Here is a 288358-nt window from a genome sequence, read left to right as displayed (position 1 = left end):
GTTTTGTCTCAGAAGATGATCCATATGACTTAGCATTGGAGGAAAATTATAATAATAAAGAGTGTCTCTCTATTTGTTTGGGCAAAGCACAAAAATTCAAAGAGGATGGATTTGTGCCAAATGATAAAACCTTCATGGAGCTGCATGCCAAATATGGCTTTGATAAGTTGAATGACTCCACAAAGGAGTTTATGAACAAAGTAGGAGAAGATACTAAAAGTTCTATTAACCTTTGGCAAGACCAATTGTTCGTGTGACAAATGAGACTCAGGTTCTCTCTCTCTCTCTCTCTCTCTCTCTCTCTCTCTCTCTCTTTGTGTGTGTGTGTGTGTGTGTGTGTGTGTGTGTGTGTGAATTTGATATGTAGACTTATGTTTCCTTAATTATTTTGTTTTATAGAGTACATTTGAAGTCAAAGACAAATTCTTGCAGTGGCATAAAAGGGAGTATTGTGGCCGCAAGACACAGCTCTCTATCACTATCTAAGCAGATTGTCTAAGGCAAATTCTTGCAGTGGCATAAATGGGAGTATTATGGCCGTAAGACGCAGCTCTCTCTCACTATCTAAGCAGATTGTCTAAGGCAAAGATTATAGTCTACCACAATGCCATGAGCCCGGAAGGGAAAGTTGCAAATTTTGTATTCAAGACATTGTCCTTGTTCCTAGGTGCAATGATTATTCCTAAGAGTTATGAGAAGATTATTTTGATAGAGAAGTCTACTGCCTTAGAAATTTTTGGATACTACCCTAGTTATGCCAGCAACTGAAGGGGTTACTTTCATACATATGTTGCAGTAGCATTGTCTCTAGGCATAGAGAACCCAGAGGAGCTAGAAGAGTATGGCAAATACTGTTTGCTAAGGTATAAATGAAAGCCAGATTCACTGGAATTGCCAAAGTCATTAGAATGGAAAGATACATTGTAATAGACTTATGTGTTACATCTATCTATCCAATGATGATTAATAAAAATCTTTTGTTCTCTCCATTTGTTTTGTGCTTCTATGGCATCTGAGTTTTTAGATGCTTTGGAATGCTTCAATCACTTCCTTTCCATATGTCTGAGTGTCTGCATGAGTCTGGATGATCTCAAGGTTTCTTTTTTATGTAGTTGTTTGTAGTATTCTTCTATAGAACCATTGGAACACTTCTTGTAGGCTGTTTGCCTGTTAACCTATGATGGACATTCAGACGTACTATGTTTTACGTCATTAATTTAAATATTCTTAGTCATGGGCCGGGCTTGTCGGCACCATATGTTAAGGATGAAGGGATTGGGTGATCGCCGATGAGAGGCGCATCTTGAATATCAGTAGGATAAGGATTAGGATCGGCCGACCATGTATGGGCGCCCAAGTGTGAACGGCCAAGTCACCTATAAGAGCCAAATGTAACCCTAAAATCCTCATTCTCATGTGTTGTGAATACAAGAGTTCTCTTGCCTTATCTCCTTGGTTTCCTTCTCCTGCGTGTGAGAGAGAGAGAGAGAGAGAGAGAGAGAGAGAGAGAGAGAGTGAGAGAGCGATCGAGCACCGTGTAGCGGCACGGCGGGCGGAGAGGCGGTAGAGCGGCGAGGCGACGCGGGAATCCTTCACAGCGGCGGTTAGAGCGGTGAGTGACACACCCTTGCATTCTGTTTGAGCTTACTTTTCTGGTTGTATGCTTGTAGCCATTCGTGGCTCGCATACGGTGTTCGTCAGCAAGTCCCCAGCTACGACCTGTGCGGCAAAAGCGCACATTTTTGGCGCCGCTGTCGGGGAGTTGCCCTGCACCAAGCTCCAATTTGCAGCTCGGGCTGCTGCGTGAAGTTTAATTTACACTGTTGGAAAGCGACTGTGTGTTTGTTGTTGAGGTGTTTCCGTGTTTTGCAATCTGTTTCTGCAATTTGTCTTCTGCACTTCTGTTATTTTTCCGCACCGCGTGTGGGCGTGCGTTCTGTTATCTGGTTTTCTGCGTGCGAGGGGGATTTTTGAATCCCCAAACCTGTGCTGTGTGCGAACCGCGCCGCGGCCAAGGTTGAAACCTAGAAAGAAACCCTAGAAAACTTTTCTCAAAAAATAAAAAATAAAAAATAAAAATTCTAAAAAATAAAAAATTAAATTTTATTTTTAAAGAAAAAAACCAAACGTGTGGAGAGGAAAGATTTTTTAATTGGAGAAAAAAATTTTGAAAAGAAAAAACCCCAATTGACTCACGACCCCGGCCTCGGGCTCAGTCTTTTGATATATATATATAGGAGAGTGAGCCTTCATAGCTTTCTTTCAAGTGAGAGCTTATGGGAAGTTGTGCCCTATATGTAGCCCACTCCCCAAGGAGTAAAGTGAGCATGTGGGATAAAGCCCTCACCCTTTCTTCCACAAGCAAATAGGCTTTCGCCCCTTCCCCCATAGGGAAACAGAATGTTTTGAGGACCACGAGAGCTCCGGATAGGCAAACACGGTGCTGTAAAGCATGCTAGGACCCTTTGAACGATACGCTCATTTTGAGCTATCACACGCCCTAGTCCAAGTTCGACCGTAAGTAAGGGGGTCAAAAACAAGTTAAAAACAATCTAAAAACAAGTAAAAACGGGGTGCGAAATACCCAAGAAACCACTTGTGTGGGCTTTAAGGATAGTTACCAACACACGTAGGGTACCCACGTCACATGCATCTACGTTCTGGTCGGGTGCTAGAGCCTGAACCACTAGAAAGCGTTTCAGTCTACGTAGGCTCACACCATCCCTCCACGTTGGCATCTTGGCCTTCGGCTGGAACCCAAGGGAGTGCAACCCAAGATCCACGAATAGTGGATAGTGACTCATCCTCTGACTCAGAAGCCATGGAAGGGCACCTTACCAAGAACCCTGAGGAGACAAGCCAAAACATGCCAGGTTGGGCCCCACAACCCGGATCTAGCATGTTTAGTCGTCTAATAGAGACCTTTAGTAGAGCTACACGCTCTGAGCATGCGACAAGCGAAGTAAATGAAGGAGGAGGGGTAGTAGATTCATCATTCACATCTTATGTAGACCCTACCCTCCCAAAGAGTGTCCATGTGGATATTCTACCCACTTCGTTTAATGAGGGCCCTACTGAGCTACCAACTTCCGATGCTCTTCCTAAAGTAGAGGTCCCTAGAAGCCAATCCATAAGAAGTGACATTGCGTCCACTTCAAGAGAACCGTTTGGCACACCAAGTCTAGATGGGATATTTCTCAATGAAAATTGGAAATATGATCTACACACAAAGACTCTAACTGACCTATACACGGGCTACACATACCATGTAGGTTGGTTAGAAGTCCTACAATCTACATCTAGCGCCACTAATCTAGAGGAGCAACAACAAATGATATGTGAGGTTATTCATAGAATTATCCAAATTGAGAGGCAAAATAGGGGAGTGAACCTAGTTTCCACTGGCCCTATGAGGTTTTTGGATACGGGCAAGGCCAAACAACCAACCCTATCACAATTGGAGACTCCCTCGGTGAGTCCCATAGACCCTTCGTATGTTGTTTCGCCGGGAGTCTCAATGCAGGTTGAGCCCACGAGCAGTAACTTTAGCTTTCCAACCTTGGCTCAACTTTCCATTAGGGAATCCGCAATGCCTATCCCAATGATGAGCATAACGGAAAGTGCACCTGTTACTGCTGTAGTTAGTACGACGCCGCTACCTAGTGGAATAGTACATACAACAGTGCGTGCAAGTGCCTATCAACCATATGTACCTATCGCTACTCATGCTCATGTAGCTCCTACGCTGCTCCACGACCGCCTTATCACCACCCTTATCCAAGAGGAGCTAGGCCTAGTCACATATCATATCCTACGTCATTTGCCAACATACTGAGACCAACGCCAACTCCTATCAGCCAGGCTATCCCAGAAGTGCCTCCACCAGCTATGCCTGCTCACCTAGGTGATCTCGCAGTGTTTGCTCAGACGATCGGATGATCCATTGCGGAAAACATGCGGGGCATGCCTGAGAGAGAACCTAGAAGCAAGGCAGTACAAGTGGCTAAGCTCACTCAAAACTTCAGTGGTAACGAGGATGTTAGGAAGCACATTGAAGTCTTTGAACACGTGTGTGATTCCTTGGAAGAGCACAATGAGCTGCATAAGTGTAAAGCCTTAGGCTTAACCTTGATGAGTGGGAAGGCCGGAGATTGGTATCGAACCTTAAGGGTTGAAGAGCGCACTCACTACCCCACTCTCAAGAGATTGTTCTTGAAAGAATACATACGTGAGGGTGTGCTTTGGGGAGTAGCATCTCAACTCCAAAAAGCTGAACGCGAGGAAGGGGAGTCAGTGAGAGACTTTATAAGTCGATTAAAGCATCTAAATTCTGGCTGCACTCTCGATGAGCGCTTCAATAATAACCAACTGCTTGATAGATTCATCCGAGGATTGCGCCACGAGGACATTTACAATGGCCTAGTCATTAGAGGTCTTACAACGTGGGAAGCAGTCACTACCAGTGCAATCCAGTTAGAAGACAACTTGATGATTGCAGGTAAAAAGGTGTCTTCGGAGATAAAATCCGTTAGTTCGCAAGTATCTGGGCACGAGCCAATGACGGTAAAACCTATTGCCAAGGAGCCCAAGATATCTGAAATGTCTGTGACCGACCTTACTAAGGCTCTCCAAGAATACTTCAGGGGTAATCGAGCTCCTCAGAATAGCCATATGTACCCAAGGAGAGAGCAACAATGGTGTTCGGTGTGCTTAGGACCACATAGCACGAGTGAATGTCCCACATTCAGAGTCAAATTCAATGGGAATTGCAATGCATGTGGTAAGTAGGGCCATCAATCTAAAGATTGCCTAGTACTTAAGCGAATGTTGGCAAATCAGGCACCACTAGCCTGGTCAAACACACCTCAAGTACCCGCGCTGATGCCTGCACAACCTGTCGAGCAACCGTCACAGCACATAGTTCCAAGGAATTCGAATGTAGTCGAGTCTGTGCCGTTACCACCGCCAGTGCTAGGACCACAACCTCCACATCCAAGGATTACCCCAATAAACCAGATGGGTTGTGAGTCACATAGTGCGTGTGGGGATTATGAAGAGGAGATAGACCCCACTGCTCCATATGGGATTGATACATTTGAAATGATTTCCCAGTACTACATGGAGGATCATTTCGGGCAAGTCAAGCCTGTATATCAAGCGGCTGCTCTCGCCACAAGGGGGCAAAACCTTAATACCTTGGCGAAGAGACCACCTCTTCAATGCTACGATTGTGGTGGACCGCATCGTGTAGCGGAGTGCCCTAATAGGCTACAGAAGATCGCTACTCAAATGCAACCAAATCAAGGGAGCACATCGGGAATGCCGATACTTACATGTAATAATTGTGGCATAGATCATTTGATCACTCAATGTCCACATAATCCTAATGCACCCAAGATTACGCCATTGAATTTGGTTGAGGTCACCAACCAAGCACGAGGATCCACACCTGTTGTACCCGCGAATGTAGTTACACGGTCAATGCTTCAAAATCAAAACTACATTCTTGAAGAGAGGGATACTGCATCAATCGCTCAGGCAAAAAAGAAAGAAAACACGGCGGAAGAGATTGCTTAATGCCACGAGCTCCAAGCCTAGTTCAAAGACTAACATAGGGACAGGAGACGACCCCGTGTATATGAATGATCCTGAAGATGATTCTGATTCAATAGAAACCATGGGGACCAAAGCCACTACCTTAAGGGAGGATCCCACTCGGGAGCTCAACGAAGGAGAATCAAGCGAACACATAAATCAGGGGAAACAAAAGGAAACTTCCTCGGCCCCACAACCAAGTCAGTTAATGCCCTCTCGACCACCCAAACTGACTGAGACTCCCCAAGGGCCAAAAAACCTCAAGAAAAAGATTGGAACTTACCCAAACCCAGTTGAGGAGATTGAACAAGTGCAACACTTAAGGGGTTTGGTGGAAGAAACACAAAGAGAACTGGAGCCAAACCCGAGAAAAATCAAAATTTTAGACACATTGTTTCCTATGCAAGTTCAGCCTCACAGGAACCATAAACCGTTAGCTATACCTAGTATCATTCGAGAAGAAAGTGAGGATAGGACATCAGGAAGTGGGCAACCACCCTTTTTGCTTGAAAGAATGTTTAGTGAGGGAATGCCTGACCCCATCGAAGAGGAAGTGATTCCATCTTCACCAGTTCCTAGTCAAGGAGCGATATCTCGAAAAGTACCATTGAATGTGTCCAAGCTAATGGATTTCATGTCCTCTGAAATCAGAACCATGATCATATCCAAATTATACGGAGATCCTGAGCTATTCTTAGCTCTTCGGGCATTTCTCAATGGAGAACTAAAGGCGGGGCTACCACAATTTGCAAATATGGATAGACCCGACACGCTTCAAGATGAAGGGGAACATTGGGATCTACAACCCAACCTAGATGAAAACTCGGTCGTGGAAATACCTGTTAACAAGTTGGGACAGTACTTTGAAGGGGACGAATCTAATGCCACCCTCCCCATTACTACCAAGGGATTAACTCTAAAGGGAATCCTTGATGGTGGTGCTGGAGTGAGCATTGTGACTAAAAACTGTTGGGAATCTATGGGGAGACCTCACCTCGAAGTCACAAACATAGTGGTTAAGATGGCAAACGAAACTATTGCTAAACCTATTGGAATGTTAAGGGACCTTAAGATCAAGGTTCTGGGATACAAGGTAAAACATACCTTCATTGTAATGGATTTCTCCAAGCATCCTATGTCATATCAAATGATCTTAGGACGTCCTTTCATGAGGGAAGCACAAATGGTGCATGATTGGTCGAAAAACCATGTCTACCTACAATTCCAGGACTCTGTCATTCGAGTTGATCTTGAGAATGGTCGTGCACATCCTTTAGGAAGCAAGGTTATCATTGATAATCGATCAGATACCACTATTCACTCCGCCCCATTAAGGTATTGCTATACATGCAAAAAAGAGACTGATGATGGGAAAGATTCTCCTTATATGGATGTCCTACCGGGTATGACTGAGTCGGATAACGTGGATTGGGTACACCTAGCGGCAACCATAGACACATGGGGAAATAGAGGCACAAGTTGGGTAACACCTGAGGGGCAAGATATGCCACCGTTGGTGCCAATAAACATGATAGGTGTTATGCACTTGACTCCTGATGGCGAGAAAGGGGCAAACTCCACTGGCACTGAAAGTAGCGAAGACTCTGACCAATGCAACTCTGAGTATGAATCTCAAGAAGAAACTAACTCTGAGCCTGATGGGGGGGATGAATCAAATATTCACCCAAATGTGGAAGCAGGGTGCTCAAGGCCTAGGACAGTGACCTCTTGCAGTTCATCCGAAAGTGAAGATCGACCAAGTGAGTCCAAATCTGATAGAAACAAAAATCAAAAACTTGGTAAGAAGAAAACGAGACATAAGCGTCAACGCTATCGAGCCAATGTATGCACTGCAATAAACAAGGAAAGATCCACTGCAGAATGGCTCAGTTATGTAGGAGCCATTGATGCTCATCGGAAGTTAGCGGATAATTGGGGACAATACCTCCAAAGTGTCATGTGGTGTATTTCGCAACCTCATGACGTCGCCCAATTAGAAATTGATGAGAAGCCAAAACTAAGACGTACTGCAAGGAGGCGGCAAAACCAAGAGTTGGCTCAACAGCAAAAGGAAGCGGAATTGAAAGAAAAAAGCCTGGCACAACAAGAACCAGTAGACTTACACCCCGCACCTGAGCATTTCAAATCATTCACCACAGGGGAACGTAAAGTGGTCTACACAAAAGCCCAACGAACGCCTACCAATGGGAGTAGCGGTGTCTACGATGGCCCTGCGGTAGTTAAGGAGATAGACTTAGCAGATCCGGGTGAGGAGTCTAAAATTGCTCAAGACCTCACCAAGGTGGAAGAAGCTGCACTTACGAAGCTTCTTAAAGAATTCAAGGACATATTTGCTTGGACATATCATGATATGAAGGGTGTTCCACCCAAGGTGGTGCAACACACGATTCCAATGATTAGCACTGCTAAACCAGTCCAGCAATGTCCCTACCCAATGAATCCTAAGTACGCAAAGATTGTACAAGAGGAAATTGAAAAGCTTGTAAAATGTGGATTCATATATCCTATTGAGCACTCAGAATGGGTTTCTCCGATAGTCATCGTACCAAAGAAGAATGGGAAACTCAGAGTGTGCGTTGATCTCAAAAAGGTTAATGCAGCCACCAGAAGGGATCATTACCCCTTGCCATATTCTGAACATGTGCTTGAAAGAGTGGCAGGCAAGGAGGCATATAGCTTTTTAGATGGGTACTCGGGTTACAATCAGATCACAATTGCAGTTGAGGACCAAGCTAAAACAGCATTTATCACGGAGTTTGGAGTGTTTGCCTTTCACGTCATGGCCTTTGGCTTGACCAATGCACCTGCAACATTCCAACGATTGATAAACACAGCCTTTAAGGAATATCTAAGGGACTTCTGTGAAGCTTTCTTAGATGATCTTTGTGTTCATTCCTCTTGGGATGAGCACTTGATGTGTTTACGAAAAATATTTGAAAGGTGTAGATTATATTGCATCTCCTTGAATCCTTTCAAATGCCAATTCTGGGTTAAACACGGAGTTATCTTAGGGCATATAGTGTCCAAAAATGGGATTTCCATGGACGAGAGTAAAATCAAGGTCATTCTGGAATTGCCACCACCCACCAACTACAAGGAAGTCCAATGCTTTATGGGCCACGTTGGTTATTATCGAAGGTTTATTCTCTTCTTCGCCGAGATAGCTCGACCATTGTATAAGCTTCTCATCGAGTTTATTTGGACCGAAGAATGTGACCGTGCCTATGAGCTATTAAAGAAGGCCTTGGCGAGTGCTCCAATCTTGAGAATGCCTAACTGGGATTTACTCTTCCATGTGCATAATATTGATGCATCAAACTTTGCTATTGGGTGTGTGTTAACTCAACCTGGAGAACACAAGCTAGACTACCCCATTAGCTTTGCCAGTCGCCAGCTGAACGATGCTGAGATGAACTATACCACTACGGAGCGAGAAGGGTTGGCAATGATATATGCAGTAAGGAAATTTTATTATTACCTCCTTGCCACCAAGTTTGTTTTCTATGTGGATCATCAAGCATTGTTGTATCTGGTAAACAAACCATGCTCCACAGGAAGAATTACACGATGGCTATTGATTCTTCTTGAGTTTGATTTCACTGTTGTTGTGAGATCTGGCAAAAAACATGTTATGGCTGATCATTTGTCTTGCATACCTAATGGTGAGGCTCCTACGGGGGTTGATGATGACTTACCTGACACTTCCCTATTCATGGTGGAGACAATGCCTGAATGGAGTGAGAAGATTGTTAACTTTTTGGTTAATGGCTTTCCACCCAAGGAGCTTCGTAAAGATCTAGCTCAAAAGCTGATCAAAGAATGCGAACCCTATTGCCTGATAGCAGGGACTCTTTATAAAAGAGGAAAGGATGACGTTCTTAGGCGTTGTGCTCGAGAGGATGAGTATCTATACATTTTGCAAGAGGCACATATGGGCGTAGCCGGTGGTCACTTCTCAGGAGACTTAACTGCGCGAAAGATCTTACAATCAGGGTATTGGTGGCCCACTATGTTCCAAGATGCATCACTCTTTGTGAAGGATTGCGATGAATGCCAACGATACAAGAAACCCCAACGGAAAGATCAGATGCCCCTACATCCAATCAAAGTAAACCAACCATTTGAAAAGTGGGGTTTAGACTTTGTAGGTCCGATTAGCCCAGCGGCCCGAAACACACAATCTCGCTATATTATTGTGGCCACTGACTATATGACCAAATGGGCTGAAGCGAAAGCGACACGTAAGGCAAATGCGAGGACAACAGCCAAGTTCCTCTTTCAAAATATAATCACACGCTTCGGTTGTCCTTTTGAACTTGTGAGCGACAATGGGACGCATTTTATAAATGACGTGATTAAGGAGCTCACAACAAATTTCATGATATCCCATCATAAATCTACTCCTTATTATCCGCAAGCGAATGGCCAAGCCGAGAGTACAAACAAGACATTAATCTCTGTTTTGACAAAGACAGTTGAAGCTCATCACACGGATTGGGATCTAAAGCTTACGACAGCTTTATGGGCCTATCGTACTGCGTACAAAGTGGCTATTAATTGCACACCATTCAAAATGGTATATGGCCAAGAAGCAGTCATGCTGTGGGAATTTGTCATTCCTAGTCTTCGTGTTGCTACTCAAGAGGGTTGGGATGGTAATCCCTTAGTAGAGCGTCTATATATCCTTGAGCGGCTAAACGAAGAAAGACAATTGGCTGTATACAATGCCCTTGTGGAGAAGGATAGAAGGAAAAAATGGTTTGATCGCCACCTCAAGGACAAGGACATCAAGGTTGGGGATAAAGTCCTGATGTATGGAGTGCATAATGAAAAGAAGAAGCTCAAATATGCTGGTAAGGGACCATATAGAGTATGTGAAATTACCCCGCAAGGTACCATTAGAGTGGAGACTCTCGACGGAGTTGAAACCATTGGATTCCTTAATGGGAGTAAATTCAAAAGATACTATGACCCCCTGAGCCAAGAGGAGTTACATGCAATCCATCACTTGTGTGTTCCAAATGCTAGGATCTCCGTACTTGTTGATAAAGTAAGGCATGTGGTTGTAGAGAATATGCTGCATAAGAAAACATACAATGCAAGTTAGTATCAAGGGCTAGGAAACAAGAGTAAGCTAGAAACATACCATGTAGTGTGTAATGTTGGTGTCAGTCCAAGTAGCTCTGAATGCTTTTTTGAACTCTTGTAAGTTGTCTTGAAAGCTGGAGTAGTTGACTTTCTCACACATTTGGCATTCCTTGAAGCACCTTCATAGTCTTTCACTGCATTATGAAGCTTTCTCCACTGTTGGTATTCGATTCGACTTGTGTAGGTTGTTGTATATTGCTTTCCTAACTTTGTAGGTTTGTGTTGCTGATTATTCATTGGCTTGGAAAGAAATCTTCTTGCCTTAACACCTCCAATGGAGGGCTTCATTGGAATTTCCTTTTCATTTGATGACTTTTTAGTGTCCTTCAGAATCTGGACATTACCTCCATGTGGTCCAATTTTTGATAGCACATTCTCCAATGCACTGATGGCTTCTTTCCTCTTTGCTACATTCTTGATTTTCCAAACAAAGCCAATGTGGAGATATAGCAGTTTCTGTATGATACGACACAAAGCATGAAGCATGCATATATGCACATTGGAAAGAGGAATCTCAAACATAGGTTTAAAGTTCTCATCCAAAATTTGTCTATTTTCGGTGGTCATCTCCATCACTTAGAGTCCATCACCCTTACGGAGTGCATGCATAAAGGTATGGAGACTTTGCATTCGCCCCTTTGCTGCAATTAAATAAGCACTTGAGAGTCTTCAAATCACCCGCAAGATGCCATTGGACTTGAAATTCCCCCCTTTTCTCTATATGGAGCATCATGTTTGCATTCATCTATTCTTTGATGAGATTGGGGATATGTGTCTGATGAAATACCCAAAACAAGGATTCATGGTCCTCTTTCTTGACCTCAAATGAACCTAGCCACCAGATGTTCATCTTGGACTACACACTAAAATACTTTGGATCATCCCTATTGCATTTACAAAGAGCCCTATTCATAAGTGTTATTGTGACCCTTTCCATCTTTTTCTCCTTGATAATCTCGCACTCATCAAGCTTGGTGATAAACTGAAGTACACCTCCTACCTCCTCAAATGTAATATCATAGAACTCCACCATTCTCTTTTGCTCCAAGTCCATGAATATATTTTTGTGTTCATTGTAGAATATGTTTCCACCTTCTCCCTTAAACTCTCCTACAATGTGGTATGAGTGACCAACATAGTGAAGCTGTTCTGTGTTTAATTCCTCCCTATGTCTCCAAACTTTTATGGGTGTTGGAAGTAGCTTTGCTTTAATGCCTTTGGCCTTAAGGAGGGATGACACTGACTTTTGGATGGCACTATAACCCTTACGACTAACTCCACTTGAATCCATGGCGGATTGAATATCCACAGCTGAAATTGTATTGTTGGTTACAAATTCATCCACTATATCTCGTTGAACCACCTTGAAATTCTTTTTTATCATTTCTCTTGCCATTCTTGATGTCACAAATGGTTTTAGTTGCTTTGCTGGATTAAAATTGGGATTAATATTCTCTTTGCAGGATGTATGACAACCCTACAAATATAGCACTACTCATTACTAATGTAGAGAACATGTAAATCCCAAAGAAGCCCAGTAAATAAAATAATATTAACTGCTAACACAAAAGACATGTGAATGGGAACGCATTCAATGTGAATGGGAACGCATTCAATGCAATCTTACCTTATGGCTTGGATTCTCTTCTTCAGGCCTCCAGGAACTGAGCCTCAAGTTCTCGACGTTTTTGAGCTTTCTTTTTCGTATGCGTCGTCCAATGATTGTGTCTTTTTCTCTATATTTGGGAAGTTCACTTCTTAGTTTATTGATTTGACATTCTTGTTCTTCCAATCTAACTTTCTGTGTCTTGCATTCACCAGACAAGAGCCAAGAAGCTCATTTGCTAAGTGTTGTGAATTATGCCTTTCTCTTTCTTGTATGTAAGAAATTGATTTGCAATACCCTAGTAAGCTTGTGGGGCCATCACCTGCAAAACGTAAGAGAGTTGTGGGATTTGAAAAAAGGAGGATGTGAAGCAGTACAGGGGTCAACAGGATAGATGGAGCCATCACACCAAAGGTCTATGTGTTGCTTCCCCAACAACCTCATATGATCTTTAATATCTGATGAGAGCAATAGTTGTCCACTTCTGCGTTTTTGAATGGGCACATACACACTATCCAGATCAATGTGCAGATGATACTTTCTCTTAATGCTTTCATGATTGGACTCTTCAATAGAATGAGTCTGTACATGGTTGTTCTCCATTGGAGTGTTCTAGGAATGAGTAAGTATACTATATGATACAAAGTGAAAGAATAGGACTGGGCATGGTGAGAGAAGGCTTGTATTTGTCTTTTGAAATTGGAGATGAAGATTCTAATTCCCTCCAAACTGTCTTCCGTAAAATAAAATCCTTCCTCAACTAACTTTATTCTTGTAGTTTCGAATGTATCATTTCAAAGAAGGTTCCAACGAACTTTAAGACGGCCGCCTAGGAGAAAATTTACCTCTTTAGCTCAGAGACTACACTTTTATGAATTTTACATTCTCTTTATTTTAATATTTCAAGATTTTTTCTAGAGAGAGAAAATAAGAATCGACCATTTTCTTACAAGGCCCTACGAATGACCTCCAAAATGTCCTAATGTATGTTTGTACAAATTTCCAAAATTATGGGCAAATATGATGGAACAACAAACCTTGTTCAATTCATTCAAATGTTTGAATAGAGATATGAAGCTTTTGGAAATCCCAACTGCCCCACTAAGGTACATGCATTGAACTTATCCTTAGAGGGAAAAGCTAGTCAATGGTTCATCACATTGATGTGCCGACGATCAAGACCAACTTCAAAACCTTAAAATGATCCTTTATACATGGATTTTCCATACAAGGTGATTGATGGAGTGCAATAACAAAACTCTATTCAATTGAGCGTCAACCAAATGAATCCATTAGAGATTTTTTCCTTCGGATAAAACTCTTGGCCTCACGTTATGAGTCATAGGAAAATTAAACGATATTCAATTAAAGAGATGTTTCATGATGGGCTAGAAAAATAACAGCTTACACAACTTGATCATTGTATCCAATCCAGAAACATTCGATCAGTTTTACAAAGAAGCAATACAATTAGATAACATGCTAGAAGATAATTATGTTACGAGGTGTTCCTCATCTAAACCAAGTGAAGCAATGGTAAAAGGATGAAAACCTTCAAAACCAGACATCCTTAATGCCTCTAAAAGTGAGGTGTGAAATGCCTTGTGTTGAGTGCAATCACTATGACCATCCCAATCCTCATTGTGTATACAAGGCACCTGTTCTTCTATACTGCATATATTGTAAAACCTTTGACCAAGATACTAAAAAATGTCCCGCTTCATCCACAATGGACTCAAAACCTCCGTCTCCCGTGCACCAAACAGAAGCAGTCAAAAGGGTAGAAACTACTCAGGAAGCAGTTAATCAAACACTTCTTTGTTTCTATTGTCGTGGACCTCACAAGGTGGTAGACTGCATAGTTTGGAATACTTCCATGCCCATAGTCACTAACACCTTGCGACCAATGTGTAAACGATGTGGTAGACTACACAGTTTGGAATACTTCCATGCCCATAGTCGCTGACACCTTGCGACCAATGTGTAAACAATGTGGCATTGATCACATGTTCCAAGATTGCCCAAGACGAGTTGCATCAATGCAGCTTGTCTCACAAAATACAACTTTTAACATCTTAAGTGTACAAAACGGGCAATTGGCCCCACGGTGCCCTTGAATGTGCTTACACACTTACAAGCCAAGGCATGAGAAACAGTCAAAAGGAACACAAAAGACAATACATCAACATGGGTAGAAGAACACGCTTATCCCTGAGTTATACAAGGACATAACGAACGCCATAAAATAGGATTGTGAGGATTCGTAAGTTTCCAAACAGCCCTCATTAAGAATTGTCAGAAGGCCAAGTGTGCCAGTGGACGCATTGGGTACTCTTGAAAAAGCTGAGACCCAAACAGAGGATGAAAGTGAATGGGAATATGAAACAGAAACTGGATCTGAAGCTGAAACAATAACCGAAACACCCATGGCTCCTTTGGAAGATTCTATCATGGTATGTTTGGATTTCCCTCTACAGGAAATGATGTTCAGCGCGCAAACACGCATTGATTAGCCCTCGAGCTAGTTATAACATTGTGACAAACAACAGACACTTGGGTTTCATTGGGACAACCTAAACTCATCCCTGCAAAAAATAGTCTTGCAAGAGGAGCCAATGGATAAAACATTAAAGTTCGAGGCTACTTTAGATACACTACTCAAACAATCGATGGGGCGATATAGAATTTACATTCCATGTTACCCTAGATTCCTTTGAGTATGATGTCATCCTTTGTGGAACTTGGATAAGATAATCGTTGTATTCACTAGATGAATCCATGCAAACAATCACCTTGAAACTCTTGCAGGCAATGTACAATTACTATTATTACAGGAGGAAGAGACCTTGTAGGAGCTGGAACTTTCAACATATCTTACTGAAACGATCCCTAGGATTTTCGTTAGATTGAAAATTTCAAATAAAATCACCACAGCTCAAGCACAACTTTATCCAACACCACGAGAACACAATCTCATGACCCTCAAGCTATGGAATTTATGAGGTCAACCAACACTCACGGCCCATCCTGAAAGAATAAACTTTACACAAGACTTGAACATGCCATGTTTGGGGTACTTTGAACATACAATGTATATTGAAACTAATCCCCTTACTTGCAAGTTTTTTGTGGTTGAGTATGTATTGGAAGCAGATTTAATCTTGGGGCATAAATGGACTGTTGTTTTTGCTTCGTCATCCACAGCCACTCCACAAAAGACTCTAACCTCATCATCATCAACAATGCCCATGAGTCTCAAACTTGCAGCCTCAGCACCAGCCAAAGTCAAGGAGGGCCCCAAACCTTCCACATCAACCCTAAAGAAAACTCCACCAAGACTCCCACAATCACGATATCTTAATAGTATCAAAATGTGGGTGGAGAAGCAGCTACTTATAGTTCAAGGCTACTACGAAGGTGTCAATCAAATTTGGGTGCCTCGACAGTCAAAACCTCTTCCTCATGCAGCACTGGAAAGCCATGAAAAAAGAAAAGTATTCCACAACATTGTCCACAAAAGCCTATGCAAGTTCCTTAAAGAACTTCACCAATGCAACAAGTATGGGTACCAAAAACACTAAACACTACTGCAAGCATAAGGGTACTACCAAAGAAATACCAAATCTTGGGTCCCCAAGCGCATCACAAAGTCCCCTAAGCTTGCACACAAAGAAGAAAGCCTCAACACCAAGCATATCGGCCACCAAATTACAGTGCTCATCAAAGATGGTGTTAAAACCCTAAGATCTCTCTAGATAATTATTATGCATAAACATGCATAAATTGGGTATAAACTCAACCACCCGACCACCCTCGAGCCCAAGGGATGCACACATGAATTATAAATGAAATACATCATACCTCTACCTTGATGTCCCATACTATCAAGAGGTATAACTCCAATCCAATAGCATGTAGCTATAGTGTGAAATGGTCGGTGAGTATATATGGACCACTACACAAGAAACCATAGCCTAAGCCTCCAAGCCCCCAAGCCTCACTTGAGTGTGCCCCATGCCCCTATTATATAAGAGGGCCCTCAAGTGACTCTTGACTTTCCATTTCCCATGTGTGACCCTTGGATGCCTGACCCTAACCTTAACCCTTAAGGTTAGTCCTAACCCATGCTCCACTAGATCTTGCTTCCATGCTCCTATGCTCACAAGCCTAATGTGGGTTAGCCTCCTAATATATGCACACATAATGTGCATATAACATACTTCCCCTCTCTCAAAACATTGCACTCTTGCAATGAAAAGAAGAAGAACTGCACTGAACAATATCAACCGACTCCCAAGTCGAAACCTCTATTTCCCTATCTTTCCACCTAATTTTAACCTCAGGGATAAGTCAACTAGAAAGTTTTCTTTCCCTGAAATCAAGTCTTATCAGGTTCATGTGGAACATAGGATAAATCTTTGACTTCGACGAGTTCTTGAGGAGTAACTGTGTTATCCTCACCTCTCATCAGTTTCCCTTTCAATTTATTGATATGAAAGATTGGATGACATGTGGAGGTAGTTTTAAGTTCAAATGCAACCGTGTCAATCCGATGTAGAACTCGAAAATGGACCACAATATCTAGGAGATACATTCGAGCATTTTTCTATTGACAAAGTCTGAGAATCTTTAGGAACATTAAAATAAACCAACACTCCTGATTCAAAAGACCGAGATGAGCATTCCCTATCAGTATAAAATCATACTCTATCCTGAGCACTCCTCATAGAATCCCGAGCTTCGGTCAGCATTTCATGCATATCTCGCAAGAAATCCCTCGATGCATCAAGCTCGATGTCCTTAAGGCCGACATCAATAGGTGCCCTAGGTTAATACCCATACATAAGCATGAACAGACTAAAACCAATAGCTGTATATGTTTAAAACTATTATAGGCAAATTCCATCATTGGAATATATTTTTCCCAATTTGATGATTTTCTAGAGACATATGCACGAATCATATACTCTACAATCTGATTCATACGCTCTATTTGCCCATCATATTGCAGATGATCAGAGCAATTCACATTCAAAGTAACTTCCTCGTTGTAAACCATTCGGAATAAAGTAGGAAAACATGGCATTATAACAGCAGAAACCAGGGATTCATCGGTGCCCCGACATACCCACATCTGCATATAGAATAATCGACGTCCCGAGTTACCCATATCAACATAGAGAGTCATCAACGTCTCCATGAGTCACATATGTCCATCCATAAAACAATCAGGTTGACTGTATAAATCACCTAAAGTACAAAACTAGATAAAGAAATGCCAACCAAGGAAGAATCCAAATTTTCTTATCCGAACACAACAAGATAAACTTGTTTGAACTTGAAATAAAGAGATTTCAACAAGTGAATATGCCGACGAGATTTCCCTCATCAAAACATGCAAGCTATAGATAAAAGAAGTTTATCTAGAGAATGCCCACACTATAACTTCTAGTGAATTTAGAAAATGAAATTGTCTTTGAATATTGAGATCAACATGCTAAGTGATGTAAGCAAAGCAACAATCTCGAGCCCAAATTATCCCATAAGATAATATATGTGAGGGATCACTAGCGTCCCATACCACCATGATACCACCCATATATACCTTAACAATTTGAAAACTCCCTAGTATGTCATCTAGGAAAATATGAACAAAATCCTGTATAAAAGGAATAAAATGGCCTTATCCCAGACTTTCACCATACTAAAACCTGTCGCTATATTCCTGAGACTACATCAAGGAATAACCCTTATCGAGTACATCATTAGAAAAGAATTTTGAATTATTGGCATCTTTCTAATGATAACTACCCAAAACACAATAAAGCTAGGGTAGAAAAATAACTCACCTAGATATATAAGCAACTAGGTTTCCGAGTTGTAATATGTACAAGAGTACAAGCAATATACTCCAAAATTATGTGTAAAAAACGAAGGCAAATGCTACCCTCAAAGCACATGAAATTATCCAAAAGATCAAAAGATCCTTATAAAACCATGGATAAAAGCATAGAAGCTCCTCAAATCCATGAAAACCATAGTTGATCATAAAAATCAATGCATGCCATCTAATGGACATTAATCATGCCAAAAGAAGCATTAAAATTGGTGGCCAACTCATCAATCCCCGGAGTATATGAACGTGGTGTCATTCAAGCAGAACTCCAAAGTAAGCAAGTGAAACACGTGTGTAGCACTCAATAAGAAAACCCTAGACAACACAAGTGATCTAGGCAGAACTTGATGAGTCCATATAAAACTTGGAAAACATCCAATAAAATCCACCAAAATAAACAGATCAACTAACCCATGATAGAATTTGTCTTAGGCTTAAGAAATTAAGCACAAACCACACTTAAACAAGTGTAAAATAAATTATCATGGAAAAGTGTCAAAGGTGAAATACACTTTGAACGCAAATTATAGCCATCAAAAGAAATTAAGGAACATGTCCAAAAAGAATGGCTTAACAATGGTAAAAAATCATGAAAATATCGTTCAAAATTAATCTAAACATAAATATCTACTAATACGAGGTATAATTGTATTAATAATATGTGAATAACCCGCATCTATCTAATATCAACAGCACGAGAAAACGTACTTCAACATTAAATAACCCTCAAAAATATTAAATTCTCGAGAAAAAGAATTATCATGCTTTTTTCAAATTTTTCCTAATTTTATAGGGCCTCAAAATATGATAATTTTGAAATCCACCAAAACTATCTTATGGCATTCCAAACCTATATTTTTCCAGAACTAAGAATCCCATCGTTCACGAAATTTCCAATTCCACCTGACAAATCCAATGAAAATTTATAATTTTAATGGATTTTCTAAATTTTTGGGTCAAAAAATATATTTTTAAAGGAATTTGAATGATCACGGGCGTCCAAATAGACACACCACATGCCAAACACCAACCCCACATTTTTCCAAAATTTAAGATAACCTTTGTCTAATTTTCCACTAATTTTCACGATTTTTTTTAAATTTTTAATCTACCCCGAATGCATAAGAATATGAACAGTCAAAAAATTTCGGAATTCCAATGGTTTTCCTGGAATACGTAAAGCCAAAAGTTTTGAAAAAATGAAAAGACCAAAAAAAAAAACGGAATGTGAAAGATAAAAAGTTTCTGGAATACGGAAGGTCAAAAGTTTTTCCGGCATTCGGAAAGCCAAAAGGTTTCCCGGGAATGCAGAAAGCCAAGAGGTTTCCCAGAAGATGAAAAGCCAAAAGGCACCAAGAAAAAATTTCCTAAAATTTTCTGAGAATTTTCTTTTCTCAAATTTTAATTTTTCTCTAATTTTTAGGCTTTTTTCAAGCTTTTTTTGAAACATTTTTAAAAGCCTTTTTTTTATTAAAAAAACTCATTTTTTAAAAAAATAAAAAAACCAATTTAATAAAGCTTTATTCAAAGCTTAGAAAAAAAAAATTCAGGGGGGGTGGCGTTTTTCCGCCTGCTTGCAGCAGCGAACCCCTGCCCCCCCCACCAGGTTGAGAGGACTCCCTCTCTCTTCTCCCCTCTCTCCTCTCCTTCTTCTCCATTCCATTTTCTCTCCTCCCACCAGGTTGAGAGGACTCCCTCTCTCCTCTCCTTCTTCTCCATTCCATTTTCTCTCCTCCCACCAGGTTGAGAGGACTCCCTCTCTCTTCTCCCCTCTCTCCTCTCCTTCTTCTCCATTCCATTTTCTCTCCTCCCATCTCTTCTCTCTATTAATCAAAGAGGTTAATTTTTAATTAATTTCCTTAATTATAATTAATCTTAATTATGATTGATATTAATAAAAAATGTAATTTTTTAAGAGGTGGTTTATAAATACGAGAGAAAATAGAAGAAAATTTAGAATTGAGAGACGAAGAGGGTCCCATGCACACGGGAGAGCATGCCATGCATCAACATGCTGCCCCCTATACTGAATTTCAGCAGAAAATCGACAGAAATTTGATTGTGCAGACCTACGGAAAAACCCGCAAAAATGTATAAAAATACATTTTTAACCATAAAAATGCTCTAAAATTTTCTAAAAAATAAAACCCTAAGATCTCTCTAGATAATTGTTATGCATAAATCACGCATAAACTCAACCACCCTCGAGCCCAAGGGATGCACACATGACTTATAAATGAAATACATCATACCTCTACCTTGATGTCCCATACCATCAAGAGGTATAACTCCAATCCAATAGCATGTAGCTATAGTGTGAAATGGTAGGTGAGTAGATATGGACCACTACACAAGAGACCATAGCCTAAGCCTCCAAGCCCCCAAGCCTCACTTGAGTGTGCTCCATGCCCCTATTATATAGGAGGGCCCTCAAGTGACTCTTGACTTTCCATTTCCCATGTGTGACCCTTGGATGCCTGACCCTAACCTTAATCCTTAAGGTTAGTCCTAACCCATGCTCCACTAGAGCTTGCTCCCATGCTCCCATCCTCACAAGCCTAATGTGGGTTAGCCTCCTAGTATATGTACACATAATGTGCATATAACAGATGGGTTCATGTGCATGTACTTCAACAACAAGGATACTATGATGGTAATTCCATCATATGGTTGCCAAAATCGAACAATGTGAAGAAAACCTCACTACCAACTTCAACCCCAACAACTTCACCTATAGTTCGAAAAGAATGGAGGCCCAAGAAACAACAAGTAAATCACTCAACCACTCTCGTGCATTCAGCACACCAACACAAGAGTTTGTATGTTCAAGCAAACAATCAGTAGTCTTCCCTACTGCCTCGATATCATTTCAACAACAAATTCAAGAATCAATACTACGGAGACTTAGGAGCACATCAAGAACAAAATAACAATGCCCTTGTCACCCCTCTGAAAGTGAGAAATGAGCGCACAAGAAGCTGTTGCTTGCAAATCATGACCTAGATGACCCATAAAATAATAATAAAAACCCTCGAGGTCAAAACTTGCAAATTCACGGAATTCCATCTCACGATATTACAATTCACGGAGTTCCATCTCACGGCTTAAGAACCTGCACTTTCACGATTTAAGCCCCATCATCACGGATTAAGCCATATCACGCAATAGCCACTATATATTTGTTAAGCTTATTGCTTACTATTATTTTGGCTAAATTAAAGTAGCAGAGCTGCTCCATGAGTACATATCCATACTCATGCACTGGAGAACATTTGCACCAAATCCTCACCATCGACAACTTCTAGGTACATCTCTGGATGGGGGGGTCATGGTGGGCGAAAGCCTAGTCAATGGTACAACCCATCGCCTGGAATTTTCCTTTAAATTACAAACCTCTCCAAACGATGCCACAATCTTCACAACTCAATGATTTTCAATCCCTAGTGAAGATTTTAGCCTTGGCAAGCTAACGTAATTCTTTCAATCCTCACCCAACAAGTGGCTACTTCAACACATAGCAGTTCAATAAGAGTCTATACCACTCAATTCTTGTACTTCATGAAAATCTACTTCTAAGAGCACTTAAATATACATAAAAATATAAAAAGCACATGGGCTGAAGAAGACAGGATCAGATTCTACTCAATAACATTTGACAAGAATCCTGCTACACAAAGAGACATCATCACAAGCCAATTACTTCAAAGGAGGATGAATGTCGCTTTAATGAATCAAATAAAGAACTAAGAATCACCATCTCGTTCTGATGATTAAGTCTATGTGATCCTTCTCTCTCTTCTCTCCCATTATTAACATCTCTTAGTATCCCCACTAACAAAAATCACATGTAACCTTGCCGATGATTGCAAAAAACAAATTGAGCCCCCCCCCCCAAAAAAAAGAAAAAAAAAGGGGACTCACACAAATGTAAAAATGCAATCATTCGCAAAAACCCCACCCCCCACCCCGTTAAAAATTCCTAATAAACCACTAACCTCTTTATTCATTAACTAGCTTTTCTTATTTCCTCCAGAGGAACAAAGACCATTGAATGTCATTCAACATCAAAGCCATTGACAAAGCTTGTTCATTCTCCCCCGCACAAAGGTCTTCAATGCGATCACGCGAACACGATCGTCAGGAAGGGGGGGATGTTAATCCAATTCTAGGATTAACAAGAGCTACCGCCATTATCTTACATCAAGGAGTCACGGTAGATACACTAAAGGAACATACATTCAAGATATGAAGCAATAGTGTCCAAAGCTACAACTTGGATGAGCGCCTGTAGTAATAGTGTGATGGAGTATTTATGGTGGTGATTCCCGCTTCAAGAGCATGTGGTAGCAATTTAGGATGAAGGCCTAAGTGATGTACTTCATGGATATATTATGAGACTAGTCATTGTAATAGCATTAGGCCTCTTATGAGCCTAAAGCGCCGAAAGAACCCTGTCCCCTCCGCGCAACGAATTCTGGGGTGCTGGCAGCGGAAGTAGCACTTCTTGCGTAGCAGGGCAGGTTCCCTTTCTCGGGCCTCGCCCATGTATATCCGGACAAGAGACTAATCCCTCGGTTCTTCCAAAACTGAACCCGGAAAAACTTCCCTCACCCAGAAAGCACGGGCGATTCCTCCAGGATATATTTACTCTAACGTAGTCAACAGCATTAACTAACTGAACTGATCTGACCAAACCCGTAAGTCCCATAGTCAGATCAAGGAAAAGTCTTACACTTGGATCATAGAGACCAATGCTTTTTTCCTCATTGAGAGACACAACCATTGATTCTTTTCCATAGAACAATTTTTATTCGGGATTTACTTCATCTATCGTACCATAACAGAATTGAGTCTCATTTTAGGGATCCATCAGTCCAGCCTAACCCCATTCAGTCCCGTGGTGGGTTAGCCAACTGCCCAACCACTGTAGTGATGGGATCCATTTAAGAATTTGGTTAGGTTTTGTCCCGGGTACCAGGGAAAAGAGTTCTCGGCCCCCTAGCCAGATATTCATGCAAACTTAGAACTAGTCACACCACTTACACACCCAATATGAAATTACCTTTTTCACATATTCAGATGTCTTTAAAACAATCTTTTAATGAAACTATAGTATCACTGATCATAATCCTCCAAATATCCGGTTGAATCCTAAATTCTAAATTTTCCTTCATCAGTGTACCTATGGCATCATTGGCAACCAGAATGCTCACCACGTGTCACTCAGGGGCCTTTTCGATAGTTCCTAGCTCATAGTACTCGGCAATATATTCACTTATATAAATCAAAATGGAATCTTCGTTGAAGATCAGCAAGATCAACCAACAGATCCATATAAAAGAGCCATGGACTCATCCGTTGAGGACCAACAAGGTCAACTAACAGATCCATATAAAAGATCATCCGTTGAGGACCAAAAGGTCAATCAACCAGATCCATGCCCGAATTCAGTAAACAACTCTTACTCCTTGATCCAAATATCTTTCCTGACGCACGTGTGGGTATCTTTGGCGATCGAGAGCCCAAGCACCGTATGGTCAGTACCCTCTAGGATCCTTCGTAAGCGCTTCACTCATAGGCCGCTTCCTTGGTCCCTTATCCACCGTACCGGAAGCTCACCATTTAAATCGAACCGAGGCTGGTCAAGACCTCGGCCGACCTTGCTACATGAGATGTCCTCCCTTGACTCTCCGTGAGCTGTTGCAACTTTATCAGTTAGGTCTCCGACCTCATTCACAAGACGGTCAAAATGCTCCCCCAGCATTCTTGACATAAAACAGTCATTTAAAAACAGGTCATAAATATAGTTTCTATAACGAAATCTCGTCTTTCCATATTGTTCCACATCAATCCACATTATTTAATCCACATCCATTTCATATGTATTCCCATTCTCATCCAATCACGTCATTTTCATCTCATCACATCTTTCCTCATTTATCCTCATCAGATCTCATCCACTCACATCTACCCATATCCACATCTCATCACATCACATTCATTCACATTCCATCCATTCATATCTACCCCGATCCACATCACATCCATTTCACCTCACATCTCATTCATTCACATCTATCCCGATTCACATCCCATCACATCTCATCCATTCACATCACATATCATTCATTCACATCCCGATTCACATGACATCACATCTCATTCATTTACATCCCGATTCACATCACATCTCATTCACTCACATCCATCCAATCATTCACATGTACGACTACCCACATCTATCCATACATTCATATCTATCACTTCACATCCACATATATTCATGTCACATCACATGTCTTTACATCACATCACATTCTTTCACATACACATCCACATCCATTCTTTCACATACACATCCACATCCATTCTTCACATACACATCCACATCCATTCTTCCACATACATATCCACATCCATTCTTCACATACACATTCACATCCATTCTTTCCTTGAAAGTGACGAAAGAGTTTGGTCTTGGTTATAGTCTGATTCAAGGTTCGAGTCGGATAAGATTTTCCTGAACTATATTTCTCGAAAAGGTTTAATAATTCAGTTACTATTTTACTGAATTTCTTTCTTTGAATATTCACTTAATTGATTTCTAAATTAGTAACGAATTTCAATGAAGATTAAATTAATCATTTATCTGAATATTTTGATCTCGATAGATTTCTTGAATTTTCTTTTTACAATCCGTGTGAATATAAAACGATAGAAATTTCTCTCTTAGAGTATTTAATTATTCATTTATCAAATACTCATAGAATTTAAACATAAAATTTAAGATAATTCTAATTTTGATATAAAAATTCTTTATGCATCTATTTATGCATAAAAATCAACTTCAATGGGAATAACACTTTTATTAAAAAATTCTTTTATGCATCTATTTATGCATAAAATTAAATTTAATAGGAATAACACTTTTAAAATAAAAAAGAATTTCTTTATGCATCTATTTATGCATAAAAATCAATTTTTATAAGAATAATGCTTTTATAATAAAAAACTCCTTTATGCATCTTTCTATGCATAAAAATCAAATTTAATGAGAATAACACTTTTATAATAAAAAAATTCCTTTATGAATCTTTCTATGCATAAAAATTAAATTTAATAAGAATAACACTTTTGTAATTAAAGAAATTCCTTTATGCATCTTTCTATGCATACAAATCAATTTTAATAAGAATAACACTTTTGTAATTAAAAAAATTTTCTTTATGCATCTTTCTATGCATAAAAATCAATTTTAATAAGAATAACACTTTTATAATAAAAAAATTTCTTTTATGCATCTTTCTATGCATAAAAATCAAATTTAATAAGAATAACACTTTTGTAATTAAAAAATTTCATTTATGCATAGAAATCAATTTTAATAAGAATAACACTTTTGTAATAAAACAATTCCCTTTATGCATCTTTCTATGCATAGAAATCAATTTTAATAAGAATAACACTTTTGTAATAAAACAATTCCCTTTATGCATCTTTCTATCCATAGAAATCAATTTTAATAAGAATAACACTTTTATAATTAAAAATTTTCCTTTATGCATCTTTCTATGCATAAAAATCAAATTTAATAAGAATAACACTTTTGTAAAATTCCATTATGCATCCTTCTATGCATAGAAATCAAATTTAATAAGAATAACACTTTTATAATAATAAAAATTTCTTTTATGCATCTTTCTATGCATAAAAATCAAATTTAATAAGAATAACACTTTTGTAATAAAAAAAATTCCTTTGTACATCTTTCTATGCATAGAAATCAATTTTAATAAGAATAACACTTTTATAATTAAAAAATTTTCTTTATGCATCTTTCTATGCATAAAAATCAAATTTAATAAGAATAACACTTTTGTAATTAAAAAAATTTCATTATGCATCTTTCTATGCATAGAAATCAAATTTAATAAGAATAATACTTTTATAATTAAAAATTTTGTAATTAAAAAAATCCTTTATGCATCTTTCTATACATAGAAATAAAATTTAATAAGAATAACACTTTTGTAATAAAAAAAATTCCATTATGCATCTTTCTATGCATAGAAATCAATTTTAATAATTAATATCAGTGATATCCATGCATATTCATAGGTGAATATGTACATGGAGTAATTAGAATATTTCTTTTAGATGCAAAAATGGTGGGAATTACTCTTTTGGAATAACATAAAAATAAACTTTCTTTTTCACAAAATTCTAGAAAATTTTGTCATAACCTCCTTTGTATGGCTGACCATTTCTCATTTTTATCTATCTACACTTAACTTAATTAACCCAATTTAGAATTATAGAACTCTAATCTATATAAATTTCTAAATTCAAGAGAGTAAACAATAAGAAGAGTTTAATTAATCCCTTAGTTAATCTTTCTAGGATTAAGAAAGGCTTGAATGTGAAGAAGAGAAGGGGGTGGCCTTTTCATCAAAGGCATAGCATTTGAATTTAATTCAATCATCTGCAATTCATAAAAATCAAGAAAACCATAGATTTTTCATTAAAATTTGTAAACAAAGTAAGAAAACTAGCTTACATGGAGCTTGTAAGCTCTCCTTTGGCTTGAGGGATTGAGGGTTCTACTCTTTTTTGAAGCAAGAGTGGCCACCAATTCACTTTGGAGAGGATTAGGCCAAAAATAATTGAATTATTAAAAAATTCAATGTAGATGGCTCAAGGGGACGACAGGAGTAGAGTAACAGTGCATAAACACCATTAAGCTTTTACAAAGGCGGAGGCTTCTATTTATAGGAAAAAGTGAGCCTCTAACCAAGCAAACTGATTCTAGAATTTTCAAGATCAGTTTGGTCAATTTTTGACCATTTTTGGATCAGTTCAGCTTACTTTTTGGATCTAGTTTTGAAATAGGAGAGAGGAGAGATAAAAATATATCATTTTATTGATTAAAAATTAGGGATAATGATGATAAAAAAAAGGCACCTACTTCATGAGGGGAGATCCCCACATTGAGGTGTCAAAATTCAATTTTTTAATTGTTTTCTTTGGTCCCTTAGTCCACTCTTTATCTTATGTGAGCATTTACTCAATTTTGGGGGGTTTTTCTTTTATTCTTCAATTTATCTCCTCCCTACATTTGGATTAATCTTATTGGTCCATAGAAACCTTAATTGGACCATACTCCAAAAATTTCTGAAAATCTGGATCCTTAGGCTAAGGTCCTTTATACCTATTTTTCAATTAATTCCAATTGCATAATTGAAAGTCCTTTTTGAATTTCTATTTTAGGGGAAACCATTTTAGACACTGGGAGGATTTTTATATCAAAAAAATCTCAATTTTGAATTACCTCCCCCTCTAGACATTTTCTCTCTCGAGGCCAAAAAAGGGGTAAAACCGAATCTTTCTTTTATTTCAGAGAGGGGAATAATTATAAGATCAGAAGGGAAGGTTCTTACACCTGTAAACCTCAAAAGCTGGAGGGGGGAATCTTAGAAGCGCCCGGCCGGCCACAGTTTAAGTTAGTGTGAACACTTATGGCCATGTATATAAGTGAATTTCTCTCATAATACAACATACTCTCCCATTGTGCAATTGAGTATTGCTCTTGCTAATCCTCTTGCTAATCTCTCTCCCTAATGCATGCTGGTGAGTGTGTATGAGTGAAGTGAGGTGAGAAGAGGGACGAGGACCCATAGTGCAACGCGGCTGTGTGACAACGCTCCTTGCGGGAGACGCTATGGAATTACTTCTCAAGGCATTGTAGAGCTTGGAGGCCTCAAGGGTTATGAGCTTGGTCACTAGAAAGATCCTCACGATAGTTGTGGTTCACCAGGTAATCTCTTTTTGGATGTGTTTCAAGGAGGGTTAGGGTGAGCCATAACAATATGACGGAGGCATGAGTTCACATTTGATTGGGGCTGACCTTGAGCTATGTTCATTTTGTCTCTTTCGGATGTCGACATGATCCTGTGTTCTTTGGAGTCATGACATTTTTCTTTGGATGCATTCTTTGCCATTTGAGGAGCATAGTTTGCGGATATATGGATCGACATTTAGGTGCATCTACGACATATTCCAATCTTGGCATACATGATGATTCTTTTGTGCCAAGACCACTTGATATTCTGGCCAAGAGTTTCGAGCTTCTTTGGCGGATACCTTTCGTGCCAGATTCACAGTGTGGTCATGAGGATGGGCTTATGATTTTTCCTTTTAACCCTGGGATTACCTTTGATCTTGGAGGATACTCGATTAGATTTGTCATTGACAGTGGTTCCTTATCTACTCCACTTGCACACCAAATTATCACGGAGCCATTGCCTTGGATTTTGCATGCCTCGGATTTCTTGTTGATCCAAGAGGTTGCATATATAGCCTCATCACACATCGATGGGAGCCCTTTATTCTTTCCATTTGATCCAGGGGGTCATGTCATTCATGCACAGGTCTTCCGCTACATTCAGTCATGGATGTGATTCTTTTTGGCTTTTGTACATAGCCTCTTGTATATGTTTTTTTAGCCTCTTGTATATGTTTTTTTTGCATGACCACCCTTTGATTTCGAGGACAAAATCATTGTAGGAGGGGATGGTTTGTAACAAAGTGTCCTAGTGGTGCACATGCACATGGGGATGGGCCTAGGCACATGGGGTTAGGGTCCATTTACACATGTGGGGCACATGGGGCCCTGGGGGTATAAATAGGAGATTACTATCATGTATTGGGTCTTTTTACTCATTTTATGGCATTTGGTCATCTTTTCTCCTTGGAACATGTGTTCTCTTTGGATATGGTGCAAACTCCCATGAGTGCTCTAGGTATTGCTCCCTATGATGAGCTTCCTCTTGGTGAGAGGTTAACACACCACACTTCCATAGTTGCTTGCAAGGCCAAAGAGGAAATAACTAGAAGAAGACACAAAGAAAGTATCCACTCAAAGAAGAGGAAATAACCAGAAAGCATAGAGAAGGTATCCACCTAGTCTTTAAGAGTGTGGGGAATGTCAGAGGCCTAGTCTCCAAAGGCCTATCACAGGTCTCCTTACACTAAAGGCTAAAATATGTATGACATCTCTCATCTCTCTAGTCCCCAAGTTCCATCCATTAAGGAGGCCTCTCCTAATAACTAACTCCTCCCATGCTTTTTTCAGAGCTACTAGTCATAGAAGATCCTTCCCCCCCTTTTCTATCTCTCTTGTCATCCACCATATTGAAGTCTCCCAATAGATTCCAAGCATGGTTACCTCTAAGATTAGGCAGCCACTCCCACAATCCACCTTATTGCCCCAAAAATCTAGACTTCCATAACAATATCCCTCCCATTAAGATGATTTTCCACAGTAGAGGGACAAGGTCTCCTACCAATAACACTATCATCCCACTAAACCCTTTCTCTAGTCCCCCATAGAAAACCAACCATTTCTTAAAAGCCATCTTCATTTACCCATGTAGATTATGATCTTTAACAACCCAAATATCACACCCTTATTCTTCACATGCTCCCAAAAGGAAGCCTTCTTTCCCCCTTATCTCTAATCCCTTTCACATATTGACTTGCCCCTCACCAACTTTTTCATTAAGAGGAAGTATTAGAAACCATCTCCTCATCATACTCACATTCCTCAACTTTGACCGATGCATGCTTGTTTTTTCATTTTTTTGTGGTTTCTAGAAATTTTACACAATGTTACAATAAGTGAGAACAATATAGCAAAAGTCGTTAGTCTTTCCAAAGTGACATACGGAATAGACACATACTCTAAATTTCCAATTTACAAAATGGATTTGTTATGTTTATGAATGATATGTGTGTAAATAAAATTTGACATTGAAGAGGAGATACATGTTAAGGTTGGTAGACTTGAAAATGAAAAGAATAAAGTACTTGTAAGATCCAAACTTGAAAAATTATCAACTTCAACTTTTTATGAAATGAAAGCTTGAATTTCTTTTTCTCCTCTTGTCCTCATTCCATGTTTACTCTTCTTTTATAGCAAAGAAGGAATATTTCATTGCATTTCGACAAGTTTAACAAGATTTCAAGTTCAATTTCTAATACTCAATCTCTCAATTTTTTGACTGTCATCCATGCATGCATGATGTAGAACATAGGAAATAGTCAAGGTAAGCATGCCAACCAATATATTACAGCCATCTAAAATCACAAGTAACAAGGGATGATTTGGAATAGTCATATAAGACAATCTTCTAAGTCGTGACATTATTCATGCATGCAAAATTGTCCAAACTAGAGATGTGATTTTATTGAGCAACGTAATGTTATGACCACCCATGTAGATGCACATCAACCAACATTACTTAATGTCCATAGTCGTTAGTCTTTCCAAACTGACATAAGGAATAGACACATACTCCAAAATTCCAATTTACAAAATGGATTTGTTATGTTTATGAATGATATGTGTGTAAATAAAATTTGACATTAAAGAGGAGAGACATGTTAAGGTTGGTAGACTTGAAAATGAAAAGAATAAAGTACTTGTAAGATCCAAACTTGAAAAATTATCAACTTCAACTTTTTATGAAATGAAAGCTTGAATTTCTTTTTCTCCTCTTGTCCTTTTTCCATGTTTACTCTTCTTTTATAGCAAAGAAGGAATATTTCATTGCATTTCGACAAGTTTAACAAGATTTCAAGTTCAATTTCTAAGACTCAATCTCTCAATTTTTTGACTATCATCCATGCATGCATGATGTAGAACATAGGAAATAGTCAAGGTAAGCAGCCAACCAATATATTACAGCCATCTAAAATCACAAGTAACAAGGGATGATTTGGAATAGTCATATAAGACAATCTTCTAAGTCATGACATTATTCATGCATGCAAAATTGTCCAAACTAGAGATGTGATTTTATTGGGCAACGTAATGTTATGACCACCCATGTAGATGCACATCAACCAACATTACTTAATGTCCATAACATCTTGCACCATGCCATCCATGTTCAGTACTCATGCAAGTGCGTGTTAAAGTATGCATCCCCTACCATGGTGTAAATTATTAACATTTACCTAAAGAAAATTGAGCTACGGATGGGTCAAAAAATGTCATATGTGTTCATGAAATGCTAGGGTAAAAGTAGATAATGTGAGCTATCTAACCATGTCATCACTTCATGTGTTTGGTTATCAAAGAACATCAAACAACTTAATTGAAGTAAGGTGATTATGCCTTTACTTTTGCAAAGAGAAGAATGAATCCACTCTAATTTAAGCAAAATCAGTCCTTGGCTACAAGATATTTTTAAAAAAAGGTAGAATCATCGCATAACAGACTTGTTATTTATAAAAATATGGATTAGTTTTTTTCTATTTAGAGTCATACATATACCAAAATGTTCCATACATATACCAAGGTAAAATGATCGCATATAAAGGACTTGTTATTTATCAAAATGAGGATTATTTTTTATCTTTAGAGAGTCATACATATACCAAGATACTCCATTCATATGTATGTTATAAAAAAAGGCATCTTTTTATAACACTTAAAGATAAAGTCCGTATTTTCTTAAGCATAAAACTGATTGGAGGTGTATAATTTAGTAAGCATTGATTATAATATAAATTACATGCTTACCTAATTCAATTTCCATAGCAAGAAATATTGAAAAGCTAAGTGACTACTTTCAAGCATGGTTTACAGTTAAGTGGCTCTTTAAACTAAACATATTGGAGCTCTGTTACATGTGGTTAGAATTACCAAAACAAGTTTCTACATTGGTCACTTTTCTACTTATGGGTTTCATGAAAAAGTCAAAGACAAAGACATTTTATGATGCGACTCCTAATGTTATCCCTAGTTCAAGTCAAAACATGTGGCCTTTCATGAAGATAATATTGAACTACTCATGCCCAAGTTTTATGGATTATCGTAGTTATCCATTGACACACGTCAGCCAATATGGCATTTGTTTGTCATAAAAATGATAAGCATACTTATGATCTTGTAACGAAGCACGGAATTAAATAAAACCTTTATTTCTCGAAGATATTTAGACACAATTAGTGCGAGTTTCTTCTCTATATTATCTTAAGGAAGAGTTTCACAAAGCTGCCATGTGGCAAGAATTTGGAGGTTTGGGAAAGGGAGGAGGTTTTGGTAGAATTTGAATTTGGAGTCTCAAAAGACATGCAAAGCATGGGTTGACCACTAGTTTCTTGAATGACAAGGCTATTAAATAAGTCAATGTTTTCATTCATTTATCATGTGAATGTGTGTGTTGTTGCACTCTATGTGTGATAGAGATGTTACACCTTACATTAAGCGAAAAATGTAAGGGTAGTCGAATGAAACAAAAGCCATTAGTCTTTCCAAAGTGACATAAGGGATATGGATTAGACCACAATGAGACTACTAGAGTATTGAGCATAGTCTATCATTAGTCTAAGGTCGTAAATTTGATATATACAGCAGCCAGGCAGACGCCTAGTCCTCCACATCTTCTGACCACCTTTCTTTCTATTGTCTGCTTCTTCAGTACAAAGGCACCTCTCGCGCTCTTTCTCTCTCTCTCTCTCTCTTTTCTCACCACACCACACCTTCTCCACCTGCAGCACACGCTTGCATTAGCTATTAACAATAATAATAACAATTCAGCCAGATTTTCGGACGTCGGATGGGTGGGACGGTGTGTTGCCACCCGCTATTTTTCGCATAGTGCCCAAGGGGTCCCCTTGTATATTCAAGGGGAGTTAAGTATTCGTTACTTCCAAACCTTGTATATTCATCAAGATGTTTAGAAGGGATCGTATTTGAGCTCTTAAAATGTAGGGTACTTCTCTCTTACTAAGATAAATGTCTCAAATGGCTTATAAATGTACCCAAACCATGTATATTTATCAAAATATGGTTATCCTCTTCCAATGTCACTCTATAAGGGTATGCCAAGATACCATTTATCATGTTCATTTGAATGGTAATCAAAAAAACCATTACCTATGGAATTTTAACTTCTAAATATACTCCCATGGAGTTTTAATTTCTAGATAACTTCTAGATTTTTAACTTCTACATATAATCTTATCAAATTTCAGTTGATAAAAGTATTCCTTATTTTTATTATTATTTCTTTGAATTTAAAAACTCTTTGTATATGGGTTTTCTCTACAACGAAAATAAAACCCCTTCTAGTGAGCTCTCATGCTACCTTATGTATTTTTTAGTGTGGTTACCTTGAGCATTACCCAATGGATCCAAGTTTTCTCCACAAATGCCTTTTACCTTCAAGATGTAACTGATTTTAAGGGTTCTTTAAATCCCATGAAACTCTTTCTCGAGTTGAATCATCTTGGCCTCTACGGATATCTCATCGCATACTTGAGAGTGTGTCCCACGCTTCCGTGGGCATCTTGAAATCCCAATCACATAAGTAGACATGGAGATCCCAATGCAATGCATCCTCGGGGGGTACACATATGCATGTGCATGTACGTAATCACACATATTAGCATGCGTCATGTACTTTCCAAGAATTTGAGGGTGCCATGACTAATGGAGCTTAAAAATTTCAAAATATGGTAGAATGTAACAACTAAGAATGAGATAATGTTAAAGTACCTACACACATCCATGCACACATGTGCTTACACATAGACATAGTGACACATGCATGCATGTTGGCACTCATGGGCCAACCCTAACAAGAAATACTCACCTCAAAAGAAATACTCACATGGAGGCCTAGCTTTGAGATACTCATGAGACATGCATAAAATTACCGAAAAAATAAAGAAATACTCACCTCAAAAGAAATACTCCCCTAGCTCATGGTGGGAAATGTAAAAAATTATCGAAAAAAATAAAGATGACTAAAATAAAGTATATTTATATGGATTATTGTTAAATATGTAAACACTTTGCAACGTAAATATTTGCATGTTAATTTGATAGAAGTTGAAGGGGGGATTATCATTGGCCAATCTTTGAACAAAATTAAAATCATTCTAAGTTCTTAAAAGAGTCAAGGCCTATAACAAAGTGTCCTAGTGGTGCACATGCACATGGGGATGGGCCTAGGCACATGGGGTTAGGGTCCATTTACACATGTAACATCTCTTCACATTTATTCCTTCACCCATTTACATGGTTCTGCAACCACCTATCATTGGGTCATTTCACATGCATTGTGATGTGGGTATGTTTATGCATTTTTAGGGATTTTGTAGAGGGTAATCACGTGCGCTTGATATATTGGGTGATTGTTCACACGTGTGAGGTGTGTCACACGAGTTGATGTTTTATTAGAGGTTGTTCACATGTTTTGAGCCTCGTGGTAGTGGTTAGTGTGTCGTGTGGTTGATTTGGTGTATTTTGGGCATTCACGTGCACACTTTGGGCCATTTTAGTGTATTTTGGGCATTTGCGAGCACACTTTTGGCCATTTATTATATTTTGGGCATTCACACGTGCATCTTAGCCCTTGTTTATGCACGGTTGGTCATTTTGAGCATATTGGTGCTTTTACACACACAGTGTGGGATTCTTGAGCACATTTAGAGGTGTTTCCATACTTTTGAGCTTGGCGGAACGACATGAGTTCCCATTACTACTTCTACCCCCCTCTTACGATCGTCGTGCCACCCACCATCTTCGTCATCGACATCACTATGTCTCCATCCCAGATGCTGATCGTGTGATATCTGCTCGTATTCTATCACTCTAGCTTCATGTCCATTATCTTGATTTGCCATTTCAGGTGAGGAATTACATATCATTTGCTGCATTCATACATACATTTGGCACATCACGGGGCTTCGACCTCTAGATCCTTCTTCATGGACATCATGCTATGATGACACATCATATTCATGTCACATATGGATGTTTGAGCTTTAGATGTTATTACCTAGCCAGTGTAGACATTTATTTGATGAGGAGGATGTTCGTGCTGCTAGATGTGAGGTGAGAGGAGGGACGAGGACCCGTAGTGCAACGCGGCGGTGTGACAACGCTCCTCGTGGGCAAGCGCTATGGAATTGCTTCTTATGGAGTTGTAGACGCTATGGAATTGCTTCTTATGGAGTTGTAGAGCTTGGAGACCTCAAGGGTTATAAGCTTGGCCACTAGAAAGATGCTCACGATAGTTGCAGTTCACCAGGTAATCTCTTTTTGGATGTGTTTCAAGGAGGGTTAGGGTGAGCCATAACAATATGACGGAGGCATGAGTTCACATTTGATTGAGGCCGACCTTGAGCTATGTTCATTTTGGCTCTTTCGGATGTCGACATGATCCTGTGTTCTTTGGAGTCATGACATTTTTCTTTGGATGCATTCTTTGCCATTTGAGGATTGGTCACTTTTCTACTTATTGGTTTCATGAAAAAGTCAAAGCCAAAGACATTTTATGATGCGACTCCTAATGCTATCCCTAGTTCAAGTCAAAACATGAATTGGCCTTTCATGAAGATAATATTGAACTACTCATGCCCAAGTTTTATCGATTATCGTAGTTATCCATTGACTCACGTCAGCCAATATGGCATTTGTTTGTCATAAAAAAGATAAACATACTTATGATCTTGTAAAAAAACGAAGCACGGAATTAAATAAAACCTTTATTTCTCGGAGATATTTAGACACAATTAGTGCGAGTTTCTTCTCTATATTATCTTAAGGAAGAGTTTCACAAAGCTACCATGTGGCAAGAATTTGGAGGTTCGGGAAAGGGAGGAGGTTTGGGTAGAATTTGAATTTGGAGTGCCCAAGGGGTCCCCTTGTATATTCAAGGGGAGTTAAGTATTCCTTACTTCCAAACCTTGTATATTCATCAAGATGTTTAGAAGGGATCGTATTTGAGCTCCTAAAGTAGGGTACTTCTCTCTTACTAAGATAAATGTCTCAAATGGCTTATAATTGTACCCAAACCATGTATATTTATCAAAATATGGTTATCCTCTTCCAATGTCACTCTATAAGGGTATTATTATTTTTTTAAATTTGAAAACTCTTTGTATATGGGTTTTCTCTACAACAAAAATAAAACCCCTTCTAGTGAGCTCTCATGCTACCTTATATATTTTTTAGTGTGGTTACCTTGAGCATTACCCAATGGATCCAAGTTTCTCGACAAATGCCTTTTACCTTCAAGATGTAACTGATCCTAAGGGTTCTTTAAATCCCATGAAACTCTTTGTCGAGTTGAATCATCTTGGCCTCTACGGATATCTCATCGCATACTTGAGAGTGTGTCCCACGCTTCCGTGGGCATCTTGAAATCCCAATCACATAAGTAGACATGGAGATCCCAATGCAATGCATCCTCAAGGGGTTCACCTCAAAAAATGTTAGTGTACCACGCGAGTTCAACATGAGGGGTTTTTTAATTAGATACATTGAGAAAAATTACCACGATTACATTAACAGGAGAGGATTTTAATTCAACTTTAGAAAAAAATCATTTAGTTCATAAGTAAAGAGGGGTTGTTTTATTGGGGGAAATTTTTTAGTTAAGGGGTTTTTTTAATACCTCTTGAACGCACGTGATACCTAGGGCAATCTAGTAGTGCACCCCCCGAGAATGTATCACTTGGCCTACCCTTTTGTTTTGTGCTTATATATGTGTTGTTTATTTTTTTTGAAGAATTAGGCTAATAAATGAGTCAAAAGTACTCTTTAAGGTGTTTACTCTTTTTGTTTTAAGAATAAGGCTAGAGTTTTCACACATTACAATAAGTGAGAACAACAAAGAAGCAAAAGTCGTTGCTCTTTCCAAAGTGAATAGACATAAACCCCAAAATTCCAATTTACAAAATGGATTTGTTACATTTGCAAATTGTGTGTGTGAGTAAAATTTGACATTGAAGAGTAGAGACATGTGAGGGAAAGTTTGTTGGTAGACTTCAAAATGAAAAGAATAAAGTACTTGTAAGGATCCAACCTTGAAAATTTCTTAGGTTCAGCTTTTTATGAAATGAAAGCTTGAATTTCTTTTTCTCCTCTCGTTCTCATTCCAAGTGTTCTCATTCCAAGTATACTCATTTTTTATAGCAAAGAAGGAAGATTCCATTGAATTCATTTTTCTCCTCTTATTCTCATTCCATGTTTACTCATTTTTTATAGCAAAGAAAGAAGATTCCATTGCATTTTGACAAGCAAGCTTGCAAGTTGAATTTCTAGGATTCGCAAAAGATGTGCAAAGCACGGATTGCCCACTAGTTTCTTGAATGACAAGGCTATTAAATAAGTCAATGTTTTCATTCATTTATCATGTGAATGTGTGTGTTGTTGTGCTCTATGTGTGATAGAGATGTTATACCTTACATTAAGTGAAAAATGTGGTAGTCAAATGAAACAAAAGTCATTAGTCTTTCCAAAGTGACATAAGGGATGAGGATTAGACCACAATGACACTACTAGTAGTCATGCTATCTTTTTAATCTAATGAAAGTGACTTCGAACTTCCTTATAATCATCTAGAAATTTGCTTCAAAAGTTTAAATTACCAAAAGGAATCATCCCAAAGTAAACGCTTAACTTCCCAAGTGATGGATATGCCAAGAAGGATAGATGTTGAAGTGGAAGACTTGTAAAGAAAATCTCATTGGTAGACTCGAAGATGCAAAGGAAAAAGTATTTGTAAGGGGGCCCTGAAAAAATTGTTGAATATTTAGTCGAGATATATGCATATTATTAGGGATTTTTTTATCATCACGTTACAACAAGCATGCTTCAAATGTATCCTCTATACTAAGGTGGATGATAGCACAACATTACAATATCATCCTTGTTAATGAGATAGCAAAATACATCGACATGGTAGAATGGAAGGACAAAGAATGATGATCCATGGTATGAGATGATGTTAAAGTCGCTACACACGTGCATGCATGCACATGTAGACACACGCACACATGCACACACATATGGGCATGTGTGCCATGGATGTGGGCACTTTCTAAGAATTTGAGGGTGTCATGAATAATGGAGCTTGCAAATTTCATCAAAATGTTAGAATGGAAGGGCAACGGATGTTGATATCAATTTGATGAGATGATGATAAAATCGTACATGCCACACACACACACCCGCATGCGAAAACCCACATTTGTATGCACATAATCACACATATTGGCATACATGTCATGGACGTGGGTACTTTCCAAGAAATTGAGGGTGCCATGACTAACGGAGCCTGAAAATTTCACAATATGGTAGAATGTAAGGACAAGAATGAGAGAATGTTAAAGTCCCTACACACGTGCATGCACGCATGTGCCACACATGCGTGCATGCATGTGTCACGGATATGGGTACTTTTTAAGAATTTGAGGAGTGCCATGATACATCCCCCATTGTACAATTAGCCCACTTCATTAATTTGACAGAGCTTGATTTTTGTGCGCCATTGAATAAACTGGAGGGTTGCAATCCGATTGTGGTAGAATCGTGTGCAGAATGCAACACAGACCAAAGAAAACCTTTCCTGAAATGTGATTGAATCTCTGACCTTAGTATATGAGCTCCTCAAAACCTTGGTAGGAAAGCTCATGTAGATTCCTTGATAACTAGCTTTGTTTAAGAGCTAATTAAATGCAAATTAATGAAGGCTGCTGATATGCGATTTGAAGGCAAACTATATATGAGGTAGTAGGACAATGAAGGCAAAAGGAGGGAAAAAGCAAGTACTTAGGAATACTTAATGAAGGGTTATGTAGAGAGAATTGATTGATTAAGGAGGTGGAGAGAAACAAACAGTTAGGCCTGTTACACATACCCCGCCGCCCATGTATGGGCGGGGGATTGGGTGGGGGAGATTGCCTGCCCCCATGAATTATGGGCGATGGATACCCCCACCACATCAGCATAGGCAGGTAGGGGTATGGCGATGTGGAATGGGCCTTAACAAGCCATTTGCCATTGTAATTCATTCATACATGGACAGTCAACAATGGAGAGATTGAATGTTAGAAATTCAACTTGCAAGCTTGTTAAGCTTGTTGATATACAATGGAATCTTCCTTCTTTGCTATGAAAAATGAGTAAAGATGGAATGAGAACAAGAGGAGAAAGAAATTCAACCTTTCATTTCATAAAAAGTTGAAGTTGAGAATTTTTCAAGGTCAGGACCCTTACAAGTACTTTATTCTTTTCATTTTCAAGTCTACCAAAGAATTTTCCTATCACTTATTGTAATGTGTAAAAACTCTAGCAACCACAAACAAATGAATAAACATGTTAAAGTTTATATTTGACTTATTTATTAGCCTTATTCTTTATATTAAAAAAGAGTAAACACGTTAAAGAGTACTTTTGACTCATTTATTAGCTTTATTCATCAATAAAAAGAAACAATACATAAAAGCACAAAACAAAAGGGTGTGCCAAGTGATGCATTACATTGGGATCTCCATGTCTAATTCTATGATTGGGATTTCAAGATGTCCAAGGAAGCATGGTACACACTCTCAAAAGTATGTTTGAGATATCCGTAGAGGCCAAGATGATTCAACTCGAGAAATAGTTGCATGGGATTCAAAGAACCCTTAGGATCAGTGATTATATCTTGAAGGTAAAAGTCATTTGTGGAGAAACTTGGATCCATTGGGTAAAGCTCTCTAGAGAATACCCATATACAAAGGTAGCCACTAAAAATATATATAAGGTAGCATGAGAGCTCTATAGAAGGGGTTTTATTTTTGTTGTAGAGAATACCCATTTACAAAGAGTTTTCAAATTCAAAATCAAAAAATAAGGAATACTTTTATCAACTGAATTTTGATAAGATTATATCTAGAAGTTATCTAGAAATTAAAACTCCATGGGAGTATATCTAGAAGTTAAAATTCCATAGGTAATGGTGTTTTAATTACCATTCAAATGAACATGATAAATAGTATCTTGGCATACCCTTAAGGAGTGAGATTGGAAGAGGATGACCTTATCTTCATGATTATACAAGGTTTGGGTACAATTATAAGCCATTTGAGACATTTATCTTAGAGTAAGAGAGAAGTACCCTATATTTTAGGAGCTCAAATATGATCCCTTCTAAACAAGCTTGTTCGACAACAAGCAAGGGAAGAGATAATGCTAGATGTGATATATAATAAATAGTTACTCATGGCATACAAGGTTGGTCCAACAATCAAGGGGTTGGATATCAAGATCAAAACAAAGGTCAACACATTGAGAAAGGTAGACAACCATTTTAAAAGTGGGATGGGTCCCACATTAGCCTAGCCCTAAGGGAACCCAAGCGTGCTATATCATAGTCACCACCCCACTGACAACTTCTTCATTAATTGTGTAGAGGCCAAAGTACACAGAAAGCTAAGGTGAGATCTACCGCCAAGTTCCTTTACATAAATGTTTTTACTCGCTTAGTTACCCACTAGAAATAGTGAGAGATATCGTGGTGAGAAATCATGGCTTGCATTTTATAAATGAAGTAGTGGAGTTCTTTCTCAAGTATTTCTTTGTGGTGCACATCCATACTACCCCCCGTAAGTTAATGGACAAGATAGGAGCACGTGCAATAGCGTAAAAACCAAAGGCAAAAATGTTGTTAACCATTCTCACCAAGACAGTAGAGACATCTAGAAGTGAGAAGTTACACTTTGTGCACCATATTCCTCACCAAGATGATAGAGGAATCTAAAAGTGATTAGGAGAAAAAGTGCACTCTATGGGCCTACCGCACGGTATATGAGATGGATGCATCATTCATGCCTGACGCAATTATGCTAAATGAAACACTTGGTTCTAAGACTCACATTAAGACATAATCTTCACAGAAATCCACTCACAAAGAGATTGGTTACTTTAGAGCAACTAGTCTTACGCAAGTATGCTTAAGAGTAACTAGTCTTAAGTAAGTATTCTTTAGAGAAACTAGTCTTAAGTAAGTATTCTTTAGAGTAACTAGTCTTAAGTAAGCATTCTTTAGAGAAACTACTCTTAAGCAACAAGTATGTACATAGAATTCGTAAAATTTTCTTATTTAACATAATCTTTATAGAAATCCCCTCACAAAGAGATTGGTTGCTTTAGAGCAACTAGTCTTAAGAAAGTATGTTTTAGAGCAACTATCAAGTATCTATACATGGAGTCCATAAAAGTTCTTTATTTGACTTTAAGTACCAAGGTAAGGTCGCTTTATATATTCCAGCATCATCTTAAAAAGATAAGTACCCATTCGAGCGGGTAAGATGACAAAGAGATTGGCCACTTTAGAGAAACTATTCTTAAACAAGTATGTACACAGAGTCCATATAATTTTTTTATTTGACATTAAACACCAAGGATGCTTTATATATTCCAATATCATCTTAAAAAAAGATAAGTATCCATTGGAGTGGGTAAGATGGCAAAGTAGTCGGGCAAGTGAAACCATGTTAACCTACTATAGAGTGGTTAATATACCCTTCTTCCTAATGGTGAATGCATCCTCATGTTACCCAAGTCAATGATGAAGATGTTGTCAAGGTGGAAGGGTGTGGATGGTGGTCCATGATACACAATGAAGTGGGTGGCGAGGTTGAGTGGTATGGTTCAAAATCGATCATGATGCAGGGCATGCTAGTGAGATAAGCATTAGGTAGCCCTAGTAGTATAGAGGCAGCTGGGCCGAGATGTTAGATGTAGAGGTTAGGTTTGACCATTGGTTGTGGATGTGTCATGGACCCTTCAAAATTAGGTAGTTGGTAGAAGTGGTTCTCCCCACACCTTTCTTAGCCCCGTTTTAGGCTTAACAAAGGTGCTCCCTACTCAATAAGTGTTATAAAAATGACACTCAAAATAATAAATATTATGAGAAAAGATATAAAACGGCCATGCTTAGTAGATTAGGTTTAACTTTTGGTGCTCAAGTGTGAATAAGGGCCAGTTGTATATGAATGAATTTCTCTTAATGAAAAGACATAATCCCCCTTTGTGCCAATTGAGTTATGCATGTATACTACCTCTTATCTTGTTGAGAGAGAGATAGAGAGAAAGTAGAGTGTATGATTCTTGGCGCATGTGGCTATTGCTCATTGTGTGAGAGTGAGTGAGATTAAGAGAGACGAGTCCTTACATGGAAGTGGAGTATCTTCTTGGTGGTGGGTGACAACACATGATTTTGGAGCTAGTAACCCTGCTGTGGTGGAGCTTGGAGGTTATGAATCCTAAGCTAAGAGTAAGCTAAGTTCCCTATGATGGTTGTTGTTTGTTCATCTTTTGCTAAATTGGTAGAGTCCTAGATAGGTTGTGAATGAGCCATAACATTTTTGGTGCCGCTGTCAAGAATAGCTATCTTGCTTCTTCTAACTCTTTTGTGATCATTGTTCCTTCCTTGCATTCTTAACAACCATTATTTTTAGTTTTGTTGTGGGTTATGTGCGGATAAGTTCTAGAAGAGTGAAAGGATGTGTGGTGAAGTGATGGTTGTGTTATTTTTTGGTAAAGGAAATGTGGTATGAGTACTTGGGTAACTTGGAGGAATACATGCCCATTACCTTGATTTTGTTATTTATTATTTTTTCACACTCTTCTTCTTCACATGAAAAACCAAGGTATGAAGTTTTGTTCTTTTTTCCAAGAATTGTAAAGAAATTTTTAAAAAATCATTGTTTGAGTTATTCCAAGAGCTTGACTATCTTAGCCATATTGGGAATGTCCAAACTGCACCTTTTGAGTAGGAAAATTTGACATTTGGACCATCAAAATTAGAGATCCAATAATTGTTTGGTTTTTCAAAATGTCAATGAGTTTCTCACGGCCATAAAAAATCAAAAAGTCCCAAACAAAAAGTCCCAAAAATCATGTTGTAAATTGTAGGATTGCTTGTCTAAAATTAGAAAAAAGTTATCTTGAAAACATTTTCTTATCCCAAAAAGCTTTCAACGTGAAAAACCTAGTTTTTCACGGCCATGAAAATATGAGTTCTTCACGCACAAAAAACACCTAGAAAATCGCTCTATAAATTTCTTAAGAAATTCACACCAAAATAAATTCATTAATTGAGGATTTTGAGTTGTCCACATGAACTAAATTGGCCATCTAAACTCACAAGTGATTTTGATGCAAAAAGATAGAAAAAGTTTGGTGTGAAAAATCACGGATTTTTCATGGTTGTGAATTTCTTGAGAAATTCATGCTAAAAACACTTCATGTTTTTAGGACTTTTGAGGTAACTAACTAGTGGTTTTATATGAGAATATCATATTTTAATGAAAATACTCTTCTTTCATTTAATCTAATTTTGGGTAAATACCAATTTAGTGATTTAACCACATAAAATATCAAAAGATATTCTTTCTACCACTTAATTTATCAACCCTAATTCTCTAGGTGAAATTTTGGTAAAAATTCCTCTTTTATCACCAAAAAGTAATTCAATTCTTTCTCTATTTAACATTCTTCTTTTAACTAAATACCAATATCCATTTTTTTGAATAAGCTTAAAATTTTCTTTTTCTCATTTAATGATTGGATTCCAATTATCATGTGAATTCCTCTTTTATTGTAAAATAAATTTATCTAAAATTCTTGTTTAAATTAAATAAAAATATCCATTAATTCGATTATACCACTAAGGCTAGCCCCCTATCAACCACTAAGGCTAGCTCCCTGTCAACCACTACCCTTTGTGGATCCTCATCTTTTGGTGCGGAGCAAAGCATTGAGATATGGAAGACTGGATGAACCTGAATATGTGGAGGAAGGTCCAACCTATAGTCAAGATCACTCACCTTCTCAACTATCTTGAATGGGCCATCATACCTCCATGCTAAGCGGTCTGTTATCTCGAAGGGAAGGTTAAACTACCTTGGATCCATTTTCAAGTAAATCAATTCCCTTTCCGAGTAGATAGCATGTCGCCGTTTCCGATCGGCATACTTCTTGTACCTACTTTGGGCCTTTTCAATATTCTTCCTTGTTGCTTCAAGTCTCTCCTTCCATGCTTCCAAGAAAGCACCTCCCACTACAGCCCCACTACAGCCCACTGTCTGTAAGGCAAGTTCCCCTGGAGAGAAAGGTTGATACCCACAACTCAACTCAAAAGGCGAGAAGTCCGTGGAGCTATGTCGTTGAGCATTATACGAATACTCGGCAATGTCCAAGTACTTAGACCAATCCTTTTGGTCCAATTGCACATAGTGCCTTAGATAGTCTTCCAAGATTTGATTCACATGCTCGGTCTATCCATCCATTTCCGGATGATAAGATGAACTAAATCGAAGTGTAGTACCTGCGAGAGCAATAAATGTCGACCAAAAATTGCCTGTAAAATGTGGATCCCTATCGCTTATGATTTCCCTAGGCATACCATGGTACTTAAAGACATGTTTGAAAAAGTATCTCACGGTATCCTCTGCCTCACATGGAGACATGATGGCAATGAAATGTGCATACTTGGTTAATCTATCTACCACAAGAAAATTTCCAGAATTGCCTCCGGATGGAGGTAAACACGTAATGAAGTCCATGGAGATAGACTCCCATGGTCTATCCAGAATCTGAAGTGGTTTGAGGAGTCCGGCTGTCCGTCACTGTTCCGCCTTATCTTGCAAAGCATACAAGTTCTCACATAGTCCGGCTGTCCGTCACTGTTCCGCCTTATCCTGCAAGCATACATTACAAGTTCTCACATAGGCATCAACATCTCATTCCATCATAGGCCAATAAAAGGACTGAGTTATGAGCTCCAATGTCTGTTCTTGACCTGGATGACCTACCCACAATGTATCATGATGCTTAAAAAGAAGTTGCATATGTAGCCCGTCGGCACATACAACTGTCGTTGTTTGTAGTAAATCAGCCGATCCTAGACTGAGATATGCTTTCTATTTTCAGTCCCAATCAGATAGGATTGAGCCTTTTCATCCTCCACGTAACCGCTTCGGATAGACTCAATCAACTCATATGAGTTCAAGACTTGGGTAGCTGCCAAGTGAGTTCTCCTACTCAAGGCATTGGCCACCACGTTGTCTTTGCCCGGCTTGTACCTCAACTCGAAGTCGAAACGTGCAAGAAAGTCTTGCCATCTAGCTTGCTTTGGTGTTAGCTTGGGCTGAGATATAAAATAACTTGTGGTTACATTATCAGTTTGAACTATGAAATGTTTTCCCATTAAGTAATGCTTCCATACTCTTAGACAATAAACCACGACGGTCATCTCCTTTTCATGTGTGGGGTAACGAGTTTCCCGATCCAACAGTTTGCGGCTCTCATAAGCCACGGGGTGTCTATTTTGCATCAGTATTCTGCCTATGGTGTGATCCGAAGCATCTGTGAACACATCAAATCGCTCATCATGGTTAGGCAAAGCCAAAACCGGGTGAGAGCTAAGGATTTCCTTTACCTTCTCGAATGCGGCTTGGCATCGAGGCATCCGATTCTTTTTGTGGGACTGCCTTGTGAGATGCGAGACCCGCATACTCATCCACAAAAATTATGTAAAACTGTGCTAGCCCATGGAAGAACTGCATGTCATGAACTGTGAGTGGGGTTGGCCATTCCACTATGGCCTTTACCTTGTTCTCATCGGGCATAAGCTTTCCGTCCCTTACTTTGAAACCCAAAAATTACACAACCTGCATTGCAAACTCACATTTGCTTTCCTTGAGATACAACTTGTTGTCCCGCAGCTTGTCGAGTACCTTTGTGAGATGTTCCACATGCTCATCAAAATGCCAACTAAAAATCAATATGTCATTGAGATAAACCACAACAAAATCATCCAAGTACTTCTGAAATATGTTATTTATTAGCATTGGTTAAGCTGAACGGTATCACCAACCACTCATACAAACCATACCACGTTCGGCACGCTGTTTTTTCCACATCTTGATCCACGATGCGAATATGATAGTAACCTGAATGCAAGTCAATCTTAGTAAACCACTTTTGCTTTCCTAGTTGATCAAAAAACTCCCTTAGGTTTGGCAATGGATAATGGTTCTTGATCGTGATTTTGTTCAACGCACGATAGTCAATGCACATGCGCATGGATCCATCCTTTTTCTTCACAAACAAGACTGAGGCACCATAGGGGGAACATGAGGGTCTAATGAACCCAACCTCCACTAGCTCATCAAGTTGCCTCTTGAGCTCAAGTGTCTCATCATGGTTCAGTGTCACGTGCATCCCGCACTTGGATGCCACGTAGACATTTCTGTACAGAAGGTGCAGGACCTGGGATGGTGAACTGGTCCCATGTGAGCCCAGTCTGGGACGAGTCAGCCAGGGATCCATCTCAGTCGTCCGAGGTCAGGTGTGCATTGTCCTGCACATGAGTCCAAGGTCAGGTGTGCATTGTCCTGCACATGAAGCAGTGCCAGTCCGCGCTGTGAGTCTCCCTCTGGAATGATGTCAGATGTGCTGAGTATCTGGTTTGCAACTGGATGCCAGGCCTCTGTAGGCATGTAGTTTGCATGTAGAGATGGGGCCAGCCCATAGGGCTACCCCAGGGCAAGGATTTGCATTTGCATACTTAGTCTGGGCATGGGGGAGGTGTAGAACCACCCCCAAGGGGCCAGGAGGGCCCAAGCCTTGCCCACCAGCCAAGGCAAGGGCTGGGAGGGGCTGTCGGCCAGCTGTACTACTGCTGGACAGGCAGCCGACTGGGTCCAAAGCCCTAATCTGCAAGTCGGCCAGGTGTAGGGGCAGTCCCCACACCCATGCGCAGCATGCCCAGCAGCCAGGGGCTGTCCCAGAAGCATGCGCAGGCTGGACAGGGTCTAAACAAGTGTGAAAACACTTTATTAAAGTGTGTGAGTATTTTATTAAAATACTCAGTCGTGGGCTGTCCTGAAGCCAGCCGACTGCATGAAGGGAGGAGTATAAAAGCCCAGCCAAGATCTCATTCATCTCATCTCATAATTCACCAAGAGCATCAAGCATTCAAGGGCCAGGACAGCCAAGGGTTTGCTAAAGCTAAGGGGTGAAGGACTGAAGGTCAAGGGCAGGTTTTCCAGCCAAGAAAAGGTCAAGTACTTTGTATTTGTTTCAGATTTACATCATTCTAATAAAGCAAATACACCATCCGTGGTGGGGGCCCTACAGAGGGTAATTGGGACCCAATACTGTGTCCTCTCCATCTCCCCCTTCTCTCTCTATTTTTTCTGCACATCGTCTTTCAGTTTGTGCGTTAATTCCGTCGCGAAAAGAGTGCTGTTTTCTGAGTTTTGAAGTACCGATCCTTCTCCGAAGCTTCCGCATATTACAGTGGTATCAGAGCCTACTTCAAGGACGAAGATTCAGCAAAGAAAACCAGAAAATTTTTTCGCTCGTGTGGTTGGTTTTTAGACGCCGGTGGACTACCCCTTTCGGAGTGACTCCTGTCCCTCGAAGGACGGTTGGTTTTTAGCCTCCGGAAGTCTCCCACACAGATAGTGGATGGTCAGATTGCGTTCCGAAAAGAAACTGCATTTTCCCGCTATGGCGAACTTCGGCGACGAGAGAGAACCAGAACCATGGGACCAGAGTGCACCAGGCAGCCCAGCTAGGGCACCCGGCTTGAGTGTACAAGACATGTTCCAGCAGATGATGCGAGCAATCGCAGACCAGACAACCAAGTTGGACGAGCAGAAGGCGCGGATTTTGGCTCTGGAGGAGCGTTCTCGCTCTCCAGCGTCGCGTTTTCCATCTCCTCCTCCCTCTCCTTCCGTACCCCAGATACCAGATCCTCGTCACAGGGACCCTCTCAAGGGGTCACAGCCGCAGCCAAGCTCCTTGCTTGAGATGCAGATGCGTGCATTGGAGATTCGACAACGAGAAGACGAAGCCATGCGACGAGTGGAACACGAGCGTTACCTCCGAGCTTTGGACGCCAGATTGACACCGGCGGCGCCCTCGAATCATTTTCCCGAGAAAATGAACTTCAGTAAGTATAATGGTAAACTCGATCCCACTACTCTGTATTCATGGTTACATCAATTTGAAGCTTACTTTGCCGCAGTTAGGAAATCAGATATTGACAAAGTGATCTTAGCCAGTTGGTATTTGGAAGGTGAGGCCATTCCTTGGTGGACTCAGTGGGCTCATGCCCACACCAGATTAGGTATGGCAGCTTATGGGTGGGACGAGTTCGTCCGTGACCTTAAGCAGCGGTTTTTACCGCCCCACTACCTTGAGCGACTCGAAGACGAGTTCAGGGGTGCACGTCAGAATGCGCAACCAGTCCTTCAGTTTGCCAATAGAATTTCGACCTTGTGTCTACAATTAGGCTTATCTGACGCGGACAAGAAAGGGCAGTTTTTGTATGGCCTGGACACGCACATCCAATGGGAGGTGCGTATGTTTAGACCAGCCACCTTTGAGGACGCACTCTCGCTTGCGCAGAGTGCAGAAATGAAACACAATGGTGGCAAGCCCAAGACTTCCCAGCCGGCTTCTCCCAAGGCTAACGCCTCGGGGGGCAAAAGCCAGAACCAGACGGGGTCTTCCCCAGGACAGAGCCCGGGAGCCTCTGGCTCCAAGAACTCGAACAATGCGTCTAAGCTTACTCCAGACCAGAAAGCGGAGGCCGGCAAGACAGGTGGCAAGTTGAGTGCTGAGGAGCTTGCTCAGTACAGGAAGGAGGGTAGATGTTACTTTTGTCACACAAAAGGACATACTTCTCCGGATTGTCCGAAGAAGCCTCCAAAGGCCGCCGCCGCCTCCACAGCTTCCGTGGTGAGCACAGCTCCCACACAGACCCCAGTGGCTACCCCTAGTTCTTCAACCCCCGGTGCTTCAGTGGGAGCAATTATTAGCCGGGAGCTCGAAGATAAGCAGAAGGGCGCCCATGACCAGGAGTATGAGCGCAACGAATTGCTCAAGTCCTTTGGCTACATAGGTGGCCAGAGAGTCGTTGTCTTGTTTGACAACGGCAGCACGGAGGATGTGATCACGGAAGAGGCCGCTAGGCGTGCCCGCTTCGAGCTAACTCCGGTGGACAAACAAGTTGAGGGTTTTAGCACAGGTATGACAACGAGCGTCAAGTATGAAGCTCTAGGTGCTAAGTTAGTGATTCAGGGCATAGAGTTTGTGCGTGACTTTATGGTTGCCCCTCTTGTAGGAGCAGACATAATTTTGGGTATCCAGTGGTTTCACAAGTTTCTTCCTGATGTCAAGTGGGACAAGCACACGTTCCAGATTGATCGGAATGTGTCAAACACCCCGGTGACCATTAAGTGTGAGCCAGGTATTCCAAACTTTCCGCTCATAAGCCACTTGCAGGCTAAGCGAGCAGTCAGGAAAGGCGCACAGTGTGCGATGATTTACATCCAGACAGCCCAGACGGTGGCCAGTGCTTCCGAGAAGTACTCGGTTCTCCATGACAAGTTCCAGAAGATTTTTCTTCGGGACAGTCTCCCTCCCCAGCTTCCCCCGTCCAGACCGGAGGATCACAAGATTGACCTCCTCCCAGGCTCGGAACCCCCGAGCAAGTTTCCGTATCGCCTTTCTAAGGCAATGGAATCGGAGTTGGACCGCCAACTCCAAGAATTGTTGCAAGCTGGCTTCATCCGCCCCAGCGTGTCGCCATTTGCAGCTCCGATCTTATTTGTCAAGAAGAAAGATGGCTCTTCTCGGTTGTGTGTCGATTATCGTGCACTCAACAAGCTGACTATCAAGAGCCGATTCCCGATGCCTCGAATTGACTATATTCTCGAGAGGCTGAATGGAGCTAAGGTGTTCTCTAAATTGGATTTAAAGAGTGGGTACCACCAGGTTCGGATTGTTGAGGGGGACATCCCCAAGACAGCTTTCCGTACAGAACGGGCCCACTATGAATTTGTGGTCATGCCATTTGGTTTGACGAACGCCCCAGCTACATTTAACCGCATGATGATGCGTATTTTCCGGGAGTTGATCGGAGTGTGTGTGTTCATATTTCTGGACGACATACTCATATTTTCAGCTACAGTTGAGCAGCATGACATTGATGTGGAGAAGGTCCTTAAGTTGCTGGAAAGCAACGAGCTCTATATCAATGAAAAGAAGTCAGAATTTTATCTGTTCCAGGTACATTACTTGGGATATATAATCAGTGCCGAAGGCATTCGACTTGATCCGGCTAAAGTGGCCGAGATTGTTAACTGGGAAGTACCTCAGACTGCTTATGACATTAGATCATTTGTGGGTATATGCCAGGCATATTCCACCCACATTGACAAGTTTTCTGATCTCTCGGCAGACCTCACCGATCTGCTAAAGGGAGTGAAAACAAGGAGGCAAAAGATTCGAATGACTCCACGAGCGTTGGAGGCATTCCAGAACCTCAAGGTGGCTTTGTCTGAAGCGCCTTGTTTATGTGCAAAAACGCAGGTAGAGAGAGAGTAGAGAGAGAGAGTGAGAAGTGCTGGAATTTCAGTATATACTATGTACAAAAAAGGTACCGATCTTTGCAGCCATGGGCTACCTTCATAAAAAGGTTCCTAACCCTAAATTCTGTCCCCTATGGGACCTCTAAGTGACCCACACCCCTAGTGGGTGGAATGCTTACAATGATGAGTACTAGTGTCATGGCCCTGTGAAAATGGAGCAGGACAAGTGTGGGCATGGTGGTTGCAGAGTCAGAATATTTTATGATTCACATGGGGGATGCCCGGACAGTGTTTAAGATGTGTGGACAACCCTAGGTGTGAAGGGGGAACATTAAAACATTAAGTTTGAATGTTTATTGAAGTTTGCCCCTAGGCCTTAGTGGCCCTAGGAACTTATTAAGTTGGGGCCCTAGGGATTAAATTGGGAAGGGGTTTTCTCTCTCTTCTTTCTCTCTCTTCCCTTTTTGGGGAATCGTGTAGCAAAAGGAGAACTCCCCTCATGCGCATGATGAACTAGCGTGGAAAAGCTCAAGGAGGAGGAGGCGACTGCTGAAGACCAGTTTGGCTGCTGTTTTTCTGAGTGAAACCAGCCGTACAGCACTGTACGGCCAGAACTGGGCACTCTCTCTCTCTCTCTTTCTCCTCTGTTGCTGGCGGCGCTCAGGACTGCTGCTGGTTGGCTGCGCAGAAGCTCTGTACAGGCTGTACAGACTGTTTTCCAGCCCATACCCTACTGTACGACTGCCGTACAGTGTACGGGCAGTCAGATACAGCACATACAGGTGCAGGCGGCGCTTTTCTGGGTGCTGGACAGACCTGTGTATGCTGATTCAGGCAGGTACAGAAGTGGACAGCAGGTTGTTTATGCAAGTACAACGCCTGGCACGTACCCCGAGGCGGTACAGACGGGTACTGTGCTGATTTTCAGATCTGTACTTTTCAAGGACAGCATAGGAGTGAGCATCAGGAGGAGGATACAGGCAAGTGCAAGCACACGTGTGAAGCAGGATTGTGGATTCAAGTGCCTGCAAGCACAGATTAGTGCTGTTGCTTCCTCCGGTGTTGTTTCACGAGCTGAACTTGGTAAGCCTTGACTCTGTTCATCTATCTCTCTTTCTATTGCTTGATGTCTGCTACAGGTATGTGTTATCTGGCTCCTTGTGAGAGGAGGAGTATGGCAGATTGACAAGGGATTAAGACAGGGATTGAACAGCATATGTGTGTTTGAGCTGAGAAGATGTATCATGCTCTTGAGTTATGCCAGATGTATGCCCATGGCTGGCCTGCTTTGTGAACTTGGCTGATCAGAGGGAGGCACAGTGTGTTGCTTGAGGACACAGATCTGTGTGCATAGATCCTCTGTGCTGAGAAGGATTTGTGGGCAGTCAGATTGGACTTACAGGTGTAAACTCTTGGCTGGTTTTTGTGTTGTACTCAGCCATACATATTATTTTAATTGAATAAAGAAATACCGCAAGGGGCGCCAAGCTTTGGGGCCAACAGGTGTCGTTGTGTTTTCAGATTTGGGCACTCTAGCTCCAATCTGTGTTTTGTTTCTCATCTAGACTACAAGTGGACGGGTGATTGCTCCTACCGCACTCTGGTTTTCTATCAGAGGCCGGTTTCAAGGTTCCGTCGCCGGGACCAATCATCAACTTTCTGAAGGGGGTGAGCTCGTGGTTGCTTTGGAGAAAGCCATCGCTGAAAATTCAGCAATCATGTCTGATACAAAGGAAGAGTACTTCTATCAAGAAGAAGAAGAGCAAGAGACTTCTCCTAAAAGAGATGTATCTGAGGATATTTTTGCAGGAGAACAGGCTGCAGATGTTGAGCCTTATGAGGATGTAACACAGCCAGAAGATGTGCATGGTAAAGAGGATGATGATGCTCGGTTCAAAGATCGCTTGGCTAGTGTTATGGATACTTTTATGCAGCTCACTCAGAGTGAGAGATTTGCTGAATTTTTGAGATCTCGCTCAGAGCCCCGCACAGAGTCCCAGAAGAAGAAGAAGAAGGTTCGTTCAAAGAATCTTTCTCAGGGTCATAGTGGTACCACTCCACAGGATCCATCTCCTGCCCAGTTTCCGAACATGCAGCATGCTTTTGGTGCTAACCCACAGAGTTCCTTCTATGGACAGCCACCTATTCCTTAGCAGAATATGCATCCAGGTTATTTTGGTGGTGGCTCAGTGTTCCAATCCATGACTGGGGGTTATCCTCAGGGAGGCATGGGTATGTATGGGCCTTTTGGAGCCAATTTTCAGCCTGGCATGCAAGGGAATATGTATGGTGGTATGCCGTCCGGTATGCAAGGAAATGTGTTTGGAAGCATGCAACCTGGGATGCAAGGCAATATGTTTGGTGGCATGCAGCCAGGTATGCATAATGGAATGTATGGAAACATGGCTGGGATGTATGGTATGCCTGGTGTTGGAATGGAAAATGTTGACCCAATGATGGGTATGAATGTTGGGGGCAGCAATCTTGTTGGAATTAGGGTTGCAGGAATGCACACACAACTTCAAGAAGATGAGGAAGCTTGAGCACAACACAGTAGTGTATTATGAGTGCCAAAAATGAAAGATCACCAGCCCTAGAAGATAATGGGCGTATATACAATGCACGGGGGAAAAAACCTCCTAGTGAGGGAAAAAGTGCCCCGGCGGTCCTAAGTGTGTTCACACACATCACTACTATAATATGGTAACAAATCCCCCCTGGAGTGATGCGGTGAACAAGAGCTAGCACTCATGTATAGGGAAGTGTCTAGCTATGTGGACGAATCCACAAAAGGGAGTAAGCCCAAAGCTTTGCGAAAAGCTTCGAACTTCTCACGAGGCAGAGCCTTTGTGAAAAGGTCTGCAAGGTTATCCTGTGTTGGCACATAAGCCAAACTGATCTCTCCTGCAGAGAGTCTCTCCCTGACATAATGGTAGTGCACCTCAATGTGCTTCGTACGAGCATGGAACACTGGGTTCCGCGCAACTGCCAATGCGCTCTGACTGTCAGTGAAGATGGTGGTGGCAGATGGCTGCCCAACACCCAAATCAGCCATAAGGCGTCTGAGCCACACACACTCAACCGTAGCTGTGAAAGCTGCCCTGTACTCAGCTTCACAACTAGAAGTGGCCACAGTAGGCTGCTTCTTGCTCAACCATGATATACATGAGCTTCCAAGCATGAAGCAAAAACCACTCGTGGACACGCGTGTGTCATAACAACCAGCCCAGTCAGAATCTGAAAAAACATGTAAATCTGGCGGCAATGATCCCCCCTTGGGATAAAACAACCCAAGATGCCGAGTACCACTCAAATAGCGAAAGATACGCTTCACTGCCTGCCAATGCTTAATGCCTGGGCTATGCATAAATCTGCTCACCTGTGAGACTGCAAACTGAATGTCTGGCCTCGTAATGCATACATAAATGAGGCAACCAACAGCTGTCTGATAGAGTGTGACATCAAAGTGATCTCCAGCATCATGAAGACTCAACTTCAAACCTGTCTCCATTGGAGTAGCAATAGGCTTGCAGTCTTCAAGGCCAAATCTCCGCAACAATGTTTCAATATACTTTGTCTGACACAAAGCAATACCTCCATCACACTGCTTAAATTGTATCCCCAAATAATGATGCAAATGCCCCAAATCTGACATCTCAAAAGAGGCATTCAAATCAACCTTAAAATCAGCAATATGACTCTCATTTGGTCCTGTGAGCAGCATGTCATCGACATAGAGAGCAATGATTAGATGTACACCATCCACACGTTTAACATACAAAGTGCTTTCTGTTGGACTATTCTGAAACCCATGTGCAGTCAAATATGCATGTATTTTTTCATACCAAGCTCGTGGAGCTTGCTTTAAACCATATAAAGCCTTTTTTAACCTGCACACTTTGTTTTCCTGCCCTCTTTGAACAAAACCACGAGGCTGCGATACATACACCTCCTCATGCAAATCTCCATTTAAGAACGCAGTCTTTATGTCCAGCTGATGTACATTCCAACCATTATGAGCTGCTAATGCACAGATGCTACGAACAGTGGTCATACGACATGTGGGAGCAAAAGTCTCATCAAAATCAATGCCCTTCTCTTGAGCATAACCTTTTGCAACAAGCCTAGCTTTATGGCGATCCACTGTGCCATCAGGCTTACGCTTCAATTTGTATACCCACTTAGTGCCAATGGCCTTCTTGCCAGGGGGCAAGTCACATAAAGACCATGTACTATTCTTCATAATAGCATCGTATTCTGCTTGCATAGCAGCCATCCAATTTTCTGAACTTTGTGCCTCATCAAATGAAACAGGCTCACTTTCATCGCACATACTAGAAACAGCCAATGCATAACAATCTGACGCATAAGAGGCACCATGAGAGCCAGAACGAGTGCGACTAGACAAAGGGGCATCCAACTTGCTGTCACGCAAAGTCTGCACCAGCCATCTAGGCATGTTCCTAGAGCCCTCAATCTGTTGTCTCTCATCCTCAAGTGCATCATGCACATCTGCATCAGATATAGGCTGATCTGTGCCATCATTTAAAACCTGCATAGGCTGAAAAACTGCCTCATGAGGTATTGCACTTGACTGTGCACCACTGAAAAGAGGCAACAATGTATCATAGACATCACGTGAGCTGATATCTGTCTCCTTAGTACATGAAACCAAGGGCTGAACTGCATCTTCCACAAATACAACATCACGGCTAACCAAAATGCGCTTTGTCTGTGGATGATACAAACGATAGCCTTTGCTCTCAGCACTATATCCAACAAAAATACATTTGACAGCTTTGTCATCCAATTTTCTGCGATGTTGCACAGGCACTAATGCATATGCCAGGCAACCAAAAACACGTAAATGGCCAACAGATGGCTTGCGGCTATGCCAAGCCTCATATGGAGTGACAACCTGTAATGCTTTGGTGGGACACCTGTTTAGTACATAAGTGGCACACATGACAGCCTCAAGCCAAAAACCATGTGGTAGACTTTGACTCTTAACCATACATCTTGCCATTTCCATGAGAGACCTGTTTTTTCTCTCAGCCACACCATTTTGCTGTGGTGTATACGGCACTGTACATTGGTGTTTTATCCCACGCTCAGCCAGAAATGCATTAAATTCTGAAGACATATACTCCTCCCCTCGATCTGAACGGAGGGTGCCCATCTTACTTTCTGACACATTTTCAGCCATAACCAAAAACTGTTTGAAGCACAAAAACACTTCGGACTTTGCCTTCAAAGGATATACCCATGCATGCCTGGTAAAATCATCAATGAAAGTCACGAAGTAAAGGTAGTTTCCAAATGATGGAGTTTGCATGGGACCACAAACATCACTGTGAACAAGCTGCAATCTGCGTTCAGCTCTCACTGATCCATCTTTGGGAAAGGAAGCACGCTGCATTTTACCCAATATGCAGCCCTCACAAACATGCTTGACAGGTGCCTCAAGCTTAGGCAAAGAAGACACCATTTCAGATTTCTGCAAGCGCAGCAAACTTGCAAAATTCAGATGACCAAAACGTGCATGCCACAGTTTTGCATTTGAAATAGCCTGCGTATCCATAATAGCACATGCTGAATCCTCTACACATTTGCCATCCATATTGAGCTTATACAGCCCTCGACATAGTGAACCAAATGCTACAATGATGTCACCACAAGAGAGATCATGAACAGTACATCTGTCATCCACAAATTTTACAACCAAACCTGTTTTGGCAAATGCGGAGACTGACAGCAGATTCTTTTTGATCCCTGGCACATACAATGCATCAAAAAGTGTAAAGGTGTTGCAATTTGCAACATTCAGCACAATCTGTCCAACTCCTTTAACGGGATAAGAGGAGTTATTGGCACAAGTGACAGTATTCCCTGTGGGAGCAGACTCAAGGAAAGTGAATAAACTGCGCTGCGAGGTGATATGCTTAGTGGCACCACTGTCAAAGTACCATACATCTGAATCTACTGCACACATACATGTGTCATGCAAGGATGGGTCATAACTGCACTGCGCATTGAATGCCCATTCTGTATCTTGAACAACATTAGCAGATTCATTGTTAGAAGGAGAGGCATCTGCAACAGCCATACCAGCCTCTTTCTTCTTAGCCTCTTTCGCAGCCAGCTTAGGACACGCTTTGATGACATGATCATTTCCCTTACAGTACTTGCAAAATGTCTTCTGTTTGTCACCCTTCTTCTCATCTTTGTCTTCCTTCTTTGGTTGCGCAGCATTTGCAGATTTCTGCTTACTAGAAGAAAAGCCAGCTTTACCTTTCCCGCTTCTCTGACTAGCAACGAAAGCTTGATCTGCGACACGCATAATATTCCTGTTTTGCCTTGACTGGTCTTCTTGCAGCAAAACAGAAACTAACTCCTCAAATGATAAGGCATTGGGATTGCCTTTCATCATCAAGCGAAGAGTGGAAGCAAAACCCTGATAAGAATCTGGTAGACCATTCAAAACAGTCTGCACAAGTGAACTGTCTGACAGGATTTCATCTGCAGAAATGAGCTGCTCTTTGAAATCCTTGATCTTTGTCAAAAAGCTATCCATAGAATCACCTTCGTTCATATGCTCACTCTCCAACTGTTTTCGGAGGTAAGCAACACGAGCCTCATTTCTTGCCTGATACAATGTGGCAAGTACATCCCAAGCATCCTTAGAAGTCCTGCAGGAGCGAATATGTGGGATAATGGTACGTTTGACAGACAGCGCAATCAAGGCATGAGCCTGCGCATCTCTACCATCCCAACGAATCTGCTCTGCTGAAAGTGGTGGTTCTCGAACAGCTGCTACAGCACTTGTGCCTGCACCATCATCAACAGTACCTGTTTCTGATGTGTTTGCAGCATTCCCAGCCACAATAGGACGTGCATCAATACCCTGCACAATGTTCCATAACCCCTTTGCTACCAATACATGTCGCATCATATATGCCCACAATGGATAGTTGGTGCCATCCAACTTATCCTCAGCAGCCAACATGCGGAATACATCATTGTTGTCAGCCATGGCCAATGACTGTACTACTAGATGTAAATGCTGTCTGTAAGAGGTAAACCTGTATAAAATCGACCTGTGCTATGTAGCACAGCCCAAAACAGACGAATGGGCACCTGTCCTGCAGATTTTAATCTTGACAGAAAATCTGCACAGTAGGACGATTTTGCCTGCGCAGTACTTGGAATGCAAAAACGGAGGGCGAAATGACTTCAGATCAAAATTCTGAAACGAACAAGCCCTACGGGCTCTCCCACGGCATATACTAACCTGCAGACGCTCGTGAAACCTCGTCGCAATCGGAGGAGATGAAGCGGCAGGTGCCGGTGATGCTGCCCGGGAGGAGGAAGCCTGCTCTGATACCAATTGTTGGAATTAGGGTTGCAGGAATGCACACACAACTTCAAGAAGATGAGGAAGCTTGAGCACAACACAGTAGTGTATTATGAGTGCCAAAAATGAAAGATCACCAGCCCTAGAAGATAATGGGCGTATATACAATGCACGGGGAAAAAACCTCCTAGTGAGGGAAAAAGTGCCCCGGCGGTCCTAAGTGTGTTCACACACATCACTACTATAATATGGTAACAAATCTCACGAAACCACTTCCATATGATAATCTAACGCCTATGGGAAAGGCGAAGGATTACAAGGAAGGGGGAGCTGCAGTGAAGTTTGACACTTTTAGTGGGGCCAAGGATAAATTGAAGGCACTTACCTTTTTACAGCAGTTTGATGCTGCTTTTTCTGGTGGGAATTACACAGAGTCCTCAAAGGTGAGGAAAGCTGCCACTTTTCTCAAGGGCAATGCTTTGCAGTGGTGGTCTACTCTTCTTTTGCAGGGCATAGCACCCACCACATGGGTTCAATTCAAACAGGTTTTCTCTTCCGTATGGCTCACATCTACATTTGAGGTGGATGTTATGACAGCATGGCACAAGCTGGATGCTTCAAAGTGTGATAGTTTGGAGGATTATAACAAGAAGTTTTGGGAAGCTCTACTCCCAGTGACTTCTTATCGTGCCGTGCCATTATCTGAGCAGGTAGAGAAGTATTGTTGTGGGCTGCCCAAGGAGGTACGAGATTACTGTATAAAGACAAGAGTAACGAACATGTCACAGATGATTGAAAATGCTATGACAGCTAATGCGTTACTCACAGGTGGTTCATCTGGATTTAAGGGCAGTAAGAAATTGAGCAAGAAAGCTGAAAAATTTGGGCATGCTTCTCGTGATGCTAAAGGGTCTACAGAGACAAAGTATAAGAAGTTGCCAATGCCCAAAAGGACTTCTGAGGAAAGACAGGCTTTGAGAGATGCTCAAAAGTGTTTTTACTGTACTGAAGAGGGGCATATGTCATTCAATTGTCCCAAGAGAACGTCCAAGAAGGACCCAGACAATAAAGGAGAGCCCAAGCCAAAGAAACCAAAGCCTTCTGCAGGCTTAGTTCCTGATCTTGTGGGGGAGCAGCTAAGTGGTGAAGCTACAGAGTTGTGCAGGGCATGGGGCAAAGTGAGAGATCAGAATGCTTTGATCTTCTTTGACACAGGTGCTAGAGCCAACTTCATTTCACCAGATTTGGCTGGCCGATTGGGGATTCGCGTAGAGGACATGGGGCCGTTACATGAGGCAAATATGGCTTGTCCAGGGTATGCAGAACCCGTTACTCCTATCATTGGGAAGCTTCGGCTTCATTTGCAGGGTTATGTGGACAGCGAGGAGTTCTTCATCATGCCTTTGGATGGCTGTGATGTTTTGTTGGGGATGCCATGGTGCCACAGGGTACATGCGGTGGTGGATACTTACAATAGGAAAATTACTCTGACTCATAGAGGGAAAGAGCATGTATTGGATGTAAAACTCAAAGGGGAATCTGTTCCTATTGTATCCGCTTCGGCGATTTCATCAGTAATGAAAAAGCATCTTTCCGCGTACTTGATTTATGTAAAGGATGCACAGGATGATGAGTCTAAGTCTAATTTGTCAATGTTAGATAAGGACAGGGCTGATTTCTTAAGTGGGTTTCAAGACTGTTTTTCCGAGTCATTGCCAGGAGAATTACCTCCTGAGAGGCCAGAAGATCATGCCATAGATCTGATTCCTGGTAGTACTCCACCGAATAGACCGCCATACCGAGTTAGTGCAGCCCAACAGGAAGAGATTATGAGTCAGGTGCAGGAGCTATTGAATAAGGGATTGATTCAGCCTAGCTCATCACCCTTTTGCTCACCTGTGCTCTTAGTGCAGAAGAAGGATGGTTCTTGGCGCATGTGTATTGATTACAGGGCGCTGAATAAGAATACCATCAAGAATCGATTCCCCATACCGAGGATCGATGACATATTGGACCGCTTACAGGGCTCCACAGTTTTTAGTCGTATTGACTTGAAAAGTGGGTATCATCAGATACGCATTAGACCCGAGGATGTGCATAAGACAGCATTCCGAACCACGTTTGGGTTGTATGAGTTCTTGGTTATGCCCTTTGGTTTGACGAATGCGCCTGCCACATTTAACAGAATGATGGACAGGATTTTCAGGCCTCATAGAGAGTTTGTGGGCACATTCTTTGATGATATGATTGTGCATTCACAAACTGAGGAAGAGCATAGAAGGCATTTGGCCATTGTGTTTACAGAACTCAGAAACCATAGATTGGTGGTTAATGGCAAGAAGAGTGAGTTTTTCTTGCAGGAGATACATTTCTTGGGGCATATTGTGTCTGGTCATGGAGTCCGTATGGATCCAGCCAAGGTAGAAGCAATACTTAATTGGCCAGCTTTAAGGACCGTGCATGATGTATGCAGTTTTCTAGGATTGTGTTCCTATTACAGGCGTTACATACGACACTTTGCTGAAATTGCTTCGCCTCTTCATGCTTTGACGAAGAAAGCAACTCCGTTTAGATGGGCTGATCGGGAAATTACAGCATTCAAAAAGCTCAAAGAAAAGCTTACTTCGGACCCAGTATTGGTGTTACCGGACCTCCGAAAAGCTTTTGTTGTCCAGTGTGATGCATGTGGAAGCAGCATTGGTGCAGTTCTCATGCAAGAGGGACATGTGATAGCCTATGAGAGTAGAGTTTTGCAAGATGCCGAGAAGCATTTGCAGGTGTATGAGAAAGAGATGTTGGCTGTAATTCACGCTCTTTCTACATGGAAACACTACTTGCTTGGGGCTGATTTCACTGTGCAGACAGATCATCAGACCTTGCGATACTTCCTCACGCAGACTAAGCTTTCAGAGAAGCATATGCGTTGGGCAAACTTTTTGTCAATGTTTCACTTTCAGATTGTGCATGTGGAAGGCAAAAAGAATGTAGTGGCAGATGCTTTGTCACGCAAGCCACAAGTCTCTGCAGTTTCACTTGCTTATCATCATGAGCTTGATGAAATGAAAGAGCAGTATGCCCATGATGAGGATTTTGGAAGATTGTATGATCAGATGTCTGAGGGTCAGCGGCATGAGCATTACACTCTCAGAGATGGGTTTTTATTGATGCATGGCAGACTGTGTGTTACCAGGCCATTGCGACTCAAGGTCATGATTGAAAGTCATGCTCCACCGTATGCAGGTCATAGAGGGATTGACGCCACGGTCAAAGCAGTAGAGACTTTCTTTTATTGGCCAACCTTGAGAAGAGATGTTGATGCCTTTGTGAGGCAATGCATCGTATGTCAGAAGGTAAAGTTTGACCGTCAGAAGACACCAGGGTTATTACAGCCTTTACCTATTCCGGATAGACCTTGGGAGAGCATTGCCATGGATTTTGTATTTGATCTTCCACGGACACAAACGGGAAATGATGGCATCTGGACTATCATATGCAGGTTCAGTAAGCAGGCTCATCTCATTCCTGTGAGGAAGACAATTAAAGTGGATCATATGGTGAAGTTGTTCATGGCGAACATCTTCAAGTATCATGGCTTGCCTACGTCTATCATTAGTGACCGTGATCCACGGATGACGAGTTTGTTTTGGAGAGGGTTGTTCGACAACATGGGTACAACTCTCAAGTTTTCATCGTCATTTCATCCACAGACAGATGGTCAGTCAGAAGAGGCTAACTCTACAGTGTTGGATCTTCTCAAGTGTTATGTGTCAGAGCACAAGCAACAATGGGAAAAGTATCTTCCTTTGGTGGAGTTTGCATATAACAACACTGTACATAGCTCGACAGGCAAGGCGCCTTTTGAGATTGTAGAAGGAGGGAAGAAGGTACCACCCATTTTGCATACAAAGGATAAGATCTTTGAGGCTGATCAGTATGTGGAGAGCTTGGATGAAGCTTATCGGAGAGTTAAGTTGGCCCTCCAGAAAACTCAGCAGAAGCAAAAGAAAGCCGCAGACCGTCACAGACGTGATTTACAGTTTGCATTGGGTGATTGGGTTCTTTTGCGCTTTGAAAAGGCTAGACTCAAGAAGATGAAGGGTAAAGAGCGCTTATTCCCTAAGTTGAGTATGCGATATTATGGGCCTTTTCAGGTTTTGGAAAAGATTGGTGAGGTAACCTATCGTTTGAAGTTACCAGATCACTGGAGGATTCACAATGCTTTTCACGTGAGTCTTCTTAGACCTTTCCGTGGGGATGTGCCTGAGGATGTATCAGATGAGGCTCAGCCGGAAGTTGAGGAACTTGATGAGGTTCTGATTCCAGAGCAGATACTGGCACATAAAGAAAGGAAGGTACGAGGTAAAGTTTCCCGTCGCTATCTTGTGAAGTTCAAGAACTATTCACCGATGGATGCGAAGTGGATGGAGGAAGGTGACTTAACAGATTCACCTCAGGTTTTGCAGCTTTATCTCGATGCCTTTGAGTTAGAGCCGACTCTTTTTGTGGCTCATTCAGGTTCAGCAGAGCATGGGTCTGGAGCATTACCTGATGCTCAAGAGGGGGGTAGCACCTCCACTCCCTTGATACAAACAGGCTCAGATGACATCTAAAGGTCGCTTGGTGCAGATTTTATCTCATCCGAAGGTACTGAGGCTGACAGTACATCTGTTTATGGGACTTCTATGATATATGTGTACTAGTCACATGGAGATTTTTGTGGATATGTATGGTTCACAGTGGTATACAACTTGGACTATTACTATGCCATTGCTTTGCAGTGAATGTTGATACATGTGTATGGCTCAGAGAGATTGGGACGCTGATCTTGCCATATTGTATATTTCACTTTGGATATTTTGATGCATCACCAGAATGCAATCGAGGACGCTTGCCATCTTTCAAGAGGGGGGTATGTCATGGCCCTGTGAAAATGGAGCAGGACAAGTGTGGGCATGGTGGTTGCAGAGTCAGAATATTTTATGATTCACATGGGGGATGCCCGGACAGTGTTTAAGATGTGTGGACAACCCTAGGTGTGAAGGGGGAACATTAAAACATTAACTTTGAATGTTTATTGAAGTTTGCCCCTAGGCCTTAGTGGCCCTAGGAACTTATTAAGTTGGGGCCCTAGGGATTAAATTGGGAAGGGGTTTTCTCTCTCTTCTTTCTCTCTCTTCCCTTTTTGGGGAATCGTGTAGCAAAAGGAGAACTCCCCTCATGCGCATGATGAACTAGCGTGGAAAAGCTCAAGGAGGAGGAGGCGACTGCTGAAGACCAGTTTGGCTGCTGTTTTTCTGAGTGAAACCAGCCGTACAGCACTGTACGGCCAGAACTGGGCACTCTCTCTCTCTCTTTCTCCTCTGTTGCTGGCGGCGCTCAGGACTGCTGCTGGTTGGCTGCGCAGAAGCTCTGTACAGGCTGTACAGACTGTTTTCCAGCCCATACCCTACTGTACGACTGCCGTACAGTGTACGGGCAGTCAGATACAGCACATACAGGTGCAGGCGGCGCTTTTCTGGGTGCTGGACAGACCTGTGTATGCTGATTCAGGCATAGGAGTGAGCATCAGGAGGAGGATACAGGCAAGTGCAAGCACACGTGTGAAGCAGGATTGTGGATTCAAGTGCCTGCAGGCACAGATTAGTGCTGTTGCTTCCTCCGGTGTTGTTTCACGAGCTGAACTTGGTAAGCCTTGACTCTGTTCATCTATCTCTCTTTCTATTGCTTGATGTCTGCTACAGGTATGTGTTATCTGGCTCCTTGTGAGAGGAGGAGTATGGCAGATTGACAAGGGATTAAGACAGGGATTGAACAGCATATGTGTGTTTGAGCTGAGAAGATGTATCATGCTCTTGAGTTATGCCAGATGTATGCCCATGGCTGGCCTGCTTTGTGAACTTGGCTGATCAGAGGGAGGCACAGTGTGTTGCTTGAGGACACAGATCTGTGTGCATAGATCCTCTGTGCTGAGAAGGATTTGTGGGCAGTCAGATTGGACTTACAGGTGTAAACTCTTGGCTGGTTTTTGTGTTGTACTCAGCCATACATATTATTTTAATTGAATAAAGAAATACCGCAAGGGGCGCCAAGCTTTGGGGCCAACAGGTGTCGTTGTGTTTTCAGATTTGGGCACTCTAGCTCCAATCTGTGTTTTGTTTCTCATCTAGACTACAAGTGGACGGGTGATTGCTCCTACCGCACTCTGGTTTTCTATCAGAGGCCGGTTTCAACTAGAGCCTTTTTATATGGGCCTTGGACAATGTAGGAGCTGGCCGACTGCTGGTAGGCCAGTTCTGAATTCATAAAATGATATTTAACTTGCCGACTTGGTCCTCCTCTTGGATATTGATGCGCATGCTGCTGCCCGACTCTGGTCTCATGTCCACGCATCCTGTAGCGCTTGCAGCCAGCACACCTCTATCACTGTATCCTCCTTCATGCAGCCGACAGGCCTTTCTGGCAGCCGACAGCCTCTTTAGGTTCTTCTCCAAGCCTTGCTTCAGTCTACACTGCCATCCATGTTCTGTGCTCTAGCATCCTAGTTCTACCTATCTTCTACTGGTTCATGGTCTTTATCTGCTTGCCTCTTCTGGATCTAGCCCTAGAAATGTCCATGGCATCTGTGATGCACATGACATCCCCCTCTGCTAAACTTGATGACGGGAATCCAACCTGCTCTTGGATGACTGTCATCATCCCAATCCTGTTCCGAAGTCCCTCTGTCATCATCCATCCCTGGCAAACCTTTTTCTCTGAAAATCCGATCTGTTCTCCAACCACTCTGTCTCTGATGAAGATCTATGCATCTGGTCTTCCTCTAGTCCACAATCCATTCCTGCCCTGGCTCTGAACACCGTCTTGGTCTTCGTTCCTGGAACTGAGTCTGGCATTCTCACATCACCCTTGGAGGATCAACCTCCCTTGGGACCGTTCCCTTAGAACCCATCTGGCTCACGGAACTGCCATCCCCATCTGGCCCTGTGGAACACCACCAACAAACCTCCTGGGAGTTCTTCCCGATCTGTGTTCCTTGCCTTGGGCTTCGAATCCGTGTACTTTCCTGTACCTTGGACCTGTACACCATCATATGGGACTGAATCAGTGTTTAGCTTTGCTGAGCCTGATGCTCTGATACCAATGTAACACGCGGAAGCTCTGGGTAGTCTTCTTTCAGCCCTAAACACTCTTGAAAACCTTCTGATGCAAAACGCACCATCTGATGCAAAAACGCAGGTAGAGAGAGAGTAGAGAGAGAGAGTGAGAAGTGCTGGAATTTCAGTATATACTATGTACAAAAAAGGTACCGATCTTTGCAGCCATGGGCTGCCTTCATAAAAAGGTTCCTAACCCTAAATTCTGTCCCCTATGGGACCTCTAAGTGACCCACACCCCTAGTGGGTGGAATGCTTACAATGATGAGTACTAGAGCCTTTTTATATGGGCCTAGGACAATGTAGGAGCTGGCCGACTGCTGGTCGGCCAGTTCTGAATTCATAAAATGATATTTAACTTGCCGACTTGGTCCTCCTCTTGGATATTGATGCGCATGCTGCTGCCCGACTCTGGTCTCATGTCCACGCATCCTGTAGCGCTTGCAGCCAGCACACCTCTATCACTGTATCCTCCTTCATGCAGCCGACAGGCCTTTCTGGCAGCCGACAGGCCTTTCTGGCAGCCGACAGCCTCTTTAGGTTCTTCTCCAAGCCTTGCTTCAGTCTACACTGCCATCCATGTTCTGTGCTCTAGCATCCTAGTTCTACCTATCTTCTACTGGTTCATGGTCTTTATCTGCTTGCCTCTTCTGGATCTAGCCCTAGAAATGTCCATGGCATCTGTGATGCACATGACATTCAGCCTATATGGTGCCTTTGAGGGTGGCTCACTCAACATTTTGACGACAAAGCTCATCATGAGCCCAGCCTTTGAGGTGGTTCATGAACCTGAAGAACCAATCCTCATCCAACATGTTCTTGATTTCTAGCATGAGGGCACGGTCCGCCTTGATGTAGTCACGCACCGTTCCTATGTGTTTCAGATTATCAAGGGCTTGGCATGCTTTCCATTTGGCATTCAAGGAAAGGAATTGTTTCTGAATTGCAGTTTTCATTTCATCCCAACTACATATCAGAAACGTGTTGCGGCCCTCCACAATGTCGTCCAAGTAGTTGTCAGAATACGCAACGGAGATGATGACCAGATCTGGAAACACAAGAGCAAAAACGCATGCAGAAAAATACAGCACAAAGTGCCTCTCGATGACCATGGGTTCCTCCAGTGGAAGCCCAAACCTGCAATGCAACCTCTGCATCCTCACCACCTCACAAGTAGCATCACAAACAGCCCGGTACTCTGCCTCTGTCCGCGACAAGGCAAAAGATGACTGTCTCTTACTGCTCCAAAAACCTGCTCCTGGGCCTGAAGTAGATCTCCTCGTGTCCGGATCTCCTCCCCAAACCGAGTCACTCCAACCGTGGAGTCGGACTCCATCCAACAATCCCCCTCCTGTGTACAAGAGTCCATGATCCTTCGCATGCCGCAGAAACCACAGGAAACGCAATCCTGCCTCCAAAAGAGTCATCCGCAACCATGAGCTCAACTGCCTCATCAGGAAGCTCCCGTCCAATCTGGTGTCCATCAACCAGATCAATGAACCATTCTGCTTCTGAGTAAAGAGGCATCACACTGCTCACAAGGATCAACACCTGTTATGGTGCACAAACAAGTCCTGGAAACCTGATGAAGACCACGCAAGGCCTTCTGAAACCTGTCAACCACCCCCTCTGAATTCGGAACCACAAAGCCTGGAGAAACCACCTCCTTCTGCAAGTAATCACCTACTACCTGCTTGGCTTTCCGAAAGGTCCCCGTGGAAAGAACATCCTCATCTACTGGAGATTCTTTGTCCCGAATACGACGAGACAGCAGAGCATAAGTGACCTGTTCAGTTTCCTCTGACTAACGAACACAAGAACTACCAACATCAGTACTGGAAAGTTCCTGCCAACTGCTGCCATCTACTGGCAAGCTATCCACCATCTGGTCCCGGAAAGCCCGCACCTGCAGCGTATCCACACTTAAGTGGCCATTACCAGACTGCCACTCATCACAAACCTGAGGACCTGGGAGAGAGAGTGCTGAAAGCTTGTAAACTCCATTCTCCACTCCGCCTTCCCAAACTACCTGGCCTGTTGCTTTGTCCCGGAGAGCAACAAAATGCTCATCAAACTCCACCCGTACGCTAGTCTTGAAAACCTGATGCACTGACAACAGATGAAAACCAAGTGACGGAACATACAACACCTGGGAGGAATGCTTCCCCCCTCTGCCATCGGGAACTATCTCCATCCTGCCCTCACTGTGAACTGGGATAGCCAGTAAGTATGTGACCAGAAAGCCTGCAGAGATCCTGTAAACCGGAACGGGAAGGAGTCATGTGCCTGGAAGCACCACTATCTAGAATCCACTCCCGAGTATCCGTTGCGGAGAGTCCTCCAATCTCCTCCCTGCCTGAAGAAAATGAAACACCGGTGTCCGCCACCTCCAGGTGCACAAAAGCCGGAGTCTTCATGATTGCTCCTGAGGAATCTTCATCCTTCTCGGTCTTCCGCTTGGGACACTACCTCCAGTAGTGGCCTTTCTTGCCACAATCATTACAGGTCCTCTCTGCCTTTGGTTTCTCGCAGTCAAAAACGAACTTCTTTTCAGAAGACTTCTCCGACGAAGCCTTCCCTTTGCCCGTGTTACGGCCTTTCGACCGTTGGCCAGTTAAGGCCTCCGAACCTCCACCCTGAGGAGGGTTCGTGAATCGTTCCTCCTGGTCCAGGACCATGGGCACAAGCTCCTCCCACGTGATGGTGCTGAGCCTGCCACTGGTAATCAAAGATGAGTAAAATGCTGAGTACGAAGAGGACAAGTGCGACAGCAACGTTATGGCCATGTCCTCTGACGATATCTCCTTCCCAGCCTGGAGAACTTCCTGCTAAAGAGCCTGCAGCTTGTTAATATGCTCCTGCATCGTCGCCGACTTTGCAGGGCTCATAACCCGCATCTGCACTTCCAAGGAAATCCTCTTCATGGGCAATACCCTGTTGTAAAGAGAGGCCAAATGCTGCCATATACCTCTGGCCAGCGTCATATGCTTTACATGATTGATTAGCTGCGGTGTGCAGTTGAGAAAGATAAACGAACGGACCCTGGCATTGACACGATCCCATATGTGTGTCTGAGCCTCCCGGTCCTTTCGGATCGACGGTAACTCCCCTTCCTCTACTTCCGGCCGTGGAATCCCAACAACAACGAAATCAGCGAGGTCGTAAGACTCCAGAACAGATTCCATCATAACCTTCCATATGCCATAGTTGCTCCCGTTCAACTGACGGTCCACCGGGAACGTGGGGAGTGTCAGGATCTTCACATGCCTCTCGGCCATCTCAAACAGATCTGCCATTGCAGGGATGTACTCTGAAAAGGGTGGGTGGGTGGGAACAAAGAAGAACTAAAACCTGCAAGTGGCTGTCCAGCAAATCAGCCCGCCTTCCTCTTGCTTCTCCTCTTCCCGAACAGTCCCGAATAGTCCACCAATCAGCCACACAACAGACCCCCTCTTGCTCACACAAATCCCAAGAACTATCTAGAGCCTAGGGCTTTGATACTATGTCAGAATACACAGCGGAGATGATGACCAAATCTGGGAACACGAGAGCAAAAACGCATGCAGAAAAATACAGCACGAGAGAGAGAGAGACAGAGATGTAGGCGTGTAACTCTGCTCTATATACACAAGAAGATCCCGGGTATGATACACAAGTGGTATGGGGACTGGGGGCCTATTTATATGCCCCCATATGAGCAGTCGGCCTGCTGAAAAAAGCCCTCCACGACTGCATCATCAGTCGGCCAGCACTAAATGAAGCCCACGACTGCATACATCCAGTTGGCCAGCAGTACAGAGGTCCACGACTGCTGTTGGGCAGTCGGCCAGTCACCTGTCTGCTGATGGGTCAGTCGGCCAGCCACTCAGTGCTCCTGCCAACTCAAGACTGCCTCCCAAGCCACAGAAAAAATGGGAAAAATAGGGGAAAAATGCGGGGAGTGAGGAAAAATGATAAAACACCTCATAAGGGCGGGCACACCCACAACAAAGGCCCTGGTGTATAAATCTAGACAGGAGATGACTTCTAACTCCACCACAGTTTTGTATCCTTGGTGAGGAACGTAGATGCATGGAACACTTTATCTGAATCTGTGGTCAGTTTAGCACTTTTGAAAAACTGTTCAGGATCATAGATAAAGTTCTCGAGTACCTTACTTTCCCTTGAGCCGTCATATGACTCCGAATCCTTTGGTTTGCGACATCAGCAAGATCTTTTCATTGTTATGAACTGCCTGTAAGTCTAATTCGAGTTGGCTAATCTTGATCTTTGAATCAGAGAGTTGCCGCTCCAAAGGCAGCCATGTCAACCATCATGTTGCCTTAAGCACCATCTAGCCGATAGAGTTCCGACTCGACCGTTTGTTGGAAGTCATGAGTGGCACTTTCCAACAATGTCAAGTGTCTCTCTAGATCAGTCACCCGCCTCCGGGTTGTAGGGTGGTTGGCGACGTTCTCTCGATTAGCTTCACCTTTATCTTGTGGTTCCTCATATGGAGCCTTGCCTTCATCAAAGAAGGCTTTGTTCCAGCTTCATCTTCACGATCCATAGCTGAGAGGAAAGTCCTTGTGTTTTGCAATCGTCGGTGGCTCTAATACCACTGTCACAAGTCCTTTTTTGTTTTGCAGCTTTTCTCGTTTTGCTACACACAAACAACTGTCTCCCAACCACAATTGAGCTAACGATTAGCCCATCTCGCAAAGGCACAAGGAATCAACGCCATTTACTTATACTATCCAAATATGAGAGTCACATTTATGATATTGCGGTACACACATATGCACACCAGCGAGATGTCTCTACTCACTCACACCGTTCCTTTTAGCATAAGAGATAAAGCATCACACACTCAAGACGTGTCCACTAGATGTGTTTTGCGGGGCTATTTTCTTTTCACTTTTAGCATACACAAGATAACTCAATACAAAGAGTATTCACATAGTGGCTGCAAACACATAAGCATGAGCCTCATACACATAGGATGTAGCATACAGTAAAAACCCCTCTTATTAATTCTGCCACCAAGTTATTACAATGTGTCAAGTATTCAAAAGCTATTAATTCTGCCACCAAGTTATTACAATGTGTCAAGTATTCAAAAGCTTACTCTGAATGTCTTCATCTTCAAAGGTCTATGTGTGTGTCAAGCCAGGGTCCATGGGAAACCAACAACCCATTTGCTTTCGAGACTCCAAGAGGGCGTCTTCTTCTCCACAAGAGTGCACCACTATGGCTCCACCATACGGACTGCAAGTGGCTCAGTGATGTTACCTTGGGCTCTCTGTTTTCTGCCGACTCTGTGTGAGGCCCAACCCTCACGTCTTCTCTTGCGGACTTCCCTTGAGCCCGCGTTGGCTGTAACTCCGTGAGGACCTGGTCTGTGAGGCGTGAGCCCTCCTGTGTGCTCACAATCGGGGTCCTCTTGTCCGATTCTCCTCCAACCGTGCCCATGCCCCCTCAAGGTCCACACTTGACAGCCAAGACCTCCAACTGCCAACTCCTTGAGACTAAGGTCTTTTATGTTTTTATTATAAGATGGACTCACACCTTTGAGCTGAAGGTCTCCCTAGACCTCCAAGCCAACACAACGGCATCACTCCGTCGAGCCTTCATGAGACGAGCCGTCCATCGTGTGTCTAGGTTTAGGAGGAACTCGGGATGTCGTCATCACGACCTTGCTAGATGAGCGTCCTCATCACACCCCCCCACAGCGTTTCTCCACACATGGAGACGGGGGCTATCCCTTGCTATGGACCCTGACGACACTACTTGCTATCCCTTGCTACTTCCAACGGCAAAGCAACCAACAACAACCAACAGCAAAGCAACCGTTTTGATCTCCTTGAGCACCCATGCGCATGGGTGCTTCTTGAGCTTTCAAAGTGTACTAAAGGGCACACAATGCAGTAAAGGACAGACACCTTAATGTGTGAATCTACGAGATGACCAATAGAGCAACCAACGGCAAAGCAACCGTTTTGAGCTCTTTGAGCACCCGCACGTGCATGTGGGTGATCCTTGAGCTTTCAAACAGTAGTAAAGGAAATCCCTAAAAGAAACTCATATGTCCAAATGTCGCAGGTATGACCAGGTTGTTGTAGCCACATAGCAATGCAAGGTCAGTTCTTGATGTGGTATGGGGCTTTCCGCCTTCCGAGAGCTTTGTGACTTCTTCTGCAAAAGTTGCCTTTTATCATGGCAGCTATCTATAGTGCTCCTACGTCTCAGAGCCAATGACCTGGCTTCAAATTTCAATGGTTGTTGGGGGAGGTTCTACTACCCGTTGTCTTCTTGTGCTACTATTCTTACCACAAGCTCATTGGTCTTCTACAAGCCTATAAAATCTGTAAGTTACAAAGGAAACTCATAAAAGCATGAGCTTAAGAAAAATCAACGAGGTAAGGGAGAGAGAGAGAGAGAGAGAGTTAGTGAGTTTTGAGAGATCAAGACAAAGAAGAGATTGAATGGGTGATAAAGAGAGAGAAAACACTCTGTGTGTGTGTGTGTGTACTTTTGAGGCAAAATTCGATTATGCTAATATACTATATTTCGTTGATCAGCTTATTGTCAAACCCTCAAGTCCCCAATGGTAATAGAAAGCCCTAAAGCAAGTCGGACGCCGTAGTACCACCACATTAAGCAAAATGTGGTGGTGTTAAATATAGAGCTCACATGAACTTGGCTATGCCCTTGGCTGACCACGTCTGTGGAGTATTGCACTTGTTGCAGCTTTGACCTCCGTGGATGACACACTGTTCTAAGCTCTTTAAGCATCCACATGCACGGGTGCTCCTTGATCTTCTCAAGAGTACTTCTGTAGGCTATCACATCATTGAACAGTGCAAAATAGAGCTCATACCTGTAAGGTAAGCACTTCATTTCAGGATCAGAGATGTCGAGCCAAAGTAGGAGATGTTCTATTTTATGAGGCAGATTTTTTATTTTGAAAGACAAGATAGCAAGGGTTGAGGCTCAAAGTATTCAATTTAGGGTTATAGCATAGCGATGACCGGTGCGAACCCCAACAACATTGCCATCTTCCTTGCGCACCATAAACTCATCTTTTCAATGAACCATATTGATTAGGGTGCCGCTCCAATTATTTCTAATTTCAACGTTACCAATATTGAAAGCTAATAGTAATATAACTTTTTTTTCAAAAAAATCAAATCTTTTGATTAATCAAAACAAATGTAGTTCACATGATTTTGTTGTTGATGGATGGCTTGCATTTAAACTTGCCCTTATTTGATTTGTTCTAGCCCTCGCATGAAGGATTTCTTTATAGCTATAGAGATGTGAGTAATAAATGTGGATCCAAAGAGTAATTCTTGAAAAGAATGACCAGAGGTGGACATAGTGTTTTATTCTTCCTGACAAGGGGATCTCATAAAAATCATTAGACATGCCTGACTTTTCATAAAGTAGTTATGGTTTGTTTAATAAAAGCAATGTGGCCCCTACTCTTACCTTTCTCCTCATTTAACATCTACTTGCTTTGCAACCTAAGAAAATAATTGTTTCACAAGCAATTGTGGAAATGGAAAATGCAGAGGGCTATTATCTCATAGACTATTGGCGCACAAAACCTTAGTCGGCAAGTTCAGATGGGAGGGAACAAGCTCCTACTGAGTGCCTATTTCTTATTTTACAAAGTCTATTAGCTCTAGATTTCAAGCTTGTGACATTGAATGCAGTGATTCAATTTGGTAGTGAAACTATAGAATGGGATATTGAGGGCCTACAATATTACTTGTTGGATGCTTCATTGTCAAGTAGTTATGTCATGGTATACACTATTACCTCTCTATATGTTGCTGATGATAGAGGAAGAGGATGTTAATCTATGCAATGACAGAGGGACTTTTAATGATAATGTGGACACAGAGATAGTGCATACCAACAATTTATTCAACCTTAAGGAATGACCTACCTGATATTGATGCTAGTGAGTGATGATCCTATAGGAGACTACATGTATATAAATTGTACTGTTCGGCTAAGCTATTGCCTGGGTTCACTGGAGTGTCATAGGGTGACATGTTAATACTATTTGAACACAATAAGAAGTTTGATGATTCCTACTTTCATGGATATTTGAACAAGCAGGTAAGCACAGTTTGCAGAAGCACACAAAGAAACTTGTTCTCCTAAATGACAAAAGAGAAGATCATCTAGGCACGTGTGAGGAGTGGAGGTTATGTAAAACAATAGAGGCTATATCCAAACAAGCTAATACAATTAGGAAATGGTGGTGATATGGGACCATGCCAAAGGAAAATATTAAAGCATTAGAAAAATGGTTTAAATGGTGGGAAGACAAAATCTCTCGTTGGGGCTGCCCTACACATGGATGTATGTATTATGTCATCCTTGGTATTTTTTCTTGAAGTAGATATTCAAGGAATTTAGAGAGTATTACTAATCTTTGGACCTTGTAGGATAATAGAAGTTTGTGGGCGGCCATTCCAAATACAAATCTTTCTGAAAGTGTACATGCTAGCTGGCTAGTTGGAGAAGGTGGAAAGAGGACAATTTCATTGTATGCTGCATGCATCTTTGAAGTGATCAATTAGTATATTTAATGTGCAAAGCAACTTGGATATTCGAATGGTCACGCTATAATGGGATTAGACCCGATATGGATACTTTTCTCAAGAGAGTTGGTTCTGGTAGCACCCTAGGTCTTACTTGTGTTGCCCATGTGGTGCAAGGAGTAGTTGCTGGTACCCCTATGTTTGAGGAACCATTACGTCATGGTGATAAAGAAATGGTGCAAAGAAAGACGAGGTAAAACATAGAAAATAGCTCACATAGACCAGGGCATGTAATGGAATCAAGGCAAGCCACACAGACGTCCACAAAAAATTAGGTTTGCCACAAACTTGTCAAACCAACCACTACATCCACATGACATAGTTGCTTGTTTGGATGAATCTGATGAGGATGATGCAAAAGCTGAAAGAGAATAAGATGTGAAAATGGCACCCGACTCAAGAGACGTAATAACAGTTATCGAGGAAAATGTGAAGAGGAAATTGTGGGCCATTAGGAGAATTCCACCTCATTGAAAGAAAGAGTTTTGGATTGATACAAAGAAGAAGGTGCACAAACATGATGGAGAGTAAGTCACCAGGACTAGTGGCCTCTTCTTTTTGGTTGAAAAGAACATATGATGGAAAGAAAATATCTCAATGGATGTGTTTTTGTAATCACAATGTAGAGCATACATGGGGTGTGGACATACTTGTCAAGCATCCACCAGAGATGCCATCCAAATGGCTTGTTATTATTGGTACTAATGTCACAAAAGAGGAGCTGGCAAGTCTTAATCAAGTAGGGTTTAACTTGAAAACTGTGTCATTATCATCATTTTCAGTAGAACTAAGACGACAAGTGTCATGTAGGTGGGACACAGTGACCATTCCCTTCCATCTTCTAGCAAGAGAAGAAAAAGTGAATGCACGGGATATTAAAAGAAGCCAAGAAAAGTCTTGCTACAACACCTAATACTATGAATGAACACTAGAGGAAGAGAACATTATTGGCAAGGATTAATGTGATTTTTTGCTTGATAAAACAGAGAATTGCTATGATGTGCATATCAAGGCTGAACCTTACTCCACGTGTTAAGATTTTCAAAGCAGAGAGATGAAGCACAAACCATTTCTTGTATGCAAGCATATGTACTATGTTTACATGCATGTCTTAGGTTTTCAACACAATCAACACATGATTATTCATCAACCAACTCTCTCCGTTAGGGATGTCACCTTCATGCTTGATCAGCCTTGTCTTATCAAACCACCAGCATTGGCCCATAGGTTAGCTAATTCACAAGGAATTGTTTGGCATTTTAGTATGCCCTAAACATATTTATTTAATCCTTGATAATATGTATTGTGTCATGATAACAAGTAGTGCTCACATAAACCGGTTTGTAGTGTAAATTTTCTACTGAAATTTCAAATTCCCAGTTAGAGTTTTGCATTGCCATTATCTTCATGGTTAACTTTTGGGGTATTTTAGCTATATATGCAATTTGAGGGCTAAATCCAAGTGTATTCATAACATTGTCTTCGGCTATGTTACTTTGAATACATTAGCATGGAATAACGCGATAGGACTCTGGTCCTATTGTGTTGGTCTTCGGGACCGGAGTAATGATTAATAGGGACAGTTGGGGGCATTCGTATTTCATTGTCAGAGGTGAAATTCTTGGATTTATGAAAGACGAACTACTGCGAAAGCATTTGCCAAGGATGTTTTCATTAATCAAGAACGAAAGTTGGGGGCTCGAAGACGATCAGATACTGTCCTAGTCTCAACCATAAACGATGCCGACTAGGGATTGGCGGATGTTACTTCGATGACTCTGCCAGCACCTTATGAGAAATCAAAGTTTTTGGGTTCCGGGGGGAGTATGGTCGCAAGGCTGAAACTTAAAGGAATTGACGGAAGGGCACCACCAGGAGTGGAGCCTGCGGCTTAATTTGACTCAACATGGGAAAACTTACCAGGTCCAGACATCGATCACTAATGACAAGTTTAACATTCTTTGTGACTTAACAATTTGCACCATTCTTATTTCCTAGTGAGACAAGTTTTAACCATTAATTGTGAAGTTTACAAATTGCACTTATTTCTGATGTGATAAGTTCTAGCCATTATTTGTGAAGTGATAAGTTTTGTGTGGTGTGTTGTAAACATTTAGTATTGATGGTTATCTATTAATGTGATAGCATGTAAACAAAATAATTGTGTTCTTTGAAATTTAGTGGTGTTGTTACCTCCTGTGGGTGATCATATATGAAGTGAGGATACATTATTGAACAAACTCGTAATTTTCTCATATTAGGACTAAAATATCAAAATTAAAAACTCACATTTTTATAAACCCCCAATGGGAGAAACTAGGACAAGAAAACACAGTCAAAACTCCATAGCATCCAAGGGAAGAAAGTAACACCCCCAAATTTATACAGATTCCAATGAACCACTCAGTCTCGGGCAATTACTATGACAATGCTGACACAAATGCAACCATCCCTATCTCCTATAATGGGTCCCAATGCAATTATGATCCTAGATGATGGAGTACGTGAGGATTATTACCAAGAGATGCTAGGAGAAAATGGGGTAAACCAGCTTTAAAATGAGTAGACCTTATCATGAAAATGGCTGATGGAACCTTTTCTAGCATCAGTTGGTGGAATCATCAATCCTAACATCTATACCTCATGTTAAGATCACATGACCAAAAGAAGTGCAAATGGTGGATCTCAATATTACAGACCCGACAATAGAGAAGACCCTCACTTTTAGAAGGTACATCAAGTTGCATTAGCCCACCTACTACTGTGATTGGTTTTGCCATTTTTCCAGCTTCTACCAACTTAGGTGTATAAAGTAAGGAATTCAAAGAGAACGATTACCATGCTTATTATCGATACATTGTGATCACTACACAAGTGAAAAGTTAGGAGAAATCATGATTGTCATGCATCTGTCTTCTTAGGAGATTGTTTAGGAGAGGACGATGATATAATACAAGGTTCTTTTGTTGAGGGCCTGATCCAGAGAGTACTCGGCATACATTCCTATAGATGCAAAATAGGAATACTATCTGTTTCTAAGAAAAATATTAGCATTAATATTCATCTACATAGCAAATGAGAGAAAATCAGACCAACCTAGGCATAATGTAAACATTTTCCAACTGAATAACTGAAAGTAAAAAATTATAAAAGATCTACATATGAAGAGAAAGCTTTGAATACATCTATTCAAATAGAAGAGTCTTGTTGTTTGCTACTTGTACGATGGTTGAATGTGGTGATGTGGAAGACCAACTTTCGAATACACCTGTTCAAATAGAAGAGTCTTGATGTTTGGTGCTCGTAAGATGGTTGAATGTGGTGATGTGGAAGGCTACATAAATGGACATACCCTAGTTGAAAGAAGACTAGAGCAGTAGAAGATGGTGAGATATAAGAGCTTCCACAATGGAGAAGCGCTATGTGCTATACGTGAGAAGGAGAAAGAGCACCTTATCCAACTCCAATTGTTAGATTTTCATTAAGGTTCACACTACAATGTGTGACTCAAACATTTTATACATGAATTTAGGGTTCACACTACAATGTGTGACTCAAACATTTTATACATAAATTTAGGGTTCTTATCCCCAAATTCAAACACACGCACACACTACATTGATTTCCCGCACATGCTTTGTCAAGCACACACGCACACACTACAATGTCCTGCTTACACAGACGGAGAGGTTCCAACACCCCTCTCAATGCTAACATGTGGCACACCATGATGAGATTGCACACTCATCTTCACTACATACAAGGCTACACTGCATGTGTAGAGCACATGTGTCAAGGCCTAATACTTCATACATACATTCTCCTCTTCCTACTAGAGGATTCCATCCTTGTTATCATGTGAAGTGCTAGCATAATTGTTCACATCCCAAGGCTTCTTAGAATCCCGTGCAAGATGGCCAATCTCTCCACAACTGTTACACTTCTTGAGTGATGGATCTTTTAAGAAGCAATGAGCTTTATTGTGACCCTTCTTCTTACAATAGGTACACTTGATCAAGCTTGAGACCTTCTTCTTCTTACCATGGCCCATGGATAGGGCCTGCCCCCTGAGAGGATTTTGATGATGATGGTGTGTCTTCCCTCTTTTCCTTGATGCTTTTCTCCTCATCAAGCAAGGAACTAATGATCCTAACCACTAGTGTAGGATCAAGAAGATGCTTCAATGTCGTGACTAGGCTCTCATATGGCTTAGGCATGCTTTTCAAAAGCATTGCAATTACATCCTCCTCTTCCACCTTTGTTCAATGGAGAAGTGTTGTGTGCGCTTGCTATACTTGAGAAGGAAAAACATCACCTTATTTGATTTCGTTTGTTAGACTTTCATTAAGGTTCACACTACAATGTGTGACTTTACATAAGATTTAGGATTTTCAAACACGCACACACTACATTGGTCTCCCGCACATGCTTTGCCAGGCGCGCACACACACACACACACACACACATTACAATGTCCTACATAGATGGAGAGGTTCCAACACTAGTAAACCTGTAAACTTGATTGCACACTTCAATGACACACGTTGTGAGAGGAATCCCGAGCCCAATCCCAGCATGATGTATAGGTGGATGAAGTGTATATATGATAGTGTATGGTGGATCCTAGATGGCAAAAACAACACGTGGCAGGGGGCAAACAAGGGAGTCGAGCGGTGTTACTTTCTAGAAGAAGCAAGGTGGTGTTAGGAGTTTTTTAGTGCAAGGTTTGCAGTTCAATTGCAGCTAGGGAGCAGTGCTTTCATGTGCACATAGCAGCTAAAGCATGTGCATGGTAGGTGAATAAGAGTCAAACCATAGTTTTTGTTTAGTGCGATGCATTAGGTGACTCGGATAGAGGAGGTGGTGTGAGAGAAGTGATTGAGCAGACATTCTGATGGTGCAAACAAGTGCTACACAAGTGGTTTTGGAGGGCATTTGACAGAGGTCTCTGGTGGAGAAATGGGGCAAGTGTGGAGCCATAGTTGAAGTAGAGCATGCATTTGTTATTCAATCTCAACATGACATAGTGTCATGGAATGTGATGTTCTCAACATGACATAGTGTCATGGAATGTGATGTTCTCAGCATACATCGAGCATGGCAAAGGAGAGAAAGCTTTACAGTTGTAGTACAGAGAGATGAGAAGGGAGAGGGTAACTCTAAATGATGTTACACTTCTCTGTTTTTTGCAAGCCTGCAGGGTAGGAGGTAAGCTTCAAGACATGTAATCAGCCTCACTTTGACATTGTCTCAGCGAGGTATGATCAAGGTCTTTCTATAAGCAGCCTCTCTGATCCATGCATATGGGAGCACCAGCAAGGTGAATGCACAAGCACTTTTTGATGAACTTTCCAAAGCTAATTTAATGTCATGAGATGCATGCATTGGTGGTCATGTAGGAGAAGGAAATTATATAGCTAGCCTGCATATGTTTGAGAATTTGAAATTGGTAGGTATTGAGCCTGATGAAGTAATGCTCACTCCAGTCCTTACAGTCTGTAGTCACACTAGCCACGTTGTGGAAGGCCTTGAGTACTTTGAATGTATGACCAGAGATTATGGCATAAATCCAAACATGAAGCACTATGGCATTCTGTTAAATCTTGTTGGGCGTGTTGGGGACTTTAGAAGGGCAGATTACATGTTGGGGAGAGGAGGCGAGTCTTGCCATGTGGCTGTGTTTGCTCGGTGCATGTGGTACACACGACAATATAGTTCTATCTAGACAAGCATTAGATCATGCAGTAGTGAAACTGCAACCAAAGCAGACCACTGCTTATATAGTAATGTCAAACATGTATGTTGATGCTGGGTTTCAGGGTCGTGCAGCAATAGTTGAAAGTGGATTTAAAATGGACACATTTATTGGTAGCACCCTAATTAATAAATACACAAAATATGGGAGCCTAAGCAATGCATGCACAGTATTTGACCGTTTGCCCAACCAAGATATGGTGGCATGGAAAGTTATGATTGTGGGTTGTGCCCAGTGTGGATAGAGTCAACCACGTGACATACAATGTGTGGAACGAACATTATGGAGTCGATATACAGGCAGAGTAGAAAACTTCAAACTAGGAAAATTTCAACTCGAAGATCAGCCAGGAGGTGGGCACATCTTTACCAAAATTGGAACAGAGAATCGTGGAATTGCCCGATTCCGCCAGAGAAGTTTTCAAGGCTCTAACAATTTAAGAGGAGAGGCACTGGCAAGCAGAAGAGGCATGTTTCTTTTACTTATATAGCTGCCGCAGAGAGCAGAGGCATGTATATGTGTTCTTGTTGAGTTGCCGCCCCAGAGCTCGTGTGTTTGTTGTGTTTGTTTTGCCGCCCCAGTGGCTGGTAATGAGGAGTCAGAGAGCAATGGTTTTTTTGGTTGGGGGTGCTGCCTCTGAACCACCCAGGCTGTGGTGATGTCCTCTATTTGGTTTTGCCGCCTCTAGCATAGAGCCCGTATGAGTTGTTTCTTTTTTCCTTTGGTTGGCTGCTGCAGCCAGCAGGTCTGAGTGCAGAATGCCTGTGTGTGTGTGTGTTGTATTTGCTACTCCCCATGTCTGAGAGTAGAGCTATGCTCTCTTGTTGAGTTGTCGCCTCCGAGCTCAAGAGTGTCACGGTACTGCTTCATTGGATTGCTGCCATTGTTGCAAAGGAGAAAGAGGAAGCACGGGCTAAGAATCGAGTTCTGACAAATGCTTTTGAAGGTCGTGAAGGTATCTTTGCCTCAAATGGTGGTAACTCCAAGCATCAAACCCATTTTGATATTGGTATATAAAGATGAGCCTATGTCTAGTTCACAGTTCAACACCTACATCTGATGGCAATGTGAATTATCCTTGTCTTTCCATTGAGATGATGATGTCAAGATCATACCATAGCTGTGAAGGGTTGCCAGCATGTATTGAAGACATATATCTCTTGTTTCTGTTTTCCTTTATGCAAGTCTGATGAATATTGTCCCTTGGGTGTATATTGCATCATCCTACCATTTTGTAAAGATATATAGCATGAGCATGAGTGTATTGTGTGAAGATCTTGCATGATGAAAATGATGATGAGTTCTTCTTTCAAAATCCGTGTGTATTCAGTGCCAAATGAGGAACAAAGAGCATACTTGGGTGTTAAGGGTTTATGCTATGATAGTAATGGATGTTGTTAAGAGAGGATCATGATGCTTTCCTCAAGTGTTGGTGCTTGGAAACTGTGGGTTGTTGATTATTGCTTTGCCCTTTCAAGGGTGGTGCTCCTAATGATTTTGGTAGATTTTGATGCTCAAGTATGTTGATGGATCAGTATATGCTAGGTAGGTTGGGAGGGTTTAAAGCAAAATACTTTTGAGATCAAAGAGGCAGAGGAGCTATAGAGAGGCATTGAGAGACCTACCACAAATTTTTGTCGTCTTTTTGGTGTCCCCATTGAGGACACTTTGCTCAAGATTACCTTCGGTGGCATGGATGACAGCCTTTTAAAGATGTAGGTGATGAATGACTTCTGGATCCCTTTGGGGCTAGAAGCAAAGGATCTTGTCTATACGAATGAAGCTCGGCTCTTTGATGATTCAGGAGATGCAACAGAATTTATTGCATGCGGCGAAGAGCGGTGCAAGCAGTTGGGAATCAAAGACGATACAGATATGGAATATTTTCTTTTCCAAGCTTTGGAAGGAGAGGTGTGGATGTGGTACCTAACATTGCCAAGAGATGTGCAAAGAAGCTGGTTTTTCCTTCGCAATCATTTGGTGGAAGATTTTGGTGAAGGCATCGTGATGGAGTTTTTGAAAAGTTTGTGTCAATCTTGGTGGCAGGTTGCAAATTTTGAAGCTTGTTTTGACACAATTTAAGATTCCTCCTCAGCCTGAATAATGAATAAGCTTTTACCTCAATCCCTTGTAATCATTCCCTATTTCTGAATACAAAAAAATATTATTTTTCCTTGTTTTTACCTAGAGAGGAAAAAATCTAGAGAGAGGTAATTCAATATTGAGATAGTTTTAGATATAAATTTTTTCCTAATATCTAAAATATATTTCCCTAAAACAAAAGTTCAAATAAATTCTCCAAGGTGTATTAGGAATCAATTAAAAATGATATAAGGGACCTTAGCCCATTTTCAGAAATTTTATGGTCCAATTAAGATTCCAATGGACCAATAGGACTAATCCAAGTGTTGGAATGAGATAAATCTAATGAATAAAAGAAAATACCCAAAAATGAGTAAATGCTCACATAAGATGAAGAGTTGACTGAGTACAAGGTTTATTAGTTAAAAATTAAGAGATATTTCTAAAAAAATGAGATATTTTAGAGAAATGATGAAGTTTTGACACCTTGGTAAGGAGAGGGGGACCTTTGAGGTAGGTGCCTCTTTCACATGTGTGGAAGGGTTTTTAATTCAAAAAAGTTGTGATATTTTAATCTCTCCTCTCTCGTGGATCAAACTGGATCAAAAGGAGAGCCAAACTAGTCCAAATCTTGTCCAAATTCAATCAAACTCAAGCTTCAGTCAAACTGAAGCTCGATGTAAGGTTTCTCCCTTCCAAAAATAGGAGAAACACTTAAGATAGTCCACTAAGTCTTATCTTGGAGAAAATTTTCTACTTATCGACACCTTGACCATGCAGAGATTCAAGGATACAATTCATAGGTAAGACCTAATTCTATTCCATAGGGGGAGCGTGGACTTCTAAAAATCAAATCACCCATAGGGTAATTGATCATAATTTGGGCAACTACTAGTCTTGATTCCTGGAGACAACGCTTTTTTCCTTATCCATGCAAAGCACAGCCGTTGGCCTAGTCTTCTAGAATAGAACTGCCCGAGAACTTATTTATCTAACGTGGGGCTTTCACTTAATATGTTGGAAAGCTACCTAACTAATTGGGTCCACCCGTCCGTAGGATGGTACCGTCGAAGCATTCCATCCTCCCACTTTCCACCCTACTCACGCGTCAATTTGTTTTCTAATTAATCCTATACACTGTTTGACATAAATAAACATGTTCCTTAATTAAGGCCCTTTTCACAAGGTTTGTTAAAACAGCCTTTTTACACAATACAATAAATGCCAAGACAAGATTTATAAAAAAAAGTTTATACATAAATCAATTTCATACGAGCCAAACCGGCTCTCTTATTCTTTTCCTTTATACCGTCGCGATGATCTAGAATTTGGCCTTCCAACCTCTATATGCTGGGCAAAACCCTACGGGAACATACACCTTATCGTCGGCCGTTAGCGAGGACTCGGGCCGGCCTGTCGCCCTCTTAGGCTCCGTCGCTCGATCCTCCCGCCCCTCAGAGGGATGTCTGCACACTAGGGTGGGCTAATTCACTGCACTAGCTTGGGCCCTCAGAACTAGGCAGCATCACAATCACTCGCCTTAATCGGCGAACCTCATTCTCCCAATGGTATGAGGGATACCATGGGCCAACTCTGGGCTTTACTAACGTCTCCGTCGTCTGGCTACACAAGCACAAGAATGGGGCAGCGTCAAGGCAGGGAGAAGTTGTACCTGTACCTTAATTTAACCAAGATAACAATCCATTTACTCAACTAAACCATAGGACTAGAATCCATGTTACCTTCTTAAGAAAACAATCCTTTTTCACAAAGATTTTTGCATTTCAACTTTTTGAGATTGTGATAAGACATTCTTTATTTAAAGCATATGCTATTGTTTAAAAGAATACAAACTTTAACCAGTGAATCAATCAAATAGATTACTATTAACAATTAATAGAGAAGCCGGGGCCATACCTCAACCCCTAAGAATGATATGTAATTGAAAAACAAAATATATATATACCTTATAGAAATTTGTCGTTTATCGTTACCTTTGCTCGATAACAAGAGCTTTAGAACTTGACATATGAGAATAGAGTCTTCTAATACCTTCTCTTACGATTGAAATCATCCGATCATCCCCAAGCTTTCTCTTCTCTTACTCGTACTGTGACTTTTCTCTCTTTCGAAGGTCTATGGCAAAATAGCCTTCTCTTGCAAGGCTATGGCATACTATTCTTTCTTTAAAAGAAAAGCTATGGAATTTTGGTCTCTTCCTCCGAAAGACAATAGCAATATATGCTTCTTTTCTAAGATATTAGATAAGAATGAAGGGATATATACATCTCAAGCTCTAGGATTAACTTGAGGCTACTTTTGCTGCCTTCTTACAGTTTTCCCTGTGTAGAGACCCTGACAGAATCAACAAATTGTTTCTGCCATAACTCTCTCATTAAAACTCAGAATATAGTCATATAACCAGTCAAAAGAACCGGAAGCCATCTGTTCTATAAGCCATCACGGGTAGAATAGGCAAAAAGTCTCTATATAGCCACAAATGCACCATCTTTAGAAACGCGTTGCTTTTCCACATTTTTAGTATGTATGGACTCTAAATATGTAAAAGTACTCTAAATATGACCTCTTTTCACCTAGATTTGAATTTTTATTTTTGGAGATACTTATCTCTTAATAGAACTATTCTTGTCTTCTTATTTCTTTTAGGATTTTTGGAGCTAATATTTTTATTCTAACACTTCCCTAATGTTTCTAGCCTTATTGTCTCACTCTTCTCTAAGTTTACATACATGGCTTGGGAGGGACCTTACAATCTCCCCCACTTAAAAGATTCGAGATATCCTCATCTCGCGAGCTGGGGTAGTATCTAAGTAAATCCTCTTGTCTCTTTCAAAGTGGTGTCCCCACTAGGTAGAAATCTTCTTTTATCTAAACATTGTTCCGAGTCCCTTATTTCATGTGTTTGGCTTGTTTTGTTGTGCCTCCAAAAGGTCTATTATTCTAAAGTTAATTGGCCTTATTATCCTAAGTTCATGCATCCATATACCTCTCAAATGCTATGAACCTTCGAATTCCTTATTCTATACCCCCATGTAATATGGTACTTAACAAATTGTCATGGAGAAACGTAAGAGAATCAATACTTTATGCAATCTAGCCTATAATAGCAATTTCATAATCTTAGTATCGTCTTGTAGAATACCTCTATTCATCATGCACATTACTTCACATGAATCTTGCACCAATCCTCTTCTATTTACTCATAGAAATACTTGTTGAATTCAGTTATCTTTAACCCTGCTATCCCTATATCTTTAACCCTGCTATCCTCTTCTATTTACTCATAGAAATACTTGTTGAATTTGGTTATCTTTAACCCTGCTATCCCTATTTCTTGACCTAATTTTTACTCTAGCTCATGATTCCTTGTAGCCAGGATTGGGCTTGACGTTCCTCTTGAATTAGGAGACCTCTTCTTGATTAACATGGAAGGACTCATGTCCTTCTCCACACTTTCTATATAAAAAAAACTTTAGCATAGTCTCTGGCTATAACTATGGCTTCTGAAATAGAGGATAGTTTTACATTCTTGATGAGGTTATTCAAAGGTAGATTAAGCTTCCAAATGAATTGATGGAGAAGAGTTACCTCATCCATCTCTAGAGCAAATCGGATAAGTTTAACAAAAGTTTGGTGGTATTCTTTTAGGGTCTTCCTTTCTTGGGTTAGCTCCAAAAATTCATTCATTTTATCCTCTCAAAATCCTGGAGGACAAAACCTTTCCACGAAGGTGTAATTTCATGGCATCCCATAACTGATTCTAGTTCTAGTGGTTAGATTAACAACAATGCTTCCAACTAATTTGGCATTTCTTACGATTTTTAGACGTGAGCAAGGGTGAGCTTGCTTCTTTCATTGTATCCACCATTAAAAGTTCAAAACTATCAAATACTTACCATAGCACCATATTTGAAGGCAGTCAGGATTAATACATCTGAGATCTTCATTTTTTTGAGAATTACACATCTGGTGCCTTGGGATTGACACATCTAAAGATTATCAGGATTAACACATCTGAGATGATTAGTTTTCTGAAAATTACACATCTAGTATCTTGGGATTAACACATCTAAGAGCATGATCCTCTAGGAATTACACATTCGAGACCCATGTTTGTCTGAGATGGGTTCAAGATCTTGGATGATTGTCCTAGTGTAAAGCATCCAATGGATGGCATTCACACGTCAACTATTCAAACCTTAATGGAGTTATAATCTTAATAATTTGTAATATGCAAACTAATGAGATATATCCTGAAAAAGTCTCTAAACAAAGTTTCGGGGTCTATCCTTCTATTCAGTCTCACAAGTTTCTTAATTTGATCACCCTATGTTTTTCCTCAAAAGGTTTCCTCCCCACTCTTATTTCTCAAATTTAGTGTACAAATATCTTGCGTCGTGCGCACCCACAAGATACAAGCACAATTTCATAGGATGATTGTCTCAACATGTGAGGATATTCAAATCACTTCTATGGCCAGTAGAGATGATTGATTCATCCTCATATGATAAACAATCACTTGTTTTAATCCTTTGATAGTTAACCTTTAAAAAACAATCCTAGGAACTAAGATCGGCTCTAATACCACTTGTAAGGTTCCCCCCTTCCAAAAATAGGGGAAACACTTAAGATAGTCCACTAAGTCTTATCTTGGAGAAAATTTCCTAATCGACACCTTGACCATGCAGAGATTCAAGGATACGATTCATATAGGTAGGACCTAGTTCTATCCTGCAGGGGGAGCATGGTCTTCTAAAAATTAAATCACCCATAGGGTAATTGATCATAATTTGGGCAACTACTAGTCTTGATTCCTAGAGACAATGCTTTTTTCCTCATCCATGCAAGGCACAGCCGCCGCCGCCCCCGCCGGCCTAGTCTTCTAGAATAGAATTGCCTGAGAACCTATTTATCTAACGTAGGGCTTTCACTTAATATGTTGGAAAGCTACCCGACTAATCGAGTCCACCCGTCCGTAGGATGGTACCGTCAGGGCATTCCATCCTCCCACTTTCCACCCTACTCACGCATCAATTTGTTTTCTAATTAAACCTACCACACTGTTTGACATAAATAAACATGTTCCTTAATTAAGGCCCTTTTCACAAGGTTTGTTAAAACAATCTTTTTACATAATGCCAAGACAAGATTTATAAAAAAAAGTTTATACATAAATCAATTTCATAGGAGCCAAACCGGCTCTCTTATTCTTTTCATTTATACCTCTGATGATCTAGAATTCGGCCTTTCAACCTCTACATGCTGGGCAAAATCCTATGGGACCATCACCTCATTGTTGGCCCCGCTGGCGAGGACTCAAGCCGACCTATCACCCTCTCAGGCTCCGTTGCTCGATCCTCCCTCCCCTTAGAGGGATGTCTGCGCACTAGGGTGGGCTAATTCACCGCACTAGCCTGGGCCCTTAGAACTAGGCAGCATCACAATCACTCACCTCAATCGGCGAACCTCATTCTCCCAATGGTATGAGGGATACCATGGGCCAACTCCGGGCCTTACTAACGTCTTCGGCCGTCCGGCTACATAAGCACAAGAACAGGGTAACGTCAAGGTAGGGAGGAGAAGTTGTACCTGTATCTTAATTTAACCAAGAGAACAATCCATTTACTCAACTAAACATAAGACTAGAATCCATGTTACCTTCTTAAGAAAACAATCCTTTTCACAAAGATTTTTGCATTTCAACTTGAGATTGCGATAAGACATTCTTTATTTAAGGCATATGCTATTGTTTAAAAGAATACAAACTTTAACTAGTAAATCAATCAAATAGATTACTATTAACAATTAATAGAGAAGCCGGGGCCATACCTCAACCCCTAAGAATGATATGTAATTGAAACCACGTGAGAGGGTGATGCCGCTTCCCCCTCCGACCCCCTCAGAGGGGGCATCGCAGAGGGGGTGGGGGTCTCACAACTAGTATCAGAGCTTTGTTGAAAGCTAATAAGGAAAAATGAATTCTTATCAGAAATTTATAATAAAAAAACTCAGAAAGAGCATTTACATATTGTATTTGCATTTTACGCCTCATTAATGAAGATTTTTAATCAAAGAATTTGGTTTTTAGATGGAGGTTCCACACTTATCTAGTATTCCCGATCTCATCCAGTCACAAGATATGACTGCCTTCACCTTTAAGCATATCGTCTCTTTCGCTACTACGACTTGAACGAGCTGAGCCAGACTCGCAAGCCATTTTGAGAATTTATATTTCCTAGATCCAGCGGAGAGATGACAGCATAAGTGGCATGCAGGGAAATATGTCCATGCCTCCTGCAATCAGCGCTCGCATGATGCTGAGGGGGAGAATATCTTGTTGGCCATGGTCCTGTTGAGGTTAAAGTGATTCATGTGGTGTTATTTTGTATCACCCCATGCCTTGAGATTTCTGACTTTCCTACCATATTTATAGACTTCTTAGATGTTTTATCCCAAGTAGTAAGATAGTAGCTCCCTTGATAGTAAGGGAACATTTGTATTGGGGCATGTCTGTAGCCCAGTATCGTCGTCTTATGCATTTCTCGAGGAGGTTTTGACTTTTTGGAGCCGAGATGCTCTATGTACATACTGTAAACCTTTATATAAATAAAGAAATGTTTTGTGGAAAAATTCCCTGTTGTATAATGATTGTTTATTATTTGACAAATTGAAGAAGCAAGATCTGTTACTCCGACATATGTCATAGATCTCCAATAAGATCGTTTATCTTGTTTAAACAATTATTTTCCGAACCTATTAAGTCTTAGGATCTCGTTGATGAAATCAAAATAAAAATTGAATAGTACATCATTTTTGGTAGAATCATGAGGCGAGTGAACCGTGGCCGACAGCGAGATCCTCTCACTGATGAGGAAGAGCTTGACCCCGACGTTCACAAGGCTCTTCATAGAACTCAGCCCCCAGAACCCTTCAAAGGTGAAGGGGAGAACTTGGGCGAGGCTATGGAGAAGTGGGTTGAAACCATGGAGGAATATTTTGATGTCATCAGATACAACGAAAGGAGCAAAATGGCTCTTGCTAGGCTGAAGATTGTAGAAATAGCTAGGGTGGCATGGATAAACCATTGCGACACCAACCATCTCGATAGGAAACTGGAATGATCTCAAAGCCTATCTAAGGAAGAGATTTTGTACCCCCCGGATTTTTAGAAACCAAGATGAATGAATTCTTAGAGCTAAACCAGGGAAGAAAAACTATTGAGGAATATCATCAGGCATTTGCTCTTCCCCTCACGTACTCACCACCGCTAGACAAAGAGCAACTTATGGCCAGGTTCATTCGGAGTATGAACAAACCTTTAGACACCCTGGTCAAGAATGCCGAGCCAGTCTCCATGGCTGAAGCTATAAGAATGGCGAAGGACTTTGCCAAAGCCTTCATCTCGTTAAAGTCCCGCCAAAGCCATCTCCCTTATCCTTCAAGAGATTCCAGACATCGGGAAGTTCTTCCAACCTTCCACCTCCAAAGAGACACCAAGGTCCCAACCAGAATCTGGAGTCAGGAAGTTTCAGGAATGAAGGAAGACCTTTTCCTCAAAGCTCTTTCTCAGGAACTCTTGCTCTTTCAAGAATGTAGAGGGAAGAGCTTGGAAGTGAGAACAAGTGCTTCGGATGTCAGGGGTTTGGGCACCAGCTCAAGGATTGCCCATCTCCTTCTGTGGGCCAAGGAAGCGAGGATCCTAGAATTGAGAGACAGACTCCTTCGTATCAATCCAATCAGGGTCCCCCACACCAAAATCAAGGTAACCCCAGAAGAGTGCCAACCTAGCCTGCAGCCTCCATGCAAAGCAGTCTCCAAACTCCCTCCCATAATTGGGGACACCAAAGAGAGAGAGTTCCACCTCAAACTATAATAGCTAGAGCCGTCACTATAGCTGAGGAAGTGGAGGAAGAAAAAGAACAGATCTATGCCCGAAATAATCATCAATTTTCAGTCCTCCAGACTCTAGCAGAGTACCAGGGTAAGCAATTCAAGCTTTTGATTAATTCAAGCAGTACTCATTCTTTTATTTCCCTAGGATGTCTGCGTAAGTTAGTCCTGAATCAAAAATTAGGGAAACCTATCTATGCAAGTGGAATTGGCTAGTGGAAAGATTCTTTTCACACACCTTGAGAGACAACATACCTTATTCAGTTTAGTCTAGATGGGAACGTAACAGAGTGCTAGTTCAGAGTCCTACCCTTGGGAATCTATGATGGAATCCTTGGAATGGATTGGCTCCATAAGAATCATGCTGACATTCATTGTCACAAAAATGGAACCATCTCTTTCCTTGACCTTCATGGGAATAAAGTTCACGGAACTGGAATTTTTGGATCCCCACTACTACAATTAGTCAAGGCTTCTAAATTATTAAAAGGGCTCAAAAAGAGGCAAGCTGTTTATGTCGTTAAGATGAATCTGATAGACATAAAATGCAAGGCTAAAGAACCAGAGTGGTTGAGTATGCAGATGTGTTCCTTGAAGAACTAATCAAAATGCCTCCGACTCGTGAGGTAGATCATGAGATCGAGTTAACCCCCGGAGCTCAGCCAGTAGCCCAGCGTGCATACAAAATGCCAGTCCCTGAAGCCATTAGAACTTAAGGAGCGGTTAAGAGACAACTGTTACAGGGATTCGTCATACCCAGTGTCTCACCTTTGGGTGCGCCCGTTCTCTTTCAAAAGAAGAAAGATGGAACGTTAAGACTTTGTATATTGACTATACAGGATTGAATCAATTAACAATTAAAAATAAGTATCCTATCCCGAGGATTGATGAACTTCTGGATTGGTTAAGTGGGACCCAAATGTTCACAAAGATAGATCTCAAATCCAGGTACTACCAGATCAGAATCAAGGAACAGGACATCCCAAAGACAGCATTCAATACTTGCTATGGGCATTATGAGTTCACAGTCATGCCGTTTGGATTGACTAATGCCCCAGTGATGTTTAATCATCTTATGAAGGATATTCTCACAGAATACTTGGATGATTTTGTTCTTGTCTTCTTTGATGATATCTTGGTATAATCAAAGAATGCTGCAGATCATGAAGATCATGTGCGCAAGGTCCTGGAAATCCTAAGGAAGCACCAACTCTTTGCAAAAAAGAGCAAGTGTTCTTTTTCTGTTGATGACCAGGTGGAATACTTGGGATTCATAGTCTCTAAAGATGGGATTTCTCTTGACACCGCAGAGATCCAAGCATTCGTAGATTAGCCGGAACCCAAGACAGTAAAGGAAGTCAGAGGATTCCTAGGATTAACTGGATGGTATAGGATATTTATACCCAAGTATGCTCAGATAGCATCCCCTTTAACTGACCTTCTCAAGAAGAGTACCCTATTTCAGTGGTTTGCTATGTGTCAAAGTGCCTTTGATAAGTTGAAGATAGCCTTAGTAACTAACCTTGTCCTTAAATTTCCAGAACTTACCAAACCTTTTGAGGTAGTTACTGATGCCAGTGGGTTTGTCTTAGGCAGTGCTCTTATGCAGGAAGGTCATGCAGTGGCCTATGAATCCATAAAGCTCAGAATACATGAGAGATTATGTCGTCCATGACTTGGAGTTACTCTCAACTGTTTATGCTCTGAAGTTGTGGAGACATTATCTTTTGGGATAGAGGTTCACCTTGATGACAGATCATCAAGGTCTGAAGTGGATCTTCACCCAAAGGGATCTCAACATGCGTCAAAGAAGATGGATGCAGACCCTGTAGGAATTCGATTTTGAAATTAAGTATCGGCTAGGGAAAGAAAATGTGGTAACAGATGCGCTCAATAGAAAAGCCTCCTTGCTTGCAATTACAGTGGTGTCAAATCCATTAATCAGTGAAGCAAGGGAGAGAATCATATGCAGGACAAATTCTTTGCCCTATTGCTACCCTTCTGATGTAGGAAAGCAAGACTCCTCAAGAAATGAGTCGAGTTCTTGGGTACAAATTGGATGAAGGATGCATGTATTATAATAATCGGCTATGCATTCCCAATGATGTGGGAATAAAGGGAAGGATTCTGAGAGAAGCCCATGATAGCCTGATAGCTGGACATCCAGGGTTTATAAAAACCTATATGTCTGTGAAGAAAGACTTCTTCTGGCTAGGACTCAAAAAGGATGTACTTGATCATGTGCGTCAATGCTTAATGTGTCAGAGAGTCAAGGCAGAGAGAGTCAAGATGCCAGGGAAACTGTAGCCTCTAGACATTCCACAGATGAAGTGGGAATGTATCAGTATGGACTTTGTCATCACTGGATTACCTTCAGCGCAATCAGGTTACAACTCCATTTTTGTGGAGTTGACAGACTAACCAAAGTGGCCCATCTGATTTTAGTGAAAGAAACATACACTGCAATGGATGTTGCCTTTCCTTAAAGAGATCTTTAGATTGCATGACTTACCCAAGAGGATAGTAAGTGACAGATATCCCAAGTTCACATCGAAATTTTGGACTGCATTCTTTGAAGCAATAGGAACTTTCTTGGATCTCAGTACAACCTATCACCCCAAAACAGATGGTCAGACTAAAAGAGTGAATCAGGTAATAGAAGATATCCTTCGGTCATGATGCGGCATGGAACCGAAGAAGTGGTTAAGCCATTTGCATCTGGTTGAATTTGCTTTCAATGTTTCTTATCATTGAAGCATTGGGATGAGCACTTTCAAAGCTCTGTATGGGCAAGATTTCCTTACACCATTGACTTGGTCCGACCCATTGATCAGAGTTGAGATATCGAGACAAATGCTTGATGACATGGACCAGCAAATGCAATCAATCCGTAAAGATATTAAGGCAGCCCAAGATAGGCAAAGTAGTATGCAAATAAAAAGAGATCACAGAGAGAGAGTTTGAAGAATCAGATATGGTCTTCATTCGAGTGTACGACCAAAAAGAAGTTTCTTATCTTTAGGGAAGTATAAGAAGCTCTCTTTCAGATACTGTGGACCGTATGTTGTTATAAAGAAAGTAGGTGATCTAGCTTATAAACTTCTTTTACCTCCCCATCTCAAGGTACATAATGTATTCCACGTTAGTTTGCTTAAGAAATAAGTACCCAGCCCGAGTCACGTGCTTGATGATAAACAAATGATTTCTCCGACTCAAGGCCAGATGGTACTTAAACCTGAAGACATCCTTGACGTTTGAGAGAAGGTTCTCAGAAGCAAAGTCCTCAGAGAGTTTTTAGTCAAGTGGAAGTTCTTCCCTCTAGAAAACGCCACCTTGGAGAAGGAAGAAGAGATGGTAAAAGATTACCCCCACTTTGCGAGATGAGAATCTCGCGTTTTTCAAGTGGGAGAGGATGTAAGATTCCTCCTCAGCCTGAATAATGAATAAGCTTTCGCCTCAATCCCGTGTAATCATTCCCTATTTCTAAATACAAGAAAATATTGTTTTTCCTTGTTTTTGCCTAGAGAGGAAAAATTCTAGAGAGAGGTAATTCAATATTGAGATATTTTTAGATATAAAAATTCTCCTAATATCTAAAATATATTTCCCTAAAACAGAAGTTCAAAATAAATTCTCCAAGGTGTATTAATAATCAATTAAAAATAATATAAGGGACCTTAGCCTAAGGGTCTAGATTTTCAAAAAAAATTGGATTATGGTCCAATTAAGGTTCCAATATGCCAATGGGATTAATCCAAGTGTTGGGATGAGATAAATCCAATGAATAAAAGAAAATACCCAAAAATGAGTAAATGCTCACATAAGATGAAGAGTTGACTGAGTACAAGATTTATTAGTTAAAAATTAAGAGATATTACTAAAAAAATGAGATATTTTGGAGAAATGATGAATTTTTAACACCTTGGTAAGAAGAGGGGGACCTTTGAGGTAGGCGCCTCCTTCACATGTGTGGAAGGGTTTTTAATTCAAAAACATTGTGATATTTTTATCTCTCCTCTCTCCTAGATCAAACTAGATCAAAAGGGGAGCCAAACTCGTCCAAATCTTGTCCAGATTCAGTCAAACTAAAGCTTAAAAATTCTAGAACCTAGTTGGACTCAGTTAGTGGCCTCCCTCACCTATAAATAGACCCTCATTCTTTTGTATTCTCATCTGTGAGCTATACCAATGCCAGTGTTACATTAAAATAATCATATTTTCTATTATCCCCCTTAAAATTCCTCTACTTTTGGGGAGCTTGGAGCTTCTCTCTTCTCCACTTGCTAAACCAATTGATTGGTTGGGGGCTTCACTTCTAGAAATAGAAGCAAGCTAATCCTTGAGGTAAGAATGAATTTTATGGCTTTTTGTCACATTTTCTCACATGACTTCTCTTCTCAACCCCTCTCAAGCTTGAGAAGTTTCTAATTGGTTGTTTTAAATTCAAATCAAGCTTTCCCTAAGAGTTTTAATGTGTAATCAAGAAAAAGTTAATCTTTATGCTTATTTAGAATGCTTTCTTATGTATATCTCTCTCTCCAAAAAGAATAGTCATTCCTATGGCTAATTCTTTAGCAAAAGAATGCTTCTCATTGATAAATTCTTATTTCAAAACCAAAATCTAAGCTTGTTAAGCTAGAGGATAAGAAAATGGTATTTTTATGCTTTTATGTTAACAAAATAATGGTAAATTCTTTTAGATTATTTATAAGTAGTCAAAAAAACTAATTTAATTGATTCTAAATGAGAAAGAGATAATCCTATCAATTTGGGAAAAGAGGAATAAAGGAAATAGCTTAATCTAGTAGAATAATCATAATTAAGTTTATGATTATGGTTAAAATTATGATTTAAATTCATAGTTTAGATTTAAGCTTAAGAATAGATCTTCTATCATATTTGCATTACAATGTTTTATTCTTTTTAGAAAAATTAAAAACTATTAGTAATAGCAGAGCGAAGCTATGGCAAAATTTTTAAAAAATAATACATCTTATTTTTATGCATAATGCTAAAAGAGGACTTCTTACCATATTCTAGGATTGGACATCCTATGCAAAAAGAATGATTTTCATCATATTCATGGGAAATAAATTTTTAGTATTTATGCATAAAAAATTAATTAAAGAAAAGAGAAATTTTTGGTAAATTTATTTTTATGCGAAAAGAGGAATTCCCATGATAATTGAGATCCAAGTAATTAAATGGTAAAAGAGGAATTTTTGGTATATTATTTGCTGATTTGCAGCCATGTTTTGTAGACACCACGCATCCATGTTTTGTAGACATAACTCACAACCATAACAAAAAAATGGGCTGGAAGCGGGCCACTTCTAGCCCCTTTTTTTAAGAACTGAAGGCTAACAAAGCTATTAACCCATGGCAACTCAGTAAAGCGCAGCCATTCGACTAAGCCATGGAAACTCAAGCAAACGATGGCCAATGGCTATTAAGCGCAGACCAACGGCTACTGAGCCATGAAGCAATAGGCGCTTCAAAATGAAAAATGATTTGCAAAAAATACTTTCTGGAAGAGCTCGAATGTCTTCTTTGGAGGAGAGAGTGCCAATTTGCTTCAATCTATGGAGGAGAGAGTTGCATGAGAAGGGAACACAACAGTACTAAGAGGAAGATGAAGTGAGAAAGAGATAGGAATGTAGGGTCATCATAGCTCTACATAACTTCTGGGCGGCTAAATACAAAGCCGTCGTCGCACTCATCCTTGGGCATTATTGCTTGCTAAATTCTGTAGATTGGGGCCACGTTCTCTTTGTAGTAATTGGATCATTCTCGAGATACTACAAAAAATGCTAGCTTAATAAAGCTTTTCAAATATTGTTTATTTGAATATGATTATATTTTAGATTTGGATATTTTCCCATTGTGTTATTATAATTTAATTATACATAAATAATGTGAAAGCATAAATGTATAAATATAATTACACATATATATTGAGTATATTAATTTAATGTAATTATGTAAATACATATTTTTAAGGTTTATATATTGAACAAACTTAATACCTATATTGAATATATAAATAAATAATACATTGATATTATTATTTTTAATATCTAAAAGAGGTGGTTATCTAATATACAATATTATCTTTATTGACAATTGTCATAATAAATTCTTTATTGTCATATGCCTTGAAAATCAAGAATTGATTACACTAAAATAGTGTATCTTGTGAGCTCAGGTATACACATTGCATATTGGTGTACATGCATTTTCTTGCTTATGTATATACATCATCTGGCCGTTTTCTTTCCTGCAATGGCTAAGGTGTGTGACCATCTATGGTCCAAATGTGGGAACAAAGCTTGTTATATGTTCAAGCCAAAGATATAATGAGATATCTCTGTCGAAAATACAAGAACACTTTGCACTCCCTAGCAAGAGGTTCACTCTGCACCCAATAATAAGATTTAAGCTCAAAAACTTGTTGATGGGAAGAACGAGGGATATGTGTTGGATGTATATGTTCAAGAATTTTATAGGGTTAGGTTACTTATTGTCACCTTGGTAGTGCTTGATGAAGAGGAAATTGTGCAGAAATACAACCTGGTGGATCAGACATCCTCTTTGAATTGCTTGAGTGTTTTTTATCTTATTTGTGTTCAGCCTAGAGGGAGCACGTGTTGCCTTTGAAAGTGTGCATCAAATAGTATTTATTGATGAACTTCATGTGTCCTATGATGGATATATTGCTTTTGAGCTCCCTCCTTCTAGGCAAAATTATTCAATGCTAGGAATGGATCATAAACATGATGGTCATGTATGGGTAGGCTATGTAACTTGTAGTAGTGATTTCTTTGCAGGTATAGTGCGACTGAGTAGGTGTGTAGGTCACCTATGTTGCTACAATCTAGAGTGCCCGCACATTGTGGCCACTTCAGTTTTGTGAATGAGACTCACTGGATTGGGAGAGTGCGTAAGGTGCCTCAAGTTGGGAGATTGGGAGAAGAGAGTGGAACTCTTGTGTGTAGTCATTGTAGACTTCCACCTAAGTGTGCGAAGCAATGTCCTACTATCATATATTATTGTGTTCCAAAAGATCAGGAGAATTATACTATATGTGAAATGCATTTGGGTTACCATGACCATCCATGTACAGAGGGTATTAGTAGGGAGCAAAAGAGAATAATTGAAGATAAATTGTACTCGCATGCAAAGGAGAGTCCGCATGCAACACCTAAGCAAGTCGAAGTGTGTGTGGCCCAAGAGCTGATCCTTGATATTTTGATTAAAGAACGTGAGGGGAAAGAAGGAGATTTTGGTGACAAGGAGCTAAATGACCTACTTAAGGTTGTCACTCCACTTTCGAATAAGAAGAGAATTCAGAGATTTATTCAAGAAGCTAAAGGGAGTAGTGTGTGTGGCCCGAAAAAGGACTCAAAGCCATTCTAAATTTGAAAAGCAAGATTGGTTATCCATTTTTGCATAGCGTTCTTTTCCCAAGGCAATTGGGTTCAAACATGCAACCATATATTTTCAAAATGTCAACTCTCGATGCTGGGAGCGGAGTAGATTTGGTAAACAGAATGAGACCGGGGTGGTAGCACTCCCCAATGAGAACATAAATCCACTAGTAGATCTCATGTCTGAGATGCTACCTTCCCAATCTACATCTATGTACCCATATAGCTCCAATGGTACACTTGTTGCATAAAACGATGCATAATCAATAGTGGCTCTCAAATACCAAAGTGTGTGTCACACACTGTCAAGATGTGGTTTGAACACAACCTACATAAACTGGCTCTCTAAGCCAACAGTGTAACTCAAATCTGGCCTGTTGATTGTGACATAGATCAAACTCCCCACAATCTTTCTGTACATAGTGGGATCCTCTAACAGTGTAACTCAAATCTGGCCTCTTGATTGTGACATAGATCAAACTCCCCACAATCTTTCTGTACATAGTGGGATCCTCCAACACATAACCTGCATCCACACTAAGCTTGCCATTTTGATCTAATGGCACCGAGATTGACTTACAATTAGCCATCCCATACTTGGACAACATGTCCAATACATACTGTCTCTGTGAGACAGCCGAATACCATCAGGTGAATGACCTCAATTCCCAAAAAGTAGCGCACATCTCCCAAATCTTTCATCTCAAACTTCCTTTTGAGAAGACTTTTCACATGCTCAATCTCATCCAATTTGTCACCCCCAACAATAAGATCATCTACATAGATGGTGATACTCACAATACCCTTATCACTCTTGCGCACATACAAAGATTGATCTGCATCTGCAATATGAAAACCAATAGTGACAAGATACCCAACAATCTTGTCATGCCATGCTTGTGGAGCTTGCTTCATCCCATACAAAGCCTTACGAAGCTTACATACATACTTTGGGGTGACTTGTATCCTCAAAACTAGGTGGTTGATCCATAAACACTTCTTCTTACAAGTCACCGTGCAAGAACACATGTTTTACATCCATCTACTATAAAAACCAGCTTTTAGTTGCAGCCACTACAATCACATCTCTCACAGTTGCCATCTTTGCAACCGGGGCAAATGTCTCCTCATAATCAATCCCATGTGTCTGCACATATCCATTGGGGGTGGCTACCAATCTAGCCTTGTACCTGCTTATGCTACCATCATTGTTATGTTTCATCTTATACCCCCACTTACAACCAATAGCTTTCTTGCCTTCAGGCAATGGCACCAAATCCCAAGTCTCATTTCCATAGAATAAATCCATCTCCTCATCCATAGCTTTCTCCCAACACATATTTCTAATAGTGTCATCGAAACAAGTGGGTTCTACAATCTGCATAACTTTTTCCATATAAGCTTAATGATGTGCCACATAACCATCATAAGTCAACCTCTACACAGGGTTTTTGACTCTTCCAGATCTTTGTAACTTTGCATTCATGGCTTCCATAGCCTTCTTCGCACCAGCTGTCCTCATTGCTCGAATCCCAAGCTCCTCATCAAGGCTCATCTCCAAGCCACTAGATTCTCCATCAACAAGATAATGCCCTGCAGAAATATCAGGCATACCAAGGGGCTCAACCACTTTCTCTTTGCCTTTATGTGGTGTACCAACTGCATTTCCAAGACTAGTATTATGACATAGCCTATCACTCCATGGTCTATCAATAGAACCGCTAGATGAATAGTCTCGTGGTCTACTCAATGACTGTGATTACTGACTTGAATTCTGTGCAACCATGTTTCTACTTACGTCATCCCCAAACAGCATCTTTTTCAGTAGCATACCAAGTATCTATCTCATCAAATACAACATCCATGCTTACCCTCAATTCAAGTGTAGCAGGATTATAGCATCTATGTCCTTTTTGCTCAAGGGAATACTCAATAAACAAGGGAATACCCAATAAACACACATTTTTCTAGATTTGGATCTGGCTTAGTACACAACTCATCTGGCACATGTACATATGCAATACATCCAAAAACTTTCAAGTGAGACAAATCAGGTTTCTTGCCAATAAACTTCTCCTCTGGCGTTACATCATGTGTGGCTGCAGTAGGAGTCCTGTTTATGATATAAATTGTTGTAGACATAGCCTCAACCCAATAGCTATGCGGAATATTCTTCTCTACCACATCAATGCTTGTGCTATCTCTGCAATGTGCTTGTTTTGTCGCTCAGCAACTTCATTTTGCCGCAGAGTGTATCTACATGTAAATTGTCTCTGAATGCCATTCTTTTGCAAGAATTCAGATAACTCATTACAGAAGTATTCTTCCCCTCCATCTGACATTAGGCACTTCACATGCTTTCCTATCTATTTTTCAACCCTCACTCTAAAATTCTAAAAATAAGTGAACATGTCACTCTTCTACTTCATGAAATACACCCACACTTTCCTCATGTGGTCATCAATGAATGTTACGTAATACCTGTAGCCACCCATAGACATAGTCTTTGCAGGACCCCATACATCTAAAGCACAACATCTAGTACATTCGTGCTCACATTTTTGTCATGTAGAAATACATGATTTGTTTGCTTTCCAAATTGACATGCTTCACATAATTTATGCATACCTTCAACCTTAAACTTAGGCAGCCCTATCACAATTTCCTTAGTCTACATAGACTTCATTCTTTGCATATTTACATGCCTAATTCTCTTATACCAAATGTCCGTATTTGCAACAACTCCTGAATCATTTGCAAACATTGCAACACTCACTTCATGCATATTTACATTCAATGTAAACATTCTGCCCACTATGTTGCCTTTTGCAACCAACCTTCCCTTATCTTTAAAGTCTTCTACATAACAACCATCAAGGTTGAACTAGACTTGCAAACCCTGCTCAATCATCTAACCAACTAAAACTAGATTCTTTAAAGTCTTCTACATAACAACCATCAAGGTTGAACTAGACCTGCAAACCCTACTCAATCATCTAACCAACTGAAACTAGATTCTTTATAATGTTTGGAATATAAAGTGCATTTGCAAGGTACTTCACCTTACCATCTTGCATAGACAATGGCACATCTCGTGTTGAGATATTGAGCTCATCTAGTTAGGCAGTGGACATTGATGACTCGCCTGGGGGATAGGCCCCACACTTACATCACTGGCATGGTTGGTGAGATCATGGGTGATATGCGGCCAGTGGGATGACAGGCTGTGTGACAGCCATTTTAGAGACTGACATAGTTATAGCGCCAGCTCATTTAGTTGGGTTCACACTATAGAGAACCCTAGTATGTATTTGGTTGAGCACCTTTTCATATGTGTGTACTCTTATCTTTGTATATGGTGTGTTGAGTGTTGTGTGAAGAAGAAGAAGATTTCAGCCTCTCACCTTGTGTGTTCTCTTTTAGGGTTTTGTGAGTGTGTGTGTCCCTGCAAGAGCTCAAGCTCTCTTCTCCCCTGCATTCATCTTTTCATGGTATCAGACCCTGGTTCATGCTAAGGGATGAGCTTCAAGCAAGAGAAGCGCAGGAAGCGGTACGAGGGTAAGAGATCATCTACTCTTCCCTATTTGTGTTGGCGACTACACCCTTGTCGCCTCGCGGGAGCTCTACTAGAGGCACTGGCAAATGATCTTTGATTGAGGAGCTTTCTTCGCGGGAGTAAAGCTATAGGGCAACTATGTTGTCTTATTGGACAACATGTTTTGGGCCGAAAACACGTTTTGGGTGTGTTAGGACCTCCGTTTTTCATAAAGTAGGCGATTTCGAGCACTGCAGGTAAGTCATCGATTCTCTACAAAACTTTGTTTTAAGAACTGTAGGAAGACAGATTGGTTGTGCAGACATTGTATGTGCTGCAAGGAGGTCAACAGTTGCCATTGGATGTATGTATGCACATTGATGTCACTAGTTGTGACATTTGAGTGTAGTACAGTACCGCTGTAGAAAATACAGTAGTTTGTGCAGGACAAACCAGAGTGCTGTTTCTGGCAAATTTGTGTGTCTGGCAAGATGTCAAATGATGGCATAAACCAGATTGTTGCTGAGAAGCTTTATAAGAACAACTTCCATGCTTAGAGGTTCAGGTTGACAGATTTCCTGATGGGAAAGGGTTACTGGGACTACATAGAAGGTGAGCATAACGAGGCATCGGAGATACCGGAGATCAATCTGACTGTTGCAGATGTGAAAGAGTTCAAGGATTGGAACCAAGGAGCCAAAAAAGTTATGTATTGGCTCTCTATCAGTATACAGGACACCATGATTGGGCACATATAGGATGCCAAGTCCCCCAAGAAGGCATGGGACACCTTGGTAAAACTCTATGAAACGAATACCAAGGCACGAAAGATACAGTTGAAGAATGAACTTCATACTATGGAGAAAAAGAGTATGTCTGTGAATGACTATGTATTGAAGATCAAGGGTATTGTGGAATCCCTTGCATCTATTGGCGTTTCAGTAGATGATGATGATAAGGTGGAAGTCTGTCTACGTGGTCTTGGGCCACAATACAAGGCATTCAAGACGTCTATTAACACTCGAGAAAACATTCCCAATTTCACAGATTTGGTGTCTATGTTGATTATAGAAGATAAGAGCTTGGGTGAAGACCAACAATCTTCACAAAACAAAAACAGTTCAGAGCAACAGGCCTTCCACACAAATTCAGGAAGAGGACGAGGTAGAGGAGGCCGTGGACATGGCCAAGGAGGTGACCGAATAGGTAATCAGAATTATGGCCAGCAGCAGCAACAACAATAGTCCCAGAATTCACAACAACAACAATACGCAGGTGGAAGAGGCCAATTCAAAGGCAGGGGGAGTCAAAGAGGTCGTGGAAATTGGCAAAGGTAGTATAACGATACACGTGGATGCTTTTATTGTGGTAAGCCTAGACATGTGTAGGTAGATTGTTATTATAAGAAGCAGGCTGACATACAAAATGGGAAATTGCAGCAAAACAACTATGCATCCTTGAGCAGAAACAATGAGCATAATGAAAGGTTGTTTGTTATGCAGCATGTCGTTAATGCCATGTCTAAAAATGTTGAAGCAGCACATAAAGATGATGTATGGTACATTGATTCAGGTGCTTCAAACCACATGACAAGTCATGGGGAGTGGTTCAAGGAGATGAAAAACCTTGACAGATCGGGTTTTGTGAAAACAGGGGATGACACTGCTCATCCAATTGCCCATGTTGGAGATGTGCCATTGTCTATGCAGGATGGCAAAGTGAAGTACTTTGTAGATGTACTTCATGTTCCGAACATAATAAAGAATCTCGTTTCAATTGGCCAGATGATTGAACAGGCTTTGCAGGTCCAATTTAACCCTGATGGTTCATATGTTGAAGACTTTAAAGACAAGTGCAGGTTGGTTGCAAAAGGCAACAGAGTGGGCAGAATGTTTACATTGAATATAAACATGCCTGAAGTGAGTGCTGCGATGTTTGCAAATGGTTCAAGAATTGTTGCAGACATAGACATTTGGCATAAAAGAATTGGACATGTGAATGTTCACAGAATGAAGTCTATGCAGACTAAAGGAATTGTGACAGGGCTGCCAAAGTTTAAAGTTGAAGGTATGCAAAAAATATGTGAAGCATGCCAATTTGGAAAGCAAACAAAGCATGTATTTTCACGTGACAAAAATGTGAGCAGAAATGCACTAGATGTTGTGCATTCAGATGTATGGGGTCCTACGAAGACCATGTCTATGGGAGGCTACAGGTATTATGTGACATTTATTGACGACCACACAAGGAAAGTGTGGGTATACTTCATGAAGGAGAAGAGTAAGGTGTTCACTTATTTTCAGAATTTCAGAGTTATGGTTGAAAAGCAAATAGGGAAACATGTAAAGTGCCTAAGGTTAGATGGAGAGGGAGAGTACTTCTCCAATGAGTTCTCTGAATTTTTGAAGAAGAATGGTATTCAGAGACAATTTACATGCAGATACACTCTGCAGCAAAATGGAGTTGCTGAGTGAAAAAACAGGCACATTGCTGAGATTGCACGAGCATTGATGGGAGAGAAGAATATGCTGCATAGTTATTGGGCTGAGGCTATTTTTACAGCAGTTTACATCATGAAGAGGACCAATTGCAGCCATACATGATGTAACTCCAGAGGAGAGGTTTACTGGCAGAAAACCTAATTTGTCTCATGTGAAAGTCTTTGGATGCATTGCATATGTGCATGTGCCAGATGAGCTGAGAACTAAGCTGGATCCAAAAGCTAAAAAATGTGTGTTTATTGGGTATTCCCTTGAGAAAAAGGGATACTGGTGTTATAACCCTGCTACACGGGTAAGCAGGGATGTTGTTTTTTATGAGATGAGGAGCTGGTATGCTACTGAAAAAGAAGCTGTTGGGGCTGATGTGAGTGGAAATGTGGTTGCACAGAATACGAGTCAGCAATCACAGTCTTTGAGTGGACTAGGAGAGTCCTCATCTAGTGGTTTAGTTGATAGACCATGGAGTGGCAGGCTGCATCATAATACCAGTCCTGCAAATGTGATTAGTACATCACATAAAGGTAAAGAGAAAGTGGTTGAGCCCCTTAGTATGCCTTACATTTCTGCAGGGCATTCTCAAGTTGATGGAGAGTCTAGTGGCTCAAAGATGAGCCTTGATGAGGATCTTGGGATACCAGCTATGAGAACACCTGGTGTAAAGAAGGCTATGGAAGCCATGAATGCAAAGCTGCGAAGATGTGGGAGAGTGAAAAATCCTGTGCAGAGGTTTACCTATGATGATGGTTATGTGGCACATTGCTATGCATACATGGCAAAAGTTGTACAGGTTGTAGAGCCCACATGCATTGATGAGGCTGTTGGAAATGTGTGCTGGGAGAAAGGTATGGATGAGGAGATGGATGCACTATATGGAAATGAGACTTGGGATTTAGTGTAATTGCTTGAAGGCAAGAAAGCCATTGGATGCAAGTGGGTGTACAAAGTAAAACATAACAGTGATGGAAGCATAAGTAGGTACAAGGCTAGATTGGTAGCCAAAGGATATGCATAGACATATGGCATTGATTATGAGGAAACTTTTAGCCCAGTTACCAAGATGGCAATAGTGAAAGTTGTGATAGCAGTGGCTGCGTCAAAACAATGGTCTTTACATCAGATGGATGTAAAGCATGGGGATTTGCAGGAAGAGGTGTATATGTTGCAGCCACCTAGTTATGAGGATGGGAGTCACCCTGAGCATGTTTGCAGGTTCAAGAAAGCCTTGTATGGCTTAAAACAAGCACCAAGAGCATGGTTTGACAAGATTTCTGAATATCTTGTCACTATTGGCTTTCATGTAGCCAATGCAGATTTCTTGTCGCTGCTGTAAGTGAGACACAGTGATAGAGGGGTTGTGCTTGTTATTGTCATCTATGTAGATGACCTGATCATTACGGGGGACCATGATGCAGAGATCTTTGATGTAGAGATCTTGCTTAGACAAAAGTTTGAGATGAAGGGTCTGGGGGAGCTTAGATATTTCTTGGGCATTAAGGTGATTAGGTCAACACATGGTATTGGATTACTGCAAAGATAGTATGGCTTGGACATGTTGTCCAAGTATGGTATGACAGGCTGTAAGCCTATCTTAGTGCCATTGGATCAGAATGGCAAGTTGAGTGTAGATTCAGGAGAGATTTTGGAGGATCCTACTATGTATAGGTGCATAGTAGGAAGCTTGATCTACATGATGATCACGAGGCCAGATTTGAGCTATGTTGTTGGGTTGGTGAGTCAGTTTATGCAGGTTCCTCGGAAGCCGCATTTGGATGCATTGAGACGCATACTGAGGTATGTGAGGTCTACTTTGCATTGTGGACTATTTTATGAAACTGGGACAGAGATATGTGTACATGGGTGCACAGATGCTGATTGGGCTGGTAGTATCTCACATAGAAGATCTACTAGCGGCTTCATGTTTTCTTTGGGGAGTGCTGTTGTGACTTGGACCAGCAAGAAGCAGCCTACAGTTGCTCTACAGAGGCCGAGTACAGAGGTGCTGCTATGGCAGCATGTGAGGTAGCTTGGTTGAAAAAGTTACTTGCAGATTTGTATCTATCATTGGATAGACAAGTTGTCATTTTCTGTGACAACATTAGCAGTATACAGTTGGCCAGGAACCCAGTTTTTCATGCTTGCATGAAGCATATAGAGGTCGACTACCATTTTGTCAGAGAGAAGGTGTTGGTAGGAGACGTTAACCTTGTTTATGTGAGCACACAAGATCAAGTCGCTGACATCTTCACCAAAGCATTGGGTACACAGAAGCTCCCAGAGAAGCATTAGTGTACATGAGATGGAGTTGACCTTAAGGGGGAGTGCTGAGATATCGAGCTCATCTAATGAGGCTTACTACTCTGAACTGTTTTTGTTTTGTATGAAGACTGTTAATCTTCACCCAAATTCTTCCCTTCAATGATCAACATTAACACCAATTCTATGAAGTTGGGAATGTTCTCCCGAGTATGAATAGGAGTCTTGAATGCCTTGTATTGTGGTCTAAGATCACGTAGACACACTTCCACCTTATCATCTTCAACAACAAAAACACCAATTGATGTAAGGGATTCCACAATGCCCTTGATCTTCAAGGCATAATCTTTCACAAACATAGTTTTCCTCTCCACAGTACGAATCTCATTCTTCAACTGAATCTTTCATGCCTAGGTGTTAGTTTCATACAACTTCACCAAGGTGTCCCATGCCTCCTTAGGTGACTTGGCATCCTATATATGTCCAATCAAAGTGTCCTATATGCTGATATAGAAAGCCAATACGTGACTTTCCTTGCTCCTTGATTCCAATCCTTGAGTTCTTTTACATCTACAGTGGTTGGATTAATCTCTTGTATCTCTGGTGCCTCCTCATGGGGTCACCTTCAACGTAGTCCCAGTAACCTTTTCTCATCATCAAGAAATTTGTCAATCTAAACCTCCAAGCATGGAAGTTATTCTTGTCAAGCTTCTCTACAACAATCTGGTTTATTCCATCATTCGACATCTTGTCTGCAACACAAATTTACCAAAAATAGTACTCTTATTTGACTTGCACAAAGTGTTGTATTCTCTACAGTGACCTCAATTTACATACATAGACCTCTTTGCAGTACACACAGTGTCTACACAACCAATCACCCTTCTTGCAATTCCAAAAACAGAGTTTTACAGAGAATCAATACTTACCCGCAGTGCCCGCTGAACGCCTATACGAACTGAAAAACGGAGATCCAGACATGCCAAAAACGCGTTTTCGGCCCAAAAAATTCCATCCAATGAACAATGTAGTTTTCCTATAGCTCTTCTCCCACGAAGAAAGCTCCTCAATCCATGTTCATTTGTCGATGCCTCCCGAAGAGCTCCTGACAAGGGGGTGTAGTAAACCAACACAAAGGGGAAAGAGTAGATGAAGCTCTTACCCTCATACCGCTTCCTGTGCTTCTCTTGCTTGCTGGATAGCCCTTAGCATGAACCAGGCTCTGATACTATGAAAAGATGTAGGGGAGAAGGAGTTTGAGCTCTTGCAAGCACACACATACTCGCACATACCTTAGAATAGAACACACAAGGTGAGAGAGGTTGAAAATTCTTCTTCTTCTTCACATAACAAAAGAGGTCTACAAGGAAGATAAAGTGGAGTATATACAAGCGGTCCATAATGTGAAAATGCTAAGTGGAGTGGGTAGGTGTGGACTAGCCAGTGTAGTCTAGCTGTAGAATCTTTGGCAAAGATATGTTGGTGCCAGCTACCAAACCCATAAGTGATGTAAATGTCGAACGGTCATGCAGGTGCTTCATGAGTGTCAGCTCATGTTGACCTTGACATCTCAACATTGCAGACCACAAACCTTTCTAAAAGCAAGAACTATAGCATGAGAGTAGCTATTGGTTATAAGAATCAATTGTCTTGGTATGAGGCTACTGATATCGACCTTTCAATGGTTGTGTTGCAGAGTGCACACAGTAATGCATACTTGGTGGGTGGTTATACTAGGACTAGATTGGGACTGTAAGAAATCAAGAAGCGCTTCCTTTCAAGGAATGTTGGGACGTCAATGAGCAAAAGACTAATTTACTTGACCCATAGTGTAATGGCAGAGGGTAATCTAAATATCCCAAAAGTAGACCAAGAGAAAAACTCTATGCGACGACATAAAATACCTATGTTGGCGTCTCTAGGTGTTGTGCTAGAGAATGATAGACATAATCCAAAGTACATGACTGTGATAGTCAACAAAAGAGGACCAGCTATTTCGACACCTCCGAAATCCATGTTGCCTAACAATCAAGAGAAGAAACTAGTGAAAACACTATGGGGGATAAGAAGGACAGAACCTAAGTCTAGAGTTACATGCTTTGGATTTCTGTAAGACACAAGGCAGTGCTGCGGTGCCTTGATTAATCCACAGGGTGGACCACAATAAGGTGGTGTACTTGCACCTTGTTTTTGGGGACAACATACTTACTTGAGACATGATGGTACATCAGGTGGAATTTGGGAGGGATTCGTATGGTTTTGTGCCAATGTGAATACACATTTCTGGCACGTGGACACCAAGTGAGTGATTGCACCACCTAGACTCACTCCAGGTGTTTGGCTAGTTGTAGAAAGTACAAACCTTACAGTGGAGGAGGTGGCTGATCTGGAGAGAGCAGAGTAGCACCATCCCACATAATAGTAGGGTCAAGCCTACCACCAATACATGCAATCTCATGCAGGCCTAAGTACCAGGATCGTAAGGTTGTCCATTAGCGCAAGAGGCTCACTAAAGAATTCTAAGCGAATGTACAGAAAGGTCATTCGATTTTTGCTTGCATTGTTCAAGAAGACATTATCATTTATAATGAATTACATATGTTTTATGTGAGCATAGAGGGGTCGCATGCTGCTGGAGTGAATTATTGAATTATTGAATGTGTCTGAGTACCTAAGCTGCTCTTGCCCGAATTTCCAAAAGAGAGAAGCAAAGCATGAGATGTACCTCCCTTGCAAACATATGTATTATGTTTTTTTGCAAGTGTTGAATCTTGATGCGGTTGTGCATGAGTTTATGCACCAGTCCCATTGGAGGATTCATAACTCCTTTCATATTAGTCTATTGAGAGCCTTTAAAGGACCAATCCCTACTAATCCTGTTTATGAAGAACTCCTAGTTGATGATGAAGAGCAATTAGTACCTGATGCAATTATTGACCACTATGAGCAGACTACTACAAGAACTGGAAATGTTTATAACAGATATATTTGACCTTGAAGAACCATCCTAGAGAAGATGATCGTTGGATGCCCGAGCGGTTTTTCTGTACATGTCCTCACTTAATCCACTCCTATCAAACATGCAACTGAGGTCAGTTGCTAACCCGAGCAAGAGGGATGTTACATTATTGGCCCTCTATGGTCTATTGGGGATGCCCGTCCGACCATTGTGCCATGCTTGCAATTAGTATCATGAGTGATGTCATATTAAATACTACATTGTAAGTGTGATTGACATATGCTTTGCGGGTCGATGCTATGTATGCTGTGAATGGGTGATGCCATGTGTACGCATACTAGTGTTGTTGATATTGGTGTTTAATTGCCTCACCTAACATGTTGACTTGTTGAGTATAGGTGATGAGTATGAGGATGCTGAATGTGGCGTCGTACTTGTGCGAGGGTCATCGAACGAGGTGTCGCACCGGTTTTGTCATGTGCATGTGCGTTTATATTACCTCGACATTTATGAGTTATACTTCATTATTTTTGGTTGGTTGCATGCCATTTATTTGTATTTGAATATTTATGTACACCGATGTGCACAGGTGTATTGCATGTGAGCTAGAGCTTCACTATTATTTTTGGTACACACTAAGATGTGTGAACATCCTCTAGAAGGATTGATCATTTTTGTAAAAAGTAAAGAGCCCTATTTTTGGCAAAAGTTTCATGTTAGCTCAAGGGCTATGTTGGTAATACATGATTAAAATACTCATGTCGTGGAAGGAGCCACCACAGCACGCATTAGGGGGAGATTCAACCCAATCCTTCTTTGATGTGGTGATGTTTATTTGCACACGGTTTTCAAGTCTATGGTTTATCTTCCATGTTTAATTCCATGTCTAATTTTAATACATTTGAATCTCTTATTTGTTTGGAGTTGAATATTTATTCTTGATTATTGTGTACAATTTTGGTACTTTGATTCTCTTTTATGTGGCAAGATCCTGACACAAACAGTCACCTTGAACACTCCTGCAGGCATTGTGAAATTGCTCTTATGTGGGAGGAAGAGACCTTGGAGGAGCTGGAACTTCCAGCATACCTTACTTAGAATATCCCAATAATTATGGTTAGATTGTAAATCTCCAATAAAATAACACTCACAGCTCATCCTCAAAGAATTCCATTTACAAGATTTGACAAAAGTGGAGATGTTTCAAGCATTGTCTAGTTGTTGCTACCATGCAAATGCTTGCAAAGCCATAGGGCAGTGTTGAATGTCTGAATATGAATTGAAAAATTTTGGGGTGCTAACTACAAACACATGGCAAATGTTATTGGCTGCCTGTTTTTGGTCTTGGGAGGAAAATATGTGTAGCACTAACTGTTGGAATTCTATTTTTTGGGTTTCCTGGTTTAAGGTTTCTTGTTGTCGTTATACTTTTTTCTTTAATAGAAGTTAAGATTCACCATTTGAGGTTTCCTCCTGTTGTGGTCGAGCTTTTTTTTCCTATATAAAAATTAAGTTTGTGGTTGGACAGTCTAATGGTGATATATTCACGAAACAAATACAAACAGGTGTCTTCATGTTCATTACAAATCATTGCCCCACATCTCGAAACACGCTCTCGCTCGTGAAATGGCCATCCTAAGGGGCAATCACATATGGAAAATAATACAATATAAGCATATTCGAATGATATCTTGCATTTCCAGTGACTTCAACCAAAATTGTTGAAGATGGTAAGATGACCTACATCGATGTTATGGATGTCTCTGGCAATGTTTTAACATCAATTTAAACTTGTTAAGCCTTGTTGATAAGCCATTAGAGTCTAATATAGAGACTGACCTCCCCAACCTTGGCCTCTCTAATATCATCTCACCAACCTCTTCAACAACATTACTACTACCACACCTATAAGGCACCTAGTAAACCATACACTTTATTCCACCAATCAGCTTCATTGATGATGCTGACAATAAAGCTAGAAGCCCCCTGAGACAAGACAAAGATGCTGCCATAAGACTTTGGCACACCAACCTCAACCCAACACAGCTAAGACCACCTGGCACCCTAATATGGAAATTGACAACAAGGCAAACCTAGCACCCCATCGAGACAAATCCATAGGCATAAACAAGAGTATATCTGGCTAATACCAACATTTTGATAAGCACCATTCAATGCAATGTTAATTTTCATGCTCTTCTCAACTTCTTGGTAAGTCCATGCTCTTCTTGACCCGTCGTCAAGGTAAGTGCATATAACGTCTTCACCCTCCTTTTACTGCTTATTTTGTCTCCCTTCACTGAGTGGATAGAGCACTCCCCATAGAGGGTACAGTTGGTACAACTGGGATTGTTTGCACATACATCTTGCGAATAGTCTAATTTCCAAACCACCCACACGTCTCATAAAACTCTTGCTAAGACCAAACCCAAACTTGCTTCCACTTATAACCAAACCCTGTTAAGTTTTGGGTGTGCATCCAACCTCATGGTCTCACTCACACCTTATCAAGGCACTTTGGACACCAGATTCCATTCTCATAGAGGCAACATCCATGCCCCATGTCAACACTTTGCATGGATGCCTTTAATGTTGTTGTCTCTTCACATCTTCATCTGAGGTGGTGGTGGTAGTAACCTCACTTGTGGTGGTAGTAACCTCACTTGTGGTGGTGGTAGGCATGTGTGTGCCCTTTACATTAGGGTTTTTAAGGCATAGTTGTAGGCTGCTGCTCTACAGCCATAAGACACACATACAAGAATGCCTGTACACATAAAAAAAGGCTTACATTATGTGACTTAGCCTTGAAGGTCATGGCGTTAAACAAAATTTTGGGCTTTATTTAGTACACTTGCAAAGCTCAAGGAGCACTCTGCTCGAGTCTCAGAGATGAGCATGCTCATCTCTGACCCCGACTTGAAAAACAAAAACAAAAAATCAAGGAGCACCCGCATGTGCGGGTGCTCAAAGAGCTAAGAACAGTTAGATGGTGGTACCCTTTGTGTAGGAGGAGACATCTAAGGTGGTGGTGGTAGTAGTAACCTCACTTGTGGTGGTGGTAGGCATGTATGCATTTGTTTGAAATTGTTTGTGATTTTGTTTGAAATTGGTCTTATGTAGCATACATTGTTGATATGGCTCCCAAGAGAACTGGCAACAAGCGTGGACCAGATGGTGACTTCGTGGCAGTCTCTTAGAACAACCTAAAGGAGTGGGGACCAATTTAGAGATAGGTAAATGAAGAATTTGAGCGAGTGATTACTGATGAGTGGGCTGATTTATGAGGCCGAAAGTTCTTGGTCGAGGATGGGAACCACCGACTAAAAGCATGGATAAAGAGAATCAAGGGTATGTTTTACACTATGTTTGGTATATGAAAAATTTTCATCTCTGAATTTTTTTATTATCTCAAATTTGAATATTACTTGTTAGTGCATTCTGATCATGCTCCACATCATGTTTGCGTCAAATGCATGTTCCTCAATGTGGAGGAGAAGAACGAGGGAGGGCTCTTATTGGCCCTGGACACCACCAATGCGTAAGTCCCTATTTTTGTTTAATGTTTAATGCATGCATTTGTGAAAGGGATCTTATTTGTACTTATTGTGTGTTCTATTAGTATCACACGAGCACACGTGAAGCCAAATTTAGGGCATGAAATATACATGTTTCAAAAATTTAGCATCACGGACAAGGAGAGTATCCTTGATAGATTAACTCTCAAACAAAGGAGGTGGGTGGAGATTGAGATAGAGATGGAGACATACCAACAACATGACATCCGAACTTGGTACACTTGTCCATGCATCCTTATAGTGCAATTGATTTGGAAGGTAATCTTTTTTCAACCTTGGTTTTCATATTGCTTGCAAAGTGTGGCTTGGAATGTTTAGTATGCTTGTATGCATACGTAGGATGAGCTTAATGCCTTCCTTCTCAAAGAGGAAGAGCGTCTTAAATCATTAGGACTTGATGGAAAATAATTGGATATGAAGTTAGAAGAATCTGGACCAAGAGGGAGGGAGGAGCGTCTTAAGGACAGAGTGTACAAATACTTGGGTATCACGAATCTAGCACATGGAGAGAATTTCTTCATGGCCCTCTATGACGTTAAGTGGGAGGACAAATCAATGATTTGCGTGACTCATGAAGCTATATTGCCTTTGTACATCCAAGGTCCAAACCGAGAGGTACTAGTATATTTAGGTTCTTTTTATGTTTCGAGATTGAATTGTGGTCTTAAGAATGAACACGGGGTGCGTTGAATGTATAATCCAAGTAGAATGGTGTGTATGGTTCTTGTATACATTGTATGGTTTGGTAATGGCTTATGCATTGTATGTTATAATAGTCTTGCATGCAAGTTAATAGCCATTAAGAGTGGCACGGAGTGCAATGCAATAATCCATGTGATGGCTTGGCCTTGTGGGCCATGCATTGTGCCACATGCAAGCATTTAGCCATAAGTGGCACGGATTGCATTGTGAATTATTATGTTCAAGAATTCATGGAATCTCATAAGAATGACATGTATACCTATCATGGTGCACGATCTAGAGTGGTTTCTCGGCTTGTCTTTGTATTTTCTCACCTCGCTACTAGTTTCCAATGACAGAGGGTACATCATGTGACTACACAAGAAAGCATAATACTCTCTTATGTGATTTCTCTTTGTTTATGAATAAAATATTTACTTTGTTCTCTCTTTTGCAGCACACAAAATATTGTAGAGGGCATTGAGACAGAGATTCCTGAGTGGAATGTTTTCTCTACATGGCTCGTGAAGGGAGTTGTGGACTTGGAACAAGAGTTTCTATCACAGACTAAGGGTTTCTAGCTACTTTATGCCTTGCGTAGCATTTTGGGAAGGTTTTGAGTGTGCAAGCAGAGGTGGGTTGAAACTCCATCATACATGGACTCTCATGTGCGATGGAGGATATATGCATCCCGACACTCGTGATGAGGAGGTATGTTTATTTTTAATTATTTTTGTATGTCTGATAGTGTCTTCATTGAAGACCATCATCTTAAACCATGATTGTTTTGGTGGTGCGTAGGTAATTGACCTCAATGTAGGCTTGTTTTACCATGCCGATATACCTATCCCTTGCTATGATAGAGAGCAGGGAGAGAAGGTGTCTCATTATATGTTCCCTACGACGAGGAGTTTTCTTCAAGAGACTATGATAGGTGGAGATGTAGACCACCGTACGGTGGTAGATGGAGTATCCATTCGGGGAGCTACTGAACGCTCATGTGCTTTTTTTATGTATGTGAAACAACTTTCTTCGTTAAGCATTTGCGAGAGAATATAGAAGCGTACATGAAGATATGTGGGTTTTTGTATTCTTAGGGTTATTGTGTAGGTGGTTTCTCGCCACATTCAGGATGGAGTCAGATTTGGTACTCGATATTTTTGTAGGCTATAGAGGCTTGGTTCAGCTAAGTGTGGAGTTGTTTCAGCACTGCTTATGCGTAGAGTTGGACTCCTATGCATACACTGAGTGCTTGATTAAGGTGGGGTGTGGTCCACCTTTGGAATAGCTCTCTAGAGATATTGGACTTATCTTTATGAGTCTTTATTTCCTATGGATTATGTAGGTGATGGCTTTTAATGTTGTTATGTTTTTTTGTGATTACGTTTGCAAAAAAGCTCATAGCTCTTTTTTTGGACATCTTGGATGTGTTCTATTACTATAAATTCAGGAACATGTTAACTTATTAACACATTTATATGTCGTGTAGCTCTCCACTATTGTGTAGGTGAGATTCTTTGTGGTAGTATGTCGGATTATAATTTTAATGCTTTGATATATGTCTTTTCTTCTTCATATGAATGTATGGTTTATGTGGACAACAAAAAGTCCTATCAACGTATGTTTGATTATAATTGCAATGCTTTGATATATGCCTTTTTCTTCTTCATATGAATGTATGGTTTATGTGGACAACAAAACGTCCTATCAATGTCTAGACACCCATAACTAGTTAATATTTTAAAGTAGCCTTGAGATTTCATTTGCTATGTGTTGTGTAGGTGATGATGATTTTGTGTATCCGGCTACATCATTGTGCAAAATTTATGGTTATAATAAAAAAATGACGAGTAAGAATTATGTGCCCAACAATGAGGATTATAAACTTAACCTTTCTATACTAAGTACATTTCAAAAAAAGATTGAAATTTTGTTGAAAATTGCATAAAAGCTTGAAACGCAAAGCTTGCAAAATAATTGCACTCCTCTCGCGGTCCCAAAGTCCCTTCAATCCATTATTTTACATCTCTCCATGGTGTAGAATTTCTATGAAGGAAGGGTCGAATAGGCATTTTTACCTCTAATGACAAGAATTCCATCATGCTAGCTACATCCAATGGTCCATGTGCTACTTCACTTTCCCTTGCTAAGCTTTTAAGCCGATTTTAAACCGAGTATACACCTCTTCCATGGTTTCAAAAATTCTATTCATGAGTTTATTCTCCGACTAGTTCAGGAAGCTAAGCTCTTGTTCATCCCCATGTTCTTGAATTGGCTCTGCAATTCTCAATTCCCTTTTCTGTCCTAGATCCTCTCTAGGGTATATTGTTTCAAGGGATTTATTAATTTTAAGCCTTTGCTCACTTTTTTCTCAGGCCTCTCTAAGCAATCCCTTCGATGTTTCGAGTTTTTTAATTTTTGATTCTACGTTAGGATATTCTCATATGCCTTTTGGGGTTGCTGGCCTTTCTATGGTTGTTTGTTTATGAACTATCTGTATAGGGGCACTTTCTTGACTTGATCCTATTAAACATGTAAATTCTATTATCCCTTAGATTAGAACCATTGACTCACCCTTGCTACCCTTTTTAGTTGTCTTCTCCTACCATTTTTAGAGGTAGGAACTGATGAGACTGGTGAGAACATCCACCTTGTCTTTATTCATTTGGTGGATTTGGGCATGTGCTAGCACATTTAATGGTGATATAATACCTCATGATCATACACTAGGCTTGTTAAAGAATTGGTGAAATTTGTTGCTTTCTTTCTTACCTTGTATGGATAGTGCTTAATCAAGTGGTCCACTCTAGAATTTGTATATATAAATGCTGGAGCTATGAACACCTTTGTAGAGCTTGCTATTGAGAGGTACACCCAGTTTTTGTGGGCACTCTGCTACCCTATAAGGTCCCTCATAATTAAAGCATTGTACGAGGGGGATTTGAGTTATTATGTTCATGTCTCTCCCCATCCATTGGATATAGGTATTGGATATAGGTTTGAAACACGGGCATTAGTGTTGCTCCTTGCATAACATAGAAATCATGCATAATATATCCTACGGCTCCTCATAATAGTCATGATTGAGTTTAGACTTGCAAAAATATTCACTTTCTTCTAGTGGCTCTTTTATCAAAACTTGATTGATCAGGGTAATCTTTGATGGAGGTGGTTGTGGTGGTAGGATAGGTAGTAATAAGGTTATGTCGAGTACCCTATAGACTCCTTGCACGTCATGCCAAAGGTGTTGGTCCCGTATTACCATGTTGGGGGGTTGGTGGTGCTGATAGAGCTAGATTTGGTCTAGCTATTGGCATTTGTGCTAGCAGTTGAGCTCCATATTTGTACATTGATGTCTCATGGTTTCCAAGGCATCTGCAAACAATGTGCACAATATAGAAATGGTCTAGGTCGTAGATGCGGGCATTCATTGCTTGTATGATTTTCTCTACATATTGAAACACTAGATTAACTCCCTTCTTGGATGAAGGTGAGATTTTATAAGAGGTTTCATTACCTCTTTTAGCTTGACCTTTTCTAGAATTATCAATGTTAGTTCATTTACAGACATGTTTTTTACCTGCATTCCTTGGTGTTTGAATCAAAATGACTTAACACTAGGGATGGTGTAATTGAAGATGGAGTCTTGTTTTCCTTTGGCTACGGTAATTATAACATGTTGTCTTCAAATTATTTGCTCAATTTGTAGCATGCATCCAGTTCCCAAGAATCTAGCTGAAGATGGAGTCTTGTTTCCCTTAGGTTGTTGTAATTCTAACATGTTATCATTAAATTCCATGGCCAATTTATAGCATGCACCCAATGTGGTTGGTTTAGATAAGAGCAGGTAGTCATGCATTCTAGGGTGGTCTCTTACTCCCTTGTGAGAAAGCACGGAAATGACTAGTGAGTCTCTCCCAACCTTACATACAGAGTTCAACTGCTTAAGATGAGAGACCTAATCTCTCATTGACTCATGCTGTTGTGCTTCTTAATGTTGTAGGGTTATGCCACTTAAGCATACTTATTACACTGCTTCTACCAAATCTTGGCATAAGGACATTCCTAAGATAAATAAAATTACTTTTATCTTCGAGCTTAAGTTTCCTTATACCATTGGTGTGCCTTCCCATCTACCATTATGAGAAAAGAATGATTCTTTTATGAGTCCACATGTTTCACAAATGGACTCAAAGATTTCCACATGTTGGATGGAGATGGGATCCCCATCTCCATTAAAGCTTTGCATTAGATTAGCTATATGATATTTTTTGGATTATATCTTGGGGCATGAGTGTGAGCAATTCCCAACTCCCTAGACACTCCCCTACCTATTTTGGTTGCCATCCTTAACAAGTCAACTGAGGTAGCTATAATTAAGGCTAGGACTCGCTTATAGGTTGGTTTAATGAAATGTGCATTTCCTCTCCCTCTTTCCCTACCCTTCCTGGATAAATCTCTCTGTGATATTCCTCTCTATATGAGTTTATGGAGAAGGATGGGATTTTTTCATTGAGTGCTTCTCCCCCTTAGAAAAATATTTCATTTTCTTGTAAAAAAGCACTATCTATATATAAGCAAGGAATTTAAGATTGGTTATCATCTTGTTAATGGCTTCCTTACTTTGGGTTCTAAGCTTGTTCTAAGATGGGTTCTACTAGCCCATAAAGAGTAGCCGTCACCCACTCAACCTTTGACTCTTCTCCTGGATCGGCTCTAGAGGGGGCATTCTTGCTTATGCTAGGGCTTTGGCATGTGCCCCAACCTTTTATCTCTCCTTCTTTAAAACATTTAGCTCTAGGCTAAGCCCTCCCTCCTGGTGTCTTTGTTGACCTAGGTTCCTTCTAGTGTCCAATTCTTGTTTCCATTAGTTATAAACCTGTAACTATTTTTGGGCCTCCCAAAACGTTATCTCTACCTCCATCTCTTCATTCTTTGAAAAATAGGTTTCCCTGGTTCTAGCAACACTATCCACATCCCTCTTGATCCTTGGAGTGTAAGAGATTGGCTCTTGGTGGGAATGGTTTAAGGTTTCCCTTTGGATAAAAGTTTAAAATGGATCATGCTTCATGCACCATCTCTCTCTATTGGGAACCTTGAAATGTTGCTCATTGCACTACCCTCATCATCGAACAAAGTAATCCTCTTATTTTATATCTGGATCCTGTAAGATTCCTCCTCACCCTGAATAATGAATAAGCTTTACTTCAATCTCCTGTAATCATTCCTTATTTCTGAATACAAGAAAATATTCTTTTTTCTTGTAGAAGAAAAAATTCTAGAGAGAGATAATTCAATATTGAGATATTTTTGGACAAACAAATTCTCCTAATATCAAAAACATATTTCCTTGAAATAGAAGTTCAAAATAAGTTCTCCAAGGTGCATTCGAAAAATCAATTAAAAATGATTTGAAAGACCTTAGCTTAAGGGTCAAGATTTTTTGAAATTTTTAGATTATGGTCCAATTAAGGTTCTTATGGGCCAATAAGATTAATCCAAGTCTTGGAATGAGATAAATCCAATGAATAAAAAAAAATACCCAAAAATGAGTAAATGCTCACATAAGATGAAGAGTTGACTGAGTATAAGGTTTATTAGTTAAAAATTAAGAGATATTACTAAAAAAATGAGATATTTTAAAGGAATGATGATTTTTGGACACCTTGGTATAAGGAGGGGGAGACCTTTGAGGTAGGCACCTCTTTCACATGTGTGGGGGGGTTTTTAATTCAAAAATATTAAGATATTTTTCTCTCTCCTCTCTTGGATCAAACTGGATCAAAATGGAAGCTAAACTGGTCCAAATCTTATCCAAATTCAGTCAAACTAAAGCTAGAAAATTTTAGAACTTAGTTGGACTCAGTTAGTGGCCTCCCTCACCTATAAATAGACCCTCACTCTTTTTTATTCTCATTTGTGAGCTAGACCATGCCAGTATTACATTAAAATAAGCATATTTTCTATTATCCCTTAAAAATCCTCTACTTTTGGAGAGATTGGAGCTTCTCTCTCTCTTCAATAATCCTTGGAGCTTTCCTCTCAACACACTAAACCAATTGATTGGTTGGGGACTTTCTTCTAAGAGAAAGAAGCAAGCAAAATCAAGAGGTAAGATGTAATTTCATGGTTTTCTTCAATATTCTCAATGATTTTACTTCTCAACCCCTCTCAAGCTTGAGAAGTTTCAAATGAATTATTTATCAATGCAAATTAAGCTTTCTATAAGAATTCTAATGATTAATCACAAAAAGTTTATATTTATGCTTAATTAGGATGCTTTATATATATATCTCTCTCTCTCTCCCCAAAAGAATGGTCATTCCTATGACTAATTCTTATTCAAATGGATGCTTCTCATTGATAAATTCTCAATTCAAAAATCAAACTCTATGCTAGTTAAGCTAGAGGTTAGAAAATGGCTTTTTTATGTTTTTATGCTAATAAATTATAGTAAACTTATGATTTAATTTCATAAATTGAGGTCCAATGATAGTTAATCTATCATAATTGTATTTTAAAGTCTTATTCTTTCTAAAAATATTAAAAATTATCAGTAAAATAGCAGTGGAGTTACGGTAAATTTTTTAGAAATTAATACATAACTCATTTCTATGCATAATGTGAAAAGAGGGCTTCCTACCATATTCTAGGATTAGTCATCCTATGCTAAAAGAATAATTTTTATTACATTCATGGAAAACTAATTTTTAGTAATTATGCGTAAATAATTAATTAGAGAAATGAAAAATTTTTGGTATTTCTATTTTTATGCAAAAAGAGAAATTTTCATGATAATAGAGATCCATGTAAAGATATTTTTATTTAAAGAAGAATTTTAGATAAATTTATTTTTATGCATGAGAAAATTTAAATGATAAAAGAGGAATTCCCATGACATTTGGAATTCAATCATTTAAATGGTAAAAGTGAAATTCTTGGCATAATTGAATTAATGGATATTTTTATTTAATTTTAAGAAATTTTAGATAAATTTATTTTTATGCATGAGAAAATTTAAATGATAAAAGAGGAATTCCCATGACATTTGAAATTCAATTATTTAAATGGTAAAAGTGAAATTCTTGGTATAATTGAATTAATGGATATTTTTACTTAATTTAAACAAGAATTTTAGATAAATTTATTTTACAATAAAAGAGGAATTCCCATGATAATTGGAATCCAATCATTAAATGAGAAAAAGAAAATTTTAAGCTTATTCAAAAAAATGGATATTGGTATTTAGTTAAAAGAAGAATTTTTACGATATTTAAATAGAGAAAGAATTGAACTACTTTTTGGTGAGACAAAAGAGGAATTTTCACCAAAATTTTACCTAGAGAATTAGGGTTGATAAATTAAGTGGTAGAAAGAATATCTTTAGATATTTTATGTGGTTAAATCACTAAATTGGTATTTACCCAAAATTAGATTAAATGGAAGAAGAGTATTTTCATTAAAATCCGATATTCTCATATAAAATCAATTCTTAATCTATTATGGTTAAGAAGGAATGAAATTCACAAAGTTAGAATTTTCTTACGGTTAGAAGTTCAGTAGATGTTTATTTGAAGAAAATCCTTGGAATCAAAGCTAGAACTAAATCGAATGATTTTGGTTAGACCACGATTATGAGAGGGACGATCAGTAAACTACTTGTCCATCTCTCGATCTGAATGAAGCAAAAACCTCGTGTGACCAATTCCAGTTATTAATACAAAGAATAGACTATCGTTAAATTAACTAATTTTTCCTTGATCGAAATCACCAAGAATCTAATTGGGCAGTCAGTCAAATGATGGGTAGATTACCCTGATGAGAGATCAAGGATTCTCATTATGAAATTGGGGATTAAGGAAAAAGGGTTTTGTGAAACCAATCTTAAACTGGGAATTTTACTTGCATAGAATCTCTGTTTTCTTTTAAAGGACTGTTTTATGCTAGAATGCTGGAGGAAGCATTTAGTATGTGTTTAATCTAAGAAGAGGCTCGTTGCAACACCTAGCGGGGAGTCGTCGAGGGATGTCGCTCGCGGGGCAAAGCATGCCGAGGTCTTGACCAGCCTTGGTACGATTAAAATGGTACGCTTCTAGTACGATGGGCGAGGATCGACAAAGCGGTCCCTGAGTGAAGTGCTAGGACACCTAAGTAGGATCCTAGAGGGTTTTGAACAGGTGATACACGGGCTCGCGGTTGCTAGGACACCCATGCGTGCATTGAGGAAGATTCGGATGGACTAAAAAGAATGACTTTTGTGAATCAAATTTTGATATCGGATCTTGTTGGTCTTTAATGGAGAGTCTAGATGACATATTTTGTAATACAATTGGACTCAAAATTTTGGAGGATGATGATCAGTAATATTATGATTTTCATTAAAGGATTGTTTTAAAGACAACCGATTCTATTATAATGGCAATTTCATATTGGGTGTGTATGTGGTATGCCTACCTTAATTTTTGCATGAAACGTCGGCTAGGGGACCTGGGAACTCTTTTCCTTCGGTACCCGGGCAAAACATAACCAAATCCTTATAAAGGAATCCCACCAATATGGTGGTGGGGCGGTTGGCTAACCCATGGGCCGGTTGGGGACTGTTGGATCGGGGGATTCTTGCGATACCATTAAGTTACGATTAGTTACGTTAGTTAGATTAAGTCATGAGAAGATCCTTGTTCTATGGGAGGGAATCAGCGGACTGTGCCTTGTTAAAGGAGGAAAAAAGCGGTGATTCTATGGACCAAGTGCAAGTCTCTTCTTTGATCTGACCATGTGACTTCAAGTTCGGTTGGATCAGTTTGAATAGTTAAGACTTTGACCCGTTAGATTAATTCTCCCGTTCAAAGATTTTCCCTGGAGGAATCGCCCGTGCCTTCCGGGCGAGGGAAGTTTTTCCGGGCTCTCGGTTTTGGAGGAACCACCGGACTAGTCTCTTGTCCGGACATCCGTGGGGCGAGGCCCCGAGTGTGGATCCCTGCCCCGCGCAAGGCTGACGCTGCTTTCGCCAGCACCCTCGGAGGGGCCACCACGGAGGGGTGGGGGTCTCACTGATCCATTCTGAATAACCCTTTATAGCAAGCCATTGTAGTGGGATAGTGTAGGGGAATTGGAAACTCTCTTGACCACTCACTCATCAACCATATGGGTGTCTTCCATGGACTCTACACTGCTAGTCTCACTTATACATAGACCTCTCCAAACACACTCTGATCTGTGCAAGTGAAGGGCCAGATCCAATGCTCCGCTAGTAGGAAGATCTTAGGTAATTCAATTCACTATTGTCTTGAGAGCAAATTTATCTCCCAAGATTTTTCTTGATCTTAAGTTAATGATAGGGGTTTTCTAGTCAGCCAAATAGTGATCTTTGGACCCAAATTTTGTTAATGGCCTTTGGTGACCCAAAGGTTGAGTCATTCATGAGACGTGTAACTTTGGTTTTTCATGTCTGATTTTTTCACTTATCCTTTTAAACTCAAGGTTATCCTTTTGATGAGAATTGTTTCCTTAGTTGTCTAGACTAGGTATCGTTCAGAAATAACTTCTTAAGGATGATCACAACGTGAAAATCAACAGATAGTCACACATGAAAAACTCAAGAAAGTCACGTGACCGTGAAAAACTCAAATTTTTCATGCCAAACCTTTTTCAAATTTTGAATGCCAATTCATTACCAACGGAGGTTCGTAGCCTTTTTACATTGGTTAGTTACCAATGGAGGTCCATAGCCTTTTTATACTAGTTAGTTATCTCAAAAGTCCTAAAAACATGAAGTGTTTTTAGCATGAATTTCTCAAGAAATTCACAACCATGAAAAATCCCTCATTTTTCACACCAAACTTTTTCTATCTTTTTGCATCAAAATCACTTGTGAGTTTAGATGGCCAATTTAGTTCATGTGGACAACTCAATATCCTCAATTAATGAATTTATTTTGGTGTGAATTTCTTAAGAAATTTATGGAGTGTTTTTCTAGGTGTTTTTTGTGCGTGAAGAACTCATATTTTCATGGCCGTGAAAAACTAGGTTTTTCACGTTGAAAGCTTTTTGGTATAAGAAAATGTTTTCAAGATAACTTTTTTCTAATTTTAGATAAGTAATCCTACAATTTACAACATGATTTTTGGGACTTTTTGTCGGCATAACAATCTCTGATTTTTTATGGCCTTGAAAAACTCATCGACATTTTGAAAAACCAAACAATTATTGGATCTCTAATTTTGATGGTCCAAATGTCGAATTTCCCTGCTCAAAAGGTGCAGTTTGGACATTCCCAATATGGCTAAGATAGTCAAGCTCTTGGAATAACTCAAACAATGATTTTTTTAAAATTTCTTTACAATTCTTGGAAAAAAGAACAAAACTTCATACCTTGGTTTTTCATGTGAAGAAGAAGAGTGTGAAAAAATAATAAATAATAAAATCAAGGTAATGGGCATGTATTCCTCCAAGTTGCCCAAGTACTCATACCACATTTCCTTTACCAAAAAATAACACAACCATCACTTCACCACACATCCTTTCACTCTTCTAGAACTTATCCACACATAACCCACAACAAAACTAAAAATAATGGTTGTTAAGAATGCTAGGAAGGAACAATGATCACAAAAGAGTTACAAGAAGCAAGATAGCTATCCTTGACAGTGGCACCAAAAATGTTATGGCTCATTCACAACCTATCTAAAACTCTACCAATTTAGCAAAAGCAGAACAAACAACAACCATCATAGGGAACTTAACTTACTCTTAGCTTAGGATTCATAACCTCCAAGCTCCACCATAGCAGGGTTACTAGCTCCAAAATCATGTGTTGTCACCCACCACCAAGAAGATACTCCACTTCCATGTAAGGACTCGCCTCTCTTAATCTCACTCACTCTCACACAATGAGCAAGAGCCACATGCACCAAGAATCATACACTCTACTTTATCTCTATCTCTCTCTCAACAACAAGATAAGAGGTAGTGTACATGCGTAACTCAATTGGCACAAAGGGGGATTATGTCTTTTCATTAAGAGAAATTCATTCATATACAACTGGCCCTATTCACACTTGAGCACCAAAAGTTAAACCTAATCTACTAAGCATGGCCATTTTATATGTTTTCTCATATTTATAATTTTTGAGTGTCGTTTTTATAACACTTATTGGGCTACTCCCAGTGTAGTAGGGAGCACCTTTGTTAAGCCTAAAACGGGACCAAGAAAGGTGTGGGGAGAACCACTTCTACCAACTACCTAATTTTCAAGGGTCCATGACACATCCTCTACATCTAACATCTCGGCCCAGCTGCCTCTATACTAATAGGGTTTCCTAATGCTTATCTCACTAGCATGCCCTGCATCATGATCGATTTTGAACCATACCACTCAACCTCGCCACCCACTTCATTGTGTATCATGGACCACCATCCACACCCTTCCACCTTGACAACATCTTCATCATTGACTTGGGTAACATGAGGATGCATTCACCATTAAGAAGAAGGGTATATTTACCACTCTATAGTAGGTTAACATGGTTTCACTTGCCTGACTACTTTGCCATCTTACCCACTCGAATGGATACTTATCTTTTTAAGATGATATTGGAATATATAAAGCATCCTTGGTGTTTAATGTCAAATAAAAAAATTATATGGACTCCATGTACATACTTGTTTAAGAATAGTTTCTCTAAAGTGGCCAATCTCTTTGTCATCTTACCCGCTCGAATGGGTACTTATCTTTTTAAGATGATGTTGGAATATATAAAGTGACCTTACCTTGGTACTTAAAGTCAAATAAAGAACTTTTATGGACTCCATGTACATATACTTGATAGTTGCTCTAAAGCATACTTTCTTAAGACTAGTTGCTCTAAAGCAACCAATCTCTTTGTGAGGGGATTTCTATAAAGATTATGTCAAATAAGAAAATTTTATGAATTCTATGTACATACTTGCTTAAGACTAGTTTCTCTAAAGAATACATACTTAAGACTAGTTACTCTTAGGCATACTTGCGTGTAAGACTAGTTGCTCTTAAGCATACTTGTGTAAGACTAGTTGCTCTAAAGTAACCAATCTCTTTGTTTTGGGATTTCTATGAAGATTATGTCAAATAAAGAAATTCTACAGACTCCGTGTACATACTTGCTTAAGGTTAGTTGCTCTAAAGAAACCAATCTCTTTGTGAGTAGATTTTTGTGAAGATTATGTCTTAATGTGAGTCTTAGAACCAAGTGTTTCATTTAGCATAATTGCGTCAAGCATGAATGATGCATCCACCTCATATACCGTGCGGCGGTAAGCACATAGAGTGCACTTTTTCTCCTAATCACTTTTAGATTCCTCTATCATCTTGGTGAGGAATATGGTGCACAGAGTGTAACTTCTCACTTCTAGATGTCTCTACTGTCTTGGTGAGAATGGTTAACAACATTTTTGCCTTTGGTTTTTATGCTATTGCACGTGCTCCTATCTTGTCCATTAACTTACGGGGGGTAGTATGGATGTGCACCACAAAGAATTACTTGAGAAAGAACTCCACTACTTCATTTATAAAATGCAAGCCATGATTTCTCACCACGATATCTCTCACTATTTCTAGTGGGTAACTAAGCGAGTAAAAACATTTATGTAAAGGGACTTGGCAGTAGATCTTACCTTAGCTTTCTGTGTACTTTGGCCTCTACACAGTTAATGAAGAAGTTGTTAGTGGGGTGGTGACTATGATATAGCACGCTTGGGTTCCCTTAGGGCTAGGCTAATGGGACCCATCCCACTTTTAAAATGGTTGTCTACCTTTCTCAATGTGTTGACCTTTGTTTTGATCTTGATATCCAACCCCTTGATGGTTCGACCAACCTTGTATGCCATGAGTAACTATTTATTATCTATCACATTTAGCATTATCTCTTCCCTGGCTTGTTTTCAAACAAGCTTGTTTAGAAGGGATCATATTTGAGCTCCTACAATATAGGGTACTTCTCTCTTACTAAGATAAATGTCTCAAATGGCTTATAATTGTACCCAAACCTTGTATAATCACCAAGATAAGTCATCGTCTTCCAATCTCACTCCTCAAGGGTATGCCAAGATACTATTTATCATGTTCATTTGAATGGTAATTAAAACACCATTACCTATGGAATTTTAACTTCTAGATATACTCCCATGGATTTTTAATTTCTAGATAACTTCTAGATATAATCTTATCAAAATTCAGTTGATAAAAGTATTCCTTATTTTTTGATTTTGACTTTGAAAACTCTTTGTAAATGGGTATTCTCTACAACAAAAATAAAACCCCTTCTATAGAGCTCTCATGCTACCTTATATATATTTTTAGTGGCTACCTTTGTATATGGGTATTCTCTAGAGAGCTTTACCCAATGGATCCAAGTTTCTCCACAAATGACTTTTACCTTCAAGATATAATCACTGATCCTAAGGGTTCTTTGAATCCCATGCAACTATTTCTCGAGTTGAATCATCTTGGCCTCTACGGATATCTCAAACATACTTTTGAGAGTGTGTACCATGCTTCCTTGGACATCTTGAAATCCCAATCATAGAATTAGACATGGAGATCCCAATGTAATGCATCACTTGGCACACCCTTTTGTTTTGTGCTTTTATGTATTGTTTCTTTTTATTGATGAATAAAGCTAATAAATGAGTCAAAAGTACTCTTTAACGTGTTTACTCTTTTTTAATATAAAGAATAAGGCTAATAAATAAGTCAAATATAAACTTTAACATGTTTATTCATTTGTTTGTGGTTGCTAGAGTTTTTACACATTACAATAAGTGATAGCAATAAAGCAAAAGTCATTAGTCTTTCAAAAGTGACATAAGGAATAGACATATACTCCAAAATTCCAATTTACAAAATGGATAGGTTACGTTTCCAAATTATGTGTGTGTAAATAACATTTGACATTGAATAGGAGAGACATGTCAAGGAAAGTTCTTTGGTAGACTTGAAAATGAAAAGAATAAAGTACTTGTAAGGGTCCGACCTTGAAAAATTCTCAACTTCAACTTTTTATGAAATGAAAGGTTGAATTTCTTTCTCCTCTTGTTCTCATTCCATGTTTACTCATTTTTCATAGCAAAGAAGGAAGATTCCATTGTATATCAACAAGCTTAACAAGCTTGCAAGTTGAATTTCTAACATTCAATCTCTCCATTGTTGACTGTCCATGTATGAATGAATTACAATGGCAAATGGCTTGTTAAGGCCCATTCCACATCGCCATACCCCTACGTGCCCATGCTGATGTGGTGGGGGTATCTACTGCTCATAATTCATGGGGGCAGACAATCTCCCCCACCCATACATGGGCGGCGGGGTATGTGTAACAGGCCTAACTGTTTGTTTCTTTCCACCTCCTTAATCAATCAATTCTCTCTACATAACCCTTCATTAAGTATTCCTAAGTACTTGCTTTTTCCCTCCTTTTGCCTTCATTGTCCTACTACCTCATATATAGTTTGCCTTCATAGATTGCCTTCAAATCGCATATCACCAGCCTTCATTAATTTGCATTTAATTCGCTCCTAAACAAAGCTAGTTATCAAGGAATGTACATGAGCTTTCCTACTAAGGTTTTGAGGAGCTCATATACTAAGGTCAGAGATTCAATCACATTTTAGGAAAGGTTTTCTTTGGACCGTGTTGCATTCTGCACACGATTCTACAACAATCGGATTGCAAACCTCCAGTTTCTTCAAATGGTGCACAAAAATCAAGCTCTGTCAAATTAATGAAGTGGGCTAATTGTACAATGGGGGGTGTATCATGGCACTCCTCAAATTCTTAAAAAGTACCCATATCCGTGACACACATGCATGCACACATGTGTGTCACATGCGTGCATGCACGTGTGTAGGGACTTTAACATTATCTCATTCTTGTTCTTACATTCTACCATATTGTGAAATTTTCAGGCTCCGTTAGTCATGGCACCCTCAATTTCTTAGAAAGTACCCACGTCCATGACATGTATGCCAATATGTGTGATTATGTGCATACAAATGTGGGTTTTTGCATGCGGGTGTGTGTGTGTGGCATGTACGATTTTATCATCATCTCATAAAATTGATCTCAACATCCGTTGCCCTTGCATTCTAACATTTTGATGAAATTTGCAAGCTCCATTATTCATGACACCCTCAAATTCTTAAAAAGTACCCACATCCATGGCACACATGCCCATATGTGTGTGCATGTGTGCGTGTGTCTACATGTGCATGCATGCACGTGTGTAGCGACTTTAACATCATCTCATACCATGGATCATCATTCTTTGTCCTTCCATTCTACCATGTCGATGTATTTTGCTATCTCATTAACAAGGATGAAATTGTAATGTTGTGCTATCATCCACCTTAGTATAGAGGATACATTTGAAGCATGTTTGTTGTAACGTGATGATAAAAAAATCCCTAATAATATGCATATATCCCGACTAAATATTCAACAAATTTTTCAGGGCCCCCTTACAAGTAATTTTTCCTTTGCATCTTCGAGCCTACCAATGAGATTTTCTTTACAAGTCTTCCACTTCAACATCTATCCTTCTTGGCATACCCACCATCACTTGGGAAGTTAAGCGTTTACTTTGGGATGATTCCTTTTGGTAATTTAAACTTTTGAAGCAAATTTCTCGATGATTATAAGGAAGTTGCAAGTCACTTTCATTAGATTAAAAAGATAGCATGACTACTAGTACTGTCATTGTGGTCTAATCCTCATCCCTTATGTCACTTTGGAAAGACTAGTGACTTTTGTTTCATTCGACTACCACATTTTTCACTTAATGTAAGGTATAACATCTCTATCACACATAGAGTGCAACAACACACACATTCACATGATAAATGAATGAAAACATTGACTTATTTAATAGCCTTGTCATTCAAGAAACTAGTGGGCAACCCGTGCTTTGCACATCTTTTGCGAATCCTAGAAATTCAACTTGTAAGCTTGTTAAGCTTGTCAAAATGCAATGGAATCTTCCTTCTTTGCTATAAAAAATGAGTAAACATGGAATGAGAACAAGAGGAGAAAAATGAATTCAATGGAATCTTCCTTCTTTGCTATAAAAAATGAGTATACTTGGAATGAGAATGAGAGGAGAAAAAGAAATTCAAGCTTTCATTTCATAAAAAGCTGAACCTAAGAAATTTTCAAGGTTGGATCCTTACAAGTACTTTATTCTTTTCATTTTAAAGTCTACCAACAACAAACTTTCCCTCACATGTCTCTACTCTTCAATGTCAAATTTTATTCACACACACAATTTGCAAATGTAACAAATCCATTTTGTAAATTGAAATTTTGGGGTATATGTCTATTCACTTTGGAAAGAGCAACGACTTTTGCTTCTTTATTGTTCTCACTTATTGTAATGTGTGAAAACTCTAGCAATCACAAACAAATAAACAAAAATGTTAAAATTTATTTTTTACTTATTAATTAGCCTTATTCTTAAAACAAAAAACAGTAAACACCTTAAAGAGTACTTTTGATTCATTTATTGCCTTAGTCTTCAAAAAAAATAAACAACACATATAAGCACAAAACAAAAGTGTTATTCTTATTAAATTTGATTTTTATGCATAGAAAGATGCATAAAGGAAATTTTTTAAAAGTGTTATTCTTATTAAAATTGATAAATTTATTGACGTCGTTGAGGAGGATTGACTTGCACAATTTGCCACCATGGACTGTCATTTGGATTGTTATAAAAGAATGCTTGTTCACAATGCATTGGAAGAAGGTAAGGTTCTTTGCTTGCTTTTAGCAACTTGGAGGAGTCGATAGACCAAAAACCCATGGGCTCTCTTTTCATGGTAGCATCTCTATCTTTGTATTGTGTATGGAACCAACGAATCTTCAAAATGACCTATCTTGAAATATTAAAATAAAGAGAATGTAAAAATCATAAAAGTGTAGTCTCTGAGCTAAAGAGGTAAATTTTCTCCCAGGCGGCCGTCTTAAGTTTGTTGGAACCTTCTTTGAAATAATACATTCAAAACTACAAGAATAAAGTTAGTTCAGGAGGATATTATTGCACGAAAGATAGTTTGGAGGGAATTAGAACCTTCATCTCCAATTTCAAAAGACAAATACAAGCCTTCTCTCACCATGGCCAGTTCTATTCTTTCACTCTGCATCATATAGTATACTTACTCATTCCTAGAACACTCCAATGGAGAACAACCATGTACAGACTCATTCTATTGAAGAGTCCAATCATGAAAGCATTAAGAGAAAGTATCATCTACACATTGATCTAGATAGTGCGTATGCGCCCATTCAAAAATGCAGAAGTGGACAACTATTGCTCTCATCAGATATTAAAGATCATATGAGGTTGTTGGGGAAGCAACACATAGACCTTTGGTGTGATGGCTCCATCTATCCTATTGACCCCTGTACTGCTTCACATCCTCCTTTTTTCAAATCCCACAACTCTCTTACGTTTTGCAGGTGATGGCGCCATAGGCTTACTACTAAGATATGGCAAATCAATTTCTTACATACAAGAAAGAGAAAGGCATAATTCACAACACTTAGCAAATGAGCTTCTTGGCTCTTGTCTGGTGAATGCAAGACACAGAAAGTTAGATTGGAAGAACAAGAATGTCAAATCAATAAACTAAGAAGTGAACTTCCCAAATATAGAGAAAAAGACACAATCATTGGATGGCGCATATGGAAAAGAAAGCTCAAAAATGTCGAGAACTTGAGGCTCAGTTCTTGGAGGCCTGAAGAAGAGAATCCAAGCCATAAGGTAAGATTGCACTGAATGCATTCCCATTCACATGTCTTTTGTGTTAGCAGTTAATATTATTTTATTTTCCGGGATTCTTTGGGATTTACATGTTCTCTACGTTAGTAATGAGTAGTGCTGTATTTGTAGGGTTGTCATACATCTTGACAAAGAGAATATTAATCCCAATCTCAATCCAAAAAAACAACTAAAACCATTCGTGACATCAAGAATGGCAAGAAAAATGATAAAAGAGAAGAAGTTCAAGGTTATTCAATGAGATATAGTGGATGAATTTGTAACCAACAATACAGTTTCAGTTGCGGATATTCAATCCACCATGGATTCAAGTGGAGTCAGTCGTAAGGGTTATAGTGCCATCCAGAAGTTAGTGTCATCCCTCCTTGAGGCCAAAGGTATTAAAGCAAAGCTACTTCCAACACCTACAAAAGTTTGGAGACATAGGGAGGAATTAAACACAGAAAAGCTTCACTATGTTGGTCACTCATACCACATTGTAGGAGAGTTTAAGAGAGAAGGTGGCAACATATTCTACAATGAACACAACAATATATTCATGGACTTGGAGCTCTTGCAAAAGAGAATGGTGGAGTTCTATGATATTACATTTGAGGAGGTAGGAGGTGTACTTCAGTTTGTCACCAAGCTTGATGAGTGCAAGATTATCAAGGAGAAAAAGATGGAAAGGGTCACAATAATACTTATGAATAGGGCTCTTTGTAATTGCAGTAGGGATGATCCAAAGTATTTTAGTGTGCAGTCCAAGACGAACATCTGGTGGCTAGGTTCATTTGAGGTCAAGAAAGAGGACCATGAATCCTTGTTTTGGGTACTTCATCAGACACATATCCCCAATCTCATCAAAGAACAGATGAATGCAAACAGGATGCTCCATGTAGAGAAAAGGGGAGAATTTCAAGTCCAATGGCATCTTGCGGCGGGTGATTTGAAGACTCTCAAGTGATTATTTAATTGCAGCAAAGGGGCGAATGCAAAGTCTCCATGCCTTTACTGCATGCACTCCGTAAGGGTGATGGACTCTAAGTGATGGAGACGACCACCGAACAGACAAATTTTGGATGAGAACTTTAAACCCGTGTTTCAGATTCCTCTTTCCAATGTGCATATAGGCATGCTTCATGCTTTGTGTCGTATCATATAGAAACCAATATATCTCCACTTTGGCTTTGTTTGGAAGATCAAGAATGTAGCAAAGAGGAAAGAAGCCATTAGTGCATTGGAGAATGTGTTATCAAAAATTGGACCACATGGAAGTAATGTCCAGATTCTGAAGGACACTAAAAAGTCATCAAATGAAAAGGAAATTCCAATGAAGCCCTCCATTAGAGGTGTTAAGGCAAGAAGATTTCTTTCCAAGCCAATGAATAATCAGCAACACTTAGGAATAATCATTGCACCTAGGAACAAGGACAATGTCTTGAATGCAAAATTTGCAACTTTCCCTTCCTGGCTCATGGCATTGTGGTAGACTATAATCTTTGCCTTAGACAATCTGCTTAGATAGTGAGAGAGAGCTACGTCTCGGCCCCACAATACTCCCTTTTATGTCGCTGCAAGAATTTGTCTTTGACTTCAAATTTGACTTCAAATGTACTCTGTAAAACAAAATAATTAAGGAAACATAAGTCTACATATCAAGTTCATACACACACACACACACACATACATACACAAAGAGAGAGAGAGAGAGAGAGAGAGAGAGAGAGAGAGAGAGAGAGAGAGAGAGAGAGAGAGAGAACCTGAGTCTCATTTGTCACACAAACAGTTGGTCTTGCCAAAGGTTAATAGAACTTTTAGTATCTTCTCCTACTTTGTTCATAAACTCCTTTGTGGAGTCATTCAACTTATCAAAGCCATATTTGGCCTGCAGCTCCATGAAGGTTTTATCATCTGGGCACAAATCCATCCTCTTTGAATTTCTGTGCTTTGCCCAAACAAATAGTGAGACACTCTTTATTATTATAATTTTCCTCCAATGCTAAGTCATCTAGATCATCTTCCGAGACAAAACCACTACCCTCTTCCTGAAAATTGCCAATAGCAGATAAAGCAAAATCTTCCCTCAGGTTGAAAATATTCTGAATGTCAGCCAATAGTACATAACGTTTGTTATCAATAACAAATTCTGGCAGCACTAGCAATACTAGACCACACTGTTCCACTTTGAAGAGATCTACATCATCGAGTGGTCTCTGTATTGTTGACGTCTTTAGAGTAGCAATATCCATCGACTTCGAATCCTCTTCCTCTTGTACTAACTCAATATCTTCCTCAAGTTATGCCTCCTTGGAGGGTAACCTACCTTCTGGGGGAATTTCATCTTGGATAGTACCTTCATACAATAGATTTATTCCTCATAGGAATTCGTGATTAGTTTTGAGTTCAGTTAAGCAAATACTCAATGAATGAAATTCAGTAAAGCAGTAATTGAAATATTACCCTTCGAGAAAGATAGTTCGGGGAGAACCTTTCCAGACTCAAACCCTGAATCAGACTATGACCAAGAAATAACTCCTTCGTCAGTTTTCAAGAAAGAACGATGGGACCAGTTCAGGAAAATTCACTCAAATCACCCACCGAATCTGAAATCAAGTTAAGACCCTTTGATTCTAATCTGAGGATCAAGGTTATAGAATTCACGAAATTTTGTTGGAATTAAGACCTACGATCTATAAGTATTGGGATACAGATTTAAGATATACTCATTATATTCAAAAGAAAATCAAAACTGAAAACTTACATACAAACCCTGTTTTCTTAAAAAACTGTCTTACGCTAGAATGCTGGAGGGAGTATTTGGTATATGTGTTTTTCTAAGGGAAGTTCGATTGCAACAGCTGGCGGGGAGTGTTCAAAGGACGGCTCACATGGCAAAAACCTACCCAGGTCTTGACCAGCCTTGGTATGGTGAAAAATGGTGTGCTTCCGATACGATGGGTGAGGGCCGATGAAGCAGTCCCTGAGTGAAGTGCCAGGACACCTAAGGAGGATCTTGGAGGGTTCTGACCAGGCGATGCATGGGCTCGCAGTGCTTAGGACACCCATGCGTATGTTGTGGAAGATAAATATGTATGATGAGGAAAAATTATTGTAATCTGTTACTGGATCTCATTTGCTGATCAGCTGGTCTCGCGACGGAGAGTCCAGAGTGACACTTGTTTTTGAGAAACAAGGAACTGGATGGAAATTTTGAGTTATGATATCTGTAACTAATAATTGTTTGTCAATGGATTGTTTTATAAGTTAAAGTTTAAAGAGGAGTGTGTGCGTATCTGTATTCTAAAGCAAAAGTTAAGAAAGGCATTCAATTATGGGTGGGTGAGTACTTGTCTGGTTCTACCAATTCCAGTGGTTGGGCGGTGGCCATGGGCTAGATAGGCTGGAATCAGTAGAGTTTTAATAATAAAATTGATTAATAGGAATACGCTTAGAACTGGAATAGTTAAATAATAACCTGAAGACTTCTCAAATGAATAGATCAACGGGGTTGTGCCTGATTCAATTAGGAAAAAAGCATTGATTCCTTTAAGATAAGTCTGTAATAGTTTTCCTTCTATCTGGTTTAATCAGATGAAGGTTAGTTCAATATCTTGACCTCGTTAGAAAAATTCCTTAAGAAATTCAAAATGGTGGAATTGTCCTTGTTTTCTGGGTGTGGGAAATTTTTCCGGTTGCGATTTTCGGAATGACCACCAGCTTAGTCTCGTGCTGCCCAGACAGTCAAGGGCGAGGCCCCGAGTGGGAAACCCTACCCCGCGCATGAGGGAGTTGCTTCCGCTCTGCTGCCAGCTACTGGGAATCCGGTGTACAGAGGGGGCAGTGGGATCTCACAGATCGGGCTCCCATTGGTGGAAAGAAACATTCTTCTTTGTCAACAGATTTGTAGGATACATCTTCTCAGAGAACATGTCAACAAATCGTTGGTAATACTTTGTTTTACCCAAAATCCTCCTTACCTCCCTAACATTGGTAGGTGGTGGAAGGGCCACAATTGCTTGCACCTTCTCAGGATCCATCTCTATGCCTTCTTCTGAGATAACATGTCCTAAGAGAACCACCTTCCTTCGTGCCAAGCGGCATTTTCCAGGATTAAGACACTCTTTTGCATCATCAATACTTTGCAAGGCAACCTCAACTTTTCCAAGGGATCCATGCGGCTTGAAGAAATGCAAAAATCATCCAAAAAGACCCTTATAAACTTTCCCAAGTAAGGTGCAAATACCTGACTCATGAAGCGTTGAAAAGTTGCTGGTGCATTGGTCAAGCCAAATGGCATCACCCTATAGGCATACACTCCCTAAGGAGTGATAAATGAGGCTTTCCTTTGATCTTCTTCACAAATCTAGATTTGAAAGTATCCAGAGTATCCATCACACACTGAATACAACTCATGACCTACAACTTGATCCAAAATTTCATCCTGAAAGGGTAGAGGATAATAATCCCTCTTTGTGCATGCATTCAGAGGGCGAAAGTCCATACACACACACGCCATTTTCCACCCTTTTTGGGAGTGACTACAATTGGGGAAATCCACTCTGAATTCTCTACTAGAAAAATAAATCCAGCTTCAAGAAAATTAGCTACCTCATTCTTATAAGCACCTCCACTTGCACTACTCCCAAATACCTTAGCTGCTACTCTGAATTCTCTACTGGAAAAATAAATCCAGCTTCAAGAAAATTAGTTACCTCATTCTTATAAGCACCTCCACTTGCACTACTCCCAAATACCTTAGCTGCTACTCTGAATTCTCTACTGGAAAAATAAATCCAGCTTCAAGAAAATTAGTTACCTCATTCTTATAAGCACCTCCACTTACACTACTCCCAAATACCTTAGCTGCTATACCACTAGCTTACTTTGGGGCTTGAGATCAATCTTGTGCTCTACTAGGGTAACTTGGCGTACTTGTGAGTAGCTGTTTGCAAAAAGGTTAGGAAATCCATCCAACATTTTTTAAGTAATTCTCCCCTTCAGTACCTGCTCTATGGACTCATCAAGAAGAAGTTCATTATGTTGGTGAAGACTAGTGAGGTCCACATCTCCTTTCTTGAACATGGTTGAAGAAGCTTCCCCTTCCAAGGCTCCATTGTCTTCAGCATCCCCTCAATCCCTCCCCAGGGAAAGACCAAATGCAACTCCTTCCACCTCCCCTTCTGAGATGGAATCCTTGGAGCTATCACTTGTCTCCTCTTCATCGGATGACTCTGACTCTGAACTTTTGGAAGTTGAAGGTTCACATCTTACCACTTTCTTGCCAGACGACTCTTGATGTTGTAGTGGACCTTCTTATTCTCACCTTGTAGAATAAGATCACCTTGTAGGAATGACCTAGAAAGTTGTAGGCACAGAAGTACCACATACATCCACTCCCAAATTCCTGACAATTCCTAAGGTTTTCACCCTAGTATTATCAGCAAGTTTGATGTGATAGGGAGAGTTAGTAGAAGACAACTTTAAATGGGCATCTTTCATTGTTTTTTCACTCATGACATTGATTGACGCACCTCCATCAATGTATGCATTAGAAATTTTTAGCCCCTCAATGATGACATCAATCACATGCACATCATCTCCTACATCAATATCCACCTTTTGAGCCATAGGAGTCCCATTATGCCTCTTCTTCTTTTTCTTAGATTCCCTTATGCTACCAGCTTACCCCATTCCTTTCTGAGCTTTGGAGAGAGTACCCAAAGCTGCCCAAATGTGATTTATGCTGTTTTCTCCCTAAGATCTATTAAGAGGTCATAACTAAGAGATCCTTGTCCAAGAGGAAAGTCAGATTGTCTAATTTTTCTCCTAGACGACTTCTTCTTCTTCTTATTTTTCTCCTCTTCTTTAGATTTATCTTCTTGTTCTTCTTCTTCTTGGCTCCTAGTTTTACGACCCCTTTTTGCCATTAATGGCATCAATATTTCCTCTTCTTCTTCTGAGCATGTTTCCTCTAAAAGTGCTAAGCTTTTACCCTCTCTTTTCCTCAATTTTGGACACTCAGTGTGCGATAGTGCCCCTTCTCTTGACATTCATATAGCATGTGACACTACTTCTATCCCTAGGTTTATCCTCAACTCGTGGAACCCTAGGTGGATTTGCGTTGACTAAGTGTAACTTCAAATCAGCAAATTCTGCCATAAGTTGTGCAATGTTATGATCCAAGGATAGAGCTTGTACCTGAGATGTTGAGGCTACCTCTACTCGTGGTGGGGTCAGCACACTCGGAGAAGTTCATTGCTAAAGAATTCTTTGAATCTCCCATAGAAGGCGAAAAAGAAGAACCAACATGTAAAGCAGCTTGTTGATATTTGATGAACAAGGCTTCATACCTCACTGAAAAGGTAGAAACTGACTCTCCTTCCTTTTGGAAAATTTGATCCAATTGCAATAGTAAAGCATTTGGTGACTCCACTGTCCCAAATCTCTCCTTCATTGCTTTGGTCAACCTTTCCCAATCATTCTTGGACTCCTCTGGCAAAGCCTCATGCCAAGTTAAGGCCACACCCTCTAAGAAATCTGGAAGTATTTTTGCCCTCTCCTTCATAACCCGTCAAGTGGCATGCTTGGTTAAACTCTCGGAGATAACTCCCCGGGTCTTCTCTTTCCGATCCTTGGAACACCGGAATGTTGAACATCTTGCACCAAAAGATGAGTAGCAACAAGGGAAATTTACTTATTTCAAATAACTTTTCTTTAATCATGCAGGACCTTGAGGTTAAAATAGAATAATTCTAAGTAAAACCTGCCCGTCGTTTCCACCAAAAGATGTGACACAAAGTTGGGGTTTTGACTTTGGTCACTTCTTAGAATCAAAACACACTTGTATGAAACCTCACAACCTCATCACCTCCCTTTCTCTCCCTAGGTTAAGATAAAGATAAACACATCAAAGGTGAGATCATAATTTATGTAAGGAAAGATGAAAGCCTCAGGAGAAAGAATTTCTGCCAGTCTTGCAGCTCCAAACAAGAGGGCAAATCTTCTAACTCAAGATTATGTGAACGAAAACATACGGGGAATGTTGATAAGGTTCATCCATTCGAATTGGGCAATTTGGACGAAACATCTTAAAATAAAAGATATAGCAATCACTTACAAGAGGATACGATACATGGGATTTGCTTTTTGATAAGAGATTAAGAGGAATTAATCATTATTAAGAAGAAATAATGGCCAAAAGTCTATAAAAATAGAGATACACAGAGAATTGCAATTTTAAATCCATATAGATTGTATAAAAGAGGATTACATACGTAGAGCTTGAAGAGAGCTTCGCACCTATATAAAAACTTTCAAAAACGGGCAACCGAGTGAAAAGTTATGAGCCTTTTACTACAAGACCATAAAACTGCCAAAATTCGCCTAAGAGTTAGCAAATTTGGGAGAAATTCTAATCATCAATGAAGTAAAGGATTAAGAAATTAGTTACATGAGTGGAAAGAGCATATAAAGAGCTTCCTAGCCATATAATCAATATTAGAAACCAATACCCGAGTGATGAGTAATTACCGGTTGAAATTTGGATATTAGACCACAAAAACTGCACTTCCCTCTCTTTGCATGAAACCTCAATTTTCACATAGCCTCTTGCCTTTCATCTCTTTCATGATTCAAGCTAGAGGGTAAGGGTTAACATTGCTCAGCGGGGACAATCGTTTTACCTATGGTCCCCAAAGTCTCTCCACATGCTCATTACCGCTAAAACCATTGGTACCTCCAAAGGAGAGCGGTAATAAGGCAAGGGCTACCTTGAGAAGTCACAGGCCCACCAAGATAATAACTCCTTATCCCACTTATCATGAATCATCAAAGAGGTCCAAAATTGGATTAAGCATGAGGAGCTAATGCTAAATGAGACATTCACATGTAAAGAGAGTGTTTGAAGATAAGAGAATGGCAATGACACAAAATGCTCAATTGAGGAGGCTTCAATCATTGATTTGAAAGAGAGAGGAGGGCTCCTTTTATAGGTAGAGAATCACCCTCTCTTCCATTGTTACAAATTAGAACATAAAAATCTTCAACCCTTTAGTGACATAAGGGTAGATGTCACCATCAATTGTCCTCTTAGGCAAAGTCTTCTATTGATTATTAAATTGAAGACTTTTTGACTTTGAAAGTGTGATGAGATAATAGCCAAGTCTAAGTGGCATGTAGGTGGAGATCCCACTTACACATGGCGGAATTCTCCTCCTCCATGTAGGCATTCTAGAAGAATCTTTCCCAATTATGCACCTACACACACTCCGCCACATGCCTTCCACACTCCCCAACTTGTAGCCTATGGTGAATACTATATTAATAATACAATTAAAATCCATGTGAGCATGAAGGTCCAATTTTATTTTCCACATCACTAGCCTATCTACCATACCAAAGTATTTATCAAGCATACTTGTGGAATTTACAATGTGTGCACCCTAAATCAAGTAAAACCATTATATTTGAAGATAGAATGCTGTTATCAGGGTAGCCGCCAAGCCGCCGCATCACCACACCGTTATTCCATTGTGGGCGTTGCAATCTTCTTAGACAAGCTTCCACCTTATTACCATTGAGAAACCATCAAAATATGTACAAAATTGAAAATGAAAGATATCAATTTTTCATGTCACAATACCATGGATTGTCATTCTTTGTCCTTTCTTTCTACCATGTTAATGTATTTTGCTATATCATTATTATCTTCTCATTAACAAGGGTGATACTATAATGTTGTGCTATCGTTCACCTTAGTGTGAACGATACATTTGAAACATGTTTGTTGTAATGATGACCAGAAAATTCCTAAGAACATGCATGCATCCCCACTAATTATTCAGCAAATTTTGTAGGGTAGTGGTAATTAATGCATGCTCACCTTGATAGTTACCCATGGTCAAATTCATGCACAAACGATCATCTTTTTTTGTTTTTTTTTAAATCAAGTAAAATCACAATGAAAATGAGGAGAAAAAGAAATCAAAACCTCCATTCATGAAAAGGCCCCCTTACAATTACTTTTTCCTTTGCATATTTGAGTCTACGAATGAGATTTTCTTTACATGTCTTCCACTTTACTCATGTCCCATGAGTATCTCAAAGCTAGGCCTCCATGTGAGTATTTCTTTTGAGGTGAGTATTTCTTGTTAGGTTGGCCCATGAGCGCCAACATGCATGCACATGTCACTATGTCTTTGTGTAAGCACATGTGGGCATGGATGTGTGTAGGGACTTTAACATTATCTCATTCTTAGTCGCTACATTCTACCATATTTTGAAATTTTCAAGCTCCATTAGTCATGGCACCCTAAAATTCTTGGAAAGTACATAATGCATGCTGATATGTGTGATTACTTACATGCACATGTGGGTTTTTGCATGCAAGTGTGTGGCATGTATGCTTTTATCATTATCTCATAATACTGAGATAATACCGATCATCATTCTTTGCACTTTCATTCTACCATGTCAATGAAAGTTACAGTCTCCACCATTATTCATGGCACCTGTTCAAGAGGCTGAAACATTAGAAAATGTGTTAATTGGGTCTAAATTGATCATATGAGTAGTCGAAATTGGGATTTTTGAGTGTTTTGAGAGCATCTAGATGCATCAAAACACCTAATCACATCAATTGGAGAAATTTGACTCTCTTTGCTTAGTTTTACCTTAAAAGAGGAGATCATAATTAAGAGTCTAATTAATCCCCTATTTTAGATTAACATACACAATTGTTGATGCACGAAGATTAGCATTCCCTTGCTCTATCCAATGATGTGCTCAATTGTGTGAATTAATTAGAGATTAGTGGTTAATTAGAGTCCTTAATTAGTGTAAAAGAGCTAAAGATTAGTGAAAGGATTAATATTTAATCACTTTTTTACATAACTCATTAAGGCTAATGAGAATTCAATGAGTAGATGCTCATGAGTTAGCAAAATTGTCCATTTTAGGGGTCATTTATGAAGGGTGTAAGGTGTGTCATTAAAAGGTTGACTTTTTTTATTCCCACTTACCTTTTTGGTGAAAATGCCCATACCCTTTTCATTTTAAATTCAAAAATAAAAATTCATATTTTCCACTAGACTCCAAAAAAAAAAGCGTGAAAACCCAGGCTGTGAAAAGGTCCGGCGTGAAAGTGCAGAGGCTGTGAATGGCTTGGCACGTGAAACAAGTTCTTACTCTTTGCTCAGTGCACCACATAGACCAATCAAGAAACTAGAACCCACCCAACCACCCCAAATGGATAATAATGATCACATGACGTATGCGAGATGCAAAAAGCAAGCTCACGAGAGCATGCTTACCTTGGTTGAATGTCTTACAGGGTCACCGATTCTGATTAAACCTCATAATGCCAAACCTAAAATAGCAACCAAGATACAAATCCTAGAGGAGTACCGCTTTTCCTTTCAAGAGGAAGACATACTCTCTACAGAAGATTCATTTGAAACAGACTATACGAACTATAGGCTTGAGAAAGCATGTGCGAAATTCAATAATTCCCTTACAAGATTAAAATAGTCTCTCAAAACCTCATTCGGAGGAATGCTCTTCTCTCATGAGATAAAGCTAGCATCACATTAGCACTTGCACCTTTAATGGCTCATCCTCCTGAGTTATACAAGGACATAACAAACTCCATAAAATAGGACTTTGAGGATTCGCAAGTTTTCAAAACAACCCTCATTAAGGATTGTCAAAGGGCCAAGTGTGCCAGTGTACGCATTGGGTACTCTTGAAAAAGCTGAAACCAAAACAAAGGATGAAAGTGAATGGGAATATGAAACAGAAAAGGGATCTGAAGCTGAAACAATAACCAAAACACCCATGGTTCCTTTGGAAGATTCTATCATAGTATGGTTAGATGTTCAGCGGTGCAAACGCGCATTGATTAGCCCTCGAGTTAGTCATAACATTGTGACAATAGACACTTGGGTGTCATTGTCACAACCTAAACTCATCCCTTCAAGCAATAGTCTTGCAAGAGGAGCCAATGGACAAAACATTGAATTTATAGGTTACTTTAGATACACTACTCAAACAATCGATGGTGGCGATATGGAATTTACATTCCATGTTATCCTAGATTCCCTTGAGTATGATGTCATCCTTGGCGGAACTTCGATAAGTGAATCATTGTATTCTCACTAGATGAATACACTTACAAGCCAAGGAACGAGAAACAGTCAAAAGGAACACAAAAGACAATACCTCAACATGGGTAGAAGAACATGCTTCAAAACAGAACCCAAAAGAAGGAGAAAAACCTTCTAAAACTAAGAAAAACAAAGGACAACAAGCTGTTGAAACCAAGGTCGAATTAAAAGATAGGAAAAAGGAGTGTGTAGAGGACATAAACCCAAAAAGGGACATAAACACGAAAGAGCCAAAAGCTATACATGATGCAGAAGCATCCACCAACAAAGACCACCACACAAACCTCAACACTCATACGTGCGACACAGGATACAAAAACCCAAAAGAAAATTCGATCTCCTTGTATGGGTAAAGAGAATGAAAAACTGACAAACCAAAGAAAGTCAGAGAATGAAATAAGTGAGGATGAAACAAGTTCTTACTTTTCGCTCAGTGCACCACATAGACCAATCAAGAAACTAGAACCCACCCAACCATCACAAATGGATAATAATGATCACATGACGTATGCAAAATGCAAAAAGCAAGCTCAAGAGAGCATGCTTAGCTTGGTTGAATGTCTTACAGGGTCACCAGTTGTGATTGAATCTCATAATCCCAACCCTAAAACAACCACCAAGATACAAAGCCTAGAGGAGTACCGCTTTCCCTTTCAAGAGGAAGACATACTCTCTACAGAACAGTCATTTGAAACAGACTGTACGAACTATAGGCTTGAGAAAGCATGTGAGGAAGTCGATAATTCCGTGTTACAAGATTAAAACACTCTCTCAAAACCTCATTTGGAGGAATGCTCTTCTCTCATGATAAAGCTAGCATCACATCGGCACTTGCACCTTTAACGGCTCATTCTGAGTTATACAAGGACATAACAAACTCCATAAAACAGGACAGTCAGGATTTGTAAGTTTCCAAACAGCCTTCATGAAGAATTGTCAGAGGGCCAAGTGTGCTAGTGTATGCATTGGGTAATCTTGAAAAATCTGAGACCCAAACAGAGGATCAAAGTGAATGGGAATATGAAACAAAAACAAGATCTGAAGCTGATACAATAACCAAAACACCCATGGTTCCTTTTGGAAGGTTCTATCATGGTATGGTTGGATTTCCCTACAAGCAATGATGTTCAGCGCAAACGCGCATTGATTATCCCTTGAGCTAGTCATAACATTGTGACAATAGATACTTGGGGGTCATTGGGACAACCTAAACTCATCCCTGCAAGCAATAGTCTTGCAAGAGGAGTCAATAAACAAAACATTGAAGTTCTAGGTTACTTTATATACTATTCAAACAATCAATGGTGGCGATATGGAATTTACATTCCATGTTACCCTAGATTCCCTTGAGTATGATGTTATCCTTAGCGGAACTTGGATAAGTGAATCTTTGTATTCACTAGATGAATCCATGCAAATAATCACATTGAACACTCCTATAAGCAATGTACAATTGCTATTATACGGGAGGAAGAAACCTTGCAGGAGCTGGAACTTTCAACGTATCTTACTGAAAGGATTCCTAGGATTTTCGTTGGATTGGAAATTTCAAATAAAATCACCACAGCTCAAGCACAGCTTTATCCAACATGAGAACACAATCTCATGACCCTCGAACTATGGGATTTATTACGTCAACCAACACTCATGGCCCATCCTGAAAGAATAAACTTTACACAAGACTTGAACATGCCATGTTTGGAGTACTTTGAACATACAATGTATATTGAAACTAACCCCTTGCAAGTTTTTGGTGGTTGAGTATGTGTTGGAAGCAGATTTAATCTTGGGCCATAAATGGATTGTTGCTACCCAAGCACCACTGTGCTTTTCTAGTGATAAAATCATCATGATGGTCCACGATAAAAAGGTTACAATACCATACTGCCAGGAAGAGGATCCAACTTTAATGGATATCTATGATGATGAATGCAAAAGGATACAAGCCTCTTCAACAAAAGCCCCTCTACACAATGACCTACCATTTGCATCAACAACCAACTCCGATAAAGCCTTTACTCCTTCAACCCCATCCTCACCTACGAAGCTCAATGCCAAGACCTCGCATTTAGCAGCTATTCCTGAAGAAGTTCCTAGAGCCAAACCATCTATCTCTAATAGGGAACTCAAAGGAAAGGCCCTAGATTCTATGCATCTTCATCACAAAACCTCATCAAAGGAAACAACCACATGCTCAAAGGCCTCGAGGCTGATTGACAGCCACTCCACACAAGACTCTAACCTCATCATCATCAACAATGCCTATGAGTCTCAAACCTCGAGGCCTCAGCACCAGCCAAAGTCAAGGAGGGCCCCAAACCTTCCACATCAACCCTAAAGAAAAGTCCACCAAGACTCCCACAATCACGATATCTTAATAGTATCAAAATGTGGGTGGAGAAGCAGCTACTTGTAGTTCAAGGCTACTATGAAGGTGCCAATCAAATTTGGGTGCCTCGACAGTCAAAACCCCTTCCTGAATGTAGCACTCAAAAGCTAAGGAAAACGAAAAGTATTCCGTAACACCGTTCACAAAAGCCTATGCAAGTTTCTCAAAGAACTCCACCAATGCAACAAGTGTGGGTACCAAAAACACGGCTGCAAGCACAAGGGTACTACCAAAGAAATACCAAAGCTTAGGTCCCCAAGCGCATCACAAAGTCCCCTAAGCTTGCACAAAGAAGAAAGTCTCAATACCAAGCACATCGGCCACCAAATTACAGTGTTCGTCAACGATGGGTGCATGTGCATGTACTTCAACAACAAGGATACCATGATGCTAATTCCATCATATGGTTGCCAAAATCGAACAATGTGCACCTATAGTTCAAAAAGAATGGAGGCCCAAGAAATAGCAAGTAAATCACTCAACCACTCTCTGCATTTGGCACCAACACAAGAGCTTGTCTATTCAAGCAAACAATTAGCAGTCTTCCCTACTGCCTTGACATCATTTCAAAAACAAATTCAAGAATCAATACTACGGAGACTTAGGATCACATCAAGAAGAAAATAACAATGCTCTTGTCACCCCTCTGGAAGTGAGAAAATAACAATGCTCTTGTCACATCAAGAAGAAAATAACAATGCTCTTGTCACCCCTCTGGAAGTGAGAAATTAGCGCACAAGAAGCTGTTGCTTGTGCAAATCATGACCTAGATGACCCATAAAATAAATAAATAAACCCTTGAGGTCAAAACCTACCAAAATTCATGAAATTCCATCTCACGAAATTACAATTCACGGAGTTCCATCTCACGACTTAAGAACTTGCACTTTCATGATTTAAGCCCCATCACGGATCAAGCCATATCCGCAATAGCCACTATATATTTGTTAAGCGTATTGCTTACTATTTTTTTGGCTAAATTAATGTAGCATCTACTCCATGAGTACATATCCATACTCATGCATTGGAGAAAATTTGCACCAAAGCGTCACCATCGACAACTTCACGTACATCTCTAGATGGGGGGGGGCATGGTGGACAAAAGCCTGGTCAATGGTACAACCCATCACTTGGAATTTTCCTTTAAATTACAAACCTCTCCAAACGATGCCACAATCTTCACAACTCAATGATTTTCAATCCCTAGTGAAGATCTCTATATTAGCCTCGCAAGCCGACGTAATTCTTTGACTCTATGGATATAAATCTACCTGACTAGGTTACATAAAAACATAAAAAGCACATTGACAGAAGAAGATAGGATCAGATCCTACTCAACAACATTTGACAAGAATCCTACCACAAAAAGGGACATCATCACAACCCAATTACTTCAAAGGATGAATGTCGCTCTTCAATGTGAAAGATCCATGTCCCCACCGTGCAAGGAAGTCTCGGGTGCTAGTAGCGGAAGTAGCACTTCTTGCGTGGGACAGGGTCCCTCACTCGGGGCCTCGCCCACGTATATCCGGACAAGATACTAATCCCTCGGTTCTTCCAAAACCAAACCTGGAAAAACTTCCCTCACCCAGAAAGCACGGGCAATTCCTCTAGGATATTTTTACTCTAACGTAGTCAAGAGCCTTAACTAACTGAACTGATCTGACCGAACCTGTAAGTCCTATAGTCAAATCAAGGAAAAGACTTGCACTTGGATCATAGAGACCAACACTTTTTTCCTCATTGAGAGGCACAACTGTTGATTCTTTTTCATAAAATAATTTTTATTCGAGATTTACTTCATCTATCCTACCATAACGGAATTGAGTCTCATTTTAGGGATCTATCAGTCCAGCCTAACCCCATCCAGTCCTGTGGGTTAGTAGCCAATTGCCCAACCACTGTAGTGATGGGATCCATTTAAGAATTTGGTTAAGTTTTGTCTCGGGTCTGGACCAGGGAAAAGAGTTCTCAGGCCCCTTAGCTGGATATTCATGCAAACTTAAAACTAGTCACACCACTTACACACCCAATATGAAATTGCCTTTTTCACAGATTCAGCTGTCTTTAAAACAATCTTTTAATGAAACTATAGTATCACTAATCATAATCCTCCAAAATATCTGGTTGAATCCTAATTTCCAATTTTTCCTTCATCAGTGTATCTATGGTATCATTGGCAACCAGAACGCTCACCACCTGTCCACTCAGGGGCCTTTTTGATAGTTCCTAGTTCATAGTACCTGGCAATATATTCACTTATAAAAATCAAAATGGAATCTTCGTTGAAGATCAGCAAGATCAACCAACAGATCCATATAAAAGAGCCATAGACTCATCCGTAGGACTAGCAAGGTCAATCAACCAGATCCATGCCCGAATTCAGAAAACAACTCTTACTCCTTATTCCAATATCTTCCACGACGCACGTGTGGGTATCTTCGGTGACCCAGAGCCCGAGCACCGTATGGTTAGCACCCTCTAGGATCCTTCGCAGGTCACCTAGCGCTTCACTCATAGGCCGCTTCCTTGGTCCCTCATCCACCGTATCGGAAGCTCACCATTTAAATCGAACTGAGGCTGGTCAAGACCTTGACCGACCTTACTACACGAGACGTCCTCCATTGACTCTTCGTCAGCTATTGTAACTTTATCACAGCTAGGTCTCCACGACCTCATTCACAAGATGGTCAAAATGCTTCCCCAGCATTCTTGGCATAAAACAGTCATTTAAAAACAGGTCATAAATACAATTTCTGTAAACGAACTCTCGTCTTTCCACATTGTTCCACATCAATCCACATTATTTAATCCACATCCATTTCATATGTAGTCCCATTCTCATCCAATCACATCATTTTCATCTCATCACATCTTTCCTCATTTATCCTCATCAGATCTCATCCACTCGCATCTACCCATATCCACATCTCATCCATTCACATCACATCTCATTCATTCACATCTATCCCGTTTCACATCACATCACATCACATTCATTCACATCACATCACATCACATTCATTCATTCACATCACATCACATCACATCACATTCATTCACATCACATATCATCCATTCACATCTGTCCCAATTTATATCACATCACATCACATCACATTCATTCACATCTTATCCATTCACATCACATCTCATTCATTCACATCTATCCCGTTTCACATCACATCACATCACATTCATTCACATCACATATCATCCATTCACATTTATCCCAATTTATATCACATCCATTTCACATCACATCTCATTCATTCACATCCCGATTCACATCACATCACATCTATCCACATCATATCTCATTCATACACATCTCATCTCATCTCATTCATCCACATCCATCCAATTGTTCACATGTACGACTATCCAGATCTATCCATACATTCATATCTATCACTTCACATCCACATATATTCATGTCACATCACATCTCTTTACATCACATCACATTCTTTCACATACACATCCACATCCATTCTTTCACATACACATCCAAATCCATTCTTTCACATACATCCACATCCATTCTTTCATATACACATCCACATCCATTCTTTCACATACATCCACATCCATTCTTTCACATATACATCCACATCAATTCTTTCACATACACATCCAGATCCATTCTTTCACATACATCCACATCCATTCTTCACATACACATTCACATCCATTCTTCACATACACATTTACATCCCTTTTCATCACATACACATCCACATCCTTTCTTTGACATACACATCCACATCCATTCTTTCACATACACATTTACATCCATTTTCATCACATACACATCCACATCCTTTCTTTGACATACACATTCACATCCTTTTTCATCACATACACATCCACATCCTTTCTTTGACATACACATTCACATCCATTCTTCACATACACATTTACATCCATTTTCATCACATACACATCCACATCCTTTCTTTGACATACACATCCACATCCATTCTTTCACATACATCCACATCCATTCTTCACATACACATTTACATCCATTTTCATCACATACACATCCACATACATTCTTCACATACACATTCACATCCATTTTCATCACATACACATCCACATCCATTCTTCACATACACATTCACATCTATTCTTTCACATACATCCACATCCATTCTTCACATACACATACACATACACATTCACATCCATTCTAGCGTAAGAGAGTCCTTTAAGAAAACAGGGTTTCTAAGCAAGTTTTCATTTTGATTTTCTTTTGAATACAAGGAGTATTTCTTGAATTAGTATCCCAAAAACTCCTTGATCAAAATTCTGAATTTCATACTAGAATTCCTCGAATTCTATAACCTTAATCCACATATCAATTTGAAGGGTCTCAAACTTAGTTTCAGATTTGGCGGAGTTTTGAGTGTATTTTTCTAAACTGGACACACCTTCTCTGATGAAAGAGTTTGGTCTTGCTGATTCAAGGTTCGAGTCGGATAAGATTTTTCCTGAACTATCTTTCTTGAAAAAGTTTGATAATTCAATTACTATTTTACTGAATTTCTTTCTTTGAATATTCACTTAACCGATTTCTAAATTAAATACGAATTCCAATGAGAAATAAATTAATCATTTATCTGAATATTTCGATCTCAATAGATTTCTTGAATTTTCTTTTTACAATCCGTGGGAATATAAAACGATAGAAATTTCTCTCTTAGAGTATTTAATTATTCATTTATCAAATACTCATAGAATTTAAATATAGAATTTAAGAGAATTCTAATTTTGATATAAAAAATCTTTATGAATTTGTTTATGCATAAAAAATCAACTTCAACGGGAATAACACTTTTATATAAAAAAAGAATTTCTTTATGCATCTATTTATGCATGAAAATCAATTTTTATAAGAATAACGCTTTTATAATAAAAAAATTCCTTTATGCATCTTTCTATGCATAAAAATCAATTTTAATAAGAATAACACTTTTGTAATAAAAAAATTCCTTTATGCATCTTTCTATGCATAGAAATCAAATTTAATAAGAATAACACTTTTTGTAATAAAACAAATTCCTTTATGCATCTTTCTATGCATAAAAATCAAATTTAATAAGAATAACACTTTTTGTAATAAAACAAATTCCTTTATGCATCTTTCTATGCATAAAAATCAATTTTAATAAGAATAACACTTTTGTAATATAAAAATTTCTTTTATGCATCTTTCTATGCATAAAAATCAAATTTAATGAGAATAACACTTTTATAATAAAAAAAAATTCATTATGCATCTTTCTATGCATAGAAATCAAATTTAATAAGAATAACACTTTTGTAATTAAAAAAAATTCCTTTATGCATCTATCTATGCATAAAAATCAAATTTAATAAGAATAACACTTTTGTAATAAAAAAATTCCTTTATGCATCTTTCTATGCATAAAAATCAAATTTAATAATTAATATCAGTGATATCCATGCATATTCATAGGTGAATATGTACATGGAGTAATTAGAATATTTCTTTTAGATGCAAAAATGGTGGGAATTACTCTTTTGGAATAACATAAAAACAAACTTTCTTTTCCACAAAATTTTGGAAAATTTTGCCATAACCTCCTTTGTATGGCTGACCATTTCTCATTTTTATCATTCTTTATTTAACTTGAATTAACCCAAATTAGATTTATAGAACTCTAATCTACATAATTTTCTAAATTCAAGAGAATAAGAAGAGTTTAATTAATCCCTTAGTTAATCTTTCTAGGATTGAGAAAGGTTGGAATGTAAAGAAGAGAAGGGGGTGGCCTTTTTATCAAAGGCATAGCATTTGAATTTAATTCAAACATCTGCAAAACATAAAAATCAAGAAAACCATAGACTTTTCATTAAACAAGTAAGAAAATTAGCTTACATGGAGCTTGTAAGCTCTCCTTTGGCTTGAGGGATTGAGGGTTCTACTCTTGTTTGAGGCAAGAGTGGCCACCAATTCACTTTGGAGAGGATTAGGCCAAAAACAATTGAATTATTAAAAAATTCAATGTAGATGGCTCTCAGGACACAGGAGTAGAGTAACAGTGCATAAGCACCATTAAGCTTTTACAAAGGGGGAAGCTTCTATTTATAGAAAAAAGTGAGCCTCTAACCAAGCAAACTGATTCTAGAATTTTCCAGATTAGTTTGGTCAATTTTTGACCCTTTTTTGGTCAGTGCAGAGCTTACTTTTTGGATCTAGTTTTGAAATAGGAGAAATGAAAATATCTCATTTTATTGATTAAGAATTGGGGGTAATGATGAGAAAAAGGCGCCTACTTCATGAGGGGAGATTCCCACACTGAGGTATCAAAATTTAGTTTTTTTTATTGTTTTCTTTGGGCCTTAGTCCACTCTTCATCTTATGTGAGTATTTACTCATTTTTGGGGGGTTTTCTTTTATTCTTCAATTTATCTCCTCCCTACACTTGGATTGATCCTATTGGCCCATAGGAACCTTAATTGGACCATAATCTAAATTTTTTTGAAAATTTGGACCCTTAGGCTAAGGTCCTTTTTATGCCTATTTTCAATTAATTCCAATTGCACATTGGAAAGTTCTTTTTGAATTTCTGTTTCAAGGGAAACCATTTTAGACATTAGGAGGATTTTTATATCAAAAAATATCTCAATTTTGAATTACCTCCCTCTAGACATTTTCTCTCTCCAAGCCAAAACATGGTAAAACATGATCTGTCTTTTATTTCAGAGAGGGGAATAATTTTAAGATTAGAAGGAAAGGTTCTTACACCTGTACACCTCAAAAGCTGGAGGAAGGAATCTTACACAATGAATCAAACAAGGAACTAAGAATCACCATCTCGTTCTGATGATTAAGTCTATGTTCCTCTGGATCCTTCTCTCTCTTCTCTCCCATTATTAACATCTCTTAGTGTCCCCACTAGCAAAAATCACATGTAACCTTGCCGATGATTACAAAAAACAAATTGAGCCCCCAAAAAAAGAAAAAGAAAAACAAAAAGGGGGACTCACACAAATGAAAAAATGCAAAAAACCCCACCCCCCACCTCGTTAAAAGTTCCCAATAAACCACTAACCTCTTCATTCATTAACTAGCTTTTCTTATTTCCTCCGTTGAACGTCATTCAACATCAAAGCCATTGACAAAGCTTGTTCATTCTCCCCGCACAAAGGTCTTAAATGCGATCACACAGACACGATCGTCCCTCATCAGCACAGGAAGGGGGGGATATTAATCTAGTTCTAGGATTAACATGAGATACCGCCATTATCTTACATCAAGGATTCACGGTAGATACACCAAAGGAACATAAATTCAAGATATGAAGCAATAGTGTCTAAAGCTACAACTTTGACAATCGCCCGTAATGGTGTGACGGAGTATTTATGGCAATTCCCACGTGAAGAGCGTGTGGTAGCAAGTTAGGATGAAGTCCTAAGTGATGTACTTCATGGATATATTATGAGAGTAGTCATTGTAATAGCATTTAGGCCTCTTATGAGCCTAAAGCGCCCACTCGACCACAGTTTAAGTGGGTGTGAACACTTATGGCCATGTATATAAGTAAATGTCTCTCATAATATAACATACTCTCCCATTGTGCAATTGAGTATTGCTCTTGCTAATCCTCTTGTTGCTAATGCATGCGAGTGAGTGTGTGTGAGTGAAGTGAGGTGAGAGGAGGGACGAGGACCCGTAGTGCAACTGTTAAAGGTAAACCAAAGCTATGCCTTTAATGAGAATACACAGAAAGACAAGAGACTATTGCACAGAGATGACGACTCTCATTGGAGCCTTACTCAGAGACAGAGGAAGAGAAAGAGAGAGACACAAACTGAAAACTGAAATTGATAACTGATTCTTGATTTCTCACACACCACCACACACTTCAATATACCCGATTACAAGAAGGCTATGCCTTTTAAAAGACTCCTAGGTGACTCTTTCCATAACTGACTAACCGACTCCTTAGTGACTCTTCATATTCAAAATGACCCTTCATATCCGGCAAATGTACAGGCTGAATGGTAGTGAGCTAGTGTATGCGTGTTGTTTTTTTCAAAGTAGATGCTGGAGATTTGGAAGTTTTTATTGCAGCAGTGTGGTGTGCGGGTGGTTGCCAAATGCAGGGCACCGATCGATTCGGAAGAGAGGCCGCTTTTGGAGCATGGGGGAAATGGTCGGGTTTTGGTGAGTGATGCTGTTGATTACAAGCTTGTGGATAGCTCTTGTTTTGGAAGGTTGTGGGCGCTGTATGTCCAGGTGAGGCAAGTTAATGAAGGGAATGTGGCCATCCTTGAGGATTGAGGCTTTAAAAATAAAAAATATACACTAATAAGGGTCCACATGGAGGCTTAGAATGGCTGCCACCGTGATCATCTAGAAGCTGGCGAGAAGCGAAAGGTGGCGCCTTGCTGGAGTTGGCCTAAAGATAAAAGATGCCGCCTCGTTGATATGTGGCTCTTCAGTGGCTCTACTGAGAGGCAGAAAAGAGCGACGGCGGGCTGGCGTGAGGAGTTGAGGTCGCAGGTTTAGGCCGTCGGGTAGAGTGTAGAAGGCCGCCTTGCAAAGGCGCTGCAGAGACAGAGGGAGTTGCAGCCTGGTGAAGAGAAGGGTCGCCTCAATAGGATGCGCAGGTGAGGCTAGAGAGCTGTGGAGTTGTTGCGTGTGTGAAGCACCGGCGGGTGTGTGAGGCGAGAAGAAGACTAGGCAGCCGCCTTGTGCTGGAGCAGGGCTGGGTAATTCTACACGGGTAAGCTACAAGCACTAGGGAACGCCAGAGGGAGAGACCTCTTTTGTGAATGGGCAGAGCCAATGCCGGAAGGAGCCGCGGTGGTTAGGGGACCAGAGGGACAGTCGCCAGGAGAGCTGCTGGGGTGTCGCCTCAGAGGTGTGTCCTATTGGTGCAGCTGTTGGCAACGATACCAAGCTGTAGAGGCTGGCGCAGAGAACGTGGAGGAAAGGAGTGAAGGGAAGGCGAGTTGGTTTTAATGGCATGCGTGGCAGCTGCTAGCAGCAAAGCAGAAGCTGGTAGCTGAAGCAAAGGATGGTGCAAAGGAGGTGGTAGCCGCCTTTGGACAAGAACAGGGTGGCTGTGGGTATGTGTGTGACTTAAATTTTGGATGGCAACCTGTGTGGGCTCTTGTTTATGTGTTTAATGGAAGGAGTGATTTTGTGGGTGGTTTGGGAAGGGTGAAGTGTGAAGAAAGATTGTGTTGTGTTGGGGATTGTCATGCCCCATTGTCTATGGTTTCGGTTGCAGGAGAGGATACATTGAGCCATCGAGCTCCGGCCTCGATGACCTGGCCATTCCCATAGATTTGAGAGTGAGTTGAGTGTAGTGAGACGTGTGTGATATCGTCTCTCGTGCCCCCATATTGTTGTTGTATTCCAAAGTTGCGAGGTGGAAGGCTATAGAGGCCTGGTGTTTGTTTCTTTTTTTCACCTCACATCTTTTTGGTGCCCCCCACTGAGGAGAGCTCAGTTTTTTGAGGGTGTTGATTAGCAAGGAGTAGTTCTGCTTGAAGCCACCTGCAGAGGGTGTATGCCCCATAGGAGCACGACTCCCTAGCTACTTTTTCTTGCAGTGTTGTGTTGGTTTTCGGGATGTTGATGTATCCTGAGTTTTATGGGCATAAAGATGAGGATGTGGGGGATTTTCTTGAGAGGTTCGAGGTTGCGTGCATTAGCAACCTTGTTGATAATGAAGAGCAGGTGTTGAAACTTTTGAGGATCTTTTTGAAGAGTGATGCTAGAGATTGGCTCAAAGGTTTTGAAGCAAAGAAAGCTAAGGCTGTACCACCTAATGTTTTGACATTAGACATGTTGATAGAGGCTCTTTTGGAGCGGTTCCAGCGAGTTGAAGACTGGAGTGTGCTATGGCAGGAACTCAATGATTTGCGTCAGGGACAAGGACAAAACGTGGATGATTTTTTGCATGTGTTCACAGGGTTGTGGGATTGATGGTGCTTTTCTTTGCGGAGTGAGGCTCCTCTGATGTTTGTGAAGAAAGGATCGTTTGTAAGTGGTTTGCTTCCTGCGTTGAAGCTCAAGGTCGAAGGGAAGAAACCCAAAAAGTTTGAGGATGCTGTGCAGATTGCCAGGGACAAGGAGTGGAAGATGAAGAAGATGGCAGAGCTCGGTATGCATTCAGAGGGTGTGCATGAGGATTTCTTTAATGCTGGAAAGGATGCCAAATCTTTTTTGTTAGAAGGAATGCCTTCAAGGTCAAAGCAGGTGAATAAATGTATGCTTGATAAGCCGTCAGGGTTCTTTTCGTGGTTGAAAGGGTGTCCGAATGAGGATTCCATACAGGTGAATAAATGTATGCTTGATAAGCCATCAGGGTTCTTTTCGTGGTTGAAAGGGTGTCCGAATGAGGATTCCATACAGGTTCAAAAGCCAAAGCAAAAGGAGTGCTTGATAGGTCTTGAAGAGAAGCCATTGTTCTTGGAAATCGGGGTTGTCGAAGATATTATTATGCCGAATGAAGAGATGGATGTGCTAATTTGTGTGGAGGAAGAGATGTCCTTGCAATCGAATGTCGATGCTGTTGTGGAAAGTAATTTGGAATGCTCTTTTGGTGATGACTTGATTGTGGCTGCAGATGTTGAACATATGTGTGGTGACACACATATGTCGATGCTGTTGTGGAAAGTAATTTGGAATGCTCTTTTGGTGATGACTTGATTGTGGCTGCAGATGTTGAACATATGTGTGGTGACACACCCGTGTGGGAGGGTAAGCAGATTCTTTTGGCCAATGAAAAAGATGCTTTTTATAATGATATTTGTTTTGATGATTCTTCTATACAAACCATTACCAAGGAGGACAGGGTAGAGAGCTTTTCACTTGAGGATGATGATGTGAGTGCTTATATGTGTGGGGACAAGATGTGGACCATGAGCTGATTGCTTTGAAGAATGAAGAGGAGCAGGTCATTGCGGACTTCTTGGATGAGCATGTTTATGATTGTGAGAATGTGATTGATGCTGTGGATGTCTCCTTGTCTGATGAGCCAAGTGATATGGATCTTATGCATGAAGATGAAACCTAGATGGGCATAGACAAGAATGTTATGGATGATTGCTTTGATGTGACTTTGGACAGGAAAGATGATGCTCCCTTGTATGCTTTAGTTAGAGGATGGTGTTCACAAGTGGTCTTGAATTTGATGATGACTGCTGCCATACAACAGGTTAGACAGATGAGTCTATGCATTAAGGGTCATCACTTATGTGATGCTTTGAAGCAGGAATCGACTAAAGTTTTAGACAAAGAGGACAAAGAGGACAAAGAGGACAGGATGTGTGATGAGGATGTTACAAAGGGGTTTTTAACTGCTATGGGTGAGAATGATGTGATGATAAAGGAGAAGCTTTCAATGAAAAAGATGGATATATGGTCAAAGCAGGTACTCTTGGATGTTAAAGTTGAAGGGTGGTCCATGCATTTTGGACATGGTTTGCATGTAGATGTTGAGGGTGCTATTCTTCTCAGGTGGTGGCAGTGTATTGATCAGGCCTTGTTCTTTCAAGAGCCTTTATGTTGGCATGGTGAATTTAAAAGGATGCTCTGGGACCCAGGTGGGTGGATGTGGTATGCTATGATGTTAAGTTGGGTGATACAACTTTGGCCGTTTGATCCAGGAATATGAATGCAAGTTCTTGTTTTCTGCTGAGCATGAATGCTCTAGCAGGCTGGGGGGTTGGCAAAGTATGTTAGGTGTTTTTTTGAACGGCGTTTTAGGCTTGTGTACATATGGGATGCATGGCATGTGTGAAGGTTTTGCCTTTGAATGCCCTGGAAAATGTACAGGCTGAATGGTTGTGCGCTTTTACCGCACAGGTCGTAGCTGGGGACTTACCAAACACCGTATGCGAGCCATGAATGGCTACAAGCATACAACCAGGAAAGCAAGCTCAAATAGAATGCAAAAGGTGTGTCACTTACCACTCAACCGCCGCCTTGAAGGATTCCCGCGTCGCAGCCGTGAAGGAGGAGTCGCCGCCGTGAAAGGAGGAGCCACCATCGCCACTCTACCGCCTCGCCGCCACCGCCGTGCCGCTACACAGTGCTCGATCGCTCTCTCACTCTCTCTCTCTCTCTCTCACACACACACACACACGCAGGAGAAGGAAACCAAGGAGATAAGGCAAGAGCACTCTTGTATTCACAACACATGAGAATGAGGGTTTTAGGGTTATATTTGACTCTTATAGGTGACTTGGCCGTTCACACATGGGCACCCATACATGGTCGGCCGATCCTAACCCTTACCCTGCTGATATTCAAGGTGCGCCTCTCATTGGCGATCACCCAATCCCTTTATCCTTAACATATGGTGCTGACAAGCCCGGCCCATGACTCATAATATTTAAATTAATGACGTAAAACATAGTACGTCTCAATGTCCGTCTCATGGGTTAACATGCCCCCCTTCCTGATGTAGATTCTGTCCTCGTCGGAAGCTATGGTATGGTAAGCTCGATAGGGTTGTTGTGGTGGACCGTCTGCAAAACAAGGAAGTAGAGTGAAAGTATGCTGGAATTCAAAAGATATAAAGTGTATAAATTCAAGCATGTTAGACCACAATGGATGTTGCTATATGAACTTAGTTTAAGGGTCACATGAATGAGCTAGTGTAGCAAATTAACAGGAGTTTAAAATTATTGAAAGTAAATCAAGAGTTAGCAAGGTGTCAAAGGTTAATCAAGGTTTATAACTGGCTTAAGTCAAGAAAAATAACCAAGCTTAATAAATAAACAGATGACCACACTGTGTCTACTCTAAGAACAAGTTAATACCACGAGCCTAGGGACACAAGAAACATCAGAGTTACAGGAGCCTTTTGCCTTATATCTTTATGCACGTGACAATTTTTATACACAATGGCGACCTTCCTAAGGCAAAACTAACATCGATCTTGGTACCATGTTTAACACAAGGCATTATCCAGGAATCTATTAGCTCACTTTAGGCAAGGCTACCCCCTATCAACCAAGGCATCGGTGTGGAGTAGAATACTCCTCGCCTACCAAGTATCAATAAGGCGATAGGCCAATATTAAAGCACATCATAGACTTGTATTGCCATTTATTGTAGGCTCTTTTTTTTTAAAATAATTTCTTTTGATCTTCGCTCCTGAACTATAATTTGTCTTGCATCCTTTCGACAAAGGGATAAAAGCTATGTCCTAGAGGTCAACACACACATGGCTAGGTGTCAAACATTAAGATGGTTTGACCCTAGACCTAAGACAATCGTATTCCAAGGTTAACTAAAGACGTCATGCATTCTCAGGAATATATATCCAATAAGGTTAAGCTCATTAATGATTTACACTAGCATGTCAAGCAACTTCACAAACTAAGTATTACATTGACAATTTCCATGTGGTCATGCATTATAGTTCATGAAATTAATTGAACAGAAAAAACGAAAGAGAGTGTGTATGGAAGAATTACACCTGTATTTTGGAGATCTCCTTGATGCGATGAGAGAAATGCCCGCAATTTGATGAGATATTTATGTATGAGCGTTGCGGCTATCTCAGGACTTGAAAGTGAACCCACCTCAAACTTTTCAACCTGTACAATCAACTAACAAGCACTATACCTCGAGAGGCACATCAGTGTGAAAAATTAAAGACTCGTTTAAGGAATCCAAACTAGAAAAAACTTGAAAACACTAACCTACCTACCAGTCACCACACTACTACTGAGGATACGGTAAGAGAATGTTGTAGAGTCTTGGCTCTAGCCCTAAGGCTAAGCCTCTATCTGCATCATCTAAATAAATAAAGTCAACCTCAGTAGTGCCATGAGTTTCATCCGTCCATTCATCATTGTCAGATATTTCCTTTTCATTTTTCCATCCACATAAACTCATCAAGAATGTAACCATGCGAGGATAGTCATCTTGTGGAAAAGGAAAGCATTGGGCTATCGGGGATATTTCCTCTACGGAGTATGGGTCAGTCATGGTCAATAGGCGAATTAGCCATTCTAATTCCTCAACATTTTTCTCTCTGGCTAGTACATCTATATGATCCCATTCAGTTTCAATTACAGGATAGCACATGTGAAATATCTGAGAAAGGTACAGATGATACCTCTCACCAAAGGTGGGAGTGGATGAAGTGTATGATGATCGTGCATCTGCCATATCTACAAACACAGATATAGCATCAGTAGGTTTATGACAGGTCCATCTAGTTCTTGATTGTATATGGATATTTCTCCTCTTTTTATGCTCTTGCTCTTTTTAATATTTTTTGTTTTTCTTTTCTTTGTTTTTTTAATGTATGAAGCTATATATATACATCCCCTTGAATTTGGCAATTACATGGTCAGGGGAGAAGGTTAAGGAGGAAGCATTAGAATGTCGAGTGTGAGTACATGTGAAAAGATGCAGGGGGAAGAGAGCTTGAGCTCTTGCAAGCACACACACACACTCACAAAACCCTAATAGAGAACACACAAGGTGAGAGGCTGAAAATCTTCTTCTTCTCTACTCAACACTCAACACACCATATACAAGAATAAGAGTACACATAATATGAAAGGTACTCAACCAATACATACACGGGTTCTCTATAGTGTGAACCCAACTAAATGAGCTGGCGCTATAACTATGCCAGTCTCTAGAATGGCTGTCACACAGCCTGCCACTGGCCGCATATCTCCCATGATCTCACCAACCATGCCAGTGGTGTAAGTGTGGGGCCTATCCCCCAGGCGGGTCATCAGTGTCCACCGCCTCACTAGACGAGCTCGATATCTCAACACTCCCCCTCGAGCTCAACTCCATCTCATGTACACCAAGCGAAGCCCTGAATCTGCGGAGCTTCTCTGTACCCAATGCTTTGGTGAAGATGCCAGCTACCTGATCCTCTGTGCTGACATAAACAAGGTCAAGGTCTCCTGCCAAGACCTTCTCTCTGACGAAGTGGTAGTGGACCTCTATGTGCTTCGTACGAGCATGAAAGACTGGGGTTCCTGGCCAACTATATACTGCTAATGTTGTCACAGAAAATGACAACTTGTCTATCCACTGATAGACCCAAATCTGCAAGTAGCTTTCTCAACCAAGCTACCTCACATGCTGCCATAGTAGCTCCTTTGTACTCGGCCTATGTACTTGATAGAGCAACAGTAGGTTGCTTCTTGCTGCTCCAAGTCATAGCAGCACTCCCCAAAGAAAACATGAATCCACTGGTAGATCTTCTATCTGAGATACTACCAGCCCAATCAGCATCTGTGTACCCATGTACACATATCTCTGTCCTAGTCTCATAGAATAGTCCACAATGCAAAGTAGACTTCACATACCTCAGTATGCGTCTCACTGCATCCAAATGCGGTTTCCGTGGAACCTGCATAAACTGACTCACCAACCCAACAGCATAGCTCAAATCTGGTCTGGTGATCGTCATGTAGATCAAACTTCCTACTATGCTCATGTACATAGTAAGATCCTCCAAGATCTCTCCTGAATCTGCACTCAACTTGCCATTCTGATCCAATGGCACAGAAATAGGCTTACAGCCTGTCATACCATACTTGGACAACATGTCCAAGCCATACTGTCTCTGCAGTAATCCAATACCATGTGGTGACCTAATCACCTCAATGCCCAAGAAATATCTGAGCTCCCCCAGATCCTTCATCTCAAACTTTTGTCTAAGCAAGATCTTTACATCAAAGATCTCTGCATCATGGTCCCCCGTAATGATCAAGTCATCTACATAGATGACAACAAGCACAACTCCTCTATCACCATGTCTCACATACAATGAGAAATCTGCATTGGCTACATGAAAGCCAATAGTGACAAGATATTCAGAAATCTTGTCAGACCATGCTCTTGGTGCTTGCTTTAAGCCATACAAGGCTTTCTTCAACCTGCAAACATGCTCGGGGTGACCCACATCCTCATAACCAGGTGGCTGCAACATATACACCTCTTCTTGCAAATCCCCATGCAAGAATGCATTCTTTACATCCATCTGATGTAAAGACCATTGCTTTGACGCAGCCACTGCTATCACAACTCTCACCGTTTCCATCTTGGCAACTGGGCTGAAAGTTTCTTCATAATCAATGCCATATGTCTGCGCATACCCTTTGGCTACCAATCTAGCCTTGTACCTGTTTATGCTTCCATCACTGTTATGTTTAACTTTGTACACCCACTTGCATCCAATGGCTTTCTTGCCTTCAGGCAATTGCACTAAGTCCCAAGTTTCATTTCCATATAGTGCATCCATCTCCTCATCCATAGCTTTCTCCCAACACACATTTCCAACAGCCTCATCAATGCGTGTGGGCTCAACAACCTGCACAACCTTTGCCATATATGCATAGTGATGTGCCACATAACCATCATATGTAAATCTCTGCACAGGGTTCTTCACTCTCCCTGATCTTCGCAGCTTTTCATTCATGGCTTCCATAGCCTTCTTTACACCAGGTGTTCTCATAGCTGGGATCCCAAGCTCCTCATCAAGGCTCATATCTGAGCCACTAGACTCTCCATCAACATGAGAATGCCCTGCAAAAATGTCAGGCATACCAAGAGGCTCAACCACTTTCTCTTTTCCTTTACATGATGTAGTAATCACATTTGCAGGATTGGTATTATGACGTAGCCTGCCACTCCATGGTCTATCAACAGACCCACTAGATGAGGACTCTCCTGGTCCACTCAAAGACTGTGATTGCTGACCTGCATTATGTGCAACCACACTTCCAGTCACATCAGCCCCAACAGCTTCTTTTTTAGCAGCATACCAGCTGCTCATCTCATCAAAGACAACATCCCTGCTTACCCTCAACTCACGTGTAGCAGGGTTATAACACCTGTATCCCTTTTGCTCAAGGGAATATCCAATAAACACACATTTTTCAGCTTTCGGATCCAGCTTAGTTCTCAGCTCATCTGGCACATGCACATATGCAATGCATCCAAAGACTTTCAGATGAGATAAATCTGGTTTTCTGCCAGTAAACCTCTCCTCTGGAGTTACATCATGTATGGCTGCAGTTGGAGTCCTGTTCATGATGTATACTGCTGTAGAAACAGCCTCAGTCCAATAGCAATGCGGCAACTCCATTTTGCTTGCGGAGTGTATCTGCATGTAAACTGTCTCCGAATACCATTCTTCTTCAAAAATTCAGAGAACTCATTGGAGAAGTACTCTCCCCCTCCATCTGACCTTAGGCACTTTACATATTTCCCTGTTTGCTTTTCAACCAAAACTCTGAAATTCTGAAAGTGAGTGAACACCTCACTCTTCTCTTTCATGAAATATACCCACACTTTCCTTGTGTGGTCATCAATGAAAGTGACATAGTATCTGCAGCCTCCCATAGACACGGTCTTCGTAGGACCCCATACATCTGAATGCACAACATCTAGTGCATTTCTACTCACATATCTGTTACGTGGAAACACATGCTTTGTTTGCTTCCCAAATTGGCATGCTTCACATATTTTTTGCATACCTTCCACTTTAAATTTTGGCAGCCCTGTCACAATTCCTTTTGTCTGCATAGACTTCAATCTCTGCACATTTACATGTCCAATTCTTTTATGCCATATGTCTGTGTCTGCAACAACTCCTGAACCATTTGCAAACATCGCAGCACTCATTTCAGGCATGTCTACATTTAACGTAAACATTCTGCCCACTCTGTTGCCTTTTGCAACCAACCTGCACTTGTCTTTGAAATCTTCAACATAACACCCATCAGGGTTAAACCAAACTTGCAAACCCTGCTCAATCATCTGGCCAACTGAAACCAAATTCTTTGTTATGTTCGGTACATGAAGTACATCTGCAAGGTACTTCACTTTGCCATCCTGCATAGACAATGGCACATCTCCAATGTGGGCAATTGGATGAGCAATGTCATCCCCTGTTTCCACAAAACCTGGTCTTTCCGGGTTTTTCATCTCCTTGAACCACTCCCCATGACTCGTCATGTGGTTCGAAGCGCCTGAATCCACATACCATACATTATCCTTTTGTGCTGCATCAACATTTTCAGACATGGCATTCACAACATGCTGCATAACAAACAACCTTTCATTATTCTCATTATTTTTGCTTGAGGATGCATAGTTGTTTTGCTGCACTTTCCCATTTTGCATGTCAGCCTGCTTCTTATAACAGTCTGACTGCACATGTCCAGGCTTACCACAATAATAACATTCACGTGCATCATTATACTGCCTTTGCCAATTTCCACGACCTCTTTGACTCCCCCTGCCTCTGAATTTGCCTCTTCCACCTGCGTGTTGTTGTTGTTGTTGGTTCTGGGACTGTTGTTGTTGTTGCTGCTGCTGGCCATAATTTTGATTACCTGTTCGGCCACCTCCTTGACCGCGTCCACGGCCTCCTCTACCTCGTCCTCTTCCTGAACTCGTGTAGAAGGCATGTTGCTCTGAACTGTTTTTACTTTGTGAAGACTGTTGGTCTTCACCCAAGTTCTTCTCTTCGATAATCAGCATAGACACCAAATCTGTAAAGTTGGGAATGTTTTCCCGAGTCTGGATAGACGTCTTGAATGCCTTGTATTGTGGCCCGAGACCACGTAGACAGACTTCCACCTTGTCATCATCATCTACTGACACACCAATAGATGCAAGGGATTCCACAATACCCTTTATCTTCAGCGCATAGTCATTCACAGACATGCTCTTTTTCTCCACAGTATGAAGTTCATTCTTCAACTGTATCTTACGAGCCTTGGTATTTGTTTCATAAAGCTTTACCAAGGTGTCCCACGCCTCCTTGGGGGACTTGGCATCCTGAATGTGCCCAATCATGGTGTCCTATATACTAATGGAAAGCCAATACATAACCTTCCTGGCTCCTTGGTTCCAGTCTTTAAACTCTTTCACATCTGCAGCAGTCGGCGGTGCCTCTTCATGCTCACCTTCTATGTAGTCCCAATAGCCTTTTCCCATCAGGAAATTTGTCAACCTAAACCTCCAAGCATGGAAGTTATTCTTATCCAGCTTCTCAGCCACAATCTGTGTTATGCCATCATTAGACATCTTGCCAAACACACAATTTTACCAGAAACTGCACTCTATAGCTTTACTCCCGCGAAGAAAGCTCCTCAATCAGAGACCGTTTGCCGGTGCCTCCCGTAGAGCTCCCGACAAGGGTGTAGTCACCAACACAATAGGGAAGAGTAGTTGAAGCTCTTACCCTCGTACCGCTTCCTGTGGTTCTCTTGCTTGCAGCTCAGCCCTTAGCACGAACCAGGCTCTGATACCATGAAAAGATGCAGGGGGGAAGAGAGCTTGAGCTCTTCCAAGCACACACACACACTCACAAAACCCTAATAGAGAACACATAAGGTGAGAGGCTGAAAATATTCTTCTTCTCTACTCAACACTCAACACACCATATACAAGAATAAGAGTACACATAATATGAAAGGTACTCAACCAATACATACACGGGTTCTCTATAGTGTGAACCCGACTAAATGAGCTGGCGCTATAACTATGCCAGTCTCTAGAATGGCTGTCACACAGCCTGTCATCCCACTGGCCGCATATCTCCCATGATCTCACCAACCATGCCAGTGGTGTAAGTGTGGGGCCTATCCCCCAGGCGGGTCATCAGTGTCCACCGCCTCACTAGACGAGCTCGATATCTCAACAACATGCTCCCCCTTTCCTTGGATAGATCATATTATTTGCAATGATGTTGCAGCCTCTTGGAACCAATTTGTCCAGCGGGTCATAGGTTGTGATGTGGGCAGATAGCTTTTTATGACCCTTGTGGCCACATCCAATTGTAGAGACGGTAGTGTATGCTCCCATTGACGAATGGAGGAAATGGTTTCCGACGATACTATTACAAGGGGAGATGTAGACTCATCGGTTTTTTGTTGGGTGTTGACAAGAGTAGGTGTAGAGCATGTAGAAACTTCTATATGAGTGTGTGCCTGGCATGAGGAGCTAGAATCTTCATGTGGCTCCCCCTTTCCTGAGCAAGGTGGTAATGATCTATATCGTTTGGGAATCCAAACTAACTCTGGAAGAAGTGGTGCGGAGCACTCTGTTACCTTTCCCTTACCACGGTCTTGAATTGTCATTGGGGTGGCAACAATTGGTTTGCAAGGTTTTACAGGTGATGTAGAGGGATTCAGCTTATGTTTAGGGACCCAAATCTGGTCATTCCCCTCGTAGTACCCTTGGGCTACTAATAATTTTTTAGGGATCCATCGCGATGTTACATTGCCCTTTCTCAGGTGGTTAGCTGCTTTCCTTTTACAAGGCTTCTTGGTGGCTAAACAAGATTGAGCAGGGGAAGTAGCTGTTAACGAAGCTTTTGGGACCCATTTGTATATACTCTTTGGCATAGTAAGCGGAACCTTAGAGACCACCTTGCCTGTTTCCACTCTTGGCGTTGAAGCGTTAGAGGGATGGCAAACCAAAGATGGTTTTGCCACTGGACTTTGTGATTTTTCATTATCTAATATTTGAGTGGATGACTTAGGTGCGGGATTTTGAGCGGTCAGACCTAGTGTTGGTTCTTGCGTTGTGACTCGTCTAGTTTCCCAATCGATATTGCACTTGGTGGCCCTCATCCATTTGCGCCCTAAGTTTACAGTCCCTTCCATGGTACCTGCAGGCATAACCAAAAAGCTTTGAATTATGGTCCCCTTGTCATAGGCAACCCCGGAGTGTGGAGAACTCTTGAGACAGGGGTTTTTTTCTTGTTGATTCCTTGAACTTGGATAGCGCTCTTGGATAAAGGTGGTTTTCCAAGTTGACACCACATGCCATATGATAGCAAATTGTGTTGAGCTCTTGTATCCAATAATGCATTATACAGCACCTCCCCGCCGTCGTAAGGACTCTGTAACTCAATTGGGTATCTTAGAGGCGGGTCAGATTCTAGTGCATCCTCCTCTGCTTCCTCGAAAAATACTTGCGTAATTCCCAAGTTGGCTTTTAAGCTCAGCTTGTTCTTTAGCTGCCTTCTTTTGATGGATTGCATGTAACTCCTCTTGGCTCAGGGGGTCATAGTATCTTTTGAATTTACTCCCATTAAGGAATCCAATGGTTTCAACTCCGTCGAGAGTCTCCACTCCAATGGTACCTTGCAGGGTAATTTCACATACTCTATACGGTCCCTTACCAGCATATTTGAGCTTCTTCTTTTCGTTACGCACTCCATACATCAGGACTTTATCCCCAACCTTGATGTCCTTGTCCTTGAGGTGGCGATCAAACCATTTTTTCCTTCTATCCTTCTCCACAAGGGCATTGTATACAGCCAATTGTCTTTCTTCGTTTAGCCGCTCAAGGATATATAGATGCTCTACTAAGGGATTACCATCCCAACCCTCTTGAGAGTAGCAACACGAAGACTAGGAATGACAAATTCCCACGGCATGACTGCTTCTTGGCCATATACCATTTTGAATGGTGTGCAATTAATAGCCACTTTGTACGCAGTACGATAGGCCCATAAAGCTGTCGCGTAAGCTTTAGATCCCAATCCGTGTGATGAGCTTCAACTGTCTTTGTCAAAACAGAGATTAATGTCTTGTTTGTACTCTCGGCTTGGCCATTCGCTTGCGGATAATAAGGAGTGGATTTATGATGGGATATCATGAAATTTGTTGTGAGCTCCTTAATCACGTCATTTATAAAATGCGTCCCATTGTCGCTCACAAGTTCAAAAGGACAACCGAAGCGTGTGATTATATTTCCAAAGAGGAACTTGGCTGTTGTCCTCGCATCTGCCTTACGTGTCGCTTTCGCTTCAGTCCATTTGGTCATATAGTCAGTGGCCACAATAATATAGCGAGATTGTGTGTTTCGGGCCGCTGGGCTAATTGGACCTACAAAGTCTAAACCCCACTTTTCAAATGGTTGGTTTACTTTGATTGGATGTAGAGGCATCTGATCTTTCCATTGGGGTTTCTTGTATCGTTGGCATTCATCTCGCAACCCTTCACAAAGAGTGATGCATCTTGGAACATAGTGGGCCACCAATACCCTGATTGTAAGATCTTTCGCGCAATTAAGTCTCCTGAGAAGTGACCACCAGCTACGCCCATATGTGCCTCTTGCAAAATGTATAGATACTCATCCTCTCGGGCACAACGCCTAAGAACGTCATCCTTTCCTCTTTTATAAAGAGTCCCTGCTATCAGGTAATAGGGTTCGCATTCTTTGATCAGCTTTCGAGCTAGATCTTTACAAAGCTCCTTGGGTGGAAAGCCATTAACCAAAAAGTTAACAATCTTCTCACTCCATTCAGGCATTGTCTCCACCATGAATAGGGAAGTGTCAGGTAAGTCATCATCAACCCCCGTAGGAGCCTCACCATTAGGTATGCGAGACAAATGATCAGCCATAACATGTTTTTTGCCAGGTCTCACAACAACAGTGAAATCAAACTCAAGAAGAATCAATAGCCATCGTGTGATTCTTCCTGTGGAGCATGGTTTGTTTACCAGATACAACAATGCTTGATGATCCACATAGAAAACAAACTTGGTGGCAAGGAGGTAGTAACAAAATTTCCTTACTGCATATATCATCGCCAACCCTTCTCGCTCCGTAGTGGTGTAGTTCATCTCAGCATCGTTCAATTGGCAACTGGCAAAGCTAATGGGGTAGTCTAGCTTGTGTTCTCCAGGTTGAGTTAACACACACCCAATAGCAAAGTTTGATGCATCAATATGCACATGGAAGAGTAAATCCCAGTTAGGCATTCTCAAGATTGGAGCACTTGCCAAGGCCTTCTTTAATAGCTCATAGGCACGGTCACATTCTTCGGTCCAAATAAACTCGATGAGAAGCTTATACAATGGTCGAGCTATCTCGGCGAAGAAGAGAATAAACCTTCGATAATAACCAATGTGGCCCATAAAGCGTTGGACTCCCTTGTAGTTGGTGGGTGGTGGCAATTCCAGAATGACCTTGATTTTACTCTCGTCCGTGGAAATCCCATTTTTGGACACTATATGCCCTAAGATAACTCCGTGTTTAACCCAGAATTGGCATTTGAAAGGATTCAAGGAGATGCGATATAATCTACACCTTTCAAATATTTTTCATAAACACATCAAGTGCTCGTCCCAAGAGGAATGAACACAAAGATCATCTAAGAAGGCTTCACAGAAGTCCCTTAGATATTCCTTAAAGGCCGTGTTTATCAATCGTTGGAATGTTGCAGGTGCATTGGTCAAGCCAAAAGCCATGACACGAAAGGCAAACACTCCAAACTCCGTGATAAATGCTGTTTTAGCTTGGTCCTCGACTGCAATTGTGATCTGATTGTAACCCGAGTACCCATCTAAAAAGCTATATGCCTCTTTGCCTGCCACTCTTTCAAGCACATGTTCAGAATATGGCAAGGGGTAACGATCCCTTCTGGTGGCTGCATTAACCTTTTTGAGATCAATGCACACTCTGAGTTTCTCATTTTTCTTTGGTACGATGACTATCGGAGAAACCCATTCTGAGTGCTCTATCAATAGGGTATATGAATCCACATTTTACAAGCTTTTCAATTTTCTCTTGTGTACAATCTTTGCGTACTTAGGATTCATTGGGTAGGGACGTTGCTGGACTGGTTTAGCAGTGCTAATCATTGGAATCGTGTGTTGGGTGGAACACCCTTCATATCATGATATGTCCAAGCAAATATGTCCTTGAATTCTTTAAGAAGCTTCGTAAGTGGAGCTTCTTCCGCCTTGGTGAGGTCTTGAGCAATAAAAACTGGTTTAGACTCCTCACCCGGATCTACTAAGTCTATCTCCTTAACTACCGTAGGGCCATCGTAGACACCGCTACTCCCATTGGTTGGTAGGCGTTCGTTGGGCTTTTGTGTAGACCACTTTACGTTCCCCTGTGGTAAATGATTTGAAATGCTCGGGTGCGGGGTGTACGTCTACTGGTTCTTGTTGTGCCAGGCTTTTTTCTTTCAATTCCGCTTCCTTTTGTTGCTGAGCTAACTCTTGGTTTTGCCGCCTTCTTGCAGTACGACTTAGTTTCAGCTTCTCTTCGATTTCTAATTGGACGACGTCACTCATGAGGTTGCGGAATACACCACATGACACTTTGGAGGTATTGTCCCCAATTATCCGCTAACTTTCGATGAGCGTCAATGGCTCCTACATAACTAAGCCATTCTGCAGAGTGGATCTCTCTTTGTTTATTGCAGTTCGTACATTGGCTCGATAGCGCTGGCGCTTACGTCTCGTTTTCTTCTTACCAAGTTTTTGATTTTTTATTTCTATCAGATTCGGACTCACTTGGTCGATCTTCACTTGTGTCCCCCTCACTTTCGGATGAACTGCAGGAGGTCACCGTCCTAGGCCTTGAGCACATTGCTTCCCTATATTTGGGTGAATATTTGATTCATCCCTCCCATCAAGCTCAGAGTCAGTTTCTTCTTGGGATTCATACTCAGAGTTACATTGGTCAGAGTCTTCGCTACTGTCAGTTGAGTTTGCCACTTTCTTGCTATCAAGTGCATAACACCTATCATGTTTATTGGCACTAACGGTGGCATATCTTGCCCCTCAGGTGTTACCCAACTTGTGCCTCTACTTCCCCATGTGTCTATGGTTGCTGCTAGGTGTACCCAATCCACGTTATTCGACTCAGTCATACCCAGTAAGACATCCATATAAGGAGAATCTTTTCCATCATCAGTCTCTTTTTTGCATGTATAGCAATATCTTAATGGGACGGAGTGAATAGTGGTATCCGATCGATTATCAATGATAACCTTGCTTCCTAAAGGATGCGCACGACCATTCTCAAGATTAACTCGAATGACAGAGTCTTGGAATTGTAGATAGACATGGTTTTTCGACCAATCATGAACCATTTGTGATTCCCTCATGAAAGGATGTCCTAAGATCATTTGATATGACATAGGATGCTTGGAGAAATCCATTACAATGAAGGTATGTCTTACCTTGTACCCCAGAACCTTGATCTTAAGATCTTTTAACATTCCAATAGGTTTAGCAATAGTTTCATTTGCCATCTTAACCACTATGTTTGTGACTTTGAGGTGAGGTTTCCCCATAGATTCCCAACAGTTTTTAGTCACAATGCTCACTCCAGCACCACCATCAAGGATTCCCTTTAGAGTTAATCCCTTGGTAGTAATGGGGAGGGTGGCATTAGATTCGTCACCTTCAAAGTACTATCCCAACTTGTTCACAGGTATTTCAACGACCGAGTCTTCATCTAGGTTGGGTTGTAGATCCCAATGTTCCCCTTCATCTTGAAGTGTGTCGGGTCTATCCATATTTGCAAATTGTGGTAGCCCCGCCTTTAGTTCTCCATTGAGAAATGCCCGAAGAGCTAAGAATAGCTCAGGATCTCCATATAATTTGGATATGATCATGGTTCTGATTTCAGAGGACATGAAATCCATTAGCTTGGACACATTCAACGGTACTTTTCGAGATATCGCCCCTTGACTAGGGACTGGTGAAGATGGAATCACTTCCTCTTCGATGGGGTCAGGAATTCCCTCACTAAACATTCTTTCAAGCAAAAAGGGTGTTTGCCCACTTCCTGATGTCCTATCCTCACTTTCTTCCCGAATGATACTAGGTATAACTAACGGTTTATGGTTCCTGTGAGGCTGAACTTGCGTAGGAAACACTGTGTTTGGAATTTTGATTTTTCTCGGGTTTGGCTCCAGTTCTCTTTGTGTTTCTTCCACCAAACCCCTTAAGTGTTGCACTTGTTCAATCTCCTCAACTGGGTTTGGGTAAGTTCCAATCTTTTTCTTAAGGGTTTTTGGCCCACAAGGCTTGTCTTGGGGAGTCTCAGTCAGTTTGGGTGGTCAAGAGGGCATTAACTGACTTGGTTGTGGGGCCGAGGAAGTTTCCTTCTGTTTCCCTTTATTTATGTACTCGCTTGATTCTCCTTCATTGAGCTCCCGAGTGGGTTCCTCCCTTAAGGTAGTGGCTTTGGTCCCCATGGTTTCTATTGAATCAGAATCATCTTCAGGATCATTCATATACACGGGGTCGTCTCCTGTCCCTATGTTAGTCTTTGAACTGGGCTTGGAGCTCGTGGCATTAAGCGATCTCTTCCGCCGTGTTTTCTTTTTCTTTGCCTAAGCGATTGATGCAGTATCCCTCTCTTCAAGAATGTAGTTTTGATTTTGAAGCATTGATCGTGTAACTACATTCGCGGGTACAACGGGTGTGGTTCCTCGTGCCTGGTTGGTGACCTCAACCAAATTCAATGGCATAATCTTAGGTGCATTAGGATTATGTGGACATTGAGCAATCAAATGATCTATGCCACAACGATTACATGTAAGTACCGGCATTCCCGATGTGCTCCCTTGATTTGGTTGCATCTGAGTAGCGATCTTCTGTAGCCTATTAGGGCACTCCGCTACACGATGCGGTCCACCACACTCGTAGCATTGAAGAGGTGGTCTCCTCGCCAAGGTATTAAGGTATTGTCCTCTTGTGGCGACAGCAGCCGCTTGATATACAGGCTTGACTTGCCCGAAATGATCCTCCATGTAGTACTGGGGAATCATTTCAAACGTATCAATCCCATATGGAGCAGTGGGTTCTATCTCCTCTTCATAATCCCCACATGCACTATGTGACTCACAACCCATCTGGTTTACAGGGGTAATCCTTGGATGTGGAGGTTGTGGTCCTAGCACTGGCGATGGTAATGGCACAGACTGGACTACATTCGGATTCCTTGGAACTATGTGCTGTGACGGTTGCTCGACAGGTTGTGTAGGCATTAGCACGGGTAGTTGAGGTGTGTTTGACCAGGCTAGTGGTGCCTGATTTGCCAACATTCGCTTAAGTACTAGGCAATCTTTAGATTGATGGCCATACTTACCACATGCATTGCAATTCCCATTGAATTTGACTCTGAATGTGGGACATTCACTCGTGCTATGTGGTCCTAAGCAAACTGAACACCATTGTTGCTCTCTTCTTGGGTACATATGGCTATTTTGAGGAGCTCGATTACCCCTAAAGTATTCTTGGAGAGCCTTAGTAAGGTCTGTCTCACAGACATTTCAGATATCTTGGGCTCCTTGGCAATAGGTTTCACCGTCATTGGCTCGTGCCCAGATACTTGCGAACTAATGGATTTTGTCTTCGAAGACACCTTTTTACTTGCAATCATCAAGTTGTCTTCTAACTGGATTGCATTGGCAGTGACTGCTTCCCACGTTGTAAGACCTCTAATGACTAGGCCATTGTATATGTCCTCGTGGCGCAATCCTCGGATGAATCTATCGAGCAGTTGGTTATTATTGAAGCGCTCATCGAGAGTGCAGCGAGAATTTAGATGCTTCAATCGACTTATAAAGTCTCTCACTGACTCCCCTTCCTCGCGTTCAGCTTTTTGGAGTTGAGATGCTACTCCCCAAAGCACACCCTCACGTATGTATTCTTTCAAGAACAATCTCTTGAGAGTGGGGTAGTGAGTGCGCTCTTCAATCCTTAAGGTTCGATACCAATCTCCGGCCTTCCCACTCAAGGTTAAGCCTAAGGCTTTACACTTATGCAGCTCATTGTGCTCTTCCAAGGAATCACACACGTGTTCAAAGACTTCAATGTGCTTCCTAACATCCTCGGTACCACTGAAGTTTTGAGTGAGCTTAGCCACTTGTACTGCCTTGCTTCTAGGTTCTCTCTCAGGCATGCCCCGCATGTTTTCCGCAATAGATCATCCGATCGTCTGAGCAAACGCTGCGAGATCACCTAGGTGAGCAGACATAGCTAGTGGAGGCACTTCTAGGATAGCCTGGCTGATAGGAGTTGGCATTAGTCTGGGTATGGCGTAGGATATGATATGTGGCTAGGCCTAGCTCCTCTTGGATAAGGGTTGTGATAAGGCGGTCGTGGAGCATACGCCATTGGCATACTAAGAGGCATAGGAGCTACATGAGCATGAGTAGCGATAGGTACATAGGGTCGATAGGCACTGGCACGCGCACTGTTGTAGGTACTGTTCCACTAGGTAGCGGTGTCGTACTAACTACAGTGGTAACAGGTGCGCTTTCTGTCATGCTCATCATTGGGGTAGGCATTGTGGATTCCTTAATGGAAAGTTGAGCCAAGGTTGGAAAGCTAAAGTTACTGCTCGTGGGCTCAACCTGCATTGAGACTCCAGGCGAAACAACATACGAAGGGTCTATGGGACTCATCGAGGGAGTCTCCAATTGTGATAGGGTTGGTTATTTGGCCTTGCCCGTATCCAAAAATCTCATAGGGCCAGTGGAAACTAAGTTCACTCCCCTATTTTGCCTCTCAATTTGAATAATTCTATGAATAACCTCACATATCATTTGTTGTTGCTCCTCTAGATTAGTGGCGCTAGATGTAGATCGTAGGACTTCTAACCAACCTACATGGTATGTGTAACCCGTGTATAGGTCAGTTAGAGTCTCTGTGTGTAGATCATATTCCCAATTTTCATTGAGAAATATCCCATCCAGACTTGGTGTGCCAAACGGTTCTCTTGAAGTGGACGCAATGTCACTTCTTATGGATTGGCTTCTAGGGACCTCTACTTTAGGAAGAGCATAGGAAGGTGGTAGCTCAGTAGGGCCCTCATTAAACGAAGTGGGTAGAATATCCACATGGACACTCTTTGGGAGGGTAGGGTCTACATAAGATGTGAATGGCGAATCTACTACCCCTCCTTATTTACTTCGCTTGTTGCATGTTCAGAGCGTGTAGCTCTACTAAAGGTCTCTATTAGACGACTAAACATGCTAGATCCGGGTTGTGGAGCCCAAACTGGCATGTTTTGGCTTGTCTCCTCAGGGTTCTTGGTAGGGTGCCCTTCCATGGCTTCTGAGTCAGAGGACGAATCACTATCCGCTATTCGTGGATCTTGGGTTGCACTCCCTTGGGTTCCAGCCGAAGGCCAAGATGCCAACGTGGAGGGATGGTGTGAGCCTGCATAAACTGAAACGCTTTCTAGTGGTTCAGGCTCTAGCACCCGACCAAAACGTAGATGCATGTGACGTGGGTACCCTACGTGCGTAACTACCCTTGAAACTCAGACAAGTGGTTTCTTAGGTGTTTCGCCCCCCGTTTTTACTTGTTTTTAGATTGTTTTTAACTCGTTTTTGACCCCCTTACTTACGGTCGAGCTTGGACTAGGGCGTGTGATAGCTCGAAACGAGCGTATTGTTTAAAGGGTCCTAGCGTGCTTTACAGCACTGTGTTCGCCTATCCAGAGCTCCTGTGGTCCTCAAAACAATCCATTTCCCTATGGGGGAAGGGGCGAAAGCCTATTTGCTTGTGGAGGAAAGGGTGAGGGCTTTATCCCACATGCTCACTTTACTCCTTGGGAGGTGGGCTATATATAGGGCACAACTTTCCATAAGCTCTCACTTGAAAGAAAGCTATGGAGGCTCACTCTCCTATATATATATATCAAAAGACCGAGACCGAGGCCGCGATCGATTGCGGGTTTTTCTTTTCAAAAATTTTTCTCCAAATAAAAAATCTTTCCTCTTCACATGTTTGGTTTTTTTTTCTTTCTTTCTTTCTTTAAAAAAATTAATTTTTTTTATTTTTCTATATTTTTTTTCAAAATTATTATTATTATTTTTGTTTGGGATAAGTTTTCTAGGGTTTCAGACTTTGCCGCGGATAAGTTTGGGATAAGTTTTCTAGGGTTTGGGATAAGTTTTCTAGGGTTTCTTTCTAGGGTTCAAACTTTGCCGCGGCGTAGTTCGCACACAGCGCAGGCCTGGGGATTCAAAAATCCCCCCTCGCACACAGAAAACCAGAGAACAGAACGCACGCCCACACGCGGAGTGGAAAAAAAACAAAAGCAACAAAAATGCAGAAGACAAATTGCAGAAACAGATTGTAAAACACAGAAACACCTCAACAACAAACACACAGACGCCTTTCCTACAGTGTAAATTTCACTTCACGCAGCAGACCGAGCTGCAAACTGGAGCTTAGTGCAGGGCAACTCCCCGACGCAGCGGCGCCAAAAATGTGCACTTTTGTCACACAGGTCGTAGCTGGGGACTTGCTAAACACCGTATGCGAGCCACGAATGGCTGCAAGCATACAACCAGGAAAGCAAGCTCAAACAGAATGCAAAAGGTGTGTCACTCACCACTCAACCGCCGCCTTGAAGGATTCCCGCGTCGCAGCCGTGAAGGAGGAGCCGCCGTCGCCGCTCTACCGCCTCGCACGCGCCACCGCCGTGCCGCTACACAGTGCTCGATCGCTCTCTCTCACTCTCTCTCTCTCTCTCTCACACACACACACACACGCAGGAGAAGGAAACCAAGGAGATAAGGCAAGAGCACTCTTGTATTCACAACACATGAGAATGAGGGTTTTAGGGTTACATTTGACTCTTATAGGTGACTTGGCCGTTCACACATGGGCGCCCATACATGGCCGGCCGATCCTAACCCTTACCCTGCTGATATTCAAGGTGACTTGGCCGTTCACACATGGGCGCCCACACATGGGCGCCCATACATGGCCGGCCGATCCTAACCCTTACCATGCTGATATTCAAGGTGCGCCTCTCATCGACGATCACCCAATCCCTTTATCCTTAACATATGGTGCCGACAAGCCTGGCCCATGACTCAGAATATTTAAATTAATGACGTAAAATATAGTACGTCTCAATGTCCGTCATGGGTTAACAATGGTTTTGCAGTGAGCTAGTGTATGCATGTTGTTTTTTTCAGAGTAGATGTTGGAGATTTGGAAGTTTTTATTGCAGCAGTGTGGTGTGCGGGTGGTTGCCAAATGCAGGGGACCGATCGATTCAGAAGAGAGGCCACTTTTGGAGCATGGGAGAAATGGTCGGGTTTTGTTGAGTGATGCTGCTGATTACGAGCTTGTGGATAGTCCTTGTGATGATGTTCATAGCTGGAATGACGTTAATGACTTTAGTAAATCACTATGAGATTAGTGGATTGTGCTGGCAGATCGCTGCTGTTAACACTTGACCCGGTGGATCAAGTTAAGGGATGTCAAATTAAAAATCTGTATAATTGAAATTTTTCATGAAGGACTGTTCAAATAGAAATTTCACTCTAATGGACCATTATTGTGATAAGGATTGAATGTTACGATCTGAGTGAATTATTATCTAATGATGAGTTTTATATAAGGGATCTTTATCCCTGGATTCTGTTGGGTTCACCAGACTCTAAGGAACCCCAGAATCAGTTGGATCTTAAGGAAAAGAGTTCTCCTCTAATTTTGCAAGATGAGGTCATCTTGCATTTTTTAAGTGGGGTAGGATGTAAGATTCCTCCCTCCGGCTTTTGAGGTGTGCAGGTGTAAGAACCTCCCCTTTTGATCTTATAATTATTCCCCTTTCTAAAATAAAAGAAAGATCCTGTTTTACCCTGTTTTGGCCTAGAGAGAAAATGTCTAGAGGGAGGTAATTCAAAATTGAGATATTTTTGGATATAGGAAACCTCCTAGTGTCTTCAAAAAGAAATTTCCAATGTGCAATTGGATTAAATTGAAATCAAGTAAAAAGGACCTTAGCCTAAGGGTCCAGATTTCTTGAAAATTTTGAATTAAGGTTCCTATGGACCAATTAGATTAATCCAAATGTAGGGAGGAGATAAATGGAAGAATAAAGGAAAATCCCCCAAAAAAGAATAAATGCTCACATAAGATAAGGAGTTGACTAAGGACAAGGTTATAGTTAAAAAAGAAGAGATATTTAGAAGAAATGGTGCATTGTTGACACCTCAGTGTGGGGAATTCCCCTCATGAAGGAGGCGCCTATTTCACATGTGTGGTTGAGTTTTTAAACTCACAAATAATGAGATATTTTCATCTCTCCTCTCTCCTGCTTCAACTAGATCCAAAAAGTAAGCTAAACTGACCTAAAAATGGTCAAAAATTAACTAAACTGATCTGAAAAATTCTAGAATCGGTTTGCTTGGTTAGAGGCTCACTTTTTCCTATAAATGAAGCCTCCCCCTTTGTAAATGGTTAATAGTGTTTTATGCATTGTTACTCTACTCCTCCCCATAGCCAAAAACAGTGAATTCATTGATAATTCATTTGTTTTTGACCATTTCCTCTTCAAAAGAATTGGTGGCCACTCTTGTTGCAAACTAGAGTAGATCCCTCAAACCATCAAGCCAAAGGAAAGCTCACAAAAGTCCTTGTAAGTTAGAAATTCTACTTTTTCTTATTCTATTTTATGGTTTTCTGATTTTTTCTTTCTTTAAAATGAAAATGGATGTTATGCCTTGCTCTCTGGAAAGGCTTTCCCCCTTCTCTTCATCATTGAATTCAGCCTTTCTTTATCCTAGATGTGTAATCAAATTGATGGAATTAAACTTTTCATATTGTTTACTCTTAATAAAGTGGAAATTGAATAGATTAGAATGATTTAAATCATCTTGGATAATTTCTAGTAAATTTTAGAGTGAAAAATTTGAAAAATGGTCAGTCATACAAAGGCGGTTATAGCAAAATTTTCTTAAATTTGGTGAAGTAAGTTTTATCTTTTTATTATTCAAAAAGAGTAATCCCAACCGCTTGTGTATTCTAAAAGTGTTATTTTTATTCTATGCATAGAAAAATGCATATTAGAAATATTTTTATTATAAATGTGTTATTTTCATTAGAATTAATTTCTATGCAAAGAAAGATCCATATTGGGAATATTTTGATTATAAAAGTGTTACTTTTATCAAAATTGATTTTTATGCATAAAATATTTTTTTTGACTATAAAAGTGTTACTTTCATTAAAATTGAATTTATGCATAAATAGATACATAAAAGAATATTTTTATTATAAAAGCGTTACTTTCATCAAATTTTGATTTTATGCATAGATAGATGCATAAAGAAATTTATTTTTATTTCAAAAGAGTTATTCTCATCAATTTTAATTTTATGCATAGAAAGATGCATAAAGAAATTTATTTTTATTTTATGCATAGAAAGATGCATAAAGAAATGTATTTTTATTTCAAAAAAGTTATTCTCTTTAATTTTGATTTTATGCATAGAAAGATGCATAAAGAATTTTTTTTTATTTCAAAAGAGTTATTCTCATTTATTTTTATTTTATGCATAGAAAGATGCATAAAGAAATGTATTTTTATTTCAAAAAAGTTATTCTCTTTAATTTTGATTTTATGCATAGAAAGATGCATAAAGAATTTTTTTTTATTTCAAAAGAGTTATTCTCATTAATTTTTATTTTATGAATAGAAAGATGCATACAGATTATTTTTATTTCGAAAGTGTTATTCTCCTTAAAATTAAATTTATGCATAAATAGATGCATAAACAGATTTTTATAAAAGTGCTATTTCCCACTGAAGTTGTTCTTATGCACAAATAGAGGCAAAAAGAATCTTTATATCAAAAAGAAGAATTTTCTTACATTCTATAAATAGATGTGATAAGATGTGATATGAATCAGATAGATGAGAATGAGTAGAGAATGGATGTGATGAGAAGAGAAGTGATGAGAATAAGAGATAAATAGATGTGATGAGATGTGATGTGAATCAGATAAATGTGAATGGATAGATGAGATGTGATGTCATGTGAATCAAGATGTACATGAATGATATAGGATGTGAATGAATGTGATAGCATGTGAATCAGGATGTGAATGAATGATAAGGGATGTGAATAGATATGATGTCATGTGAATCAGGATGTAAATGAATGATATAGGATGTGAATGAATGTGCTAGCATGTGAATCGGGATGTGAATGAATGGTATAGGATATGAATGAATGTGTTAGCATATGAATTGAGATGTGAATGAATGATAAAGGATGTGAATGAATGCGTTAGCATGTGAATCGGGATGTGAATGAATGATATAAGATGTGAATGAATGTGATAGCATGTGAATCGGGATGTGAATAAATGATAAGGGATGTGAATGGATGTGATGTGATGTGAATCGAGATGTGAATGAACGATAAGGGACGTGAATGAATGTGTTAGCATGTGAATCAGGATGTGAATGAATGAGATGTGATGTGAAATAGATGTGATAAGATGCGATGTAAACTGGATAGATGTTAATTTATGTGAAGTGATGAGATGTATGGGTAGATGCAAGTGGATGAGATCTGATGAGGATAAATGAGGAAATAAGTGACGAGATAGAAAAAGATGTAATTATATGAGAATAGGAATACTTATGAAATGAATGTGGATTCATGTGGGTTGATGTGTGGATAATGTGGATTGACATAAATGGAAGTATGGATGATGTGGATTGATGTGTGGATAATGTGGATGGATGTATGGATGATGTGGATTGACATGTGGATTGATGTGGATGGATGTATGGAAGATGTGGATGGATGTGGATGGATGTGTGGATAATGTGGATTGATGTGGATGGATAAAGTGGATTGATGTGGATGGATGTATGGATGATGTGGGTTGATGTGTGGATAATGTGGATTGACGTGAATGGATGTATGGATGATGTGGATTGATGTGTGGATAATGTGAATTGATGTGGATGGATGTATGGATGATGTGGATTGATGTGGATGGATGTATGGAAGATGTGGATGGATGTGTGGATAATGTGGATGGATGGATGTGTGGATAATGTGGATGGATGTATGAATGATAAGCATGATATGGATGTGTGGATAATGTGGATGGATGTGTGGATAATGTGGATGGATGTATGTATGTGGCTGGATATATGAATGATAAGCATGATATGGATGGATGTATGGATGATGTGGATTGATGTGTGGATGATGTGCATGATCTGGATGGATGTATCGATGATGTGGATTGATGTGTGAATGATGCGATTGGCTTTAAAAATAAAAAATATACACTAATTACGTGGCCACCTTATAAGGGTCCACATGGAGGCTTAGTATGGCTGCCATCGTGATCATCTAGAAGCTGGCGAGAAGCGAAAGGTGGCGCCTTGCTAGAGTTGGCCTAAAGATAAAAGATGCCGCCTCGTTGATATGTGGCTCTTCAGTGGTTCTACTGAGAGGCGAAAAAGAGCGACGGGTTGGCGTGAGGAGTTGAGGTCGCAGGTTTAGGCCGCGCGGCAGAGTGTAGAAGGCCGCCTTGCGGAGGCGCTGCAGAGACAGAGGGATTTGCAGCCTGGTGAAGAGAAGGGTCGCCTAAACAGGATGTGCAGGTGAGGCTAGAGAGCTGTGGAGTTGTTGCGTGTGTGAAGCACCGGGTGTGTGAGGTGAGAAGAAGACTGGGCAGCCGCCTTGTGCTGGAGCAGGGCTAGGTAATTCTACACGGGTAAGCTACAGGCGCCAGGGAACGCCAGAGGGAGAGACCTCTTTTGTGAACGGGCAGAGCCAACGTCGGATGGAGCCGCGGTGGTTAGGGGACCAGAGGGATAGTCGCCAGGAGAGCTGCTCGGGTGTCGCCTCAGAGGTGTGTCCTGTTGGTGTAGCTGTTGGCAACGATACCGGACTGTAGAGGCTGGCGCAGAGAACGTGGAGGAAAGGAGTGAAGGGAAGGCGAGTTGGTTTTGATGGCATGTGTGGCAGCTGCTGCTGGTAGCAAAGCAGAAGCTGGTAGCTGAAGCAAAGGATGGTGCAAAGGAGGTGGTAGTCGCCTCTGGACAAGAAAAGGGTGGCTGTGGGTATGTGTGTGACTTAAATTTTGGATGGCAACCTGTGTGGGCTCTTGTTTATGTGTTTAATGGAAGGAGTGATTTTGTGGGTGGTTTGTGAAGGGTGAAGTGTGAAGAAAGAGTGTGTTGTGTTGGGATTGTCGTGCCCCATTGTCTATGGTTTCGGTTGCAGGAGAGGATACGTTGAGCTGTCGAGCTCCGGCCTCGATGACCTGGCCATTCCCATAGGTTGAGAGTGAGTTGAGTGTAGTGAGACGTGTGTGATATCATCTCTCTGGTGCCCCCATATTGTTGTTGTATTCCAAAGTTGTGAGGTGGAAGGCTATAGAGGCCTGGTGTTTGTTTCTTTTTTTCACCTCACATCTTTTTAAGGTCAAAATGTTGGAACCTGGCCTTCACTGGTGTTGATGAATGGGATGCTAAATGCTGCAATGCCACAGGTTTGAAGACGAGGAGGTTGGTTGTGGGTGAAGTGGACGTAAATGATTTTGTGGCACATATGGTTGATGTTTGGTATGCAGTGATGCAGCCATTGTGTTTCAGAGATATTGGGGAGTGGGATGATGACTTACAGCTGTTTCCTTTTGATCCTGGTGGTAGCTATTGGACATTATGCTTTTTGCTGCTGAGCATGAATGCTCTAGCAGACGGGGGGGTTGGCAAAGTATGTCAGGCGTTTTTCTGAGAGATGTTTTGGGCTTGTGTACATATGAATGCGTGGTGTGAATGAAGAGTTTGGCTATGGAATGCCTTGGCAGATGTACAGGGTGGATGGCTTTTGTTTTGAGCTTGTGCAGGCCTGTCCGGAACGTGGTTCGTTGGGAATGGTATCAGCCGTTCGATGGCTCTGAATGTGTACGCGTCCCCAAAAAAATGAGTGGGCATTGGAAGCTGTATTAAGGTGTGTGGAGGCATGGGCAATAAAAGATTGAAAGGGCCAGTGTTGCCTTGAGCTTTGGTGTGAAAAGGAAGTGATGATGGCCATCTTCTAGGCCTTAGAAGAAATAATAATATAATAACAACGTGGCCACAAAAAAGCAAGACCACGTGGAGGTTTCTTGGGCTGCCAACGTGAGATCTAGAAGCTGGCGAGTGTGGGTAATGCGCAGCTGCAGATTGAAAAGAGAGAAGGTCGCCTTGTTGGCTTTTGGCTTTCAGGCGGGTGTAGCCACATGTACAGGAGAGAGAAGTGGAGGTGGTGTGGCTAGGCGCAGCCGAAAGTGCCCTGGAGCAAGATAGGGCCGTCGTGAAGAGACCGGGGGGCTCTTGGGTGAGCGTGCAGGCGCAAGGCACTAGAGGAAAGGCTCACGACTGGAGGAAGCTGGGCGATTGGAGACGCCGCCTAGGAGGCTTAGCTGGAAGGCGCGGCCTATGGAAAGAGACGGGAGGTGGCACGGTGACTGGAGCAGCGGACAGAGCTAGAGCAGCTGACTGGTGCAAGGGGAGGCAAAGGTGGCCTTTGTTGGTGCATGACGCAGGAGCAGCTGCAGAGGACGTGGTCAGCGCAGAGCTACTGGGAGGCCGCCTTTGAGGTGTTGGCACAATAGAGGAAGAGCTGGATGTGCAGTTGTAGGTGCAGCTGGATGGAAGAAAAGGAAGGTGACAGGTTTGCAAAGCGTGGGCTGGTGTGGGCCGCGTAGGTGAAGCTGACAGTGGACAGCAGAGCGGGTGTCGAGTGAAGAGAAGAGAAGGACAGTGTGGCTGCTTGGCTGGTGGGGCCGGTAGTACTGCAGAGAAGTGCAAGAGGAAGTCGGTTTGTTGTGAGCTGGCAGAGGATCAGCACAGAGTGAGAGAGTGAGAGAGAGGTTGGTGTAGCTGCTGCTAGCGACACACACAGAAGTGATGGGCTCCAGAGAGAGTTGAGGGTTAGCTGGTGGGGCGCCTTCTGAAGAGAGAGAAGTGGCCGGGTTCTTTCTGGTGTGGTTGGCACAGCATACAGACGAGTGTAGAGACTGAAGTGTCTGAGTGTTGATGTGTTCGTGGTTGCAAAGGCTTGGTCGTCAGACGCAAGGTCGTAATTCCTGAGGTGGTGTGGCCGTGGTGAAATTCCCTTGGCAGTAAATCTAGGCCTGAGTGTTTGTGAGTTGTGTGAGTAAGACTTCTGTGTCAGGAGAAGCTTGTATGAAGTGTTTTCTGGGAATATATTGCTGGCTGTTTGCTTGGTCTATGGTGCCCCTGTTTTGTGTCGTCTGTCTGGCGTGGGTGGTGTGGTGAAGTGTGAGAAGTGTTCCAGCCGATGGCTGGTGGTGCCCCCGTTCGTGTTGTTATTCAAAGTTTGGGAGGTGAATGGCTATAGAGGCAGTGGTTCTTTTTTCTTTTTTTCACCTACCATTCTTCTGGTGCCCCCACTGAGGATAACTCTGGCATTGTTCTTTGCCTAGAAGGGCGTATGTGTGTGACTTCTTGGAGCAAATGGAGTTGGCATGCATTAGCAATCATGTGACAGATGAAGAGCAGTTCTGAAGTTGATAAAGATTTTCTTGAAGGGAGATGCCCGAAGCTGGCTTAAAGGTTCTGAAGCACAGGATGCGGCATGTGAGTTACATGGTGTTTTGACCCTAGACAGGTTGAAAGAAGGCCTTTTGGAGCATTTTCAGCAAGTGGAGGATTCTAGTGTGCTTTGGCAGGAGTTGAGCATCTTGAAGCAGGTCCATGGGCAACCACTTTTGTGAAGGTATTTACATGTTTGTGGGGTAAGTGGTGTATGACATTAAAGCAGGAAGTTCCTCCTATGTTTTTGAAGAAGAGCTTGTTTATTGATGGTTTGTTACCCCATTTGAAGGTCAGGGTTGAGTTGAAGAATCCCAAGTCCTTTGATGATGCAGTTAGGGTTGCTAGGGAAAAGGAAGGCAAGATTTTGAAGATGATGGAGATGGGTATTTATCCGTATGAAGGTGTTGTGTCTGCAAGGGATATGCAGGTAGATTTGGTTGAGGTGGATAAGAGTCCTATACAAAGTTTGATTAGACAGGAACCTCAAAGGCCTATACAGGTGCAAAGGGGGATGTTCTATGTGCCTTCTGATTTTTTTCCAAAGTTTTTAAAGCATGTGAAGGTGGATGAAAAGAAGGATGAGGAATCTGGGTCAAGGTTTGAGATTTTTGTTGATGAGGAGTTGCCAGTGGATTCTTCTTTGGATGAGGACGTCATAGCTGTACATGACAGTGATTTGGAAGGTCCTATTGGAGATCATTTGCATTCGGATCTGGATGACATGCATGCACATGGAAGCAAAGAGGATGACGCCTTGGGATTGGCTGATGATAAGAAGGAAGAGGAGCTGGATACAGAAAGGGAGGAGAATGGGGTAGATACTTGTGATGAAGTGAAGATGGTTTGTAATGCGGATGTGGAGAGCGTGGAGGAAGACTCCATTATTATGGATTTTCTTGGACAGCTTGATAATGGTTTGATACCTGCGAGATGAATGATGTGGATGTTTTTCCATTTGATGCATTATCTACTGGGGAGACTTTGGACGATGATACTAGGGGGGTTGGCAACAATCAAGAAGGTATGCATGTTGATTTCACTGATGAAGAGCATTGTGAGGTGAGTAGTGTGCTTGAGGATGATATCTGGGAAGTTGCTAGCCTTGATGAACAGGAGCCAGAGATAGACATGGATGCAGATATGGTCGAGAATGTAGCAAAGGATTCTTTGCGGGTTGCTGATATGCTAAAGGCAAAGTCCAAGGATGACAAGGATACTAAACCAGCTGAGTCATATGGTTGTGAAGAGATGCCTATTTTACAAGAGCTGGAAGTGTTTGTGGACACTGCTGTTGGAAAGGATCTGGATTTTTATGTGGATAAAGGTCAAAATGTTGGAACCTGGCCTTCACTGGTGTTGATGAATGGGATGCTAAATGCTGCAATGCCACAGGTTTTGAAGACGAGGAGGTTTGTTGTGGGTGAAGTGGACGTAAATGATTTTGTGGCACATATGGTTGATGTTTGGTATGCAGTGATGCAGCCATTGTGTTTCAGAGATATTGGGGAGTGGGATGATGACTTACAGCTATTTCCTTTTGATCCTGGTGGATAGCTATTGGACATTATGCTTTTTGCTGCTGCGCATGAATGCTCTAGCAGACGAGGGGGTTGGCAAAGTATGTCAGGTGTTTTTCTGAGAGATGTTTTGGGCTTGTGTACATATGAATGCATGGTGTGAATGAAGAGGTTGGCTATGGAATGCCTTGGCAGATGTACAGGATGGCTTTTGTTTTGAGCTTGTGCAGGTCTGTCCGGAACGTGGTTCGTTGGGAATGGTATCAGCCGTTTGATGGCTCTAAATGTGTACGCGTCCCCAAAAAAATGAGTGGGCATTGGAAGCTGTATTAAGGTGTGTGGAGGCATGGGCAATAAAATATTGAAAGGGCCGATGTTGCCTTGAGCTTTGGTGTGAAAAGGAAGTGATGATGGCCATCTTCTAGGCCTTAGAAGAAATAATAATATAATAACAACGTGGCCACAAAAAAGCAAGACCACGTGGAGGTTTCTTGGGCTGCCAACGTGAGATCTAGAAGCTGGTGAGTGCGGGTGATGCGCAGCTGTGGACTAAAAAGAGAGAAGGTCGCCTTGTTGGCTTTTGGCTTTTGGGCGGGTGTAGCCACAGGTACAGGAGAGAGAAGTGGAGGTGGTGTGGCTAGGCGCAGTCGGAAGTGCCCTGGAGCAGACAGGGCCGTTGTGAAGAGACCGGGGGGCTCTTGGGTGAGCGTGCAAGCGTAAGGCGCTAGAGGGAAGGCTCACGACTGGAGGAAGCTGGGCGATTGGAGACACCGCCTAGGAGGCTTAGCTGGAAGGCGCGGCCTGTGGAAAGAGACGGGAGGTGGCTACGGAAAAGGTGGCCTTTATTGGTGCGTGATGCAGGAGCAGCTGTTGCAGAGGAGGTGGTCGGTGCAGAGCTGCTGGGAGGCCGCCTTTGAGGTGTCGGCACAACAAAGGAAGAGCTGGATGTGCAGTTTTGCAGGTGCAGCTGGATGGAAGCAAAGGAAGGTGATAGGTTTGCAAAGCGTGGGCTAGTGTGGGCTGCGTAGGTGAAGCTGACAGTGGACAGCAGAGCGGGTGCCGAGTGAAGAGAAGAGAAAGACAATGTGGCTGCTTGGCTGGTGGGGCCGGTAGTACTGCAGAGAAGTGCAAGAGAATTGTTGTGAGCTGGCAGAGGATCAGCATAGAGTGAGAGAGAGAGAGAGATGTTGGTGTAGCTGCTGCTGGCGACACACACAGAAGTGATGGGCTGCAGAGAGAGTTGAGGGTTAGCTGGTGGGGCGCCTTCTGAAGAGAGAGTGGCCGGGTTCTTTCTGGTGTAGTTGGCACAGCAGGAAGGCGAGAGGTTTGATGTGATTGAGGATGTGGTGTATCCTCGGCAGACAGGTCAGAGTATTGATGTGTTCATGGTTGTGAAGGCTTGGTCATCAGACGCAAGGTCGTAATTCCTGAGGTGGTGTGGCCATGGCGGAATTCCCTTGGCAGTTAAATCCAAGCCTGAGTGTTTGTAAGTTGTGTGAGTAAGGCTTCTGTGTCGGGAGAAGCTTGTATGAAATGTTTTGACTGGGAATATATTGCTGGGTGTTTGCTTTGTCTATGGTGCCCCTGTTTTGTGCTGTCTTTCTGGCGTGAGTGGTGTGGTGAATTGTGGAAAGTGTTCCATCCGGTGGTTGGTGGTGCCCCCGTTCGTGTTAGTGTTTCCAATGGGAGGTGAAGGGCTATAGAGGCATGGTGTTTCTTTCTTGTTTTCACCTCACACCGCTACCTTGAGAAACTTCTTCTTCGTTGACACCTTGCATTGAACTTGCTCAGCTTCAGTTCCACCTCTGCAAACTTCTTTGTCATCAAAACTGAATGCTAGTGTATAAATTCCATTAAGCGCATGGATGCCCTCTAAAATAAAAACAGCCACATTGTATTGGAAAACATTAATCGCCTCTCTGCTAAACGCTGCTGCACAACATTTCGTTCCCATTTCGGCCTGCTGGAGCGCTTCCATCTTCACAACTTCTGCAACCAGTTTGCATCCTTTGCTCTGTAATCGCTTCGTGGTAGCATCTACTCCGATTTCAGCACCTTCTTTAAGAGCAATCGAATTTCCATCCTCTGCTAATTCACCCCCACTGTTTACGCTTGCTGAATTTTGTACAGCATCAACATTTGTACTGAGAGCTCCGTCCATACTAAATCACTTGAACCACTCTCGGCAACTGATACACCTGATAAGCCTTGTACTATTGCCTTCAAACTTATGAGATACTTCCCATGCTTGGCTTCACTCATGGCAGCCTTGTTCTACACTTTGACCTTCATGCTCTTCAGCATTTCTGCTTCAACTCCGTCTGCCAAGAGACTCTTCATCAAACCCTTCTTGAGCCTTATCAGCACGTCCTTTTACTGCGCTTGCCTTTGTTCATAGCCCATTTTCTATTGGACTTTCCTTGGCACAACTCCGCCTCACAAGAAGAAAGGATTACACCCGCCGTTGATCGCCAGGTGTTAAAGGTAAACCAAAGCTATGCCTTTAATGAGAATACATAGAAAGACAAGGGACTATTGCACAGAGACGCTATACCAAAACCCTGGCCTGTGTCCACACCTCCTAGCCCGGCCGCCCATCTTACTTAAGAGCCGTGCTAACTTAGATGTGTACACACATCGACCAAACCCTAACGCCCATTAACCCCTGAACCCCGCTAGCACTAATAATACTCTCGAGACTTCGAAAGTTATTAACTTATGCTAGGGTTCGACTTCCGTAGGACCATAGTCCTGACAACGATGATTCTTTTGTGCCATGACCAGTTGACATTCTGGCAAGGAGTTTTGAGCTTCTTTGGCGGATACCTTTCATGCCAGATTCTTCATAGTGTGGTCATGAGGATGGGCTTATGATTTTATCTTTTGACCCTGGGATTACTATCTCTTTGAAGTCGAGCTTTCCTTTTGATTTAGGAGCTACTACCATTCTAGCTTCAATGGTTCGGGGTGTATACCATACATATCCCTTTGATCCTGGAGATACGCGATTAGATTCGTCATCCACAGTGGTTCCTTATCTACTCCACTTGCACCAGATTATCACGGAGCCATTGCCTTGGATTTTGCATGCCTCGGATTTCCTTTTGATCCAGGAGGTTGCATATATAGCCTCATCATCGACGACGGGAGCCCTCTATTATTTCCATTTGATCTAGGGGGTCATGTGATTCATGAACGGGTCTTCCGCTACATTCAGTCATGGATGTGATTCTTTTTGGCTTTTGTACATAGCCTCTTGTATATGTTTTTTTTGCATGACCACCCTTTGATTTCGAGGACTAAATCATTGTAGGAGGAGATGGTTTGTAGTGTCCTAGTGGTGCACATGCACATGGGGTTAGGGTCCATTTACACATGTGGGGCACATGAAGCCCTGGGGGTATAAATAGGATATTACTATCATGTATTGGGGATTTTTACTCATTTTATGACATTTGGTCATCTTTTCTCCTTGGAACATGTGTTCTCTTTGGATATGGTGCAAACTCCCATGAGTGCTCTAGGTATTGCTCCCTATGATGAGCTTCCTCTTGGTGAGAGGTTAACACACCACACTTCCATAGTTGCTTGCATGACCAAAGAGGAAATAACTAGAAAACACAAAGAAAGTATCCACTCAAAGAAGAGGAAATAACTAGAAAGCATAGAGAAGGTATCCACCTAGTTTTTAAGAGTGTGGGGAATGTCAGAGGCCTAGTCTCCAAAGTACACTCTATCAAGCCTAGCAGAGGTCTCCTTACACTGAAGGCTCAAACATGTATGACCTCTCTCATCTCTCCAGCCCCCAAGCTCCATCCATTAAGGAGGCATCTCCTAATAACTATCTCCTCCCATGCTTTTTTCAGAGCTACTAGTCATAGAAGATCCTTCCCCCCCTTTTCTATCTCTCTTGTCGTCCACCATATTGAAGTCTCCCAATAGAGTCCAAGCATGGTTACCTCTAAGATTAGGCAGCCACTCCCACAATCCATCTTATTGCCCCCAAAATCTAGACTTCCATAATAATATCCCTCCCATTAAGATGATTTGCCATAGTAAAGGGACAAGGTCTCCTACACCAATAACACTATCATCCCACTAAACCCTTTCTCTAGTCCCCCATAGAACACCAACCATTTCTTAAAAACCATCTTGGTTTACCCATGTAGGTTATGATCTTTAAAAACCCAAATATCACACCCTTATTCTTCACATGCTCCCAAAAGGAAGCCTGCTTTACCTTATCTCTAATCCCTTTCACATTCCAACTTGCCCCTCGCCAACTTTTTCATTAATGAGAGGAAGTATTAGAAACCATCCCCTCATCATACTCACATTCCTCAACTCATACCGATGCATGCTTGTTTTTTCATTTTTTTGTGGTTGCTAGAAATTTTACACAATGATAGAATAAGTGAGAACAATATAGCAAAAGTCGTTAGTCTTTCCAAAGTGACACAAGGAATATACACATATCAACTTCAACTTTTTATGATATGATAGCTTGAAGTTCTTTTTCTCCTCTTGTCGTTGTTCCATGTTTATTCTTTTTTTATAGGCAAAGAAGGAATATTTCATTGCATTTTGACAAGTTTAACAAGCTTGCACGTTGATTTCTAACATTCAATCTCTCAATTGTTTGACTGTTATCCATGCATGCATGAATTACAACATAGGAAATAGTCAAGGTAAGCATGCTAGCCAATATAATATGACCATCTAAAATCACAATTTCTAACATTCAATCTCTCAATTGTTTGACTGTCATCCATGCATGCATGAATTACAACATAGGAAATAGTCAAGGTAAGCATGCTAGCCAATATAATACGACCATCTAAAATCACAATTTCTAACATTCAATCTCTCAATTGTTTGACTATCATCCATGCATGCATGAATTACAACATAGGAAATAGTCAAGGTAAGCATGCTAGCCAATATAATACGACCATCTAAAATCACAATTAACAAGGGATGATTTGGAATAGTCATATAAGATAATCTTCCAAGTCATGACATTATTCATGCATGCAAAACTATCCAAACTAGAGATGTAATTTATTAGGCAACATAATGTTATGACCATCCATGTAGATGCACATCCACCAACATCATTTAATCTCCATAACATTTTGGACCATGCCAGCCATGTTGAGTTCTCATGCAAGTTCGTGTTAAAGTATGCATCCCCTAACATGGTGTAAATTATTAACATTTACCTAAAGACAATTGAGCCACAGATGGGTCAATGGATGTCATAATTGTTCATGACATGCTAGGGCAAAAGTAGATAATATGAGCTATCTAACCATGTTATCACTTCATGTGTTTGGTTATCAAGGAACATCAAACAACTTAGTTAAAGTAAGGTGATTATGCCTTACTTTTGCAAGAGAAGAATGAATCCATTCTAATTTAAGAAAAAATAGTCCTTCCCTACAAGATATTTTTGAAAAACGGTAGAATCATTGTATAATGGACTTGTTATTTATCAAAATAAGGATTAGTTTTTAGCCATAGAGAGTCATACACTATATACCAAAATGTTCCATACGTATACCTAGGTAAAATGATTGCATAAAGGATTTATTATTTATCAAAATAAGTATTAATTTTTATCTATAGAGAGTCATACATATATTAAGATATTCCATTCATATGTATGTTATTTAAAAAAAGGCATCTTTCTATAACACTTAAAGATAAAGACCATATTTTCTTAAGCATAAAACTGATTGGAGGTGTATAATTTACTAAGTGTTAATTATAATATAAATTACATGCTTAACTAATTCAATTTCCCTAGCAAGAAATCATGAAAAGCTAAGTGACTCCTTTCAAGTATGGTTTACAGTTAAGTGGCTCTTTAAACTAAACATTGGAGCTCTCTTATATGTGGTTAGAATTACCAAACAAGTTTCTACATTGGTCACATTTCTACTTATTGGTTTCATGAAAAAGTCAAAGCCAAAGACATTTTATGATGCTACCTCTAGTGCTATCCCTAGTTCAAGTCAAAACATAAATTAGCCTTTCATCTCATGAAGATAATATTTCTACTCATGCCCAAGTTTTATGGATTATCATAGTTATCCTTTGATTCACATCAGCTAATTATGGCATTTATTTGTCATAAAATGATATACATACTTATGATCTTGTAAAAAAATAAGGTAGTGAGTTAAATAAAACCTTTATTTCTCAAAGATATTTAGATACAATTAATGCGAGTTTCTTCTCTATATTATCTTAAGGAAGAGTTTCACAAAGCTACCATGTGGCAAGAATTTGGAGGTTCGGGAAAGGGAGGAGGTTTGAGTAGAATTTAAATTTGGAGTCTCAAAAGACGTGCAAAGCATGGGTTGCCCACTAGTTTCTTGAATGACAAGGCTATTAAATAAGTCAATGTTTTCATTCATTTATCATGTGAATGTGTGTTGTTGCACTCTATGTGTGATAGAGATGTTACACCTTACATTAAGTGAAAAATGTGGTAGTCGAATGAAACAAAAGCCATTAGTCTTCCCAAAGTGACATAAGGGATAAGGATTAGACCACAATGAGACTACTAGTAGGCATGCTATGTTTTTAATCTAATAAAAGTGACTTGCAAATTCCTTATAATCATCTAGACATTTGCTTCAAAAGGAATCATCGCAATGTAAAAGCTTATCTTCCCAAGTATGAGATAATGTTAAGGTAACAACACACATTCAGATGATAAATGAATGAAAACATCAACTTATTTAATAGCCTTGTCATTCAAAAGATAATGTTAAAGTGCCTACCCATGTGCATGCACGCATGTGCTTACACAGACATAGTGACATGTGCATGCATGTTGGCACACATGGGTGTGCGTGTCATGGATATGGATACTTTTCGAGACTTCGAGGAGTGCCATGATTGAAGGACTCTTCTCCATTTTGTCATAATTTGTGTTTACGTTGAGGGGGGACAACATGAATGCAAGCATGAAGGGGAATAATTTGGGATGGTGTAGGACGATTGCTTGGAGTGTAAGGTTTGGAAGGTGAGAAAGTCCACCCAGAAGGGTCCAAGTGAGAAAGGAATATTGTCCGGCCCTTGAGGGGGAGCAATAGCATAAAGGGAAAGGCGAGAAGGTTTGGAAGTAGTGTAAGGGGATAAGGGAATTCAAAGGATTCTAGTCGCATTCAACGCCATAGCTAGTCCCAACACCTTACACAAAGCATTATCACACCAAGAGTATTATTGAGCATAGTCTATCATTAGTCTAAGGTCATAATTTAATATATTAGTCCTCCACGGAGAGGGCTTCTCTTCTGACCACGTCTTTCTGTTTGCTGCTCGTGACCTCTCTTTCTATTGTCTGCTTCTTCAGTACAAAGGCACATCTTGCGCTCTCTATGAAGAAAATCCATAAAAATTATCAAGAAAACAGTTCAGAGTGAAGAACTTAAGTGTTTAAAGCAAGATTAGTACAAAACTTTACATCAATAAGTGAGCCTTACCCTAAACTTCATTCTATTCTTGATTTTCTTATTTCTGTGCAAGTAGAAGTGTTCAACAAGTTGATCTTTGCAAGAAAGTTCAAAGGTACAGCAATCCCTCTCAGAATTGAACTGAGATTATTGGCAAGCCAGTGTGTTACCATTCACACCAAGGGATTTTAGTGCTATACATCAGAGTTGCAAGAATTGACAAATCATGTTAGATATCTAGCAAACAAGCTAAACAATTGTGAATCTTTCTACATTCAAGTCAGCTGCAACAAGCAAATCTTGATGAATGTCTAGAAAGAATAGTCTGAATCCGTCCAAGATTGACAAATTTACAGACAGTTTGAATGCGTGCATGAAGAAACCAGTGAAATGCATCTATGCAGACAGTTTGAATCCATGTATGAGGAAAAAATGTGTAGACAGTTACATGAATGCATGGAAAGTTTGGTGAAAGGGCATTTATCCTACTGCCAGAAATTGCTGAAGACACTGTCTTTTACATTCTGATCAAAACTGTGGACAGACTTTCCAATGCAAGGGTGAAGGAGACATCTGTATATTCCAAAGACACCCTAAAGACAGGGAAAGCTGCTATTGTCAAGCTTGGCAAGAACATCAAGGACTTGGAGGTTCTTTTTTTTATAGGAGCATTTCAGCATTGGACTTAATTTAGATGACACCAAAGGCTTGATGATAGTTGAAAATAGTGTGAGCACACACCAAGTCATTCTTAGAGGTGATTATGTGAGGCTATGTTCTTTAAGTGGTAACATCACATGCTAGGTTGGCTCTCTGATGATTGTATAACTTGTAGGAGTGTTCTCCTGTACACCCACCCACCTTCCTTTGCATCTAAGTGTCATCAGATTACAGCTAGTAATGTCCTAGAAGATTTCCTCTGGGGTGAAGTGCAAAGCTTCTATGCTGTGAAAGATGTTGTGGTTATCGGATGCATGCATGCCAAGTAAGAGCCCAAAATTATCTGGCTATTAATAGTTTCACCAATCGAGCTCACCATGCACTGTGAGGACATGAATGAGCGCAGTGTAAACAAACCCACGCAACTGAGCGTCTCTCAAGCACGCTGGTGAGAGCACAGCGGGCAGCTCGGCACAACAATTCAGCATCAATGCGTAGACAGCGCAGACTACAGACTTCAATGCAGACTACAGCCTTCAGTGCAGACTACAGCACTTCAGCACAGACTACAGCAGTTTAGCGCAAATTACAACAGACTACAGGTGTATCAACGTTGTTGTGTATCACACTACTGCTGGTCAGCCGGTTCCAACAGAAGGCATGCAACTCTGTACGTATCACATTGCTGCCCGGTGGTGGCAGCAGAATGTAACTCTGTACGTATCACACTGCTGCTGGTGGCAGCATCCAACTCAACAGAAGACACCCAGCTCACATTTCACATTTCGCCATCTTTCAGAAGCAACATTCAGCAAACAAATGCAACATTCGGCTCTAACAATGCACTTAAGGCTGAGATCAACATACGAACACAACATTCAGAACAGAGTCCCATTATTATGCAAACCACAGATCACGCTTATTTAAGCAAAGCACCATCATCAAGCCCTCTCAGCAGGGCCAACAACAAGAAAAACAAAGTTTATGCAAAGTACAGTTTACTGGGCAGTTTTCAGATTTTTGTGCAAATTAGTGTATAGAGTACCAATTGCTGTGCAGAACAGAGTTCTGGTGCAGATTATTATAACAGTTATAAATTCTGTGCAAAAAATTGAAGAGTACTCCAGTTCATTGAAGTTTGTGCAGCTCTTGAAGTTTATGCAAAGTTTTATGTTGCTGTGCAGAATTCCTTGAAACAGTGATAGTTAGTGCAAAGATTATGAAGAAAATCCATAAAGATTATTAAGAATCTAGTGCAAAGTGAAGAACTTAAGTGTTTAAAGCAAGATTAGTACAAAACTTTACATCAGTAAGTGATCTTTACCTTAAACTTCATTCTATTCTTGATTTTCTTATTTCTGTGCAAGAAAGAGTGTTCAGCAAGTTGATCTTTGCAAGAAAGTTCGAAGGTACAGCAATCCCTCTCAGAATTGAACTGAGATTATTAGCAAGCCAATGTGTTATCATTTACACTAAGGGATTTTATTGCTATACGTCAGAGTCACAAGAATTGACAGATCATGTTAGATATCTAGCAAACAAGCTAAAGAATTGGTAATCTTTCTACATTCAAGGCGATTGCAAGCAAATCTTGATGAATGTCTAGCAAGAATAGTATAAATCGGTTTAAGATTAATAAATTTACGGACAGTTTGAATACGTGCATGAAGAAACCAGTGAAATGCATCTATGCAAAAAGTTTGAATCCATGTATGATGAACAAATGTGTAGACAGTTACATGTATGCATGGAAAGTTTGATGAAAGGGCATTTATCCTACTACTAGAAATTGCGAAAGACACAGCCTTTAACATTCTGATCAAAATTGTGGAGATACTTTCCAATGCAAAGGTGAAAGAGACATCTGTATATTCCAATCAGAAAGACACCCTAAAGACAGAGAAAGCTTCTTTTGTCAAGTTTGGCAAGAACATCAAGGACTTGGAGGTTCTTTTTTTTAGGAACATTTTAGCACTGAACTTAATTTGGATGATAGCAAAGCCTTGATCATAGTTGAGACTAGTGTGAGCACACACCAAGTCCTTCGCGGAGGTGATTATGTGAGGCTATGTTCTTTAAATGGTAGCATCACATGCCAGGTTGGCTCTGTGATGATTGTTTAACTTGTAGGAGTGTTCTCCTGTACACCCACCCACCTTTCTTTGCATCTAAGTGTCATCAGATTACAGCTAGTAATGTCCTAGAAGATTTCCTCTGGGGTGAAGTGCATAGCTTCTATGCTGTGAAAGATGTAGTGGTTGTCGGATGCATGCATGCCAAATAAGAGCCCAAAATTATCTGGCTATTAATAGTTTCACCAATTGAGCTCACCATGCACTATCAGGATATGAATGAGTGCACTGTAAACAAACCCACATAACTCAGGGTCTCTCAGGCACGCTGGTGAGCACAGCGCAGCTCAGCACAACAATTCAGCATCAGCATAGACAGCACAGACTACAAACTTCAATGTAGACTGCAGACTTTAGTGCAGACTACAGCACTTCAGCGCAGACTATAGCAGTTTAGCGCAGACTACAGCAGACTACATTCGGCTCTAACAAGGCACTCAAGGCTGCAATCAACCAAGAACAAAACATTCAGAACAGAGTCCCACTATTAAGGAAACCACAGATCACAATTATTTAAGCAAAGCACCATCATCAAGCTCTCTCAGCATGGCCAACAGCAAGAAAAGCACCATGATCGAGCTCTCTCAGGGAGAAGCTCTCAGCTTGTCCAATAGCAACAACTTTGGGAAGGGCAATAAAATGGTGAGAGTGCACTATGACAAAAGAGAGAAAGAATATGAGTGAGAAGGAGAGTAAGAAGGAAAAAAGTGCCAACCCATTTCTTTGGCCCATACTCCAATTGTCCACATCTCTTCACATTTATTCCTTCACCCATTTACATGGTTGTGTAGCCACCTATCATTGGGTCATTTCACATGCATTGTGATGTGGGTATGTTTATACATTTTTAGGGATTTTGTGGAGGGTGTTCACGTGCGCTTGATATATTGGGTGATTGTTCACGTGTGAGGTGTGTCACACGCGTTGATGTTTTATTTGAGGTTGTTCACATGTTTTGAGCCGCCTCGTGGTAGTGGTTAGTGTGTCATGTGGTTGATTTGGTGTATTTTGGGTGTTCACTTGCGCACTTTGGGCCATCTTAGTGTATTTTGGGCATTTAGTGTATTTTGGGCATTCGCGTGCACACTTTTGGCCATTTAGTATATTTTGGGCATTCACACGTGCATCTTAACCCTTGTTCATGCACGGTTGGTCATTTTGAGCATATTGGTGCTTTTCCACACGCAGTGTGGGATTCTTGAGCACATTTAGAGGTGTTTCTACACTTCTGATCTTGGCGGGACGACATGAGTTCCCATTACTACTTCTACCCTGCTTACGATCGTCCTGCCACCACCCACCATGTTCATTGTTGACATCACTATGTCTCCATCCAAGATGCTGATCGTGCGATATCTGCTCGTAGTGTATCACTCTGGCTTCATGTTTGTTATCTTAATTTGCCATTTTAGGTGAGGAGTTACATATCATTTTTCGTGTTCATACATACATTTGGCACATCGCGGCGGCTTCGATGGTCTCTAGATCCTTCTTCACCGACATCATGCTATGATGACACATCATATTCATGTCACATATAGATGTTTGAGCTTTAGATGTTATTACCTAGCGAGTGTAGACAGTTATTTGATGAGGAGGATATTCGTGCTAGATGGTCTAGATGTTCTACACAATGTGATTTTATTGAGGATATATGTGGATATTTTTACATGGATGGTTCGGCATTGATTGCATGGGAGGATGTATTTGGGAAATTGATTGAGTGCCGTACATCTATGAGCAGAGTGACTATATACCTGAGGATGGGTATCATTATGACATGCATTCAGTGGATGATGATGTGGATGGTGATGATGATCATCACGTTGATGATGATATTGATGTTGATACTTGTACACATGGTCATGGTCATGGTCATACACATACATGTGATGACATTGATGTATCACACCCACATACCTATGATGATGTATCATGCACACACGCATGATGATATTGATGTATCACACACACATACACATGATGATAGTGATACACGTGCACATGATGCGACTGACACATATGTACATGATGATAATGTATGAGATAGTGATAGTGAGAGTGATGTGTGTGAGTTAGATCATGTGGGCATGATCTTGATGGGAGGGATGGCAGCGAACACATTGAGCATTACGAGCATCATAGAGCTACCTATCTCTATTTCTAGTGATCATAGGGATACATTAGGTGACCATAGTGATGCATTCCATGATCTTGATGGGCATTTGACTAGTCATGATCATTTGGCTAGTCATACATCTAGAAATAGAGCTACCTATCTCTATTTCTAGTGATCATAGGGATACATTAGGTGACCATAGTGATGCATTCCATGATCTTGATGGGCATTTGACTAGTCATGATCATTTGGCTAGTCATACATCTTGAATCACACATGGGATTGACACTTCACATGTTGTTGGGCACATCATAGACCATGAGGAGCATAGACCCGAGGTTCTAGTATTAGAGGTGTTGGGCTACTCTTCTAGATTTGTTACATGTGGAGAGATTTTAGATACGACCACTACTCCTAGTTTTCATAGCATTCCTGGCAGCATTCGAGTGGATCGAGTTGTTGTGATTGAGCAGTCAGGGATAGTGCATAAGATTGAGTTCATAGAGGTGAGACATCGTAAGAGTATGCATATTAATCATATTTCTAGAATATCCTATGACATTGACTTTGAGATTTTTACAGTTGATCTAGGTATTTCCTTAGATCCAATACTATTGGAGATTGATCTATCATGGGATTTAGGTCATATAGGGACACCAGTGATGGAGTTGGTCTATACCTTTGGGGGGATGACCTTAGTGACCTTGGAGATTCCATTGATAGTGAGTTGATTGATACCACTTATACCTCTTGTGTAGACATTGTAATAGCATTAGGCCTCTTATGAGAGTAGACATTGTAATAGCATTAGGCCTCTTATGAGAGTAGACATTGTAATAGCAGTAGGCCTCTTATGAGACTAGAGCATTAGGCCTCTTAGGAGCCTAAAGCGCCCGGTCGGCCACAGTTTAAGTGAGTGTGAATACTTATAGCCATTTATATAAGTGAATTTCTTTCATAATACAACATACTCTCCCATTATGCAATTGATTCTTGCTCTTGTTGCTAATCTCTCTCCCTAATGCATGCTAGAGTGAGTGTGTGTGAGTGAAGGAGGTGAGAGGAGGGACGAGGACCCGTAGTGCAACACGACGGTGTGACAACGCTCGCGGGAGATGCAGTGGAATTGCTTCTCAAGGAGTTGTAGAGCTTGGAGACCTCAAGGGTTAAGAGCTTGGCCATTGGAAAGATCCTCACAATAATCTCTTTTTGGATGTGTTTCAAGGAGGGTTAGGGTGAGCCATAACATTTTTGACGCCGCTGTGTCGGGGAGCCATCCCTTCACTTTTCCCATCGTTTTGCCTCTAATCGATACATAACCCATTGCAGATTATCTTGATTAATGGTTTTCCATGAAAATGATTAATGATTTTTAGTGAATTTTAGCTCTCTTTATAGTTTAAACATAGATCTAAGATCATTAATTCTAGTTTAACTGTGTGTGTTTTGTTGAAATGGTTTGGATTAGAGTGTTAGCAAGAATTAGGAGTAGCTTAATCTTTCAAAAAATTTCTTAAAACTGTCAAAAAACCCTTGAATTTGACTAATTCCTCTTAATAATCGACTGGTTTTTGTTCATTAAGAGTGATTAATCTTGTTCAAGAGGCTAAAAATTTAGAAAATGTGTTAGTTGGGGTCTAAATTGATCATATAAGTAGTTGGGATTTTTGAGTGTTTTGAGAGCATCTAGATACATCAAAACACCTAATCACATTAATTTTTTCATCAATTGGAGAAATTTATCTCTCTTTGCTTAATTTTACCTTAAAAGAGGAGACCATAATTAAGAGTCTAATTAATCACCTATTTTAGATTAATTTATACAATTATTGATGCACAAAGATTAGCATTCCCTTGCTCTATTCAATGATGTGCTCAATTGTGTGAATTAATTAGAGATTAGTGGTTAATTAGAGTCCTTGATTAGTGGTTAATTAGAGTCCTTGATTAGTGTAAAAGAGAAAAAGATTAGTGAAAGAATTAATCTTTAATCACTTTTTTATATAAATCATTAAGGCTAATGATCATTCAATGAGTAGATGCTCATGAGTTGTCAAAATTATCTATTTTGGGGGTCATTTATGAAGGGTGTAAGGTGTGTCATTAAAAGGTTGACTTTTTTTATTCCTACTTACCTTTTTGAGAAAATACCCATACCCTTTTCATTTTAAATTCAAGAATATTCTCCCCCAAAAAGGAAAATTCGTATTTTCCACTAGACTCCAAAACAAAAGAGGCATGAAAACGCAGGCCGTGAAAAGGTCCGGCGTGAGTGCAGGCCTTGAACGGCTTGGCACACGAACAGGTTAATTGTCACCAATTGATCCACCCAATTTATCCACCACCCATGCTTTCTCATCATGTATGTACATTGGACTGGTGTCTATGGCAGCTTGGACATGAATGACTTGGGACGTAAACGGCTTGGCACGTGAATGGCTTGGGACGTGAAAAGGTCCGCAACAATATATATATATATATATATATATATATATATATATACATCGAATATAATATTTTGTGGAGTCCGGTTCACGGTGTGAACCATTTTCCTGGTGTTTCACGACGTGAAATCCGAAGGTTTGATGTGAAAAAAAAAGTCAAATTTAATATTCCGTGGAGTCCAGTTCACGGTGTGAAAAGGCATCCGTCGACACAAAAAAGGAAAAAAGAAAAAAGAAATCTGGAAAACACTCCTGTTTGGAGCCCCGTATCTCCTAAATCATATATCCGACGAAGATGCTCTAGGGCTCATCGGAAAGCTGACATTGATCTCTTCGACTTTGGAAGTCATCTAAATCAAAATCGACCATTTTGGCCTCTGACCAGTAGTCTCAAAATTCCACCCAGAAACTAAGGCAAAAAACAACCCAAAAACCTCAAAAATTTAAAAAAAACAGCGTGAAAACGATGACGAGCCATATTCGGGCTACTTTTTGAGGGTCTAAAAGATAAAATCAAGGACGACTCAAGGAAACAAAGTTGTGGTACTCCAAAAATACTACAACTCACTCATAGAGAGTTTTTCAAAATTCCTTTTAGAGTACCATAAAAAAACGTACTGCGAAATAGGGAAAGAATTCTCCAAAAAAAAATCCGTCTTGAGACAGTGATGGAAAATAGGTTTTAGCATGTGCATTTTCAGGAAAAATATCTCTTAAGAGGTTTACGTGTAGCACCTAAGCTAATTAGGAAAAATGGACACCCGTTTGATCCAACGAAGAGTATGCCAAGCCTCTTGAGGCTGTAACAGGCTGTGGGAAAGTATAAAAAGCAAAAAAAAATGTAATTGCTCATTAAGGAGCATTTAGGCACTCTGACATGGCCACGATAGAGGGAGTGCCAGGGATCACACGAGGACTAAACCCAATGGTTGTCATCTTTGAGCCATTGAGATCTATGTCACCAATTCATCTCCCCATGCCATTGGCCATGCCTATAACAATCGTGTCATCAGGTTTTACACCCCCTATGACTTCGATCCCATCGGGCTTTGGTCCCTCTTGCCTAACATTCTCACAAATCCTATAAGTACCAACCCTTTCCTGGGCCCACACCTTGGACATATTGACTAGTTTAGGAAGGGGGGTGGCCCAAGGACTCACTGAGTCTCTTCCAACAAGAGCACTCACATACGGCCTCAGTGACTCATACAGAAATACAATCGTACAAATTTTTAAAATTATGGGCAAATATGACGGAATAGCAGACCCTGTTCAAATCATTCAAATGTTTTAGCAGAGATGTGAAGCCTTTGGAAATCCCAATTGCCCTACTAAGGTACATGCATTGAACTTATGCTTAGAGGGAAAAGCTAGTCGATGGTTCATCACATTGATGTCGACGATCAAGACCATTTTCAAAACCTTGAAATCAGTCCCTTTATACATGGCTTTTTTAGACAAGGTGATCAATGGAGTGCAGTAACAAAACTCTATTCAGTTGAGCGTCAATATGAATCCATTAGAGATTTTATCCTTTGAAAAAAACTCTTGGCCTCACGTTGTGGGAAAAATTAAACGATATTCAATTAAAGAGATGTTTCATGATGGGCTTGAAAAATAACATCTTACACAACTTGATCATTGTATCCAATTCAGAAACATTCGATCAATGTTGCAAAGAAGCAATACAATTAGATGACAACATGCTAGAAGATGATTATGCTACGAGGTGTTCCTCATCTAAACCAAGTGAAGCAATGGCAAAAGAAAGATCGATCTCGGAATTGACATTCCCCGAATTTTATGCAGCCTTGCTTAAAACCTTATAGCAAACATCTCTACGAGAGGATGAATGGACCATGGTGGGTGAACGCCTGGTCAATGGTACAACCCATCGCCTAGAATTTTCCTTCAAATTACAAACCTCTCCAAACGACGCCACAATATTCACAACTCACTGATTTTCAATCCCTATTGAAGATCTCTATTTTAGTCTTGCAAGCCGACGTAATTCTTTCAATCCTCACCAACAAGTGGCTACTTCAACGTAGAACAGTTCAATAAGAGTCTATACGACTCAATTTTTATACTTCATGAAAATCTACTTTTAAGACCACTTAAATATACATAAAAAGATAAAAAGCACATGGGTAGAAGAAGACAGGATCAGATCCTACTCAACAACATTTGACAAGAATCATGCCACACAAAGGGACATCATCACAAGCCAATTACTTCAAAGGATGAATGTCGCTTCAATGAATCAAATGAGGAACTGAGAATCACCATCTCATTCTGATGATTAAGTCTATGTGATCCTTCTCTCTCTTCTATCCCATTATTAAAATCTCTTAGTGCCCCCACTAGCAAAAATCACATGTAACCTTGTCGATGATTGCAAAAAAAAACAAATTGAGACCCCAAAAAAGAAAAAGAAAAAGAAAAAGGGAGACTCACACAAATGTAAAAATGCAATCATTCGTAAAAAACTCTCACGGTAGATACACCAAAGGAACATACATTCAAGATATGAAGCAATAGTGTCCAAAGCTAAAACTTTGACGAGCGCCCGTAATGGTGTGATGGAGTATTTATGGCGATTCTCGCTTCAAGAGCGTGTGGTAGCAATTTAGGATAAAGTCGTAAGTGATGTATTCGTGGATATATTATAGAGTAGTCATTGTAATAGCATTAAGCCTCTTATGAGCCTGAAGCGCCCGGTCTTGCCGGCCATAGTTTGAGTGTGAACACTTATGGCCATGTATATAAGTGAACTTCTCTCATAATACAACATACTCTCCCATTGTGCAATTGAGTATTGCTCTTGCTAATCTCTCTCCCTATTGCATTCTAGTGAGTGTGTGTGAGTGAAGTGAGGTGAGAGGAGGGACGAGGACCCGTAGTGCAATGCGCGGCGGTGTGACAACGCTCACAGGAGACGCTGTGGCATAGCTTCTCAAGGAGTTGTAGAGCTTGGAGATCTCAAGGGTTACAAGCTTGGCCATTGGAAAGATCCTCACAATAGTTGCGGTTCACCAGGTAATCTCTTTTTGGGTGTGTTTCAAGGAGGGTTAGGGTGAGCCATAACAATATGATGGAAGCATGAGTTCACATTTGATTCTACATGAGGCCGACCTTGAGCTATGTTCATTTGGCTCTTTCAGATGTCGACATGATCCTGTGTTCTTTGGAGTCACTTTTCTTTGGATGCATTCTTTGCCATTTGAGGAGCATAGTTTGTGGATGCATTCTTTGCCATTTGAGGAGCATAGTTTGTGGATATGTGGCTCGACATTCAAGTGCATCTATGACATATTCCAATCTTGGCATACACGATGATTCTTTTGTGCTAGCACCACTTGACATTCTGGCCAGGAGTTTTGAGCTTCTTTGGCGGATGCCTTTCATGCCAGATTCATAGTGTGGTCATGAGGATGGGCTTATGATTTTTCCTTGACCCTGGGATTTCTATCTCTTTGGAGTCGAGCTTTCCTTTTGATCCAGGAGCTACTACCATTCCAGCTTCGATAGTTCGGGGTGTATACCATACATATCCCTTTGATCCTGGAGGATACTTGATTAGATTCGTCCTCATCGAGAGTGTTTCCTTATCTACTCCACTTGCACCAAATTATCACGGGTCCATTGCCTTGAATTTTGCATGCCTCGGATTTCTTGTTGATCCAGGAGGTTGCATATATAGCCTCATCTCAACAGCCCTCTATCCTTTCCATTTGATCCAGGGGGTCATGTGATTCATGCACAGGTCTTCCGATACATTCAGCCATGGATGTGATTTTTTTTGGCTTTTGTATATAGCCTCTTGTATATGTTATTTTTGCATGACCACCCTTTGATTTCGAGGACGAAATCATTGTAGGAGGGGATGGTTTCTAACAAAGTGTCCTAGTGGTGCACATGCACATGGGAATGGGCCTAGGCACATGGGGTTAGGGTCCATTTACACATGTGGGGCACATGGGACCCTGGGGGTATAATAGGAGATTACTATCATGTATTGGGTCTTTTTACTCATTTTATGACATTTGGTCATTTTTTCTCCTTGGAACATGTGTTCTCTTTGGATATGGTGCAAACTCCCATGAGTGCTCTAGGTATTCCTCCCTATGAGATGAGCTTCCATGAGTGCTCTAGGTATTGCTCCCTATGAGATGAGCTTCCTCTTGGTGAGAGGTTAACACACCACACTTCCATAGTTTCTTGCAAGGCCAAAGAGGAAATAACTAGAAAACACAAAGAAAGTATCCACTCAAAGAAGAGGAAATAACCAGAAAACATAGAGAAGGTATCCACCTAGTTTTTAAGAGTGTGGGTAATGTCAAAGGCCTAGTCTCCAAAGTACACTCTATCAAGCCTAGCAGAGGTCTCCTGCTTCACTTTTAATGGCTCTTCTCACAATAAGGATGCACCATTTTCTGATGTGCCAAAGTGTGTTTGGTAAGCTGAAAGTTGCTTTAGTTAACCAACCTAGTGTTAAAACTACCAAAATTCAACAAGCCTTTTGAGGTATTCATCACAGACACATGTAGATTTGGTACCATGGCGGGAATCCTTATAACTCAAATTTAGGAATTTTGGGAAATATGCACAATTTTGGGACAATTCTTTGTTAGATCCAATGCAATGTTTACTGTGCGATATGCAAGATTTATTATTGGATGTTCTCAACAAGCATTTGAATAATGCGATATGATTTATATACTATTATACATTTGTAACAAGTATATATGATGTTGGTGGGATGTAAATTTGCCTGCACACACACACACATGCACACCAAGAATTAAGTTTGTTTCTATCACATAGCCTCCAGTTGACCATCAAACACAGAAACTTTAACAAAGAAAGGATATTCAATGTAATTTTAAGTTGTAAGAAAGACTGGGTGATAGAATTAAAAAGATCACCATCTATATTGAATCAAAATTCTTGAACAATGGGTGAACCATAAATCTAAAAGCTTAAGAAAGCCTTATAATCTGAATAATGATTGAACTATGAGTTTAGTAGCTTCATACAACATTGCTAAAAGATTACAAAGCTAGTTGCCCACCGTAAGCTAACAAATCATTCTTGCTCAACTGCACTGACGTGTGATGGTGCCTCACTTTCATGTTGATTCAATTGATTCAGTTTGGCCTTGAGTATTATAGCCTTTGGAATCTTGATTTTCTCTGGAAGTCGTCTGCCCTTGGGCTTCCATGCCCAAATGATGCAGCTAGTGTCTTCCTAGCGCTGAGGATCATTTCTGTTCTCTCGCCAATACTTGTTCCAGCAATCCTTATAAACCTCCACATCACTTGCATTCTTCTTCTTTGAAATTGGTGCCCAATATTGTATCTGAACTTGTAGGTAGTTTATCGAGTTGTTGTTTTGATCAACATCACTTGTTGTCACTCCCAACCATATTTGCATCACAAGGTTGTACAAGCACAAAATCTCCTTTAGACACATCAAGAGTCGGATTGAACTCTTCAGCAGGTCTGTTGCGCATTGGACCACAATAATGGTCTGCATTTACATCAAACCCTTCATCTACATTATCCTCCACTTGAAGGTTAAGAGGCTCAGCTTTTTCGCATACACTCCTTGGCCAAAAGTCATGAAATCCAATGTCTTCCCTTGCACTAGGGGTTTGCATGTTTAGCATAAGATTCTCCCAATAGGCAAGGACCGGATTGATCCACTTAGCATAATCACTTTGGTCTCCTTTCTCTTGCAAGTGCTCTTTCCACCAATTGACATGTTTTTTTAAGCCCTCCACAACCTTCTCATTTTCCTTAACATACTCAAAGGGTGGCAATACTTTTGGAAAACCTTCAGGAAGCTTGGGTCCTCCCTGGTCATTTCTCTTCCATAACTCTATACCGCTTTCTGGTAACCAATCAACATTTTTGGGGTGTACTTTGTATTGCATCAAAGGTATTCCATCACTCATATAAAACCTGAATTGTAATGGCTTTGAATGTCCAATCAAGCTATCGGTTCCATCATGTAAGCATCCCTTGACAAAGCCTTTGAAGTCTGCCACCTTTTGTAGGAGAAAGGGTGCTGGATGCATGCTAACACACTCATTAAAGATCTTCATCAAATGTGGAAATGTGAAAATCGTTTGTTTCCTCAACTTCTCAGAGAAGCGACAAAACAATGCCTTTGAAGTCTGCCACCTTTTGTAGGAGAAAGGGTGCTGGATGCATGCTAACACACTCATTAAAGATCTTCATCAAATGTGGAAATGTGAAAATGGTTTGTTTCCTCAACTTCTCAGAGAAGCGACTAAACAATGCATCAATATCTTCATGAGTATGACCAACCATAAGAAAACCAAGCTGCACCATGTCAAACACTCCTCGTGCAACCAATAGGGATAGATAGGCAAATACATATAACGGTTCTTATTTTCAGAACCACAATTGTCAAGTTGCAACAACAACGTCCTTGGCAATCTCTTGAAAAATGTCCTTGAATTTGATGGCATTAAACTTGAGGCATTTCCATTGCCCCTATCCTGCACATGTGTGTTAGTATGAAAGACTGACTGCATATGTGAAGAACAATTTCCCTCTGTATCCACATTTGTTTCTGTCTCTGCATCTGCATCCACATTTGTTTCTGTCTCTGCATCTGCATCCTCAATGCTCTGCTTGCAATATGCGTTTCTCTCCTTCAGCACTTCCATATGCTGATATAGGGGCATAGTAGACAAGAGAGACTCACAAAATACAAGAAAAAATCTTGCTTATTAAGTTGCTCAAAATACAACTAAGCTTCATGCTCATGAAATGCCTTCTAGCTCCACCTTTAAATAGGTGAGCTAGTGGACCATAAGTCCACTCACACACACACCCTTCTCCTCCCCTTTTACATAACCTTAGTCTCTTAATACCCCCCTAAATACTAACTATGAAAAAAATTGGAATAGGTGGTATTGGACATAGGATGCCTTTATAACATTAGGCGTACAAGGTTAGGAATATAGATGCGGTTACATTGAGATTCAAAACAATTTCTCAGTGGAGTTAGAGGCTGATACAAAGTTAGCCTCTGACTCTTTGTTAGGACATTTGGAAGTGATATGTCTCGTTTGTTTACACTTGTTACATTTCATTTTGTTGGGATATTTGATCCAACAATTATTTGCCAAATGACCCACCTTTTTGCAATGGACACATCTTACTTTGATCACTTAATGTGACAAAGCTTGTTCGATATTCGATGAAGTTATTGCATTTGAAGATTCATCTCCTCCCTTTGGCCTCTTCATCTCCTCCCTTTGGTCTCTTTTCTTCATCAAGACAATATTGAATGACTCCTTCAAGGGTGGGATTAGGTATGTTCTTCAGGGTGGTGACTAAGATGGGGTACACCTTCTTGACTGCTTTTAGCAAAACAGACTGCATCATCTTCATCCATTCTCGCATTCACTGATGCAAGTTGAGCCATAAGGTCCTTCAAGTGAGAGATGAAGGCTCCAATGCCGTCTCCCTCTTTGAGTTCCAAGCTAAAAAATTCAATTTTAAGTGAGATCTTGGAATTCTTACCACAAACTCCATAGAGCTTGTCAAGCTCATCCCATTTCTCCTTTGCAGTCGGAAGCTGGCCCACATGGTGAATGAGAGCCTCAAGATGAAGCATGATGATGGCTTGTGCCCTCTCATCATCTTCAATATCTTCAGCCTTAGCTCGATCAATAACCTTAGTGCCAGAGATGAATGGCCAAAAACCTTTGGACATCATCTTGTACTTGCCAAGTGTGGAAGTCCTCTCCTGAGAACTTAATTTGGGTGTTGTCCTTTGACATTGGGTATTGAAGGAGATTATGATGTTTTGGCTTAAGTAGAAAGAGAAAGGCTTATGAGAGTGCAACAACCCTTAATCAAGCCAAGGATGTTGCATAAAAAAGGAGATTAAGATGGTGAAGCTTATGGTGATTAAGATCACCATTAGTGTTTAGCAATACTATTAGTGCTTAAGAGCACATTTCTAGCGCGTCTAATGACACTTGCATTGGTGATTAGATTTCACCATTAGTGTTCAGGAACACTCTTAGCGTTTAGAAACACTTTGGAATGGCTCCCCTTTGCTGGATTAGTAGCCTCATTAGTGTTAATCAACACTATTAGTGCTTATAAGCACACTTTGAGAAGCTTTGTACACTTGAAGATGTTGATGAAGCTTGATGGGGGACAATGATTTTTGGCGCTGCTGCTGGGGAAACACCATTGTTTCTTCCATCCTCTTAGAGCTCCACCTTCCAATATGCAAGATTCACTATTGCCTTTGCATTTGGAAGGTACATTGTGAAGAAATTGTGTAGATAAGAATTACATTAGATCTGGAAAATCATGTGTTGGAAGTGTGGGTGAGTACTTGGGAGAACCTAGAGAAAAGCTACACTTATTTTTACATTCAATTTTGTTGTTTTTCATCACTAATTCCTACAGTGTGAGCTAGCAGTTGGTGACACGCAATGTATTGGTTTTTTTAAAAATCACAAAAAACTACAAAAAAAGGAGCCATTGGTTGTGTTCATGTCTTGCATTGTATTCTTAATCCTTGGCACAACTTTCTAGATCAGTTGGATAGGGAAATCACCTCCTAACCATCATTCTATCTCGACGCAGCTATTGTAAACACATAAAAGTGCAGGCAACCGTTCATGGCACAAAACATAACCTGCTACTTCACGGGTCCATGTGCGGGATTATGTTTTTCGGCTCAAGAACTTAAATTCAAGATGCAAGTTGAGGGAAAGGCTAATTGATTGATCAGTTATTGCCTTGCTTCTGGAGAGGAGTCCAAGATCATATATCTAGTGTTAGCCCGACTAGCTACTCTAGATACTTGCTATAAGTTGCAATTGAATATGAGGACAATATGCTTGAGTTGCCACAACCAGAAGATGCCAAGGTAGATTCAATAGTGGAAACATCGTGAGTCTCCAGTCATCTCAAGACATAGGAACCAAGAGCAAGCAAGTTAGCAATATGACAGTAGAAGAACTCAGTAATGCCATCTTGGAGAAATTACAAGTCACGGCGGATGGGAGAGAAGCATCAGGAAATGCTCATCTCTACCCCAAAAGAGAACTTATTTGGTTCTCAATTTGCAGCACCAAATGCCCTCACTTAAGACCAAGGCAATTACTCTATTGTGCTCATTGCCCCAAAGATTGGGAAACCATGACACTGCCATGTGTAGAAATCCAAGGGTCTAGCCCTTAGCACAACTGCCAGCACCCAAAGTGCCGCTAGCCTTGCGAGCACCACCAATGCAAACCAATGTGACTGCATGGTAGCCAAATACCTACCTACCACAAGAGGGATGTTCCGAATGCAGAACATGTCTCCTTTGCCACCACCTGTTCTACCCCCACAACCACCATATGCAAAAATCAACCTGGTGTTAATTAAGGATCCCTTGGATGAGGGAGAAATCATGCATGAGGTAGAAGTCAATAATGACTACTATGAGGAGCCCATGGAGATCACACCCGAGCATTATGTCTTATAGAATAGCATGCCAGTACTAGTGTTTCAAACAACAATACAATGGAAAGGAAAAGACATAAAATCAACTATGAGAAGGGGACCCCTTCTCAACTATGATAAGGGGACCCATACAATGGTTTCATTGTAATGGACCTCATCAAGTAGCAGAGTGCCCTCTTAAGAATGTGGCTAATGTTGGCCAAAATCAGGTAGTGCTGTCCAACGTTATTCCTACACTTTCATGTGTGAAGTGTGGTGTGTCAATCATTTGATCAAAGACTGCCCATATCATGCCAGTAGTTCTGCTTCTACTTCTAACCATGCCACTATCTTGACTATAAGTGTGTAGCTTGGGAATATCACATCACTGAATGTCCTGACACGAGCACAAGCGAAACAAGTGGACAAAGGAAAAAAACCCAAGAGGAGGTGTTACAACCTCTAAGACTGGGAGAAGAAGAAGAGTGAAAAAGGTGATACCATGGTCATAATTCAAGATGGATCCGAAGAAGATACCATTAACACCGGATCCACCCAATCAAAGGAAAAAGGTGACCAACTACCAAAACAGGATGGGCATGCCCAAGAATCTACAAGAGAGAGTCTAGCAACCCCTAAGGGGATTGGAGAATATCCAAATTCTAAAGAAGAAATATGAAAGCTTGAAGAAACTAAGGCCCTAGTTGAAGAGTGTCAACGTAATCATGAAGCCAAGTTAAGGGACCAAGCTAGGGATACAGTGTATCTAAGAACTAAGCTGTTAAAGGAAAGGAGATTGGAAATGCCTACTCCAATCCCATAAGAGTACAAGGAAGGGACTCAAAGTGACCTCATGGGCAAGAATGTTTGAGGAGGCAGATCGAGATTTGTCAATCCATTCATTCCCTAGGATTGAATACATGAAAAACACGTATAAGGAACCCTCACTTGCCAGGGTACCTAGAGACATAGGCAGTCATGCATTCATACTATCCACAACTGTCAAAATGCTGCTAGGATCATTGTTATGCAACACACTGGCATTGTGGGAAGATGTCAAGGACTGGATAAGAGGAAGATTGAACCCAATGTCCACTACAAAGGGAAGTCTATCACCTCTAGCAGAGAAAAACCTAGTGCATGAGGAAGAAGGAACACCCAGATTTGTCAAAATACTTGTCAACCAATTGGGCCGGTATTATGAGAGTGATGATACGAATGCCAGAATTCCAATCCACCACAATGGGTACCAAGCACTGGCTATCCAGATGGAGGAGCGGGTGTGAGCATTATTACCAAACGATGTTGGGAAAACTAGGAAAAACCAAAATTGAAAAGAGTAGATCTAATCGTCGACAAGATAGAAGATGGAACATCCTCAAGACCAATGGGGCTATTGAAAAACATTAGGCTTAAGGTCTTTTCATTCCACTACCATCATACATTTGTTGTAATGGACATTCTATGCCAGCTGGATTTATATGACATTATCTTGGTGGGCAGACCCTTTATGAGGGAAGCCAAATTGGTGCCTGATTGGGTGTTAGAGCAGGTGTATGTTTGAAAGGATTCGCAGATTCTGAAAATCGATCTACATACATGGAAGGCACACCCCACATGGAAGGGCAACTGTTTGGAAATGATTTGGTCACCACTGAGTGAACTAAATCCTACAAGTCTGCTAACTAATTGAGGAGAATTCACGAGAAGAGGAAGAGGCTACAATGTATGCGTCAATCCCACCTCCGCATTTTAGCAAAAACTGGATGCTAAACGTGCTTGCCACTATAGATGCAGTCCCCCCCCAGAGGAACCTAGTACGTTTAATTGGGAAACATTCCTACCACCTTAATGCGTATGGTAGATGTGCAACCAATAGAAGAGAAAACATAGTGTAAGATTCCTCCCCATCCCCTCAAGATGTCCAGTTTTTTTCCCTGTAGAATTAATCCCCTTTTCAAAATAAGAAAAGATCTTGTTTCTACCTGGTCTAGAGAGAGAAAATATTCTAGAGAGAGGTAATTCAGTTTTTAGATATCTTTGGATGAAAAAATATCCTTTATTATTAAAATAAATTTCCTCGAAACAGACGTTTAAAAAAGAAATTCCTAAGGTGCATTAGAAATAAATTATAATCTGCACAAAAGACCTTAGCAGCCTAAGGGTCCATATTTTTTGGATTAAGGTTCTTATGGACCAATAAGATTAATCCAAATGTAGGGAGGAGATAAACTGAAGAATAAAAGAAAAACCCCCCAAAAATGAGTAAATGCTCACATAAGATGAAGAGTGGACTAAGGACCAAAGAAAAGATTTAAAAAATTGAATTTTGACACCTCAGAGTAGGGATCTCCCCTCATGAAGTAGGTGCCTTTTTCTCATCATTACCCCCCAATTTTAAATCAATTAAATGAGATATTGCATCTCTCCTCTCTCCTATTTCAAAACTAGATCCAAAAAGTAAGCTGAACTAACCCAAAAATGGTCAAAAATTGACCAAACTAATCTAGAAAATTCTAGAATCAGTTTGCTTGGTTTGAGGCTCACTTTTTCCTATAAATAAAAGCCTCCCCCTTTGTAAAAGCTTAATGGTGTTTATGCACTGTTACTCTACTCCTGCCTTGAGCCATCTACATTGAATTTCTTGTGATAATTCAATTGTTTTTTGCCTAATCCTCTCCAAAGTGAATTGGAGGCCACTCTTGCTTCAAATAAGAGTACAACCCTCAATCCCTCAAGCCAAAGGAAAGCTTACAAGCTCCATGTAAGCTAATTTTTCTAACTTGTTTAATTTTTAAATCTATGGTTTTCTTGATTTTCATGTTTTTCTGTTGATTGAATTAAATTCAAATGCTATGCCTTTGAGGAAAAGGCCACCCCCTTCTCTTCTTTACATTCCAGCCCTTCTTAATCCTAGAAAGATTAACTAATAGATTAATTAAACTTTTCTTTTTGTTTACTCTCTTGAATTTTAAAAATTGTGTAGATTAGAGTCCTATACATCAAATTGGGTTAATTTAAGTCAATTAAAGAATGATAAAAATGGAAAATGGTCAGCCATACAAAGGAAGTTATGGCAAAATTTTCTAAAATTTTGTGGAAAAGAAAGTTTATTTTTATGTTATTCCAAAAGAGTAATTCCCACCATTTTTGCATCTAAAAGAAATATTCTATTTACTCCATGTACGTATTCACTTATGAATATGCATGGATATCACTGACATTAATTATTAAAATTGATTTCTATGCATAAAAAAATACATAATGAAAATTTCTTTATTATAAAAGTGTTATTTTAAGTAAATTTAATTTCTATGCATAGAAAGATACATAATAGAAATTTTTTTATTATAAAAGTGTTATTCTCATTAAATTTAATTTCTATGCATAGAAAGATGCATAATAATAAAAAATATTATAAAAGTGTTATTTTCATTAAATTTAATTTCTATGCATAGAAAGATGCATAATGAAAATTTTTTATTATAAAAGTGTTACTCTCATTAAATTTAATTTCTATGCATAGAAAGATGCATAATGGAAATTTTTTTATTATAAAAGTGTTATTCTCATTAAGTTTAATTTCTATGCATAGAAAGATGCATAATGGAATTTTTTTTAATTATAAAAGTGTTATTTTCGTTAAATTTAATTTCTATGCATAGAAAAATGCATATGGAAATTTTTTTATTATAAAAGTGTTATTCTCATTAAATTTGATTTTTATGCATAGAAAGATAAATAAAGGAAATTTTTATTCTTGTAAAAATTAACTTTTATGCATAAAAAGATGCATAAAGAAATTCTTTTTATTTTAAAAGTGTTATTCCTATTAAAATTGATTTTATGCATAAATAGATGCATAAAGAAATTCTTTTTATTTTAAAAGTGTTATTCCTATTAAAATTGATTTTATGCATAAATAGATGCATAAAAGGATTTTTTAGTGTTATTCCCATTGAAGTTGATTTTTATGCATAAATAGATGCATAAAGAATTTTTATATCAAAACTCGAATTCTCTTAAATTCTATGTTTAAATTCTATGAGAAATTGATAAATGAATAATTAAATACTCTAAAAGAGAAATTTCTATCGTTTCATACTCACACGGATTGTAAAAAGAAAATTCAAGAAATCTATCGAGATCGAAATATTCAGATAAATGATTAATTTATTCCTCATTAGAATTCGTAACTAATTTAGAAATCAGTTAAGTGAATATTCAAAGAAAGAAATTCAGTAAAATAGTAACTGAATTATCAAACCTTTTCGAGAAAATAAGTTCAAGAAAAATCTTATCAGACTCGAACCTTGAATCAAACTATGACCAAGACCAAACTCTTTCGTCAGTTTCGAGGAAAGAAGATGTGACCAGTTTAGAAAAATACCCTCAAAACTCCCGCCAAATCTGAAACTAAGTTTGAGACCCTTCGAATTGATTTATTTATCAAGGTTATAGAATTCGAGGAATTCTGGTATGAAATTCAAAATTCCATTCAAGAAGTTTTGGGGATACTGATTCAAGATATACTCATTGTATTCAAAAGAAAATCAAACTGAAAACTTGCATAGAAACCCTGTTTTCTTAAAGGACTGTCTTATGCACTTGGTATATGTTTTTCTAAGGGAAGTTCGATTGCAACAACTGGCAGGGAGTGTTCAAAGGACAACTCACGCGGCAAAGCATGCGCCCAGGTCTTGACCAGCGTTGGTACCGTTAAAATGGTGTGCTTCCAATACGATGGACGAGGGCCGACGAAGTGATCCCTGAGTGAAGTGCCAGGACACCTAAGGAGGATCCTGGGGAGGGTTTTGACTTGGCGATGCACGGGCTTGCGGTACTTAGGACACCCATGCGTATGTCGTGGAAGATATGTATGATGGATGAAATGATTATTGTAATTTGTTACTGGATCTCGTTGTTGACCAGTGGTCTCAACGGAGAGTCCAGAGTGATACTATTTTTTTTTTTGAAACAAGAGACTAGATGGAAATGAATGAGTTCTTGGAATTGAAGCAGGATAATCAGACAATTGAAGAATACCATCAGGCATTTGCCCTTCTCTTCAAATATTCTCCACTTTTGGATGAAGAGCAGTTGATGGCCAGATTCATTCGAGGGATGAACGAGCCATTGGATACTTTAGCGAAAAATGCCAAACCAATCTCAATGGCAGAAGTTGTCAGAATGGCAAAGGACTTTTCCAAAGCATTTGTTGTTAAGGTCCCGCCAAAGCCTGCACCCTCAAGCTTTAAAAGGTTCCAAACCCCAGGAAGTGCTTCAAACTTTCCACCCCCAAAGAGGCGGCAAGGCCCTAATCAGAATCAAGATGCTGGGAGGTTTAGAAGTGAAGGAAGACCCTTCCCTTAGAACACTTTCTCAGGAGCCCCACCTCTTTCAAGGATTCAGTGGGATGAGCTTAGAAGTGAGAACAGGTGTTTTGGGCGTGAGGGTTTCGGTCACCAGCTTAAAGACTGCCCGACTCTTGCCATGTCAAGAGGACAGGGAAGTCAAGGACCCAGAGTGCAGAGACTAGCCCCTTCGTATCAGTCAACCGTCTTGCCAAAATCAGGGCAATCCTAGGAGGACTCCAACTTAGCCATCTGCCTCTGTTCAGAGTAATCTCAGAACTCCCTCCCAAACCTGGGGTAACCAAAGAGAAAGAGTTTCGCCCCAATCTGCAGGGAACAGCCAGAGCAGTTATGATAGCAGAAGTAGTGGAAGAGGAAAGAGGTCAGATTTATGCTACAATTGAAAACCAAGGGCCAAATCATCAATTCTCTATCATCCATACTGCAACTGAGTATAAGGGTAAGCCATTTAAGCTTTTGATTGATTCAGGCAGTACTCATTCATTTATTTTCCCAAGATGCTTGCGTAAGCTAGTCTTAGAATAGAAATCAGGGAAACCTATGCAAGTTGAATTGGCCAGTGGGAAGATTCTTTTCACTCACCATGAGACAGATCGTATTTAGTTTAATCTAAATGGGAATGTAGGTGACTGCCAATTCAGAGTCTTACCTTTGGGAGTTTTCGACAGAATCCTTGGAATGGATTGGCTCCACAAAAATCAAGCTGACATTCACTATCATAATGGAACCATTTACCTTCACGGGAACAAAGTTCAAGGAATTGGAATTTCCGGATCCCCAGATCTGCAATTAGTAAAAGTTTCTAGGTTACTGAAAGAACTTAGAAAAAAGCAGCTCATTTATGTTGTCAAAATGAATCCAGTAAACACAAAGTTAAAGGCTAAAGAACCAAAATGGTTAAGTGAGTATGATGATTTATTCCCAGCAGAGACAACTAAGATGCCTCTGATTCGGGAAGTAGATCATGAGATAGAATTGACCCCCGGAGCTCAGCCAGTAGCCCAGCGCATGTACAAAATGCCAGTCCGTGAAGCCATTGAACTCAAGGAACAGCTTAGGCAGCTGTTAGAACAAGGGTTTGTAAGACCCAGTGTTTCACCTTAGGGAGCGCCAGTTCTCTTTCAGAAAAAGAAGGAAGGAAGGTTAAGACTGTGTGTGGATTATAGAGGTCTCAATCAGCTCTGACAGTTAAGAATAAGTATCCTATCCCTAGAATTGATGATTTTCTGGACAGGCTAAATGGAGCCCAGATCTTCACAAAGATAGATCTCAAATCAGGGTATTACTAGATCAGGATTAATGATCAAGATATCTGTGAGATCCCGCTGTCCCCTCCGTGCACCGGATTCCCGGTTGCTAGCAACAGAAGTAGCTTTCTCTTGTGCGGGGTAGGGTTTCCCACTCAGGGCCTCACTCTTGACTGTCCGGACACGAGACTAATCTGGTGGTCATTCCAAAACCGAAACTGGGAAAATTTCCCTTGCTCAAAAAATGGGGATGATTTCACCTGTTTTATTTTCTTAACGAATTTTCTAATGGGGTCAAAAGACTAAGCTATCCTTCACCTGATTAAACTAGATAGAAGGAAAACTATTACAAACTTAACTTGAAGAAACCAATGCTTTTTTCCTAAACTGAAATCAGGCACAGCCGTTGATCTATTCATTTGAGAAGTCTTCAGGTTTTTTATTTAACTACTCGAGTTCTAAGCGTATTCTTATTAATCAATTTCATTATTAAAACTCCACTGATTCCAGCCTATCGGCCCATGGGTTAGCCACCACCCAACCACTAGAATCGGTAGAACCAGACAATTACTCACCCACCCATAATTGAATGCCTTTCTTAACTTTTGCTTTCGAATACAGATACGCACACACTCCTCTTTAAAACTTTAACTTATAAAACAATCCATTGGCAAACAGTTATTGATTAAAGATGTCATAACTCAAAATTTCCATCCAATCCTTGTTTCTCAAAAAAAACAGTATCACTCTGGACTCTCCGTTTTGAGACCAGCTGAACAAGATCCAGTATAACAGATTACAATAATCATTGGTCCATCATACAATCTTCCATGACATACGCATGGGTGTCCTAGGCACCGCGAGCCCGTGCATCGCTTGGTCAGAACCCTCTAGGATTCTGCTTAGGTGGCCTTCCTTAGGTGGCCTGGCACTTTACTCAAGGACCGCTTCTTCGGCCCTTGTCCATCGTACCGGAAGCGCACCATTTTAACCGTACCGAGGCTGGTCAACCAAGCTTTGCTGCATGAGCTATCCTTTGAACACTCCCCGCGAGCTGTTGCAACCGAACTTTCCTTAGAAAAACACATATACCAAATGCTCCCTCCAGCATTCTGGCGTAAGATAGTCCTTTAAGAAAACAGGGTTTCTATGCAAGTCTTCAGTTTGATTTTCTTTTGAATACAATGAGTATATCTTAAATCACTATCCCCAAAACTTCATAATCGTAATACTGAATTTCAAAACAGAATTTCTTGAATTCTGTAACCTTAATCCTCATATCAATTCAAAGGGTCTTAACTTAGTTTCAGATTTGGTGGGAGATTTGAGTGTATTTTCTTGAATTGGTCACATCTTCTTTCCTCGAAACTGACGAAAGAGTTTGGTCTTGGTCATAGTCTGATTCAGGGTTCGAGTGTGAGATAAGGTTTTTCCTCAACTATCTTTCTCAAAAAGGGGGTGATATTTCAGTTATTATTTTATTGAATTTCATTCATTGAATATTCACTTAACTGATTTCTAAATTAATCACGAATTCTAATGAGGGATTAATCATTTATCTGAAATTCTGAATTCGATAGATTTTTTGAATTTTCTCTTTACAATCCGAGTAAATATAAAACGATAGAAATTTCTCTCTTAGAGTATTTACTTATTCATTTATCAAATACTCGTAGAAATTAAACATAGAATTAAAGAGAAATCTAACTTTGATATAAAATTTCTTTATGCATCTATTAAAGAGAAATCTAATTTTGATATAAAAATTTCTTTATGCATCTATTTATGCATCTATTAAAGAGAAATCTAATTTTGATATAAAAATTCTTTATGCATCTATTTATGCATAAAATCCAACTTCAATGGAAATAACATTTTTATATAAAAGAAAATCCTTTTATGCATGTATTTATGCATAAAATCAATTTAATAGGAATAACACTTTTAAAATAAAAAGATTTTCTCTATGCATCTTTTTATGCATAGAAATTAAATTTAATGAAAATAACACTTTCATAATAATAATAAAATTTCTATTATACATCTTTCCATGCATAAAAATTAAATTCAATGAAAATAACACTTTTATAATTAAAAAAATTCCAATATGCATCTTTCTATGCATAGAATTTAAATTCAATGAAAACAACACTTTTATAAATAAAAGGATTTCCAATATGCATCTTTCTATGCATAGAAATTAAATTCAATGAAAATAACACTTTTATAATAAAAATTTTGTATTATGCATCTTTCCATGCATAGAAATTAAATCTAATGAAAATAACACTTTTATAATAAAAAATTTTGTTATGCATCTTTCCATGCATAGAAATTAAATCTAATGAAAATAACACTTTTATAATTAAAAAAATTGTTATGCATCTTTCCATGCATAGAAATTAAATCTAATGAAAATAACACTTTTATAATAAAAAAATTTCTATTATGCATCTTTCCATGCATAGAAATTAAACCTAATGAAAATAACACTTTTATAATTAAAAAAATTCTACTATGCATCTTTCCATGCATAGAAATTGATTTTAATGGAAACAACACTTTTATAATAAAAGATTTCCAATATGCATCTTTGTATGCATAGAAATTAATTTCAATAATTAATATCAATGATATCCATGCATATTCTAGGTGAATATGTACATGGAGTAAATAAAACTATTTCTTTTAGAATGCACAAATGGTGGGGATTACTCTTTTAGAATAATATAAAAATAAACTTTATTTTCCACAAAATTCAAGAAAATTTTACCATAACCTCCTTTGTATGGCTGACCATTTTTTAATTTTTAACATTCTAATATCAATTTAAAATTAATCCCAATTTGAAGTAGAGTACTCTAATCTACTCAATTTTCACTTTCTAGTGAGTAAACAATAAGAAAAGTTTAATCAATTTATTTATTACTCATTCTAGGGTAAAGAAAGGCTGAATTCTTAAGGAAGAGAAGGGGGTAGCCATTTCATCAAGGCATAACATCAAGATTCACTTTAATCAACTTTAAAAAAAAAGCAAAGAAATAAAAAAACCATAGATTTTAAATTAAAAAGTAGAATTTTTAGCTTACATGGAGTTTTGTGACCTTTGGCTTAAGGGATTGAGGGTTCTACTCTTGTTTGGATCAAGAGTGGCCACCAATTCTTTTGGAGAGGATTTAGTCAAAAATAATTGAATTATCAAGTGAATTCAATGTAATTGGCTCTGGGTAGGAGTAGAGTAACGGTGCATAAATACTATTAAGATTTTACAAAGGGGAAGGCTTCTATTTATAGAAAAAAGTGAGCCTCAAACCAAGCAAACACATTCTAGAATTTTCCAGATCAGTTTGGTCAATTTTTGACCATTTTTGGGTCAGTTCAGCTTACTTTTTGAAACTAGACTTGAAATAGGAGAGAGGAGAGATGAAATATCTCATTTTATTGATTTAAAATTAGGAAGCAATGATAAGAAAAAAGGCGCCTCCTTCATGAGGGGGAATCCCCACTCTGAGGTGTCAAAATTTTATTTTTTTAATGTTTCCTTTGGTCCTTAGTCCACTCTTCATCTTATGTGAGTATTTACTCATTTTTGGGGGGTTTTTCTTTATTTCTTCAATTTATCTCCTCCCTACATTTGGATTAATCTGATTGGTCCCTCAGAACCTTAATCCAAATTTTTTTAAAAATCTAGACCCTTAGGCTAAGGTCTTTTGAGCAGATTGTAATTTATTTCTGATGCACCTTAGGAAATTCTTTTTAACTTCTGTTTCAGGCAAATTTATTTTAATAAAAAAGGATATTTTTCCATCCAAAGATATTTAAATTTTGAGTTACCTCTCTCTAGAATATTTTCTCTCTCTAGGCCAAAACAGGTAGAAACAAGATCTTTTATTATTCTGAAAAGGGGATTGATTACAGGGGAAGAAACTGGACATCTTAAGGGGAGGAATCTTACAATATCCCAAAGACAGCATCAATAGATGATTTTGTTCTTGTTTTCTTTGATAATATTCTGATTTACTCAAAGAATGCAAGCTGACCATGAAAGGAAATACCACTACCCACTACCATATACATAACATGTATTAGGAACGGGTAGTAGGTGAAGAAGCCTATAGCTTTTTAGATGGGTTATCAGGCTATAATCAGGTGTCCATAGCACCAGAAGACCAGCACAAGACGACCTTCAATATGATGTGGGGGACATATGCTTATAAGGTTATGCCTTTTGGCCTCACCAATGCCCCAACAACTTTCCAACGACTAAGGTACACTGCCTTCAAGGACTACTTGCAAAAGTGGTTGGAGGTATTCATTGATGATCTGTGTGCACACTCACGCTAGACTGAGCATTCGGTATACTTGAGAAAGGTGTTTGAAAGATGTCAATTATATCATATATCTTTAAACCCTTTAAAGTATCAATTATGGGTCAAGCATGGTGTAATCTTAGGACACATTGTGTCTAAAAATGCTATTTCCACCACGGACAAGAGCAATTTAAAATTGATCTTAGAGTTACCCCCACCAACCAACTATAAAGGCGTACAGTGGTTTATGGGCCACATTGGGTATTATTGACACTTCATCATATTCTATGTTGAAATTGCCAAGCCATTTCTTTGAATTGACTAAGGAATGCCAAGAGGCCTATGATAAGTTGAAGAATGCACTGGCTCGTGCACCTTTTATAGGATGTGTATTGGCGCAACCTAGGGAATTCAAATTGGATTACCCAATTTTCTTTGCTAGTTGTCAACTAAATGATGCATAGATAAACTACACCACCACAGAGCATGAGGGGTTGGCCATGGTTTATGCTATAAAGAAATACAGACATCACTTGCTAGCCAATAAATTTGTACTCTTTGTGGACCATCAGGCCCTATTATATCTAGTGAACAAGCCTTGCACTACAGAAAGAATCACACGATGGTTGCTTCTACTTGTGGAATTCGACTTTACGGTCACGGTGAGAAAAGGAACACAACATGTTTTGGCGGACCATATGTCTAGAATTCCTAATAGAGAACTGGAAAACAAGCATTGACGACGATGACCTTCCAGATGCTTGTCCATTCAAACTTGACATGGTATCTGAGTGGAGTGAGGAAATTTCTAACTATCTAGCTCATGGGTTCCCACAAGATCGACCCTTGAACAAAGATAAGATGTGTTAGCTTATTAAGTTGGGCGTGCCTTATCAATTCAATACCGGAGAATTAATAAGCCAGGCAAGGACAATATCCTCAGGAGATGTGTGCGAGAAAATGAGTTTGTCACAATATTAGAAGAAGCACATGCAAGAATAGCCGGAGGACATTTTGCAGGATAAGTTATAGCTCGCAAAGTGCTTCAAGTAGGACTGTGATGGCCTATGTTATTCGGGGACACCATAGAATTTGTCAAGAGATGCGAGGAATGTCAACGATTTGCTATTCCACAACAAAAGGATAGGATGCCACTCACCCATGTGATTGTGAGACAACCCTTTGAGAAATGGGGTATTCATTTTATTGGACCCCTTAAACCAACAGTGCATCCATCACAAGCCCATTATGTTATCATCGTGGCTACATATTATTTCACTAAGTGGGTAGCAAAGCGAGAGCCTCTAAACGAGCTGATGCTCGAACTATGGCCAAGTTCCTATATGAACATATCATTTCCAGATTTGGTTGCCCACTTGAATTAGTCAGTGTGACCGAGGTTCACATTTCGTTAATGAGGTCATTGAACAACTACTTTTACAAGATTCCTTATAGTACACCGTAAATCATCACCTTATTACCCACAAGCAAATAGCCAAGCCGAGAGCACCAACAAGATATTATGTGCTATCTTGACCTTGGAAGCCAGTCACACAGATTGGGAACACAAGCTGACTGGAACACTATGGGCCTATCGCACATCATATAAGGTAGTGATGGGATACACTCCCTTTCATTTAGCTTATAGCATTGATGCGCATGATGCCTATGGAATTTTTAGTTCCCAGCCTACAAATTGCCATACAAGAAAGGCTCACTAAAAATGCATTAGCCGAAAGGTTGGTTGATTTGGAAAAACTTGATAAAACCCGGCTGATTGCCTCATATGGCCTTATGGTCAAAAAACTATGAGGAAAACACTGGTTTGACCATAACTTGTAACACAAAGAACTGGAAAATAGGGGACCTCGTCCTCATGTATGGTGTGAGAGGCACCAAGAAAAAGAAACTAAAATACAGAGGGTTAGGGCCTTTTAGAGTGTCTGAAATCACCCCTCAAGGGTCAATCTGCCTTGAAACTATCGAAGGGGTAAAAATGGAAGGGTATATCAATGGAAGCAAACTCAAGAAATATTATGGACCCCTGACCCAGGAAATACTCACACCAAAGCATCTCCTAAAACAAAACAAAAAGAGCTAGTAAGGAAAAGATCAAATAAGCTCAAGAGGAATCCAAGGCGAGGGAAGCCAAAGCAAAACAAAGACTCCAAGGGAGAACGCTACATGTCAACATGGCCTCACTCACCTTGCTTGACAAGGATGACTTGGATATTGAACCTGCACAATTCAGTGTAAAGGTCTCTACAAAGGGCCACACAACAAGCATCTTACTCATTGATACACAGGGTAAAGTCATAACTTGTTTTCACATCAACATGTCTTCACTCACCTTGCTTGACAAGGATGACTTGGATATTGAACCTGCACAATTCAGTGTAAAGGTCTCTACAAAGGAGGGCCACACAACAAGCATCTTACTCATTGATACATAGGGTCAAATCATAACTTGTTTTCCTATGAGACATGGGTAGCCTTAAACAAACCCCCCCTTAGAGGCAACTAATGCAAAGGTTCAAAGTGTGCATCCATCTGTTACACATACAATAGGACTTTTGAATATAAACATCTCTATTAGAAATACTCCCTTGGTTCAGGAAGGTGTTTGTTATGCTTGTTGCTTCTTGGACGAACCTGGATTTGTGGCCACCCAGCAGCACAACTGCCACATCCAATGGGCAAAACAAGAAGTATAGCTCAATGATGGCAAAGACACCATAACCATGCCATTATGGAGTCCATTGAATAAGGGAAAACATGTAGTTGCATGAAACATGGAATCGCCTATGCTACGAAAAACAGTAGGCTTTATAGAACAAGCATCCACATCGAAAGGTCATCCCTCTCCAAGAGAACCTAAGTAAAGGCAGCAAAAGTATCTGGGCAAAAAATAGTGGGGTTCCCAAGGCCCAAATTCAAGCACAAGGATACTATGACACAGACAAAGCCTCATGGGTAACAAAGCAAAACGTACATGCTTCAAGAAGCAAGAGACAAGGAAAGCCAGACAAGGACATGAAACTGTATTCAAAGCAAGGCCGCACACAACTCAACATTCAATAGTGGTGGGTCCAAAAAGACTTACTAGCGGCACAGGGCTATTATCAAGGAAACAAAACAGTATGGGTACCAAAAACAAATCCAAAACCCAATTCCACATGTACTTCCAGAAAAATAGAAGAGTGCCATATAAGCACAAACATGACCAAGTCCTAGCTAAATCAAATGTAAGGAAGCTCCAAAGTTGATCTAGAAAAAGAAACAAGTTCAACCAAATAATCAAGGGAGAGCGAGACCACCAATGACATCCATCAAGGAAAAGCTAAACCAAGCCGTGGACAAGGGTGAGAAAGACGTGCACTCGCATGCATAGGAAGCAAAACAAGTTCACTAGGATTCGGTGGATGTACTCCTCCACTGGATGGAGGGAAAAACCAAAAGTTCTCACTTTGAACTTAAGTGGTTGCACAACAACACATACCCAGAGGCTCCAAAGTACAACATTGGTTCCTATGGCACTAAAAGAAAGGATGATGACGAAGGCTACCCAGCTCCAACAACTGGGTACAAGATGGCCTCCTCCGCTATGTATGAACCAGAGGTAGAGGGGAACCCGGCCATAACTCAAGCCAGTACCATAGGGTCACCAGTTGAAAAGTGGAAGAGAGCACCATGCGGCACCAAGCTAACCTACCTTGGGCCATTATGCACAGAAAGTCCAAGGTATAGTCATCCAAAAAGACATTTAGAGCTCACAGAAAAATTATGTTCTAGTACCATAGCCCTGAGTGTTTGAGGATCTTAAAGGATACAAATATCAAGAACAAGCTGGAGAAAGTAGGTCTTGGCAGAATGGCAAAGATCCTCCCCTGCACCATCAAAACCAAACACTATGTGCAAATTTTTTGAAGACTTATGACAAAAACACCAAGAGGGGTACAGTCACAAAGGTAGATGGGTCCATTGAGCAGGTCCTCATCACCAAAGAAATGATCTGGGAATCTCTATAGCTACCCCACCCATACCAACACATGTCCATACCATCAATCAGATGCTCATGGAGGATATGCTTTTAAGAGGGTCTCTTTCAACTCAAATGGAGAGGAATACAAGAACATAAGGGATGAAGTGGATGAAAAAGCATGCAGAGTAATGTCAATGCTCATGCAAGTCAAGCCAGTGGACAGGTATAATAGGGTCCCTCTCAACCGAATAGCAAAGGTCCATGAAGAAAAATAAGAGGGCTGGGCTTGGTAGTACATCCACTGCGAGATGGAGAATTACCTCAAGTCACACCAATCCAAGGTGTGTAATCCATATCTCCTCACCAAAGTACTTAGTCTCATGCAACAAATCTTCCCATCCCCCAAGCCACTCAAGAGGTAGGGGTATCTCAGACTGAAGGATCCTTGGAGCCCTCTACACACATTTTTGTTGAGATATCGAGCTTAACTAGCGCTACATCAAACATTGATGACCTGTCTCTGGGTGACGGCTTTTGCACTTATGCCACTTGCATGGTTGGTGAGATTATGGTCGATATGCCGCCAGTGGATGACAGGTTGTGTGACAGCCACTTTGGAGTACTAGAGTTATGGCATAGTTATAGAGCCAACTCATATAGTCGGGCTCACACTATAGACATACCACTTTGTATGTTGTAGGAGAGTACTTCCCCTTTATGTATGTACTCTTATATTTTAGTTATATGGTTGTAGAGAAGAGAAGAAGAAAGAATAAAATTCAGCCATCTATCTCTCTTGTGTCTTGCACTCTCTTGTGTCTTGCACTCTCTTGTGTGTGTGTGTTTTTCTTGCAACAAGGAACTCAAGCTCTCTCTCTCCCCCACATTATCTTTATGGTATCAGAGCTCTGGTTTGTGTGAGAGCTAAGGAGTCAAGCAAGGATAAGATGCGAAGGCTTATCAAGCGTGCGGCACCATATCAATTGATTGCCAAAGAATTGTATAGACTGGGCAAAGACAATGTGCTCAGATGATGCATAAGAGAGAATGAATTCGTGACCATACTGGAAGAATCTCATTCGGGAATAGTAGGCAAGCATTTTGCTGGAGAAATTATAGCTCAAAAAGTGCTCCAAGCTGGACTCTGGTGGCCTACGTTATTTGGGGATGCCATAGAGTTCATCCAAAGATGCGAGGAATGCCAACGTTTCACTATTCCTCAATAGAAAGACAAAATGCCACTAACCCCCATCATCGTCGTAAGGCAACCATTTGAAAAATGGGGGATAGATTTTGTGGGACCGATTAGTCTAGTGGCACATCCATCCCAAGCCCGCTACATAATCGTAGCCATGGACTATTTCACGAAGTGGGCGGAAGCTAGAGCTTCAAAGAAAGCGGACACACGAACAACTGCAAAATTTGTATATGAGCAAATCATATCAAGATTTGGCTGCCCCTTAGAATTGGTGAGTGATTGTGGCTCACATTTCATCAATGAGGTGATTAATCATTTGCTTTTTGCAGGATTTTTGGTAGTCCATCGAAAATGATCACCTTACTACCCACAAGCCAATGGTCAAGCAGAAAGCAGCAAGTTAAAGAGATGAGGGTTTGCTAGCTTTGTGTGTTTTGCGACATTGGCCCACAATGTTCCTTCTCCTACCAACAGAAGTAATTCTTCTAATTCCAGATGTGTGGCACGAAGAGGATATGGTACATAGTGTTGCCTTGTGGGTGTGACTGCCAATATGCTTATGGTAGAATCTGGCGGGTGGGATCGAAAGGAGTAATCTACATCAGCACTTTGAACATGAGTGTTAGATGTAATAGTGGATTGCCTTGTTAGATGAACTCCTCATATTTGGCAGCTATCAAGGAATCCAAAACATTTTGTTCAGTATAAGGCACAACATTATCAAGTGGAGGTAGATTACGTACCTCCTCGTGAGGTTGCCATGGTGGAGATGGGATAGGTGCCAATATCTCCTCTCGGGGGCAAGAGTGTTTGTGGGAAAATCTAATTCTGGCGGAGAGAAGGAAGAGTAGATACATTCAGTTTGGGAAGAGGTAGTAGGTGGAATGCTAGGATAAGGATTAAGCTACCTACTACTGGCGATATTAGAATATATAGGGTAAGTGTTTTTGAAAAATGAAGATGGACCCTCATCTTTGCCTTGACCAGAGCTAGGGGGTGGGTGGCTAGGTTTATGAGCTTTAAAAACGTTTTGAATTTTAGGGATTTCTTTGTTTCAACATCCGAGAAATTAATGTGAGTAGTATCAAAATTATAGCTTACATTTGTGAGCATAGCCTCTAACTTCTTGTGTATATTAGTATAGAGCTTAAGGATGCCAATTGGGTGATATAAGGTAGACTCACAAAGATTTAAATGTTGGTGAGGATTATGTACTTCTAACCACCCATGACTAATTAACCATTGATAAGTATTAGCCACCACCTCGTAGTTAGCTGGTGTCATTGGTATGCCATCTGGAAAAAACAGGTCGAGGTTTGTGAACACTGTTGATAAAGATGTCTAAATTTTATAACACACAATACCAACTCAGAGGTTGAGGACTATAGGATGCAAGGGATAAAAGAAGATGTCTTGCGGGTTAGTTAATATAAGATCCCCCCTCAAAATGCCCATAATGATTGTTGGGTCAGCATCTCTTTCAATATTTTGTAATAAGGGTTAATTCTCCTAGGCCTATATCTTTAGCTAAGTTGATGTCATATTGAAGTAATGAGAGTGTTAGTGTAGATAAAAACAAGGTAAGAGTTTGAGGAGGGGCTCGAGGAGTTACTGGCAGCTATCCCAATTTTGAGGCATGCTCAAGGAGGGTACGCAGATCATCGGTGGGCTGTGGTCGTTGACTCCTTTCTTGTGCGGCCAATTGGCGAGCCAGATCTTGCATGTAGATATCAGCGTTGCTGAGCTGGTTGGAAATGGTTGTCTCCCTGACCATCCTCTTAGCATCCAGTTCCTCAAATCTTCTTATTGCCACCTCTTGTGCTCTTCTAGCAGTAGCTTCTCTTTGATGGGCCTCAGTAATTTGATTTAATTGTTGTGCTGCCAGTCTTTGTGTATCCTCTAATTGTGCTTCCAGTTGTGATATTGTCTCTTGTAAGTAAACTGAAAAAATATTTTGGACCATTAACCCATGAGATGCTCTTACAAGAGCACCTCTTAAAACAACAAAAACAATTAGCAAAAGAAAAGATCCAGCAAGCGCAAGATGAGGCTAAGGCTCGGCAAAACAAAAGCTAAAATGCAAAAAGGCCTGATTCACGTCAACATGGCGTCCGTAACCCTTGAGGATGAAGGGGACCTAAACATTGAGCCAACACGACTCAAGTTGGGACTCACAACAGCTAAAGGCATTGCAACAAGTGTTGCATTAATAGATAAAGGATCTAGCCCCACAACCTAATCTCATATAATACTTGGATAGCTTTAGTAAGACCACACCTTGAACCCACGGATGCACAAGTTCGTAGTGTGCACCTAACAACCACAAAGGTCGAAGGGTATTTGAATGTTAATATTTCCATCATTAATAAATGGAGAGACGGAAGTCTCTTTACACTTGTAGCAAGAGTAGCATGATCCGCGTGTAGCTCAATCCAATGGGATTTGCATCCCTTTCGAAGCTAGGGATTCAACCCGTACCGATGCACGAAACCTTATCCACGAATGGAGAAAATGCTATGAACACCACTACCTTGACATAGACTTTACACACAAGCTCAATCTTGCCATAGCTCATTCACTCATCATCCCACTCATTCATGCATCCAATACAAGAAGAAGGCTAAGCTAATGCACACACAAGCTCAAAGCACACTTCATTCTCAAGCACTTACTTCCCTAGCATGCACACAAATCTTGAAGCTTAATGGAACTTGAAATAAACATGCATTCTCATTCACTACTCAAGCAATGCCTTGCCCATGGATAAGCTACAAGCTATGGAGAAGCTTAAGCTTGAATCCACTACCACACAAAGCCTAATAGAGAATCCACAAGCATCAACAAAGAAGCATGCACACTAGAGAATAGAGATGAGAAGAGAGAAAAACATCATCTCATTGCATTGAATTGGAAGAGCATTGCTTATACAATAGTGTAGATGGGGAGAGAGAAGAGCTTGCACCTCTATGAACAAGAGGGAGAGCTAGTCTCAAGAGAGCTCAAGCATGAGTTTAGCCCAATGTGTATGTGAGCTCTCAAATGAGCCACTATTTATACTAAAACTCCTAAAACTTCCCATGATGTGGGATTATTCTCAAGCCCACCCCCACACTCACCCACAACTTGGAACTCTCTATAAGAGCCCTAAATAAGAATGTCAAGTCTCTTGTTTTCCTGCTTCCATCTTTGTGTTGCATCCTTGCATTGATCCACCACTCGTCACGCAACATTCCCCCCTTCCTATTTTGCGCACGTCCTCAAGCGCGTAGATGCCAAGGAAGAGTAGAATCTCCAGTGTGTGTACCTGCAAGCAAAATGATAGGTGGTTTGTGTGTTCTTTTTTTTTTTTTGAAAGCAAAAGTACTGATAATAACGAAACAAGTAATTTTACTGAATAAGACATGGCAATAAACGTCCAATTAGCTAGAGGAAGGAAACATTGAAGCAGTGTAGAGATTGAATAGGTTTGTTCAAGCCTTAATAATTACTACCTATAGCTAACTAAAGTAAAGAATGTTTTATGCCAAATGTATTGTTCTTTTCCTAGAAGGCAAAAGACAACAGTTAATCGAGGGACTATCAAGTAGTATACCTAGCCTATGCTAAGTCAAAGATGTCGGTTCAACACTAATAAATCTAACATAATTATGTAGTGGCAGACTCTTGATATTGCTTAGTGTTAAGGTTTAATATTTTAAGCACAACAGAGACCCACACACCGCACCATAAAGAACGCCACCGCACCGGATAAAGGGGTGCAAAAAAAAAGTCTGGAAAAATTTTCATTTTCTGTCGCAAAAAATTAGGAGGTTTTCTAACTTTTAGAGAGGAGTTAGAAAACACCCATCGTCAAAATTTTGGTCCCGGAACCATTTTCCCATAGTGAGTTCAGTATGGGAAACTAGTAAATTTTAGGTGATTTTTGACACCAGAGGTTATGACCGCAGTCTCAATGTCCTACAAGTGTTTAAGTTATTCCTACGTGGCAACCCTACTCCTCCTAAATATAAGCCATGGTGATTGGACCTTTCTTTCTTTCTTTTTTCCTTCTTTTTGTGTGTGTGTGTGTGTGTGTGTGTCTAAAGAGCATAAGATTAAAGAGAATTATTATTTTTAGCTTGATAAAGAGGAAGGTTCCATCCCTATGAGACCCAAGCAATGGCCAAGAGACCTCCGCCAAGAGTATCTAAAGGCCGCCAAGTATCTCAAGGGCGATAGACCCTTTTCTTTCTTTTTGACATAAGGAGTACCCCATGAAGATGAGGGCATCAGTCTCGAGGGCCCATAATGTATCCAAGAGTCCTACCAGCATCTAGCAAGGCGATAGAGTCCTTGTAGGTCTTCTTCTTAATCTTTTAGACGTCAGTGTTCACCCCATGGAAACCAAGGCATCGGCCCCAAGGTGCTAAAACAACCCAAGGTCCTACCAAGCATTCCACATGGCCGTAGACACGTCATGTCTCAAGTCACTTCTATATATTTTTTAGGGCATGTGTTTCGTAAATTTTTGTTTATTGTAGCACCTAGCCCATACCTAAGAGGTAGCTACCAGTAGGGATAACTAATATACTTCTAGAGCATAAGAACTTGGCATACTCTGTTGGTATATGTCTTACACCGTCTTCAAATAGAAATACCTTCTACTAAGTCCTCTAAGAATCTAGAAATCACTCGCCACATAGTAACAACTAATTTAAAACTTAAACCAGCCAACTGTTTGTGAGCATGCAAACAATATATGCAAAAGTGAAAAGCACATAAAGAACAAAAGATTATGATTTGAATACACCTGTCGTAGTGCTCGTTGATGTGGCGCATTTGTCTTGATGCATTGTTGATGTGCAGATTGCTTCTCTTTGCTCTTTGTAGGCATTGCATGTCTCTCCCCTTCCTAATTTGTGTGCACGGTAGGTGGACTATTGGAGCGTGTTTGTATGCCCTTGTTTAGCTGAGATCTCTGCAAAATGTCTTATTAACAAACAAGAAAAGAAAAGAATAAAATTTGTTATTGGTGCCAATCACCGAATATAGCCGAGGGGAAAAACCTAGTGGGAGAAAAGTGCCCTGGCTTGTTGATCTTTGAAAAGATGCAAGGGAGAAGAGAGCTTGAGCTCTTACAAGCACACACACACTCACAAAACCCTAATAGAGAACACACAAGGTGAGAGGCTGAAAATCTTCTTCTACTTCACTCAACACTCATTCAACACACCATATACACAATAAGAGTACCCACAATATGAAAGGCACTCAACCAAATACATACACGGGTTCTCTATAGTGTGAACCCGACTAAATGAGCTAGCGCTATAACTATGCCAGTCTCTAGAATGGCTATCACACAGCCTGTCATCCCACTGGCCGCATATCACCCATGATCTCACCAACCATGCCAGTGGTGTAAGTGTGGGGCCTATCCCCCAGGCAGGTCATCAATGTCCACCGCCTCACTAGATGAGCTCGATATCTCAACACTCCCCCTCGAGCTCAACTCCATCTCATGTACACCAAGCGAAGCCCTGAATCTGCGGAGCTTCTCTATAGTACCCAATGCTTTGGTAAAGATGTCAGCTACCTGATCCTCTGTGCTGACATAAACAAGGTCAAGGTCTCTCTCCAAGACCTTCTCTCTGACGAAATGGTAGTGGACCTCTATATGCTTCGTGCGAGCATGAAAGACTGGGTTCCTGGCCAACTGTATACTGCTAATGTTGTCACAGAAAATGACAACTTGTCTATCCACTGATAGACCCAAATCTGCAAGTAGCTTTCTCAACCAAGCTACCTCACATGATGCTGCCACCATAGAGCAGCTCCTCTATACTCGACCTTTGTACTCGATAGAGCAACCGTAGGCTGCTTCTTGCTACTCCAAGTCACAGCAGCACTCTCGAAAGAAAACATGAATCCACTGGTAGATCTTCTATCTGAGATACTACCAGCCCAATCAGCATCTGTGTACCCATGTACACATATCTCTATCCCAGTCTCATAGAATAGTCCACAATGCAAAGTAGACTTCACATACCTCAGTATGCGTCTCACTGCATCCAAATGCGGTTTCCGTGGAACCTGCATAAACTAACTCACCAATCCAACAGCATAGCTCAAATCTGGTCTGGTGATCGTCATGTAGATCAAACTTCCTACTATGCGCCTATACATAGTAGGATCCTCAAAGATCTCTCTTGAATTTGCACTCAACTTGCCATTCTGATCCAATGGCACTGAGATAGGCTTACAGCCTATCATACCATACTTGGACAACATGTCCAACTCATATTGTCTCTGCAGTAATCCAATACCATGTGGTGGCCTAATCACCTCAATGCCCAAGAAATATCTTAGCTCCCCCAGATCCTTCATCTCGAACTTCTGTCTAAGCAAGATCTTTACATCAAAGATCTCTGCATCATGGTCCCCCGTAATGATCAAGTCATCTACATAGATGACAACAAGCATAACCCCTCTATCACCATGTCTCACATACAGCAAGAAATCTGCATTGGCTACATGAAAGCCAATAGTGACAAGATATTCAAAAATCTTGTCAGACCATGCTCTTGGTGCTTGCTTTAAGCCATACAAGGCTTTCTTCAACCTGTAAACATGCTCGGGGTGACTCACATCCTCATAACCAGGTGGCTGCAACATATACACCTCTTCTTGCAAATCCCCATGCAAGAATTCATTCTTTACATCCATCTGATGTAAAGACCATTGCTTTGACGCAGCCACTGCTATCACAACTCTCACTGTTGCCATCTTGGCAACTGGGCTGAAAGTTTCCTCATAATCAATGCCATATGTCTGCGCATATCCTTTGGCTACCAATCTAGCCTTGTACCTGTTTATGCTTCCATCACTGTTATGTTTTACTTTGTACACCCACTTGCATCCAATGGCTTTCTTGCCTTCAGGCAATTGCACTAAATCCCAAGTCTCATTTCCATATAGTGCATCCATCTCCTCATCCATAGCTTTCTCCCAACACACATTTCCAACAGCCTCATCAATGCATGTGGGCTCAACAACCTGCACAACCTTTGCCATATATGCATAGTGATGTGCCACATAACCATCATAGGTAAATCTCTGCACAGGATTTTTCACTTTCCCAGATCTTCATAGCTTTTCATTCATGGCTTCCATAGCCTTCTTTACACCAGGTGTTCTCATAGCTGGGATCCCAAGCTCCTCATTAAGGCTCATATCTGAACCACTAGACTCTCCATCAACATGATAATGCCCTGCAGAAATGTCAGGCATACCAAGGGGCTCAACCACTTTCTCTTTCCCTTTACGTGATGTACTAATCACATTTGCAGGACTGGTATTATGATGCAGCCTGCCACTCCATGGTCCATCAACAGACCCACTAGATGAGGACTCTCCTGGTCCACTCAAAGACTCTGATTGCTGACCTGCATTCTGTGCAACCACACTTCCACTCACATCAGCCCCAACAGCTTCTTTTTCAGTAGCATACCAGCTGCTCATCTCATCAAAAACAACATCCCTGCTTACCCTCAACTCACGTGTAGCAGGGTTATAACACCTGTATCCCTTTTGCTCAAGGGAATATCCAATAAACACACATTTTTCAGCTTTTGGATCCAGCTTAGTTCTCAGCTCATCTGGCACATGCACATATGCAATGCACCCAAAGACTTTTAGATGAGACAAATCTGGTTTTCTGCCAGTAAACCTCTCCTTTGGAGTTACATCATGTATGGCTGCAGTTGGAGTCCTGTTCATGATGTATACTGTTGTAGAAACAGCCTCAGCCCAATAGCTATGCGGCATATGTTTCTCTTCCATCAATGCTCGCGCAATCTCAGCAATGTGCCTGTTTTTTCGCTCAGCAACTCCATTTTGCTGCGGAGTGTATCTGCATGTAAACTGTCTCCGAATACCATTCTTCTTCAAAAATTCAGAGAATTCATTGGAGAAGTACTCTCCCCCTCCATCTGACCTTAGGCACTTTACATATTTCCCTGTTTGCTTTTCAACCAAAACTCTGAAATTCTGAAAGTGAGTGAACACCTCACTCTTCTCCTTCATAAAGTATACCCACACTTTCCTTGTGTCGTCATCAATAAAAGTCACATAGTACCTGCAGCCTCCCATAGATATGGTCTTCGTAGGACCCCATACATCTGAATGCACAACATCTAGTGCATTTCTGCTCACATATCTATTACGTGGAAACACATGCTTTGTTTGCTTCCCAAATTGGCATGCTTCACATATTTTCTGCATACCTTCCACTTTAAATTTTGGCAGCCCTGTCACAATTCCCTTAGTCCGCATAGACTTCAATCTCTGCACATTCACATGTCCAATCCTTTTATGCCAAATGTCTGTGTCTGCAACAATTCCTGAACCATTTGCAAACATCGCAGCACTCTTTTCAGGCATGTCTACATTCAACGTAAACATTCTGCCCACTCTGTTGCCTTTTGCAACCAACCTGCACTTGTCTTTAAAGTCTTCAACATAACAACCATCAGGGTTAAACCGAACTTGCAAACCCTGCTCAATCATCTGGCCAACTGAAACCAGATTCTTTGTTATGTTCGGTACATGAAGTACATCTGCAAGGTCCTTCACTTTGCCATCCTGCATAGACAATGGCGCATCTCCAACATGGGCAATTGGATGAGCAGTGTCATCCCCTGTTTCCACAAAACCTGGTCTTTTCGGATTTTTCATCTCCTTGAACCACTCCCCATGACTCGTCATGTGGTTCGAAGCGCCTGAATCCACATACCATACATTATCTTTTTGTGATACATCAACATTTTCAGACATGGCATTCACGACATGCTGCATAACAAACAACCTTTCATTGTCCTCATTATTTCTGCTTGAGGATGCATAGTTGTTTTGCTGCACTTTCCCATTTTGCATGTCAGCTTGCTTCTTATAACATTCTGCCTGCACATGTCCAGGCTTACCACAATAATAGCATTCACATGCATCATTATATTGCCTTTATCAATTTCCACGGCCTCTTTGACTCCCCCTACCTCTGAATTTGCCTCTTCCACCTGCGTGTTGTTATTGTTGTTGATTTTGGGACTGTTGTTGTTGTTGATGCTGCTGGCCATAATTCTGATTACCTATTCGGCCGCCTCCTTGACCGCGTCCACGGCCTCCTCTACCTCGTCCTCTTCCTGAACTCATGTAGAAGGCCTGTTGCCCTGAACTGTTTTTGCTTGTGAAGACTGTTGTCTTCACCCAAGCTCTTCTCTTCGATAATCAGCATAGACACCAAATCTGTAAAGTTGGGAATGTTTTTTCGAGTCTGAATGGACATCTTGAACGTCTTGTATTGTGGCCCGAGACCACGTAGACAGACTTCCACCTTGTCATCATCATCTACTACTGACACACCAATAGATGCAAGGGATTCCACAATACCCTTTATCTTTAGCGCATAGTCATTCACAGACATGCTCTTTTTCTCTACAATATGAAGTTCGTTCTTCAACTGTATCTTGTGTGCCTTGGTATTTGTTTCATAGAGTTTAACCAAGGTGTCCCACGCCTCCTTGGGGGACTTGGCATCCTGAATGTGCCCAATCATGGTGTCCTGTATACTAATGGAAAGCCAATACATAACTTTCCTGGCTCCTTGGTTCCAGTCTTTAAACTCTTTCACATCTGCAGCAGTCGAATTTATGTCTGGTATCTCCGGTGCCTCTTCATGCTCACCTTCTATGTAGTCCGAATAGCCTTTTTCCATCAAGAAATTCGTCAACCTGAACCTCCAAGCATGGAAGTTATTTTTGTCAAGCTTCTCAGCCACAATCTGAGTTATCCCATCATTTGACATCTTGCCAAACACACAATTTTACCAGAAACTGCACTCTGGTTTTTCTACACAAACTGCTGTATTTTCTCCAGAGTGGTACTGTAGTACTCTCAAATGTCACAACCAATGACTTCAATGTGCATACATACACCCAATGGCAACTGTTGACCTCTTGCAGTACCCACAGTGTCTGCACAGTCAATCTGTCTTCCTGCAGTTCTTAAAATAGAGTTCTGCAGAGAATCGATGACTTACCCACAGTGCTCGAAATCACCTGCTTTCTGAAAAACGGAGGTCCAGACGCACCCGAAACCGGTTTTCGGCAAAAAAAATTCGTCTAATAGGACAATATAGTTGCCCAATAGCTTTACTCCCACAAAGAAAGCTCCTCAATCAGAGATCGTTTGCCGGTGCCTCCCGTAGAGCTCCCGACAAGGGTGTAGTCACCAACACAAATAGGGAAGAGTAGTTGAAGCTCTTACCCTCGTACCGCTTCCTATGGTTCTCTTGCTTGCAGCTCAACCCTTAGCACGAACCAGGCTCTGATACCATGAAAAGATGCAAGGGGGAAGAGAGCTTGAGCTCTTACAAGCACACACACACTCACAAAACCCTAATAGAGAACACACAAGGTGAGAGGCTGAAAATCTTCTTCTACTTCACTCAACACTCAACACACCATATACACAATAAGAGTACCCACAATATGAAAGGTACTCAACCAAATACATACACGGGTTCTCTATAGTGTGAACCCGACTAAATGAGTTGGTGCTATAACTATGCCAGCAGTCTCTAGAATGGCTGTCACATAGCCTGTCATCCCACTGGCTGCATATCACCCATGATCTCTCCAACCATGCCAGTGGTGTAAGTGCGGGGCCTATCCCCCAGGCGGGTCATCAGTGTTCACCGCCTCACTAGATGAGCTCGATATCTCAACAATCTTATTGTGGAGTTGATGAGCTTACCCTTGCACTGGTGGTGGATCCATGTCCACTTTTGCTGGAAAGATGGTATCAATCACTTCAGGATGCAAGGACAACCCTATACAAAAGCCAGCCTCTGGAGAAGGTGGTAGAGGAAGGAGTGCTTCCTCACTAAAATATGGCATTGGTTCTATGGGAAGGTTAAGCATACAATTTCGATTTTGGAATTGCTCAATATAGGTGCTCATAGTGATCCAAAATTGACATGTTGAGACTGGGGGAAGAAGGGCTTGCAAGATAGGTGGTTGCAAGTCATTTATGCATGTATCCCTCCATTGTTGTGCTTGAACCTCCTCAGGTAATCTACGTTGATTTGGTCCTCGGTCTGGTACTCTCACATCAAGAAGGTTATGGCGTTGGGGTGTAATTCCCACAATTTATTTTATTAAGCCCGTGCCATATCGTCGAAAGTAAGAGCGGCATAGCCAACAAAGGTGTGAAGCTTCCCCTAATACGAGTCGTGCACACTCTTGACAATGTGGAAATGGATGATGATGTTGATAGAATAAAGTGACAAAGTGATCCCCACAGCAAATTTCACCTAAGGGAGCATAAAAGTACCTAGAATGAGTTTGAAAAGAAGGAGCACTATAACCCCCGCGATGTTCAGGTTGAGTACTATCAGGGTCAATGCATGGTGGACATGTGTCTTGCCAAGTATCCATCAGGAGGTATCTGGGCGTAGAACAATGAAATTTAGAAACTTCAAACTTTATACACTCATATCCATCATTACAATCCCTATCAAAAACAATGTAGATAAGATCATCTCAAAAAGAACACAATCCTGTAAAGGCAGAAGGAACCACATTAGTAAAAGTGAGACTATTCAAACACTGATCTACCAAAGAGCTTCAATTGTAGTGTTAATGCCTTACCTTTGGTTTTGTGTATGTCCTTCTTAAGAGGTGGGAAGGATAGCAATTGTCGAGGAATTTGAGCAAGATAAGAGGATTTAGGCAGTGAAGTGCTAGAATCTGTGCTCAAAGGAGACTCATGTAAAGTTGGATTCTTCTTAGGTACACAAGTTGATGGTGGAAGTGTGTAACAAGGAGAAGTTGGATCAACTGGTGGTTCAATACATGTTTGGGGAAGTTCAACACAAGTAGATTTGTAGGTGCTATTACAACCACCTATCCTATCTTGAAGAAGTTGTGTTGATTTCCTTTACACCCATTGATATGAAAAACCAAGAGTGGCTTTTGGAATCTTATTGATACACTCTTCTGGCTCTAGCAAACCATGGCATTTGGGAAGCCAAAGTGCTGTTGCACCCTCATAATAGCCTTGTGCTTTAAGAACATGCTTTGGGACCCAATGAGTAACAATCTGAGGCTTAGGCTTGGAAAAGATATGCTTTTTAGGAGGTTTAGCAACTAGGCTAGATGGTACAAGTTTGTACACATCTTTGGGTAGCCAAATTGACAATTCCTTCTTGCTTGGCCTTCTTTGAGCAGTGACTAGAGTAGTTGGAACATGCCAGCCATGGCCCTCATTTGAGGACTCATCGATTATCCACATCATTTGTCTTGGAGCTTGAAGAGCAGATGTTGAAAGTGGGTTGTGTAAGGTAGAACTACCACCCTTTTGACATGATAAAACTCGTGGAGCAGCAGATCCCAAGATGCAACCAGAATCAATTTGCAATTTGTATTGTCTAATGAACAATTGGTAGCACTTAACCATGATCGACCAAGAACAACCTCTACCACTGCCTTGGACTTAGTAGCCACATAAAAGGGAACTGACATTTGGTGATCCTGAATGGACATCATAATGACACATTTTCCCTCTATAGGGTTATCTTCACCTGAGAAGCTTCGTAAGTCAATAGGAATGTGTACAAGTGTTGGTTGTCCCAAGGCTACCCATGTGTCAAATGAGAGAACATTATAATCTGCACCAGAGTCAATTAAGGCAGAGACAAAGTAGGTAGTCTCATAAAGATGAAGATGAAGACACACGTGAATATTGAAAGGATCGACATATTATTCATCAGTAGCCAACTGTAAGGTCAACACAGAAGCCTTGCGATGCTCCTTGGCTTTTGCAACTCTAGCTTTAGCTTCTTCTTGAGCCTGACGTTTAAGTAGGTCATGTGCTTCTTTCCGTGTGTGGGCAGCATGCATTTGTTGAAGCATGGCTTCAGTTATGGTTCATTGTATTTCTTGAGACGACTTCCATTAATGAAGTTAGGCATTTGCTCACCTTCTAGTGTCTCTAAACGCACTGCTCCACTAGGAGTAAGCTCATTAATCACAAACGGTCCTAGGCCATGTTTCTTGAGCTTTCACTCATGCTTCTTAAGTGTGTACAAGAGTACAAGGTCCCCTTTTTTGAATCGGCCAGTTGTTACATCTCGATCATACCATTGATTTTGTCTCCTCTTCTCGGCATACATCCCCACTACCGCCAATAAGCGGGTCTCATCAAGCTTTTCCAATTCATCAATGCGTTGAGAAAGCTCATGACCAGTCCAATCCAATTGTTTAGCAACTCGTAGAGTAGGTACAAGAAATTCAATGGAAAGAATTGCATCTAGCCCAAAAGCAAGCTCAAATGGGGTTGTGCCCACCACAGATGTTTTATAGGTTGTTCTATATGCCCAAAGAACTGAGTGCAACTTTTGCTCCCAATCAGTCCTATGTCCCTCAACAATCTTTGTGAGTGCTGTGCAGAGAATCTTGTTAGTACTCTCAGCTTGACCATTGGTCTGGGGATGATATGGTGCAGAACGCTTGTGAATTACCAGAAATTCTTGAAGTAAAAACTCTATGACCTCATTCACAAAGTGCACACCTTGATCACTAACAATTTCAATAGGTAAGACATAGCGTGTAAACACGTACTCATACAAGAACTTGGCTGTGGTTCTGGCATCATTTTTGACTGTAGCCTTTGCCTCTACCCATTTGGTCAAATAGTCAGTTACGACTATAATATATTCGGCATGCGTGCGATGGCAGTGTCTATATGACGTCCCGACTGCAAGTGCATAAGGTCAAATTTTAAGGTTTTTTTTTTTTAATTTTTAATTTTTAATTTTTTTTTAAAAAAATCCAAAAATTTTCAAGTTGGCTCAAACTTTGCCAGAACCCATTTTCTATCGAAAAGGCCCCTGAGTGGGGCGTTCTGGTTGCCAATGATGCCATTGGTACACCAATGAAGGAATGATTAGAAATAAGGATTTAACCAGAGATTTTGAGGATTAGGATCAGTGACTCAATGGTTTCATTAAATGACTATTTTTAAAGATAGCTGATTATGTGAAAAGGCAATTTTATATTGGGTGTGTAAGTGGTGTGACTAGTTTTAAGTTTGCATGAATATCCGATTAGGGGGTCTGGGAACTCTTTTCCATGATGGTACCCGAGACAAAACCTAACCAAATTCCTAATTGGATCCCATCACCACAGTGGTTGGGCAGTTGGCTAACCCATGGGGCTAGATGGTAGGCTGGACTGATGGATCCCTAAATTGAGACTCAATTTTGTTATGGTACGATAGATGAAGTAAATCCCGGACAAAAATTATTCTATGGAAAAGAATCAATGGCTGTGCCTCTCAATGAGGAAAAAAGCGTTGGTCTCTATGATCTAAGTGCATTCTTTTCTTTGATCTGACTATGGGACTTACGGGTTCGGTCAAATCAGTTCTGTTAGATAAGGCTTTTAACTACGTTAGAGAAAAGTTATCCAGGAGGAATTGCTCATGCTTTCCGAGCAAGGGAAAGTTTTTTTGGGTTGGGTTTTGGAAGAACCGATGGATTAGTCTCTTGTCTCGGATATCCGTGGGTGGGCGAGGCCCCGAGTGTGGGACCTTGCCCCCCACGCAAGAAGTGCTACTTCCACTGCTAGCACTCCTAAATTCGTTGTGCGGTGGGGACAAGGATCTTACACAAGGTGCTGATGCAAATCACACCATTTGAGCCTACCAGAAGAATCCTGCTGGATGCATACTCGACCATGGAATCAAGGTAGCCTTATGTTCCATACCCTCTCCGAGCCCCAATGCCAGATGTAGAGGAGCTGTTACCAATGGGAGGAGAAGGGACATTGTGGGAAAATATGGCTCGTCACACCAAGCTGGCCAATCTGTTGGCTGATCTACTGGAGATCAAAATTGTCACATTCATGATCAGCTATTGTTTTTGCAGATGGTACAAACAACACCCCCATTGCATACAAGGGGAGGCTACATGGCTATCCACATACCAACCCCTACCTAGTAGATTTTGGCATACAGCCGGAATGGCGAAAGGAGTATCTAATAGTCCCAGAATACAGTTATCAGTACCAGTGCTCCCCGCCCCTAGCACAAAGAGTGGATCCTTTATTCATGCCACTCAAAAGGCACCTGACTCCACTACACTTCTATGAGGCAAAGAAACGGGATTCCCATGTCTGCTACAACTTCTCGCATTTCTTGGCATCAACATTCCAGGATATAGCAAGTCAAATACAGAAATTGCTCACATGGATATACGAGCATGGCGTAGAATTCTGGATCCAGATACAGTAGCTGTTGTGAGATTCATGAAGTTGATCGTAGTCCTCATCGATCAACCAAAAGAAAGACATGATGGATTTGATGCAGAGCAGCTTTGCTCTTTGACATGAACAGAGGCCCAACTAAAAGAGGCATGATGCTTTACTATCATCGCCTAAGGTGTCTTCCAGGATACATGCATGTCACATTCGAAGACATGGTCGACACTAAGTTCTAGACATCCCACTCAGCATTCCAAAGAAACCTTAAAAAACTTCAGTCCCATCGCAACTTTTATAGACACGAGTTTAGCGAGACGACTAGGTCTTTCGACCTAGGTAAAGGTTCTGAGGATAGAACCTACATCAGGTAGGGGGGATGTTAATCCCATTTTGGACTAACAAAGATGCTCCTCCAATTGAGGACATTAATAAGTGTCATGTAAAGGCACTATAAGAGTTATACATTTTGAGATACTGGCCACCCAAGGCCTTAGTTAGTAAGTTTTGGGTGCCCAAGTGTGAATAACGGCCAGTTGTATAAAAGGCAAATTGAAAAGACACAATCCCCCTTTTTGCTATGAGAGCTCTTTCTTTGTCTTGTGAGTGAGAGAGAGAGAAAGAGAGAGTGAGAGTGTACTCTAGTGCATGTTCCTTTTCTATGCATGTGTGTGTGGAAGAGTGAGAGGTAGATTGCCTTGCATTGTGGTGTGAGCGACTTTGCAGTAACGATGTGGAGGTGGAGATTGGACGAGTGGAGCTTCCAAAAGCGAGCTTGGGGAGCCTCAAGGGACGTGAACTCGAAACATTGGTAAGTACCCAACGATGGTTGTTGTCTATTGCTTCTTCCAATTGTAAATGGGTAGAGTTCTCTCTTGGGAGGTACGGTAGCCCATAACAATGTACGAGGTCAAAATTAGTGTTTTTGAGTGTTTTGAGAGCATCTAGATACATCAAAATACCTAATTACATCAATTTCTTCATCAATTGGAGGAATTTTCCTCTCTTTTGCTTAATTTTGCATAAAGAGAAGAGACTAGAATTAAGAGTTTAATTAATCTCTAATCATGGGATCAATCTGCACATTAGTTGATGCACATTCTTAGCAATTCCATGCCCTATCCAATGATGTGCTCAATGGTATGAATTAATTAGTGATTAGTGGTTAATTAGAGCTCTTATTTAGTCCAAAAGTGAGAAAGATTAGTGGAAGGATTAATCTTTGATTAATTTTTAAGCACCTTTTTCCATAACTCATTAAGGCTAATGAGCATTGAATGAAAAGATGCTAATGAGTCGTCAAATTGTCCATTTTATGGGTCATTTATGAAGGGTGTAAGGGGGTGTCATAAAAGTGTCAACTTTTTTTATTCTCACTTGCCTTTTTGGGAAAATGCCCATATCTTCCTAATTTTAAATTCAAAAGATATTCCCTCCACACAAGGAAACTCAAAATTCCCACTAGACTCCAACAACAAAAAAAATGAATTAGCGTTTCACGGTGTGAAACACACCTGTTTCACGGCATGAAAAAGACCCACGGCCCAAAAAAAGAATTGTGAATTAGTGTTTCACGGCATGAAACAGACCCCACGACCCAAAAAAATGGTGAATTAGTGTTTCACGGCATGAAAAACACCTGTTTCATGGCGTGAAACAGACCCCGCAAGCAAAAAAAAAAATCGTGAATTAGCATTTCACGAATGAGTGTTTCACTGTGTGAAACAGACCCCGTAGCCAAAAAAATAAAAATAAAAATCATGAATTAACGTTTCACAAATTAGCGTTTCACGGATTAGCCGGTTCACAATGTCATGAAACAGGTCTGTCGGTCCCAAAAAAAGAGTTTGAAAATCAGCCCTGTTTGGAGGCCCATATCTCCTAAACCATGAATTGCGATGAACGCACTCTAGTGGGCTCAATCATCAAAAAGTCGGTAATCAAGCTCTTTGAAATTGGTCTCGAGCGTCCAAGGGCAAAATCTATCATTTCGACTTCCGACCAGTAGCCTCAAAATTTGACCCAAAAATCGAGGCAAAAAAAACGAGCCTTAAAGTAGAAAATTGCCCAAAATAGCCTCGAAAAAGATTGCGTACCATATTTGGGATACTTTTTGAGTGTCTAAATGAAAAAATCACGAAAGAATCAAAGAGACAAAGTTATATTACTCCAAAAATACTACAACTCTCTTATACATAGTTTTTTCAAATTGCTTTTGAAACACATTCAAAAATAGGCTACAAAATAGGAAAAATCTTTACGAAAAAAAATCCATCTTGAGACAATGGCGGAAAATAGGTTTTGAGACCTCCTCTTCCATCTTGGATGCTACTACTGGCATGCACTTTTTCTAGAAAAGTTCATCCTAAGAGGGCATTCACATGCACTTTTGAGACCTTGGCTTCCATCTGGGACACCAGTGGCACGCACTTTTTTTAGAAAAACATCTCTACGAGGTTCACGTGTAGCGCCTAAGCTAATTCGGGCAAACGGACACCCAATAAAGGGTGCGCCAGGCTTCCTGAGGCTGTAAAACATGCTATAAGAAAACCTAAAAAGTTTATTTAAACACACACACACACGTGCTTAATTAAGGAGCAATTGGCGACATTATATGGCAACGATAGAGGGATTACGTGGGCTCACACCTAGAGTAAACCCACTGGCTCAAATCTTCAAGCCATTAAGATCCATGACCCAAATGCAACTCCCAATACCATTTGCCATGCCGACAACAACCATATCATCGAGTTTTACATCCCCTATCACATCAATCCCTCCAGGATTTGGCCCCTTGCCTAGCACTACCACAAGTCCTAAACCTTTAGGAGGGCTAGGTACCAACCCTCTGGAACCCCTAAATGCCCACACCTTGGACATATTGACTAATCTAGGAAGGGAGGTTGCCCAAGGACTAAGTGAGTCCCTACCCACATTAGCACCCACACACAGCCTCCGTAATAAAAACACAGTCGTACAAATTTTTAAAATTATGGGCAAATACGATGGAGCGACTGATCCTATTCAATTCATACAAATTTTTGAACAAATATGCAAAGCCTTTGGAAATCCAAACTGCCCCACCAAGGTACATGCGTTGAACCTATGCTTTTAGTGGAAAGTCGATGGTTCATTACATTGATGCCGGCGAGATCAAGATGAACTTCACAACAACCTTGAAAATAGTATTTATCCACGGCTTTTCAAGACAAGGTTATTGGTGGAGTGCAGCAAAAGAACTCTATTCAATTGAGTGTAAACAAAACAAAACCATTGGAGATTTTATCCTTCAGATAAAAATCTTAGACTCACGATGTGATCCATGGGAGAAACTAAACAATTCTTAATTGAAGAGATGTTTCATGAGAATAACAACTTACACAACTTTATCAACGTATCCAATCCGGAAACATTCGATCAATGTTGTAAAGAAGCAATACGTTTAGATAACAACATGATGTAGGATGATCACGATACGAGATGTTCCTCATCTAAACCAAGTGATGTTCCTTATCTAAACCAAGTGAAGAAATGGCTAAAGAAAAATTGATCTCGGAATTGTCATTCCCTGAATTCTACATAGCCTTGCTTAAAATCTTTAAGCACCAGAATCTCCAAGAGAGGATGAGCTCCCTCAAAACCAAACATCCTTAATGCCTCTCAAAGTGATAGGCGAAATGCCTTGTGTTCATCGCCATCACTACAACTATCCCAATCCCCAATGTACGCACAATGCACATATACTGCAAAACCATTGGTCATGACACACCGCAATGTCCTAATGCACCTATAATTGACTCAAAACCTTAATCTCCCGTGCCCCAAGCAGAAATAGTCCAAAGGGTAGAAAATGGTCAAGAAGTAGTTAAGCAAACAATTCAGTGTTTCTATTGTCGTGGACTGCACAAAGTGGCAGATTGCATAGTTTGGAATACTTCCATGCCCACAATCACTGACACTTTGTAGCCCATATTATGCAAACGATGTGGCATCGAAGATCGCCCAAGGCGAGGCGCCAATCCAATTGGGTGCCTCAACGATCAAAGCCTCTTCCTCAACACAAAACTCAAAGACCAAGGAAGAATCAAAGTACTCCATAACATCGTCCACAAAAACCTAAACGAGTTCCTCAAAGCACTCCAGTAACTCAACAAGTGTGGGTACCAAAAAGATAACTACAAGCTCAAGGGTACTACTAAGATAATACCAAAGCTTGGATTCCCAAGCACATCAAGAAGTGCCCCAAGCCTACTCAAAGAAAGAAGCCTCAACCATTAACTCCTAATGTTCATCAAAGATGGTAATAACAACAAGGGTATTATGATGGTAATACCATCATATGGTTGCCAAGATCAAACAAAGTGAAGAAATCCTCACCACCACTGACTTCAACCCCAACAACTTCACCTAAAGTTTGATAAGCATGGAGACCCAAGCAATGCCAAGCAAGCCACTCAACCAGTATCGTGCAAAAAACACATACACAAGAGCTTGCATGTTTGGTAGCCACACATGGGAACCAATCATTAGCTGTTCCTACCACCTCGATAACAATTGAGCCCCAAATTCAAGAATCAATCCCCACGTCTGCAATGGAAATTTATGAGCGCATCAAGGACAAACTCACAATGCTCTTCTCACCCCTTTGGATGAGAAGCCTAAATGCAAAAGCTACGTGGCAGACATAAGAACCTATTCTCTCAAAAAGGAGAGTAGACACAAGAACCTGATGCTTGAAAGGTGGTAACAATATTTTTTTTAAAGAGAGAGAGAGAGAGAGAAAAAAAATGAAACAAGAAAAACACAAGGGAGTCACACAAATGGACTACCTAAAAATGGTAGATGATCACAAGAAACTCCCAACGATCTTCAATAGCTAATACATTTTTGTTAGGCTTATAGCTTACTATTCTTTTGGCTAAGTTAATGTAGCAGCTACTCCATGAGTATATATCCATACTCATGCACTGGAGGACATTTGCACCAAATCCATATCATCGACAACTTTCCAAGTACATGTCTAGATAGGGGGGGGCATGGTAGGTGTAAGCATGGTCAATAATACAGCCCATCGCATAGAATTTTCCTTCAAATTGCAAGCCTCTCCAAACGAAAACATAAATCTTCACAACGCATTAATATCTAATCCTTGTTGGTGAAGATATATATATTAGCCTCGCAAGTCAATGTAATTCTTTCAAGCTGGCTTCTTCAATAAGCAGCAGCTCAATAAAGAGTCCATTTGACTCATTTAATGTACTTCATGATTATCTACTTCATAGAGTACTTCAATATACATAAAAGTATAAAAAGCACATAAGAAGAAGCATGCAAGAACATGTCCTACTCAACAATATTTGACAAGAATCCTGCCACAAAAAGGGACATCATCGAAAGCCAAATTCTTCAAAGGATGCATGTCGCTTTCAATGAATCAGCCGAGGAACTGAGAATCACAATCTCATTCTAATGATTTTACCTACGTTTGTCCGGATCCTTCCTTCTCTTCTCCCCCATTATTAACATCTTTTAGTTTCCCGACTAACACAAATAACATGTAACTTTGCTTATGATTGTTGCCAAAAACAAAGTGAGCAAAAATATATATATATAACATGCTCACAAAAATATAAAATTACAATCACTCGCCAAAAACCCCCACCACCCCCACTCCATTTAGGAATTTTCACTAATCACACTAACTAACCTTTTCATTTATTAACTAGCCTTTCTTGTTTCTTCCCTAGGAAAAAAGACCATTGAATGTCACTCAACATCAAAAGCCATCAACAAAGCTTGCCAATTCTCCCAACACAAAGGTCTCAACACGATCACACAAGGATGTGATTGGCATCAGGGAGGAGGAAATGTTAACCCATTCCTAGGGTTAACAAAGGCTACTACCCTTATCTTACATCAAGGAGTCAAGGTAGATACACAAAACTCAAAAGGAGTTATGAACATAATACGTTTACGTTTAAGGCCAATGGTAAGCATGTTTTACTTATTGGGGAACGTGATGTACCCCAACCAACACCACTCATATGTAATGCCAAACTCTCTTTTTTGGAGCATAGTAATCAAATAGAAGAAGTCTATTTTTGTTATTGTGTGTCGCAAACTAGTGGGTTTGATGTGCATGATGTTTCTTCTTCAAATGAATCTTCCTCAGCGATGCCTTCTTTCTCTTTACCTTCTTCTAAAATCTCTTTAAATAATCTTAAGCAACCAGTTAATGCTTTGTCTTTGCAACAACTGTTACAAGAATTTAAAGATATTTTTTCTAATGATTTGCCAGAGGGTTTGCCACCCAAACGAGCTTTGCCTCATCGCATTGATGTCGTTCCGGGCACCAAACCACTTAGTAAGCCGTCGTACAGGTTTAGTGCGACTGAAGCAGCTGAGGTGGAACATTAGCTTGCTGACTACCTTAGAAAGGGCTTCATTCGCCATAGTGCTTCACCATGGGCATCGCCCATTCTTTTGGTGAAGAAAAAGGATGGATCCATGCGCATGTGTGTGGATTATCGCTCCTTGAATGCGGTAACAATTAAGAACAAATACCCGCTACCTAGGATAGATGAGTTGTTTGATCAACTCAAAGGTGCAAAGTATTTTTCTAAAATTGATTTACGTTCAGGATATCATCGAGTGCGTATTAACGCTGATGATATAACCAAGACTGCGTTCCGGACTCGCTGTGGACACTATGAGTTTTTGGTTATGCCGTTTGGGCTTACTAATGCCCCGGCAACGTTTATGATGCTTATGGATAGCATACTAAGGCCGTACTTAGGCAAATTTGTCATTGTCTTTCTTGATGACATTTTGGTCTATAGTTCGATTTTAGAAGAGCATTTGGAACACTTCGAAAAGTTTTTCAGTTACTACGCGAGAATGCACTTTACGCGAAAGAAAGTAAGTGCGAATTTCTCAAGGATAGCATACAATACCTAGGTCATGTAATTTCTGCAGACGGAATTGCTATGGATGCTAGTAAGGTTGATGCTATTATGTGATGGCCAACACCTCGAAGTAAGGAAGAACTTCAAATCTTCTTGGGAATGGCAGGATTTTATCGCAAATATGTGAACGGTTATGCAAAGATTGCCGCTTCCATGATTGATCAATTGAAAGGTGCGGCAATTACCTTTCAATGGCGTGAGGAGCAACAACGTAGCTTTGATAAGCTTAAAGTTGCTTTGGCTACGGCTCCCATCTTGGCAATTGTGGATCCTCAAAAACCATTTGTGATTGAAACGGATGCCAGTGCTAAGGTAGTGGGTGCGGTTCTCATTCAAGATGGTCATCCTGTTGCTGCCTATGAGAGCAAGAAGCTCAATCGTGCTCAACAAAACTACTCAGCTTACGACCGTGAGCTCTTTGCCATCATATATGCCTTACGAAAATGGCGACATTACTTAAATGGTGCGCAATTCGAGATTGTTTTTGATCACGAAAGCATAAAGTGGTTTATGAACCAAACAGATTTGCAGGGTCGAAAGGCCAGATGGGCTGAGATCCTTCAGGAGTATGATTACAAGCTACGTTATCGCAAAGGACATTACAATATTGTAGCTGATGCTTTGAGTCGTATGCCAGAGATTAATTCGCTGTTATTCACAGAGTTGAAAAGCGAATTGTTAGAATCTTTACGAGGCAAATGCAAGCAGGATTCAACATACTCAAAGGTGTGGAATCATGTTCAAATGAGGGGTCCCTCTCACTCACACGGTAGTGTTCCCAGTTCTTTCACACATGGTTCTTCTTTATCACAAGATGAACTACAGCGATGGAAAAACTTTTCCATCGATGATGGATACTTACTCCACAAGGGGAGAGTTTGTGTTCCATTGGACTTAGACACTAGGCGCCAAATTCTTTTTGAGTGTCATGATAGTCCAAGTGCAGGTCATGCGGGCATTCGCAAAACGTATGCTCTCGTAAGAAAGCATTTCTATTGGCCTGTACTTCACAAGGATGTTACTGACTATGTTCTGTAGTGTCAGAAGTGTCAAGTGAACAAAGCAGAACGTCTTAAAGCTGGCGGGTTACTGCATCCATTAGAGATTCCCGACGGAAAGTGGGAAAGTATCTCTATGGATTTTATAACGGGCTAGCCCACAACGAATCGTGGACATGATGCCATTTGGGTAATCGTGGATCGATTAACCAAGCTTTGTAGGTTTGTGCCTACTAAGAAAACAGTTACAACTCCAGAATTGGGACGCCTTTTCGTGGAGAATGTTTACCGACTTTATGGCTTACCATCTAATATTGTCAGTGATCGCGATCGCAATCGCAAGTTTAACAGCCATTTTTGGCGAGCAGTATTCAGTAAGCTGGGTACTATGTTGAACCTTAGTACAGCTGATCATCCGCAGACAGATGGTCAGACTGAATGGGTTAATCAAGTGCTAGAAGATATGCTTAGGGCATATGTCAGCAAAAAACAATCTGATTGGGAGTCTTATTTGCCTATTCTTGAGTTTGCTTACAATAGTGCAAAGCATGTCTCGACAGGCTTTAGCCCTTTCATGTTGATGTATGGTTTTCAGCCACGTTCACCAGTGTCGGTGGGACTGGCGAATGAGAAAATCAGTCAGGTGAAGGATTTTATCCAAGACCATATGGATATGTTGCGCCTTGCACGATTAAATGTTCGTCAAGCACAAGATCGTTACAAGAAGTTTGCGGACCAGAAACGTAGGGCACTTCACTTTCAAGAAGGTGATTGGGTGTTTCTGAAGGTACCAGAAAACTCCACCAGTTTAAAAACGGGTCCCGTACCAAAATTGTCGCCCCGATTTTGTGGACCGTTTAAGATACTCAAGAAGGTGGGCCCAGTAGCCTATAAACTTGAGTTACTAGCACATTCCAAGGTTCATCCCATCTTTCACGTAAGCCGTTTGAGGAAACGCCTTATGGGTCATGAAAGGCCGGTGGATGATTCTTTCTTGGTAGAATATGTGGAACCCCCAATATTGCCTCATGAACCAGAAAGAGTATTGGATTACCACATGTTACGTACTCGCCACCAAGTTCAGAAACAAGCTCTTATCAAGTGGAAGGACCGTCCAGAGGAAGGCTCCACTTGGGAAAACATTAGTGTGATGAGGAAACATTTCCCCACTTTTGTTTTCGAGGACGAAAACTCTTTTCGAAGGGGGGAGTAATGTCAGGACTATGGTCCTACGGAAGTCGAGCCCTAGCATAAGTTAATAGCTTTCGGAGTCTCGAGAGTATTATTAATGCTAGCGGGGTTCAGGGGTTAATGGGCGCTAGGGTTTGGTCGATGTGTGTACACATCGAAGTTAGCATGGCTCTTAAGTAAGATGGGCGGTCGGGCTAGGAGGTGTGGACACAGGCCAGGGTTTTGGTATAAAACCCAACGAGAAACCCTAACTCATCATTATATGGCTGGGAGGTGAACCGACTTCCACCCTCTCTTCTTCTCCACGCCTAGGCTATGGCAGCTTGAGGAAGACACAGCCGTAGCGGAGGCGTTACAGGTCAGCTGATATCCTCAAGAATTTATGTCGAGCTTACTTCTTGAGCTTTGAACCAAGTCTAACCTCTTGCTAAACCGGTGGTGGATGGTGGGAAATTTTATGGCTTGAGTTTTGAAGTTGAGTCAAGCCTCTTGAGCTTTGAAGTTCCTAGCCTCTTGCTAAATGGATGGGTTGTGGTGGGAAAATTCACTCTCAATAGATCTATCAAGCAAGGCTGTCCCCAATCTCATCTCTTGTTTGTTGTTGTAGCCACTCATCTCTTGTTTGTTGTTGTAGCCACCCACCCAATCATTCTGGCATTAAATCTTGCAATTGAGAAAAGGCAAATTACTGGTCTGAAGCTTACGGACAAGACTCAATTGGTGATACAATGCTTTGCAAATGATTTTATTTTGTTTATGCCAGTTGATCATGAAAATGTGAGGAGAGCTTTAACTATCATTCATATTTTTGCTATTAATTCTGGCTCTAAATGTAACATACTCAAGTCCAAATCTCACTCAGGAGGAAAGTTTTGACCTTACCACATGGGGTGTCAAATTGCGAAGAAAGGTAGTGTGTTTAGGCATCTTGGCCTACTCTATGGGAGTGGGGACATCTAAAAAGTAGTTGGTGGATTTGGTTCTAGAGAGGGTAGCCCTCAAGCTCAAAAGATGGCTTCCATGTTACAAATATTATCATCAATTATATTTTACTATACTATGTGCTCTTTCATTGCCCATTACTTGAAGAAGTGCCATTGGTTGAAAATCTTAGCCCCTATGAAGACTTTCTTGTGGAGAAACAATATTCATGAGAAGCCCTCACATCGAAACTTGAGGAGACATTGTGTTGTCCTTGTGCCATTAGCTCTCAGTAGTCATATGCTTTCAGTAAATGATTTGTGAAAGGTTGCTCATTTTGTTATGTGGGTCATATCCTTTCTAATATTCTCACTTTGAAAGAAAAGAACTTGTGGAGCTTACTACATGAAAAAACCAGCATATATCTCACACATGGTCAAGGGGTATTTTTAGAGCCCCTATACCTCTCAATTTTGACCTATAACACACTACACTAGAGACCTACATTAAAAACCACCCTATATCTCACATGTGGTCAAGGGTATTTTTAGAATTCTATGCCTTTCAATTTTCACGTATATGACGCACACAGTTCTTTTATAAATTTGGAGGTAATAAAATCAAACCATTTTGGACAAAAATTATGGAAAATTTTCCCCTTTTCAAATAGAAAATTGTTTGTTAAAAAATCCAACATTTTTGGACAAAATTTATGGAGTTTTCCCCCTTTTCCAATTAGAACATCACTTATTTATGGAACAATTTTATGTAAGTCCATGAAAACAAAATCTCTTTTGTCAAATTTGCTTGCTATTTTATCTCTCCTACATGAAATCCCTAAGAACAAGATAGCTATGCAAATTGATGAAAACAAAATCTCTTTTTTGCTAATTTATGTCTCTCCTAGATGAAATCCCTAAGAACAAGGTAGCTATGCGAATTGATGTTTTTTCATAACATCCTATGAGTTTGCCATAAGTGGTTTGGTGCACCCATAAAGTTTCTACATTATGGAGGGGTTTATTGAGCTCAATAATGTGAAGCTAGATCTAGTATGATAGATAGGTTAGAGTTTGCATAAAACTTGTTATGCGCTTTAACATGGCAGTGAGGATGTATGTTTAAAGTAAAGTGTGGTTTTGAGACAATTTAGTCACTTAAATGGTTGGATGATTCTAATCACATGTTGAAATCTAATAAGATTGCAAAGCTTTTCGTGTTGAAATCTAATAAGATTGCAAAGCTTTTCATTGCAAAAAAAATGTAAAAGTAAAGTGTGGCTTAAGATAGGTTTGAGACAATTTAGTCACACAAGTGGTTGGATGATTCTAACCACATGTTGAAGTCTAATCAGATTGCAAAGCATTTCATTTTCAAAAGAAGAAGAAGCAAAAGTTGCTCCCTTAATTGCAAATATACATGCATCATGTTTAAGATAATTATCCCACCTCGATATATTGGTCTCAGGTGGGAGATAACATCATAACAACCTCAATGTCTATCCTTTTACTAGAATTATAGTGAACAAAAGAACCCATGATATGGCACCTACTAATGTAAATACACCCAATTTTGGTACAAAAACAGTCCATTATAAGCTAAAATGGCCATGTGCACACACTCGCCATAGAACAATATAGATTAAGATTTCCATAGCTCATGAGCTATTATCAAGTAGTTTTGCCCCATCATCTCCCTCACCCATCACAACCAAGTGTATATTCAAATTGAATACTTTTTTATGTAAATAATTCCACATTTTTAAATATTTCTCAAATAATACTTCATATAAAAAAATTTATTAGATTTTTTAAACATGAAAGTAATAAAAAAACAAAAATTAAACTTTTTAAATCTCTAAAATAAAAAGAGGTACCAAATTGAGTTATATTTTCTCAACCAAGGTGTTTTTTTGGTTTGATTATAATTAACAAAAGGATTCAACTAAGGAAATTATGAGTATTTAAGGAATTCAACTATGATAAAATGGTTCAATTTTTAGTTATTAGGTATACAAAAGCAATGCCCATGTACACATTCACTAACTATTTACAAATACTTGGTAAAAGGATTCATAGGTTGCTAATAGAAGCATTATGCAAAATCTCAGTTATGAATGATGAACGATATGGAAAAGGGGTTGTAGTGTCTCTATAAAGTCATGGAAAAGCAGGACAACCATGATAAGATTATATTGGTATGTAGTCATAGTTGGTGCCACCGTTTGTGGTGTGTTGAATTGGACCATAAAGAACTATTAGCAACTATTGTATGATTTTCACACCTCCCATGCCCATCTAGGCTCATCTCGGGCCCCAATATATACCAAATGGATAGGCAAGAAAATAATATTGCCCATCCAAGCTCACCCATCCATAGTGAAATGTTTGCATGGGTGAGGGATTATGTAAAGCTCCTAACTTCCTCTTAAATCTAAATAGCATGAGAGGTTGTGCTTGCAAAAAGAGAGATTATAATAATAACTTAATGAGTGGCTTTGGCTCAATTAGTTGAGCTCACATGAGCAACCCTAGAGATTTTGCTTGGATAACAATAGTAAAAAAAAATCCTTAAGTGTGTTAGGCTACAGCTCGGTTTTTTTAAATTCAACACATCCACCCATTGCAGTGAGCACGAATTGAACCCACAATGTCACCCATGGGATTCCATCCCTTTACCAAGTAAGCTAAGGGTAAGTTCAGACAGGTCGCTATATGGAGCTATCTGCTTTTGCTCTGCTGCCACCCCCTTTCTTCACACATAGTGGAAGCTTGAATAATTTTTTTTTCCACATAGGCGTCTTCCAACAAATGGGATGGGGAAGTGGTTAGGAGGCCTTTCTTTCAAGCGTGGAACCCAAGTCGATTTGGTGTTTCATTCTCGTGCTTGTCTTTTTGTGATGTCATTGAAAGTGTCCTTCGCTTTGTTGAGGGTTGAGGTCCGGACAACTAAACTTGTTGACACATGGTATGCTAGCATATTAGAACAACACTTTCTAGTGTGTAGGTGTGAACCCAACCTAAGATTGAAAAAATTGGTTGAAATTTGAAGGCTAAGGTTGAAAAATACCCAAGGGTACTATTGAAAAATCGGTGGAAATTTAAATGCTAAGGTTGAAAAATATACACTAATAAATGGGCATTTTGTGTTTTTTTCAAGGAGAAGATTGAAAAAATAGGTAGAAAATTTAAATTAGGTGGCTGAGATTTTCAAAATTTTAATTGTGAAATTGATTTGTTTGAAAAATACTCAAGGGCGAGATTGAAAAACCGGTTGAAATTTCAACGCTAAGGTTGAAAAAATATACAGATATAAATGGGCATTAATTAATGGAAATGCAAAAAAACATTTTGGTGCCACTAATATTATAATATTATATAATATATTGGGCATTTTGTGTAAATAGGTAGAAATTTAAAACTGCCTTGAAATTAAATGGCTGAGATTTTGAAAGTTAAAAACCGGCAATTTTTAAGATTTCTCGCTTGCGCGCGCGTGTGTGTCTCTCTCTCTCTCTCTCTCTTCCTTCCTGCTCGCAGGCTGCAATGGCTGATGCGCCAAAGATCTACACCCTTTCAGAGGTCTCCGAGCATAATCACTTCAAGGACTGTTGGCTCATCATCTCCGGCAAGGTATTCCTTCCCTCCTCTATCTGTAGGATCTGGTGAATGCCCTAGATTTTTCTCTGTTTGAGACACATGACCATGTTAACCTGAGCTTGGTGGCCCTCTCACTGTTCTCTTGAAATTTCCATGGAAAGCTCTTAGAACTTGGTTTCCATGGAAAGCACGTAGAACTTGGTTTTTCCGCCCTTTGGAATGACACTCTTTCTTGCAGATTTCTTTTTATAGTCCTTTTTTGCAGTTTTATACAGTTATGATGCAAGATGCACAGAATTGGATTTCATTATACATTCATAGTTATAATACTACATGGTACAGAATTGGAGTTCATCCCATACATGCATACTTACATAGTTATGATGCAACACAGTACAAATTCGGATTTCATCCTATATATGCATACAACATATAGTTATGGCTACAGAATTGAATCTCACAACATACATAGGTACATACTTATGCATATATACATACATACATGTGTACGTAAAAAATCGGATTTCATCCCATAAACATAGTTATGGTGCAATTTGCTACATAATTGAATCTCACAACATATATACATACTTATGCATATATTCATACATACATGTGTACATGCATGTATGTATATTATATGACAAGAGACCCCCTTCTATACACTCAAGTTTTTGCTCAACACACGTGGTTCCAAATTTGTTGTCTTGACCAATCTTGAGTCAATCAAGCATGTTTAAGGGGAAGGAAGACACGGTGGGTAGAGTTGATGCAGGATTTTGACATGGAAATAAAGTACAAGAAGTGAAGCTTGAACTGGGTTGCAGATGCTTTGAGTAGGATAAAGGAGGTGAAGCTTTTGAGTTTCACCGATATTAGGACTGACTTATATGATTCTTTGAGAGGGCTATGTTAGACCAACATGCATTTTAGTTGGTATTGGTAGCAGATCGAGGTTGGGAGCTCCGTTGATGTAGATCATGACTCAGGGAATCTACCTCCTCTTAGAGTGAGTGGTAGTCAGATACTTATTCGGAATGTGTGGTTGTTCTGAAATGAAAAAGTTTGTGTATGGGGTAGTGTTGAGATTTAGAGATAGATTTTGTTTGAATGTCATGATGCTCCTATAGAGATAGATTTTGTTTGAATGTCATGACGCTCCTATAGCAGGTCATCTAGGGGTACAATGGACTTATGATTTGGTAAAACATATGTTTTAAGTTGATAGGCATATGTCGAGGATGTCCTCAGTGTTAGATGAATAAGGCTGAACGCCTTAGAGCTTGAGGGTAGTTGATCAAATTGTTTGTGGGTCTTTTCTAGGCCTATGACACCCACATGGACAAATTTTCCGTCCTTGCAGCACCTCTTACAAATTTGCTCAAGGACGTGAAGCTGCGTCGCTAGAAAGTGTCCTTTACAAGCAAAGCCCTTGAGGCCTTCCACACATTACATACAATGGTCTCAGAAGCGCCATTTCTTAAGTTGGCACCATGGGATGACCCATTTGTGGTTATCATTGACGATAGCAACCTTGCCATCGATGTTGCTTTATAGCAAGAAGGTAAACCAGTGGCTTATCACAGCCACAAGCTGAATGACACCGATAAGAATTATTTGGTGTATGGCAAAGAGCTTTTAGGGGTGATGACAACTCTCAAGCATTGGAAACCTTTCCTTTACGGAAGGAAATTCAAATTGAAGATTGATCATCAAGCACTTAAATGGTTGCAAACCATGCCTAATACCCAATGGAGGCAAACCATGCCTAGTACCCAATGGAGTGATAGATAAGCCAAGTGGAGTCAAATATTTCAACACTTTGGAGGTATGATTGAACACGTGCCTTGTAATACGCGGAAGCTCTGGGGTCTTCTTTCAGCCATAAACACTCTTGGAAACCATCTGATGTAAAACGCATATATAGAGAGAGAGTAGAGAGAGAGAGAGAGATATGCTGGAAATTCAGTATATTCATATGGTACAAAAAGGTACCCTAATCTACAGCCATAGGTGAAACATTGGAAACATTTCCTTTATGGCCGTGACTTTGAGGTTCGCACTGACCATTAGGCATTACACTGGATTTAGACAATGCCAAGTGCACAGTGGAGTGACCGACAGCACTGCTGGAGCCAGATATTCTAGCAATTTGGTGATATGATTGAGTACCTTCCAGGAAAGGCCAATTGAGTGGCTAATGCTTTGAGCCGGAAGAGACAGGTGACTTTGATTCAGACTACTAGACTCGACCTTGTTGGTATGGGACTAGAATGAAGCACTCGTACGTGGATTCCGAGGAATTTGGTACACAGTGGGAACAGGCATTGGATGCCACAAGACCATGCCACTTTTTGATACGCGATGGTTGGCTTTTCTACAAAGGCCGACTGTGTGTCATGAAGTCGTTCATGGCAGCTTATCTCCATGATGCCCATGACGTATTACTGGTGGTCATTGGGGCATGAATTCGACTTTGGAGAAGTTAGAACGACAATATTATTGGCCAAAGATGAGGCGAGATGTGTTTGCACATGTGCAACAATGTGATATTTGTCAAAAGGTGAAAGCTCCTCGTGGGAAGAAGATAGGGTTGTTACAGCCCTTACCAATTCTTGAGGGACCTTTCCAAGATATATCGATGGATTTTGTCACGAATCTGCCTCCTAGTTCGGGAAAGCGTATTACTCAATGCTTGACTATAGTTGATAGATTTAGCAAATTTGTTATGCTTATTCCTTGCAGGGCCAATGTGATTGCCGAAGATGTTGCCCATTTGTTCATTTGGCATTGGTACCCAATTGGCGGGATCCCTAGGGCCATAGTGTCAAACCGAGATGCCAAGTTTACCAGTCATTTTTGGAGGGCATTGTTTGATAACTTTGGTACTAAATTGAATTTTTCCAGTGCATTTCACCCACATACGGACGCGAGACAGAAATCTACAACCAGTTGGTCTTTGATGTGGTAAAGTGTTATGTCCACGATCAACAAGGTAAGTGGGAATCGTGTTTGCCTTTAGTTCGAGCTGTTTTTAATGATTCCTTTCCTTCAGCTATTGGCAGGACTCCATATGAAGCAGCGTTTGGAAGACCATTCCAGTCGCTATTGACGAGAACCTTGTCTTTAGTACCTGAAGCGAACATATTGATGGAGTCTTACTAGGAAATTTTGGAGTCAGTAAAAGACAGGTTGGCTAAAGCACAGGAGGCCTACACTCGAAAGGCCAACAAAGACCGAAGGGATATGAAGTTTTCGGAAGGTGATTGGGTTTATCTTCGGATCATGAAGCAAAGGTTGAAACAAGTGGGCAAGCGATGCCCAAAGTTGTCATTCAGGAGCTTTGGACCTTTTCCCATCGAGAGAAAGATTAACGAGGTTTCTATGAAGTTGAAGCTACCTCCGAGGTGGACTATGCACGATGTGTTCCATTTCAGTTGGCTGAAACCATATGCAGGTCCGATCCCTTCAGAAGTGAAAGACGAAGTGGAACCGGATTATCATTGATGAAGCTGAAGTGCTGGTTCCAGAACAGATCCTTTTGCACCGCTTCAAGCGTGCATTGCTCGGGCCGAAGACAAAGACAATTCCTCACAAAGTTTCAGGATTGAGGGACCCACGAAGCAGTATGGCTTGACAAAGAGTTCTTCGACGACTATCCGGCTTTATCGACGGACTATTTGGAGGCTATGCAGCTTCCGTCAAGTAAAACATGCTTAAAATGTCACGTGCATCCTGCACTTGGATGCCACGTGCACATATTTGAACAAGAAGGTGTAGGACTTGGAGTAGAAAATTGGTCCCATGTGGGCCCAGTCCGGGATGAGTCAGCCAGGGTTCTACTCCATTCGTCTAAGGTCAGGTATGCATTGTCCTGCATATGAAGCAGTGCCAGTCCGCGCTGTGAGTCTCCCTCTGGAATGATGTTAGTGGTTCTGTGTATCTGGTATGATACTGGATGCCAGACCTTTGTGTAGACATGTAGGATTTGCATGTAGAGATGAGGCCAGTCGATAGGGCTACCCCAAGATCATTTATGTGGGCATGGGGGAGGTGTAGAACCACCCCCAAGGGGCCAGGAGGGCCCCGGCTGTGCCCACCAGCCATGTGATGGGCTGGAAGGGCTGTCTGCCAGCCCTAGGGCCTCTGGACAGGCAGCCGACAGAGCATCAGGCCCTTTAAAGCCTGTCGGCCAGGTGTGGGGCAGTCCCCACAGGCTGCCCAGCAGTCTGTAGCAAATGTGCATAATGGCCAGCCTGTCATAGGCGTGAACAGGGATTTTTTACAGCATATTATAGGTATTAAATGCTGGTCGTGAGCTTTTTTAGCAAACCAACCCCAGTAGAACTGGCCGACCTGCAACCTGAAGGGGTATATAAAGCCCAGCCATAAATTCAGGTCATTCACATCATATTTCACAAAGTGCTGTAGCTACTCAAGGGCCTGGACAGCCAAGGGAGAAGCTAACACGCAAAGGTGAAGGGTGAAGGTCAAGGGCAGGATCTCAGCCAAAACAGGTCAAGTAAGTCTTTTATTTTCAGATTTTGCATCATTCTAATAAAAGCAAATACACCATTCATGGTGGGGGCCCTACAGAGGGTATTCGGGACCCAATACTGTGTCCTCTTCTCCCTCTCTCTCTCTCTCTTTTTTTTTTTTTTTTTTCGAGAAAAGATCCTTTCATTAGTTATAAAAAAATGCCCGTAGGGCTACAAAAGATCCTCTCTTGCTCACAAGAAAAAACAGAGCAGAGAAAACAGCAGGGCAGCCAGGGAGACTCTCCCTAGGTGCTGAAAAGTACAAGTATCAGTACAAAGAACTGAATGGCTATATCATACAATAGGAGGGGGGAAAAGCCAAACAGGTGGCCTGTAGTGCCAGCGGGGGGACCCCGCGTGAAGGGTATAGAAGGGGCCGTTGCGCCAGGTGGTGTGAAAGGCCTGGCGCTGCAAGATCGCCTCATCCGAGTCGCCCCGAATGCGGTCGTACTGTCCCTGCAAGGTGTGGATCAACTCCTGCCAGATCCCCCGAACAGTCTCTACTGGTGGCTCCAGTCTCCCCTCAAAGGCCCTGAAACACCGGGCCTTCCAGGTGAACCAGATGGTGATGGTGCTGAGGAGCTCCCATCGTAGATCCCTCTCCTGTGTCCAGCTGGCGGACGAGAAATCCTGTGAAGGAACAAGGCGAGGCTGTCCCCTAATGAATCTGATGGCCTGGCTGTCCTGCTCTGTCTCATAGCCCATAGCAGGCCCTGACGAAGTCGACCAAGCAGCGGCACCCCACGTATACGTACCCTCTGGAGAGAGGGGGGCCAGAATACGCAGCATCCGCAGCCAAATCAGCTGCGCCTGAGGGCAGTCCCAAAGGCAATGTCTCTGTGTCTCCATAGGGTGGCCGCATCGGACGTAGGCCGCCGGAAGACCGCTGTAGACAAGCCAGGTGCCAACTGCTGAGCCCCTGTGGGCGACCAGCCACTGGAAAGTCGAGATCCTGCGGGCCTGTTGACTAGCCCAGAGCCGGGCCCAAAAATACTCCAGAAACTCCTGTGAGAGTCCCTGTAGCCGCCAGTGCCCCGCTGCAGCTGGAGAGACCATCCTCCTCGCCGTCAAAATATGCCGTCCCAACCGAACAGTATACTGAAAAAAGGTAATCTCTGTGGCCTCAAGGGATGCGTAAGGATCGTGCCACTCGTACTCACTAGGGTCCCACTGTAGCCGGGCCAAGGGGTGTGCTGCATATGCCCATATGCGCCAATCCGGGAGCACATCTGCAAGGTCTGGGTCAATATGCCACTTCTGAGAAGCGGTGGCCACTACCCGTATCCTCTGAAAGGTGCACTCTGCAACCAAAGGCGACTCCACCTCCACTCTCTGAAGTCTGCCCTCATTCTGAATCTCATAGTAGAGGCATCTGCCATCCTCAGTGCAAGCTCTGACAGCAATCAGGATCTCCAACTGTGTAAAGGCTCCCATCCACCGTGGGGCCACTAGCTCGATGGGCGTGAACCACTCCTCTGTGAGTGCCTCCTGAATGTCATCCCTCATAATCAACCCCCCTCTGAAGTGACTCAGCCTCTCCACCTGGATCTCCTCTGGTAGACTGCAGAAGGCCTGCCAGTCTCCAAAGCTACGTGCTGGGCCTGCCGCCAAAGGTCCCCAGGCTAGACGCGGCCGAGAACCCAGCATATGACCCTGCTCTGTGCGAACCGCTGGGCTCCAGATGAGCGGCTGTTTGGCCCGCTCCTCAACACAAGAAGGAGGTCGCTGAGAGAGCCCCGGTCTCAGTAGCTCCCAAGCTCTCAGGATGCTCAAAGCAAATCTGTCCTCCCATCCTCTACTGAGGCCTGTCCTCCTCATCTCTATGAAGATCCATCGAATCTCTGGTGCCTAAGTGCCCCCTGCTGGGGGAGCCCGAGCCTGCAGCCGCTGCAAGAGAAGCTCTTTCCAAGGCTCAGCGCCTGGAAGCAGCCCCCGAACAATAAGCTTCCCCAATAAGGCTCTACTCTGATCGACTGGATCTATAATGCCCAAGCCTCCCTGAGCCAGCGGAAGTGTAATAACTGCCCATGCAACCTTTGCCCGAGCCGTTGACCGTCCCGCCCAGACCAAAGAAAGTTCCTGATCAGCCTCTGTACCTGGTTGATGCAAGAGCTCGAGAAGATCCAGCAAGACGTAATGTACCACATGGTCGCTAACAGCACCTGATTTGCCACCACCACCCTCCCGGCCAAGGATAGTCGAGCTGTACTCCAATACAAAAGCTTCTTCCGAATGCTCAGAAGAAGCGGGGCAATCTGCTGCTCAGGTGACAAATCTAGTCTAATCTGGCATCCCAAATACCGCACTGCTGTGCCAGGAGGAATCCATCTAAAGCCGGGGTCCGGGCTCCATGCCGGAGTGGGAGCGCTACTGATCCAAAAGGCCACTGTCTTGCGCCAATTGATCAAAGCTCCTGAAGCTGCACTAAAAACCTGGAGCGACTGCTCTGCCCGAAGAAGATTGGCCTCCTGGCCATGCAAAAATAAGCCCGTGTCGTCCGCAAACTCAGCATCGAGCAGGTCCTCCCCCCGAACTGGGAGCTGGAGTCCTCTCAAACCAACCTCCTCTGCCGTCAAATACATGCTCATAGCCTCCGCAAAGAAGAGAAAAAGAAAAGGGGCGAGGGGACACCCCTGACAGACTGATCTGGTCAGCTCAAAACTCGGCCCCCGTCCTCCTGCAATCAACACCTGGCTGTGAGCTGTGGAATACAGAGCCGCCACCCCTCTAATCCAACCTGGCTCAAAGCCCAGGCGAAGCATAGTGCCCTCTAAGAAACCCCAATCGACTCTATCGTATGCCTTCTCAAAATCGAGAAGCATCATGACCAAGTCCTCACCAAGAAATCTAGCTCGGGCCGTCGCCTCCCAGAAGGTGAAAATGTTGTCAAGGATACTACGCTCCTTGACGAATCCTGTCTGGGTAGCATGAATCAACTCCCCCAGGAAGGCCTGGATCCTCAAACTCAAGGCCTTTGCTAAGACCTTGTAGACAGTATTGAGGATCGTAATAGGTCTCCAATGCCGAATATCATCTGATACTCCCTCCCCCTTGGGGATGAGAAAGATCAAGCCCTCTGAAAAGCTCTGTGGCATCACCCCAGTGTCCCAAAACATACTGAAAGCCCCTGCAGAGGCCTGGCCCAAAAGGTCCCAATAGCGCATAAAAAAGGCAGGCGTCAGCCCGTCCTCCCCTGGACTAGGATCTGTAAGTACCCTCTCTGGGATCCTCAACTGCAAGCTGGGCTCCCGTGTCCTCTCCTCAAGCGTCAAGATAAATGGCGCGTGATCTGAAAATGAGGTGCCAGCGAGAATGCCTTTGAGCCCCCTCGCTCCCCGAACCAGTCGCCCACATAAAAGCGATCAATCCGTGATAGATTAGTCCCTCCCTGCCGGCGATCCGACCGAGAGAAACTAAGACTGTCCTGAGAGCGGGAGAAGGCCCCATGCTGCCATGCATCAGTGATCCTCAGTGACATGCAAAATCGCTCCCAAGCTGCAAGCTCCGTGCCGTGCACTGTAACATGACTGCCCACCCTATCAGCCGGGTCCTCAAGCATGTTGAAGTCACCCCCGACACACCAATGTGCGGCCTCTGGCAATGCATCCGTAACCTGGGTCCAGAACTCTGCTCTGGCACTAGCATGGTTGGGCGCATAGACGTTGAGCACGCCCACTAGCTCATCATGCATCCTCAGAGTGACATACTGTGCTCTACCAGGCACAATGATCCCTCGATCCACAATGGCCTGCCGCCATACATCTGGAATGACCATGCATACTCCTCCCTGTCCACCCAAAGGACCAAACCCTGCAGACCAAAAGGTGTCCCATCTACCAGGCATCACCGAACCATATCTTTGGATCCTGGTCTCACCCAAGTGGTGCTCTTGCATCATCAAAATATCAATGCTGCCACCAACCAGGCATCTCTGAAGCCCCTGCCTCAAGCAACCTTGATAGCGTATGTAATGTGCTCCGCCAAGGCCCAATACATTCCATGAGATGATCCTCATGGATGACTTGCTGAGGTGGATGCTGTCTCAGCCGTACGGCGGGCCTTCGCAAGCGGCTTGGATGGAGAATAGTCCCCATCCGAGCGGCTGCGAATCTGCCCACCCGGTGTACTGCAAGAATCACGGATCAGGCGCCAGTGGGCTGTGTCCCATGGCGACTGCCTCCCGCTCAGACAGAGCAACCTCGTGTATACATACATATCCAGGGTCGCGTGCTAAGTCTGCCCACTATGCGAACGACCAAATGACGAATCCCTGAGGCATCCACACTCTCGGGATCCAAGAAAAAATGAGCCAACTCCCATAGTCGGCCTATCACATCTGTCACCTCCAGATCGCTCACATGATGAGAAAACTCAACTGCCTGAGTCTTCAAAGTGCTAAGAGCGAGCTCTAGAGTCCACTCCCGGTCGCATGGGCCACATAGAGGGAACGAGAAGGCCACCGCTGAATCAAGTGCCTCCTCCCCGCGGGCCGGAGGAATCACTACATGAACTCTGATGGGTGCTGGCTCATGGGGGCCCTCTGCTCCAAAAAGCCGTGTGAAGGTGTAATCAAAAGCCTCCGAGCGCTGTCTAGTGTCGAGGCGACTCAGCCGACTGCGGATAGATGATATCCGTGAAGCCTGAATCGGCATGGTAAGTCTCCTTTGTGGTGCTCGAGCGAGGTCGGTGCTCAGCGCCCTCCGGACTGCAGGTGAACGCCAGGGGAATGCCAGGGCCTCCCGGGGAGGTGAGGCGGGCGGGGGGGGCGAGGGGGGTGGAGAGGGAGCTGCTGCCGAAATCGGAGCGGGGACGGGAGGAGGCGAAGGTGGAAGCGAGGCGGTGGGGGGGGACGGGGGTGGGGGGGGTGAAGGAGGGGGTGCTGGCATCTCCTGGTCCTCAGTCGTCGCAGGGGTCTCCTCCTGGAGGGGAGCAAAGCTGTTCCTCACGGGAACCCAGTGATGCTGAGACTGTGGCTGCTGCTGCAACGGTCTCTGGGCGTGCTGCTGTGGCTGTCTCCCTCGACGGCGCCCCTGTCCAGGCTGCCACTCCGAGGTCTCTGTGGCCTGAGCAAGTGTCCCGGAGGCTGCTTGCCGAGCCGCATCTGTGGGCGGGCCATCAGGGGCCTGCTGTTGTGGTGAGGGTCGGGGTCTCCTGCGAGGGCAGGCCTTGGCCAGATGACCGACTTGCCTGCAAATGAAGCACTGGTTAGGGAGCCCCGAGAACTCCACTCTCTGATCAATCCATCCCCCCCCTATCCTAGGTAGCTGAATGACCTTAGGAAGGGAGGAGATGTCGGACACCAAAACTCTAACCGAAGGTAGCCCAGCTGCTCTGGCCACCACTGAAGCTGATGTGGGGCCAGTCTCTAGTACCGAGCCCACCAATGCTCCTAGCCTAGAGAGGAGCGGAAGATACTCCCGGCGGAGTCCAAGGAAGCAAACTGTAACATGGAAAAGGCGCTCTCCCTGCTCGGCCGCTGCTGGGTCAAAGCCATGCTGCCAAGGTCTGAAGAAAGCCCGAGCACCCCTGATGTCAAGGGGACTCATGGCTAGGACCTTGGCCACGCTCTGGGCGGTCTCGAACTCGATCTGGTAATGTCCATGGCCCAGTAGCTGTACGTCCAGGATCTTGCCCACATCTGCAAGAAGGCGGGCCTGGAGAAGATCCCGGATCTCCCCTCTGCTGGGGCGAGTGCCGACTATACGGCAGATGGTGGAATGAGCCTGGAGGCGTTCCACCTCTGCGGTGAGGCTCGCTTCCTCTTCTGGCGAAAGAGAAAGCCTGAATGGGGTGTCCTCAGGGGCGGGCTGCGGGGGCTGCGGGGGCTGCGGGGGAGTCCCTTTGAGGCGGGGCGGGAGGAGCCTCCATCAGAGTCTGAAGCTATGGCGAAGGCGAGGCGAAAGCGGAGATCCTGCAAGAACCAAGCTGCACACAGAGAGGCGGAAGACGAAGGCCGGAGAAAAAGGAAAAACCCCCCTGGGGGTGGAAATCAGCAAGAAAAGGGAGGGGGGGCGAGGCGGCGAAGGTGTAGCCCGGGGGGGGGGGGGGGGGGGGGGGGGGCGGGGGCGGGGCGGGAACTGCGCGCAAGAGGGGTGGGGGGGAGAAAGAGCTGGCGGAGGGGGGGGGGTCGGGGCGCTGCAGAGGGGAGGTGGGCGCGAAAAGAACGCGAAGGAGAGGTGGGGCGGCAGGCAGAACAGCGAGGGAGGGGGGCGCAGTAGCGAGGGCAGGCGGGGGGGGCAAGGGGGGGCGCGAGGGGGTGAGCAGGCAGGTAGGCGGGGGGGCGCAGGTGTGCAGGTAGCGCGAGCAGGGAGGGGCGGGAGCTTCAGCGAGCAGGCAGTTTGCAAGATGTTCCTCTTCTCCCTCTCTCTCTTTCTATTTTCAGTTTTGTGCGTTATTCTCATCGTGAACAATTGCTGATTTCTGAGCATTGAAGTTACCGATCTACCACGAAGCTTCTGCATGTCACATAAAAGCTTTTTATAGCAAGATAGTTATTTATGGCAGGATTTTAACTATAAAAGGAAAGCTTGGATTATTGTGAGACACAATTGTGCGGAGGCTTTTCTGTGGGTCTGGCTTGGACCAGAAGAGCAGACGTGCTCATGCCACAAACATGGCAGTACATAGGCTCGCATGTTGAAGGCCTATGGCAGGCTCCGGTGGTATGGGACACCAGAGTTAGACACGGACCTGTGGGATTACGTTGGAGCCCTAGCCTTGGCTCGGGAGTCGGGGGAGATTGGTGGATGCCGATTGTGGCTGGGAGGTGAGTTAGCTTGCTTCTCCATGATTTGGTTTGGTCTAACTGTGTTTGTGCAGCTTTGATTAGGGTTGATCCTGAGGGGACGTTACAGTTGGTATCAGAGCAGCCCTGATCGCAGGAAAGTTGCAAGGTATGCATGTTCTTGGCAAAAGTGTCGTATCCCAGGTATTCTTCGCAAAGAACTCTTTCCTACCAGGGGTGGTTTCTGGGTTACTGTTTGTTGCAAGTGTACACCCTTGAGAAGGGGGGGAAGAGAAAGGAGTAGTGCTGATCAGATAGGGATTTTTTTGGGGAGTTTGTCCATGGAAGGAGATGCTGATATGTATGTGTGGGACTGTTGTGAGCCAGCTGCATAGGAGAGGGGGATTTCCTTCTCTTATGTGGAGAGTTTAGACTTCACCTAAGCCTAGGCTAAGGCTTAGGCAAAGGTCTTAAACAAGATAAGCAAACAAGGGCTTGAACAAGTTGACCAGCAGCCGGGAGGCTAGTGCAGCAGCAAACAACTGCACAGCCAGCAGTAGCACACACAGCAGAGAATAGAGAACAGTGCAGCCGACCAGGATCAGTATGCGGGACTGCTCTACGGCAGGTATATAGGCCGGCAGCCTGTGTGCAACAGGGAAAATACGTGGGAGAAAGCTGTGTACAAATGCTGCAGAGAGGCACACGGCCATCGTTCTGTGCGCAGCAGACAGATACACGGGAGGAGCCTTGCGCAAGTGGCGAGAGGAAAAAAGCAAGGAAGAAACACATTTTTTTAAAAACTGAAAAAAGCGATTTAAACGTTTTTAACCTGATGTGCAAACTGAAAAAACGAAGCTTATTAAAAAGAAAAGCATTCATATGTTTTTAGAAAAGAAACTCCCTCGTATAGCGAAAAAAAAAAGGCTAAAGAAGCACACTCTTTTTTGGATTAAAAAGAGGAGTTATTTACATGGACCCAAAAAAAAAAAACAAATTTTTTAACTTTGAAAATTTTTTACCCCAAAAGCAACAAGTTTTTTAAAAGCTTGGGAAAAGCATGCTTTCTTTTTTGGTGTAAAAGGGGAGCCTAGGACTTTTGTTTCTCACGTGTTGAACTGAGTGTCATTGGATTGATTAGACTCTAGGTTCTCTACCTGTAAGCAGCGTACCTTCAAGAGAGCCAGTTGGATGAGGATGGATGGGTGATGACAAGGAAGCTCGAGAGACGTGGGTGTTTCTTAAGCATGAAAGCGACAAAGGCAATAGGAAATCCCTTCCCAGAATAGATGTTTTGACTAAATGGGTTGCAAAGAGCTACCTATTATGAAGGTTGACTTTGATGTAGATTGGTTATATTCTTCAGATAGTCACAGACCTTCGGGAAGTCAAAAATCTTAGATACTTTGGGATTTATCGTCTCTTTTCGAGAGTTAGTAAGGGATTGTACGTGACTGTTCCTTTCGCAGTCCTACCTGTAGGGAAACCGTGGCATGAGGGGAGGTATAGTTGAATCAAGACAGGGATTGGGAAAGGATTGATCACCCTAACCTAGTCTTGTGGTCTAAAGGAGATTTTATTTGGAGTGTATCTTAGTGGTATGAGATGCTAGGGTATACAATAAGACTCTATTGTCCAAGGTGGAGCGGTAACCCAGGTGCAGGTGAGGGTGGAAGGTATGGAAGCAGGGGTTAGAAATGTAAGGCCTTAAATAGAATTGTGAACTAGTTGAGTTTACCAGATTGAGGACTGACTTCTATAGATTCATAAGAGAGCTATGTGAGACCAACAGTCCCCTTTGGTTGATTTCAGCATTAGGTCCAAGCAAGGAGCTCCACTGATCAGACCAAAACTTAGGAATCATACCATTTGCCGTCTTCGTACTCAGCATTTTACTCGTCTTTGATTACCAGTGGTGGCAGGCTCAGCACCATCACGTGGGAGGAGCTTGTGCCTATGGTCCTGGACCAGGAGGAACGATTCACGAACCCTCCTCAGGGTGGAGGTTCGGAGGCCTTAACTGGCCAACGGTCGAAAGGCCGTAACTCGGGCAAAGGGAAGGCTTCATCGGAGAAGTCTTCTGAGAAGAAGTCTGACGCTGACCGCGAGAAACTGAAGGCAGAGAGGACCTGTAATGATTGTGGCGAGAAAGGCCACTATTGGAGGCAGTGTCCCAAGCGGAAGACCGAGAAGGGTGAAGACTCCTCAGCAGCAATCATGAAGACTCCGGCTTTTGTGCACCTGGAGGTGATGGACACCGATGCTTCATTTTCTTCAGGCAGGGAGGAGATTGAAGGACTCTCTGCAACGGATACTCGAGAGTGGATTCTCGATAGTGGTGCTTCCAGGCACATGACTCCTTCCCGTTCCGGTTTACAGGATCTCTGCAGGCTTTCTGGTCATATTCTTACTGGGGATACGTCCACTATCCCAGTTCACAGTGAGGGTAGGATGGAGATAGTTCCCGATGGCAGAGGGGGGAAGCATTCCTCCCAGGTGTTGTATGTTCCGGCACTTGGTTTTCATCTGTTGTCAGTGCATCAGGTTTGCAAGACTGGCGTACGGGTGGAGTTTGATGAGCATTTTGTTGCTCTCCGAGACAAAGCAACAGGCCAAGTGGTTTGGGAAGACGGAGTGGAGAATGGAGTTTATAGGCTTTCAGCACTCTCTCTCCCAGGTCCTCAGGTTTGTGATGAGTGGCAGTCTGGTACTGGCCACTTAAGTGTGGATACGCTGCAGATGCGGGCTTTCCAGGACCAGATGGTGGATAGCTTGCCAGTAGATGGCAGCAGTTGGCAGGAACTTTCCAGTACTGATGTTGGTAGTTCTTGTGTTCGTCAGTCAGAGGAAGCTGAACAGGTCACTTATGCTTTGATGTCTCGTCGTGTTCGGGACATAGAACCTCCAGTAGATGAGGATGTTCTTTCCACGGGGACCTTTCGGAAAGCCGGGCAGGTGGCAGGTGCTTACTTGCAGAAGGAGGTGGTTTCTCCAGGCTTTGTGGTTCCGGATTCAGAGGGGGTGGTTGACAGGTTTCATCAGGTTTCCAGGACTTGTTTGTGCACCGTAACAGGTGTTGATCCTTGTGAGCAGTGTGATGTCTTTTTGACTCAGAAGCTGTATGGTTCATTGATCTGGTTGATGGACACCAATTTGGACGAGAGCTTCCTGATGAGGCAGTTGAGCTCATGGTTGCAGATGTCTCTTTGGGAGGCAGGATTGCGTTTCCTGTGGTTTCTGCGGCATGCGAAGGATCATGGACTCTTGTACACAGGAGGGGGATTGATGGATGGAGTCCGACTCCACGGTTGGAGTGACTCGGTTTGGGGAGGAGATCCGGACACGAGGGGATCTACTTCAGGCCCAGGAGCAGTTGGAGACAGTCATCTTTTGCCTTGTCGAGAATAGAGGCAGAGTACCGGGCTGTTTATGATGCTGCTTGTGAGGCGGTGAGGATGCAGAGGTTGCATGGCAGGTTTGGGCTTCCATTGGAGGAACCCATGGTCATCCAGAGGCACTTTGTTCGTGAACAGATCGTTGCTGATGACATCTTGCTAGAGTTCTGTTTGACGGAGGACAGTACGGTGGACCTCTTCACGAAGTCGCTCTCTCAGGATTTGCTCAGGCGCACCCCAGCTCCCAGTGGTTGGTTTCACAGCTAGGAGCTGAGAGGGGGTGTTTGAAGTCATCTCCTGTCTAGATTTATACACCAGGGCCTTTGTTGTGGGTGTGCTCCCGCCCTTATCAGGTGTTTTATCATTTTTCCTCACTCCCCGCATTTTTCCCCTATTTTTCCCATTTTTTTCTGTGGCTTGGGAGGCAGCCCTGAGGCGGCTGGAGGACCAGTAGCTGGCGGACTGCCTAGACATCAGTCGTGGACCCCTGTGATGCTGGCCGACTGGATGTATGCAGTCATGGGCCTTATCAGCTGCTGGCCGACTTGCTACAGTCGTGGAGGGACTTTTCAGCAGGCCGACTGCCTATCTGGGGGCATATAAATAGGCCCCCAGGCCCCATACCATATTTGTATCATATTTGGGATCTTCTTGTGTATATCAGAGCAGAGTTACACGCCTACATCTCTCTCTCTCTTGTGCTGTTTTTCTGCCTGCGTTTTTGCTCTTGTGTTCCCAGATCTGGTCATCATCTCCGCTGCGTATTCTGACAAATGTCTCCTCAAGAGACGAAAGCAAAAGGCTCACCTTTTCTCCTCTTATACCCTTGCGCCAAGCGCCAAAAAACTTCATGGGGTAAAATGCAAGCTGCGTGGCAGTGTGAGATGAACCGCGAGAGAGGAGAAGAAAGAGAAGAAGAAGAGGAGGAGGAGAAGGAGAGAAGAAACAGAAGAGAAGAAGAAGGAGAAGGAGAGAGAAGAAAGAGAAGAGAAGAAGAAAGAAGAGGAAAGAGAAAAAAAAGAATCAGCATATGTTTTGCTTTTGTTTTCATCTTGTACTGGAAGATTCAGGTGCTAGCCAGTGGAGAATCCCTAGGCACCCGCAAGATTGTATCTGAAGCAAACTCCTTTTTGGTAATCTAACCATAAGAGGAGGGGGGGTTCAGCCCATCTTATAGCCCCTAGTGTGGTGTATTGTGCAGAGTTGTCTATCTCTCTCTCTTCTCTGGCATGTTCATGTGTGAGATCAGTTTTCATGATTGATAAGATTTCCGTGTTACAGCTGCCCCTCTGTTACATAAACCTGCTGTAGGGGCCGTGCGGGGGAGGGGGGATGGCTTCAGTGGGTAATTGGGACCCAATATTGTGTCTTCTCTCTCTCTCCTCTTCTCTTTCAAAGTGGAATTGCATAAACTCACGGGTATAAAGAAGGCTTTGTTGCGCATTACAATGATCAACCAATTGCATGCTACACCCCTCATGATGTGCATAAGACAACATTCGAAACTTTCTTTGGACTTTATGAGTTTTTGGTGGTGTCTTTTGGTCTCACCAATGCTCCCACCACGATGGCCTGGTTCTTAAGACATCACAAGAAGTTTACAGGTATCTTCTTTGATGACATTATTGTGTTTTCAAAGAATGAGGTTGAGCAAAAGAGCCAAGGGCAAGGTGGAAGGTGAAGATCAAGGGTCATCTTCAGGTTGAAAGTCATCTCATACAAGTGAAGGTCTCCGAGTCAGTTCAGTCCTGGTTATTTACAGCCAGCAAGCTGTCATTCTACTCATTCAATAAAGGAAAAAGACCATATGTGGTGGGGCCCTTTAGAGGGTATTTGGGACCTGACAGTGTGTATTGTCTCTCTTCTCTCTCTGCACTCTTATTCTCATTACATTGTGCTACATCGCCAAGAACAAAGGGATGAAAGTTATTTATCACAGTATAGCATGTACTCCTTAATTGGAGAAAGGCGAGATTAAAGTACAATAACCAATGTTACAACAACTTCCAGGCATGGAAGATTGTTCCAATAGATAAACAATACAAATATCCCAAAAAGCATGCTCACATCCTTTTTAACATGTCCCACCATTATCCATAAAAAGCATGGCCAGTTAAAAATAGATTTAATAATAGATTAAAGCTCGGTGTCCTCGCCGCGAGTAATCCCTTTCATGTATTCAAAATCTAGGTGCTGTTTTTAAAATGATGTGAACTGGTCACCATAAAACACATGCAAGTGTCCTTGTTCACATGGCTCTTTTCCAGGTAGCTCTTGGAGGTTCGCAATGGTGGATTTCCACATGCATCTACTAAGCACTGTAAATAAAACCATGGTCAGTCAAACGAACCAAGTGTGCCTGGTCCTCTATTCCTGGATAATCACACATTCCCAAGGCTTGTACATCATAACCTGTTACATCCTGGTATACTCCGTCCACAAATGAAAACGGAAGAATGTCAAAATGGTGACACCAGAGCTCAAGGTAGATTAGTTTGAAGGAAGTTGCTGCCGGGTAGGCCATTTGGACAATGCATGGCAGTTCGAGCAGCCTGGTGGGCAGGTCAGGCAGCAGCAGCATCTGGTCGGGTAACTAGTCAAGGAGTCTGACCATCAGAAGGGAAATAAATCATAGGTTGCCAAGTTTATTTTTTAAAATCAGTTGAATTCCAAATTTTTCAGAAATTTATTTAATATCTCTGTCCTTGAATTCTTTGCAAAACTTTTTCTAGTGTTTTCGTTTTTTTATGTTTGTTAAATAAGTGCAAGTATTCTCTCAAATTGTGAGATTGGATATATTCCAATCTTATGTGGGTGTCTAGGTCGCTTGATGCTCTTTGTGCCATTATATGGTCTGCAGGTTTACAATGTGACAAAGTTTCTAGACGAACATCCAGGAGGGGATGAAGTACTTCTATCGGCTACAGGTGAATTTTTTCCATTGGATGTGAATGGTGTCCATGTTTCCATGCTCTGTGATCGTAGAGATTAGTCATGCACACACTAATGATGTGTATATGTGCAATCATTTTCCAAGTTATGGCAATCTTTAGTGCTAGTATAAAGTGTGGTGGTGCAATAGAATGACTGGTGGTGATTGGTGGGTTAATACTATGGGATTAGTCTGCTAATATGGTGGTTATGTTGTGGGATTAATATGTTTGCATATGTGTATATGTGCAATCATTTTCCAAGTTATGGCAATCTTTAGTGCTAGTATAAAGTGTGGTGCAATAGAATGACTGGTGGTGATGGGTGGGTTAATGCTATGGGATTAGTCTGCTAATATGGTGGTTATGTTGTGGGATTAATATGTTTGCATGGACTTGGGTTTTGTTTTTATGGGTGTATATGCTCTTGCAGGCAAAGATGCAACAAACGATTTTGAGGACGTGGGACACAGCACCAGTGCGAAAGCTACAATGGAGGAATACTATGTGGGTGAGATCGATGCCTCCACCATTCCTGAGAGACAAACATATGTGCCCCCCAAACAAGCTCCCTACAACCCTGATAAAACATCGGAGTTTTTGATCAAGCTTCTGCAGTTCTTGGTCCCCCTTGCAATATTGGGCTTGGCTCTGGCCGTGCGCATCTTTACAAAAGCCAAGGAATAAGTGGTTTTAACCTAAACAAGGTCTTGCCCTGCCCTCATTTCTGAGAACTAGATAATTATTTTGTATTTCTGACCGACGAAGGGTTCAGCTGAGATCAATATATTATGGCTTAAGTATACATCTGAGTAAGTTATGTTGCTCTAATAGGTGGCCTTTTTTTTGGAGGTTTTTAAGAGCAGTGCTAGATGAGTTGTGCACAGATATAGTGCTATTGGAGTGCTCTAGATTTTCTGGTATGAGTGCTGACCTATCTAGCTTTTTCCCTTGAACCTAGATCTTATAATTTAAGTAAAGTGAACTTGCTCATGCATTCTATGTGATCAAAAAGTACTCGAGAGTAGTACATCGTAAGGTAGGTAGATGATGACCCCAATGAGAGAGAGAGAGAGAGAGAGAGAGAGAGAGAGAGAGGTATAGATTTATGGTTCTACATGTGTAGGTAGAGTGGTGGAAGAATTTTGGGGGAGCCGAGGTTATTTTGATAGGCAATAGTATATTGTATGTCAAAGTCTTACAAAATTAAATTGTCCAAGGGACTTGTTGGGTATCAAAGATGTTAGGAGAGTCCCACGTCAATAGTGCCATGATATCAAAAAGAGGCCTTTGTCTTGGTGGAGGGATTTGTCCTTGGCTCAAGTGCCATTGCTTTACTTAGTTGTGGGCCTCAACATGCCATGTCTATAGCCTTTAGGCAGCGCATAAGATGGATTACATTTTTCTCCTTGAAGGTTGCATATGGCCTATGAGACCCATTTGTACAAGCACGCCTTTAAAGAAGTAATTGAAAGAAGTAGAACCCCATGTGAGGATGTTTGGTTCATTGAGCACATTGTTATGCAACAACCCCATGATGAAAGTAGCAATGGCAATTGTGTTCTCCTAACATGTGTTTGTCTACATCTGACAATTATGAAGGGAATGCACGAATCATCAAAGGTTGCAAGCACCTAGATTGGAGTCACTTTGTATTACATGTTGAGTTAATGAAAATGTTTATGCCTATAAGATTCGATAGGGTTTGTGTAAGAATGGATTGAAGAAGCAAAATTTTAAGGCACAACAATAAGGAAAACCCTTTGAAGGTTCAATGATTAAGTTTAAATAAAGAACGTGCAATTGAGTGCTTATCCAAGAGTTAGAAAGGCTTTAAAAACAGTGTCACCCTCTCATAGGTAGGACACACATAGGTCACAGGACACACATAGGTCACACTTATTCATTACTAACACAAAAATACCATGCATGGTAAGTGACAACATTGTAGAGATGGGATGTCTACTGTGAAGCCTTTCAAACGACAACAAACTTTATTATATGGTAATAGAGATTCTAAGAAAAGTGGAAATGATAAGAATGCTTGTGATTAACCATCTTTTCAATTTTGTGCTTTGGATGAAGAACCGTTTTTAATTATCAAGGCAAGCTGATTGAAAAAAAAGGAGGTAGCAAGTCAACAAGGAAATGAAAACTTCTTAATTCGTACATCAATGGTTTCTCATGCACTCGTAAGATTAAAAAAGTGGGTGTAGGGTTTGATTTTCTTACATTGATATCACATGTTTTGAGATCTCATTGTGTGATGCAACACTAGCACTAGAGTATCATTTATAGCAAGCATGCATGGTTGGGCTTTTGTGTGGGAAGGATGCAATAGGAAGGGGGGGGGGGGTGTGTGTGTGTGCGCCCGCGCGTGCAATCCCCATTACTCATGTAATAAGACAAGCTAAAAAAGTAATTACTAAGCTTGGACAAACCAACAAGAGTAGTTCAATAAAGGAAAGCGTGATCGTATGGGTGGTATTTTCATGTTTCGTCACTCATGATACGAGTTAGCACCAGGCCCCTAACTTGAAAGGTCGGGTTGGTGACTCAGTGAATAGATATGTATCTATCTACCTCCAGTGCCTATTTCAGCCTCTCTATCATGGCTACCCACAATGAGTGAAGAAGAATACATAGTTTAATTATGGATCATTGTTGAATTGAGAGAAGTGAAATTAAGTGGAGGGTATTGACACTCTATGTTCCTAGATTTTAGGGAGATAGGCATGAGTTATGGTTGTCAACTTAAGGGAAAAAAAGCTGAGCTCAAAATTAGAGTTGAAATTTTGGAAATGAGTAGCTTTGATGGCACATGCTTTACATTGGAGTACAAAGTCATTAGTTAATCAACAAATCAACTCAAGAGAGGTGGTGGCAATATTGCAAAATAGCTTATGGTTTCAAGGCTCCAAAGCTTATGTTTTAGCCTTTGTGACTCAAGTTTCAATTTTCTAGGGAGAAGCAAAGGAATAAGAGTAGAGTAGTCAGTTTGTGGCCCATAACTTTCAGTAGATGCATTATAAAAAGAGGCAGTCAAGAGTTTAAGAGAGTTCAACTTTGTGGTTTAGGTTATCATATCGACTTAGGGATTGGATGCTGACTTTTGTTGTTCGAGTGGGATACATTATAAGGAGGCTAGATGATTCATAAAACGAGCATATGATTGACAATGTTAGGAAGGGTGGTCTTATAACACTATAAGTTATGTTTAAAGATTCATAGCATCAATGAAATCTATCTGGTCAAGAAACTTCACAAGGTTAAGCATCCTATTATATTCATCTTCCCAACAAAAGAATAACATAGTCACATTAATCAAGGTCATGTATTAGCAATACACTCATTACTGTCTAAAGCTAAAAAGTCATATACTTGAATGGATTTATGAAACTCTGGGATCTTAATGCAAGCAAAAAAAGGATTTAACTAAGGGGGTACGTGAAATTAAGGTAGAGATGTACCCAAGGGTACGGAGTTCATGTGACCAAGTGTACTCATGTAAGCATAACATAGTCATATAGTTTGTTAGCAAGTCTTGATCTATCCTACCCATTTCAATAGCTAGTTAGTAGATTGATTGTTTGTGTTTAAGACAATTGACAAACACTGTTAAATAAAGAAAGAAGTAGAAATAGAATAAGTAGTTTGCATATTGCACAATGAAGTGAAATCTAGTCATATCCACTAACAAAACAGCTAAGTCATTATAGTATTTGTAGGTAGATAGTATAAAGAATGGAAAAGAGGATAAATTACACGGTTGAAAACCCAAATTTAATAAAGTTTGTCTAGTAGTGACCATAAACATAATGATCAAATAAGATTGAAAATAGGCTGAGGGTTGCATGACATACATAAAGCAATGTTATCACTGCTACTACATGGGACTTAGGGCAAATACTTAAATATTAAAAAATTACATGCCATTGAATCTATCCTTGTCCATGCAAGAAACTGTGATTAGTTTAGTAATTCATTAGAGTGTGTCAAAAATCCAGAATTTCTTGGAGAAATGATGCCGAGGAAAACGAGCATTCAACAATCTAGAAAGCCTATCAAGAAGATCCTGAGAAGATGGACAGTGCGAAAGCAAAGAAAGCACCGTTTCTTGTGCATGAAAGCACCTGTAATACAATGTGGTGAGGCAATGTGTCTCTTGGCCCCAGTAGTATGCACCCCAACCAGACATCTCCACAGGAAGACTCTCTATTTCAAAGGGAGTATATTTTTCCAAATTTTGGATGAAGGCGTGTAATTCACCAATCTAATGGTTTAGATATCCACCAAAGTTGGTTAGCATGCTTAGCAATCCATGGGGGAGGAATAATCATCTTATATGCTCTAGTTGCAGTCAACTGATCAAGCGAAATAGGCCTACAACCAGGCATATGTCTATCTAATTTACAAATAGAAAAGACACCTTAAAGTAAGCTATTGGACAAGGTGAAAGTGATTTTTTATGTGTGTGTGTGTGCGCACGCATGTATGCACTTAAGAGAATTAAAGAAAAATATAATCTACATTAAAAAACAGATCAAGATGCCAATGACCATTATTAAAGTGTTTAAGAATTTTTATGTAAAACCCATTTATTGAACCAAAAATGAACCTTTAAATACTATTGAGTAGTGAATAGTAAACTAAAAGACATAAGGGAGGTTATCAAGACAAGATACTTTAAACTAGCAAGTTGCTATCAAATGGTTTTGGATTTTTTCTGTGATGATCTATAAAAAACACATAGACAAGGGGTTACCAATACCTATACAGAAATAAAAACAATGCACAAATAAAATAACGGCCCTTTGTTAAGCATGTAAAGCTTATGTTTAAGGTTAATGACTTTCAACTAAGACTTTGTTAAGCATGTAAAGCTTATATTTAAGGTTAACAACTTTCAACTAAGACTAGGAAGGCGAAGGTAGGGTAAATGTTATGTAGAGAACCCTTTCCATGCTTAAAGCAAGAATGTCAAATACTACAAGGAGGCAAACACCTGCATTTACAGAGCACAAAAACCAGCTTTCAAACAACTACATAACAAGGGTAAATGCTAAGTTTTTTTCAAGGCATCTTGCCCTTCATGCAAGCAAGGTGGAAAATGCTACTGCATGAACAAAATCACACCTAATCCATCTTCAAGGTATGATAGGGGGCTTGGGTAATGGAAGAAGAATGTATAATCCAAGTCCAAACACTAGGGTATGAAGTTATTTCCATGTAAGCTGTTATCTTGGAGCCAAAAAATACCATTGATGAGGACCAAAGTAGCCCATTACTCGACTTACACTCTAGAATGAGTAACATGTGTAGGTTAGGATAATGCTAAGGATATTTAGGCATAGAGGGGGCTGAAATCTTGTGTTTTGCACAAGCTGGTATTGCGCATATTACATAAGGTATGAGACATGCCTAAGTAGCCCTAGGCTAGATATGGTAGTAACTGGACGGATGTGAACTAGGCAACTGGAGAAAGTAAGGCATTTCATTTGCCATACTAATTTTGGTGTAGTGTGGCTAAGACCTAAAGATTTTCCATGCAAAAAAAAAAACAATTGCAAAAAACATAGACAATACTCAAGATTGGGTCTAATTTTCCCCCACACATGAGTAAGCCCACACTTCCTCATGGTGTATTTTAATTGATTATTCTCAAAAATAGCTTTTGGGTCTCAAAATAGCTCTCAATACAAAAATAGCTTGCTTTTCTTTATGTTCAATTCTTTCTCTCAAAATTGGTAAATAAACTTTGACCCAATAATACTTACATTTACAAAATGTACATGTTTACAAGAGAGATTTTACATGCTCTATGAGAAAAATTATTCAATGCCAATAAATAATATGGATGCCACCCAATATAGTAAATGGTCGAGCACCCAACATAATGAAAAAATTATTCGACCCCAAGCCAAGTGTCTCAAAATATGCCTGACCACCACCACTGACTCACTTCCATTATCTAACCCAAGGATTTGCACTTATATCAACTACACCAATCAATTAATAGATTAATTAATTAAATACCAATATAAATATCCACATAAAATCTAAATATAATAAAGACGATGCAACTAATACCACATGCATATACGGAGTCATCCCCATGCGATCAAGGTCCGCTTACAATTTCCCGAATTTAGAAAGGTGTCCCGATCTAAACTTGTCTAGGAGAATCCATAAATAATAGAAATTTAATTTCCATGAATTAATCCTCATAACGTGCCCCAAGTTTAAGAAGCAACTGTCGTTATCTATCTCAAAATAATATCCAAGCATGGGTGAATATCCCTGGGTGGCCTTTATATTTCACCAAATATCTATGATAAATATTCTCTTCTTGTTGTTGCTATCTGGTCATGATGTCTATTCATGGTCAATAATCGGGTCTTCTTCTAGCAAAGGAGGATCATCATAAATTGGGTGTGCTAGAAGACTACCTCGAAAGGGTCTTAATAGACTGATATGGAAAGCGTTCAAGAGCACCAAAAATTTCAATGTGCTTGCTTGATTAAAGCAACAAGGGCTTATGGAAAATGGAGATAGGTGGTGTCACCTCTAACCTCCCTTTTCATGTAAGTGCTTTGAAGTCCTAATAGGTTAACCTCCCTTTTCATGTAAGTGCTTTGAAGTCCTAATAGGTTAACCTCCGTGTTCATGTAAGTGCTTTGAAGTCCTAATAGGTTAACCCTACCCTCTTATACTTGGGAGGCTATGCAATGTCACTCAAAGATGGGGTCGAGGGGCTTCCTTATTGGTGATAAGAAGGTTAAGTATAACAATCCTTTACAACATCATTACACCTCATCCTCTTCAGATAGTGATGGAAGTAGTTCTTTGGGGACCGATGGAAGCTCTTCTGATGAGTATGATTTTGAATCTAACTTAGGCTCATTTATGAAATCTTTCTATATTCTCTTAATGAAGAGTCAAAGATAACTTTTGAGGATAGGAAGATGTATGACAAGATGCTATCTAAAGACCTTCTGCATCAAGAGAAAGAAGAGTATGTGAATGCATTGGAATGTTTTCCTAAACTCTTTGCCACTAAATGTGAGAATTTTAGAGGTGTTAGAGGAGTGGAGCATCACATCAATGTCAAAGGAAGGATCCAAACGCGTGGTTCAAAAATTAAGGAGAATAGGGCCAGTTAGAAGAGAGACTTTGAGGACCCAAATCGACAAGTTTTTGAATGCAAGGTTTATCTTCTCAATAGAAGATTTTGAGTGGGTCTCAGTAGCAGTGGTTTCACCTAAGAAAGGAGGGAAGTGGAGAATTTGTATTGACTTCAAGCCACTCAATGCTTGTACAAAAAGATACCATTTTCGTCTCATGAAAGGTATATAGTGTGTGATGGATTTAGTGGATATTTTCAAATTCGTATTACTGTGAGGAAGAAAAAAAAACCACCTTTGTAACACCTTTGGGCACCTTTGCTTATATGATGATGCCTTTTGGTCTTAGTAATGCTAGTGCCAGTGTATAAACCAAGTTTTTGGGCCATATTTGGGTAAGTTCACATACGAGTATTTCTTGATGACTTTTGTGTCTATGGTTTAATCATAACTCATGTGGAAATGCTTTACCTTGCTTTGGATTCATTGAATTTTGAAGAGTGTCATATTGGGGTGAAGAAAGCTACCTTGTTAGCACATGTAGTATCTCAAGAAGTATAGAAGTGGATCTAGACAAGGTTCAAGCTATTCTAGCTCTAGAACCACCCTCCACAACTAAACAACTCAAGTTGATGCTGCAAAAGATTAATTATCTTGTTCGTTTCTTGTATGAGCTAAACATGCAGTTTGTCCACTTTATCAACTCACTTACCGAGGGAAGATTTTTGTGTGGGGAGAGGAGATCACTTTTCTTTCAAGGAAACTAAGAAGTTGGTCTCTCAAGCTCTAGTATTGAGCCCTCCTAATTGGTTAGATTATTTCTATGTTAGTGTTAGTGTGGGCACACATGCTATTGGTACTCTTCTTCAAAAGGTAGAAAGGGGATATATGCAGCCTGTTTATTTTTCCAGTAGAAAAGTGTTGATGACTCATGAGCTTCCGTATGTGGACATGGAGAAGATGGGTTTGTCAATGATCTTCAATGTAAGGAAATTCTGATCTTACTTATTACCAAAGTATTTTATTTTCTTGAGTTCTTCACAATTCATGCCTTTTCTAGCCAAGAAAGCTCATGCCTTTTCTAGCTAAGAAAGCTCAGCCACATGGTCGGTTGTTCAAATGGTTAGTAGAGCTCCAGGAATACAATTTTTCTTTTCTCATTGAAGTAACAACCAAATCCACTCTAGCCGATCTTCTTACCCATAGGGAGATTCAGGAAGAAGTGCAATCAAAGACTAAAGATAAGACTTCTTCTTCTAATAGCCAGGAGGAATATATGGAAGGTGCACATGTTCTGTACTTTGACGAAGCTTTTGTAAAAGGTAAGGGTAATGTTGGAGTGGTGCTGGAGTAATATATGGAAGGTGCACATGTTCTGTACTTTGACGAAGCTTTTGTAAAAGGTAAGGGTAATGTTGGAGGTAAGGGTAATGTTGGAGTGGTGCTCACATATTCAAATTCAAAAGTTAAAGAGGCTAAGGTTATAGAGGATATTCACACTAACAATGAAGTCCAGGACATGGCCTTGTTAGTTGGACTTCAAATATGTGTGGATTTTGGAGTTTAGTCCTTTAGTAATCAAAGGTGATGCCTTGCTAGTGGTTGTAGGGTAGTTGGCAAGGAGGGTCACACTTAACAATTGTATAATCAAGTGATAGTGAAACTAGCACTAATTCCACATTGGATTATTTCCTTTATACCAAGAAAAGATAATGTAGAAGCTGACCTTTTAGCTACCTCAAGTTTATAGAGGGTGCCTAGGTACTTATGCCAAAGTCCTCACCTTTTGAAATGGATAATATTGCTTATTTCTTAAACACAAGAAATTAGCCATCTAGTTTATATAAATCTCAAAAATACACTATGATAGATGAGGTCATGTGCAAACAAGGTGCTGTTGGTGTTTTGAGAAGGGTAATCAATCAAGAGGAAGCTAGGGACATCATGGAAGCTTGTCATGAGGGCCTCTATGGAGGTCATTATGCCCAAGAAGCCACCCTAAGGAAGATTTCACTCCTAGGATATTTTTGGCCTAGTATGTACAAGGATGTTATGCTTTGGTGTAAATCTTATCATTTATGTCAATGTTTAGGACGATGTATCTTACGGAGTGGTCCTATATGAAAAGATGCAAGGGAGAAGAGAGCTTGAGCTCTTGCAAGCACACACACACTCACACAAACCCTAGAAGAGAACACACAATTCTTCTTCTTCTTCACACAACAAAAGAGGTCTACAAAGAAGATAAAGTGACTAACACACATAGTAGAGTATATACAAGCGGTTAATAATGTGAACACACTAAGAGGAGTGGGTAGGTGTGGACTAGTCGATGTAGTCCAGTTGTAGAATCTTTCGCGAAGATATGTTGATGCCATCTACCAAACCTGCCAGTGATGTAAATGTCAAACGGTCATGTAGGTGCCTCGTGAGTGTTAGCTCATATTGAGATTGACATCTCAACACTCCCCCGCAAGCTCAACTCTAGCTCATGAACTCCAAGCATATCTTGAAATTTACAGAGCTTCTCAGATCCCAAGGCTTTCATGAAGATGTCAGCGACCTGATCCTATGTGCTGACATAGGCCAAGTTGATGTCGCCTGCCAAGACTCTCTCCCTGATGAAGTGGTAATGTGCCTCGATGTGTTTCGTTCGCGCATGGAAAACTGGGTTCCTGGCCAACTGTATACTATTAAGATTGTCACAATATATGACAACCTTTCTCTCCCCATGCAACCCCAAATCAACAAGTAGCTTGCGTAACCAAGCTATCTCAGACGCTGCCACCGTAGCTTCTTTGTACTTAGCCTCTATACTCGAGAAGGCAATTGTGGGCTGCTTCTTACTGCTCCATGTCACAATTGCACTCCCCAATGAAAACATAAATCCACTGGTAGATCTCCTCTCTGAGATGCTACGCTACCTGACCAATCTACATCTGTGTACCCATATAGCTCCAATGGTACACCTGCTGCATTAAAACAATGCATAATCAATAGTGGACCTCAAATACCAAAGTGTGCGTCGCGCACACTGTCAAGATGTGGTTTGTGCGTAACCTGCATAAACTGGCTCTCTAAGGCAACAATGTAACTCAAATTTGGCTTGCTGATCGTGACATAGATCAAACTCCCCACAACCTTCTTGTACATAGTGGGATTTTCCAACATATAACCTGTATCCGCACTAAGCTTGCCATTTTGATCTAATGGCACCGAGATTGACCTACAATTAGCTATCCCATACTTGGACAACATGTCCAATACATAATGTCTCTGTGATAGCCAAATACCCTCAGGTGTGTGAATGACCTCAAATTCCAAAAAGTAGTGCAGATCTCCCACATCCTTCATCTCAAACTTCCTTTTGAGAAGACTTTTCACATGCTCAATCTCATCTAAGTTGTCACCCCCCCAACAATAAGATCATCTCAAACTTCCTTTTGATAAGACTTTTCACATGCTCAATCTCATCTAAGTTGTCACCCCCAACAATAAGATCATCTGCATATATGGTGATGATCACAATACCCTTATCACTCTTGTGCACATATACAAAGAGTGATCTGCATCTGCCATATGAAAACCAATCGTGGCAAGATACTAAATAATCTTGTCATGCCATGCTCGTGGAGCTTGCTTCAGCCCACACAAAGCCTTACGAAGCTTACATACATACTCTGGGTAACTTGTATCCTTAAAACTAGGTGGCTGATCTCCATATTCACTTCTTCTTGCAAGTCGCCATGCAAGAACACATTTTTTACATCCATATGATGTAAAAACCAGCCTTTAGCTGCAGCCACCACAATCACGACTGTCACAGTTGCCATCTTTGCAACCGGGGCGAATGTGTCTGCGCATATCCTTTGGTTACCAATCTAGCCTGCTTATGCTACCATCACTTATGTTTCACCTTATACACCCACTTACAACCAATAGCTTTCTTGCCTTCATTGGCAATGGTACCAAATCCCAAGTCTCATTTCCATACAATGCATCCATCTCCTCATCCATAGCTTTCTCCCAACACACATTTCCAATAGCCTCATCAAAACATGTGGGTTCTATAACCTGCACAGCTTTTTCCATATAAGCATAGTGATGTGCCACATAACCATCATAAGTCAACCTCTGTATAAGGTTTTTGACTCTTCTAGATCTTCGTAATTTTGCATTCATGGGTTCCATAGCCTTCTTCACACCAGGTATTCTCATGGCTGGAATCCCAAGCTCCTCATCAAGGCTCATCTCCGAGCCACTAGACTCTCCTCAACAAGAGAATGTCGTGCAGAAATATCAGGCATACCAAGGGGCTCAACCACTTTCTCTTTGCCTTTATGTGATGTACCAACATTTCTAGGACTGGTATTATGATGCAGCCTTCCACTCCATGGTTTATCAACAGAATGCTGGATGAGGACTCTCCTGGTCCACTCAATGACTGTGATTGCTGACTTGCATTCTGTGCGACCACGTTTCCACTTACATCAGACCCAATAGCATCTTTTTCAGTAGCACACCAGCTACTCATCTCATCAAATATACCATCCCTGCTTACCCTCAATTCACGTGTAGCAGGATATAACATCTATGTTCCTTTTGCTCAAGGGAAAACCCAATAAACACACATTTTTCTGCCTTTGGATCTAGCTTGGTATGCAACTCATCTGGCACATGCACATATGCAATACATCCAAAAACTTTCAAGTGAGACAAATCAGGTTTCCTGCCAGTAAACTTCTCCTCTGGCGTTACATCATGTATGGTTGTAGTAGGAGTCTTGCTCATGATATAAACTTGTGTAGACACAGCCTCAGCCCACCAATAGCTATGCGGCATATTCTTCTCTACCATCAATGCTCGTGTTATCTCTGTAATGTGCATGTTTTTCTGCTCAACAACTCCATTTTGCTGCGGAGTGTATCTACATGTAAATTGTCTCTGAATGCCATTCTTTCACAAGAATTCAGAGAACTCATTGGAAAAGTATTCTCCCCCTTGTTTGGGACATCATAGCATAGCGGAGGCTACACTCCAACCCACACACTTTGTCAATCCGTGAATGCAACCCGGTTAGCGCATAGAGGCTATCCCGAATGGGAGAAGATTAGTTAACCACACACTAATGACTTCTAATCCTACTCAATCCTTCTTCAACAATCAAGCAATCAATCATTGATTCCTTCTCAATCTAACATAATCAACGCATCAAGATTAGGCTACACTTAAGCACAAAAATGCAACTTATGCAAAGAATCTAACATGCAAAGAGCTATCACACAAGCCTCAACTACACATCATTTCATGCACAAGCTTCATCACATGCACTCTACAATTCACAAATTAGATTTTAGCATCAAAACATCATTAAGAAATCTAGATTAGCAAGTGTGTAGACCATAACCTCATATCATTGAAAATGTAGAGAATAGAGAGTACAAGATTGAAGCAAGAATGGAGATGGAGAGCCTTGGGAGAGCACATGAGAAGGAGCTATGGAGCAAGCTCTCTCTATGAGCCTCTCAACCAAATGACCAAAGAGTACCCTTAGCTCTCAAATGGGCCACCTTTTATACAAAAACTCTAGAACTCCCAAAAGTTCCCATGTGGGATTATTATCAAGCCCTCTCCCACATTCATCTACAACTTGGAATTCTTTACAAGAGCCCTAAGTGTCTTTTTTGTTGCATCCTTGCATTGATCTTCATTTGTCATGCAACACTCCCCCCTTCCTATTTTGCGCACGTCCTCGAGCGCGGTAGTAGCAAGAGCTACAACAAAAAAACAATGGATACAAGTAGTCTTTTATTGAAAAAAAGAAAAGAAAAGAAGAAAAGAAAAAAACAGCAATGACAATTCCACATGTGAGCATACAAGTGAAAGGCTGATTAAAGTTTTAAAGAGTACTAAAATAGGTGAGTAAAGACTAGTCAAAGTGAGACTAAGTGGTAGATAGTGCTATGCAAAGGCAAGTGTGCTTTTACACTGCCAGTTATGACCGCAGTCTCAATGTCCTACAAGTATTTAAGTTATTCCTAAGTGGCAAACCTAATCCCAAATATGAGCAAAGGTGATTGGAACTCTTTTTTTTTTTTTGTGATGTGTGTGTAGAAGGTGATAAAGATTAAGGTCCATCCCAAAGAGACCCAAGCAATGGCCAAGAGACCTCCGCCAAGAGAATCTAAAGACCGCTAAGTATCTCAAGGGCGACAGACCCTTTCTCTTTCTTTTATGACATAAGGAGTACCCCATGAAGATGAGGGCATCGGTCTCGAGGGCCCATAGTGTACCCCAGAGTCCTACCAACATCTATCAAGGCGATAGATTCCTTGAAGGTCTTCTTCTGAAGTTTTTTTGACGTCCGTGTTCACCCCATAGAAACCAAGGCATCGGCCCCAAGGTGCTAAGACAACCCCAGGTCCTACCAAGCATTCCTCATGGCTGTAGACACATCATGTCTCAATTCACTTTGTATATATTTTTTTAAGGATCTATTTTCATAAATTTTTATTACTCCTAGCACCTAGCTCATACCTAAGAGGTAGCTACCACTAGGGATAACTAATATACCTTGAAAGCATAAAAACTTGGCATACTCCCTTGGTATATATCCTACACTGTCTTTAGATAGAAATATCTTTTACTAAGTCTTCTAAGAATCTAGAATTCACTCACCATATTTTAACAACTAATCAAAAACTTAAACCAGTCAACATTGTATGAACATGCAAACCATATATCCAAAAGATAAAAGCACATAAAGAACAAAAGATTATGATTTGAATACACCTGTTGTAGTGCCCGTTGATGTTGTTCGTTTGCATTGATGCATTGCTGATTTTGTGCAGATTGCTCCTCCTTGAACTTTGTAGGCGTAGCATGTCTCCCCCCTTCCTAATTTGTGTGCACGGTAGGTGGACTATAGGGGCGTGTTTGATGCTCTTGTTAAGCTGAAATCTCTGCAAAATTTTTATTAACAAACAAGGAAAGAAAAGAAAGGAATAAAATTTGCTATTGGTGCCAATCACCGAATATAGCCGAGGGGAAAAACCCAATGGGAGAAAAGTGCCCTGGCTTGTCGATCTTATTGTGGAGTCGCTGAGCTTACCCTTGCCCTAGTAGTGGAGATCATCTCAAAAAGAACATAATCCTCTAAAGGCATAAGGAACCCCACTATGCAAACATTGATCTACCAAAGAGCTTCAATTGTAGTGTTAATGCCTTATCTTTGGTTTTAGGTATGTCCTTCTTGGGTGGGAATTTCATCAATTGTCTTGGAATTTGAGCAAGATAAGAGGATTTAGGCATTGAAATGCTAGAATCTATGCTCAAATGAGACTCATGTGAAGTTGGATGTGTCTTAGGTACACCAGTTGAGGGTGGAATTGTGTAACAAGGAGAATTTGGGGCAACTGGTGTTTCAATACATGTTTTAGGAAGATCAACACAAGTAGATTTGTAGGTGCTATCACAGCCACCTATCCTATCTTGAAGAGTTTGTGTTGATTTCTGTTGCACCCACTGATATGGAAAACCAAGGGTGGCTTTTGGAATCTTTCTGATACACTCTTTTACCCCTAGCAAACCATGGCATTTTGGAAGCCAAATTGCTGTTGCACCCTCATAATAGCCTTGTGCTTTAAGAACATGTTTTGGGACCCAACGAGTAACAATCTGAGGTTTAGGCTTGGAAAAGATGTGCTTTTTAGGAGGCTTAGCAACTGGGCTAGATGGTATAAGTTTGTACGCATCTTTGGGTAGCCAAATTGATAATTCCTTCTTGCCTGGCCTTCTTTGAGCAGCAACTAGAGTAGTTGGAACATGCCAGCCATGGCCCTCACTTGAGTACTCATCAATTATCCACATCATTTGTGTTGGAGTTTCAAGAGCAGATTTTGAAAGTGGGTTGTGTAGGGTAGAAACACCACCCTTTTGACATGATAGAGCTCGTGGATTAGCAGAGACTTCTTCTACTTGCAGTGCTGTTGTGGATGTATCCGTATAGTACAAATCATCTAGAAGATCACGTGGTTGTACCATTTGTATAGGAATAATGTCATATCCATCCGAGTCACAAAATTGAATTGGCTTAGGTAAAGCACATGTCGATAATGTTGCAAGGACATGACTCCATTCTAGTGGATCAATTAAATGCTCAGGGAAAGGTTGTGGAATGTATGCCTCATCTGATACACTTCGATTACCCTTAAGTCTCTCAGTGTTGAAACCCCTACATGAGGCTCCACACATCCACAGATCTTCTCGCCCGTTTGACAATGTAACTTTTGAGCCCTCAGATGAAGCAGAATCAAACTCATCTATTGGAGACCTTGTTACATCACGATATGAGTGATTCCTTAGGTTGACTCTTGTGATGACAGAATCATGTCGGAGGTACAAATAATTGTATCCCCAATCTTGAATCATTTGAAATTGTCACATGAATGGTCTACCCAATATCACTTCATAGTTTGGATGTTTTCCAAAATCCACTACTACAAAGGTGTGCTCATATTCAATCCCACATGTGGTGACCAATATGTTCTCAAGCAGCCCAAGGGGATGTTCTAAGCTTCCATCTGCTAGCTGCAAGCGCATCCTGGTACTCCTAATAGCTGGTTTGCCCCACTTTTCCCAAATGGACCTTGTCACAATGCCCACTCCTGCACCACTATCAAGTATTGCAGTTGAAGATACTTTTCGCACTTCTAATGGGAGGGTAGCATTTCCCTGATCGTCCTCACAAAATTTTCCTACTTTGTTGATAGGAACTGGCATAACATGCTTTGTTTTGGGGTGTATAGTACACTCATGATGGCCCTTTTGTAGCAATACCGGCTCAGACAAACATGTGGCAATATCATTCCACAACTCAGGTCGAATTTTTATCAAGTCAAGCAAAGGTAAGGTACAAGGCGTAACGTTATCTCCTCCGGATTCATCTCGCCGCCGCATCCACACGGCTTCTGCAACGCTGGCCGCCTCGCGACTTCAATGCTCGCTTCTGCCAGCCGTCTCTGCTATACAGTTGTTTACAGCCTACGGCCTTCACACCATGCTGCACACGCCTTCGCTTTCACCTACAACCTCCTCTTCGTCGCTCCTTCCACCATCGCCTACTGCAAAAACAGGTGGTCCCACTTCGCTTTCTGCCGGCGCCTTACACCCCAACAGCCTTTTTTTCTTCACCGGCCTTCTACTCAGTGCGCCCAATGCAGACGCTGACGCCGACCACTCCCACTTTCCACAGCTCGACGTCGCCGGCTGCTGCTGCTGTTTTTTTAAATATATTTTCTTTTTAATATATTTTTGACTCGGCTGGCTTCTGCCGCCTACGGCCTCACGCGCTGCTGCGCCTCCACCTCTTGCAGCTACCTTCGCTTCCACTTCCTGCAATGCCTTCGCTTCCACTTCCTGCAATGCCTTCGCCTCCACGTCCAGCTGGCCGCCCACACCTTCGCCTTCTTCCAACTGGCCGCCCACACCTTCGCCTTCTCACTCCCAACTGGCCGCCCGCACACTGTCGACAGCCTACAGCCTCCCACTACAGCGCTCGATGCAGCCCCCCTCGATGCAGCGCTCAATGCAGCGCTCTTTCACGTTAATGTATAATATATATATATATATATATATATTTTTAAAGCCGCCTTGCTACAGCTTTCAGCTGGCCGCCCAATAGATGCACGTATATATATATATATATATATATATATATATATATATATATATCTATTTATTTTTTCTTTGCTGCGGTTGATGGAGACGCCTCCCCACACAACGCTTCTACAGCCTGCGCCTCAAGTACCTCCTACCTACCTCTCGCCAACCCCGTCAAAAATACAAAAACAGAAAGTACTTAAATCTGATTAATGGCGGGATTTCTCTACCACAATGGGGTTTTAGTTTTTTTTTTTGCTTCTAATCAAAAAACAGAAAACACACAAGGCGCCCTTGAGATCACACACTCAATGCCCTTGTAAACTCTACTCTAATCTACCCTAATCCACGATTTTGCAATCAATGGAGCACTTAGTAAGAAGTAATGGTTAACACCCTTCACTAACTTAGGTGTGCGTTCCCCGACAGGCGGCGCCATTGTTTGGGACATCATAGCATAGCGGAGGCTACACTCCAACCCACACACTTTGTCAATCCGTGAATGCAACCCGGTTAGCGCATAGAGGCTATCCCGAATGGGAGAAGATTAGTTAACCACACACTAATGACTTCTAATCCTACTCAATCCTTCTTCAACAATCAAGCAATCAATCATTGATTCCTTCTCAATCTAACATAATCAACGCATCAAGATTAGGCTACACTTAAGCACAAAAATGCAACTTATGCAAAGAATCTAACATGCAAAGAGCTATCACACAAGCCTCAACTACACATCATTTCATGCACAAGCTTCATCACATGCACTCTACAATTCACAAATCAGATTTTAGCATCAAAACATCATTAAGAAATCTAGATTAGCAAGTGTGTAGACCATAACCTCATATCATTGAAAATGTAGAGAATAGAGAGTACAAGATTGAAGCAAGAATGGACATGGAGAGCCTTGGGAGAGCACATGAGAAGGAGCTATGGAGCAAGCTCTCTCTATGAGCCTCTCAACCAAATGACCAAAGAGTACCCTTAGCTCTCAAATGGGCCACCTTTTATACAAAAACTCTAGAACTCCCAAAAGTTCCCATGTGGGATTATTATCAAGCCCTCTCCCACATTCATCTACGACTTGGAATTCTTTACAAGAGCCCTAAGTGTCTTTTTTGTTGCATCCTTGCATTGATCTTCATTTGTCATGCAACACTCCCCTCCATTTCACCTAAGGCACTTCACATACTTTCCTGTCTGTTTTTCATGCATCACTCTAAAATTCTGAAAATAAATGAACACTTCGCTCTTCTCCTTCATGAAATACACCCACACTTTCCTCATGTGGATCAATGA

General features: G+C 41.1%; 1 protein-coding gene across 1 annotated transcript; it reads left to right on the top strand.

The window, feature by feature from the left end:
- Positions 1-252553: 252553 nt before the first annotated feature.
- LOC147606469 (cytochrome b5-like) lies at positions 252554-271077 on the top strand. Its single transcript, XM_086791870.1, has 3 exons — positions 252554-252718; positions 270203-270269; positions 270706-271077. Exons 1-3 carry the CDS (start codon positions 252632-252634, stop codon positions 270957-270959), a joined length of 408 nt encoding a protein of 135 aa, XP_086647996.1. The 5' UTR covers positions 252554-252631; the 3' UTR covers positions 270960-271077.
- Positions 271078-288358: the final 17281 nt, after the last annotated feature.

Source organism: Cibotium barometz, chromosome 57, assembly GCF_041138505.1.
Source record: "Cibotium barometz isolate CiBa-2024 chromosome 57, ASM4113850v1, whole genome shotgun sequence".
Taxonomy (NCBI): Eukaryota; Viridiplantae; Streptophyta; class Polypodiopsida; order Cyatheales; family Cibotiaceae; genus Cibotium; species Cibotium barometz.
Note: the sequence above shows the minus strand (reverse complement) of the source record. Positions and strands in the feature narration are given on the sequence as shown.

Excerpts from the sequence above, each read along its gene's own strand:
- LOC147606469 (XM_086791870.1), top strand. The coding sequence starts at position 252,632 with ATGGCTGATGCGCCAAAGATCTACACCCTTTCAGAGGTCTCCGAGCAT. Across the intron at positions 252,719-270,202 it reads GGCTCATCATCTCCGGCAAG|GTTTACAATGTGACAAAGTT; the intron begins GTATTCCTTCCC and ends TATGGTCTGCAG. Across the intron at positions 270,270-270,705 it reads AGTACTTCTATCGGCTACAG|GCAAAGATGCAACAAACGAT; the intron begins GTGAATTTTTTC and ends ATGCTCTTGCAG.